The sequence below is a fragment of the Cynocephalus volans genome, chromosome 11, assembly GCF_027409185.1.
Source record: "Cynocephalus volans isolate mCynVol1 chromosome 11, mCynVol1.pri, whole genome shotgun sequence".
NCBI classification, from domain to species: Eukaryota; Metazoa; Chordata; class Mammalia; order Dermoptera; family Cynocephalidae; genus Cynocephalus; species Cynocephalus volans.
Window position 1 is genome coordinate 57,333,172 of NC_084470.1, and position 288,358 is coordinate 57,621,529.

The 288,358-nt window shown below is 45.1% G+C and overlaps 5 protein-coding genes, 1 long non-coding RNA gene and 1 pseudogene across 9 annotated transcripts; 5 read left to right on the forward strand and 2 right to left on the reverse strand.

The window, feature by feature from the left end:
• Positions 1–2,407: 2,407 nt before the first annotated feature.
• PTH1R (parathyroid hormone 1 receptor) lies at positions 2,408–22,070 on the forward strand. Its single transcript, XM_063114995.1, has 14 exons — positions 2,408–2,482; positions 12,310–12,412; positions 14,470–14,604; positions 16,243–16,353; positions 16,466–16,584; positions 16,763–16,857; positions 17,082–17,277; positions 17,674–17,827; positions 19,400–19,460; positions 19,808–19,874; positions 20,147–20,241; positions 20,953–21,094; positions 21,172–21,213; positions 21,684–22,070. The coding sequence occupies exons 1-14, from the start codon at positions 2,408–2,410 to the stop codon at positions 22,068–22,070; spliced, it is 1,782 nt and encodes a 593-aa protein (XP_062971065.1).
• A 15,694-nt stretch (positions 22,071–37,764) lies between these two features.
• Positions 37,765–96,150, reverse strand: CCDC12 (coiled-coil domain containing 12). Of its 2 annotated transcripts, none has more exons than XM_063114941.1 (10): positions 96,100–96,150; positions 95,537–95,600; positions 95,197–95,292; positions 93,996–94,201; positions 58,309–58,376; positions 40,755–40,834; positions 39,683–39,744; positions 39,412–39,446; positions 38,249–38,325; positions 37,765–38,152 (listed from the first exon to the last, which is right to left on the reverse strand). In XM_063114941.1, the coding sequence occupies exons 4-10, from the start codon at positions 94,089–94,091 to the stop codon at positions 38,070–38,072; spliced, it is 501 nt and encodes a 166-aa protein (XP_062971011.1). In that variant the 5' UTR covers positions 94,092–94,201; positions 95,197–95,292; positions 95,537–95,600; positions 96,100–96,150; the 3' UTR covers positions 37,765–38,069. The 2 variants fall into 2 exon arrangements, with proteins under 2 accessions (XP_062971011.1, XP_062971012.1); XM_063114942.1 differs by lacking the exon at positions 96,100–96,150 and adding an exon at positions 95,699–95,763.
• LOC134391324 (ATP synthase F(0) complex subunit C2, mitochondrial-like) lies at positions 67,671–68,133 on the forward strand. Its single transcript, XM_063115349.1, is given in 2 exon segments — positions 67,671–68,015; positions 68,018–68,133. Coding segments are annotated over 2 exon segments (405 nt in total). The 5' UTR covers positions 67,671–67,726.
• Positions 96,151–96,499: 349 nt separating the features above from the next.
• Positions 96,500–125,039, forward strand: NBEAL2 (neurobeachin like 2). Of its 2 annotated transcripts, XM_063113984.1 has the most exons (54): positions 96,500–96,553; positions 104,344–104,432; positions 104,519–104,647; positions 104,770–104,851; positions 104,949–105,073; positions 105,259–105,341; positions 106,923–107,008; positions 107,111–107,393; positions 107,545–107,651; positions 108,192–108,272; positions 109,653–109,736; positions 110,175–110,273; positions 110,749–111,350; positions 111,431–111,563; positions 111,646–111,765; positions 112,041–112,362; positions 112,577–112,659; positions 112,774–112,866; positions 113,082–113,256; positions 113,553–113,686; positions 114,030–114,189; positions 114,364–114,466; positions 114,614–114,776; positions 114,868–115,026; positions 115,162–115,309; positions 115,478–115,563; positions 115,758–116,255; positions 116,761–116,939; positions 117,035–117,194; positions 117,418–117,555; positions 117,650–118,009; positions 118,097–118,246; positions 118,388–118,545; positions 118,685–118,809; positions 118,895–119,030; positions 119,493–119,653; positions 119,752–120,068; positions 120,176–120,271; positions 120,629–120,753; positions 120,840–120,980; positions 121,123–121,253; positions 121,364–121,473; positions 121,572–121,689; positions 121,792–121,889; positions 121,960–122,076; positions 122,700–122,789; positions 122,872–122,981; positions 123,159–123,331; positions 123,450–123,544; positions 123,755–123,871; positions 123,970–124,128; positions 124,207–124,355; positions 124,700–124,835; positions 124,919–125,039. In XM_063113984.1, exons 1-54 carry the CDS (start codon positions 96,503–96,505, stop codon positions 125,018–125,020), a joined length of 8,229 nt encoding a protein of 2,742 aa, XP_062970054.1. In that variant the 5' UTR covers positions 96,500–96,502; the 3' UTR covers positions 125,021–125,039. The 2 variants fall into 2 exon arrangements, with proteins under 2 accessions (XP_062970054.1, XP_062970056.1); XM_063113986.1 differs by lacking the exons at positions 96,500–96,553; positions 108,192–108,272 and adding an exon at positions 103,693–103,722.
• A 2,162-nt stretch (positions 125,040–127,201) lies between these two features.
• Positions 127,202–128,775, forward strand: LOC134390327 (death domain-containing membrane protein NRADD-like; annotated as a pseudogene).
• Positions 128,776–131,800: 3,025 nt separating this feature from the next.
• On the reverse strand, positions 131,801–210,986 carry SETD2 (SET domain containing 2, histone lysine methyltransferase). Of its 2 annotated transcripts, XM_063113877.1 has the most exons (20): positions 210,969–210,986; positions 205,244–209,634; positions 202,548–202,679; positions 200,049–200,177; positions 197,904–198,027; positions 196,828–196,905; positions 195,280–195,377; positions 192,285–192,411; positions 187,866–188,000; positions 186,910–187,029; positions 184,659–185,321; positions 168,684–168,732; positions 165,916–166,099; positions 161,430–162,099; positions 155,484–155,618; positions 152,349–152,488; positions 148,549–148,660; positions 135,032–135,112; positions 132,948–133,049; positions 131,801–132,579 (listed from the first exon to the last, which is right to left on the reverse strand). In XM_063113877.1, exons 2-20 carry the CDS (start codon positions 209,587–209,589, stop codon positions 132,418–132,420), a joined length of 7,587 nt encoding a protein of 2,528 aa, XP_062969947.1. In that variant the 5' UTR covers positions 209,590–209,634; positions 210,969–210,986; the 3' UTR covers positions 131,801–132,417. The 2 variants fall into 2 exon arrangements, with proteins under 2 accessions (XP_062969947.1, XP_062969948.1); XM_063113878.1 differs by lacking the exons at positions 184,659–185,321; positions 186,910–187,029; positions 187,866–188,000; ... (6 more) ...; positions 205,244–209,634; positions 210,969–210,986 and adding exons at positions 180,481–180,580; positions 181,760–181,886.
• Positions 210,987–248,619: 37,633 nt separating this feature from the next.
• LOC134390002 (uncharacterized) lies at positions 248,620–253,402 on the forward strand. The gene is made up of 3 exons (XR_010024845.1): positions 248,620–248,698; positions 248,853–249,012; positions 253,104–253,402. It is a non-coding gene; the product is annotated as an uncharacterized LOC134390002 (long non-coding RNA).
• Positions 253,403–288,358: the final 34,956 nt, after the last annotated feature.

Here is a 288,358-nt window from a genome sequence, read left to right on the forward strand (position 1 = left end):
ACTCAGCTGGTCAACTCCTCCATTTTACAGATGAGGAAACTGAAGTCCAGACAGCGGGACCGTTGTAGTGCCCAGGACACAGAATTGGTAAGTGGGTAAGCAGAGGCTGCCACTTAGCCCGGATACTTTCCAGGGCCCCAACAGTTACAATGGTTTCCTACGACCATCCTTAAAGCCCTCCAGTCCAGGCATCCCCAGCTCCTTCCTCCGCCTCAGCTTCCCCACCTGGCACCGAGAGGTGGTAGGCTTGGGGCCTAAGACCCCCTCTTCTTAGAGCTCCGGCGTCCCCTCCTCCGCCTGGCACATAAGCTCCGCCCCCGTCTGGACCCAGCCCTTGAGGACTCCCCCCCCTACTCCCCCAAGTCGGGGGTCCCCAGCCCACCACAGCCGGCAGAGAGCGTTTGGGGTGGGGGGGAGGGGCGGTGAAGCCCGAGGGTGGGTGTCCGGGCTGAGCCCCAGATCTTGCGGCCTCGAGCTGGCAGGGTTGGGGCCAGGGACGGAGCTAGAGAGGCCTGGCCAACTGCTGAATGGGTCGAAACTCGGAGGGACCGGACCCGGGAGAGAGACAGGGCAGAGGGAGCGGGACGTGAGGCTGGAGACCCGGGCAGGGCAGGGGGTGGGTCTAGGACCTAGCAGACCGACCGACTCGGGATGGGACCTTGGATGGGGGGCGAGGGTGGGGCGGGACGCGAGGGCGGCGGCGGCCTGCAGGCTCCCCCGGGACCCCGTCCCAGCCGGAACGGGAGCCCAGCAGGCGGACAGACAGCGCCGCGGCCGGGGGCGCGCGGGGTACCGGGCAGCATCCCCCCGGGGACCCTCCCGTGAAGAGGGCCTGCCTCGCGGCCGAGGGTCCCTATTCACCAGCCCAGGCCTGACAATCAGAGAAAAGAAAAACGGTCTGTGCTTTCCCGAAGAAAAGAATGAAGCGGCGGCAGCGTCCCGGGACCCGATGCCAGAGCTTCCCGGGCGTCGACCCCCCAACACTCCTATCCGTCGCTGTATGACCCCGGGCCGCGGCCTCTAGAGGAACGTCCCGGGGCAGGGGACGGTGGGCTCGGCTCTGCACCTCCGCACACCCGCGTCGGAGGCGAAGGAGGGGGTGGGACGAGGGAGAGGCCCGGGGAGGGCGCGGGGGGGAGAGGCGTCCGGGTGCGGGGGAGGGGGAGCGGCAGACGCCGAGGCGAGGGACGCGCGCGGCGGGCGGCGGCTGCGAGCGGTGGCCGGGCGGGGGGCGCTGGAGGCCGGGCCGGCCAGGGGGGGATCCCGAGAGCTCCATGAAGTCCCCCCGGGGCCGCAGACCGGGCGCTGACTTGGGGAGGCTGTCGGGGGGGCCCCGACACCCATGGCAAGGCGGGGGCCGCGGCGGCGCGCTCGGAGTAAGTCGGGGCTGGATGCCGGCGCCGAGGGGAGGGGGCCGGAATCGGGTAGGGGTGGCTCCGGGCCTGGCCGGGGCGGCCGGGCTGCTCTTTCTCGGTGTCAGTCGGTGGCGCCTCCTCGGAGCCCGGTGGAGCCGCCAGCCCCGCGCCGCTCGGCTCGGTGGCTTTTTTGGAAACTTGCAAATGTTTTCGTAGAGAGAGAAGGGGGAGGGGAGGGAGGGAGCGAGGGAGTGACCGAAACGGAGCTCGGGGCCGCTGGGAGAACAGAGGCCAAGGCCGGGGGAGCTAGAGACGGACTGACAGACCTGCAGACAGACAGAGCGTCGGGGCCGCAGGCGCGCTCAAGCCGCGCGGGCGCTGACCCGGCTCCGGCCGAGGATGGGGAGGGGGTGCGGGAGGCCGCCGCCGAGGGGACGGGGTCTGGCGGCCAGAACGCCACAGGGCTCGGTGTCTCCGTGCCGCAGCAAAGTTGGGATCGCGTCCCCTAGGTGCACGCCCCCTGCCCCGCCCCGGCTCCCTACTGCCGAAAGCCGCCGAGCTAAAAATAACAGCCCTGTTAGCCCCCCGCAGACCGCGACCCCGACCCCTCCCCCACTGGGCGTGGGGCGAAGCCACAGCTCCCAGTTCCCCAAAAGAAAAAAAAAAAGAAAGAAAGAAAGAAAAGGCGGCGCGGGAGGGGGGCGGGGGGCGGGCCGGGGGCGGGGGGCCCGGCCATATGGATGTGATTTCTCCGCTCCGAGGCAGACGGGCCGCTCCGCCGCGCTCGGCGCCCGCCCGCCGCCAGCCCGGCCTCCGGCTGCCTCCCTCCCTCCCTCCGTCCCTCCGTCCCTCCCTCTCCTTTGCGCTCGCTCGTTCGCCCTCGGCGCATGGGCCCCGCGCCCGACCCCGGGGCCTCGGGCCGCCCGGACGCCGGGGTCCCCTAGGCCGGGGCGTGGGCGGGGCGGCCCGGCCTGACGCGGCTCTGCACCCCCTACCACCACCAGGGCCGGCGGCGGCGGCTGCCCCGAGGGACGCGGCCCTAGGCGATGGCGATGGGGGCCGCGCGGATCGCACCCGGCCTGGCGCTCTTGCTCTGCTGCCCGGTGCTCAGCTCCGCATACGCGCTGGTAAGTCCCCCGCAGCCGACAATCCAGGACAGGCTGCAGGCTTGCTCTTGGGTCCTTGGGATGGGTCTAGGGCGCGGAGTCTTGGATTCCCCCAGTTGTCTGAACTTTAGCTGGGGACCCCCCGTGACTCAAGATCCTCGGTGCCTGCTATCTCTGAGCTGTCTAGACCGAGGGTTCTAGATGCCTGGTCTCCCTATTTCTGAAGCCTGGGTTTGAGGTCCCAGGTTTGGAGATCTGTGTTTGGGCTTTTTCTATCCTCTGCTTCTGTGAGCACCACACCTCTGGTTGTGTCTCCCTAGAAGATGACAGTGTGATCTAGCAGAAGGCTGGGCTTTGACCCCAGGTGAGGAGCCCCACAGACTTTGCTTTGGGGCTGTTTTCTGCAAGTTTTGTGTGCAATCCCGGACACAGGGCTGTGGGTCTGGAGTCAGAAGCACCCAGGTGGGGGTAGAATTTAGGGGCCCCCTCCAGCTCTCACGATCACACACATACACATCCACACACGCATGTCCAGCTTTACACAGAGTAGAAGCTGTTGGCCTAGGGAGGTGGGTGTGTTGTGTGGCATGGAAGAGGGATAAAGGTCCCCTGAAGGAGACTGACCTCACAGCACACCCCTACAGGAGAAATATGCTTGAGGGGGACTGGTAAGTGAGGAAGACCCCTGGGAAGACTGCACACTCCCCTGAGGGTGGAGACCAAGAGACAGAATGGCAAAGAAAGCTAGAGAGGGAGACAAGAGAGACAGATACAAAGGAGGGAGGGGATGAGAGCTCCCCAAAACAGGAGGGGTGGACAGACCCCGAACAGCAAAGAGAAATAGGGACAGACAGGCGGAGACAGAGAGCTGGAGACACAAACGGGCAGCACCTCCTCATCCTGGGCCAGGGTCTGCAGACCATTTCCTGGGAAGGGGAGTGTCCCATCCCCTCAGTCAGATCCCAGGGCAGTCCTATCCCAGGGGACCAGCCCATTCCTGAGGAAGCTGTCTGCCTGTGTGCTGCCTTCAAGACCCCTGCTGCCCCTCACCCAGGTGGAGGCATCTGCCTTCTAGAGACTAGAAAGATGGGCAGGCAGACAGCCTCCTCCTCCTCAGCAGCAACAGCTCCCTGCATGGCGTAGAGCCCCATGTGGGGAGGCAGGAGCTCTGGGACTCCTCCAGCTCTGCTTAATGCCTGTGTAACCTGGGGCTGTCCTTCTGCATACCTCAATTGCCCCATCTGTGAAAAGAGGGCATGAAAGAAACACTTGCCCAAGAATCCCCTGATCTGAGGTGTTCCATTCCTCTGTGGTTGTCAGCACTCCCCATTTACCCGTGCCTGTGCCCTCATAATTCTGACCCAGCAAAGGCTCCTCAAAGCCAAACATATCATCCCATAAGAGGACTTGTAGATGGGGAAACTGAGATTCAGAGAGGCTCAGCACCCTATGCAGAGACGCTCCAAGCACTGGCAAATGCCAGGTGACAGTGCCATTTCCCCACCGTCCATCCCTCAGTGAACTCTGTGTGTGCCCACATATGCATGCATGTGACTGTCAAGGGATGGACAGTGATGGGTGTGAGTGTCCTGAGACTAGGTCTGTGTGTCAGAGCAGGGCTCTGTGGAACTCTGGGCATAGTGTTCATCCGGGCCTGTGTGATTGTGAGTTTCTGAGTCCATGTGTGAGTTCACATGTGTCTGAGGATGTGAGTCTGCATGGAACTGGCAGGAGTTCAGTTGTGCCTGTGTGTGTGTGCATATGCAAGTGCGTGTGCACCCAGGTCTATTGTTTTCTTGTTTGTATTTAGTAAATGCTTCTGTAGTGTGTTCTACTTGCCAGACATTGTTCTAAGCATTTTATGTATATTAGCTAGCTTAACCTTTCCAACAACCCTCGGAAAAAGGTTATTGTCCCCATTTTTTAACTGACCCAAATTATACAACCACTCTAACCATTATCTATCTCAGGCCAACCAAGTGCCAAGCCCTGTGCCATTATGTGTAGGGGTATGGGTCTCCAGGGCCCCACACTGCTCTCCAGGGAAGCTGAGGTATAGGCAGAGAATTTGCCTGGCTTAGCCCTGGCCCAAGGCTGAGGATAGGGTAGGAGGAGAGATGCTGGTGCTGGGTCCGCCCGGACCTTGTTGGGGCATGTGAGTGCATCAGACCCTCCCTGGCTTCAGGGCTAGAGGACGTGGCCCGAGGGACAGGGATGAACCCTACCCACCCACCCACCATTCTTTGGGCCCCCTGGGCCCAGCTGGAGCCAACAAGAGGCTGGCAGCCTGCCAGCTCCCTCTCCTGAGCCCAGGGCTGCCGCTTCCAGATCTGCACCTATGCCCACCAAGCCCATCAACCTCAGCTGATAGCCATTGGCACCAAACCTATATACTACCTGCCCAGCCAGCCCCAAGACCAGGCTCACATCTCCAGTGACCTCGCAGTCAGGGGGCCAAAGAGCATCCCACCAGGAGGACACTGGCCATGGCCAGACTCAGCTTATCCATCTTGTGCCTTACAGGGAAGAAGAGTACCCGGGAGGCTGGGGGTGGAGGAGTGGGGGGAGTGAAGTTTGGAGGAAGGGATGGGCCCATAGATTGTGAGTAGGAGGCAAAGGGGTGGTCGTGTACTTGTGGATACCTCATCCTAAGGACACCCTTGGCGTGCACACATGTGTATGTGTAGGAGAAACTGCAGCGGGAGAGGCCGAAGCTCAGTGTGGGGCAGGCCTTGAGTGTGGAGACCTCTGGGGAGGACTCAGAAGAGACTGTGATGTGGACTCACGGGCTGGAAGTGTATGGGACCCCTCCCAGCCTGCTCCAGGGGCAGCTTGGCCACGGTGCTCACTTTTAAAGACAGGAAGAAACCAACATGTATTAAACAGTGGCTGTCCCCAGATTATGAGCTAGAAACTTTTTTCAAATCCTACCTATTTGTGTACATATCAAGTAGATTTGTTTTGTTGTTTTCTGTTTGTTTGGTTGATTTTTTTAAATAAATGGCATCAGTTTTTATATAGGGCTCTGCCACATGCATTTTTCTACTTAAAGGTATGTCTTGAAGATCTTTGCATCGGTAAATATTAACTTATCTTTTTTTAATGCTCCATAGTACTCCAAAACCTGTGATTCATTAAGCAGTCCCTAGGGATATACATTTAGATTGTTTCTTCATAATTTTCATGTGTGTGTGTGTGTGTGTGTGTGATTTCAGACAGCAGCAGGGAAGCTCCTTGAAATGCCCTCTTGTGTCCCCACATGACTATTTCCCAGTACGATATTTCTAAATTTTCTCATTGCTGGGTCTGAGAACATGCACATTTTTAATTTTAATAGACATGGCCAAATTGCCCTTTAAAAATTTTGTGCCGGTTTACATTCACTACACCAAGACTGACCAGGAGGATCTCTCTCCCCACACCCTCTATCCCATAGAATATAATGAGGAGTCCTTCTGTTTCACCTCTGCCATTCTAATAAGTGAAAAATGGTATTTCTTGTAATTTTAATTTGCTGAGTACCAATGACTTTGGTCTTTACATTGTTTTATTGCCCATCTTCTGAGAGAGCTTGCTCAGAGCCATTACACATTTCCATGGGTTATTTTTTTTTTTCTTATTGATTTGTTGAAGCTTTTTATATCACCTGCCCTTAAACACATCCTCCCCCCACCCAAGCTCACTGAACTGCCTGTGGATAGAGCAGTAGGAGGGGGACCAAGCCCTCCTGGGAACTTGGGTTTTCTTCGGAATGTTTTAATGAGGCATCAAGCAGCCTCCCCCAGATTCCTGTTGTGGGCCTTTTGGGGACACTCTCTGGTTCGGCCACCACATCAGGAAGGCAGCTATTTCAGAGTGAGACTCTCCAGGAAAAAGAAAAGGTGGGGTGAGGGTTTTGCAGACCCCTGAAATTGTCTGCAAAATATGGTGTGATTGAGAGAGGATGCAAAGTTTTGCTCAGGTTCTCAAAGACATCGGAGACCTTCAAATGCTTAAGAACCCCGATTCTCAGGCCAGCCTTTTGTTCGCGCTAAGACCTGGTGGGATCCTATTCTGCTGACCAGGCTATGGTTAGGTTAGGCCATACCATCCTTCCCAGCCTTGGTCCCCCCACCCAGGTAGAGGCTGCTTGTGAAGATCCACGGGTCCTAGCAGCCAACTCCGCCATCCCAGGCTCCATCCCACTGCCTGCCCTGAAGGCGGCCACGCTGGCTGGCCAAGATGAGAGGCGTCATAGTGCCTCCCCCCAGCCCCTCCCAGCCCCAAACACAGGCAGCCTGTTCAGGAAGGCCTAGCAAGGGGGAGGAAAAGTCAGCACTTGTCAGCGGTGGCAGGGCAGGACGGGGAGCCCGTCCCAGCCTGCTCAGGCCAGCCTGACAGACAGAGGGCAGCAAGGGGTGGGGAGCAGTCCCCAGCCAGCTGGCATGGGAGACATCAAGGGGTGCCAGCATGGGTCCCAGTAGTGGAACCTGGAGGAGGGCTGCAGGAAGGCCAGGAGGTCACGAGGGGGTCTCCTGTTAACCAAGGTTTTCTCCTGGCTTTTCTGGAGGCAAAACCCTCCCTTCTCCTAACACCAGGGCCCAACCATTCTCTGCCCCATTGGAGCTGGGGACAAGCTGCCATCACCAACACTATTGCCACCATCACCTCCATGTCTCCCTCGACCCCTGAATTACCTTTGTGGAGGCTGCCTTAGGGGGTATGGAAAGAGTCGCTCGCTTGACGCAGCAAAGGATACCATCCAGAAGAACCCTGTGGAAAGATAGCATTGTGGCTAGTGCCAGGATATCTTTGTGGCTAGGTCCTTCCTCTTTTCTTTCCCTTCCTGCAGGATTGCTGCTTCAGTGTCAAGCAGACCTGAGCTCCATTCCTGGCCTTCCTCTTTCTAACTGTGACTCTTAGCCTCAATGTCCCCGTTTGTAAAATGGGGATGTAGTAGAGAGTGAAGGAAGCATGCATAAAGCTCCAGGGGCAGTGGTGGGTGTCAGCAGGCAGAGAAGTTCTCACGGGGTGGTTGAAACTGGCCGTGTCCAGGGATGAACACCAAGCAGATCTGCTTTCTCCAAAGGTGAGGAAGGAACTAACAGCACCCTCTCCCCTAGGGGACCAGGCTGAACCAGGCAAGGGGATGGATGAAATGACCCAAGAAGGCACCCTGAGGCTTTCCCAGAGGCGAAGGTGCTGAAGAAGAGCCCCTTTTATTTCCTCCATCTTTTTTGTCTAGAGGGGAGAATTCATCAAGTCTGGGATCACAGACAGCAAAGGTGTAGAATTTGGCAGTTAGGGGAAGAAGTGAAAGTAGTGGCCCTCATTTGGTTGATGGTGTGGACCTGGCTCTCTCCACCATCACCATCGCAGTCACCAGCCTTGACACTCCACCCCATCTGCCATCTTCACTGCCGTCCTCAGCTTGCCCACAGTGATGGGAGTACAGGGCAACGGGTGTTGGGAGAGGTGGGTAGTGAGCAGACAGCTTTTCTTCTCCTCTGGGCTTCCGAACTCAGGAAATGACAAACACATCTAGCCTCTTGACCACACACATACTCTTTCCCTAGGACAGCAGCTGCTGTGTTTGTAAATAACATACCAGCTTCCCTGCCCGAGCCCCACAAACACCAGTTCAATACCCCCAGGCCACCTCCCTCCCTATCCCCCCAGCTCAGGGCTTAGGTTAGGACACTTCACCCCCTGCATGTTCACACTCTGTGGACCATGCACTTGGGGGGTCGAACATGGGGAGGGCACACTGCAGCACGGGACATTAAAACAGAGCTCTGTGATGGTTGTGTGTGGGGGAGTCACATCAGCCCTAATCCAAGACCATAGGAGGTGTGTTGGGGAGATGCAGAAACCTGGTGTAGGGCTGGGTAGCCCCATCATTGGCAGGTATGGATTAAGTGACCCCTGGCCATGGCCCAGCCCCTAGTCCCTCAGTCCTCACCCCTGCGGCCCAAACCTGCAGACTCTCTGGATCTAAGGCCATGCAAGTCTGAGTCCTCTGCACCCTGGAGCTGGGCCAAGAAGACAGGAACTCTTTGAGGGGGAGGGAATTGGTCTGGTAGGGGGAAGGGAGCACCAGGCTGGGAAGTGAATCATAGCTGTCAGGATTTTCCCCCTCACCTCCAGGAGATAAGGCCTCTTCAGCCAGGGCAGAGGCAACAGAGGGGCCCTCTTGCTTCTAAGGCTCAAGCTTAGGGGGCCTGTCAGTGACCTGGAATCCTAATATGAGTCCAGGGTAGATCCCGAAATGCAAGGAGTCATTGAGATGTCCTTTCACCCCAAAGCCAGGCAAACCTACCCAGCAGGCCCTCCTGTACTCCCTGCCCCCAATCCTCCCTGGGATCCCTGTGGATCTGTGGCCCCCTGGACTTAGCCATCTACCCAGACAATCTCCCCCTGCCATGCTGGGTCCCTGGCCTGGGGGCACCTCTGTTGTCTGGCAGCAGGGGCCCATGCAGTGAGGGGAGCCATGACCTGCTGCTGCTAACAGTAGTAGCAATAATAGCAATAATAGCAATAATAGTAGCAATAATAGCAGCCAGCTTTTCTTGAGCCCCACCCCTCCCAGGCTTTTTCATGCTTTTCATTTAATCCTCACAACAGCCCTATCACTTCCCTGATTTTGCAGGAAAACTGAGGCACAGGGCTTAAGCAACTTTCCCAAAGACACAAAGCCAATCGGTAGTGGAGGTGAGATTCAAGCTCCATCACTGGTGGCAGAATCTCCTTGGATGAGGGAAAGGAGGAGCTGGAGAGAGGGGTGAATGGGGTGGGGAGCCTTCCACACAGGGGAGCTGTACTGTAGGGCTTGGAGGTGAGAATGCACTTGGTGTGAGGCTGTCCCCCTCTCCTTGGGAAAGTGCTTCCTTAACTCTGACCTGAAATCTTGTTACAATAGCAGCTCTGCTGTGATTGGGGTGACAGAGAAATAGGTCCTAAAGTTCAGGGAGGCCAGAGGTTGGGCCACCATCCCTGTGGATGCATGAAAGGGTTTGGGGGCCAGGGGTGCTGGAAGCATGTACCCTCCCCTCTCCTGGTCATTTCCAGACCCGCTATGGAAACAAGACTCTGGAAAAAGGGGCATGCCACCTTCTAGCCATGGAGAGGGTGAACCCAACAACAGTAGGTGGAGGCTCAGCAGACCCCTGGGTTTGTTGGTCAGTTTCAGGTTTGTTGGTCAGTTTCTGGTCATCGGTCTGCCAAATGGTCAGTTTTCAACCCATGACTGCCTGCTTCTAGTCTAGGCCATCAGCTATGACCCTCAGTCACATCAGTGGGCAAGTCTGTCTCTTGGGAGAGCTGGTGTGTCAGCAAGTCTTTGGGGACTGGTGGGTGCCTCAGCTGGTCACTTATGAGCTCTCTACCAGCTGGAGAAAATATGATCCATTATCTGTTTGTCTTGCTAGGGGTGGAGATGGGCAGAAGGAGAAAGTGTAGTGGGGAGGGGGTTGTGGGGAGGGAGTGAGAACGAGAAGATGGCAAAGGTAGTGAGGACAGTGGTTTGGGGCAGGCGGCAGTATTGGTAATGGTGCTAAGGCTGCCCTTGGTGCTGGGATGGTGATGGTGGTGGTGATGTTCGAGGCGTGACAGTGGTGCTGGTGGACATGCTGATGGTGGTGGTGATGGTGATGAGGATGTATCAGCTGGGATAGTGCTGATGGTGTGATGATGGTTATACTGATGGTAATAGGAGTGCTCATGGTGGTAACGGTGCTGTAGGTGGTAGTGGTGGTGGTCATATTGGGAGGGGGTGGTGATAGTTGTGTTGGTGTTAATGGTGGTAATGATGGTTGTTGGTGTTGATGAAGAGGATGGTTATTGACAGAGGTACTAGCTGCAAAGATGGGAATGGTAGGGAATGGGTGCTGGAACAAGGGGGAGGTGAGCAAGGATCAGACCCCTCAGTAACCTGGAGCCCCAATGTCCAAGGCACAAGGAGAGCTTCGGGTTAGTCTTGGAGGCCCCTGGACCTTGGCAGGCCGCAGTTGTCCTCCCTCAAGCCCCATCACCCTGCGGCTACTTCTGGGGCAGCCAGCTCAGCCACAGCTGCGGTGGGGAAGGTGGGTAGGATGGAAGAGCCCTGGGGCCGGCAGCCAGCACATGGGAATCTGCTCTGCCCTTCCTGGGGGCCCATGGACATTGGGTCCAGCCGAGATCTCAGAGTACACGTTAGTCCACAGGGACACGCAGACGCGCGGGCACCCACAGGCGTGAACACTAACGAACAGCTGCATCACACCCGGACCTTTGGCCAGAAACACAAGTGCACGTGCATGTTCACAAACATGCCAGGCTCACATCCTAAATCTACATGCTGAACAACCCCACGTGAGAACGCTCAGAGACGGGGCACACACAAGTGCACACACTGGCCTCACAGCCTGTGCGCGGCCACTCGGGGATGCACCGCCACTCACACGCGCACGCGCAAAGACGCGCACGCGCCTCCGCTAAGTGAAACCAGCAGAACCCAAGACCGGCGGAGCCAACTGGAGACTCCTTGGCCCTGGAAGCCCTCGCTGCTGCCGCCAAGAGACGCGGTCAATTAACTTCTCCCTGCAACCCGGCTCCCTGACCAGGCCTGCCCGCCCCCACCCGCTGTTGCCCGCCCCTTCCCCGACCCGCCTCCTTCGCCTCCTTCCTTCCCTGCCTCCTCCTGGTTCTCCCGCCCCACACAGCTCCACTCAGACTGAAGGCACCCGGCCCAGGGGAGGTAGCTCTGCCCGTCGAGGCTCTAAGAGGATGAGGCTCTGCCCTGTGGAGTCTGAAGGGACACAGCCCTGATCTGGGAAGGCGGGGAGAAAGGGTGTCTGAGGCATCACAGCCCCTCCCTGTGGGGTCTGGGGGAATAGGGACTGCATTAACCCCTTGTGAGTCACACTCTTGGGAGTGGCTGGGGGGAGGGCACACTGAGCTGTTCCCAGGGCAGGATGCTGCTTCACCCTCTGACTCCCTTCCTCCCAAGCCAGGGAAACAGAGGCTCAGACCCTCTCCAGCAGCCATCTGCTCAGGGTGAGACCCCAGCCCCATGACATTCTCATTTCCTTCCTTATGATGAATGATGCCAATGTGTCCCAGTGGGTGGCAGCCAATGCCCAGGATGTGCAGGTTGGAAGGAAGGGAAAGAAGAACATTCCAGGCAGAGAAGAGCAGGAGCAAAAGCCTATCCATGTCATCAGAACACAGGGTCTGCTTGGATGGGGGGCGCTTCCAGAAAGCAATGGAATAAGGGACATTCCCACCCACAGCCAGCACAGGAGCGCTCCGCCCAACCCAAGCCATTGCCAGCAATTCCTCTGTCCTCTCCCTCTTGGGACCATACAGGGGAGGGGCTAAGGCACTCACCATTCATTGGGGAAAGCATTGACTGGGGAGCTGGGTCAAGATGGAAAGTGGTGACTCTTGAGGCTCCCCAGGGCTCCAGGACTTGAAGGAATCCAGGCTGGGTTTGCCTCCCTCGAGTTCACCACTCCTCATTCACCCAATCCACTCCCCACCCAAGTCCCCAACAGGCAGCCAGGATCCTGTGAAGATCCATCCTGGGACATTCCATCCTGTTCCCATGTACCCCTTGGGAACGGACTGGACAGAGAATATCAGTGGCTGCAGCCTACAGGGTTACTGGCGGGCAGGCAGGGGACAAATACCCACTATTTTCCCTCTGATCGGGCCACAGTTTCCCATCTGTAAAATGGGGGCTACCACATAAGGCAGTTTTCCCGCATGTAGCAGGCATTCCACATTCCCGCTAGAGTCAGGACCTTTGGAAAGGGGGGAATTCCTCTGGAAGGTTAGGATGGCTCTGGGACCTGCTGCTGCGCTGGGAAGTCTGACCTTTGGCTTGGCAGGTGGACGCAGATGACGTCATGACCAAAGAGGAACAGATCTTCCTGCTGCACCGCGCCCAGGCCCAGTGCGAGAAGCGGCTCAAGGAAGTCCTGCAGAGGCCAGGTGTGGGTGGGACCAAATGAGGAGGGGCTGGGGGAGAGGTCAGGAGAGGGAGAGGCCAGACAAGGGTGGGAGCCCAAAATGCAGAGCCAGGTGAAGGTGCTAGGCAGGGGTGGGCCCAGCTAAAAGGGGGCAGGGCCAAAATGAGGACAAAAATGGGGCGGGCCAGGCAGGAATGGAGGCAGCTGGCTCAGGTGGTCCTTTGCTTGTATTCTGTCCTGAGCTCAGGTCCCTGTGCTGCCCGCCACAAGCCCTCAGACCGTCAGACACCCTAGCCCCCATGCACGTTCTTTGGAGGGAGGATGGATGCTCCTGGCCTCCCCTCCTGGGGTGGGGGTAAGGTGGTGTGAAGACAGCTGAAGTCCAAATTGCCCCCAATGGGCTTAGATCTGGTGAGGCAATCCAGGATCAGGAGCTCTGACTAGGGTGCCAGGCCCCAGCAGGGTGGGCTGGGACAGCTTTCTGAAGGAGGGAGTATCCAAGCCAAGTCCAGAAGGATGGGTAGGCCTTTGAAAGAGGCCACCTGGGCAGAGGACAAAGCAGAGGTTTCCAGGGTAGGGAGAACTGAGAGTCCATAGGGTTGGATGGGGAGTGGGGGAGGGTAGAGGTGTAGAGGGATAGGGATGAGTGTCTGTGACTCAGTCATTTATGGTCATCACTTAGGGGGAAGGGTGCTTGACCTGGGTAGGGGGGCTCCCTCATGCCAGCACAGCATTTCTGTGGGACTCCTGCCATGGGGAAGTAGGGCATCACCTGTTTTCACAAGCTGGGCTCTTCCCCAACCCCTTCCTTGAGTCCATTTCCTGGAAGCCTATATAGGGCCTCATTAGCACCCATCCAGGCCTTTGAGGTCTGCCTGGTTAATCTCATCAACCCAAAGAGGCCCAGACTCCAGCTGACTAACCTACTAGAGCAACATCCTCCCTTGAGTTGGCTCTTAGGCTGCTGGGGGAGATGGCTCTGATGTATACCAAGGACGCAAATACAGTGACACACACTCTGCAACACATGGACTTTGCTCACACTCACAGAGCCTCACACGGTCTCTTCAGTCACAGCCCTACCTGCCTACACTGGCCCCACCAATGGTTCCCAGTGACATCAAAGGCTGGTTGTCAAGTGGACCCCCCCACTCTGGGTCCTGAACCCAGCCCTCTTCCTAGTTGTGGAAGCCTCTCTCTGCCCCCTCTCATCCACCATGGAGCCCCTCTTTTCCCACTATACCCCATCCTGCTACCCAGCCCCACCAATGATGCTTGCAGGTGGAGGCAGGAAAATGAGCATGGCCTTTCTCATCCCAGTCCAAGATGCTTTGACTCAACTTCCCATTCTTGCCACAGATGTGAGAGGACCAGAGGGCCCTGGCTTGGGCTTTAGATGTAGGGATGCAAGTCAGATCATGAGGCCGACTTTGCAGCTAGAAAGAGGGACCACCAGCATCTTTCCAATGGAAAGGACAGGCCCCATCTCAGACAGAGTCTCCAGGGTCATTTGTGGAAGCTGAGAACCCCTTACTTGAGTATCCTAGGGCAGAGCATGGAGTAGTTGGATTTGTCTGTCCTCTCTTGACGAACTACACCACCTTGCTCTTGTCGTCCTCATCACCAGCTTCTTTGCCTGCACACACTCTGGCCAGACTTCATTTTCACTGTGTAACTCTCCATTGACATCTCCATCCTGTCTACTCTTACCGTGCGCCCCCTGGTGGGGCCTTCATTCCTGCGTGGCTCTGGCTCCCACTCCTGGCTCAAAGGATACCACCTCTGCTCTGTCTTGCCCATATTTACTGCTCAAACCACTTGATCCCACACTCACATGGTATTCACTCCTGTTTGAACCCTTGTAGACAGTCTCCATCTCCTCTGATTACTTCTCCTGGCAAGCACTTTACAGTTTGTGAAGCACTTCCTCACCCATCATCCCAGGTCTCCCAAGAGCCTAGGGCGTCAGCAGGACAGGGGTAACCCCCCACTGTACAAAGGGGAAATCTGAGACAGGAGGATACCCCAAGTCCCCTATTGCGGCACAGCTGACAGCCTGAACTATCCTGATTTCTCCAGCCAACATAATGGAATCAGACAAGGGATGGACGTCCGCATCCACATCAGGAAAGCCCAGGAAAGAGAAGCCATCTGGGAAGCTCTATCCTGAGTCAGAGGAGGACAAGGAGGCACCCACTGGCAACAGGCACCAAGGTACATCTGTACTTCCCTGCGTCCCTCTGACATGGGCCTCTGCCCGCCCCTGCTGCTCTGTCCCCATCATGCGAGCTCATGCTCCTTGGCTCTCGTGGAACATAAAAGGCTGCAGCCCCCTCCCTGGGAAAGCAGAGCAGTGTCTGGGAGGAGACAGAGCCCAGGGGCAGCACGTGGAGAAACCTCAGGGACAGACGGGCAGAGAACTCACCCAGTACCTTGGCAGGAGTGGACCTAAGTTTCTCCATGGAGAAACCCAGGAGAAAGAGAAGCAGGGAGAAATACACAGAGACAGAGAGAGAGAGATGGACATAGAGAAAGGCAGGGAGTGACAGAGAAACAGAGACAGAGGGGACCAGGAGGCACAAACTGAAGGTCTGGGACTTAGTGTGTCAGAGGAGGTGCACTGAGATGCTTAGTGGGGAGAGCCAGAGAAGCAGAGCAGAAGAGGAACACAGCTGCAGAGGGGTGGGGCCGGAGACAGTGGAACAGGAGGGGAGAAGAGAAGGAGGGAGGGAGACATAGGGCTGTGTCGTCCCTCTGGGAGGTGAAGAGACACAAACACAGAGCTCAGGCTTCGGCCACAGGGCCAGTTTGAACCGGCCGGGTGGGCAGCGAATTCCAGATGGGCCACATCTGGGAGGCTGTGGTCACCCTGTGGCTCCCCAGGGACCAGAGGGAATTGTGGGCCTGGCTAGGCGGGGCTAGGAATATGGCGCCCAGGACAGAGAGCCTTTCACCACGCTGGGGTGGGTCCAGCCATCAAGGCAGCCTTCCAGAGTGGCTGGAGAGTCCTGTGGTTGGAGCTCTAGAGGGGGAGAAAAGGGGACTGCAAGCTGAGGGTGGAATGTGGAAGATCCAGTGCCTGGACCCTCCAAAGTCACTTAGCATCTCTGCAGTGAGGCTAGGCTCCAGAGTGGGATGTGATCCCCTGCTTTGAATCCCACCATTAGCACTTAGATTTGAGAGATTGTATCTCCCCCACCAATGGTCTCAGGAACCTCATAGCAGGTACTCAGAGCAGGCTTTGGATGGTGATGGAAGTGCCAGCTGATAGGGTTAATCCCCATTCCAATGAGGAAACTGAAATGCAAAGACTGGGGCCACTTTTATGAGGTCAGCAGCTCTCTGAGAGTCCAGCTGGTACTAGAAACCAGACCTCCTGCCTCCTGTCCATAGTCCCTGGTGAACGGTAACATAGGGAGCCTCCCAGCTGAGGGACAGTTGGCCTGGAAACCCACCCTTCTTCAGGGACACCTGGAAGGTAGGACCAAGAGCAGAGAGAATGGAGAGATGCCTCGCCTGGGGCTGAGTGCACCTGAGGGCAGGGCCCTGGGTTGTATGACCTCAGAAGTCACTCACTTCTCTTGGCCTCTGCCAGCCCAAGAAATGTGGGAAATGGGGCCAGTGCCAGTACCTGCAATCACAGAGGCTGTAGTAATTCTGTGAGGCCAGGTGAGTGCAGGGCACAGCAGGGAGTAAGAGTGTTCTCTCCAAAACACTTCAAGCCTAAGTTTTCCAGTCCTGGGGTGCACCTGTCCTTGAGGGAACCAACAGGTACAGGGGTGTTCATCCTTCTAACCATGAATTTGACTCCCCCTTGGTGTCCCTACCCTGTCTGTCTGTCTCCGGGCACAGGGCGCCCCTGCCTGCCCGAGTGGGACCACATCCTGTGCTGGCCCCTGGGTGCACCAGGTGAGGTGGTGGCCATGCCCTGTCCTGACTACATTTACGACTTCAATCACAAAGGTAAGGCTGGCCAGAGTAGGGTGGGGACCACAGAAAATGCCGAGTTCTGGAGCTCAGGACTTCAGTGGCTCCCGACCTCTCTGCCTGTCCTGACCCTTCCATGGACCTGCAGGCCATGCCTACCGACGCTGTGACCGCAACGGCACCTGGGAGCTGGTGCCTGGGCACAACCGGACGTGGGCCAACTACAGCGAGTGCCTCAAGTTCCTGACCAATGAGACTCGTGAACGGGTGCGAGCCTTCCTCCTCTGCAACCTGACCCTGATGAGGCCACCCCCACTCCTTTGGTGCCCCATTACCTAGCCCTGACTCCTGACCTTGACTCCTCCAGCGACCTTAACCTGGCCTGATTCTTACCCTGATGCTCACCCTGAGTCCTAGGCTCTGACATGTCTTCCCACATGCACAGGAGGTGTTTGACCGCCTGGGCATGATCTACACCGTTGGCTACTCCGTGTCGCTGGCCTCCCTCACTGTGGCTGTGCTCATCCTGGCCTACTTTAGGTGGGCGGGGCGAGGGCCGGGGCAACGTCGGCGGGGGTGGGGGCGTGGTCGGGGGTGGAGCCGAGGTGTGGTGCCACCCTTCCCCCCGCCCCCCCCGCCCGTCAGTGCGCCCCTCATTCCCTCATTCCTGCGGGTGTCCTTACCTACCGCGCACAGCCCAGCTTTCTGCCCACCCACCGCGCGTCCCCGTGCCCCCATCCACGGTGATGTCGCGCGCCCCGCAGGCGACTGCACTGCACACGCAACTACATCCACATGCACCTGTTCCTGTCCTTCATGCTGCGCGCCGTGAGCATCTTCGTCAAGGACGCGGTGCTCTACTCTGGCGCCACCCTCGATGAGGCCGAGCGCCTCACCGAGGAAGAGCTGCGCGCCATCGCCCAGGCACCCCCGCCACCCGCCGCCGCCGCCGCCGGCTACGTGAGTGTCCCTCCGCCGGCCCAGCCCGGTGCCACCACTGGCAACGTGGGAGCGCTCGCCCTGCTGCGCCCCCGGCACCTCCAGCCCGGCCCTCGCCCCTGCCTGTCTCCAGCTACCACCACTAGCTTCAGGCCGCTCACACCCACCTCACAGTGCCCCTCGCACCCCTCAGCCCTGCGTCCAGCCCCTATGCGAAAGGCTTTGCGAGTGTCGCCCGCTCGCCGTGCTATCATCAATACTCCTGTCTCAGCCCAAGACCCCCCACCCACTCCACCTCCTGACCTTGCCCTCTGCCCCTGACCACACCACACACACCCCTCAGAGGGCCCCCAGCCCAGCCCCGACTTCCGCACATGCAGGCCCCGCCCTCTGGCTAACTCCAGCTGGTCCTCCTAGGCGGGCTGCCGGGTGGCTGTGACCTTCTTCCTTTACTTCCTGGCCACCAACTACTACTGGATTCTGGTGGAGGGGCTGTACCTGCACAGCCTCATCTTCATGGCCTTCTTCTCAGAGAAGAAGTACCTGTGGGGCTTCACGGTCTTCGGCTGGGGTACGCGGACGCAGCGGGAAGTGAGGCGCAGGCAAGGGTGGGACCGTGGGCGGCAGGGTGAGAGGGCACCACCCAGCATATCTTGTCCTGGACATGGACGAAGCAGGTGGGAGGCCTGCCCACCTTCTGTGACTCTGGCCGCACTGCAGGTTCAGGGATCAGGTCAGGGGACAAGGTTCCCCCAGTGTTGGCTCAGCATGGGGCTGTGGCTCATCTGGGGTCAGAGTCACCAGGGGGAGGGAGGGTGGACTATCAGACCAAGATCCAGCTTATAATCAGAGTGTGATCTTGGGTCAGAGGTCAGCCTGGGGATGGAGTTGAGGTCTGGGACCCTCCCTCTATCCTGAGCCCATGGGCTGGGCCAGCATCTGTTACCCTACCAATCCCCTCACCAGGAAGGGTGGGGTAGCTGTCCATACCACTGCCAGCACGGTCCACATCCCAGGGCTGTGGGCCCAGCAACTCAGCATCATCTGGGCTTCACAGCTCTTCTGCAGAATGGCTTACTGGGCCTCTGCGCTCCTCCCAGCCCCCCACGGGCTCTGGGATCCAATTACGGATAATTGTCCATTATTGTTGGCAGCTCCAGAGCTTGGCTGGGCTCCGGGGCATCCAGCCAGACTGCAGAGGGGTGGGCCAGGTGGCTGGAGCCCTCCCTGCACTCAGCACCCAGAGGCTCTTCAGTCAACAGCCACAGCCTCCCTGCCCCTTGGCACACACCCTGACCCTAACGTCACCATGGCAAGCCCCAGAGTTGGGGGAGAACTGGGCCTGGTTCTAGGAACTGACACAGGCTCTGGGGCTAGGAGGTGTCTGGGTGGGCTGGTAACATGAGGATTGGGGAGCACACAGAACTCTGTGGCACAGGAATGCCACAGTTCTTTTTCTTACCATACACCCAGGTCACATCCTGTCCCTCCAAGGGTGCACCAGGCCTAGAATCAAGTTTGGAGGGGGAGTAGGAGGGAACTTGGGCTCCCTTCCCAGAGGCAAAGCTCACTCAGAGGTACCATGAGCCTTCTGAGTGGGCTCAGGCCAGGATACATGGAGGCTCCCCTATGGCCCCTACCCAGCCTGGGATGGCAATCTTCACCCCATCCAGCCTCATCCATAAGGGCTAAGACCTTTCAAACCAGGTTGGGGGATGTACTGGGACAGAAAAATGCTGGTAATAGTCTCCCTCTCCTGGGAGCTTCAAGCCCAGAGCAGCACCCTTCAGGGGAGGGGACGGGGGAACGAACCGGGGCGTGGATAAGTTAGTGATACCATATTAGTTCACCATGTGCCCAACAGGTGTGCATGTGTGCATGCGCATGTGCGTGTGTGTGTGGGAGACACAGAACCAAGATGGGGGCAGAGGGCTGAGCTGGGTCCTGAAAACTGGAGGCCCAAGGGCAGGCTGTTGGGGCAGCACGTGCCAGAGTGTGGCTCTGTCACCAACCGGCCCATGTGCCCAGGGTGAAGGGGTTGGGGCAGTGATGAGGTAGGCTGGGGGTCATCAGGGATGAGCAGAGGGAGACATGTGGACAGCATCCTCAGCCCCTCACACAGTGTCCCCCTCTGTGCCCACAGGTCTGCCTGCCATCTTCGTGGCTGTGTGGGTCAGTGTCAGGGCTACCCTGGCCAACACTGGGTAGGTCCACGTGGAGAAGGGGACCTGGGGGCTCTGCACAGGCCAGAAACACCCCTGGTACTCTCTTCCTCCGTGAAGCATATGAGAAGGCCTCCTGTACCCTGTCCCTGAGTGGTCCCAGCCTCAGTTGTTCTCAGTCCAACCTTTAGCCAAGAACCCCCTCAGGACCACAGGAGGCTATTTCCAAAGAGGCCTGTGAGGGTGGCTTCAGGCCTGGCCACATCCAACATCCCCCATTCTGTGTCCCTGACAGCTAATGTGTCAACAGACGAACTCTGGGGCCTCTGTGGGCAGGCTCAGGAGTGGGAACAGGAGGGGGTGGGGGCTGATGCCTCAACCTTCCCCAGGTGCTGGGACTTGAGCTCTGGGAACAAGAAGTGGATCATCCAGGTGCCTATCCTGGCCTCCATTGTGGTGAGCAGGGATGGGTGGCTGGCCACAGGGGTGGGCGGGGATGTGGCCTGGAGCCCTAGTGACCAGCCCCTTACAGGGACCTATGGAGGCGTCACTGGACCCTGGGGTCAGAGCCACAAAGGCCTCAAGGCCAGCTGATCCCCAGCCTAGTGCAGATGGGAAATCCAAGGGCGCAAGGAGCCGCCTAGAGCCTGTGGTGGGCCATGGGTCCAAGTCCTCGCCCCACTGTGCTGGTGTGCGGCCTCGAGATGCAGCTTCCTTCACTCCCACAGCTCAACTTCATCCTCTTCATCAACATTGTCCGGGTGCTTGCCACCAAGCTGCGGGAGACCAACGCTGGCCGCTGTGACACTCGGCAGCAGTACCGGTGAGCCACGCCCGCCATAACCAGCTCCTCAGAGCTGGGGGCGGAGTTCAGGGCTCTTAGAATCCCAGCAGTGCATGCATGAGGAAAGCCAAAAGCCCCATGAATGAGTCTGTCACAGGGAAGGACCCAGCTCCTGACTCCCTGACTGTCTCCACCTCATTTGCCAGCCCCTCACCCTGGCCTGCCCAGCAGTGATGGGAGCTTGCCCTGCTTCTGGAGGCCCTGGGGGCACCCAACAGCCAGCCTGGCCCACTTGGTGCAAGGCACTGCACTAGAGCTGGGTCTGTGAGGGTGGGACAAACTCAGACCTCCCCTCAAAGAGCTGGCTGCAGGGCTGTGAGGGACAGGTGGGCAGTGTGTGGCCTCAGGGAGGCAGCTCAGCTGAAACTTGAGGAGTGGGCCATGGGATACTGCGATAAGGCCACGGGAGAGTGAGTGTGTGCCTGCTGAGGAATCAGCAGGTGCAAAGGGCCAAGGGACAGGGGGAATATCATTTGTGGTCCTCTCCAGGACACCTCTGAGAACGAAGGGGCCTTATTAACACTTTGACAAGACAACAGTCGTCCCAGGTGAACAAGGTTGTCCTGTGGTGCCCAGAGCCTTGGGCCCCTTTGTAGCTTCTGGAGCCTGAGGCTGGCAGGGTGGGGGGTGGCACAATGCTTGTTGAGGGGGAAGTGGCTTGGCCCTGACCTATTTGCCCCGCCGGCCCAGGAAGCTGCTCAAATCCACGCTGGTGCTCATGCCGCTCTTTGGCGTCCATTACATCGTCTTCATGGCCACGCCGTACACTGAGGTCTCAGGGACGCTCTGGCAAGTCCAGATGCACTACGAGATGCTCTTCAACTCCTTCCAGGTGCGCAGCCCTGGCCAAAGCCTGACAGGGTGGGGGCAGCAGGGGCACACCCTGATCCCTCCCACCTCTCCCCACAGGGATTTTTTGTCGCCATCATATACTGTTTCTGCAATGGTGAGGTAAGCAGGAGGCAGCACTGGGGCAGGGCGGGGAGGGGTTTCTGCCCCATTCTTTCTCTGTTCCCCCAAGAACATCCCTGAGGACATTCTGAAGGCAGAGAGAAGTCCTTCCAGATGATTCAAACCTAGGATGTTCTAGGATATGTGGGCTCTTCAGTCTCTGATATAGCCAAGTTTCTTCCCAACCCCACAGCTGAATCCTCTGTAGCCCAGATTGAAGGACTCAGCCACCTCTGGGGCCATTTGAGCCTTGTAGACCCTGGGTGTGTCAATTGCCTGCCATCAAGTACCATGTTCTGAGGATGGTGGGATTTTAACTTGGCCTTGGAATTTTCCAGTAGACTCCCATTCCTGTTTTCATTCAGTGCTGGGTGTTGCAGGGGCAGGGATGGGGCACTGCTGGGGCTGGGGGGACATATGACAGAGGGGTTAGGGTTACACCTGACTGCCCACCCTCCTACCGCACCAAGGTTCAGGCTGAGGTCAAGAAATCTTGGAGCCGCTGGACTCTGGCACTGGACTTCAAGCGCAAGGCACGCAGTGGGAGCAGCAGCTACAGCTACGGACCGATGGTGTCTCACACAAGTGTGACCAATGTAGGCTCCCGTGCAGGACTTGGCCTGCCCCTCAGTCCCCGCCTACTGCCTGCCACCACTACCAATGGTCACCCCCAGCTGCCCGGCCATGCCAAGCCAGGGGCCCCAGCCCTGGAGACCCTTGAGACCACACCACCTGCCATGGCTACTCCCAAGGATGGTGGATTCCTCAATGGCTCCTGCTCAGGCCTGGATGAGGAGGCCTCTGTGCCCGAGCGGCCACCCGCCCTGCTGCAGGAAGAGTGGGAGACAGTCATGTGACTGGACAGCTAGGCGTTGGACCTGCTGACATGGGTGGGTGGACAGTTGGACCAAAAGACAGGTCGTTGGATGCTTGCCCACTCAGGGCTGGGGCCAGGAGGAAAAACAGGAAAAAAAGGAAAAAAAAAAAAAAAAAAGAAAAGGGAAAAGGAAGCAGTGTGTGGCTTCCTGTGGCCTGAACAGGGGACCTCCTCCAAGAGAGAGGGGACTGGGAGCCATAGGGGAGCTTCTGGGGGCTTACCCCAGGAGTGGGGGAGGGCCCATGAGCCATGGAGGAGTCCTTGGGTCTCTTCACCTCAGGAGAGGGATGGGTCTAGGGGGACTCAGCACGGTCCAGCAGAAAGGGCCTGGGAGACGCTAATTGCAAGGCCCAGAAGGGCTTAAAGTTTGATCACACAGCCGCCAAGTGGGCTTGTATGGAAGTCTGTCCTCAGCCTTCCCCTATCAACGTTGCTACCTCAGCTGCTCCCCACTCTTGTACCCAGGCCCCATGGGGGACCCAGGCTCCTCTGGGCCAACTCCTCTGACTGCGAGCCTCTAATCGCTGCCCACCCAGGGTGGACAACAGATCCCTCAGGCCCCTGGCCACACCCCCAAGCCCAAGGCCCTGCACAGAGTGAACTTTTCCTGGTTGTCTGATGGCCCCAGCCCCTACCCTGGACCAGATACACCTTCAGCAACCAGATGGAGATTACCGGGTTAGTGCTAGGGCCAGCAAGTAAAATTCAGGCTGGGGTCTCTGCTCTGGCTCGGGAACTGTGAGGCGCCAGGAGTCTAAGCCTAGAGGGCTGGCTGGGTGGGGACCTGCAAGGCTAGACACATCCATCCACTCACTGACCACCCAGGACTGTCACTAACTATCCCACCTAACACCCACGGCCACCACCTTACTCATCGCCCTGGGTCCTACCCATCCCTGTATTGGGCCATTCATGGCCCCAGAATGGCACAGACCCTCCTCAGCCTGATGCCCTGAGGACTGACCCAACAGATCCCACCCCATGATCTGGCCTGACCAAGCTTCTTGCTCTTGCTCAAGCCCTGCTTTTGGGCCTGCACACAAGCTGGTGCCCCTGCCTCTCCCCTCCAATCTCCAGCTCATGGACTCAATCCATGGACCCAACATCCAGGAGGGCTCCTCCCTCCAACAGCCCCCACACCCACCCACTGGGGGCTAGGTGAGGGGTCATGAGCTCCAGGACAACAAATTTATTTAGGCAGTGGGTGGCATGGGCATATGCCGAGCAGCCTCAGGCACAGCCCTGCCTGCCCTTCCAGGTGGCAGACAGGCCAAGCCACCAAAGGCCTGGTACACCCATGGAGCTCTCTGTAATGTGACCTGCTTGGAATGGTAGGAGAGGCATAGGCCAGGTCCTGAAGGGCCACCGAGCCAGGCTGAGCATCAAGCATTCTCATGGATGCTGGGAGCTGTAGGAAGTTCTAGAGGGAGTGCGACAAGGTCTGAGCAACATTTAGAAGACTCCACACTACAATGTGGAGGCCAGAGGAGGCTGCACAGGGATTGGAGGAGAGGTAGCTTTTCGGGAGGCAGGTGGCCAGGCAGGAAGAGGATGCTACAGTTGGGAGGTGCTGTCATCAGGAAGGACCTTGGATGAGCTACTGGCTGGGGGAAGGGGCCCTCAGCAGAACAGACCCGCATCGTCCTCCCAAGGGATATCTGATGCTCCTCATCACCAGCTCAGCTCAGAGCTAAGGGACCTCCAGACCACTGGGCCCTCAGAGCAACTCATCCTGCCCACCAATAGGGAGGTCACTGATGCCCAGAGCTGGCTGGGCCCCAGCACCCATCTCCTGACCCAGAGTCCCCTGTCAGGAGGCTTCTGAAGTAATGAGCCCTTGAGGCGCACTCACCCTGAAACATTCAGACTAGCACCCCCCAGGGCAGGGCTGACTCCCCTCTCAGACTCATCACCACCTTCTCTTTAGATGCCCCCTTGCCCTGCCACTCCTGAGACAGGGCTGTTCATGTCCTTAGAATGAAATGCGCCCGGGAATGCTGAGTACCCCATCCCAGATTTGTTGTCCCCAGGCCAGGGCCAGCTGGGTACTTCCTAGATGAGGACTGGCTCTCTCTCCTCGGGATGTTTGGATCCAGGACAGGGCCACACCTCCCCCTTGACTGGGCACCATCTCTCCTCAGGCCAGACACCCAGGACAGGACTGGACCTCTCACAGCAGTACAGCCCCCGAGGCCAGGACCAGCCTCCACTCACAGAGGCCCCTGAGCTCTGCCTGGGCCATCCAGGTGTTGGCAGAGGAAGTGGAAGCCCTCAGCAGGCCTGGCAGGCGGTCAGGACCCTGTTTGCCTTGAGCAGGGGCTAGAGCCAGGTGGTCACTTCTCCCTTCAAGGCCCCACAGCCCAGCCAAGCCACAGGGAACACGTAAACACCAGCCAGGCCGGGTGGCGGGTAGACAGGGAGGCGGGCACTGAGAGACCCCAAATCCTCAGCCTCCTTGACTACTGGCTGCGCTGGACTCCCAGTCAGGCTGGTAAGGCATCAAGGTCCAGTTCCCACCTGTCTTGGGCATGTGGACAGGCCCTGCCTCTCTCTGGCCCATCTCCCCCAGCCCAGGCTGGGAGAAGGACCTCTGAAGACCCTTGGAAGGAACATACCCTCCTGGGGGCCCCTGTGCAGCCCTGGAACACAGGCCCAGTCTCAAGGGGAGGCTGAGTGAGTCCATAGCTTCCAGCTCAGAGTGGGGCCTAGGAGATCCAGGGCCATCAAGACATGGCTCTGCCCACTCTCATCCTGCAAGCCCCTGACAAGAACAAGGACTTAGCTGGGCCCACATGCGGGGAGAGGCAGTCCACAACAATGCACTCTTCAGCCCTCCCTCTGGGGAGGTGGTCAGAGGGAGAGCAGAGGGGAACGGGGGCTGAGGTCTCTGGAGGCTCAAGAGGGACATGACCCTGCCCCAGGAGTCTGAGAGGACACACAGCCCTGCTCTGAGAGTATATGAGGGGAACACAGCCCTGCTCTGTGGGTCTGAGGAAACATGAAACTGCCCTGGAGGATCTGAGAGGGTCCTGGCTCTGCTCTGGTTGTTAGACGAGAGGTCTGGTTGTGCTGAGCCCAGGTCGGGGGGCTGGGGATGTGGGGCACGTGCAGCTCTCTGTCCCAGATGCTGCCTCAGCCAACTTCAGGCCAGTGATCCCAGCTTGAGGCTACCATGGCCAACTGAAACAAGCTTTGGCTGGGGGACTGGTCCCACTGGCCAGGAGGGGCAGAGGAGGAAGGGACTCTAGAGCTGGACAGGGGCCTGAGCTCTGGTTGGCTCTGTGTGTGTGCTATGTGACCACAGGCAAGCCACCTTACCTCTTTGAGCCTCAGCTACTTCTCAGAGGTCAGGCACCTGCTCAGGTCTCCCGACCTGAGCAGGCACAGAAACCTACCTTGCTGCCCAGTAGGCCTCCAGGCTGGGTTTTTGCTGCCTGGACAAAGCCCCTATCACCCCCTTGGGCAGACTTGCGTCCCGGGGGACCCAAGGCCAAGACATCCCCAAGTGACAGGTTCTCTCCTTCAGCATCATGGTTATGCCAGCAGTGGAGGCCAAGGGTGGTGGGTGTGGATTCTGTACAGATCCTACCTGTCCAAGGGCTGGGGTCGGCTATCCCCAACATGACTCTGGGAGGGAAAGGGGCCAGGCCAGAGAGGCAGGAGTCCAGGAGTCCAGACCTCTGACAGTCCTTCTGGCCTTAGCCTTCCATCTGTGGATGAGGGGAGGGGAGGTGGGCCTCTTTGTGTTCTTGCATGTGTTATGCACCTTTTCAGGGCCCTCCACCACTCTCAGCCTTGGTATTTTGTGGGGAGGGGGTAAGGTACCTCCGTAAATTCTTCTTGATTGAAAGGTCCCGTGGTTTGGGGGCGGTTCTCCCATCATGGTGAGAGGAAGACAGAACCACCGGTGGAAACATCGCCAGCAGCTCTGGTGGGGAGCTCTGCAGAAAGGCGGCCTCCCGGAGCACCTGCTGGCTCTGCTTCCCAGTGGCAGGAAGGAGGGGGCAAGGCCAGGCTGGAGGATGGGGTTCTGGGCCATGGGAGGGTGGGTTCCTGGCCACCCCAAGCCTCCCTCCCAGCTCCTCAATACCTGTGGCTCCAGTCAATCCCATCAGGTCCTGGCACTTGAGGCTCCTCACCAGCTCCTCTCCACGGCCATGCTGTGCTCTCCAGTCAGCTGGAGACAACTTGTCCTAGCACCTTCTTCTTGCTCCAGCATTTGTAAGAGTCAGGGGACAGCCTTGGCCTGGACCACACCCTGGCCTCTGCCTGGAGGCCACACTGGCAGACTACCTGCCCCCAACAAGCTCACTTACATCATCAGCAAGACAGAAGGGGACATTGTGTGTCAGTTTCTATGTGTGTGTTTGTATGTATGTATGTCTATTTGTGTATTTATTTGTATTTGTGGATGTGTATGTGGATGTGTGGATGTGTTTGTGGTTCTATTTGTATGTTCTATTTGTGACTGTGCGTTTGTGTGCCCGTGTGTATTTATGTGTGTCCATTTGTATGTGTGTCTTTTGGTGTGTCTATTTGTCTGTATGACTGCATATGTGTGTATCAGTGTGTTTATTGTGTTTGTGTGTCTGTGTATACGTGTGTGTCTATTTGTGTGTATGTGTGTCTGTGTGGACCCGTGGTCTGAGAATGCTGCCTGTGGGTGGAATTTGGCTCACGGACATGTTTGGTTTGGCCCTCACAGTATTTTCAACATCTTGAGCCAACATTTAAAAATCAGGATATTTCACATAAAAATTCAGCTTTCCAGCTTCTCTTAAAAATTCAGAAGCCCTGGCAGCTCTGGGCCTGCATTCCCATGAGGCCATGCTCCTCGCGGGCTGCACAAGGCCTGCCCTCCCCCTCCACAGCCTTGTCCACTTGTGTCACCTGCCAGCACCTTGAGGATGGCTGGGCTTGTGACCCCAGGGTGTGTGGTCACAATGGGGTGTGAGCCTGGCTGCCAGGGAGAGTGTGCATGAGGGGGGCGTGTGTGAAGGCATGCGTGTGCATGTGTGAGGAGTATGGGGGGGGAGGTGTGTATAAAGGTACACATGTGCACGTGCGTGTGCATGGGGTGTGGCCATATTCGTGGCTGCGTGAAGTGTGTGGGCTGCTGTGGTCTGGCATGTTCTGCACAGGGGCCTCTTCCGGCCTTTGAGGGGGAATCAGATTCCCGGCTTCTGGCTGGGCTGCCTTGTGGGATTTATTTCTGTCCCAATGCCCACCGGTGGCCTGAGTAATGGGAACATTTAAAGAAAACCAGTAAATACATACAAAAGGGGCAGGCTGGCTGGGAAATGCGGCCAAGACACCCCTGCCCAGCCCATGGCCTCCAGAGCTTGAGGCCAGGCCTGAGCCCAGGAAAGAGTTCTAGGACCCACTCCTCCCATCCAGTACCATATGGTGGGTACCCCCACCCCACCTGGATGGTCCCTGGGTCAACAGTGGGCATCTTGAGAGCTTGGCTCCAAGCAGCAGATGTTCAGGACAGGTTCAGGAGATGACATTTTAGCCTGGCCCAGGGTCCAAAGAGACCTGACCCTCCAGGGGAGGCCTTTCTCAGCCAGGCTAAAGTGGGTCCACATCTCCAGGTAGCCTGTCCACACACACCTCCTGCACATCAGACCCTCCCACAGGCAAGGAGGGGTGACCAGGTGGTGCTGGGACTGTCCCCAGGGTTGATAGGACACTCAGGACACCTCACCCAAACCTCGCACACCCTGGAGTGCCTGGAACCTGCTCTCTGCAGGACAAGACCCCCGTTCTGGGTCTATGGATCATCTCTGATGATCAGCCCCTTAGCAAATGACGTAGGCCCCATGGGAGAGGACAGGAGTGCTTCCTCCAGTGGGTGATGTGCTTTACCGAAGACCCGCTGGCAGCAGCAGTTGGCAAAGCAGGCAGTACTGACCTATGCTCCCCTTCACAGGTCCCATCGGTGTCTCATGCTGCCCCCCAGTGGCCATGTGAGGACAGTGGGGACATAAAGGCTACGCTGCATAGAGATTCTCGTCCATGCAGTCTCTTTGCTGAGTGGACTCTTGGGAGCCCCTCATGATGCTCAGCCAGATGGGTCTTGGGGAAGCGAGGTCTTTGGGGCTGGTCTGAGGGAAGGGGCTTGGCTCCCAGCATAGATCCAGAGACCGAATGGAAGGTCAAGTTCTCCAAGGCAGAGCCGTCGTTAGATTCACAGCTGCATCATCAGCACCCGGAACAGTGCCCAGTACAGGTAGGTGGCTCAGGAAACATGCTGAGTTAGTGACTGACACCCTGGCTGCTGTGGGAGTGGGCAGCTACGGCAGGCCCTGGACACAGCTCAGAGCCCCATCAAGAGGCCGTCTGAAGGTGAGCAGGCATCTCGCGCACTGGAGACTTGAAGGTGGTGACAGCAACACAGCCCCCACGGGGGGATTGGGCTTGAGACTGGACAGTGGAGTCTTCCCTTGCGACTGCAGGGGCTATGGCCCTCTCTGATGTCAAGCCCACCATTCCTCACAAGGCCCTGCACTGGTAGATGTCGGCCTGGCCCCTGGGGGCCCATCCCTGCAATCCCAGGTGCGACTTCCACCCAGCCCTCTTGCTGCTCCCCTCTGAGCCTGCGTCTCTGGGCCAGCAGGTTCTGTTCACCTGTCCTCTGCTGCAGAAGGGGCATCCATGCTGTTGCAGAACATCCCAGGCCTGACATCTCTTCCAAGATGAAGAGGCCAGGTGTACTGGAGAGTCCCAAGCAGGAGGGACCTGGAACACTGGGAAGTTGGTCAGGGCTGTTCTCGAGAAGTGCCACAGAGCTGGGCTCTGCCCCTCGCTGGCCCATCTCCTAAGGCCCTACGACAAAGGGGCTGCTGGGGCAAAAGGCGCCCATCCCACCTTCTCCTCCAACCAAGGCCAGGACTCACTGCTACTAACTTTGAACTACTCCACCTGATCCTCCACAAGACTGTGGCCCAGACTCCAGAGTGCTTTTTCTCTTATTTTTAAACAAAGAAAGCACATTTTTATAAAATATACACTTTAATTTATAAACATGTTTTACCAGTTTCTTTGTTCACCACTTATATTTTTAAAACCTTTTTGAAATATAGGTTCATAGGAAGTTAAAAAGATAGTGCAGAGGTCCTGAGAAACATTCACCCAGTTTCCCCATGGTTACAGCTTCCATAATTATGGTACAATATCAAAAGCAGGACATTGGACACTGGTACAGTGTGTGTATAGTTTTATTCCATTTCATCACGTGTGAAGATTTGCTTAACCACCACAACAATCAAGATACACAACTATCCCATCACCACAACTATTCCAAAGGTCTCCTTCATAGTCACACCCGTCCCTACCATCCCTAACCTCTGGCAACTCTAATATGTTCTCCATCTCTGGAATTTTGACATTTCAAGAGTGTTATAAAAATGGAATCATACAGTATGTGACCCATTGGTATCTATTCTTTTTCACTTAGCATAGTGCCCTTGAGGTCCATCCAAGCTGTTGCATGTATCAATACTTTCTCTACTTCTAAGTAGCATTCCACAGTATGAATGTGCCACAGTTTAACCAGTCACCCTTTGAAGAACTTTTTTTTTATAGCCTTTGGCAACTAAAGCTGCTATGAACATTGGTGTCCAATTTTGGGGGAAGTGTGAGTTTTTATTTCTCGGAGATAAGTGCCCGGGAGTATGTGTATGTGGAGTTTTTAAAGAAATTCCCAAACTGTTTTCCAGAGTGGCTGTACCACTGTACATTCCCACCAACAATGTACAACAGATTCTGTTTCTCCACCTCCTTGCCTGCATTTCGTATCATTACTATTTTTTCTTTTAGTGGCTCAAATAGGCGTGTAATGATATTGCAATTTTAATTTGCATTTCCTTAAGGGCTAGTGATGTTGACCATCTTTCATGTATTTATTTGCCATCTGTATATCCTCTTTGGTGATGTATTTCTTCATGCCTTTTACCCATTTTCTAATTAGGTTTCTGTGGGGTTTTTTTTACTGTTGAGTTTTGAGAGTTCTTTATATATTGTACATAAAGGTCCTTTTACCAGATATGTGGTTTTCTCACTCTAGTTTTTCTTTTCATTCTCTTAACAGAGTCTTTGTTGGAGCAAAAGCTTTTAACTCAAATTTATCAATTTTTCCTTCATGAAATGTGATTTTGATCTCAGGTCTAAGAACTCTTCACTAAGCCTTAGGTCCTGAAGGTCTTCTCTTATGATTTTTTCTAACTAAAAGTTTTATAGTTTTATGTTTTACATTTAAATCTGATATACTTTGAATTAATTTTTGTATAAAATTTGAGGTTTTTTGTTTTTGCCTACGGATGCCCAATTGCCCCGGCACCATTTGTTGAAGACTGTCCTCCCTCGGTTGAACTTGTTTTGTACCTTTGTCAAAAAAGTTGGCTGTACTTGTATGTTCTGTCCCAATGATCTACCTGCCTACTTTTTCACCAATACCAGTCCTGATGACAGTAGCCGTATAGTGAGTCTTGAAATGGGTAGTGATTCCTCCTGCTATATTCTTCCAAAAACAGTTTAACTATTCTAGTTCCTTTGCTTTCCATACACACTTTAGAATAATCATGTCTACATCCAGAAAAAAAAATCATGGGATTTTCATAAGAATGACATTAAACCTGTCTATCAATTCTCCAATGAAACCACCTGGGCTTGACGATTTTTTTTTTCCCAGTGAAAATAATCTCACATCATTTACTGTCATCTGTTAATAACATAAAGGTAATCAAAACAATATAAGCAAATGTTTTAGAACCATACTCTCAATAAAGGACACCTAAAAGAAAACAGCATTGGCGATATTGTCTGATGCATGTGCAACGAAAACTGCCCAACTGGGGCATTAGAGGTCCCCTAAAGGCTCTAAAAGGAAGTGCCTTCCCACTCCCTTATTCTCCTAGTTTCCTTGTTGCCCACATCTTCCTCTGCCCTGATACCGCTAACTCCCGCTTTCACGCGGGACTACACAGAGCTTTCTTCCCTCCACTCACCCCTGCCATTCCTGTGTTCCCCACCACGGGGTTTTGCCAAGCCCACCTCCCACCCCCTGGGCTTGAAGATTTCTTTTTCAGGATTTTAAAATTATAAAGTCAATTTCCTTAATAGTTATAGAGACAGTCAAATTATCTATTCCATCCTGGGTGAGTTGTGGTAGTTTGTGCTTTTCAAGAAATCGGCCCATTTCATCAACTTGAATTTACACGAGCAATTTACAGTATCCTCTCACTGTCCTTTTGATGTCTGTGGAGTATGATACCCTTACTTCATGCATATTTATAACTTGTGTCTGCTCTGTCAGTCTTGCTAGAGGGTAGTCAATTTTGTTATCTTTCAATAAAACGTTCGAGTGTTTACCAGATTCTTTGCTCACCACTTTTCCCTGCATCCCGTAGCAGGCACTGCTGGCTGCCTTCTCGCTACTTCCTACCTTTCCTCCTTTCTCTTAGAATCTCAATTTCAACCACATGGTAACGTGCCAGCTTAAAACACCCTTACTCCCCAGGTCTTTGCAGCTGGGGGTGGCTCCTGACACAGTAATTACAATCAGAAGGCAAGGTGGACAGGCTTCTCCAGTTGGCCTGCCCTTTGCCCTTCTCCTCCTACCTGGAGCTCAAAACTGGGGTGGGGCAGAGGCTACCGTGGGGAGCTGAAGAGGGCAACTGGGGAGACAAAAGATGGCCTCAAGGAGCCACTGCACCACCTTGTGCTTAACACAAGAATGCCTCCTTATTTAAGATCTTGTTTGTGGGTATCTGCCAAATATAATCCTGGTTCCCTGCTCCCACTCCTTCTTCTTCTTGCTGCAGAGCATCCTTTAGTTCTTTCATCAAAGATCAGTGCGTGGTAAATGCTTAGTGTCATACACCCATAAATGTCTACCATGTCCTTATTTATGATCATTGAGCAGACTGACATTTATCTTCCTCAGCACTTAGGAAAACTGTCTTCTGGTATTTATTGCTCATGAAAAGTAAAACCCATTCCTTCATCGGTAATCTTTTTTTATTTTTTTGCAGCTGGCTGGTATGGGGATGTCTTTATTTTTTATACATAGCTTGTATGATTTTTCTCTTTACCCTCAATGTTCTAAACTAGACCATTGTAGTGAAACTGCCAGATGTAGTAAAACTGCTCTTAAAAAAGACAAAAATAAAAAACGTGTGCATGAAACATAGCATATATACTTAAGTGAATAAAAATGAGTATGTTTAGAGAACCCATCACTTAGGCCAAGAAAAAGAACATAATCAATACCTAAGAGCCCTTCTTCAGAGCTAACTACAAGCCAGAAGTTGATGGTCACCACCTTGCTTTTCTGCCCTGGCTCTGCCACCTCTTAGAGTATATTGTTTTACTCTGCCTGTTTTGGAATGCCACATAAATTGGCTCATACTCTACTTCCTCTGTGGCTTGCTTCTTTCGTGATCTCTCCGTGTTGTTGCATGCAGCTATACCTCATTTTGTGGCTATAGAGTATTCCACTGTAAGAAGTACAACTTATTACTGTGGTTTTGACTGTGTGTGTATGCACATGTGCTATTATAAACAATGCTTCTACAAGCATTCTTGTCCGTTTCCTAGTGTACACAGTTCTCTAGGGCACTAACAGTGGAATTGATGGGTCACGGGGTGTGCACCTGTTCAACTTTCCAAAGCAACCGCGGTATTTGATACTCCCATGCACAATGGGTGAGAGGCCCCGCCACTCGATGGCACACCAGTGTAACTAACAACACTCCGGTCTGAAAGTCTCCCTGCCTGACCTTACTCCTGCCACCTCCACTTTCTTTTGTTGATTCTGTGCTTGACAGAGCTTCCAGCTGCTTTACTTTCAATCTTTATGTTTGGGTTTAGGTTTCTCTTTTAAATGGCATTAAACTGAGTTAAAATTAAAAGAAAAAAAAGGACAATCTACTATATTAATTGTAATTTTTAATATATTTGGATTACTTACTCTCCCACCTTTTCTTTGTCTTCTTTTGGATAATTACTTTTCTCATTTTTTTTTTTTTTTTTTTAGCTAGTTTGAAAGTGGTACACATTGTTTTTATTATTTTAGGGTTACCCTAGAAATGTCAACCCGCCTGTGTACCAGCATCTTATCCCTCTCCCTGACTGACCTTCTTACACCCCACTCAGTAAACCCGATCACCTCCCACCTCTGACTTCCATACCATCGGTCATATATTCTAAATAGTCCCTACTTTACTCCACAATACATTTTTGTTTTATAAGGTCAACACTTTAAATTTAAACTTTCTTTTTCTTCATTTCTTCTTACATCTTAGACTTTCCATCTGGAATCGTACTCTTTCAGTCTAAAGACATTCTTTAGAATTTTTTTTAAGGAACACTTATTTCTTTCACTTAAAAAAAAAGCAGCTTTATACATATCATATAATCCACCCATTTAAAGTGTACAATTCAATGGCTTTTGGCATATACAGATTTGTGCAACCACCACCACTATCACTTTCAGAACATTTTCATTACCCCCAAACAGATTTTCTTTCCGTGAGTCTTCAGGTGACAAAATCCCTGGTTTTGTTTGTTCAAAAACATCTCGTAAGATATTTTCTCTCGGTATGGAATCCTAAGTTGACAATTTTCTTTCATTCCAGTTAACACTTATACCAGAGGGTGTCATTCCAGTTAACACTGGTTGTAGCTGAGACATCTGCTGCTGTGTTGCTCCTTGAAAGGTGATATGTCTTTTCTCTCTAATTTTAAGATCTTTTCTTGGTCTTTGAGTTCTACAATTTTATTACAATATGACTGGGTATGTGGTAGTTTAAAAATACATCCACAAATTCTTAGTCCTCCCCCTTCAAGAGGTGGGACCTAATTCTCCTTTTGAGTGTCGGCTGGACGTAGTGACTTGCAACAAATATAATGTGGCAGAATATCACTTCCAAGACCACGTCATGAAAAGGCCCTAAAGCTCCCTCCTGCTTTTCTCTTTTGGATGGCCACTATGGGAAAGCTGGAGGCCATGTCATGAGGACACTCAAGCAAGCCTTAGGGAGAGGTCCATGTTGTAACGAACGGAGCCCTCCAATCTGCAGCCGTGTGAGTGAGCTGTCTTGGAAGCAGATCCTCCAGCCCCAGCCAAGACTTGAGATGAGTGCAGCCTCAAAAGAAAACCCAAGCTAGAACTACTCAGATTCCTGACCCCTAGAAACTGTGGGATACTAAATACTTGTTTTTTAAGCCCCTGAATTTTGGAGTAATTTGTATGCAGCAATTGATAATACAAGATGTGAAAAAATTTTAAGGAAACTTGCTTATTGAGCTAGGAAACAAACATACAAAAAGTGCATAAAACATATGTATATAGTTCAGTGAACAGTCATAAAGTAAAAATACCTAATTAATCACCACCCAGAACGAGAAACAAAACATTCGGACACAGATTTATTTTTATTGCCCTGACTTGAGATTTTTGATTTTCTCAAATCTGTGGATTGGTGATTTTCAAAAGTTCTCAGCCATTGTTTTTTAAATATTTTCTCTGCCCCATGTTTGCCCTTTTTTTCCTGCTGGAACCACAGGTTATACTGGATCTTCTCCCTCTATCCTCCATGGTTCTCAGCCTATTTTTTTGTATTATCGATCTGTTTATCTCACTGGGCAACATCCTGGAAAACTTCTTCAGATCTTGCTTCCCATTCACGAATTGTCTCTTCAGATTTGTCTAATTCGCAGACACAGGTTTTTAATTGCTAGTATAATATTTTTATTTCCAGAGCATCGGTTTGGTTCTTTTGCAAATCTGCTCCTATTTTCATGGCTTTTTTATTTCTTAAATCATTTTTAAACATATTTAAATTCTATGACTGATAATTCTGGTGTCCGAAGTCTTTGCAAGTCTTATTCTACCATGTCATTTTTGATATCTTTTGCTCTTGGTGCTTTGTTGCCTTGTGTATTGGTGAACTTTTCTGTAAGCTTCTCATTTTTCTTGGAATTTTATCAGTGAGAATTCTTTGAGGACTGAGACAAATAAAGGTTCGTCCAGCAGGATCTGCACTTCCTTCTATCAAGTGTCTGAGACCACCACCATTCTGGGACCACTTTAAGTTCTTGCTTGAGGTTGCTCGTGCAAACCCACATGAGGGCCGGCTCAGTTTTCAAGAAAGACCTTTTTTCACTCCAATAAGTACCAAGGTTCAATTTTCTTCTGGGATTTATTATTATTAATTTATTATTTATTAATAGAGCAGATTTATTATTAGCTCACAGATGGTGCCACTCTTGGGGGTCTCAGCTTTATGGGGGGTCTCATATTAGGCCCTTCATTTTTCATAGGTCTTGGGCTGTCTTCACCACAGACATCAAAGACCCCAAAAACGAATGGTCAATTTCACCTGGTTTGTCAAATACCCTCAAGGGAAAGACCACGCTTTGGCATTCTGCTACCTCTCTTACATTTTTGTTCAAGTATTCCTTACTATCTTGATAGTTCATTGCTGGATTTATAAAGTATTTGTTGTCATTATTCATTTACCTCATATTTTGAGCTGTTTGCAAAGGGAGGATCAGTTCAAGCAACTACTCTTCCATGATGCCTGAAACAGAAGCAGTGCACCATTCCTTCTTCAAGTACCTTCTTTCTCCAGATATCTTTTCCTGGAACCCCTGTCAACTGTCAGGATGGCCCGGTTCTCAATCTAACCTCCATCTCACCCTCTTTCTCTCACTGTCAACGCCTCAGCTTTAACTTCCAACTTTTAATCCCTTCTTTGACTGTAAATTATTATTTTTTCCTCCAAATTTTATTTTGTCAATATACAATGTGGTTGATTATTGTGGCCCATTACCGAAACCTCCCTCCCTCCGCCCTCTCCCCACTTCCTCCCAACAATCTCCTTTCTGTTCGCTTGTCGTATCAACTTCAAGGAATTGCAATTGTTGTGTCTTCTTCCCTCTCCCCCCTGCCGACTGTAAATTATTACTTAGCTCTTCTAGTGGGTTTCTTATTTTAATAACCATATTCTTTATTTCCTAGATTTCTAATCAGTTCTTTATGTTTAATCCCTGTTCTTGAGTCATGGAGACCAGACCCTCTTTTATCTCTCTGATGATAAAACAAATGCTCGTTTTAAGCCTTTTAGTATGTTACTGTTTCAATTTCCTTGGGTATAAATTCTCCCACTTGTTGGGTTGTTGGCCATTTTTTAAGGCATAGAATTTTCCACATTTTGTAATTTTAGAGTGCCCATGACACATGGTAGTTTTTGTTTTTCTCTTATAGGGCAGTTTTTCTGTCAGGGAACCCTGGGTCATAAACTGAGAAGCACACTTTTCATTAGCTCTCTGGGCTCACGTGCTGTGGGATAACCCTACTCTCATCCCAGAGCTGGTGCCGAGTGGGAGCTTAGTTGCCAGTCACCAGGTATCCAAGTCCTCCCACTGCCACAGACAAGCATCCTGTTTCCAACTACAGTCCCAAGAGGTGCAGGGAGACTTTTCATCCTTCATCTTTAGAAAAGGAAGCCCAGCTCCAGTCCTGACAACTATGGGCAGGTTTGGTCCCCGTCCCTTGTGGGAATCAGAGTCCTGGACTTGTCTCACTGCTCAATGCAGCAGCTGGCCACCTACCACTTCAGCCCCCACTCACAGCTTCAAGTTTCTGCTCCTTTTCTACACAAGAATTACTTTCTGAGAGTAGTTTCATAATTTTAAGTTAAAAATTGGGTATGTGTGCTGGTCTCTGTGTGCACACTCTCACTCCACCTCTATGACCCGAGACCTCAGCACTGTGCACCAGAGCTGGGCCATTTTGTTTCTGGAACACAGTATGGAGGGAAGAACACACTGGATGACTCGGGGAAGGAGGCTCAAGAGGAAGGCCTGAAGGAAACTCAAGGGTGTAACCATCCTGGAGGAGATGAAATTCCAGTTGGCCACAGGTACCCAGAGTTAGAGATGATGTGGCTAGTCAGTCACCCTGGAGAACCGGCTCCACAAAGGCGGCTCATAGTCCTAAAGCCAGAACCCTGGGGGCCCAGAGTCCAAAACTATACCTGAAACCCAGCCTACAACATCCCAGTCTCTGGCAGAATGGATCATGCTTCCCCATGCAGGGGCCCCGTCCTATTTGAACCATACGAGGGGTCTTCAAAAAGTTCATGGAAAGATTTGTATTATCCTTTAATTCTATTTTTCCACAAACATTTTGAAGTACCCTCATGGTCTATCTCTGACTGGTGGAGCAGGAAGAGGGGGCTGCCTGGAGCTGGAAAAGGTGGGAAAGCAGTGCTGGGGACACAAATCAGGAGTGGCCCCGAGTGGAGACCTGCCAGGGCCCAGTCTCTCCCTTCTCACTCTCACATTGTGAGGGAGTCCACGGAGGACCAGAGAAGGAGCCTCTCCAGCTATCCCACTGACTCCTGCAAGGCCTAGGCCTGCGGGAGGTCTTGAGAACTCTCTCTGACCCTGTCTCTGTCACTCAAGGGTTTTCAAATGACTACCAGTGACTATGGACTGGGCCAGAACTTGGACCCAGAAGGTCAGCCCTGGTCTTCTCCACCCCTCCAGCCTCAACATGCCCAGACCAACACAAGGGTCATTCATATTAGGCACCACCCCTCCAGCCGACCTGTCTTACAGTCCAATCCCACAGCACCCCCAAGACCCAGGAAACATTTGACAAGTTTCTGCCACACGCAAGGGTTTACTTGCCTCTACTTCCAGAGATAAAAACAGTTCAAAATACATACATATGTACAGAACAGGTATGCCCACAGCTGTTGCTGGCTCCTCCCCCAATCAGGTAGGTAAGGGCTGCTCAGCAGACAAGGTGCTGACCTCACTCCATGTAGGATGCAGACTTGACAGGGCAGGGAGTCAGTGCTCTGATGCCAAACTGGAGGTGATGACAAGCCCAGCCTGCATCCCTACCAAAGACCATCTACCTCCAGGACAGGCCCGACAGGCAGATAATGGGACAGGGCACACCTCAGTCAGAGTCGCAGGCCTCTTGTTCCGTGGTGGCGTCCATTGCGGAGGCTAGGCTGTCCTCCTGGCCTTTCAGCCTCTCACCTGGAATGAATGGCAGACTGAAGGAATGGGGAGGGGCCCTGTGCTTGGGCCATCAACCAGAGGGCACAACCCCACCTTGCCAGGCCTTGCACTTACGGATCAGCTCAGCAATGGCCCGCTGGGTCCGCTTTTCTAGCTTCTCCAGCTTCTTAGCTACATCTCTCTTGAGGTCCCTGGAGCAGGGAGGTGTGGGGAGGTGGGAGGAAGAAGGTTGGCCTGATGTGGACTTGGGCCCCTCCTCCCCTGTAGTCCTCTGCTATTGGGAATCACACTTGGTTGCCTGAGGGAGCTGCCTTGGGAAGGAAGACAGGATGCTCCTCTCTCTCCCTTTCTGTGCCCTCCAAAACACAGCACTGGCCATCCTTCCTGGTCCCACTGAGGCAGGGGGACCAGCACCACAGACCCGACCAATGTGGGGGACTGAGCCAAAGGGTACAAGGCTTGATGGTTCCTCAGGGATCCCCTCCTGGTCTGGTCCCGTTGGTCACTGCTGGGATAATTTGCCCCAGCCACTGTGGGCCCTGCTCCTCCTCCAGCCACAGGCTCACCCCAGCCACCGTGTGCTTCCAGAAATGCAAATGCACTCAGCCTGTTCTCTCTGGCTCTGGGTTTCCTAGGACATATGCCCCATGCTTTTGTTTCATCAAATTACAATGCCCTCAGCTGGTGCTGCGCTAGACACTGGCTGCTCAGAATTGCAGGCGAGAGGGATATAGCCCCTCTCTGGCCAAAGTAAAGTGAGACACAAGCCTCTCAGCCCCAAGCATCCTCTCTCACCCTCTTTCTCAGCCCAGTAAGAGAAGGCCTTTGAGTTGGAAGTCTTGGAGAAGGATGAGCAGCCCCATTTCACAGATGAGGAAACTGGAGCCAGAGGGGAACAGGCTAGTTGGTGGCAGAATAGGGACAGAAACCTGTGTCTGCCATTCCCTCCATCCCATCTCCACCCTGTGGTCCCCCAAGGGCAAGGGTCAGCCTTGCTCAAATGGGACTCTCTGGAGCAGGGTGGCTTCTCACCCTTTCAGAAGGAGCGTCTTGAGGGGACTGCTGCCCGCCCTCTGCCTGAGCCCCTCCCTGTGCCTCCCCTCCCATCACTGCATTTACGTCCTTGTCAGCACTTATTTCCAACAGTAGTTATCCTGTGTGGCTGCCCATCTGTGCTGCCTATCTCCTCACTGTGAGGGTGTGAGGGACCCAGCCCAAGGCCCACCCCGGGCACCAAGAGCCCCCCAGTCAGTCTGTGCCCGTGCTGCAACACTCACCAATCAGGCTTCCGGGGTGCCAGGTTGGCCAGGTCCTGGGGGTGGGGACACACGTCAGGGTTAGAGGGGCCCAGCCCCAGGGCAGCAGGAAGGCAGAGCACAGAGACAGGAAAATGGGAGGGAGGGGGGACGAAGGCAAGTGGGAAGGTGGAAAGGGAATAAAGAAGAGGAGAGAGGGAAGGAGACAGAGGGACAGCAGTGGGGAAGGGGAAAGGGCCCGCAGGAGCAGGAGCAGCAGCCATGGGGAGAAGAGTGGGCCCCAGGCACACACCACTTCCTCAATGACGGGCTCTGGCTTGGCGGCCTCCAGCTGCTCCTTCACCTTCTCTTCCACTAGAGGGTGCAAGACAACAATGAGGCCCATCTCACAGGTGCTGCCCCTGCAGGGACACTGCAAACTGTGGCCCAGGAAAGCGGGGACCCCAAGCTTCCCTGCTCCCACTTCTCTCCTCGGCCCCCAGCCAGCCAGAGGCAAAGCCCTGCAAAGGCAGCAATGGAGGAGGGACCTGGGCTTCCCAGGGTGAAGGCAGTCCCCACGGGCCAAGAAAAGGACAGTGGGAAGCAGCCAGCCCCAGGACAGGGCCCAGACCTCCAGGCAGGAAGCACAGATGCTAATCTCAGCCTCAGTCTCCCCGACTATGAAACAAGAGGGTTGCCTAGATAGATACAAAGTGTGGTTTTGTGAAAGGCCCTGAGAGCTGGCTTTTCCCATGACTCCAGGGGCTCCTGGGCCCTGGCCTGGCTGGACCCACAGGTGGCTCTTCTTCCCACCCCACCTAAAACCTATGCTACCAAGACCAGGGGACATGCACCTCCCAGCTGTGCCAAGCCACTGCCAGCACAGCAGGACTCTGAGCAGGCTGACCAGGAGGGTTTTGCCCCTGTGGGGACAGATGCTGGAAGCACTAATAACCACCCTGGGCTCAGTGGGCTTCCTGTACAATTAGAAGTTGATAACAAAAATAAGAATGAAAACTGAGAACTGCCAAGGGCTGGGGTCTGGTGCTGCCCCACCCTCTGAATTCATGCTGCCCGCCCGCTGCTCTCAGGGCCTGAATGGTTGGCCTCTTGCCAGGCACCCTCACTCTGACCCACCCAGGGCCACTTCCACTTCTTAGCCCAGAGGAGTCCTCTGAAGGGAGGTGGCCTCAACCTCAGGGTGTGAGCAGAGCTGAGGAGGCACAGCAGGCCTCTTCAGTGCCCTGGTGGCCTCTCTGTTGTCACCAGTGAGGGTCCTGAGGCCTAGCTCTGCCATGGCACTGTTGGTTGTTCCCCAAAAGAGGGTGACACCAGCTGAGGTGGAGGGGACCGACAGTGCAGAGGTGCAGAGGTAACCCACCTACCTGCAACTGGTTTGGCCTGGGGCACCCTCCTCCTCTTCAGGTCCTCATCCTCCGGGACATAGTTCCGCAGCCTGAGTTCCCTATGAGAGCACAGAGAATGAGCAGAAGTAAAGCATATGACACAGTCTCAGGTACCTCCTACAACCTGCGAGTTGGGATGCAATGAATCTGCGCAGGGTTCTTACATCCCGACTTTGCTCTGCTCCCTGGGGATGGCCTGGGGAAGAGGGAAAGTACAGCACGGAAGCACCATCAGGACAAGCCCATCAGCTGCCCCTTCACAGCTGGCCTGGCTGCTCTCCAATGGCCTGGCCCACAATGTAGGATCATGGTTCTCCTCCAGAGCTGGGGCCTTGAATGCCTGGAGAGCATCCACCAGGTGTCCCTCCTAGACTGTCTCCATTTGACAGTTAAGGGAACTGAGAGTCAGAGAGACTGCTTCATTTTCATGAGGTCACACAGCAGTGGCTGCACATGTGAGACCAAGGCAAGGAGTGACTCCCAGCCACAGCCAGAGTTCCTGGACTGAGTTATTCCTAAAAGAGAAAGCCAGTGGTCACCCACTAGTTCCCCAAACCCTGCAGCCAATGCCAAGTAGTCCTTCAACTGCTAGTGGTCAAGGACATGTGTCAGTGAGCCAGGAGGAGTGATGGGGGACACATCCAGGGGGCATGACTGCCTACACCTGGTGGGGTGTGGAAGGGCTCCAGGAATGGCGGGTGTCCAGGCCAGGGCCAAGGCACAAAGCACATGAGAGGCTGACCCACCCAGAGATTACTGTGAGTGGCCCCTGGTCAGGCGTAGCCGAGCGCAAGGCTGGGAGAGCCGCAGTCCACCTGGACAGTGGTGAGAACTGCACAGCCCCTGCCCCTGCAAGAGGTCTTTAGAATGCTACCAGGGGAGACCCCAAGACCCCACGAAGAGGAGGAACTATGAGAGGCCAGAATCACACAGCGGGAGCGGCAGCAGTAACCATGTTTTATTTTCCTCCTACCTCCATCTCCTCAGGCAGAGCTGGCTGCAGCAAGAGCTCCCTGGGGTCCCCTGGCTTAGCGGTTCATCAAATCCCAACCCACACACTCTCAGGAGCTAGCTTGGGGAAGAGGGGGCCCAGCAAACTCCATGGGGCAGCAAGGTACAAGTTCCTAGTGCAAGACAGAGACGCTGGGACAGATATCTAGCCCTGGGCGGTGCAGAAGTAGCCCCTCGCATGCAGCCAGGTGAGACCGGGTGTGGGGCCTCCTCCTTCCCTACAACCTTTTTCAGATCCTTGAACACTGGGCCCTGGAAGTCCTGGATCTCCAGGGCAGGAAACAATTTCCCAACAGTCTGTCATCTACCAAAGCCCTCTGTCTGCCAGGCAAAGGTGTTGCTGACTTCCTCAGCCCCAGGAAAGCAAGCTTTTCCAGAGCTGAGGCAGCTGATGTCTGTGGCAGTGATCTGGCAGTGCATCTAACAGGTGCAGTGATCTGAACCTGGGGGCTTTCAGATGCCACAGTCATTCACCATTCAAGAGCTCCACATGCTCCCTCCCCCCAGCTCACACAACATCTCCTTCCCTCTTGCCAGGGCCCCTGGGTCTGGGCTGAGCCTGTGCCGGGGTGGGGGTGGGGTGCAGTATCAGCATCACCTGTGTGCAGAAAGCCCACCCCACACTCCCAGAGCCTGCCTCCTAAGGAGCAGGGGCACCCCACCCTCTCTCCCCATACCCCAATGCCTACCTCAGGCCTGGGGGTAAAAGTCAGGTCACTGAGGAACAAGGAGAGAATGTGGGGCAAGATTTGGTGCAATGTTTTGACTTTCGTTCACAACAGGGTGGGGAGAAAAGAGGAAGAGAAACTGGGTGTGGGAAGAAAACTGCAGGGATTAGTAAGAAAAAAATAAAAAGTCACTCTCAGAAACTGGCTCTATGAGAAACTGGTAGGAGAAAGTCCAGTGGCAGCCACAATACCTATGCCTTCAGCTACACCCTGCTGTCCACGGCTTCAGAAGGCCAGCCGGAATGAAGGAGGACACAGCAGGGAACAGGGAGAGGCCAGAAGCAAGAGCAGAGAGCAGCAGCCCTGCCACCCACTGTCCCTTGCTTCACCCCTAGAGGTGAGCACTGGTCAAGCAGTCAAGAACACCTGGGTCCCAATCATTTTGGGATGGTCCCGTTCTGGGCCTCAGTTTCCACATATGTAAACACAGAAGCTATGTTCAGTGTGTCCAGCTCTATCAAGCTAGGTTCCAGCCCTCCCTGACTCACTCTTTAAGAGCTAATGAAGATATTTCTTCTCCCTAATGCTCAATTAACCCCCCACCGCCCGCCTCCACCTCCACATCTGCCAAGGGGCAGGAGTCTCTGGGAGAGGACATGGAGCACTGGGTTCTGCTGGAGGCCCGGCTTTCCCAACACAGGCACAAGATTTAACCCCTCTCTACTAACAATCGGGCAACTGTCATATTTTTTAAAAATCTATTTACTGGCCTTGGAGAAGTACCAAGACAAAAAGAATTTCAGGGGCTGCAATCACAGAGATAAAGGAAGTACAACAAAGAGAGATGGGCATCGCACACCTCTTTCCTCTTAAATTTGTCTGTTTACAAACAGTGGCTGAAAAGCAGAGACTGAGCAGAGCTCTCTGCAATCTCACAGCACTAGAGAAAAGAAATTTGTGTTTAGGGCAGCTGAAGAGTAGGGCCCTGGCAAGCCCCACAGGTTTTTCACAGGTCTGTTGTGACCCCCCTCTTCACCCCCATCCTAAGAGCAAGGGTGAACCTGAAACAGACCACTCTTCCCAAGGACTGAAACATAGCTTTGTATCAGCACAGTCGCTGACTGGCCTGCCCTTTGGCAGAGGGGGCAATGTAACTGAGTACCGGTGAGAGGAAGCCATCAGTGCTGGAAGTGTGGTCAGGGTAGCCCTAGCTAACTGCCCACCATAAGGCAGAATAAATTCTGGAGGGAAATAAATTATCTAGAGCCTCAAATTATCTCTAAAATTTGTCATACACAATATCCAGGATTCAATCAAAACCATGAGTAAAAATAAACAGAAATACACTCACAGGAGATCCAGATATTGGAATTATCAGAAATGAAGTTTAAAATAATTGCAATTAATAAAATGTCAGGAAACTAGGCCACAAGATAGAGAATTTCAGTAGAGAACTGGAAACTGTAAAAACTTAAATAAATCAACTGAAAAACACAACACAATTAAAAACTCAGGGCTGACCAGTTAGCTCAGTTGGTTAGAGAGCAGTGTTGTAACAACAAGGTCAAGGGTTCAGATCCCCAAACCAGACAGCTGGAAAAAAAAAAAAAAACTCAATAAATGGGCTTAATAGCAGTTTAGATACAGCTAAAGAAAGGATTAGTGAAATATGAGATAAGACAGAAAATATCCAGACTAAGCTGCAGAGGAATAAAGTTGGAAAATACAGAAAAGATTTAAGAAACATATGGAATATGGTGAAAAGACTAACATACATGTGCAGTAATTGGAATGTCAGAAGCAATATTCAAACAAATAATGACTGAAAATTTTACAGAATTAAAGAATCATACAGAATTAATGAAAGAATTAATCATCAAAAGATTTAAAAAAACACTATGAACCCCAAAGAAAAGCATACCTGGCAAATCATTGTCAAACTACTAAAAAGCAAAGATAAAGAGAAATTCTTAAATTAAAAACACCCAACCTTCAAAGGAGAAACTAAAACTGACAGCTGACTTCTCAACTGAAACTATGGAAACCATGAGACAATGGAATGATATTGGAAGTACAGAAAGAAAACAAAATGCCACACCAGAATTCTAAACCTAATTTAAAAGCTTTCAAGAGAAAGAGATTTCCAGACAAAAAAAAGTTAGAAGAATTAGTCATCAGTGGATCTGATATTCAAAAAATACTAAAGGGCATAACCTTGTAACACAAAGGTCACAGGTTCAGATCCCCTTGCCAAAAAAAAAGGGGAGGGGGGTTGGGGGAGTAATTTAGGCTGAAGGAAAACGATCTCAGATGGAAGCATGAAACTGCAGGAAGGAATAATATGCACCAGAAAGGGTAAATATGTACATAAATATAAATGAATTTTGACTGTGTAAAATAGTAATAATGACTTGTAGGATTTAAAATATAGCAACAATAGTACAGAAGGCAGAAAGAGTGGCAAATGGAATTAAAGTGTCTGAGGTCCTAGCACTGTAAGGGAAATGGAAAAAGCACTACCACTTTTTATTAGATGTTAGTAAGTTTAGGATGCATGTTGCTATCCCTATGGAAACTACTAAAAGAAAGGGAAAAGAGTATATAATTAACAAGTTAACAGAGGAAAGAAACGGAATTAAAAACAAAAAAATCCAAAAAAGACTAGAACTGAGATAAAAAAGAAAATCCAAGAAACAAGCAACAGGCTTACACACAGAGTTGGCCCAGGTACTATCCTGGGTTCTCTCAATACAGCATCTAGAGCTGGCCACAACTCTTGGAGACTGGGCAGGATGTGACACATGATGCCAGCCAGACCTGCAGGACAGGCCAACACCCAACAAACTGGCCAGGAAACACTAAAGCTGCTGCACTCACTAGGCAGTCACTGGCATCTGGAAGCCACTCTTCTGGGGGCCAAGGAAGGCAAATGCTGGTTCTGCTATCCCCACTTTAGCATGAGACGGCTGTTGAGGGAAAGATGTGCTAGAGCCCTGGACTTCCAACAATGTGACCTGGGTCCAAATCCTATCTTTGATGTTTCTGAGACATAGAAAAGATCATGCCTTCATTGGCATCCATATGGAAATCTAGGACATCCATCTCTTATGAGTATGTATAGGGATGACACAGGTTGTCACACTAAATAGAGCTGTGCCCTACAGAACAGAGGTCTCACCTCACAGGGGTATGACCTTCCCACTCCACACTGTTGCCCCAGAAGCTCCTCCCCATACCCTGAGAGCTCTACCTACTAGGATGGGAATGTGGCAGACCTACAGACTAGGATGGCATAGCCCACAGAGAGTAACCTTGGTGTGCAAGTGGGAATGAGCAGCCCAGAAGACACATGCATGGCCTGCCAAGGCTCCTCAAAATACCCCCTGATGTAGCTGGAGTAACCGAGTGGCTAGAAAGTGGTCCAGTCCTATTATCTTTATAAATATTGCTTCTGTCATTCTAATTACTGCAAATGTATGTTAGATCTTTTCACCATATTCAATATGTTTCTTATATCTTTTCTGTATTTTCTAACTTTATTCCTCCATGGCTTAGTCTGGATATTTTTTCTCAAATCATATCTTGCAGTTCACTAATCCCTTCTTTAACTGTATCTAAACTGCTATTAAGCCCATTTACTGAGTTCTTAGTTTTGTTATATTTTTCAATTGCAGAATTTCCAATCAATGACTGTGCTGATACAAAGCTATATTGCAGTCCTTGGGAAGAGTGATGTTTCAGGTTCACCCCTGCTCTTAGGATGGGAGTAATGAAGGAGGGTCACAATGGAGAGCTTGGGGGAGTTGCCCTAAACACAAATTCAATCAAAACCATGAGAAAAAAAAAAAATAGAAAGCAGTCTTTGTGTGGCCTACAGGGTGAGAGGGATATGCCTATTTCTGGACACCACACACCAAGTGGCAGGGCTGCCCAGGACACACCACTAGCAGTTGAGGCCGGCCAAGGAATAGCCTCCTTCCTCCTCTCTCCCTGTCTGCCTTCCCAGTCTGTCTGGTCTCCACGTTGGTGTTGGTTACTAGTGAGCCTTGGAACCCAGGCCAGCCAGGAGCCAACCTCTCTTACTCATCTCATCCACCCTTTCTGCTCAGAACTGGGTGTGGACAGACCAGAACTAAAACCTGCTAGATAGGGGAAGGAGAAGACATAATCCAACGCTATGAACCCTGCCTATGCCCAAGGCAATGCCTGGGCAATGGCACAGGAAGTATGGGATGACCTCCAGCTCTCGAGGGAAGACAGCCAGGCCAGAGAGAACCCAAAGCTTCTCAGTCAACCCCACCCTGTTCTAAGGCTGCAAAACAAACATGAGTCCTGTGCTAGGTGCTGTGAAAGACACAGACACCAGAGCCCCTTCCTGAAGCTAACCTTCTCCTAGGGGAAAGAGCATATCACGCAAACCCAGGTTATGTGCCCCATGCCCCATACCAACAGTAGAAGGCTGTGTGGCTGGCTGAAGAGACAACAAAGGAAGACATTCTGTGAACTTCCATGTAATGAATGCCAAGATGTACTACTGGACTGAGAAGAGCAAGGTGAGGAACAGCAGTACAGTATGCTACAGTATGCTGGGGGAGGGGATATATGTCAGCATATCTGCATATCTGTGCACAACCCACCTCTGAAAGAACCCAGAAGCTGGCCACAAAGGTGGTCTCCCAACCAGGAAGGCAGGAGTGGAGGAAGATAATTTTCCCTGTGTACCTTTTAATACCTTTTGAAGCATGAACCACATGAATGCCTCACATACTCAAAAAATAAAATGTATAAAGACTCACCCAAATAGCTACAAGCCCTCGGATGAATCACTACATAACCAATGGAAATAATGTTTGCAAATGACTGTTCTGAACATGGAATAGAAAATTTACACAAAAAACAAAATTGTTGACAGAGATTATCCCTAAGAGTGATTTTTACTTGCTTTGATTTTCCATAGTTTCCAGAATTTCTAAAGTAATCGGCATTCTTTCTACATAGAACCAATGAACTAAGTGGACAAAAGGAAACGTAAAGAGGAAACGGGCAGAGGGGACATAAGTGAGGCCGACCTCAGGAGCAGAGGATTGTGGCAGGGCTATGCATCAGGCAGCCCCGGCACCCGAGCTATAGTGGCTCCCAGTCCCTGTGGCCTAGGGCCAGGCTGTCCTCCAACCAAAGGGAAGTAGAGACCAGGCCATGTTTTGGGTGCTTCTTGCCCTGGAGCCTATGGGAAGGAAGACAGCCCAGTGAGCCCAATGGCTTCTAGAACACTGCCCTTTGCACCAAATGCCCTGGGCTACCACATTCTTCTCCACCTTGGCAGCCTTTGTCTGAGTTGAGCCTTGCCATCTCTCTGCAGGAGGCAGACACAGCAGCCACCTCAGTGATTCCACCCTCACTTCCCGTGACCCAGCGCCCCCAGGGCCCCCCAAACAAGTGTAAACTTTCACATGGTCCTGGCCCCACAGCCTGTTTGCACAGTAAATGTCCCTGGACCACTGCAGGGCCCAGCCCTGTCTGCTATGCACTCCCCTGCCTATCAGGCTTCAAGAGCTAGCCCATGAGGGAGGACTCCTGGCAGTCCCTCGCCTCCCCTAACGCCCCCACCCACCCAAGGCACAGCCAGCCACTCTTCTCCTGTGGCCCTCTTGGCCCCACTTGCCTCTCCATCCTCCCGCCATCACACTTCATGCATGAGGTCCTTTGATGGCTAGATGTCTGTCCACACCTGGCCCTGCAAGCTCCTACAGACCTATCTCCAGCACTTAGCTAGGGCAGCTCAAGGAGGGGCTCAGGAGGTACTTGCCTCAGGCTGGATAAAGGAATTCAAGGGCATACAGGAAAGAGCTTTTGGGTAGCCTGGGGCTCTCTGAGCCTTTGATGACTAGGGAAGACAACAGGAAGCTAAGAAGCTGTGCCCAGCAGATGCAAAGAGGGCAGGAACGTGGCTGGGTCTGGGCAGCCAACTCCTACATGGCTTCTTTATGGCAAAGCAACAGGGTGATGACCAAGTTCACATTCTACTGAGTTTCCTTCTAAGATGAAAAAAGCCTCTTTTCCATTTCCCCTACTCTGCTTCCTCCCAGTGCTGGGGCAGGTATGGTGACCACTGTGAGGTCTTCCTGGGTTCTTCCTCAAGGCCAGTTGCAGGGGCCCCAAGCGTGGGCTGGCCAGGGAGATTCAGGGGAAATCACCCCTTGGGGTATTTTTTCAGACCTCCGATATGTGCCACTGAGGGGAAGGGAGTGGAGAAAGTTATGTTCTCTGTAAACTATGAAACCCAGGAGTAGAGTTCTAGAATATCACAGTGAAAGGAAGCTTCGAGATTATGTATCTGTTCCAACCCCATCACTGGCAAACAGTCCTCAGAGAAAGCCTACATTGTTCATGAAGGTCACACAGCTCTGGCCCCCTTCCCTCATTCATGCTACCAGTCTTACCCTTTGGGGCATTAACCTCTCCTCAGCCTACACATCTTCAGGCCACTCCACACTTACCCCCTGCCCTAGACCCCTGCAGAGAGGCAGAGAGAGGACAAGATGGGGCAGTCCCACATGGCCTGCTCCCCACCTGGCCACCTTGGTCCCTCCATACAAGTCCCCTGAGGGGCCAGAGAGAGAGTTGGCATCAGCACTCCCCATAGTAACAGGCCACAGGGAAGGTCAAACCCAGGATGAGCCAGCACTGTCCAGAGAGATCAACAACTTTGATCATAGAAGGCTTTAATTTTAATATTCAGAGTACAGAGACATGGGAGCCCTTCCAGAAAACCCCACCACCACCACCCAACAACCAATAAAAGCCTAATAGCTTTAGGCTCTGCCCGTGGAGACCCACCCCCACATCCCTAAGATAAATAACAAGGCCTCTAGAAAAACATAAAAATGAGGGGAGAGGCAACAATCCCAAATGGTTACACACTACGGCTCCAGAAGTGGATCTGGTCGTTTCTTTCAAGATCCATTAAAATGTTCAAATCCTTTGACCCAATAATCCTGCTCTGGGGAAATTATTCCATAGAAACGGTAACAAAACAGGAACAAGAAAGCAAACAAAACGTTCTACATGCAAATGTTTCTCCCAGTATAATTTGTAACAGCCGTGAGGCAGACCCCTCAGGCTCTCTTCTGGCGGAGTCCTCTAGAGCAGGCTACCAGCGCCCTTCCAGAAGGGGAACAGCTCAGGACAGTGCAACTACAACTGGCTGTGAGTTTTGTACACAAAACAAAATTCAGTGTAGGTAAAGTACAAGTTCAGGACAGAACTCGAGCACCAGAAATAGGCTATGCAGGGATGTTTTTGTGTGGCAGTTAACATTTTCATTTAGGACACTTGATGGTTAGCTTAACAGCAAATGAAACTTTTAAAGAGCCCAGTGGCAAACCCACTCATGGGCAGAGGAGACTGACCCCCAGCAAAGTGACTCTGGCCCTAGCCACTCTGGGGACAGGGGACAAGTATAGGGCAACAAAAGCTCCCTCTCCTTCTCCTATCCAGCCTACCACCCCAGGCCTCCTGTCCTTCTGACTGCACAGAGAGGACACAGACTGACTGGAGTACATGGTACAAGAACTGACCATGTGCGTGATGGCGTCACATCACAGCTCCAGGGATGGACAGTGCTCCTCAAGCAATCCCTGGCAAATGCCTCCTCAGAGGGTTTCAGGAAAAGGGGTGGGAGCTCCTGTGTCCTCTCCCACTCCAAATTGTAGGCCATATGAAAAGGATAATGCCTCCTTCTCAGCAGGAGCACCCTGTATATGCTGCCTCTCAGGACCACCCTTCAACATAGGTCAAGGATGTTATTGACATTTTCTACATGTGGAAGGGTCCAGAGAGGTTCGGGGATGTGCCTGAGTTGAGGGAATGGCCAGAGCCAGAATCCAAACCCGAGTCTCTGACCTTGAAGTGGACCCTCACCCTTGCTTCCTCTACTGGGCTCCTCAGGGACCAGCAATCACTGCAGAAGAGCAAAGCTGTTTGACAGAGTGACTGGGGGTCCTGCCCAAGGCTGCAGGTGGCTCAGCCAGGGCTCTGGGCACTCAGTGATCCTCACAGAAAAAAATCCTGTGACCTGGCCTGGCGTCCCCCACTCCTACCCCACGGTGGGAGTTCAGCCTCCAGCATCGTTCTGAAAACTCTTTCCTCCCTCCATGGAAGGCCCATCCTCTCAGCTCTCCCAGGTGCCAGGGGAACCCTTTCTCAGCCCCTAAAGTCATAGTGGATCACAGGTGTTAGAGGCAGAGGAACTTTAGAAATAATGCAGTCATGCCCTTGCCTTAAAAACAGGACGCCAGAAGAGCCAGAGCAGCTGGGTGAGACCCATGCAGGAGCGCCACCAAAACAGAAGGACAGCTATGGCCACCCAAGCTCACCAAGCCATGTCAGCCCCAAGGCCCACCAAAAGGCCTCTGAGGAATGCCAGCAGTTGTTCCAGGCAATAACCAGGGCCAAGCGTTGGTTAAATCAGGCCCCTGGCTAGCTGGAGCTGCCATCGATCACAGCTGGATCATGTGGTCTGCACCCACTCTCACCCAAGACTCTGCAGAACCCAATCCAGGCTCTTCTAAATTGACAGGTTCAACTTTGCATCTATCCTCCCTGAAAACCCACAGTTAAAGGGTAACTTAAAGAATTAGAGACAGCTGATGTGCCAAAAAACCTGGACTAAAAAATAATCATGGTACTCTCAAATATTAAGCAGCCATAGAGAATTTTATAGGAGTATATTTACCAAAAGATAGTCATGATATGGTATGTGAAGAAGGTTTACACAACAGCAGAATATGCACAGATACATGTTAATCTATATTTTATAAGTTTTCTACAATTTAAAAAATCTGTAACTTATGTACTTTAAAGATCAATTTAAATTTAAAAAGAGAAGAGGAATAAAGGTTTATGGCAGCTGAGTCTCAAAGGGCCCACAGGATGAGAACTGGATTGACCACACTGGCTATGAGTGGCCCAGATGGTGGGGACAGGGACCTGCACAGTCCACTGGCCCTCACTCTCCCAGGGCCCAATGTACCCCACAGACCCATTGGGAGGTGGACGGTGCTCAACCCCATCAGGCTACCCAGGGCTGCAAACTGCCAGCCCCTGCTGCAGCTGCCAGAGAGAAAGACACCTCTTTCCACCACTCAGCTGTCCGGCATCCGACGCACGCCCCTCTGGGCCTATCCAAGAGGGCACGAGGGACAGAGGCTACAGCACTTCCCCATGTCAGGCAGCACTAAGAATAAAAGTGGTGGAGTAGAACCATGCCTGGCCAGCCTCAAGGAGCTTGCAGGCAGAGGCCAGGAATGGCATCCTTTCCCCATCTGTGACGAGGAGGCTGGACTAGCTCAGTTGTTTCCACCCTGGCTGTATCAACTAGGAACCAGAGGGAGGAAGGGTCCCAGTGCCAGCTCCACTCCCTTTCACTTGGGAGATTTTAGCCAGGTCACTTCACCTGCCTGAACTGTGTGTGGTTTCCTCACTTATACATGGACCCAGAACAGGGGTGAAAATTTCATGACAAGAGCCTGGAAAGTACTGAAGATCACGACATACAAGCTATCATAACTTTTTTCCACGCAGAAAGAACACAGCTGAGCTCCCATCCCTCCCCCACACAGAAGGATGTGACAGGTACCTGTCACATCTTCCTTAAGCCAGTTCTCTCTTGATTCATTCTCCCACATTCCTGGGCCTATTCCTGGGAAACAGGGTCAGGGAAAACAGGGTGGCTATAGGTCTCTGTGCTGCTGCTTCAGCACAAGTCATGAAGCCACGGCCTATCCCCACTGCCGCAGGACTGAGTTAACTCAGGAGGCATGGGTGGGAGCCACCCTGGCTGTTACCACTAGAGTGGAGCAATATGTGCCAAATCATACTGACATCATGGATCTGTGACACACCCTGGTGTGCAGACACCATCTCTGGGACCCAAGCTGCACAGGAGAGAAGGCCTGGCATCTGCCAGACTAAAGGGTTTGGGAACTGGGCCAGGGCTGGGCTTCAGTTGGGGTGGGACTTCTCTCTACCCCAGCTGCACACATCAAGTGGGGGAACAGGTTTTCCATCCGTAAAGAAGGAGGCCAGTGGCCTAGATTCTTTTGTAATACATGACACCCACTCCAAGGCAAACCTCTGTCCCTGATGGCCACCTACTGCTCCAGCTGGGTACAGACCTCGATTCAAAGCCACAGGGAGGCGGTAGTTGTGGGAGTTGGTGGTTTGGGACTTGCTTGTTCAAGCACTTAACAAGACCCACTCCCCTTCTCCTATGCCTGATAGGGTGTGTTATACCTTCCCTCTTCTCCCACCTATCAGCCCTAACCCAACAGTCCATCCCACAAGGCAGGGTGCAATGACTGTCAGCCACAAATCCTACCCTAGACACACCTTTGCAACACAAATCAGCTGAACTGCCATCAGAAGAAGTGACTGATGGCTTAAAAAAACCAAAAGCACCTGACATGCATGCCCTTTCTGTGGCTCGACTCTCCAGGGCCCATCTCACCTAGGCAGTAAGCATGGGCTGGGGGAGGGGAGCTGCCTTAGAGATGAGTCATGGATGCCCCTGCAGAGTTAGCCACAAGAAGGTTTGCTGGGAGAGGGAAGGTTCAGCCCAGAGGATAAGCAGGGGGCCTTCTGGGAGTGGGCCTTCCTTCCCACAGAGCCGAGCCTGGGCTGGTCAACCTGATGGGGCTCACTCCCACCCAATGGAGTAAGGTTTATCCTAGGAGAGTGTTAAAAAAATTTTAAAGAAATTTTGATCTACAGATTTAATGCAATTCTAATTAAAATCCCAGCAAGCTTTTTTATTGATATTACCAAGCTAATTGAAAAATGTACACAGAAAGGCAAAGGAACTAGAACAGCCAAAATAATTCTGAAAAAGTTCTCCTCGGGCAGTGTGGTGGGAACCCAGGTGGGGAGGAAGGTAGGTGCCATTCAGGATGGCTAGTGAGGGGTGAGGTCTTGGGGTGCCAGCCTCCAGTCCTGCTGGAAATTCCCATTTCCTCAGCTACAAGCACTGGCCCCACAGTGTATCTGGTTAGATACATTGTGCATCTGCACAATGAGACCCTCAGCTCATTTCCGAAGACTATCTACTGTACCAAGTAAGTGAGGTTCTTGTCAAAGGACAAAATTACAACAAATTTAAGGATCTCACTTGGCTTTATTGTGATTCTAGAATAAAGTAGAATGTGTTCCAATGAGATGAGCAAAAGAGGTTGACTTCATAGACAGAAAAGGCTGAAGAAAGCAGAAACAAAGAACAAAACACAGACTGATCATTTCAAAGTTCCTGTCCTTGTAAGGTCAGGTGACCTGGAGACAGAACAATAGAAAAAAATATATATATATATTTTTTAAGTTGACAGGTAAGGGGATCTTAACCCTTGACTTGGTGTTGTCAGCAACATGCTCTCCCAGTGAGCTAACTGGCCATCTCTATATAAGGATCTGAACCCATGGCCTTGGTGTTATCAGCACCGCACTCTCCCAAGTGAGCCAAAGGCCGGCCCAGAAAAATAACTTTTAAAATAATTTTAAAATTTCTTTTTAAATTCTTAACTTTATGTAAGGATCAAAGCAGAGGGAACTTCATTTTCATGCCTATTAAAGATTTAAACTGGCCTGTTTGGGAAATTGGCTGTTATCTTTCTCTACTGATTTCTCAAATAATAACTTATTTAAACTTTAGCAGGGGTGACTCCATTTTTTATTTTCAGTCTGGTCTGTTGGGGCCTAGTGCAGGAACTTAGTCCAAAACAATGGCCTCCTACAACAATTGACTCTACAAAGTAGTTCCTAATCATTAACTTCTTGGTTCCTTATGCTTTTTCTACTCCCATCCATCCACTCTACTGTTTTCCCAACTATTGCCCTATTTGCAAAGTTAGCACATTCCTTACATAAAAGTTGATTCTGCCTTTTCAAGGTGTGTCCAGTCCTTTAACTCTCCAAGATAGGCCTCAAGCTCTTCGTCTGCCCCAAGGCCCAGCACTGGCTGGGAAAGCAGATTTAGCATTTGTTCCACTCACTGTGTGAAGCAAGTTTTATTTTTCTTCCCATCTTCCTGTTGAAGATACTGAGGCTCACGGTGGCAGTGTGACTTGCCCAGGGTGAGAGAGCTAACAATTGGCAGGGCCTGGCCTTAAACCTGGGAGTTACTGCCAAATCCTGAGCTCTCTCCATCTGCCTAGTTCCTATAATTTCAGTGCCTGCTGGGCTGAATCTAGAATTGCCTCAACATTTATTTCCCTAAGTCCGTGGGTAAAAAAAAAAAAGAAGTGCACAATGAACTAGCTACTCCAATCAATGGAAAAATGGCCAGCAGCCAAGTCAGCGCCTACAAAGCCACCAGAACTCTGCAAGGGCCACCAAGTGACCCAGAGAGTGACTGGGGCAGGTGAATCCTGCTGTCAGCTGATGGGGCACACCGGAAGTCCAGTTGCTCACAGGCAGCAGGTCCTTCTGTGGGGGTCTGGATCAGAGGAGCATCAGAGAAAACTCAGCCTCACCCACCCAGTCTGGGCCCAAGTCTCAGACTGAAAGGGACCCGCAGTGACAAAGCGTAAAGCCAGGGTTGGGGTTTATGAGTAGGGGGTCACAGGGATGGAGTGACACCTGTCCATGCCTCCCCAACAAGAGGTTACACCACCCACCCTTTGACACAACAGGTCCACACCTCTGGGTCTTCACTACCCAAATCCTCCTACCCTCTGGATCTAGACTGAACTCAAGAGACATGTCAAAATGAGGCCTTGTCCTGCTGCCCTCAGCTGAAGGCAGCCCAGAGTGAACATTGCATTCCTCTCATGACACTTCAGAAGGGTTGGTGCCCATAGGGCTTCCCAGCTGGCAGCTGGCTCAACCTGTGCTGACCTGGACTGGAGTGGGCTGTTTTCGCCTCCCAGGAGCTGAGGAAGCCAAGATGCTCACTGACAACTGGCCTCAAAGGTCATCCTCCAGTGGAGCTGGAAGGTCAACACTTTCTCCCCAGTGGCAAAGGAGGCTGTGGCAGAAGCTGTGGCCTAGGGGTCCCCTGGAGTCGGCTCCCAATCCATAAGGACCCTGCTGGGAGTCCCCTTCCAGACTTGGGGTACAGATAAGGAGAAAGATCCCCCATCCCGGGGTGGACACAAGCCTGGACCCTAAAAGTCCATATTACAGCGACCAAGGCTCTGACTTGCCTTCCTGAATAAGTCCAGCAAGCCCTTGGCACTCAATCTGTTCAAGTCAGAAAAGTCTGCTTTTCTTTGGGGGCTACAAATGCAGGCACATTCCCTACTAAGGCTGGGCTTTCTAGCAGCCAAATGAGTGACCAAGTAGCAGGTCCTGCCAGGTAAGGGATGTTTAGAGAAGTCTACCTGCCCAAAGTCTCTAGAGGGACAGCCCCAGAAGCCAAGCTCCAGATTACCAGGCCAGACCTGTTCCACCACTCCACTGCCTCCGAAGAGGCCAGATTAGAGAAAAGTGTAAGAACATAAGAGCTGAAGCAGAACCCAATCCAATGTGCAGCATGCCTGGTCCCTGGGCTGCTGTGAGAAAACGAACACTTCCCTGCCCTCACTTGGCTCGACGGCTCAGAGGAGGTCTCAGTCCACTACAGATGACCTGGTAAGACCCCACAGGTAAGCAGGGCTTTGGCATGAGGCCTCACACAACGGGGCCTCCCTCAACCAGAGCTCACTGACAGGAACCTGCAACTACACGTCCCTTTCGTTTTCTTTTTCACGCAGTTTTTTATTATGAAATAGTATCTCAGGCACAGAGAAAAGTTCAGAGAGTAACAAAACCAACCCATGTACTCACCTCCCCCAGAGTCAACAGAAGAGACATTTTGCCATATTTGAGACAGGGTTGTCCCTCTCCCTCTTTTTTCTTTTTTTAAAACAAAACCACACACCGTAGACAGTTAAAGCCTTTTCCTAATCCTGTTTCTGCCCTGCTTCCCAGGCCGCTAACCTGAGGCCATCACTCGCCACACACTGTATGCTGCCGCCTTCCTCCTCATTTGCTGTCCTCTCAGCACCTGACGTCTTACCACACACTCGCTTCGTTGTTCACATCTGTCCTCTCTGGAGAAAGTCTGCTCCCTGAAGGTAGAGGCTGTATTTTGTCCACTGTTGCCTCCCAGGGGACTAGAATGGTACCCAATACAAAGTAGACAACCAATGGTCAGTGCTTGTTGACTGAATAACATGCTTATAATATCATTGTTTTTCTAAAATTGCTATAAATGTTCTTGCCCTGTACGTCTCAATTCTGAAACCTAAACACCGTAGCTGAGATTCAATGACATGGTTCAACACTCAAGTCTCCTACTGTGTAACCCACCCACCTGCTAACCAATGACCCTTCTTTTTCATCAGGGAGAAGGAGGATCAAAGAAGAGACCACCCAGCAAATCAAAGACAGCGCAGAAAGTGGAACTCAAGATTCTAGCCAGAAACTGAGAACCCAAGAACAAACCAGAAGAAAATCAAAGGGCCTCTAAGTAGTTACCACAGAATGGGGGACACTGCGCAGGCACCCCCCCCCCCATCATACAAGTGTGGGGTCACTAGTCAAAGGAGCAATTACCTGGCCTTTGTCTTTCCATCACTAGCCAGGGACACTGAGGTGCAGGGAACCCACTCTATCATTCAGCATCACAAGCTTCTCAGCACAGAGCTATTCACATGTCTGAGCCCAACTGAGGTGGCAAGGACCCTGCGGTGTACTTTGTAAAGGCTTTATGAGATCTGCACTGATAGAAGGCAGAGGTAGGGCCTGCCCGAAGAGGGTTCCACTCATACTGGTGAAAGCAAAGAGAGGCCGCAGCATTAGGAGGGCCTGCTCAGGTGTGCCTGCCCAGCTTCCTGTAGGCAGCACTCCTTCGGTTCCTGCTGCCCCTCCCCAAAGCACAGCCCACCACATCAAGATCTCCTTCCCCAAGCAACGAGGCACCTGCACAGGCCCTGCGCCTGAAGGAAGCTGCTCAGGGCAGAGGAAATCGAGGCCACCTGTCCTTAAGGACACAGTTGCATCCCAGGCCGAGAGCCCCAGCTCAGGGTTGGGCATGGGAGGGAGAGCAGGAGAGCTCTGGAACTTCTGGCATGGCTCTTCCCCACCCCCCACGCTGGCTCCTGCAAAAGGCTCCCAGGCATGTCTGATGCAAAGCAGCACCTGCAGTTCTGTGGAGGTTGCAGCCTCCAAGACTCAGGGGGAAGACCTACAACCACCAGTGAAGAGTGCCCAGGCCCCTCACATGTGCTGTGTTTAGGTGACTCAACTCAACTAGATGACATTATTTGGCAAAATAAGATAAATACTCTAAATGAACTACTGAGCGGAGCACAGAAAGAGAGAAAGAGGAGGCCTGAAGACCGAGATGTCAAAGGTGGAGGAGAGACAAAAAGGAATGCCACTCCAAGAGGACAGAGGACAGATAAAGAGACAAACACTGCTCGGGAAATGCCGAGTAGCCAGGGGTGTTACAGGGAAACCAGAGGAGGCTGGACAAGGCGGGATGGCCCAGGCAGAGCTATACACACCAGGTAAAGAAGTAGGACCTTTTGCAGGTGATGTGGAACCATGCCATGAAAGGCGTGCAAGAGGAGTGAAAAGACATGACATGAGCATTAGAAAGAAAAGGCTGGTGGCTAAGGAAGAGCCAGATAGCAAATGGGGAAAGGATGCAGAGAGGCCCCCGCTAGTGGGAAGGTTGAGATTTTCAGGTCTGAACAAGGCAGCAATGCTGGGGAGAGGAAGGAAGGGTAGAGAGTCAGAACACAGAGCTGGGAGGACAAAGAGACCTGGAGAGCAATGGGTGTTGGGGGAGAGAGCAGGGCGAGAGCCGCCCACAGCATTACCTGTGCTTCTCGCCTTCTTCCTCTTCTTCTCTCAGCTGCTTGTTCTTTGGCTCCCCATCTTCCTTGTCCTGCAGAGAAAGGGAGAAAACCACCTGCTCAGATGAACACTCCTACTTCCAGCTCACCCCACCCAGGGAGGTGATGAAGAACAAGACATCTCAGGAGCCAGCCCCCCTGCCAAGGACCAGCCTGGGGTTCCAGCTTCCAAGCAGGACACGTGCCTGCTGCACCTGACGGGATGAACACCGGAGCCTCATCCCCACCCTTTACTGCCCAGGCAGAATTTAAACATCCATGGCCCCAGCCCAGTCCCAGGCACATGGTAGCCCTCATAGAACATGAATAGGAGGAGCTAGAAAGTTTTAGGTGGTGAGAAATGGAGCTGGTCAAGTGCCATGGAGGGCCCACGCTGGCAGGCCACCAGCCACATTCATGAATCTGGATGGAACCACTTGCTGAGCTGGGAGAGACTGGGGTTAAGAAGAGCCACCAGCAACCAGAGCCAGATGAGAGCTCAGGCCTGCTGACTCCCCTTCCAGGCCACAGGCCTCTCCAGAAATACCTATTTGGTTTGTTTTAGCAGTAACATAACTCAGACTAAGACCAGGCTTGTAACAGGACTCACTGCCTGTAGAGGATTCTTAAAGCAAATGTACTTCACAGGGCCTGGTTTTCCAAAGCCTTGCAGTTTCAAATACTGACCTTGCAGAGGACTGGAAATTTTCCTCAGGCTACAAAGTCTCTGGTGTAAGATAAAGATTTGTGGCACAGCAAGGCTGCTGGCTCAAAGACAGATTAGTTACTGATTGACACGTAAAGATACTGGAAAATTGCTGGAGGGAGAAGGAATGTTTGCAAGATCAAGCTTTTGTTGATAGGACCACTTAATTGTCTAATGGAATGTCATCTGACTTGTTTCACTGAAAGTTACCAGCCTATATTGTTAAACTATAACCCCGCCTATGTTCTCTTCCTGTAACTTCCTGGTCTGAAAAATAAATGCAGAAATAGAACCCTAATTCGGAATTAATTTCCCAAGGAAGGGATGCCTCTCACTTGAGGGTTCAGGGGGAGATTAACCACTTCGAGGTCTCTCACTGCTCAGAAGAGATGGGCTTTGAATAATCCTTTGCAGCTCCATCACCCAGGGGAAGTGGGGTGACAAATCCGTGGGGGGCAAAGCAACAACTGCCCAGGTCAGCAATGTATTTAGGGAGACAGAGGCAAGGGGAATTAGTTTGAAGTTTCTATGGGAAAATTTCTTCTAAATCTGGTTCTTTTGACTTCTCCCACCTGCCACCTTTTCTTCAAGTCTAGAAAAGTCATGCTCATCTCAAACTCGACATAGTACACTTGTTCTTCTGGTGCACTGAGGGCCACAACAGATGGAAACTGCCATGCTGTTCCCACCTGCAGCAGAAAAGGCCTTCTCCCTTACTAAGTTATTACCACTCAGCCTGCCCTGTGGACAAACTGACATGCAGGGCATGTGTGTGCATGTGCATACACCTCGGGCCCAGTGCAGGGACTGAGAGGCTCCAGGACAGGGCCCCTGTCGTGGGTCTCCCTGGAAGCTGGGGTTGGCCCTCCAGAAGGTGTCAATGCTCACTTCATTACCAACAGCAGCCTGCCTCTGACTCACTGGAGCAGAGTTCTGAGAGATACCGTAAGCTCGCTCCATAGGGAACCTGCTGTGATGGGCTTAAGAATGAGCTGGAGCTGACTTATAAATCATAAGTAAAATAGCTGCTTGGACTACCTCCCCTAGAAGTTTGTTTATGTCACTGATAACTGCCTCCCCAGGAGTGGCATGTGCTCTACAAGTCACTTCCTGCCAGTGTCCATCATGGAAACCCTGAAGGCAACAACCAGACTCTGCCATTCCTTGGCCACACAACCTATGGGGGAGGAGACCGCCAAAATCAGGCTGGAGGCCTGGCCCAGAGAAGGGCTCCTGTAACATGAACAGATCAAGATGCCCCCCTCCCACTCTCAACCCAGGGTGGCTCAGTCTCAAGGGGACGAGGCAGCAGGAACACAATAACTGACTAAGTGACAGCTGCTACATGAGAGAGGTCAACATGGTTCTCAGGGGATGGGTGAGGGATGAGCAGAATGTGGGTGTTACAGGAAGCAGAGACAGGAGTAGGAAGGGCATTTCCGGTGGGAGCAGAGCTTGAGCAAAGGCAGGGTGTGGTCTGAAGAACGTACAGGTGGCTGGAGCAGCAGCGGGGTGAAGGTGATGCCAGGTAAGGTTATCAAGGCAGGTGGGGGCTGATCACGGAAGGCTGGCCAGTGTTCTAAGGCAACAAGAGCCACAGGGGAGGCTGGGGAGAGCCTGCAGACCTCTGCCACGCAAGGCAGCCCTGGGGCAGAGAGGCAGACGCTTGGAGACGGCCAGAGGGAAGGAAGAGCAGAGTACAAACAAGTTGGGGTACTCCAAATGGCTCCTAGGGCTGCAGGACCTGGATGGGGTTTCCACAGATGCCCAGCTGACACATGCACCCCTCCCTGATTAAAGGTTAGCAGATGAAGCAAGCCAGAAGCCTGGACATTCAAACACAAAGTTCCTGAAGGCAAAAGGTGTCTGCTTCAGGGGAAGGGGATGGTGGACGCCTGCCCTTAGAGAGTAAGGACAGAGGCAGAAGAGGAGAAAGGGCTCAGCCTTCCCCAAAGTGGGCTGGTGGGGTAAGGCCCCCAACCCCAGGGGAAGACTTCTTTCCACAGGGACTCCATTTATCTGAACCACCTAGCAGAAGATGGCAGGAACTGCTGGGAAGGGATTACCCTTTGGAAGGAGTGCTTTGCAAATACCATGCCCTTTCCCAGCTCTCCAGCAATGACAAACTGCTGCCACCACCCTTCTGGAGTCCCAGAGACACTCAAGTGCTTTGACAAAGGCCAAGTTATTCATTAATAAGTGAGAAAACACCCAACTATCTAAATGACATTTTAAAAAAAAAAATACCCAGCAGTCTGGTGGGTGGGGTGCAGCACTAGCTTCGCAGACAGCTTGAAGTTAAGGATGCCCCCAGCCTGGGCTGCTGTGCACAAAGCAGGGGCTCAAAAACAGAAGCTATACAACTGTAGCTGGAGCAGGTGGACAAATGAACAGGACACACGAGTGGGGACAGAGTATACTCCAGTCTTCCTGTTAAACAGTGATTCACAGATAGGACAATGAGCATTCAGGAGAAGGAAACTCACTTTTGGGTGATCCTGGTCTAGGTCACAATGCATGACCCCCATTGCCTGGGATGGTGGAAGGAGCTGCAGACCAGCGTGGAAGCCTGCCTCTACAGCCTGAGACGCAAAGAGCCTCAGAACTGGAGGGCTCAGGCTCCCAGGATTGCCCATTCTCATCTTCTGGAGCACCTCAGGCCTAGCGCTGGGCTAGACAACCTTCATCAGTCCTTGCCAACTTATCTACTGCTCTCTCCACCAAACTCTCAGGAACGGACCACTGCCTGCTCCTGGCAGGACTCCCACATTCTGACCCAGCCCCAGTCTCCAGGCCTTGCACCCCTGCCCTCACTTCTTCCCAGAGTCTGCAGGAGGAAGGAGCCTCTAAGGCAGAACTTCAGGATGTCACAAAAACAACCTTGTCCAAAACAGGGCCTGACTGACCTGTTTCCTAATGTTTGAAATCCTTTTACTAGGGACGAAATTTTACTAATAAAAAGAGTTGTGCAGGATTAGTATTATTTCTACCTTAAATGTTTAATAAGACTTCAGTGAAGCAATCTTGGCCTTAAGATTTCTTTGTGAGAAGATTTTAGATATAAGACTACATAGATTTTCTATTTCTTCTTGAGTCGGTATTGTTAATTTGTGTCTTTCAAAGAATATTTACTGGCATAAAGTGGCTTATAATATTCCCTTTTATCTTTTTAATGTCTGTAAAATCTGTGGTGATATCCACTGATACTGATAATTTGTGTCTTTTCTCTTTATCGGACCACCTACAGGTTTGTCGATTTCAGGATGTACTTCCAACTCCCCTCCTCAGACTTGGTGTTTTTGTTTTGTTTTGTTTTGTTTTTAAAAGATGACCAGTAAGGGGATCTTAACCCTTGACTTGGTGCTGTCAGCACCACGCTCACCCAGTGAGCTAACCGGCCATACCTATATAGGGATTCGAACCCATGGCCTTGGTGTTATCAGCACCACACGCTCCCAAGTGAGCCACAGGCTAGTGTTTTAATGATGGGTTTTCTCCTCAGTCTCCTGTTTCTGGAAGGAGCCTTCACTGAGCGCACCTGCCTCTTGACAGCACATGAAGCATTGTGCAGCACCAATCCATACTGCTGCCTGAATGGAGGACCACTACTAGAAGTTCAGTCAATAACTAGAAGTTCAGTCAACAACCAGACATGCAGGAGAGGGAGGAAGAAGGGAGGTGGCTGTGTCCCTCCTGTTGTCCTCTCCCACCCAGATTAAGATTAGGGTCCCTCTTCCCTTGCACTGCCCCCCCCACCCCAGTCCCCTCTGTGTGCTGGGTCTGCCTTGGGCACAGAAATAAAGGAAACAAGAACGCTGCCCTTAAGAATCTCAAGTCTACTCAAAGGAGCAGACTTAGAGGATGTAACTCTGCACCATGAGTGGTGAGGAAAGCTCCGTTAGATGTTCTGTGCACTTAGGGGACTGACAAGGAATAGATGTTATCAGGGAAAGAGTTAACACTTAAACTCAATTCCAAAGGTCCTATGGGGTGTTATAAGGTGGCTGGAGAAGGCAGAACACTCCTGGGAGTTCTAACTGCTTGGCAAGGACATGAGAGCAGAGCGAGAGCACCATCCTCACCTGCAGAGCAGACCCACATGGCTGGCCCAGCCTCGACTGATGAGGTCAGAAGGGACCGACAGGGCCTTCCTCCTGTCCTGTGGTAGGGCTTAGCCCAGCATGAGGGCCGACACTGAGAGGGCACTCTGGCAGCCTACAAGATGAGTTGTGGGTAGGAGGGGAGAGACCAGAAGTCAGACATGATGCTCCACTCCCAGCCTGGACCTGCCCCAGCCTGCTGCTCTTTGCACGTATGTGTTTGGGAGGGTGGTTAAGGTTAAAATGAGGGCTGGAACTGTCATCAGCGGCAGGTGTGCTGAAGTTGGAGGGCTTGAGTTGAGGGGACAAGGAACAAGCCCCTCCCTCATCCTAAGATCTCCCAAGGACTCAAACTTTTAGGAGCAGCTCTCCCTCCCAGAAGGGAATAAGGGAGGCAGGAAAGGGTTGGGAGAGAGACAATCCAACTTCTGATCCAGGATCTTCCCACACTTAAGACCATTCCTAAAGCAGCTGGAGACCCAACAGGAACTCACAGGTGCAGATACACTTTCTAATGCCCAGGTGAAAATGCCTCATTAGCTCTGAATGTGTCTGCTATAATGTCCCTGGGAAACAATCCTCTGTTCAACAATCAAGAGAAAACAAGGCCTCAAAACCCTAGTCCCCAAAGAAGAGGTGAAACTGGCCCCAGTTTGAGCCATTCCTGTTCTCATTTGGGCCCTGGGATAGAAAAAAATCAAAAAGAGATGGGCGCACAGTACCTGAGAAGGGGGCCAAAAGAGATCAACAGTGCTGGAGGCAAACCTGCCAGATTCCACAATGTTACCTGCTGCCTGTCCTCAGAGCCAGGGCAGGCCTATGCTGGGTGGAGGGGCTTCCTGTCGGATGCGGGTATGGCTGTGGCAGGACCTGTGTTCCAGTGGCACTTGGGGGTAGGGCAGTCACTAGGGCCTGACTCACCCAGAGGATGAAGTGATAAGACCTGGGCTGAATGCCACCAGGCCTGGGATGAGAAACTGCACAACTCTCTACTGCCCAGAGACTGGGGGAGCATGGAGGGAGGTGACGTTGTGATTCTCCTAGGCAGGCTAAGATCACATCAGGCTGTAGGGCTCCTCACTCTGGGTCCCCCCTTCAATTTGCTGCTGGGATTACCTGGCCTGAGCATCCACCCAGTCTGCCCACCAAACCGAGTTCCTTGAAGGGAGATGCTTGTCTTACCCACCTGTACGCAGAGGCCTGACACTGATTACAATAGGCACAGCACAGTGGAAGAGCGCATGTGCACAGAGGTTCTAGGTCAGACCCCAACGGGGAATTCCCTACTCCATTTCGTCCTGGCTGTGTGACCTTATGCAACGGATATGACCTTTCTGGCCTTGGTTTCCTCATCTATGAAAACTAGGACAATCACACTGACATTGTAGCACTGTTACAAGAAGGAAATGATGAGGGAGGAAGGAAGGAGAAAAGCCTGCAGCTTGGGTGGACAAGGCAGCAGAGGCTTAAGGGCAGGGCGAACCAGGTCAGGGCAGGAAGGAAAGGGCTGCAGAAAGGCTAGCAGGGCCACAGGCCCAGACAGCTTGCACCTGCAGAGGTCACGATAAGCTTCCATCACTCTCATCTGACATTCTCTTCAATCCTGTGAGCACACAGGGCAGTATTAGAACACCTGCTCATCAAGATGGTAGAAGAAATGACAGGCGATATGTGCAGGGGACACAGACCTTCTGATTTCCCAGTGAGCGCTTCACCGAAAGTCAGGCTCATAGAGTAGGGCAGGGGAGGGTGGGGAGCACCATCAAGAGCTGGGGTTAGCTAAGGGCCACTGCTCTCCTGTGGATGCAGGCATTCCCTAAGGGCTTATGAACAGAGAAAGAACAAAATGTCCAGCTGGAGGCAAGGAAGCTGGAGATAAGGACTGGAGATAAGATAAGAGCTGGAACTAGGTAGAACTAGGTCGGTGGCAGTGGAATAGAACAAAGGGGTGCCTGAATGCTGTGGGGAGACAGAAAGGAATCAGATACCACTGAGATTCTGCCCGTGACTCACTGGGAGAATGAAGACACCTTTGATTAAAGAGGTGGTGGTGCTTAGGGGACAAAGAGAGGGTGCAGTGGCTTTCAATCAGACCAGGGTTGAGGCCTGATGCCTGGAGTTCGCCAAAGGCCAGTGCAGACACAGGCCAGGGGCCAGGGCCTGTCAAGGTGACCTCGGCAGTGGAAACGACAGGCGCACTTGTCGCAGGAGAGTGGCAAGGCAGGCCACACCAACCACACCCCATCTCAAAGCCCAGGCAATGGCACACAGAGCCAGTGAAGCTCCTCACCAGGCCATCCCATGGCCTTTCCCCAGATGACCATGACACATGCTGGATCCTGCATGTGTCAGAGCATGTGGGGAGCTGGCTCCAAGTCAAGTCTGGTCCTATTCTTGCCACAAGTGCAACTGGGAAACCAGCCACAAGTGCTCAAAGGAGGCAACAGATAAGTCCTCCAGCAGATTTTCTTTATCAGTCAACAAATATTGGCTGGCCCCTTTGTGCTAGATACTCCATGCTGGGTACTGAGGAGAAGAAAGAACAAGCAGGCACTAGAGTTCCCAGAACAAGATTCCAGACATCACAGGTTCCACAGGTCAATGACCAGACACACACAAGCCAAGTGCAAGAGTGCCTCTTTGTGGAGTAAGAATCCAGAGCCCTGCAGATTCTCAGGGGGTAGCAACCGGAGGGGCAAGGTATGGTGTCAGCAGCACGGCAGGAAGGGAGGTGGTTCTTGGGGTGGCACATGAGGTGTCTGAGTAGGCTCTCCAAAGAAAGTGTCACCTGTCCTGCATCTTACAGGCTGAGTGGGAGTGGAGGTAGGGGCGGTGGGGGAAGGGCACGGAGGGACAACTAGCACTGAAAGTGTGCACAGGCTTGAAAGGGCCCCTCCCTTTGCCCTGGGGCTCCACCCCCACCAGCCCAACAGAAATAATCCCTTAGAAGGTCATGAAGAAGGCAGGGCAAAGACCAGTGCTCCCCTTTCCTTCACATGCAGCCAGACTTGCCTAGTTCCTCTGGGAAGCCAGGCCAGGCTCCACACCCCTGCCCAGGCCCTCCCTGTAGGAGGCGCTGTGGTATGAAGCAAGCCCGGGATAGCAGGTCTGGACAGCAGGCAGTGGGTGAATCATGACGCCACTGCTTAACAGGTGGAGCCATCAGCAAACTGCAGGACCTCTCTGAGGCTCTGTCTCCTCCACTGTTAAAGTGGGGCTTGCGCTACTTCAGCACAGGTGTTTGTGGATTACAGAAGGTAACTTGGGTCCACTGTCTGGTGCTGGACCCCACATGACCCCACCGTGGGAAATGGCCTGTTGGCATCCTGGGGTATTCTGAGTCCTGCTGTCCATCAGTGATGGACCTGGCTCAAACCCTGGCTCTTGCTGCAACCAGACATTCCCTCTGTTTTCACCCTTCCCCTGTCCTGACTCAAGAAAACTCAAGAAAGCAGATAGCCAGTTGAGTTCCAGGAGCCTCAACATACTCAAGTACCCAGGACCCAGGGCCTAGATCCACACTGGGAAATGGAAGGCCCATTACTGTCAGACCAACCAGCAGAGAAACTGACCTACACCTGCCATTTTTCAATTGTAGTGACATTCACGTGAACGGAAAGCATTATCCCCCTTCCCTGATAGTGCTTCCTTTTTGGCCAAGATTCTGCAGATGACAAGCTTAATTTTTAAAAATGAGGCTCACATGGAAACAACCTAAGTGTACATAAACAGATGAATGGGTAAAGAAAATATGCCATATATATACACAATAGAATACTATTCAGCCTTGAATAAGAAGGAAGTCCTGTCATGGATGGATCTGGAAGACATCAGGCTAAGTGAAATAACCTAGACACTGAAAGACAAATACTGCATGCTCTCACTGATATGTGGAATCTAAAATAGTTGAACTCAGGCCAGCCCATGGCTCAGTCAGGAGAGTGTGGTGCTGATAACACCAAGGCCACGGGTTCAGATCCCATATAGGGATGGCAGGTTAGCTCACTGGGTGAACATGGTGCTGACAACACCAAGTCAAGGGTTAAGATCCCCCTACCGGTCATCTTTTAAAAAATAATAATAATAAAATAAAATAAAATAGTTGAATTCAAAGAAGCAGAGAGTAGAATGATGGTTATCAGACGCAGCGGGGGAGAAGCAGGTGGAAGGGAATGAGGAAATGGGAGACACATCAAATGGTACAGAGTTCCAGCTAGACAGAAGGAATAAGTTTTAGAAATCTACTGCCCAGCACTGTGACTACAGTTAATAATAATGTGTGTATATTTCAAAATGGCTAAAAGAGTAGATTTTAGAAGTTCTCATCACACACAAAAAAAATGATAAATAGGTGAGGTGATAGATGTGTTAATTAGCTTCATTTAATCCTTCTACAATGTACTGTGTGTATATATATATGCATATATATCAAAACATCACTTGTACACCATAAATATATATAATTATTATCAATTAACATTAAAAAATAAATTTTAAAAAAATGAGGCTCAAATTAAAAATGACCTGTCTCCCTCGCCCCTGTCTGTCTGCTCTGCACTGGAAGCAGCTCTCCTGCCACGGCCCCTCCCCCCTGAAAATGTACGCTTGTTCCAAGTTCACCTCCACCCCCTCCTTGGTCACAAGCACCTCTCAGCTACTAAGCCAACTGCTATCTGCAGTGGTACTGAAACGACCAGAGACACTGACAGATGAAAGCCTCAGCAGCTTGGCAGTCTTGTGTCCCCTAACCTTACCTGTGCCTAGCCACAACTTCCAAACCAGTGCCATTTCAAGGGACACTGACACAGCAGCCAAGTTCATTGGAGCTGGAGTGGCTAGGAGAGAGGCTGGGAGAGGGGCTGTGTTTGGAAGCCCCATCATTGGTTATAGAACCCTTCTGTGAAGCAATAGCTCTTCTCCTACACCATTCTGGGTTTTGCCCACTCGGAGGCCACAGGACTCTTTTGCCTGATGGTGGCCTTTCTCATCCTCTTTGCCATGTGAAGGAGCTGTCTCCACCTCCCATAGTTTTCTCCCGTGTCTCATCTGCCCTCTATGTTCCTTTTCCTACACCTCCCCAGGCAGCCTAGGGAAAGTGGTTGGTGCAGAGTTTTACATAGAGAAGACAAATAAATACTGTATTAATAAGAAAAAGAAAAAAAAGACCTCTCTGATTCCCTAGAATAGGCCCATTTGTGAGGGTTCCCACAGAATCCTTAACTGTACGCCCACCACACAACTCCATGTCAGCTGAAAGATGGTCGGTGGGTTTCAGCACTTTCCCCCAGCCATGTGGATTGAGGGTTATGCCCACTTTTAGCAGAAAGGTGATCTTCCCAGGTCCTCTAATGACAACCACCTGGATTTTAACTGGATTTGCTTACACGAGATTTTGTTGTCATCTGTCTTCCCTCCTTGATTGGAAGCTCTGAGAGGCCTGTCCATCACTGTTCCCCAGCACGTGGCACCTAAGGGCAGCTGAACTAATACTGAATAAAGGAACAACCTGGGGAGGCAGGAGACACGTGCTAGTTCCCTGTCTTACAGGATGGAGCTTCTCCTCCATAACGTCAGCGCACAGGCAGGAGCTATTGCTAGCCCAGCTGCACTGAGGCAAGATCTGGGGCTCAGAGATACTTAACTCAGGTCTGTGCATGGCAGACCCCATACTCTTTCCATTGGGCAGAGCTCAAGGCAATTTGGGGACACGGACACCAGAAGCCCAGTTCCCAGCTGCCACACACTCAGTGCTTTCTACCACACACACCTGCTTGTTTATCCCTCAGCTGTCTGCTCTATCCTCCCTTCTAACAATGACCTACGCCTCTGCTTCTCTCCTGTAAAATGAGGGCAAAAATCCCAACCCTGACCCTTCCTGGGAGTGTGATAAGAAAAAAATCTAACCAGGTCATAAAATTGGAAGACTTCCCATTAGAAGGTGAGCTCTGGGGAGGACTGGACCCAAATGTTATTCATCTCTGTTCTACTGTATTTCCTACAGTAACAGCTATCATTTTTACTGAGTGATAACCGTATATCAGCCAATGATTATTTAATTTATTGAATATAATCAATATTATTCAACCAATCACTATAAAAATCTAATAAGGGCAGCACTCCTTTCTTCTTTCACAGATGAGAAAAATGGAGGCCATGTACAATTAAGTAACTCATCCAGAGTCACATGGCTTGGGGTTGCTAGGACCCAAATGGTAGGGTGGGCTTCAAGCCTAGGCTGCTCCCCTCTAGAACCCCTGCCCTTTGCTCTGTCCTACTCCTGCCCCCACCTGGCAGTCACAGGGGGTCTCACTGGTGTCTAAAGCACCTCTGCATCACATTCCTGGTATCATCTCACAGAGATATGATCAAACCATCAGGAGCACCAAACAAGGCCATTTCTGGGTCAGGAACTCCAATCCTGAAAAGCATCACAAGGAAATAAAACAGTGATGCATGCAGAGGTGTTTAGAGCTGTGTTCCTCTTAATAGAGAGAATAGGCACTACAAGGTGAGTCCAACCAGCCAGGTGCTGTTACGCAGGCCAGGTACTCATGTGCCAGGCCAGAGGAGTCACTGAAATAGCAACATGACAGGCAGCACAGTGAACACACACAGGACTGTGCAGAGCAGAGTCCCACTCTACTAACCACGATCACGATCTTGGCTACACTCTGCGTACAAATGGACAAAGACTGCATGGGCTCACACAACACGACTGGGAGTAGCATTTTCTTCCACATTTTTAAATTCTTTTGTCAACATGATTTAATAATAAGTAAAAGTGACCAGAGGAACCCAGCTGCCCGTGGCTCACTGTCTTGACTATGTTCATACCCTCAACAGATTCTCCTGACCTTCACCTGGCTAAATGGGAAAACAGGAAACCAGGCCCGGCATGGCCCAGTCTAGTGACCTTTCTGAAGCTGAGAAAAACAAAAAAGACCAGCTTTGCTGCGCACAAAAGAGGGCAAACTGAGGCCTGAACACCCAGCATCCCTCTGCAACCTGGGACTCAGCATGTCAGCAAACCCAGCAGCCACACTGCAGGCCAAGTATCCTTAATCGGGACAAACATCTCCATTATTCAGGGCTAAAAACTTCAGTTAAGAAATTAACTAATGGTGAGCAACGAGGTCACCTCCCAACCCTCTCAGTGTTTCCCTTTTCCTGAAGGGGAAAAAAGCCTCCTTGCCACAAAGCAGAACTCACAACCATCAGGACTTCCTCACCATGCTGAGCTCACAAGCAGCAGGAAGAAGCGAATCACAAAAGCAAATGATAAGGTCCATGAAGCTCAGAAGACCTCTGACCTGGGGTGAGACAGCTTCATGAGGCACTGGGGGCCTGCCCAGAACCCCCTTCCCAAAGCCTCATAGTGGACAGCTAGAGTCATCAGGCACAGGTAACCCAGCTAGTCAGTTCTTGGGACTAGAACAGCCACCCAGAATCTCTGATCCTAAGGACATGCAACTGGTACCTGAGCCTCTCCAGATCTGCCAGGCCTGAAGAGCAGACAGGCTTCACCTTGCTCCAAGAGCTCCAGCTGGTGTGTGGGATTCTGAGGCTGGGCCCAGGAGGAAGGAGAAAGGAGGGAGCCCACCCACTGTGTTCACCATCTTTGCAACAGATGAAAATAACAAGGGCCTGCAAACCTCAGGGTGTAGCCCCGCAAATGACACCTTTCTGCCTCCCCCACACACCCTAGCCACATGTGCCTGTTTACACCAATTCTGGATCTCCCAAAACAGTTCCCTGAGAGCTGCCAACAGCCTTCACTCGTGCCTGGCAACAGAAGCACCAACCTCAACCCCATCTATGAAATTTATTCTTGAAATGAGGTGGGTCAAGGGATATAGTAAGAGCTACCTTTTATTAAAGGGTAGGAACTTTCCAGCCAACAGACAGCCAACACCACAGCTGGGACACATCAGGGCTCCTGGTATCCACAGCACACCACTGGCTTATTCAAGGCCTGTGACCAACTAAAACGCCCAGTTCTTTTCCATGTGGACAACTGTCAAAGGACTCCTAGTCCACACCTGAAGAATGGATTGGAGAAACCTAACTGTCTGGGCCGGCCCACGGGGTTCACTTGGGAGAGTGTGGTGCTGATAACACCAAGGTCACGGGTTCGGATCCTATATAGGGATGGCCGGCTCACTCACTTGGGAGAGCGTGCGTGATGCTGATAACACTAAGTCAAGGGTTAAGATCCCCTTACCGGTTATCTTTTTTTTTTTTTTAAAAAAAGGAAACCTAACTGTCTGACTTCACAATCACCCAGTGAAGTTCATCTTGCTGACACAGCCACAGCCTGCAAACTTTCATTAATTTTTTGTTTGTTTGTTTGTTTGGTGGCTGGCCAGTATGGGGATCTGAACCCCTGATCTTGGTGTTGTAATACCGTGCTCTAACCAACTGAGCTAACTGGCCAGCCCAGCCTGCAGACTTTTAAATAAGCCCCTTGACTTGTCCCAAAGGGGAAGTCTGCTTTTCCCTGTGAAAAATCTCAGCCCAGCAAACTCCCAAATCCATGTGCCTGTCTAGTTGCTTCATTTCTTCATTGGCATAGTTAAAGTGTCTCTGAGCCTGGCCATCTGGCAGACAAAATGGTTGCTGACCTCAGGGAGCTCAGGGGCAGGTGAGAGAGGAAGCAGATGGTGAATGGGATAATCACCACACAGCATGTCCAAAGCAAGTGCCTTGATGGGAGTGCCATCGCGGTGGGGATGCTGAGAAGATGGAACCTGGGCTCACCTGGAGGGCGGGCAAGCGGGCTGTCCAGGGAGGGAAGAGGGCAGGCAGGGAGTGCTGCAGTCACTGGAAAGAGCGGGTGTGATGAAGCTGAGCCCTGTGTCCAGGCAGAGAGAGTGGTGACATCCAAGGGAACTAGTATAGGAGGAAGGGCCTGCCCAACGTTCTACAGACTTTATTCCACAAGCACTGAAAAGCCAGCTTTGAAAAGCTGGATGCAGCTGCTGGATGCAGCAGAAGTTGGAGGACAGGTAGGGAGGTGACAACAATGTGATTAGAGTGTTTTCATAAAGAGCATTTAGCGAAGTCCAGAAAGGAAATGGCGACGGTCACTGAAAAAAACAAGCCGGATGTGGGTTAGGAGAGCCATCTTCTCACCCGAAGGACAGCAGAGGGCAGCTGCCTCTCAGCCTGGAGGGACAGCCCCTTCCAGCTGCACAGCACCAGATAGTGTTCACACATCTGCACACACTTCTCTGTTGTGCTCACCAGGGCTTCTGGCCCCCACATCTACTCTGGGATCAGGTATTATTACCCCATCCAGATGACCAAGTTCAGAACAAGTAAAGTAACTAATGGCTCACAACTAATAACAGATGGGTCAGCATTTAAACTGAGGTTTTCTGACTGCATCATGCTTTCAAAACTCTCAAATAAACAGCCCCAAGGCTTGGCTGTGTTTTCTTCACAACAGAGAAGTGTGACCATGTCCATTCTTAGACCAATTGAGAAAAATAAGAAAACCACAAACTGGTAGGGCTGCAAAGGCCTCAGATATCACCTGGACAAGATGAACTAGATCCAGTGGCCCAGAGAACATATTATAAATAGCACCTACCAAATCAGAATCTTCCAGGGTAAGACCTGGGAATCTGCATGTTCAGAGAACCCACTGCAGTGGATTGAACTCGTGTCCCTCAAAGACCATGTATTAGAAACTTAACCCCCACTGTGACAGTGTTAAGAGGGTGGGAAATCCTATTATGGTAATTGAAAGGTGAGGCCTTGAAGAGGTGATTAGATTGTGAGGACCACACCCTAGTAAATGGAATAATAAGTTCATGGTTTAATGGTGATCATGGGCGTGGTTCTGAGAGCTTTAAAAGAGCCATTTCTCTCTCTCTGCTCTGCCATTCTGCCATGTGAGACCCAGGCATCACTATCACCACCAAGGCCTTCACCAGATGTGTTCCCAGAACTTTTGGACTTCCCAGACTCTGAAAATATAAGCAATAAATTTCATTTTCTTATCTATTACCCAGTTCCAAATATTTTGTTAGAAGCAACAGAAACGGACTAATACACTACCTACTCCCAGCTCACAAATCTAACACATGGCCCAGCTGAGCAGCCTCTGAGTCAAACCAGATCCCTCCTCTTTAAGAGGCTGACCCAGAGGAACTGACCTTCATGAGGCCACACCCAGCTGCCTGACTGGGGTGGGCTCTGGATGAGTAGCAGACAAATCATTTATATAATTAGATGTCCTGAGAACCACAAGAGATCCAAGAAGAGTGTGCAGCAGACACGGGCAGAAGTGAGGGCTAGACTTCAGGTCTCCTGACCTCAAGTAGACTGTTCTGTGTTTTCCTGCAGCAATGGAGGAAAGTGACTGGAGCCTGAGTTCCCAAGTCATTCTATGGGCTCTCTGGTGCCTGAGCCCCTCCCTTCACTTGGGAAGGCTCCACCTTGAGCCTTGGGAGAGAAGAAGCCCACCACCCACTATAGGGGCCAAAAGTGCCCCCCACTCACTTCTTTAGCTGTCTTGCAGCAGGCAGGTGACCCTGCTGATCCGATACACCCACAAGAGACTCGGAACGGTGAGTGGTGATGAGGGGGCGGAAAGATTTTCTCCGGTGCCAGCTGCACCAAGACTGATTCAAGACTGACCACAGGGTGGCAAAGCAAGCTGCAGTGACTAGGACTTGAAGGCAGGAGTGGTTTCCTCATCAAGCCATTTTTCATTTTTCTTACGAAATGTTAGGCTTCTCTCTGGCTATGTACCTCCAAGGCTGGCTCTCTTTTTTTAAAAAAACAAACACTTTATTTTCTTCTAAAACCAACCAGAATGGATTTCTGTTGCTTGCAACTAAGTGCCTTGGCTACACATGCCATTTATAGCAATAACCTAATAGCGAAGTACATGTAACACTTTACAGGGTTCACAGTCATCTTACATTCCACAGGGAGACCCTGGGATGCAGGGAAGGCAAAGGTTCTGACGCCCACTTTGCAAATGGAAAAGCTAGGACTCAGGATGTTAGTTGTTCTGTGAGGTGGGTCCCAGCATCCTTCCCAAGTCTCCAGACCACGACAAAGGCCAGTTGCTGATGTAAGCAAGCCAAGGCCTTTATCTTTAGAAAAAGCAAAATTTTTTAGAAGTCAATTTCCAGGTAAGAGGTTTACAGAGCAACAAAATTTGCCGAAGCTTCTAGGAGACTAGAAGCTATTGTAACATCTGAACAGCTGCCTCTCAGAGTGTCACAATCTGAGAAGTAAAGGTAACACAGTTGTCTCCTCTCGGGTGTGATCTACAAGTGATAAAGTCCTAGTTAAAACCAAATTTAAACTGCAAGTCAGAACTGGCATGTTTATTTATGGGGGAAAAATTGCTTAAGCAAGCAGGGTCTTATAATCCTCACCTACACACACGTTTGGAGGCAAAGCATTTTTTTTTTTACCCACGTGCTCAGCTGAAAGGCTGAGAAAGCAGACCCCCGGCTCTGACAACTGTGTGCTGTGGGGCCCTGGGCAAGTTCTTTAGCTTCTCAGAGCTGCAGTTTCTTCAACTGCAGAGTGGCATTAAGTGAGGGAACGTGTGTGATGTGACAGCTCTGCACTGTGGCTGCCACAGAATAAGTCCTCCATCAGTAGGTGCCAACTCCAGTGAAGATGACAGTAGAGCCTGACACTCTTGCCTGTGTATTCAGAGTGAGGTCCTTGAAATTCTACTGCTCAAGTGATGGCCTCCCAACAGCCCAAAAAGGGTCACATAACAGATGTCCCCCGTACATGCCTCATTCCTTCCCTCAGTTCACCCAGAGTGACCACCAGAGGAAGAGACAGCCCTCACCCTCGAGCTGACTGCAGTTCAGCAGGGCAGACCCATATGCATGCAGAGAACATAAGTCCAAGTCAGAAAAGGCTAGGCACAGTGTGCGGGGGGACAGAGAGGTGGCGGAGGGGCCTTCCACAGATGGTCTTCCCAAAGTCAGACCACCTGCTCTCCTGCCTGTTCTATTCCTGCCCACTCCTCTGCCCAAAACCCCTCCTCCTCTTCCATGTCTCCAAACAGCTACCCTCCTCCGTGACCTCCACTTAATCCCTCCACAAGTGTTTTCCCAGTACCTCCAGCAGGTCAGCCCTGTCCTAACAGAGCCCAAATGGGGACATGACCCATAAGCTGGGGTACACATAACTACCCTGGGTCCAAGAGCTCCCTCCTCCCTGCAGCCCACTGCATGCAAGTGTCACCCCCACCCCTGCTGCAACCCTCCCTCCAGGATGCTGACAGCTCTTGCACACCCCTCCACCACATACAGCAGTGGACTATATTGTAACTGGTGGTACACAGGTCAGCCTCTCCACTGGACCCCAGCCTGACCCTGCTTTAGGCAAGGGCTGGCCTCACTGACCCCCTTCCCCACCTAGGCCCTGCACACTCAAAGGCACTCAACCATAACAGCAATGACAGCCAGCTGCAGAAACTGACAGAGCCTAGCACTCACTCTCTCCCTGCATGAACAGAACCTGCCTGAGTCATGTACTCCAGCACCCAGGGCAGGAAAGTCCTGCTTTCACCAGATAATGTCAAACACAGGTGTTTTTTCTTTAGGATCAAATTACCCTACAAAAAAATCTAGTGGAGCCTTGCCATGAAAACAATTGGGGGGAGGGTGGCTGTCCTTGAAAGGACAAATGTTTTCTTGTTTCAGCCACATAACATTTTCTCTAGACAGAGCAGCTCTTTAAAGCCCCAAATCAAAACAGCCCGGTGTGGATTTTACTCCCCACAGGATGCTGTTACCACAGCAACTGTTTTTACTTTTAGAATTCTTTCAAGAGTACAAGCTCTTGCTTCCATCCAAAACAAAACCAGGGAGAAGCCAGGGCACTGGGATTAAGGGAAAGGACCCGAAGGAAGGAGGAGGTCCGGATATGACTGAGCCACCTCACACTGTGCTGTGGGATCCCCCAGATCTCTGAACACCTGGCTTAGAAACAGGTGCTTAGGGTGTAGTGTGGGGGTGCGGGAGGAAGATAGAGGGATGGAGGTATTGCTTATGTGTTTGGGGGGGGGTGTGGGATGTGTGCCAGTGTGGAGAGGGTTGAAGTATGCGTAGGTGTGGGTTGAGGATATGGTGGGGGTGTTGTGAGGGTATAAATGGAGTGGGTGCTGTTTGGGATATGTGGGGAGGGAGCTGGGGGTCTGTAGTGGTAGTGTTGGGGTTGGGGAAGGTGAGGAGGTGTGGGATGCCCTGTAGGTAGGGGAGTGAGTGTAGGCTGGAGGGTGTGAGGAGTATCCTGTTTTATGTGCACATGCATAAGCGTTGGAGATGGGTTGCAGGTTTGTGGAGGTGTGTTGCTGGAGGTGTGTGGGGAGGTACATGGGTGTGGGTTAGGGAGAAGTATTCCTCAGTATCCCAAGATGAAACATGGGACACATCTTCTCCAGAAACAAGGACATAAATTGCATTTCAATTCTGTATTACAATTCTTAGTACTACAGATCAACAACGTCCTAGTCCAAATGTCTGTGGGGTAAGTGGAAAGCCAACAACCACTTAAAACACAGCCTGAGTCTGAAACACGGGACTAGAAGCAATTGTTTGAGGCAATGCAATCTCTGGTCAGAACCCCCTGGTCAGGTGATCTAGAGCACGGAAAGAGTCTGGATGGCAGGTCAGGAGGGCAGCACTGGGGGCCTGGCTCCCTGTCCTCCCTGTGAGTCTATAGTAAGCCCTTCTTCTAGTGCACAAAGCCTGAGGGGCTCAGGGTCACGGGACACAGCATACACAGTAGTGCCACTCCACAGGGAACCCTGAAAATATCTGAATATTTTGTTAAAACAAGTTTAAGTTGTCCCTGTCTGCAAGGAGCTGCCTGTCTAGTGTGGGGTTGGCATGAACTGGGACTTACTAGCATTAAAAAAAAAAAAAATTTAGCAGCTACTACTACTACAACTACAATATTATCAAGATGTTGTGGGAGGTCAGCAGCATTATCATGATCACTGCATGGCAACCACTCACAAGAGAATAGTCTTCTTTCTTAAAAACAAATGCCAAATGCTAAACAGGGCTGAATCACTATATCCATATGCGGGGGGGGGGGGGGGGGGGGGAGGATCTTGATCCCTACTTCACACCATGCAAAAGCAAACTCCAGAAGAAATGGATATCTTAAGGTGAAAAGTGGTCTAAAACTTAATAAAATCTAAAAAGAGAACTAATTCAGTCTAGAGGACTATAAAAGAAAAGTCCTCCAAAGAGAGGAGTAACTCAGGGCCCCAACCACCCAGCAGACAGCAACTTGAACACCAGGGGGAAAGAACGGTCCCTTCATGCCCTCCAGGCTCCAGGAGACTGCCAGAACAACTGAGGGATTCACCATGAAGGTCAAACAAACTCTTTTGTTGCAAAATCTAATAGAAAGTCTAGAAACCAGCTTGAATTTCAAGATACCTATACTTTCCAATTCCCTGTCCTCTATCAGTGAGGCCTTGGGAACACCCATTACATCTTGCAATACCACAAAAGTCACCCAAAGGGGAGACTGAGGCCAGCATAACTGTGTCAGTGGCAGAGCAAGAAAGAGGGATCACGTCTTGTGGCTGTCAAGAGTGTCTTCTGCTACGTGAAGGCTGCTTCAGTCACCCCTGAAGGTGAGCTAAACAGTACAGCCATGTGTCTGCCTCAATGGAAGTCCTGCCCTCTGAGGGAAACTCAGAAAGAGGCTCGCTCTCCACCTAGGCAAGTTGTTTCTTCCCAGCATGTCAGACCAAGCTGAGGAAGATCCCATTCTCTTCCCTGTAGCCCACTGCAGAGCCACTCCCTGCACAGGGGGCAGGGGGAACAATTTTATCCCACAGGAAGAACACCACTGAACTCAGCCAGGAGGCAGTAGGCTCCCTGGTGCCCATCTTAGGAGGGAGAGCAGGTTAGAGAACCAGGGTTATGCCCCGTGTGACTCTGTATGGTCCCTTCCCTCTCTGGGTCTCAGCTGTTCCATTTATAAATTAAAGGGGTCCTCACCAGGGGGTAAGGAGTAATCAGAGTACAGCAGAAAGAATAAATGTGCACATTGCATTTCCCATCTATCAGCTCCCTTCTGCCCAGACCATCTCAATCTTTGTCCTGGGAGGTGGAGGTTACTGTGGCCATCTTCCAGCTGAGGAAGGTAAGATCAGGGACATAAAGAGACTTACCTAACTACGGGTCCAAGAGTGAGCAGAGTGGCAGAGCAAGGTGGCAAAAGCAACCTGTCCAGGCAATCACTGGCACAGGGAACCGTGAGAGAACAGGCCAGCCTGACTCAGAGGCAGTGGTCAGCACACGCAGGGCAGCTGTGCAGCCCTCAGGGCTTGCCCACCTGCAGGGACAGAGCAGGGGCAGAAAGAGAAGGAGGCAGAGTAGCAATCTGAAGATCAGGGGTGAGCCACTCTTGGGCACAGCAGGAAGGCTGCCGGCACCACCACATTGGGCGAGCCCAGATGGCAAGGCCAAAAGGGCACTGCCTCAGCTTGGTGCTACCTCTCCCAAGAAGATCAGTGAGGCCTTAAAGCAGTGGAAATGAGGCTCAATTCACAGTGAGGCTGTGACCTCCACACTGCACCTAAATCCAGCTGGCCTGCCCCCCCACCAGCACCTTCCCTCCCACACACTTCCTTGAAACAGCTGGACCAACCTTGCCTACCACCTTATCTTGCCCAAACCCATTCCCAGTCCTCCCCTAGCTTTCTCAGCTGACTGCCCCCACCAAGTTTCCTCTGCCCGCTCTTCCAACTTCTCCTAAAGACCTGCAGGGTGAACCTCAGGGCATAGACTGATGGTCCAGGTCTCGTCTTTGCTATCTAAACTCTGTCCCCAGAGGGTCCCATCCAGCCCCAGGGCCTCAAATCCTATCTACGCAAGCATCTATCTCCAGTCCAGAGGCCTGGTTGACGTCTCTCTCCACTTAGACATCTAATAGTCATCTCTGGCTGAACATGGCCAAAACCAGACTCCTGGCCTCCCCTGCAAAGCCACCCTCTCCTGTGTGTCACCATCTCAGGAACGAGCGCCACCACCCAGCCAGCTTGCTCTCTCCCACAGCCCATCCATCAGGAAGTCCTGTAGCCCTGTCCATGTGCCACTGCCTTACACCTGGGCCACTGCAGCAACCTCCCACTTCCAACACAGTCAGCCAGTGTAGGGCTCTCCATCACCCTTAGAGTGAGCTCCAGCTTCAGTGGCCACCACAGCCCCCTCTAACTGGCCCTGGCCCCCCAGACCCTCTCCACCCTCACACCTCTCCCCATCTCCCACTGTTCAGTCTACTCTTGCCACTCAGGGATTCTTCTGCTCCTCAAACAAGCCAAGCTAGTTCTTGCTTAGCTTGGAATGCTCTGCCCTGGATCTTGGCATCTTACCCACCCCACTTCCCATCCCCCCATTCCCCTTCTCAAATATCCTACTCAGAGAGGTCTTCCCAGGCTAGGGCAGCTGCACAGCCCCTCCCCCCCCACCCCCCCCCCACACTCCCAAGTTCCTGATATTATCTTCCCTGTTTACCCACCCCTCCCATGGAAGCCCCTTGAGGCAGGGAGGCAGTCTTGTTCACGGCTGTATCCCCGGTATCTGTCACACAGCTGGTACTCAATAAATACTTGTTTGGTGGCTGGCTGCAGAGCTCCTGCAGAGAGGATAGGCAGCTAATGCTCCAGGGAAAGGACGTATCCTACTTCCAGTGAGAGAATCTCAGGGAGTGATCAGAGATTTCAAGAAAAATGCAGCATGAGAATCATCTGGGGGAACCTTAAAAATGCAGATTTCTAGGATATATACCAGAGCCATAACAGGAGATCCAGGGTAGGGCCAGAAAAGGGACTGCAAATTGTCTCACTAGACAATCTTGACACACAGGTAGGTCTGAGGATTTCTGATTCATCCAACACCTTCATTTCACACATGAACATGTCGAGGCCCTCAGAAGGAATGACTTCATCCAAAGTTACAACGCTGATTCACCAACAGGTGTCTGTGTGGGGAGTCCCAAACCTCCCACCCACAAGGTTGTCCCTCTCACTGTATCTAAGATGACAGGGTCGGGCCGGCCCGTGGCTCACTCGGTAGAGTGCGGTGCTGATAACACCAAGGCCCCGGGTTCGGTTCCCATATACGGATGGCCGGTTCGCTCACTGGCTGAGTGTGGTGCTGACAACACCAAGTCAAGGGTTAAGATCCCCTTACCGGTCATCTTTTAAAAAAAAAAAAAAAAAAAAAATAAGATGACAGGGTCTGAGAGCCCAGGAGAAAAGGTCAGTCCTTAGGAAGAACGAGGACTACCCAACCCACCTTGGCTGTGGTTCTGCAAATCCACTTTCTTCTTAATTTAACACTGCATTAAAAATGAACTCCACCTTCAAAGAATTAGGGCTAGAATGAGTAAAGCAAGGGTCCAGAAGAATGATTTCTTTGCTTCCATGGGAACCAGGCCAGTTCCATCCACTGTCACCCAGCGGGAGGGCTAGAGGACCACCCAGATGTCCCACTTCTGAGAGGGTGAGGAAGAAGGGACAGACATCCATGTTTATAAAAGGCCCGTGTGAAAGACTGCATGCTAGACACATCACAGACAGCATCTTTCTCTGTTCTCCCAGCTACTGATGAGGTCAGAAGCCATATCTTGACTTTACAGACAAGGAAAGGGAAGCTCAGGGTCTTAAAGTCTTGTTCTTGATCCCACAGATGTGATGAATGGTGCTGAGGTTTAAATCAGATCTGCCTGGCTCCAAAGCCCATGCTCTCTCCACTACACCACTTGGCTTCCGCCAGGCAGCCTGATGGCAATTTGTGTGTGTGATGGAAGGAGACCCCTTCTTGGGGGCTGCAACAACCCAAAGCATCCCTGCAGATTCTTTCAGCCCCAGGTTTCCTGGTCTATTACACAAGGATGAACCAACACCTACCTCAAAGGGCTGCTTTTGGAGATTGATCAAGTTGTAAGATCCTGCAACAAACTGCCGTAAAAATGTTATGACTGCCAACCTGGCAGTGACCTCCTCTGCTGACTTTGAGATCAGGCTGTTGGGCATGGGGATGTGACCACATGGGGTGGGGGCAGAGGCAACCTTCCGAGGCATGACTAGGATATGGACAATCGTGACTCCTCACCCAGAACACTGGGCTCTTCCCCAGTGCCTCTGTCCCTCCCTCGACACTTGCTTGCCCCAACCCCACACTGGCCAGGGACCCTCCCTGGCAGTCCCAAGTCAGAAACTTTTAGTGTGCTCCCTCTACCTTGTCACTGCTCCCACTCTCCACAGGGTGCATTTCCTGAGTGTGTAGATCACAACTACACCACTCCAAATCATCAGCATTTAACTCCACAGGGTGCACACACAGAAGGCCCTGAACAAGAAGCTAGAGTCACCAATCATGAAGATAGACAAGTTCAAAGCCCTCTGCCCAACCCTAGGCTCCCAAGGCTGATCTGAAGGTCACCTGGGCTTCTACCCACCATTTCCTTCTCAGCTCTTAATAAATGGGAGTTCAGGTAGAGATATGGTTTCTTATGAATCAGGCTAGCGGGAACAAGTACTCCAGAGATTCACAGTCCAATAAGGTAACCATGAGTCACATGTGGCTGTTTAAATGTAAATTAATTAAAATTAAATAAAATGTCACATTAGCCACATTTCAAGGGCCCTAAAGCCACATGTGGCTTATGGCCACAGTGCAAATTATAGAACACCATCACTGCACAGGTTCTACTGAACAGCTATGCTCTAGTGTCTTCCTGGTGAAAACCAGGAATTGCTGTTGAATCTTCAGGCTGACAGCCAGACCTTGGCCTGAAGTCATGTCCAACCCCTGGGGAGGCTGATCAGCCATACAGCCAGTCTCCCTCTGTTTCAGGGAGGCAAAAGACAGCCCAATCCAGGCCAAATGCTCAGGAAAGCCAGCAGCCAAGGGGGCAAGTGTTTGTGCCAAGTTAATCACCTTTAGAGAGCCTCTGTTTGGCTGCTGAGGAAGGAGGAGGCCAAAGTCTGGACAGCAGTATAGAGAGATGCCACAGGGTTTCACCTACACAAGCTTGAACTGTTCGCCTGCTCACCCAGCTTGGAATTTCCGGATAAAAGCCAAGAAAAGATATTCAAATACAATACAGAAAAGTGTGCCTGGGCTGGCAGCCCTCCCAGCTGGAAACCCTGGCTCCTGCAGAACTTGGCTACCAAAGCACCCAACCCAGCACTTGCAGACTGTGCCCCTGCCCCAGTTACTGCCAAGTGCTTGCTGTCAAACCCACTGGAGCATCTCCACTGTCACTTCTGTGCCTTGAATTTTCCCACCTTCAAACTGCTTCCTTGGAATGCTCTCCTTTCCAGCTACCCCAGTACTCTGCTCCCCCATCCTCCATGGCTCAGCCCAAGTTCCAAACTGCCTATCCATGAAGCTTCCCCAGACCCTCCCTGGCTTTCCCAGGAAATGAACCCCAGCAGTACAATCTGACATTTAATATTGTATATAGTCTTTCCACCTGCCAACGTGGGCTGGCTGACCTACAGGACACTGAGTCAGGCAGTGCTGTGTCCTGTTCAGAATCCTTCTCCCCTTGGGCTGACAAGGAAGTGCTTTGTAAAACTTCAGAGCCACACGACTACAACCTAGCTTTATGCTGAATAATATATGGAAACATTGCAATCCCTAATCCTGTCTCTCTTCATCTGCCACAATCTCAGAACTCTGATTCATCTATAATATCAATAAATTATGAGTTTATAGTCTGTTGGGGGTTGGGGAGGAAGATAAAACTATGAAGGAAACAAACCCCATGCCCGAAATCCTGAGGCCTCCAGCAAAACCATGCACACAGTAGGACCTCGATGAAGTGCCTACAACTTGAGTGCTATAGGACCAGCAAAGAGCCATCCTCACAGGGCAAATACGCACTCTCCCCTGGCAGATGCAATCTGAGAAAGTGCTCAACCCTATTAGAGTCTGTTGTTACATCAAGAAGACTGAAACAAAAATGTAGAGCCACTTTCCTCCCTGAGGGACGAAACTCCTGGGCTCTTATCTCCAGCTTACTTGCAGGTCCCGTAAAAAACAACTGTTGGCTGGAAAATTAACTCGAAATTTAGACCCTTGACTGTCTTTCCCCCAGGCATTTACTCTAACAAAAAGTCACTGAAGAACTGTGGAGATTAAACATGACACCACAATGCAGAAAATTTAAAAGTAAATTATTTAGAATATTTATATTTATTTAAAGAATAAATATGATACCAAATGCACAGGCAACAAAATCAAAAACAGCTAAATTGGATTTCATCAAAATTTAAACACTTTGTGCATCAAGCACACTACCAAGAGAGTGAAAAGACAACCCAGAGAATGAATAAAAATTACCAAATCCTGTATCTCATCCCATTTAATACCCAGAATATGTAAACAATTGAACTATAACTCAACAAAAAGATAAACAACATGATTAAAAATATGGGCAAAGGGCTGGCCAGTTATCTCAGTTGGTTAGTGTGGTGTTGGCACTGAGGTCAAGAGTTTGGATCCCCATACTGGCCAGCTGCCAAAAAATTAATTAATTAATTAATTAAAATTAAAATATGGGCAAAGGACCTGAATAGAAATTTCTTCAGGGCCGAGCCCGTGGCGCACTCGGGAGAGTGCGGCGCTAGGAGCCCATGGGTTCGGATCCTATATAGGAATGGCCAGTGCACTCACTGGCTGAGTACCGGTCACGTAAAAGACAAAAAAAAAAAAAAAAAAAGAAACTTCTTCAAAGAAGGTATACAAATGGCAAACAAGTACCTGAAAAGATGCTCGACACCACTAATTATCAGAGAAATGCAAATATAAACAACAATGAGACACCACTTCACACTAGGCTGGGTAGGATGGGTATAATAAAAAAAGGGAAGTGGATAACAAGTGTTGGCAAAGATGTGGAGAAATTGGAACCCTCATGCATCACTGATGGGAATGTAAAATGGTGGGGTAGCTGGGGCAAACAGTTTGGTGGTTCCTCAGAAAGTTAAAAGTATGGGGGAATCAAGATGGCAGAATGGACGGGCCGCAGCGTCATTCTCTCCCACAAATCAACCAATTTACAACTATAAAAATGTAACATCAGCCAAGCCAGGGCCGCTGGAGCTCAGGGGAAGGGGAGGAGAGACCTATGGAGTTCATGAAGACAGGAGAAACTACGATGAGAGAAAGAAAAAGCTGCTTTGAGCGTTTGGGTCGCAGCTGCTTTAAGGCTCGAACTGCTGAGTGCATGGAGCAGGAGCCAGCAGAAGCTGCAGCTGTGCCCTCCAGATGGAGTTGCTTGGAGGCTGCAGGAGAGAAGAGGGCCTTAGCAGCCCCCAAGACAGCAAGACCACTAATAGGGTTCCCATGGACCCACACAGGAGCGAGGAGCCAGAACAACTTAAAAAAGGGAGCCATTCAGAGGCTGGTGAGTCATCGCAAGGGACCTGCGCAGGGCCCGTCCCATGGGAAGTGTTTGGGGCACGGGCGATGGGGGAGACAGGCCCACCAGGGGATCACTGGGGCACGGTAAGGACAGCTGATCTGCCCCCAATCAGCACAGGACCACTCAGAGGAGACTGGTCGGGAATACAGAATTGCACAGGGTGCAGTTTGACAAAAAAACTCAGGCCCAGACCAGAGATTCTACAGAACACAGATCCACTGGGTCTCTGGAGAGCCAGAAGTACCTATATAAGGTCAATCATTAAACCCTGAGCTGCACAAAAAGCCTTCCCTAGGGAAACAGCAGCAAAGTAGCAATTTAAACAACCACACAGCTCAAGTACTGGTTCCCGTGTTAGAAGCAAAGGACAAAAAATTAGTTCCGGACCAGGCACACCACCAGCACCTTGGGGCCTGCCTGGGAACTGGAGACTTGGATCTGGGGACTGGACCCCAATCCCACTTCCAGGCAAACTGCACCAGTGCCTCGGGGCCAGCCTGGGGACCTGAAGCATGGAGAAGAGGACTGGACGCCCCTCCCACAACCAGGCACACCAAGCCAGCACCTCAGGTCCTGCCTGGGGACCTGAGGCAAGGAGAAGGGGAACAGTCCTCTCTCCCACAACCAGGCACACTGAGCCAGCACCTTGGGGCCCTCCCAGGGACCTGGGGTATGGAGTTGGGGACTAGACCTCTCTCCCACAATCAGGCACAACATGCCAGCTACTCGAAGCCCACCCAGGGAACCGGGGCAAGGAGAAGGGGAATGGTCCTCTCTCCCACAACCAGGCACAACGTGCCAGCATCTCGGGGCCCACCCAAGGTCCTGGGACATGCAGAAGGGGACCAGACCAGCCTCTCACAACCAGGCACACCATGCCAGCACCTTGGGCCCCCCCCAGGGACCCAGGGACTGGAGAAGGGGACTGGACCACCCTCCTACAACCAGGCACACTGAGCCTGTGCCTCAGGGCCCACCCAGGGACCCAGGGTATGGAGTCGAGGACCGGACCACCCCCCCACACCGAGGCACAACATGCCACCACCTCAGAGCCCACCCGGGGAACCAGAGCAAGGAGAAGGGGAATGGTCCTCTCTCCCACAACCAGGCACACTGTGGCAGTGCCTCAGGGCCTGCCCGGAGTCCTGAGGCATAGAGAAGGGGACTGGACCTCTCTCCCACAACCAGGCACACCAAGCCAGCGCCTTGGGGCCCACCCACTGTCCTGGGGCATAGAGAAGGGGACCAGACTACCCTCCCACAACCAGGCACACTGAGCCAGAGCTTCAGGACCCACCGGGGGTCCTGAGGCATGGAGAAGAGGACTGGACCTCTCTCCTACAACCAGGCACACCATGCCAGCACCTTGGGCCCCACCGAGGGACCCAGGGCATGGAGAAGGGGACTGGACCTCTCTCCCACAACCAGGCACACTGAGCCAGCACCTTGGGGCCCACCCAGGGACCCAGGGTATGGAGTTGGGGACTGGACCTCTCTCCCACAACCAGGCACACTGCACCAGTGCCTCAGGGCCTGCCCGGAGACCTGAGGCATGAAGAAGGGGACTGGACCTCTCTCCCACAACCAGGCACACCAAGCCAGCACCTTGGGCCCTGCCCAGGGACCCAGGGCATGGAGAAGGGGACCAGACCACCCTCCCACAGCTAGGCACAACATGCCAGCACCTCGGAGCCCACCCGGGGACCTGGGGCATGGATAAGGGGACTGGACCTCTCTCCCACAATCAGGCACAACATGCCAGCACCTTGGGGCCTGCCAGGGGACCCAAGGCAAGGAGAAGGGGACCAAACACACCCCACAACCAGGCATACCGCCAGTGCCATGGAGCATGCCTAAAACAGCACCTCCATGTGGGTGGCCCACCACAGTCACCACAATAACCATGGCTGCTGCAAAAGCGGCTAGATGCCACAACCACCACACCGAGATGGACCACGCAGATGGTCCGCCAACCACTGGAGTGCATTCACATAAGAAGAGTCACCAGCAGAGACAAAGAAAAGAAGAGGATGTCTCTTTCCACAAAACCTATTTCAGAGTGACAGAAGAAGCATCTGCTCTATGATAATATTGGGGGACCTGATCACATCTCTCAGCATTGGACAGATCATCTAGGTAACAAGTTAACAGAGTAACTATTATTCTTTCAGAAGGAGAGAAGAAATCTAGGCAATTAGAGGGTGGAGGGGGAGGGAATGGGGGAAGGGGAGAGGTTGGACAAGGGGCATAAAGAATAATTATGATTTGTAACAATATATATGCTAGTAATACTGATTTAATCAACATATCTCAATGTTCAACCCCCAAAATATGTATAATCGATTTTGATTCAATAATAAATTATTTAAAAAATTTTTTAAAAAGAAAAAGTTAAAAGTATAATTACCATATGACCCAGCAATTTCACTCCTAGGTATATACCCAAAATAACTGCAAATAGGGACTCAGATACTTGTACACCAATGTTCACAGCAGCATTAATCACAATAGCCAAAAGGTGTCCATCAATAGATGAATGGACAAACAAAATATGGTATATACACACAGCAGAACATTTTTCAGCCTTAAAAAGGAATGAAATTCTGATACATGCTTCAATATAAATGAACATGGAAAACTTAGGCTTATTAAGAGAAATAAGCCAAATACTAAAGGACGAATATTGCAAGATTCCACTAATATGAGATTCCTAGAACAGGCAAAGTCATAGAGACAGAAAGTAAATTAGAAGTTACAAGGAGGGACTGGCCAGTTAGCTCAGTTGGTTAAAGCACAGCCTTGTAACACGAAGGTCAAGGGTTTGGTTCCCTGTACCAGCCAGTCGCCAAAAAAAAGAACAAGAAAAAAGAAGTTACAAGGGGCTGGGGTGAGAGAGAAATGGGGAGTTATTGCTTAATGCATGCAGAGTTTCAGTCTGGGGTGATAATAGAGTCTGGAAATACATAGTAGTGGTGGTTGCACAACATTACGAGTATACTTAATACCACTGAAAAATGGTTAAAATGGCAAGTTTTATGTTCTATATATTTTACTGCAATAATAACAAATGCAAAAGAGGAAATAAAATTTAAAAAAAACAAAAACAAAAACCATGGCAAGGCTGCAGCCATCCTCGTCAGTAGGAAGGAAGGCCAGAATCAGGATCCAGAGGAAATTAAGACATAAACGCACAGACAGCTTACACTTGGAGCCTGTACTCTTTTCCCACTGTTGTTTTTCTGAGCAGGTGATTCACAAAACCCACAAGGTATCATCAGAAAGTATACAGTGAAGTTTCTCAACCCACCCCTACCCTGCATCTGGGCAACCACTTCAAGTCAGTACATGAAGAGAGTTACCACCTGTTCTCATGGTCTCCTTCCCCCCTAACACTCCCTGGTATACCACCTAGTCATGTGATCTTGGGCAAACCACCTAACATTGGCCTCAGTGCTTTCACCTATAAATTAACAGAATAATCCTTGACCTACGTTCTTCTCAGGGTTGCCATCATCAAGACCAGATAAGATAAACCAAGCAGGTGGTATCATTCATCATGTTAAATTTGAAAATACCATTGTCTTTAATAAAGAAAATTAAACCATTATAGCTACAGAGAAAAACAGGAAGCGCCATGTACTCACCATCTCCCTTCTTTCTTATTCTCCATAGTGCCATCTCCATCTAACACTATATATATGCTCATCTATCTGTCTCCCCAGCTAAATGGAAATTATTAGAGCAAAAGACTGTCTGTTTTGCTCACTGCTGAATCTACAGTACCTGAATGTGTGGGGCACAGTAGTCAGTACACGTGTTGAAGGAATGAATTACCATCTCCAAAAATCCATTTTAAACCAAGCCAAACATTTCATCACCTGCCACAGCCTGGAAACTCAAGAGTCAAGAAAAAATTCTAACTTCCCTTTTCTAAGCAGTAAAAAGACTAGAAAGAGTGGAAAAATCAGGAGCTCCTGGATAGGTGTATTGGATTGAATTGTGTCCCCCCCAAAACTCATTGAAGCTTGAATTGTGTCCCCCAAATAGTATATATTAGAAACTTAGCCCCCATTGTGACTGTTAAGAGGGTGGGAAATCCTATTATGGTAATTGGAAGGTGGAGCCTTGAAGAGGTGATTGCATTATAGAACCATGCAGTGGTGAATGGATTAAAAATCGTGGTCGGGGGCATGGTTCTGAGGGCTTTAAAAGAAGAAGAGAGTCTGTCTTTCTCTCCCTCTGTTCTCTCTGCTTCCACCATCTTGCAATGTGAGATCCCTGAATCACTGTCACCACCACCACATGGACTTTGGACTTCCCAGCATCAAAAACTGTAAGCAATAAATTTCATTTTCTTTATAAATTACCCAGTCTCAAATATTCTGTTACAGCAACACAAAACAGACTAATACAATAGGAAAGGCACACTAGGAAAAGGAAAAAGCTTCTAATGGAATCAGGAATGAGTATTCATAATAACTCCTGTTTCTTAAAAAGAACACAAGGAAATTCCAAAGGCCAGTGAGCTCCCAATTCCAAGGAAGAAGCCATGTAATTTCCAAATGCACATTTATCAAAAATGAGTTCACAGCCAAGAGTTTTCTGAAGCCAGAACTATGAAGATTTAATCCAATTAAACTAGCAATTGGTATGCCAACAAGTTGGACACCAAATGGAACAAATTCCTAAAAACACATAATGCACCTAAACTGATTCATGAAGAAATAAAAAAATTTAAATAGATTTGTAACTAGTAAGGAGATTGAATAAATAACCAAAAATCTCCCCACAAAGAAACAGGAGCAGATGGCCTCACTGGAGAATTCTAGCACAAATTTAAAGAATAATTAATACAAATATTTCTCAAACTCTTCCTTCCTAAGTCATTCTATGAGATCAACATTACCCTTATACCAAAGCCAGACAAAGACACTACAAGAAGAGAAAAGTGCAGACCAATATCCCTTATGAATACTAATGCAAAACTCACCAAGAAGGGCCGGCCCGTGGCTCACTCAGGAGTGTGGTGCTGATAACACCAAGGCCATGGGTTCGGATCCCGTATAGGGATGGCTGGTTAGCTCACTGGCTGAGCGTGGTGCTCACCAAGTCAAGGGTTAAGATCCCCTTACCGGTCATCTTTATACGGGATTTAAAAAAAAAACAGCTCCCCAAGAAAATATTAGAAAACTGAATTCAGCCATATATTAAAAGGATTATACATCATGACCAAGTGGGATTTATTCCTGGAATACAGGGATGGCCCAATATATAAAAATTGAGCTACGTAATATATTAACAGTACAAGGGGCCTTCAAAAAGTTATGGAAAGATTTATATTATCTGTTAATTCTATTTTTCCACAAAATTCTGAAGTACCCGCAATAAAGGAAAAAACCTCACAAGATTCTCAACTGATGCAGAAAAAGCATTTGACAAAATTTAACTCCCTTTCTGAGAAAAACACTCAAAAAACTAGAATTAGAAGAAAACTTCAACACGACAAAAACTACATTTGAAAAACCCACAGCTAACATCATACTCAGTGGTGAAATATTAAAAGCTTTTCCCAGGGCCAGCCCATGGCTCACTTGGGAGAGTGTGGTGCTGATAACACCAGGGCCATGAGTTCCCTATATAGGGATGGCCAGTTAGCTCACTTGGGAGAGCATGGTGCTGACAACACCAAGACAAGGGTTAAGATTCCCTTACCAGTCATATTTTTAAAGAAAATAAAAGCTTTTCCCCTAAGATCAAGAACAAGACAAAGATGCCTGCTTTCACCACTACTATTCAGCACAGTACTAAAAGCTCTAGTCAGAGCAATTAGGCAAGAAAAAGAAATAAAAGGCATCCAAATTGTAATGGAAGAAGTAAAATTATCTCTGTTCACCGATGATATGATCTCCCTAGAGTCCACAAAAAACTTACAGCTAATAAACAAATTCAGCAAAAGTTACAGGTTACAAAATTAAAAGGCAAAAATCAGTTGCATTTCTATATACTACCAATCAATAAACAATCTGAAGAAGAATCTAAGAAAGAATCTCATTTACAATAGCATCAGAAAGAACAAAATATCTAGGAATATGTTTAACCACGGAGGCAAAACACTTGTACAATGATAAAAAAAGAACATTGCTGAAAAAAATTAAAGACAACTTAAATAAGTGGAAAGGCATCCCATGTTCATGAACTGGAAGACTTATTTATTAACATGGTCATATTATCCCAAATGATCTATGGATTCAATGCAATTCCTACAAAATCTCAACAGTATCTTTTGCGGAAATAGAAAAACCTGTACTAAAATCCATATGGAACCTTATGGGACCTTGAATAGTCAAAACAATCTTGAAAAAGAAGTACTAAGTTAGATGACTCACAACTTTCAGACTTCAAAATTTACTACAAAGTACAAAGCTACAATAATAAAAACAGTGTGGTACTGGCATACAAACAGACAGACCAACAGAACAGAACAGAGAGCTTATAAATAAACCCTTGCATATATGGTCAAAGGATTTTTGACAAGGGTGCCAAGACCATTCAATGGGGAAAAGACAGTCTTTTCAACAAATAGTGCACATGCAAAAGAATACAAACGGACCCTTACCTAATACCATATACAAAAATTAACTCCAATTGGAACAAAAACCTAAAGATAAGAGCTCAAACTATAAAAACTCTTACAAGAAAACAGAGGATAAGCTTTGTGATCTCAGATTTGGCAATGGTTCCTTAGGTATGATACCTGAAACAGGATCAACGAAAGAATAAATAAATTAGGCTTCATTGAAATTAAAAACTTTGTGCAACAAGGGCATAATCAGAAAAGTGAAAAGACAATCCAGGGAATGGGAAAAATATTTGGAAATCATATATCAGATAAGGGATAAATATCCAGAATATAAAATGAACTCCTACAACCGAACAACAACAACAAAAAACCCCAAACAATTCAATTAGAAAATGAGCAAAGGACCTAAATAGACATTTCTCCAAAGAAGATATACAAATGGCCATAAACACATGAAAAGATACTCAACATCACTAACCATTAGGGAAATGAAAATCAAAACCAAATGAGCTATCACTTCACACCCATTAGGATGGCTATAATTAAAAACAAAAAATATTGGGGAGGATGTGGAGAAAATGAAACCCTTGTACACTGCTGGGCGAGGTGCAGCCACTATGGAAAATAATATGGTGGTTCTTCAAAGAGTTAAACATAGAACACCACTGCTGGGTATATATGCAAAAGAATTTAGAGCAGAGACTCAAGCAGATATTTATACTACCATGTTTATAGAAGCCTTATTCACAATAGCCAAAAAGTAGAAGCAACGTAAAAGTTCATCAACAGATGAATGGATAATCAAAATGTGGTATATACATACAATATTATTCACCCTTAAAAAGGAATGAAATTCTGACACATAGATTAATCCTGAAGAAATTACACTAAAAAGAAATAAGCAGTCACAGAAGGATAAGTACTATATGATTCAACTTATATAAGGTACCTAGAGTAGTCAAAATCAGAGAGACAGAAAGTAGAATGGTGGTTGCCAGAGGCCGGGGGAAAAGGGGAATGGGAATTATTGTTTAATGGGTAGAGTTTCTGTTTGGGATGATGAAAAAGTTCGGGAAATAGATTGCGATATGGTTAAAAAACAATGGGAACGTTCTTTTGTGTGTGTATGAATGTTCTTAATGCCACTGAATTGTACACTTAAAATGGTTAAAATGATAAATTTTACCGCAATTTTAAAAATACAGAAAAAAAAAAAACCCATCAGGCCACATTTCCAGACTATTGAGAGAATCCCTCTTTAAAGGCCAGTCCTCCTGGGCCGGCCCGTGGCTCACTCGGGAGAGTGCGGTGCTGATAACACCAAGGCCCCGGGTTCGGATCCCATATACGGATGGCCGGTTCGCTCACTGGCTGAGCGTGGTGCTGACAACACCAAGTCAAGGGTTAAGATCCCCTTACCGGTCATCTTAAAAAATAAAAATAAAAATAAAATAAAATAAAGGCCAGTCCTCCTGATGGCCTATGCACATCCTTCCCATGGCAGTCGGCTTGGAGGATGCTACTTTGTCCCCTGTTTTCTGACCTCAAACCCAGCCCCAATAATCCAGGCCCTAAATACAAACAAACAGCTCAGGTGGACTAGCCACTGTTTGAAAGGCTGAGGCTTGAGCTTCCCTGGGCCAGGCAGTTTCGGAGTTAACTGTCTAAGAGGTTCAACAGTCTGCCAACAAAAGCAAAAGCCAATCTGACCAGCTTTCACTCTCTATTACTTCCCCTTTGGCTTTCCCACAAGACACCTGACAGCCTTGAAGAAAGGAAAACGAGACAGACTGACCAGCCTGTTTTTTAAAGTTGAAAAGTGGAATCCCTGTCCTCCTGTTATGACCTTAACACTCCCAACCCCACCCCCCACCCCACCCCACCCCACCCCCACACACAGGTATAGATATTTAATATTCTTTGTACTTCCTAGAATGAAGGACACAGTTTTCACTCATCCAAAAGCAGAACCAATAACCTTCGTCCTCTCTGGTTTCTAGGGCCCTTTCACACAGATTATCCCATTAGATCTCAAAATAACTCGGGGAGAATGAACGTGTAGGGGTTGTTGTCCCCCACTGGAGACATGAAGAAACTCGGGCTCAACGAGATGACTTTGTCCCAAGTCCCACAGCCCCAAGTGACAGGTCTGGCTGAGGTTGGCACACAGGTAGTGAACTTCAGAATCCTCCTTCCTCTCCATTTCTTCGGAAAGATAAACAAAGTACAAATAGAACGAAAGCAAGAAAAAATACTCCCCAATTTGGCGACTGAATAGGACTAGTAGGCTCATCCCCAGAGAAGCAGCCTGGGAAAGAACTAAGCGCCCTTCTTCCTCCCTGACCTAAAAATGATTTTTTTCTTTTGGATTTTTGCACTCAAGACTCCTGCTGCATGCCCAGAGCACAGTCACTTGCTGCTCTGTCAGACAGCGGAGGGTCTGCCAGACTCAGGGAATCTAGCGTGGGGGCAAAAGGCCGGCCAGGCCACGGAGAAACGGAACACATGACGCCGAACGCAACAAGCATTCGCAAGCGGCCCGGGACACCCACACAAGTAACATCCAGCAGGCCAGCACCAAAGGGACTGCGGCTCACTGACCACGGCCCCCACCCACTCCCGCGCGTGCGCGACGACCACTCTAGCGGTAGAAGAGTCCCAGGCCCAGGAGCTGCAGACTTCGTGGGCGGGCGCAGTCTTCCCGCGCATGCTCCCGACGCCCGCGCATGCGCGCCCTCAGCAGCTGTGTCTCCCTAGTAGTCTCCTGTCCTTTCCCCACTGTTCCGGACCCGAACGCTGGCTGCCTCCGCTTCGGCCCTCACTCCGCATTTCTCACCTTGCGCCCAGTTTTCTCTCGTAGGGCCCTCAGTCGTTCCTTTCGCCGCAGCGCCTCTTCCTCTAGCCGGCCCACACCGGCCGCAGTCGCCGCCATCTTCCCCTCCGAACCCTTCCTTTTCCCTAGGCTTGCATTGCGCAGGCCCAAGGAGAGTAGATGACTGCCTCACGGCCAATCCAATGACGAGAATGGGAAAGCAGGAAGTCCTGAAAGCGAATCAATGCTGAGTTGCTATGGAAGGTCCCGCCCTTTTCCTCCGGGGCAACTGGCCTAGTGGGTGGGGAGCCGGCAAATAAAAAAAAGGTGCTACGTCTAGATTTATTCAACGCAATCTGAGAAAGCAGCAAATGGAGTAAGACCTGAGAGAAGAATAGACTGCATCGATCGCTCTGGTTTTTCCTAAACACCAGCTCACTTCATACCAGCCTCTTGGAATGCCCCTGACCCACTGACTCATTCTTGTCCACTTGTCCTGATTCTTCAAGGCTCAAATGCCCTCAGGAAGCCTTCCCTGAAACTCCACTCCTATCCCACCCTAACATGAGGTCTGCCTCTATCCTCTTCTACAGCTGTCAGTGGCTCCCCGGATTCATCTGACCAAGTGTTCCCAAGCTCCTCTGTGGCCACTCTGCTCAAGACAAATCCTGTGCAGTGAGGGACCTGGCTGGATGGCCCTCCCTCCAGGTTCACAGATGATGCCCTCTCACTTCCACCCCTTCCTGGAGTGGCAGAGTACCCAAGGTCAGGCTACCCTCCCTAAAGAAGAACAAGCCCCAACCTGGGCCCAAGGGGCCCCGAGAAATCCCCCTGAGCTTAGGAAGAATTGCTTTGGCCTAAACTGCAGCAAGTAGCCACAAGGTGCATGGCTCCACAGCAGAAACTGTGAGGGTTTTCTTTCCTGCATTAATCAGTGTGCCCTGGTAACAGAGAGACCACTTCGGCCGAAGTCAAGATCTTCTGTCATCCTGTGGGGTCCCCAAAGCCACTCACCCTCTCCTCTGGGAATAGGAGCCATCCCCCCTCTCCCTCACTCCCAGGGGATGACTAGCCTCTTATCGAGGCTGTTCCCTATCTATGGCCTCCCTTCCCAGACTGGCAATAAGTGGACGCCCACTCCTCCCCTCCCAACTCCCATCAGAGGTCCACATGCCACAGACCCCGGGTCCAGCACCCGCCTCCCAACACGCTTGACCTCACTAACCTGGGTCTGTCTAGGCCGTCTCCCCTGTAGTGGGTAGAGTGCCCTGCCAGGGCCTGGCATGCAGATTGTAGGTGCTCAGGAAATGTCAGCTCAGAGCTAGAAGGGATGGGGCAGGAGAAAAATTAAGACTGGAAGAGCCACCCAAGAAGCCAGGAAGACAGAACAGGGCAGGGATGGGGAAAGAATCTCTCTTCTCTTGGCCACCCAAAGTTTAGGGGCCTCCAGACTGGTCAATTGCTAGGACCAATGGCATTTCTCTAGGCCCGGAAAACTCCATCACCCCCACGCTCCCACCCCAAGAAAGGGCTTGAACCCTACACAACACCAGGGGGCCCCTTACCTCACAGGCAGGCTGGGTACAAGGGCGATGGTGGTGTTCATGGCTGCCAGAATGTTTTATCCATCTGTAAAACACAAGCATAAGGCACCCACTTCATGAGGTTAAAGGAACGAAAGTTGTGAAGCAAATGCTGGACCCTGGGGCGGGGGGGGGGGGGAGTACCTCCACTGGAACATCTGGGAAGGCTTCTTGGAAGAGAGAGAGAACCCGCGGGGATTGTGTAAATCTCCCTGAGTTCTGCCCGATGGACAGAGGGCACCGCTCCCTCGGAGGTATCCCAGGCTTGTCTGCTGCTCTCTGATCCTCCCATCCCGCTCCACAAACAGCAGAAGCTCAAAAGTGGCATTTCGGTCTTCCCGTTAAACACGACTGCACCTAGCACGTGGTAAGCGCTACAAGTGGTCGTGGTGATGGCAGTGGTGGTGGTGGTTATTATTGTTGAAGGACTCTGGCCATCCCCACGCGGCCCGCAGCCCCTTCCCCGAATTGCAGCAACTCCAGCCAGGCGGGCTGCGTGCGGGCGGATCCAGACCCAGACCCAGAGTAAGTTTGGGATTCCTGACCTCGACCCTAGTCCCGGGGTAGCAAACTAGCCCTTCCAGAGGCACCGGTGCGGGCGCGGCCTGCGGGGGGCGGAGCGGCAGCGCCCTCCCGGGCCGTCCTGACCTCAGGCTCCTCCTCCCGCGGGGCTCCCCGCCCTGTGCACGGTCCCGGGAGAGGCGGAGCGGCGGTGGCGACAGAGAAGTGCAGGAAGCCGGGCGGCGGCCGGCCGGGAGGAGGAGGAGCGTGCAATCTTGGGTGGCTCAGCGCGGCGGGGGCAGAGCCGCGGACTTCCCCCGGTAGTACCGCGCCGCTCCGCCCCGGAGTGACGCCCTCCGCCCATGGGCCTGGCCGGGGGCAACCGGCGGGCGGCGCGGAGGAGGCGGCGACAGGTGGCGCGCAGCAGGGCCAGAGCCGGGCCGGGCCATGGCCGCCTCGGAGCGGCTCTACGAGTTGTGGCTGCTCTACTACGCTCAGGTGAGCCCGCCCCGCCCCTCGCCCGCTGAGCCCCCAGCTCCGCGCGCTCCGCGCCTGCTGCACCTGCGCCCCGCGCCGCCCGGGCCGCGTATATGTGCGCTCGCGGCGGGCGTGCTTCGGCACACGTGTGTGCCGCTGGCACTTATACCTTGGGGACAGACAGCGGTCGTGGGCATGCACTTCACAGCATCCCCTCCAGCGGGACCACTCAGTTTGAGTCGTGCAGGAGGAGAGGGGAAATGGCCGAGGCAGCCGGACACTTCCCCCTTTTACAGATGGGAAAACTGAGGCCTGTAGAGAACAAGAGACTGGTCAGGTCGGAAGGGGAAGGGGGACTCAGTTTGCATATGGGCTGCCCCTCCTGTGGACGCAGCTTGGTTGGATGGTCGTGGCCAACGGGTCTGAGTGAGCTGGGGGTCCAGGCAGGCAGTGGGTCCAACTTAAGTCACTTCAGATCCTCCCAGGGAATGGGCAGTGATAAGCTCCTCCCGGACTTGAGGTGTCCCTACCCCACTCCCATTCTGGAGGGTGGACCCGGGACCCCTCTAAGAGCAGGAAGTTTTGCTTTAGATGCGAGAGTGGAGATGGGGGGATTGAGGCCAGGACGGATGTCTGAAAGAGATGAAGAGAGGCCCTTTCCTTCTGAGTTCCCTACTCCTGTCTCAGAGACAACGTCATGTGGCCTCAGGAGGTGAGAGAACTGACTCAGACCCTAGTGTCCCCCAAACTCTGTCTCACACACATAGGCACCCACTTTCCTTCTGCACAGTGGGGAGGGATCCAAGGGTAACACCTCCCTCCCCTTCACCCAGCACCTACCTCCCTGCACCTGCCTGGCATCATGCTCCTGCCTCAGGTGTGCCCTGGACACAATGGACCATTGTGTGCCCCTGAACAGCTTGTCACTGGGGAGAAGTTCATGCTCAAACCAGGTGGGCCTCTGTGAAGAGGTGTCCCTGGGACCTGGAGTCCAGGCCATAAGAGCCACAGCCTCTTTAGTCTGCTCAGGCTGAGAGAGGTCCAGGCCCCTGGCAGGAGAAAGTGCCCCAAGTAGAGTAACTCTTTGGGGTGACACAGACCAAGCTCTTTGCACTTCTGAACCTCTGCTTCCCTGTCTAAAAATTACATATCCCTGACCTCAGGAGTTGCCTGGACTTTGAAGAGGGGTCCAGGCCCGAGAAGGCTCTGGCCTACCTGCCTTCATTAGGTCTCCTCACCCCAGCTTCTCTGTCTCTATCTCCAAAGGACTGGCCCTCCTACCTTTGATTGCCCTGTGGCCATGGGCAGGTTTTTGGTTCTCAGTTTCTTCACCTGTGAGCAGGTGAAGGGGGCTTCAACCAGGTAATGAGTCTGAGAGATGTTAACAATGGGTCTTCAGGCTGGGTGGCAGGCTGCTAGGATTGTGTCTCCAGCTTGGTTGTCTCCCAATGTCCCTTCTGTCTGAGTTTTGCATATGGTCACCCCCCATCCCCTCAGGAGGTGTTTAGCACCCATATGTGTGCTGAGTCCTCCCTCCCCCCACCTCCTCACCTCAAAGGGAAGTATGGGGCACAGGCTGGCTGGTTGTAGCCTGGGAAACCTGGGTAGGCAGGGGGCAGCCTGGGGCCAGGCAAACAAATCCAGGATGTGAGAGCAAACCCAGAAACGGGAGGGGCCTGGCTGCCTGAGGAGAGGAAGCATTGGCCAGCCTCTCAGTACTGCCTTCCTGCTGCCTGCGCCTGCTCCTTGCTCACTGTCCCCACCCCTCTGTGCTGGGCTCCCAGACAGAGTTAGCAGTGCAACTTGAGCCCAGCTAGGGACCTATTGTATATGTGCTTGGGGGAGGGAGTGTGCAAGGTAAAGGGTGGAGCTGGTAGAGTTTGTTAAGAGACCCATGAGTTGGCCAGCCACCCAGCCAGCAACACCTGCACCCCTCTCCTCAGGAGTGACAGCTGACATCAGCTGGCAAAAACCTGTTTCCCCAGTTGTGGGTCTGGGGGGGGGGATTATCCCCCCTTCCTGTCCTTCCTCTCCTCTTAAAGACCCCAGGTTTAGACCCACCCACCCCTTGCAACCCTGTAGGCCCTGCTCAACTGGGAGCCACATGGCAAGGGAGGGGGCTGTGGGTGGCTACTAAGAGAGGGAGGAGAGAAGGGCTATATGCCCCTGGACATCTCTCATTTGGAGCTTGGCCCTAGTGGGGAAACCAAGGCAGGGTCCTACCAAGGTTACCAGATGAGTTCCTTCAGGTTAGTCCTGGGGGCAGGAAGCCTCAGGTGGGTTTTTGCCCTGGGACAGCACAGGCTGTTTTCTGTGCTTGGAGCCTGCTTCTTCCCGTTGGAGGAGACCTTCCCCTGCAACCCCAGACCAAGCTGGATCACAGCTCAGGCGTGTCCCTTTTTACCCCTCATTGTGCTAGCTCTGCTGCTTCCCATCACCTCACATTTAGTTGGTGATCCTTGGGTATGAGCTGAATGGATGGAGGAGATGGGCCCCAATCTAGTGACCTATCAAGGAAGTCATCCCAGAGAAGGCTGAGTTTTGGCTGAGGGGACAGGAAGAGCAGGAGCAAGCACATGACAAATACAAAAAGGGCAGAGTAGCTAAGAAGGCCTGGTGGATGGGTGAGGGCACACCCAGAGGAACTCTGAACCCACCAGAGCTTTCCCAGGGAGGGCCTAGGAAGAGCGTGAGAGGATAAGGCAACTGGGGACAGCACCTGACATACTGGCAGTTGGGCTGCATGTAACAGTTATTGCAAAATAGCATGCAAATGAGAAGCCTCTCTTCAGGCTGGAGTGGTGGTGGTGGTCAACAGCCCCCCAGCAAAAGGGAGCACTGGGAGGCACCAAGAGCAGAGGGGCACTCAGGGCCACAAAGGTCAGGGCAGGATGAACACTCAGGTTACAGGTGGGGAGCCCAAGCTAGACTCTCCAATTATGCCATTGAGGACTTAGAGGGCTCCAGGGAGATCAGGTCAGAGCTAAAGTTGACCCTGCTCTGCCCACTCCTTCCCCAGTCCCTTATCCCTGACTGATGAGCTCTACTGCCTCATGGAAACCTAGCCAGGCCCTCTGCTCCCTCTGGGACCTCAGCTGGGTTATACTCCTTCCTGGGCCTCAGTTCTTCTTGAAATGGGTAAAGGGAAGGTGGAATAGGCTTCTGGGTGCTTAGTCCCCCTCAGCACTTCAGAGGGACAACTGGGGTTTCTTCCTCCCTGCCTCCATTACCACAGCAACTTAAGGGGGAGGGGCTGAGGTGATGGGGAGATTAGCACAGAGCCCAGGGATGGGGAAGGAGTTGGGAATCCCTGGAGTTGTTATGGCAACTGGGGAGCTGATGAGAAAGTGTTGGGTTCCCATGGAAACGGGTTGTTACTATGGGGACCCTGGAAGGAAATTCCTTGTTTCCATAGTTATAGGACAGGGAGATGGTTACGCCCTGGAAGGTGTTATGGAGACCAGAAGGTCCACCCCTTTCAATACCCCCTCTCCAGGGAAGGGAGAGAGACTGGCCCAGCCACCCAGGCACTTGGACCACTATCTTCAGCTGCCCTTGTCCCTGGCAAAGCCCCCATCTTCCTGCTTCATCCCACAGCCTGAGGACCTCCAAGTCTGACCTCCAGTTCTCATGATATAGTCAGAAGCCACTTTTGCCTTAACATTGCCCTTCCCTCCTGATGCTGTGTGGGGAGACCCCCTAGTTCTGACAGAGGCCATCCTGAACAGACCCTACCCCACTCTGTCCCATTTCTGCTTGTCTGTCCCTGGAGATGGGGTGCTCACTACCACCCAGGCAACTGTGACTGAGAGGAGTCACCCACTATTATGCTGCAGTCTTCTCCCCCTACAAATGCCTAGCTCTTCCCTGGGTCCCACCAACATACTCCATGTCACTTGCCTGGGGCAGCTAGCTGGGGAGTAGCCCAGAAAACCTCAGCTCTTACAGTGAGTCAAGACCTGCCTCTTACCTGTCACTCACAGAGGGGGGTGGGGAGAATTGCCCTAGAACACTAAAAGCTTGGGCAGGCCACAGCCCCTGGATTTGGAGCTCCCACTCACTTTGTCCTTACTTCGTGCTGGGTAGGTATGGCTGGAGAGCTTCTACTCACTAAGCAAACAGATGGTTTTGAAGAGGCTCAAAGAGGTTAATGTTAAGTAACGAGCTACCAAACAGGGACAGGACTCTGGAACCCAGCTGGAGCCCTTGACCACAGACTCCACTGGTAACCCCAATCTCTGAGGCACCAGACAGGGTTGGGTCTTGGGACAGGTGCTGGCCCTGATGGGGGACATTTTAGCAGAGGAACCGTGGAGAGCAAAGCACATGAAGACCTGTGGGGATGAGGGCAGTGAGCAGTGCCCTTGGGCTGGGGCATCCAGCGGGTTTCGGGTGCTGGGGCTGGAGATCAGGTGGGCACCACCCATGCAGGACCTTGGATTTTATTTTGCAGACTTGCCCTAAAGGGCTTATGATAGGGCAGGTGATTGGCTGATTGGGCATTGATGGTGACTGCTGTCTACTGGAGACCCACTGTGTGCTGGGCTTGGGATAGGTCAAGCAGGGTCCAGGGCAGCATGGTGTCAGGAAGCTCAGGGATCCCTGGCCCCTGTCAGACAGCTCCCAACAACTCATGCCACAGCCACCTGCCCTCAGCCCTCACGGGTTACCTCAAAATTCCAGAGGAGTGGCACTTCCATGCCCACCCAGGGACTGTTTGAACCTAACCATCCCTTGGGGGTCCCTCACCCCCAACACTCTCTGAGTGTCCTCAGGACTGGTCAAGCATAGGTTTGGTTTCCTACAGGGGAGACCATGAGACCCCCTCCTCCCAGGGACACTGACCTCCCCCATACCCACAACCTTCTCCCCTGCTGCAGGGCCTGGGCACCACTTCCCAGGGACCTAAGGGCTCTGGGGAGGGTTTGGAGGTGTGGCTGCTCACGACCTGCCATGGGGAAGAAGCAGGGTTGGCGCAGGGGGCTGGGCTGGCTCAGAGATGGGAAGAGAGGGAAGAGCCAACAGGACAGAGGCTCTGAGAGGGGCATGGGGAGCCCAAGCACCACAGCCACCCCTCCAGGCTCTGGACTTCACATGCAGCCGTTCCAACATGCCCATGTCCCTCTGCCTTCTGGCCCTGGCTCCAGCAGGAACTCCCACACCCCAGAGAACTGCAGCCTAAAGCCGCCAGGCCCAGGGCAGAGCTGGCCTGAGGCTTCCCAAAGAGAAGAGGTGAGAGGCAGAAAGGTGGAATAGGCAGGTAACCCCACCCCTGCCTAATACTATGCTTCAGAGACCCCCTCATGCCCCCCCCAGAGCCAATGAAGGCTGCCTTGGTTGCCCTAGCCCTGAACCCAGCTCAGCCCAAACCTGCTAGAAGCTTGCAGGACTGGACAGGCTGAGGGTGTGGTTCTAGGGACAGAAAGCAGGAGTGTGGAAAGTTTGAGGGACCCACCCAGGTCTGGGAGGGCCGATCTAGGTGATGGCCAGGACAAGGGTGGGACTTTCCTGCTGAAGAACCAAAAGCCCAAGTCCCAGAAGGGGGCAGGGCATGGGGTGGGCAGAGACCTGGACAGGAGGATGTGAATCACAGATTGGAGGGGAGGAGAGGCTGGAGAAGAAGGCCCTAGTTGGATTAGGGGCATGGAATGCCAGGCTCAGCAGTTGAGCCTTTATCCTGAGGGGCAGGGAGAGGGGGGACATGGTCAAATTTAGACTTTCAGGTGCTTAGCAGAGCTGCAACTGGCAAAAAAGACCTACATTTTGGGTCAGAGATGACTGGCCTGACTGGGGGTGGTTTGGGGTAGAAGAGGGGAAGACAGCAGTGGGACATTTTTGAGGATGGACAGATCTGTGCGGCCACTGAAGCAGGGGTCAGAGGTGACATGGCCAGATTGAGCTGGCTGGCTAACAACCATAAGCAGTCCTGGCCTAGGACAAAGGTCTGGATTTCAGCTTCCTCAAAGGTACAGCTGAAGCCAAGGTATGGATGAGACATCCCCTCTGGAACCTCCCATTTCCCCATCTGTAATGGAAGGGATTCAGAAAATGGTCCAGGAGCCCTAGCCTCCTCTGGTATTTCAGGATCTAGGCATTTTGGTCTCCTTGCTGGTGTGTGGGGAGGGAGGCTGCCAGCAGCAGAGGGTGGTGGAAAGGTCAACAAAGGTAACTAACTGACAGATAAAAAGTCACCATGGTGTGGGCCTGCACCTTGGTGGCCCCAGCCCTCTCGGAGTTGCCTGGGTACCGAATTTGTGCCAAAATACACAAGGAAGGTGCCAGCCACAGGGTCAACAGCTGCTCTGCCTAGGTTTTTTGTGGCCCTGGCCCAAGTCTGCTGGGGTCAGGTCCCCTTCCCTGGGGCCCAAAGGCAGCAAAAATGAGCCATCCGTACAAGCGTAGTTCTGGAGGTCCTTGGTGTGAGGTCCATGCTCCTGGAGAGCAGCCTCAGGTGCTGACTGTGATGTGTGCCTTGCCCTTTTATCCTTCTCCAGTCCTACCTCTCTGACTCTGGAAAAAAATTTGCTTTCTGGGCTCAACTGGTTGGGAGCTCCAGATGGGGCCAGCATGGAAAGAGGGGAAGGAATGGAAGGAGGAGCCTCAGCCCACCCCCATGCCCTGGGAGGGGCTTAGAGGTTAGGGCAGCTGAGGGCTAGTCTGGGACTTACTCAGCTGTATCCCTGAGCAAAGAGACCTGCAGGGTTCAGGTGGAATGTACAAGACATGGAGGAGGCAAACGTATGGGTGAGTCTTCCGCATCATTTCCTGGGCCTGAGGCCTAGGACCCAGGGAGCTGTGAGTGTCTTGAATGAAGGGCACTGCAGCAGCAGGGATCAGAACGCGGTCCTGGATAGAGCTCCTCGGGCCTGTAAAACAAGTCTCTGGCCCTCAAGCCCCACCCAGGACAGGCTGGCCCCGCCCGTCTTTGCTCCAGGCCCCGCCCCCAACGCTGAGCCAGGTCCCAAGCAGCCTCTCTCTCTGGGCCCAGGGTGCCCCGGCCCCCCCACATCCCTGCGGTCTGCCGGGAGGAAGCGGCCCCCCTCCCCCACCGTGACTCTGCGCTTCCTGCCCCGGCTGGGGCGGGAGGAGACGTTTCCCGTTCACACCAAAGTTTCCCTGGCGGCACCCAGACGTGGGCTTAGCCGCTGTCCCTCTTGCCCATGGAACCGGCTGTGGGGCCCGGGATCCAGGTAACCAGCGAGGGTGGGTGGAGGCTCCCGGGGCAAGGCAGGGCGCTCTGCCGGGACGTCGGCCTGGACCTACGTGGACTTTGTGCATGTGCCTGGGTCTGCCTGTTTGATGGTGCACACGCATCCTAGTATCCGCAGTCAAGGAAGGTTTCCTGGAGGTGGTGGCTGCTGAGCTGGGAGAAGGTGGCAGACAAGGAACCAGCCCAAGGCGGGGGTGGGGTGGGGGGCGGCTGGTGGTGTGAGAGACCTTCAGCCCCAGCACCAGTGCAGACCACAGCCACACCCCACTTAAGCCCCTCCCCTGCCCAGCTCAGGCCTGCCTGGGTCTGCAAGGGTTAGGGATGTGGGAGCAGAGACTGGGAGGCTGAGAGAAGCACATAGGAGGCCTGGAAGGGTGGTCAAGATATACCACAGTTCTCTGATGCTGACCTTCCAATTTCCTGCCCTCCCTCCTCCCCTACCCATCCCTTACTCCCTTTCTCCACCTCTGCTGCCCTACTTGTAATCCCTGTCCATCACCTATGTCCACCTCATTCACTCTCCACCTCTGTCTACATCCCCTTGTCCTTCCCCTGCTCACTGCACCCCTTCTGCCCCCACCACCGGAACTCCTGCCTGCAGAAAGACCTGGGCTACCTGCAGCAGTGGCTGCAGGCCTTTGTAGGTGCCTTCGAGAAGACCGTCTCACTGTTGTCTCTGGAGCCACGAAGGTGAGGCTGGATCTGCACAGAAGGCAGGGCCAGGGCAAGGAGATTGAGGGGACCTTAACACCCCCATGACTCCCCCCTCTCTGCAGGCCGGAAGAGGCAGGTGCAGAGGTACCACTGCTACCACTGGATGCACTGCATGTGCTGGCCGAGCAGCTGGATGTGGGGGACCTGGAACAAGCACTGCTGCTGCTCAAGCTCTTCATCATTCTCTGCAGGTGGTCCCTGTTGTTCACTCCAAGCAGGCAGGGGCATAGAACTGTGGGCCAGAGCGGGGGGAAGGGGGAGTGCATGGTGCATTACTGTATTACTGTAACCTCTCCCTCATTCACTCTCCCAGGAACCTGGAGAATGTAGAGGCAGGCTGGGGCCAGGTACTAGTGCCCCGGGTGCTGGCACTGCTGACAGGGTTGGTGGCTGAGGTGAGATAGGCTCTACCGGGCAGGGGCAGTGCAGGGAGAGGTAGACAGTAGCCATGGCAGGGCTAACCTGCCCTCCACCCTCTCCCCACACCTACAGCTGAAAAGACATACACCACCACAGGAGGGCTATGGGACCCAACTGGAGAATGTGGCCCTACACGCCCTGCTCCTCTGTGAGGGCCTCTTTGACCCCTACCAGACCTGGCGGCGCCAGCACAGTGGGTGAGACCCAGCCCACAGGCAGGGACCCAGAGGAGGCTCGGGAGAGGCTGGGGGTGTTGGGCTGTCACAACGGTGTGGAGGTGAGGCTGGGCCTGTGTGCAGGCTGCTGGAGGATGACCGAGAAGGGGTGAGGCCAGGCTGATGGATGAAGTGCCTGGCCTCACCCCCACCCTTGCCACCCCCAGGGAAGTCATCAGCTCCAAGGAGAAGAGCAAATACAAGTTCCCTCCTGCCACTTTGCCCTGTAAATTCAGTGCCTTCTTCCAAGGTCAGGCCCGTCCCTGCCCCACTTAGCCCCACCTGGCCCCACCCCCAAACCTAGGCCCCTTCCTGCAGTTCCCTGATCCCAAACACAGGACAGAACCACATGGTGGTGGGAGAGACAGGTGTTTGAGGAGGCCTCCAAAGGCTGAGTAGGAGTGTAGGGATAGAGAGAAGAGAAGGAGCAAAATGAGTAATTTCTTTCCTGGGCTGGAGTGAGGGCCTCCTATCAGGTCATCAGGTTGAAGGGTGAGGTTGACCTGCCCACTTGACTTCCATTGTCCTTTCCTCCCATCTCCTGGATCCTCCCAGCCTGCACCACCTTAAAACTCCCTAGTCTAACCACTTTGTCCTTGAAGCCTCCACCCAGCCTCCACCCCTCCTCAGGACACTGGCCACCTAGCTGTCTCCTGCTCCTTCATTCCCAGAGGAGCTGATGCTCAGGACACCTCTGGTCACCTGTTCTCCCTGGTGACACTCCTCTCCTGTGTCCCCTCTCTCTCATTGAAGGGAGACTGGCCAGGACTTTAGATGGGATTAGGGCAGATGTGGCCCCAACAAGGCGAGGCAGGGCGGTGGAAGGCAGTGGCCTGTTGGGATATTAAGGGTCTCAGTTTTTCTGTGATGCCCTGTGGAGCTACGGGTAAGGGTCTGGAGTGGGGGCAGCAGTTCCAGGAGGAGAGGCACCCCTGGGAGCTCCCTGCCTCTGTTCTCTCACAGCCTGGGTACTCTTCTTAAAACAAACTGGCTTGTCCATCCCTTGATAAATCACTCCAAGCGACTTGATACCCTCAAGATCAAATCGTAGTCCTCCCCACTCGCTCTGTGCTCCTCAGACACCCTCCTGTCCTCTCATTCCCAGACTACTACTGGTTACCCCTTCTCAGGGTCTTTGCCCATACTGTGCCCTCTCCACAGGCTAGCTGCATTCTTAGGCCTCACTTCAAAAGCTCCTGCCCCAGGGAGCCCTCCCACCCCACCCACCTGAATCAAGCCAGCCCTACTCTTCTCCTCCCCAACCCATGTGACCCAGGGCTGGTCCTTTCCGCTCTCTGGGTTTCAGTCCATGGCCTGGCATCCTGTCCAGCTTTGCTGAAGCAGGGCCAGGTGGGCCTCCCACATGTGAGGCTCTGAAAGCCCCTAGAAGTCCACAGCAGGGGCATGGGCGGGGGTGGTGGTATTGGTATAGTTGATACCGCAGGGTCCCCAGAGCAAGGCTTGGGAAGCTCTAACGGTCACAGGGGCAGAGGAAGCAGGAGATTTGCATCTGAGAAACTAAACCCTGGGTCACCATGGGGAAGCAGAGAGGGGATGTGCTCACCCTGGGGTCCCAATTTGGGGCTTAAGGGTCGGGGAGCTGGCTAAGCTCTCCAGGCGGGGCAGTCCCTCTCAAGGCCCTCAAAGAAGGACTGTGTCCCTGTCAGTCCCCCTAGGATAGAGCCAGGTTTCCTCCCTCAGACTGGATCTCTTACTGGGCCTAGTTCCCCCTACCCCCTACCCAAGGGCAGCTACCACTTGTGCAGTCCCCTGGGTCCACAGCCCTGCAACCCTGGTGACATTGTCCTGCCCTGCCTACGCCCTCACCCAGAGACCCTGCAGGATGCAGATCACTTGCCTCCCATGCTGCTGTTGCGTCTCATCCACCTCTTTGGTGCTGTCCTCGCAGGTGGAAAGGTAGGCTGGGAGGTGAGCCTGTGGGCCGGAGAGCGGCTGTCTCAGAGTCTCTCCGCTGGGTGAGCCACCTTGCCTATTGCCCATCTCTGCCCACTCCTGCAGGAGAACGGGCAGATGGCTGTGAGTGCTGGCTCTGTGCAGGGCCTGCTGGGAGTGGTGCGGGGCTGGGGCCATGAGCCAGCCCAGGACCCCCGCCTGGTGCCGCTTGCATTGGAGGCACTGGTGGGCGCAGTACATGTCCTGCATGCCAGCCGCACACCTCCCCGTGGCCCAGAGCTCCGTGCCCTGCTCGAGGGCTACTTCCGTGTCCTTAATGCCGACTGGCCAGCTGGTCCTAGCTCAGGCTCTGAAGAGGCCCTTGTCACCCTGCGGGTCAGCATGCTCGGTGGGTACGGGCTCCCAGGCTCTTGGGGAGGGAGCGCCAAGAGGGGAAGGCCCAAATGCTGATGGAAAGGCTGGACTGGGCAGCATGAGGAAGAAGGGTTAAGACCTCCTGGAGGGGATTGGGCAGGGCCTAACCCTTGACCCTTCCCCAGACGCCATCCCCATGATGCTGGCCTGCGAGGACCGGCCAGTGCTACAAGCCACCTTCCTCAGCAACAACTGCTTTGAGCACCTCATCCGCCTCATCCAGAACAGCAAGGTGGGCAGAGCCCAGGCTGGGGGTGGAGGGACTGGAACCCAGAGGTGTGGGTGCCAGGTTGCTGCTGAGCAAACCTGGGCTGGGGGTTTGCAGCTGGTGGATGGCCTGTAGTTCAGTGGGAGGGCCAGGGGCATGGACAAGGGCCCTTCCGCCTGGGGCCTCTATGGGGCTAGGCCCAAGGCTTAGGATGACTCTGTACCCCATGGAGGGCGGGGAGTATGAAAGGAAGAAAGCTGCCCTGACCCCATGTTTCCCTTTCTCTGGCCCCAAGCACAGGGGCTGAGGCAGGCTCTGCTGCCTTTGGATGCAGTGCCTGCTCCTGCCCGCTCCTCCACCCCCTGACTCTGCCCGTCCGAGCAGGGCATGGGTGGCTCCGCTCCCTTACTGTTGCCTGGTGCCTGGTGGGGCACTCAGCCTGGGACTCAGGGTACATACTTCCCCTAGGGCAGCTGCCCAGGTCCTGCTCTAACCTCGCCCCCATCTTCCTCCTCTTCTCTCTCCTTTGCCTCCTCCACCCTGTGCCCTCACCCTTCCCCACAGCTGTACCTGCAGGCCCGGGCGCCCCCTGAGGGGGACAGTGACCTGGCTACCCGGTTACTGACTGAGCCCGATGTCCAGAAGGTACCATCCTGGGGCTGATCAGCTCAGGCACCTACCACCCCCTCTTTGAGCCTTTCCTGCACTGTAGCAGGGGGGATAAGCATATATATGCAAAGTCTGGTGTGGCCTAGCAATGTGGGTGGGTCCCTCATGCTGTCTCACCCACCTTCCAAGTCCCTGTTCTAGGGAACAGGGCAGGAGGTGGTCTATCCCCTGTCTGGTGTTAGTATTGGGAGCTGGGGTTTGACTGTGCCAAGCGGTAAGGAACCTTCGAAACTCTCAACCACCCACCCGCATTTCTCAGAAGGGGAAACAAAAGCCCAAATACTTGGGGATTTGGCTACAGTCATTCACAGAGGACGGAGGGTCCCCCGCATGGGACCACTTCTTTCTGTGGATTCTTGCACCCACCCTAAGCAGTTCACTAGAGTCCCTCAGCCCCCCATGATGTGCTCCCTAACTCACCTTGCATGAGGCTGTAGGAGGCTGCAGGGCATCAGCTGGGGGCTCCACCTGGGGTACCCTCTCTGGTGTCTCAAACCCTGGGCCCCAACCTCCGGGGCCCCTACCCTGGTTTTGTCTTCATGAGGCAGCTCCATGTGTCTATTGCACATGGCCTGCATGTCCATTCATCTACAGAGCAGGCAGGGCAAGGTGACTCCCCTCTGTTCTTACAGATGAGGAAACTGGCCTAGAGCGGGGAAGAAGTTGCCTCAGATCACTTGGGAAGTCAGGCAGAGCTTGGACCAAAGTCCCCATAGGGCCAAAATATGGCCTGGCAGCTGCTGACAAACTCTAAGCCCTCACCCTCTCAGAGTGGGGCGCAGGGAGTAAGCAGCATCCTCTGGCCGTCAGGTTCAGCCAGGCTGAGCCTCAGGGTCCCCACCTGGATCTAGGGGGCATGGGGCAGGGTAGGACTTAAAGGTCTCGAAGGTTCTTTGCTTCTAACACCCTATGATTGATTGTCCCTAAATTCCTTGACCCTTGTCAATCATGGTGATGGGGTACTTGCTGGCCTGCCTGCACTTGTGCATCTAGCTTGGGTGGGGATGGGTGGGGACTGGGGCCATAAGTCCACCAGAGAATGGGGATGGGGTGGGGGGTGCAGCGAGAGTGTCCACTGTTGATCTGTCCCAGTGATATCCTTACCAGCCTTGATTTTCTCCCAGGCCTCTTTGTCAGGGTGGGTCTTGCCAAGGTGCTCGGAGCAGGCCCTAGGTTCAGGATAGGGTCACAGCAGCTGGGACAAGCAGTAGGGGACCTGGTACCCAGACAGGGTTGCTGATCCAGCACATGCCACATGCCTTGGGGTGCCTGGCCCCACACTCCTTTTACTGCAGGGTGCTGCCAGCTGCCACACCCTGGCACATGCCTCTCCTGACTGCCTCTCCCCACCCCAAGGTATTGGACCAGGACACAGATGCCATTGCAGTCCACGTAGTCAGAGTGCTGACCTGCATCATGAGTGGCTCTCCCTCAGCCAAGGTGAGGATGCTGCAGTCTGGCTGCAGTAGGGGTATGGGGTAGAGTTAATCAATCACGTGACCCCAGAACTGGCCTGGTTGGTGGCTGGAAGAATCTTGCGTGGAGCAAAGCAAGTGAGTTGGATAGGGGACTGCCCTGCCGTCTGAGTGTAGCTTAACACACTGAGTGGGTATGGTCATCAGTCTGTCCTGAGAGCGGGATATCCTGGGTCGGGCTGGTGGTGGGGAGGATACTTGTGAGCTGATCACCGTCTGCAGCTTTCTGAGGTGGACCCACGCTCCCCCATCCCTCTGCAGCCCCTCACCCCCACCCCTGCCAGCACTGTGACCCGGGTGAGGGAGCCCCAAAAGATGATGCCCCTCAAGGGTTTCCAAGGGGTGTGAGTTTGCCCTGGGGCCCAATTCTATGCTCACTTCTTCCCCACACCGCACTACACAGGAGGTGTTTAAGGAACGCATTGGCTACCCTCACCTGCACGAGGTTCTGCAGAGCCACGGTCCCCCCACCCATCGGCTGTTACAAGAGCTGCTCAACATGGTGAGGGCAGGGGCTTGGGGCCAGGGTCCCCAAGGCAGCCAGGACTGAGCTAGGGTTACCACAGCTAGTGAGCTCTCCCTTCTGGGGGACTGTGGGTTGCAGCCTGTACATAGTGTGACTGGTGGCCCAGCCACACATGTCAGTGTCCTGCTGTGAGGATTCTAAACTGTATGGGGCCCTGGAAGCTTCTGCATGTCAGCAAGCCCTGGGGTCATCCAAGGAACATGCATTTGGGGGCTAGACCAACCCAGGCTGAAAACCAAGGCTTAGGGTTTAAGAGTGCTGAAGGACTGTTATTAATAGTGACGGTCACCATGCACCTCTGACTTTCCTGAGCCTCATAAACAACCTGTAAGCAGGATGAGGTAGTGCATGTTTCTTTCCATGCCATAGGCAAGTAAACTGAGACAGGAAGTCATACTGTAGGCAGGGTGCCACTTTTGACTGGCAGCTATCACGTTTTCTCCACCCACAGGCTGTGGAGGGTGACCACAGCATATGCCCACCTCCACCAATCCGCAATGAGCAGCCGGTGCTGGTGCTTATGCAGTGGCTGCCAGCATTGCCCACAGCCGAGCTGCGACTCTTCCTGGCACAACGCCTCTGGTGGCTCTGTGACAGCTGCCCTGCCAGCCGGGCCACCTGTGTGCAGGCAGGCCTGGTAGGCTACCTGTTGGAGACACTCAACTCGGGAGTAGCCCTGGGGGCCCGCTGCCAGGAGCAGCTGCTGGCACTGCTGCAAGCACTGGGCCATGTATCACTGAGGCCCTTGGAGCTGCGTCGCTTGCTGCATCCCCCGCCAGGGCTGAACTCGGGGCCAGGTGGAGCAGAGGCTGAGAAAGCCCGACACGCAGGCGCCATCATCCGCGTGTTATCAGGCATGGCCCGGCACCAGGGTCCTGCACGAGCACTGCGCTACTTTGATCTCACGCCCAGCATGGCGGGCATCATGGTGCCCCCCGTGCAGCGATGGCCAGGACCTGGCTTCACCTTCCATGCCTGGCTCTGTCTGCACCCCATGGGTGCAGCACCTGCCCCAGCCCCCACCCGGCCACTCCAGCGAAAGCAGCTGTACAGGTGGGTTACTGCCAGTGGCCAGGGACCTGCTGCCAGGGTGGGCAAGAACAAACAGGCATAACTGGCTTGCCTGCCCCCAGCTTCTTTAACAGCAGTGGCTCAGGGTTTGAGGCCTTCTTCACTGCGGCTGGGACCCTAGTGGTGGCTGTATGCACGCGGAAGGAGTACTTGACCATGAGCTTGCCCGAAGTGTCCTTCGCCGACTCTGCCTGGGTGAGCCTTCTTCCTTCTCTCATTGCCCAGTGGAAAGGGGGTGCCAAGTCCCAAGTATGGTCTGATGTGGCTTCTGTTCTAGCACTGCGTGGCCATTGTCCATGTGCCTGGGCGCCGGCCCTTCAGCCAGAACCTGGTCCATGTTTACAAGGACGGCCACCTGGTCAAGACAGCACCTCTTCGCTGCCCCTCCCTCAGTGAGGTGTGCCAGGCAGGGTTTGGGGATACCTTGGGTAGGTGGGGGTACTTGGAGCACAGTGGGCAGGGTGGGGCCTAGAGCCCCAGCGTTCCCCACCCCAGCACCACCCAGGCCTCAGACTGTAGCGTCTGGGGTCCGCGCAGCCATTGGTATCACTGTGAAGAACTGGATGTAGGTGGAGCCCAAAGCTTTGCTGTGACCTGTGTGGGGGGCATGGGTGCCCTACTGCCCCTACTGGAGTGAGTGACCTGACCACTCCCCCACCCCCGGTCCTGCAGCCTTTCTCCTCCTGCTGTATCGGCTCCGCTGGGCACCGCACAACCACCACCACCACAGGGCTGCCTCTGTCACCAGTCCCCGCTGCTCAGGCTTACATTCACCCCTCCCTTGCTCGCTCCCAGTCAGTCCCAGCCTCTGCAGGGCTTGGCTGGGGATCTGGGCTGGTGGCCCCCCTGCAGGAGGGCAGCATCAGCTCCACCCTTGCAGGCACCCAGGACACTCGCTGGGGCAGCCCCACATCCCTGGAGGGTGAGCTGGGGGCTGTGGCCATCTTCCATGAAGCCCTGCCAGCATCAGTCCTGAGGATCCTGTGCACTCTGGGTATGCAGCACAATCTACCCTGTCCGAGCCCCTGTCCCACTGTCCCAAGACTCAGGGGGCTGGGACTTATAAAACACCCAGGCCAGAAACTAGGGGTCCATGGAGAGAAGACATCCCTGGGGGTCTGTCCTCTGGTCAGGCAGTGAAGAAGCAAGCTCTGGATAGAGTCTGACCATAGGGCAGTGAGATCTGAAGTCCACTGCCTGCCCCCCAGGGCCCAATGACATGGCACCCTTCAAGCCGGAGGGTGAACTACACGAGCTCAGCACGAAGCTGCTCCTCCATTACTCACCTCAGGTACTTGGGACGGAGTGGTAGGCTCAACTGTGCCAGCTCCCCCTGGCTCCCACACTCTGTCTGCCACCCCTCCTCCATCTGACTTTTGCTGCCCGCTCATCCCCCTACCTCCAGGCCTGTAAAAACAACATCTGCCTGGACCTGTCCCCCAGCCACTGGCTGGACGGCCGCCTGACAGGCCACAGGGTGGAGACCTGGGACGTGAAGGTGTGTGTACGCGTGTGAGAAGTATGTGCAGTAAGCATAGGCATGGGACACTTGTGCACGGGGTGGGCTGGGGAGCAGCATATACCCTGAGGAGGGTTTGGGGAGCCCAGTTCAAGAGAGCAAAGCTTCCCTGGATCCAGGTTCCCAGGCTGGGGTGGAGTAGGGCAGGGAACTGGTTGGCAGCCGCCCCCTCACTTCCATCCCCCTACCCCCAGGATGTGGTGAACTGTGTGGGGGGCATGGGTGCCCTACTGCCCCTGCTGGAGCAAGTGGCTGCACAGCCCCAAGAGGCTGAGGCAGGTCCAGCTGAAACCCATGATCTTGTGGGTCCTGAACTGACCTCTGGCCACAACACCCAGGGCTTGCTTCTCCCATTGGGCAAGTCTTCAGGTAAGCATCCTTGGTACCTGGGTTGAGGTTGCGGGGAAGGAATCTTTTTTTTTTTTTTTTTTTTTTTTTTGTCTTTTTCGTGACCGGCACTCAGCCAGTGAGTGCACCGGCCATTCCTATATAGGATCCGAACCCGCGGCGGGAGCGTCGCCGAGCTCCCAGCACCGCACTCTCCCGAGTGCGCCACGGGCTCCGCCCGCGGGGAAGGAATCTTGATGGGGGGTTTGAGTGCTTGAGGTCTCGTGACCTCTGGCAGGCCCTTGACCCACATCTGTCCCCTTCCTGTTGGCTGGCAGAGGAGCGGATGGAGAGGAATGCAGTGGCTGCCTTTCTTCTGATGCTGCGTAACTTCCTGCAGGGCCACGCTGTGAACCAGGAGAGCCTGGTGCAATGCCAAGGGCCTGCCATCATTGGGGCCCTCCTGCGCAAGGTGGGGCCTAGTGGGGCAAGCAGGAGGTGGGGACCAAGAAAGGGGAACTTATTGCCTTGTCAACCAGGGAGAACCTCCTGGGAGAGGTGGCATTTGAGTGGGGCCTTCAAGGGCTAGGCAGGGTTTGGCTGAGAGGGTCTGGGGAAGAGGCCAGCATAGGCTGGGGCAGGGTATCTGCACAGCAGGCTGGGAAGCTTGCACTTCAGAGACAGCAGGGAGCCACCAAAGGGTTTTGAGCAGGCAGGATGGTCATGTTTGTATCCCTCATGCCTGTGCAGGGAAGGGTGGAAGCTGAGGGACTCAGACAGCAGGCATATCACCCCAGCTCCTGCTCCCACCACAGGTTCCCAGCTGGGCCATGGACATGAACGTGCTCATGTCTGCCCAGCTGCTGATGGAGCAGGTGGCAGCTGAGAACAGTGGGCCTCTCCTGTACCTGCTCTACCAGCATTTGCTCTTCAACTTTCACCTTTGGACCCTCAGTGACTTTGCTGTGCGCCTCGGTAGGTGTGAGGACCTGGGCAAGGGGCCGGCCACAGGGTAGGTGGGGGGTGAGAAGTTATACCCCTGCCTTGGGTGATTGAGGGACGTATCTGATAGGGATCCAGCTCTGTCCTGGGGATCTGAAGGGGTCCAGCTCAGCCTGGTGGCCTGAGCCCTCTCTGATGCCCACTCAGGCCACATCCAGTATATGTCCAGCATAGTCCGTGAGCACAGACTGAAGCTCCGGAAGAAGTACGGGGTCCAGTTCATCCTAGATGCTCTGCGTACCCACTACAGGTGAGGCTGGTGGGGCCAGATGAACGATGGTGGGCTGACACAGCGGCCTCTGGCCTTGGGGACAGGGCAGTGTGTTCCCCTGGCTCACCTGCCCACTTTCCCTGATCTCCCTCTTGAACTTGGCTGGGTGTGCCTGGGACTGGCCAGCACGCAGCGTGAGCGCCCCCTCGCGGCTGATGACCTGCGCACAGTACAGACGTCCCTCCTGGGCCTGGCACGGGAGTTCCTGGTGCGGAGCTTGTCTGCTGATGACGTGCAGGTCGTGCAGGTCGTGCTGAGTTTTTTGGCGGCCACGAGTGATGATGGCCAGGTAGGCTGGAGGTTGGCAAGGGTGAGGCTTGAGTGAGGAAGGTGTGGACCATATGGGGCTCCCAGCCCAGTGTGAGACTTTACATCCCCAGGTGCTTGGTGCGCTGGACCTGCTGCTGGCACTGCTGCAGGGCTCCCCAGCACAGGAGTCCTTGGCTGTCTTTCTGTTGGAGCCGGGGAACCTCGAGGTGCTGCTGGCACTGCTCGTGCGGCCAAGGTCACTGCCCCTGCTGCCTGAACGAGTCTGCAAGGTATACCCAGCCCACCCCCAGCCCTGGCATCCCATTCGCTGGGGCCACTGCCTGGAGTCCAGGGAGGCACAGTGATTTCCTCTCCTACAGTAGCTCCTTCCCCATGATGACAATCCCACAATGACCCCTACACAGATCCTGCGCAGACTGCAGCAGAACGAGAGATTACTCCAGCGCCTCTGGCTGCGGGAGTGTGGGCTCCAGGGTCTTGTTGCCTGCCTTCCTGAGGGGACTGTCTCCCCCCAGCTCTGCCAGGGCCTCTACAAGCTGTTCCTGGGGGCAGGTACAACCTGGTTGGGGCTGACAGGCAGGCCAGGTGAGGTGGAGGGGGTGACATGTCAGGGAAACAGGGCAGGTGGCAAGAGGAAAGGAGTTGGCATAGGGGCCAGGGCTGAGTGCAGCCCCTCCTGCTGGGCTCAGTCCCTCAGGTCCCCTCTGGCCATCCTCCTAGGTTGTCTAAACCTCTCAGATCTGTTGGCTGTGGTACAGTTGTCCCTCCAGGCTGACCTCAGTGTCCGCCTGGACATCTGTCGCCAGGTGAGTGTGAGAGAGGAGAGCATTGGAGGGTCGGGGGTGAGGGGTGGGGGAGGGAGGGGCTTCTGCCCTTGGGACTTCATGTGCCTGTCTATTGTGAGGGGTCTCTGAAAGCCTTCCCTGCAGAGGGCCCAGGATGAGAGTCTGGGGGCAGGAGATCAGATGAGCCCCTCACTTGCTGTGCCCTGGCCTGGCAGCTCTTCCACCTCATCTATGGACAGCCAGACGTAGTGCGGCTGCTGGCCCGACAGACCGGCTGGCAGGATGTGCTGACCCGACTGTATGTCCTGGAAGCTGCCACAGCCAGCAGTCCCCAGCCCTTTCCCCCAGAGCCAGCCCTGCCCAAGCCACCTGCTGAGTCACCTGCTGAGCCTTCAGATGTCTTCCTGCCCTCAGAGACCCCCTGCCCCGACCCTGCTGCCTTTTACCATGCTCTCTCCCCATTCTCCACGCCCTTTGACTTGGGTCTGGAACGGGCCAGCGTGGGCTCTGGCAGTGCTGCTGCTGGGGGCAGCAGTAGTGGGACTCTTACTCCGGCCAGCCAGCCTGGCACACCGTCTCCACTGGATGGGCCACGGCCCTTCCCTGCTGCCCATGGCCGCCACAGCTCCAGTCTCTCTAATGTGCTAGAGGATGGCAGCCTCCCAGAGCCCACCGTCAGTGGGGATGACACCTCTAACACCAGCAACCCTCAGGTGAGGCAAGCCTGCCCTCTGCCTCTGTATGGCACCCAGCAGAGGATGCCTCTGAGGCGCAGGGATGGCAGTATAGCCTCTCGAAAGCCGTGACCCTGTCTGACACCAGGCCATAGCTGCCAGTTGGGCCCAATACTTCCTCCCTGTAGCTCTCCCCCGCAGTCATGTTCCCAGGGGGTCCTGGAACAGGGAGAGTCATGCCCAGCCAGAGTGAAGGTGGGAGACACCAACAGGGCTTTGGAAGGGTCCTTGAGAGAGCCTAAGGGCAGAGATCTCAGAGGGCCTATGGGCAGCCTAGTTCTAACTTCCTTGAGTTTTTGGGTTTAGGGATGGGCCTCTGCTCATTTTATGGTGTTCTTCCAGAAAATTCCAAGGCAGTTTTTGAGGACTGTGGGGTAATTTTGTGAACTGTTTTGGGTGGACAAGGGGTGTTGAGCAGGGCTTGGTGGGGAACTGATTCCCTCTGTTCCCCGCCCACACCCACACCACCCACCTGTGCCCTCAGCAAACCTCTGAAGAGGAGTTGTGCAACCTGCTCACCAATGTGCTGTTCTCAGTGACATGGCGGGGTGTGGAAGGCAGTGACGAGGCTGCCTGGCGGGAGCGGGGCCAGGTGTTCTCCGTGCTTACCCAGCTGGGGGCCTCAGCCACACTCGTGCGCCCACCAGACTGCATCAAGCGTAGGTGAGCGGGCAGCACAGGAGAGTGAGGGGCCTCTGGGAGCCTGGGGGCAAGGTAAGCAGTCAAGTAGACACCTGAGTCCCTTCACCCACTCCCAGTCTCCTGGAGATGATGCTGGAGTCAGCCCTGACCGACATCAAAGAGGCCTCCCTCGGGGTTCTGCCCAGCCTCACCCAGCAAGCGCTTTGGCTGCTGCGCCTACTACAGGACTTCCTGTGTACCGAGGGCCATGGGAACCAGGAGCTGTGGAGTGAGAAGGTGCGACCACTCGTGTTCACGTGAGCCTGCAGGCATCTGGTCTGTGGGGTGGATGAGTAAGTGTGCGCAGTCATGGGTGCGTCAGCATGGGTGTCTGTGAGCATGGACTTATCTGTGTGCATAAAGCCTGCCTGGCCCTTAGCCCAAACTTTGCCTTGCTCCCTGTCTGTGGACCCCTAGCATTGTCTGGTGACATATCTCGGTAATGTGTTGTGTATGGTAGCTCTTTGAAGGTGTGTGCAGCCTGCTTGATTGCCTGGGAGCCTGGCCGCACCTGGCCAATGGCACAGCCGATCTCCGTGAGATGGCACAGATAGGCCTGCGTCTTGTGCTTGGCTACATCTTACTGGAGGACCCACAGGTGAGCACAGGGGTGGGCATGGTGGAGGGAGTGTGATAGGTGAAGGGAGCTCTGAGAGTGCCTGGGTGCCACCCACACCCCCTTGTGCCCACAGCTGCATGCCCAGGCCTATGTGAAGCTGCACACGCTGCTGCAGACCGCAGTGCCCACGCGCCGCGAGGAGGCCTGCTATGTGCTCTCTAAGCTGGAGGCTGCACTGGGGCGGGCGCTGAACACCTCTTCCTTCCAAATGGCCACAGAGAATGCAGAGCCCTCTCCTGCAGCCGCAGCAGCTGCAGAGCGCTTCTCCTGGCTGGTGCCTCTGGTGCGCACACTGCTGGACCATTCCTATGGGCCGCTGGGGCTGCAGTGGGGGCTGCCCTCCCTGCCGCCCACCAACGGCAGCCCCACATTCTTCGAGGACTTCCAGGCTTTTTGTGCTACACCCGAATGGCGCCACTTCATTGACAAGCAGGTGCCTGGATGTGGGGGCCCAGGAAGAGGAGTGGGGGCTAGGGGCCCACATCTAACACTGGTCTCCTGTCCCTGCCCAATCCTCCAGGTGCAACCCACCATGTCACAGTTTGAAATGGACACGTACGCTAAGAGCCATGACCTCATGTCAGGCTTCTGGAACGCCTGCTATGACATGCTCATGAGCAGTGGGCAGCGGCGCCAGCGGGAGTGTGCACATAGTCGTCGTGCCTTCCGGGTATGCAGCCTGGGGTAGGGGATGGGGAGCTACCCCACACATGCGCTCAGAGCATGGCTGGCAGGGCAGGGTGGAGAAACGGGGCAGGACAGGCAGCAACCAGAGGGACTGACCCTCACTTCTACCGCACCTCCCTCCCAGGAGCTGGTGCTGGAACCTGCACAGCGGCGGGCACGCCTAGAAGGGATGCGCTACGCGGCATCACAGAAGCAGCAGGCAGCGCAGCACTCGACGGCTCTGCTGCACTGGGAGGCGCTGTGGCGCCAGCTCTCCAGCCCCTGTGGGGCCTGGGCACTGAGGTGGGCCAGGCTAAGGGCAGGGCTGGGCAGGGAGGGAGCAACCTGGAGTGACAAACGGCGTTTGGGGTGGGGCCTGAGAGGGATGGGGGGTCTACAGCTTTCTACCCACACACGACCACCACGGGGCACAAATTGGCAGGAACCCCCCCACCCCCCATTGGAAGCTGTCCAGCGCTGAGACGTACTCGCGCATGCGTCTGAAGCTGGTGCCCAACCATCACTTCGACCCTCACCTGGAAGCCAGCGCCCTACGTGACAATCTGGGTAAGAGAGTGCACTGAGCTCGGTCCCCCCAACTTGTATGGCCCATCCTGCCTTGCTCTGCCTGAGTACCCTTGGCTCCTTGCAGGTGAGGCCCCCTTGACACCCACTGAGGAGGCCTCACTGCCTCTGGCGGTGACCAAAGAGGCCAAAGTTAGCACCCCACCGGAGGAGCTTCAGGAAGACCAGCTCGGCGAGGATGAGCTGGCTGCGCTGGAGACCCCGTGAGTGGGGCCCCTGGAGAGATCCAACTGGGGTGATGGGCAAGGGTCTGCCCCAGTGTGTGCATGCCGGCTATAGGAATGACGCCCTGAGTCTGTGTCCTCTTCTGCTGCCCAACTTTAGTTACCTGAAGGGACTGTCCAAAATCAGGCGGGAGAGTTTGGGAGAGTTGTCTAATAGGGTTAATTGTTGTTCTTTAATAGCTAGGCACCCCAGAGCAGGACTGAGAAACACAAACCAGAGCAGGACGGGGACCCCAGGAGTGGTCAGGGGCTAAGTGAGGGGGAGTAGGGGACAGAGGATAGTGTTCTGAAAAAATATCAGAAGCCCAGGATGGGGGTGGGACCCTGGGCAGCTCCTCTAGGAGGCAGTAGCATAGGTACCTCATGACTTGATGGGTTCAGTTGGGCTTGTCAGGAAGGGGGTCCCAGAGCCTAGAGCCTGATGTGGGTACTGGCCCCCAGGATGGAGGCAGTGGAACTGGATGAGCAGCGAGAGAAGCTGGTGCTATCAGCCGAGTGCCAGCTGGTCACAATAGTAGCTGTGGTCCCAGGGCTGCTGGAGATCACCACACAGAATGTGTACTTCTACGATGGCAGCTCGGAGCGTGTGGAAACTGAGGAGGGTGCGTCCTGGTGGAGCGGATTTGGGGGATGGCAGGGGATGGCTGAGGTTGGGGTGGGGCTGGGGAGAGTGACTCACATGCGCTGTTCGTCCCCACAGGCATTGGCCATGACTTCCGGCGCCCACTCGCCCAGCTGCGGGAGGTCCACCTGCGGCGTTTCAACCTGCGCCGCTCAGCACTTGAGCTCTTCTTCATCGATCAGGCCAACTACTTCCTCAATTTCCCGTGCAAGGTGGGCGGGACCCCAGCCTCATCTCCTTGCCAGGCCCCCAGGCCCCAACCCTGCCCCATCCCACGCCACACCCAGATACGGAACCAGGTGTACTCGTGGCTCCTGCGCCTGCGGCCCCCCACCCAGGGCTACCTAAGCAGCCGCTCCCCCCAGGAGATGCTGCGTGCCTCAGGCCTTACCCAGGTGAGAGCCCTGGAGTGTGGGGGTTGAGGTCAGGCCCCTGAGGGTAGGGGGAGTTCTGGACAGCCAGGCTGGCTCACCTCTTGCCCTCTTGCCGGCCCCTACCCCAGAAATGGGTACAGCGTGAGATATCCAACTTCGAGTACTTGATGCAGCTCAACACCATTGCAGGGCGCACCTACAATGACCTGTCTCAGTACCCTGTGGTGAGGCCCCCTCCACATACCACCACCCCTGCCCCTCTGCTCTGTCAGCCCTTGGTTCACCCAAGTGTAGGCACCTGCCAGTGAGCCAAGCCCTGAGTTCAGTCTGGGTAGGTGTACCTCTAAGACCTGGCCTCTGTTCCCTGCCACCCCCACACACCCCTGTCCCCACTCCCCCCACTCCTGGACTCTGTTCTCCCCAAAAGTAATCCTGTCGCAGGACAGTCTGGCCTCTCCAAATAGTGCTCCCCCGACCCATGGGCAGGCTCTGTGTCCATCTTCCTGAGGGTGAGGGGAGGGTAGCGTGGGCAGGTGGGCCATCAGGGCCCTCATGCAGCCCCTGCCCGGGTGGGCGGCCAGTTCCCCTGGGTCCTGCAGGACTATGTGTCCCCGACCCTGGACCTCAGCAATCCAGCCGTCTTCCGGGACCTGTCCAAGCCCATCGGTGTGGTGAACCCCAAGCATGCCCAGCTCGTGAAGGAGAAGTGAGCACGTGGGCAGGGCTGGGCCCAGCAGAGTAGGGATGGGCAAGAAGAGGGCTTCTGCTCACTGCCCCAAACTGCGGCCCCAGGTATGAGAGCTTCGAGGACCCAGCGGGCACCATTGACAAGTTCCACTATGGCACCCACTACTCCAACGCAGCGGGCGTGATGCACTACCTCATCCGCATGGAACCCTTCACCTCCCTGCACGTCCAGCTGCAGAGTGGCCGGTGCGGCCCAGGAGTGGAGACCGAGGGGGTGGCAGATGGGGGAGGCATCCTGGGCCCACCCCAACTCCCTTCCTTTTCCAGCCACACCTTGCCCCTGCCTGTCCCCATTCCCACCTCACCTTGGCCCATGCCCTTCCCCCAGCTTTGACTGCTCTGACCGGCAGTTCCACTCAGTGGCGGCAGCCTGGCAGGCACGCCTGGAGAGCCTTGCTGATGTGAAGGAGCTCATCCCAGAGTTCTTCTATTTCCCTGACTTCCTGGAGAACCAGAATGGTAGGCAGAGGGGGTAGGCACGGGGCATGACAGTGGGTGTGGGGGGCTAGGGATGGCCAGGGAGCGGTAAGAATGGTGCCGGGCCACAGCTGACCCATCCTCTGTGCCAGGCTTTGACCTGGGCTGCCTCCAGCTGACCAACGAGAATGTGGGTGACGTGGTGCTGCCCCCATGGGCCAGCTCTCCTGAGGACTTCATCCAGCAGCACCGCCGGGCTCTGGTGAGGAGGTGACCATGCAGACAGGCGGGCAACCAGGGTTGGGGGTCATGGTGGGGGGTCAGCTGTCCCTGGCCTGACTGCCCCGTCCCTACCCACAGGAGTCAGAGTATGTGTCTGGCCACCTGCATGAGTGGATTGACCTCATCTTTGGCTACAAGCAGCGGGGGCCAGCAGCCGAGGAGGCCCTCAACGTCTTCTATTACTGCACCTATGAGGGTGGGCAGTGTGCTGCACTCAAGTCAGGGCTGGGGCACAGATGAGGAGGGGTGAATGCAGGGGGTGCAGAGGGAGTCCTGACTGCTGTGCCTGCCTGCCCAGGGGCTGTAGACCTGGACCACGTGGCAGATGAGCGGGAACGGAAGGCTCTGGAGGGCATTATCAGCAACTTTGGGCAGACTCCCTGTCAGCTGCTGAAGGTAAAGCCACCTTGGCAGACAGTGGTCAGGGATGCCCTTGCCATGGTGCTGACCAGCCACCTGCCCACAGGAGCCGCATCCAACCCGGCTCTCAGCTGAGGAAGCAGCCCATCGCTTTGCACGTCTGGACACTAACTCACCTAGCATCTTCCAGCACCTGGACCAGCTTAAGGCCTTTTTTGCAGAGGTGAGAGGAGGGCAAGGCCTCAATTTCCCATTCTGTAAGTTGGGTTTAATCCAGCTGTCCTTACTACCCTCTTGGGGCAGATGGAAATCCTAAATCAAGATCACTGATTTAAAGACACCTTGGAAAATGAGCTAAACTTGGGAGGAGTATGGGGGATGGGAGGGGTGCCTTCTTCTTGAGGGCCAGGACAAGGCGTTGACTCACCTAACAATCTCCGAAAGCCTTAGGGAGATCAGGAGGGAGGGAATCTGGCCTTGGACACCTTTCCTCCTGCCTACTCAAATGTTGCCCTGGGCCTGAATTTTTTTTAGGCTGCCTCCTGCCATGGGGCTAGGGGGACATGGAATAGTGGGGTGGGAGGACCAAGGTTGAGACCAAGCTTGATACTCTGAAAGGATCTTCCATGTCCATCCTAGCTTCTCACTAACTTTCTGAAATGCCTTCCTGAAGGCCCACTGGTCTCTCACGCCTATTTCTTGGAGGAACCTCCCTGTTTATGATGCCTAGCCTATGACCCCTGGGCACTGAGGGCAAAGGAAGGGGTGGTGCCCCAGGAAGCAGATGGAGTAGTGGGGACCCCGGCTGGCACTCAGGCACTGCCAGCCCTGCACTTTACCCTGTAGGTTGTCAGTGATGGTGTACCCCTGGTGCTAGCTCTGGTCCCCCACCGGCAGTCCCACTCCTTCATCACCCAGGGCTCCCCAGACCTGTTGGTAAGTGCACTGAGCAGGGTCCCACCTCAGCTCCACCCCTTCTCTGACTTGTCCCAAACCCACCTCTGCCTCCTGCCCACAGGTGACCGTGAGTGCCAGTGGGCTGCTGGGCACCCACAGCTGGTTGCCCTATGACCGCAACATAAGCAACTACTTCAGCTTCAGCAAAGACCCCACCATGGGCAGCCCCAAGTAGGATAAAGGGCTGTGGGTGGGAGTGGGCTCTCAACGCCCTGCACGGAGTCCTTTCCCCACCCAATCAGAATGTAGGCCAGCTGCAGGGGAGAGATCCAGCTAAGGTCCCTGAGGGCCTGGGTCTCTTCTATGTGGCCTAGCCTCACCTGCCATCCTCCTTCCTCACTGGGTTAGGATGCAGCGACTGCTGAGTGGCCCGTGGGTGCCAGGCAGTGGTGTGAGTGGGCAAGCACTGGCAGTAGCCCCCGATGGAAAACTGCTGTTCAGTGGTGGCCACTGGGATGGCAGCCTGCGAGTGACTGCATTACCCCGTGGCAAGCTGTTGAACCAGCTCAGCCGCCACCTTGGTATGTGCAGCCTTGGGGCTGGGAAGAATAATGCATGCAGGTGCGGGATGGGATTCTGAGGCTGGCCAGGGAGGGTGTGACTACTCTGTTCTGCCTGCACCCTCCTCTCCCCATGCAGATGTAGTAACCTGCCTTGCACTGGACACCTGTGGCATCTACCTCATCTCAGGCTCCCGGGACACCACGTGCATGGTGTGGCGGCTTCTGCAGCAGGTGTGCCTAGTGGGGAGCCCCATAGGGTCTCCATAGCCTGGATCTGCAGCCCATCTGCCCCTGAGTGAGCCTCCACTCCTGTCCTGTCTACCTCTTCCTTCTGGTACCCACCACCCTCCAGCTCTCTGGCCTTGGACAAGGCCTTTACTTCCCTGAGCCTCAGCCTTCTCATCCAGTGGCCAGTACTAAGCTAGCAATGGCTACCCACAGGGTGGTCTGTCAGTGGGGCTGGCACCAAAGCCCGTGCAGGTCCTTTACGGGCACGAAGCTGCGGTGAGCTGTGTGGCCATCAGCACTGAACTTGACATGGCCGTGTCTGGATCCGAGGTGTGTGTATGCATGTGCCCTGGGGAGGGTGAGTTTGCTGGTCATTTTCCCTGGAGCCCAGAGGCCCCTGCCCAGCACCCTAAGCTGCCTTCCTATAGGATGGAACTGTGATCATACATACTGTACGCCGTGGCCAGTTTGTGGCAGCACTACGGCCTCCAGGTGCCACACTGCCCGGACCTGTGTCCCACCTGGCACTGGGGTCTGAAGGCCAGATTGTGGTACAGAGCTCAGCGTGGGAACGTCCTGGGGCCCAGGTATGAGGAAGGGGTGCCCAGCAAAGACAGAGGGGCTGTTGGAATCCTATCCTTGCTGATTCTTCCTGCTTCCTCCAGGTCACCTACTCTTTGCACCTGTACTCAGTGAATGGGAGGTTGCGGGCTTCACTGCCCCTGGCAGAGCAGCCTACAGCCATGGCAGTAGCAGAGGATTTTGTTTTGCTGGGCACAGCCCAGTGCGCCCTGCACATCCTGCACCTGAACAAGTGAGCCCCATTATTTATGGGATCGTGGCCCCTCAAGGTGGTCGTCATTGGCAGAGGATAAAAAGGGGTGCCCCCTGTCGACCCACACACTATACACGTCTGTCTGTGGGTACATTCTTCAAGGTCTGTTACCTGTCCCCTCTTCTCTCCATGGGGAGATCTTGCCCTGGGTCTCTTAGCCACAACGTTGAGGGAGATCCCTTTATCTATCAGGGGTTCAATTTTGCTACCCTTAAAACGAGGACAGAGAGGGTATGTGGTATAATGAAGAGACATCCATCCGCTCGATGCAAAGACCCTTGTAGTTCTGAGTTAGTTCCTGTGTGTTCCCTGCCCCGCTGCAGACTGCTCCCGGCCGCCCCTCCGCTGCACATGAAGGTGCCCATCCGCAGTGTGGCCGTGACCAAAGAGCGCAGCCACGTGCTGGTGGGCCTGGAGGACGGCAAGCTTATAGTGGTGGGCGCGGGGCAGCCCTCTGAGGTGAGGATGGGGAGAGGGGGGCCTCGAACGGGGCGGGGAGTGGCGGCCCCGGCCGACCCCAACCCCACGCCTACTCCTCCTAGGTGCGCAGCAGCCAGTTCGCGCGGAAGCTGTGGCGGTCCTCCCGGCGCATCTCCCAGGTGTCCTCAGGAGAGACAGAGTATAACGCAGGAGAGACGCGCTGAGGCCCCTCCCGACCCGCTACTCAGGCTCCGCCCCCGGAGGGCTGCGCCCGACAGGCCCCGCCCAGGAGCAGGACTTTCCCTGGGGTGGGCGGGGCCCCACCCCGCCCCGCTCAGGGATTGGCGGGCGGTGTCACTCTAGGAAGTCCTGCCCCTCGCCGGCTGAGGGGCCGCCCTGAGATCCGGCGCTGACACTCGGCCTCTAAGGCCGCAGCAGCATTTTTTGCAGTTTGGAGCGGGGATCCCCTGCTTCCAAGCCGCCGGTCCCGGCGGAGGCCTTCATCCCCAAAGTCCGCCCCCGTTTTCCCATTCTCACCAATAAACCTGGCCTAGTTTTGTAACTGTTCCGTCTCCGAGCATGTGCGTACGTGACTCGGCCTGCTGTGGTGGCCGTCCCGGGGTCACTGTCTCTGGGTCCTCCCAGGCTTGCGTTCCCCTGGTCCGAGACCCCTTCGGGGCCACTCGCCCCCTCCACCCGGTCTCCGCTGACCTGGGGCCTCAGTTTCCGCAGCCGGGCTGCTCCTCTCCCTTGGGTCCCGCCAGCCGCCTCTCCCCAGCTCTTGGTTCCTCAGCTCCCTGAGTTCTTGGTCCGATCACATTCGCGCGCTCCCGTCACCCCGCGTTCCTGCGCCGGATGGGGGGTGAAACCGCCGGGTGGCCGCCCCCCCCCCCAGCTAGTCCCCGCCCCCTCATTGTGCTGCCTCTCTTCTCGGTCCGACCCCTTGTCCGGCCCGGTGCAGCAGGTAGTGTCTGGGGACGACCCGAACCTAGCCTCCACCTAGCCTCCCGAGGGACTCCACGCCGTCTTCCAGGCGGGCCCAAGGGTAGTCCCGCGGCCTCAGAGGCTCCAGTCCCGCCTAACTGAGCGATCCTGGCACCCGAGGAGGGGCGGCCACGCAGCTCTGGAGGGGTTGGTGGGCGGAGGGAACCGAGGCTTGCCTCTCCGTCCCCATCTCGAGACCCGCGATCCTGCGGGTGTTGTGCGTCCTAGTGCCGGCCTCTGAGTTGGATGAATGTGAAGTCAGGGTAGTGTGGGTGTGCATTGTGAGTGCGTATTTTGTGGGCCTGGAGACGGGTGGGGAGGTGGGAGAGGTTCCAATCCCGCAGCTCAGAGTGGGTGAGGTGGACACCAGGCCTGTCTGCCGCTGCGTGCTGGTCACAGGCCCACTCACCAACCAGGATCCTGGAAGGGCCCCTCATGTGATAAGTGACACAAACGTACACACCCCACACGTGGCAAGGGCCACCGCGGCCCACTTCTCAAACTCACTTGGCCACAGCACTGGATTACTGATTTAGCCACAGGCATGGGTACATGGTGTGGCACAAGACGGGTCTGGATATGGAGTGGTGGATATTGGGGAGTTCCCCCAGGTCTCTTCTACATTTCTTCTCCAGGCAAGATCCCTCCTCAGCCTAGACCTGGGGCATCTCTTCCCCAGACCTCAGGAAATGGGTCCCATGAGACTCAGCCCTGTAGGATCCAGATGGCTCCTGAGACCTGAGTGGCCCCATCCTTAAGGTTTCAGGCCCTCTCTGAATTTACAGATGAGACAGGGCTAACTAGGGGGCTCTGAGCCCACATGCCCTATGCCCTTGCTGAACCCACCAAAGTACTCTCCACCCAGCCTCTGACCAAGAGAGAGCTGGACATTGACCCTGGAGGAAGGAGTGGGAACACAGTCACTGTAGGAAGTCCTCCTGCTTTGAGGCTTTAGGATGCCAGGTTCCTGGGCTCATGCTGAAAAGTCTGGGGGTGAGCCTCCCACTGGCCAGTAAGTCTCTCCAGGCTGGTTCTGGCTGAGTTGGGGCCAGAGGACATCTCTCCCATCCCTGGACTCAGACCAGGGGTTTGACAACGTCTTTGAGATAGGGTTGTTTCCACTCTAACCCCTCCACTTTGGCCAGCTGGGGCCAGCCTGTCACTTCCACCCCATCTGACACAGGAGGAAACTGGTCCAGCCCTGGAGTGAATCATGATGGAATGATCCTATAGAGGGGGACAGACTATCCCAAGGGACTCCCAACATCAGGCCTGACAAGTTTTCCCATATCCCTGCACACAGTCCATTCTGGACTCAGAGAAGCAGCCTCCTGGCTCTCTTGCCTGGGTGCTGCCCACAACACTCCAACCTCTTCTCTGAGAAACACAGCCCCAGGGAGCACTACCCACTGACAAGAGCCATGCTTTACAACTCCAGCCACAGCAAAGGCACAGTCTATGTGGGTAAGTACCCCTTACTCCAGATCTTGGGCAATGGGCAGGATGGGAGGTACCCCAGGTGGGTAAGTCACACACAAGTTCAGTCACAGGCTCTGGAATCTCTGTCCCTTGTGCCCTGTCTGCACTAGGTTGGGGGGACAGCGGGTCTCCAGGCAGAAGAGAATGGCAGCTTTTACTTCCATTCCAGTTCAGCTTTTGCAAAAATTTACAAGACCTTCTGTGCAGAGGCACCCCTATAGAGACCAACATGAATTGATGTGCTCTAACAGTCCAGACTTGGTGGGGCAGACAGGACATAATTTAGTGCCATGGTAGACAGAAGAGGCACAAATGGAGCCAGAAAAGGGAGAGATTGAGGAAGGCTTCCCAGAGTAGGAGGTTCCTGCCTGTTTGTAAGATGGAGAAGGTAGAAAAGCAACAGCAGAAGTCTGGAAGCTTGGGAGAGCAGGGTATATCTGGGAAGGGTTAGGTGTCCAGAGTGGCACCTAGCAAAGGGAAGGTTGTAGGAGATGAGGATAGAAAAATGGGCCAGTCAACTCTTGATGCCATGGTTATGTGCTTTCTGCTCTACAGTAGGGATGTTGTTTTCAAACCTTTTTTGCAACAAGGTCTAGGTGAGGCTGTCCAGGGACCCTAGCCTTGGTTCCTTGACCCTGACCCTATCCATATTTTTCTCCACAGATTAGACATTGAGGGGACAGGACAGGGGCAGGGAAGGAGTATGGGTAGGGTCAGGAGGAGCCCTGACCCTCAATACCTCTTCCCTTTCCCCCCGAGTCTCCAGGGGCCTCAGGCAGCATCATCCTGGTCTACTGTGCCCTTCTGTCCACCGTGGTCCTGGGTCTGCTCGTCTATGTGGCTTTAAAGTGGTAGGTGGTCTGGGGACTGTCTTGTGGCACCACCCCCTCCCTGTCTGAACTCCCAGTCGGCTGTCTTCATGAAGCTGGGAGTAGGTTGGCAGGTCCCCCTGCTCCCCACAGCTCGTGCTCACATAAAGACAGCAGCTGGCCAAAGCTTGGACCGCAGAGCTGGGGGGGGCCTCAACAAGGACCAGATACATGAGGACTGCAGTGTCTTCCTCAACACTCCTGGTGGTCTGGAGTCCTGTGCCCCCAGGCAGGCTGAGCCTCTTTCCCCAGTCTATAGTCCTTTGGGCCTACCTAGTGCTGTTCCGCCACCCAGGCCTTATGTGGCCCTCATGTTTCCCATCCCAGGGCTGCATCCTGAGCTTGGCTGCCAACTTTATGTTCATCTCCCCCGGGCAGCAGCAGGAAGAAGTGGAGCGGCTCCTGGAGGTGTCAGACAACCCTGGCAAGGGTTGGCAGGGCCTGGCAGGCTGTCTAGGCTACCAGATTGAGGCTGTAGAGACCATGGCCCAGGGCTAAGTGCCAGCCTATACCCTGCTGAGGGACTGGGCCATCCAACAAGGCAGTGGAGCCATCCTCTAGGTGCCTGAGGATCCCCTGGCTGCCATGGCCCTAAAGATGGGGTCTGGGCCCTAGGCCCCCCATCTGAGGGCTACTCTGTGGTGTGAATGATGCCCCTATAGCCTGGCCTCCCAGCCTTCTCTGGTGCTCCCCACCACCCTCATCTCCTCATTCACCTTCCCCTTCATGGGCTTCCTGATATTGCTGGCCTCAGCATGCTCTGTTCTGGGGGGGGGAACAGAAGATCCAGCCACCATTTACTTCCCCTTGCCCTCCCTCCCCTCTCCTCCAGGACAGGGAGCAGGTTACAGAGCGGAGTTGGCAGTGAGGAGTGGTCCTGCCCTCCTGATTCCCACTTCACCTCCCCTTGTTTAGCCTGAGCAGTTCTTTCTACTTTTATATCCCATATTAAAGGCGACTTTGGACTTTTGTGCTGGCTCTATCTGGCTTCTTGGGCCTGTGAGACAGTTGGGTGGTTATGAGGCAGAGGCCCAAAAAAGGGCTGGGGGGTCCCTAGGAGGTGGAAGGGCCCTTTCCAAGCAGCATCTGGGATGGCAGGTAGTGCGCTCCTGTAGAAGATACATGGGCTTTGGAGGCACAGATGAGTTCACTGCATCTGCCATTTACTGGTTGTATCTTGTTGGGAAGCTATTTTACCTTGCTGAACTTCAGCTTCCTCAGCTGGAGAATAAAAACAGCACGTTTAGTAGGTACCCCCCCGCCCCCAGACTCCCATGTTGACACTGAGGGACCCTCCCTCGGTTTGAGACCATTTTCCTGACTTTTTTTTTTTGGCAGCTGGCTGATGTGGGGATCTAAACCCTTGACCTTGGTATTTATTACAAGGCAGCATTCTAACCAACTGAGCTAACTGACCAACCCCATTTTCCTGACTTATGTTGTGACTAGCATCAAGGGTAGGCTGGAGGCTTGCCCCTCCGGACAGGAGGCAAGAGGCAGGCTGGTCCTAGGCAGTCATTTACCAAGGAAGAAAAGGCCCTCCTTACAAGATTTGAACTTAGGACAGGGAGTTCTGAAAGTGCTTCCACAGCTGCTCATGTGTTTTCTACACAAGCCAAGGGCAGGCAGGTCATCCTACCCACCTGAGGGGCAGTTCAAGACAGGGCAGCTGCAGCCAAACCACCTGCACCCATGCATATACCCACCCTAAAGGTAGGTTGGTGATTGTGCCTTTTGAGGGGGTGTGCTACAGCAGACAGGCACCTAGTAAGGGACAATGGCTACCATCCTGGCATCCACCAGGATCAGAGGGATTCAGAAGCACATCCATCCAAACTCACTCAGGAGACATGGTCTAGTTGTGGTTCAGTGGGGCCCAAGGTAGATCCCATTCCTTTGCTTCACTGAGATACAACTGGGATTGGCTGCTCTGTAAGTACAACTCATCACAGACTGCTGCTACTGCTATTTCTCAGAAACAGTTTACCAGGGCTGCTTTAACACCCTGTAAATCCCTCAAAATAAGGAAGGACAGGAAGTTTACAGCCACCTTCATCCTGAGATGACCTTGGAGCAATAACCATGAAGGATTCGAAGAAAAAACAGGGAAGGCTAAGAGTAGCTTGCTGGAGACACACACTCCACTTTAGCAGGGAGTTGGCCACAGGGCTATTGAGAATTGGGTCACCAATGAGTGTAAAATCCTGTGTGGAGTGCCATGAACAGGCTTTGGATTAACTGGCACCCATTATCACCACCTAGGGGACTTGAGCTTGAAGGGGTGTGGGGAAGAGGAAGAGATTTTTGAAAAAAAAATAAATGAGAATTCCTCTTCAAAGATGTCTTACCTGAAACTAGTCAGCACCCTTTAATGGAAGGCTGCCTAAATTTCTTTGGAAAATCTGAAACCTGGAGCCTTGGGTCAAAACTATGAGTTGACTTGGATTCAAGTAGTAGTACATCTGTCTGTGCCCCTCCACTGCAAACCCACCCAGGAGAAACACTCCCTTTTAATGTGCTCAAGCACATTAACTAAAACATTCTTTGTAACAAACACAACTCAAAAGTGTTAATAGTGTTGAGCAAATCACAGTCCATGCATTTGATATAACGTGCTTTAGTTAAAACAGTTTTTAAGGCTGCAGTATCATGGGAAAACACTTTGAATATATTGTTAAATAGCGTGTCTAATGATTATGACTGGATTTTTCTCTTTTAACAATACCTTTAATAGTAGGATATTAGAAGAGTTACTGAACCTCTCTGAGCCGTAGTTTCTTCACCAACAGTGACAATTCCTATACCTCAGAGTTGTGAAGATTAAATGAGCACAACCTTAGCTCTGAGTGCTCGGCACAGTGCTTAGCAGGCAGTGAGTGCACCAACTGCTGCCCACCCCACCCAAGATCTGGCAGGCCACAGCCTGGCCTCACCTCTTCCCCAAGGGCACTGCTGCAGTGAAGAAAAATCCCTGGTGAGGAACAGATAGGACCAGCCTCTTTGCCAAGATTGGCCCCAATACGGCCTGAAGCCCTTGGCCCTCCTCACTGCCCAAACAACAGATCCATCAAGGGTGGGGAGGAGCCCTCCACTGAGCCATGTATCCTCCAAGACATGTCTACTCATATCACAACATGTGCACTGTACCCCTTTATAGGGGTCCTCTTCTGTCCTCTCTCTAGTGTCCAAGCCCAGTGTGACGGGGCTGGGTGGGAGGTCAGTCAGGGAACCCAAACATCAAATGAGCATTTCCAGTGTGCTCAGAGAAATCAAGTCTCTAGAGGAAGGAGGTTCAATGCCTCTCTCCAGGCAGAAGGTATCAGGGGGAAGATACATTTGCCTTTCTCTTGACTGGCCTAGCAACCAAAGTGAAGAAGCCCAGCGCCAATGAGGGCTTAGGACACACGTCCTTTGCTTTGCAATGAATGTACAAATTGACCCAACCCCTGAGCACAGCCACAAGATCCCAAGCCCATGTCGAATGTCTGCCTCAATCACAGTGTGACCTGTGGGGAACAAGGCTTGGAATAAAATCCAATCACAGGGATTAATCCTGGACTTAACACACCTTTGGCCACTATCTCTCCTTTCTCTTTACTATACATGCTTAACTTTTAGTAAACACACGTGCCAAGTTCTTTAACTGATTTTATTTTTTACATAAAAAGTTCAGTAAAAATTGGATAAAGTAAAGTGATTTTAAGCAGTAAATCAATCTTATCAACATAGCACAAGGCTGGCCAAAACCACAAGGCAGCCTGCTCTGGAATATTTACATGATAACAGATTAAACCTTGCAGGGGAACTTAAACCATCCTTACAAAGTCTTCTTGTGATCCTAGCACATAGAGGCTAAAGGCAAAACAAAAACCAAACAAAAACCAAGAAAAACAAATTATTTTCAATATATTCACATATACATTAAAATATAATACAGATCGTCAGGGTAAGGGGTCATGGGTGGGGATGCGCATGGGTCTGTGCGCTGACAGCACCACCAAGGAGGAGACCCAGGTTTGAGATTAGGGTCAGGTTTGGCCAGGGTCTTCCCTAGGCCCTTGCCTCTGATGGCCTCAAACCACACCCCAACAGCTTTCAACTTGGGATCACTTGTAGATGAAGCTCATTTTTGTGACTTTCAGTTGACACCTGCAGGTTTGAATTCCCCAGGGTGATGTGTCATTAGTAGCACAGCCCTTACTGTGGGGTGGGGCAGAGAGGCCCACAGGTTTCTTCTCCCCAGAGTCTGTCCTACCTGATCACCTGTCCTCCCACCCTGGCCCAATAAGTCACTCTAATTCAGTGTCCTCTTTGGGTTTGTAAATAGCCCCAAACTTCTGCATGTACTTCTTAATGTACTCCTTGGTTTTGTGTTTCACATTCTCATTGCACTCCAGATCCTCAGGGTTCTTACAGTACTTCAGTTCCTTATTCATAACGCCATGAGTAAGCTGTCCAGGGCAAAGGAAGAGAGACCACAGCAACGAATCAGAGTGGAAATGATTTGAGAGGGAGAGTGAGGGTGGCAACCCAGCCTGCTGCTTCACGGACCTTCTCACCAAGACTGGGAGGTTAATAAGGGGATAGTTTGGGGCAAGTTGGTGATGAGATAACCTGAAAGGAGACACTCAGCTCTGAAAGTTTCTTAGAGAACTACTGCCCTCAAGTAAGGTGCACCCTCTCCCCTAAAACCTTCCCTCCCTGTTCCTGGGTCCCTAGACTGGGCATCTGGTGAGGAAAACTGCACTTTCTACAATGAAAGGAGCCTTCTTAGAAGGTAAACAGTTTGCCCAGAACATTGACAGACCAAAAGCAGTACCTTTCGAGCCAAGTGTTTGAAGTCTTCAGTTGTAGTAATTCTTCCCACTTTGCAGTCAGGTTTCCGATAAGGGTTCAGGCATTGGACAATGAACTGGGACATCTACAGGCAGAGGAAAGAGAACGTATGCTCAACAGAGCAGAGAGGGCAAGGTGTTGTACTGAGGAAATAATTAGAAAACATAGCAAGTAGAGTCAGTCCTTCTCATTTCCTCCCTTAGGTTGGCTGGTTTGAACAATGGAATTCTATTAAGCCAGTGAGAAAAGAAAAGGATCCTGGTTCAGTTCTGAGAGGGAAAGAGCTCCTTTGGATGGTCTGAGCAACCCTCACTTATAGCAATAGTTGGAGGGACCCAGCAGCAGGATTTCACTGCTGAGTCTCACAACAACCCCAGGTTTTACCCAACAAATTTTGTGTCCTCGGCATAAAGAGGCTGTAGCTAGGTTTTCTGGCCACTGGAAGCTGGGCAGATCAGGTATTCCAGAGCTACTGGGAGGCTTAGCAACCCCTGGAAGAGCAGGCATTTTGTGTTGAAGGTTACTTAGATTCTGTAAGTGTCATACATCTTTTGATTTTATACCACTGCCACTTGAAGCAGATGGAAGCATGGTATGACAGCGAGTGAAGGAAGATCAAGGACAGGGCCCTTTTCATTCCACCACTTCCAATGTCCTCCCTGGGCTATCTCTGTAGGATCTATCCTAGCCAGTGGCTCTCAAAAGAGACCCCAGGCACAGGGCCTCTGGAAGTACTTGCGGTGCTAAGATCACAGGAGAAAAAGGGAACAAAGAGGCCAATGATAGCCACTTTATCAGAAAGCACCATGAACAGGGTCTACCCATCCCTAAATCTCAGCAAGCCTTTGGGTGTTCAAAGAACAAGGCTAGATTACAAGGTAGGCACTAAATAAACAGCTGTTGGATGGCTGAGCTGAAACACCAATACTTTCACACAGGAATAGTGAGAAACTAAGTTGTATCCCTGGATAAGTCTTTCACTCAGTTTTTCTGTGGTCTCCTGGTTTCCATACTCTCCCTCTTCAATCCATCCCCCAAATATAGTAAGGGATTTCATTATGCTCTGCTTAAAATCTTGCAATGGTTCCCTGTAACCCACAGACACAGGCTCTATATGAAAAAGTACAGTACCATCCAGCCTAATTTCCAACACCCCTCACATACCCTGTGCTATAGCCACTGGGACTACTTACAACTCCCTGGAAGGGGCGATGCTCTCTCTTGCCTCTGTACAGTCTGCTGCCTGAAGTTACATCCCCTCCTGATCCATCTGGCCAATTCCTACCTCTGATTCAAGAGCCCTTCCTGACACCCTGAATAGTGGCCTCCAGCCCTAGCATGACATACTCCTCGCACAGCTGCCATTACTTACTTACAGGTCTGTTTCCTCCACTATGCTATGAGCCCCTCCCACGAATGAAGACTGGAGTTTAGAATCTAGATGTCATAAGGCAGCTGAGAAGTTTAGTGTCCTGATGGCTGGAAACACACACTTCCAGTAGCATAAAGAGGAGCTGCTGCTTCTAATCCCTTGAGGATCAGGCAGCACCCGAATGACATATTACAGAAAGAGAACTGGACTTTGAGCCAGAAGACCTGTGTTCAAGTCTGCGTACAGCTTGACTTCTCTGAACCTTAAGAGTTCCTTCACCTGTATAAATGACAATCCTACTGTGGGAATGAAATGAGATAATGGATAAGAAAGTTGTAAACGGTGATACCAATCATCATGTAACAATTACACAGTCAAATCACAGAAGCAAGGGAATACCCGAAGACAAGGCAGCCTAATACTACATATAGCTTTCCTTGGCCATAGATGCTACAGCAGGTCCACAGTGAAACAGGTAAATGTGGTCTGCAGAGGGGCTCCTGTCAAGCCAAGAAAAAATGGTTGAGGAGTTCTTGTTGGGAAAAGCAGCACTTCAGCAACACATACAAAGTAAACCTTATGTTCTTGCCTATCTTGGGGCAAGGGAGATGTTTGTTGTAGATACTAAGGACAAGAAAGGGAAGGGCTCAGGTTTAAGCCTGAAGAGCTTAGTGCCCACAGCTACCAAACCTTACCTCTTTTCTGAATACTTCTTTGCTTTTCTTAGCCAGCTCACTAGAGGTGTCTGCTTCTGCTGTCTTGGGCTTTTTGGAGGTCTAGAAATGGAAGAGAAAACACAACAGTGCTGGCATGAGAAGTCAGTTTAGTGATGACCTACTGTCCCAGAACCCTTTTTCTCTCCCTTAGTTGGTATACCTGACTCAAAATTAGGATCCATTTAGAAGCCTTGTCTCAGAGGCATGGCCTGGAGTCAACTTGGCTGTTGTGTTTCAAATCCTGTCATCCGGTTCTGGCCTCCTTCTTAAAAACGAAGTTCTAATCCTCTACCCTAAGTCAAAGCTGCATATCCTTGATGTAGCTATACATTTCCAGTTGTTTCAGAGTCATTCTGAGGAACATGCTGCATGACTTGGATCACTCATGTCCCTGTTCTGTTTTAGTTCCCCATACTCTCAAGCGAAGCCTAGGTTCAACAAGCTCAACCTCTCCCGGCTCTGACATTCTAAGATTCTAGGTCAATGACAAAATACTCTGTTCTGAAGACCCTTGGATACTTATCACCTTTCTTCCAAAGGTGGAGTTGGCAAGACTGCAGAAGACAGTCTCAGCATGTAGGAAAGGCTCCTTGAGAGGTTAGTACCTCCAGTTCAGGAATGGGAAGACTAAGGAGGTATCAAGGTATTAGTGGGGAGGAGGCGAGGGTCATCCAAGCCAGTGAACAGATGAGTGGATGCTAAGATGCAAAAGATACTCTGTCCCAAGCTGGCAAGATGATGACAAACCCAGGAACTCTTCCTTCCAGCACTGCTAGAGGGGAGGCTGCCAAGTTCCTGCTAACCAGGCACTGCCAAGAGGTGATGGGCTGACAGCCCTGGCATTCAGAGCACCTGCCATGCAGGCCATCTCCTCACACCTTTGCCCACCACTAGCCATCAGGCCTCTTTCCAGTAAATACTCTTCAATGGAAAATAATAATTATGACCATTCCCCTATGAATACAAGTTACTTCAGATGGATCTAGAAGATGCAGCTGGTGTTGGAAGTCCTTCATTCTTTTCCTAGGGGCTTACAGAAATTTTTCTACTCGCCTACCCATCCCCCAGTTCTATTTCCTCCATTTCCATAAACAGTATGAAAGCTCTGATGCTGAAGCAGCTGTTCAATTCCCTCTGTTCTGGACTGGCTCCAGAGAAAGGTGGCGCTACCAATCAGCTTTCTCTGATTTATTATAAAAGCTTTACATATTTTCCATTTTTCTTCTTCCTGTGGCTATGGGACTGCAGGGTGAGTGGGTGGAGAGCGTAGAAAGAACATACAGACCCAACTCTGTTTTCAGAACACAAAACAAAAAAACAAGTAATTCTATTTTCAAATGTTTTGCTTTGGGATTTTGTGATTATTTTTTTCCAGTTATAGAGCATAAGGGTGTGCTCCACAATAAGACCTCAGGTAGCAAGGGATCATGAATTATCTGAATAAGTAAAAAAAAAACTTGAACACATCTCCAGCATTTTTTGTTTTGTTTTGTTTTGTTTTTGGTGGCTGGTCCATACAAATCCAGCTGTTCTCTTATAGATCTCAGTAGTGAGTAGCAACAGCAATGAGTATAGAAAGCCCCTTCAGGTATGACAACCATTTCAAGGATCCTGGTCCAAGGAAAGAGGGCAGGCTCTCAGTGAAGGTACTGTATAAACATGAATGTCCTGCTTCCCTCTGAATAGGGTAAGTGTTCAGAAAGCTAAATAAACCCAATGCATATGTAATGTTTTTCTAATTTAACCTCCTATTCGGCAAGTTTGGGAGGGTTTTGAAAACACAGTTATAGAGCAATCCACTATACACAGTTATATATACAGTCCACTGAGCTCTATCTAGGAGCTCTCTAGGTCCTTTTGAGTGCTGTGCAATTGGGATTGAGAAAAAACATGTTCAAATGAAGGGTGCACAGAATTAATGCACAGAAATTATGAACCAAAATGAAGTACTCTTGGGAGTACTGAAATTTGTGTACCCATTTCTCTTGGTCTGTGGTCTACAAATGGCATGGGAAATAATTTCATAAACTAGCTAATGCTTACTCAAGCCCAATGCCAAGCAAAGGAGCCAGACTGAGAGCCCAAGATAGCACTTGTTACTGACATGAAAAACTCTGGGACCCTCCCCTCCCCTCAAAAAGTTCCATTTAAAAGCACAGCATTTCTAACAATACATAAACTTCTAAAAGCAAGTGTTATTAATCTCTTCAAATGCCCACTGCCAATTAAGAATCCTTTAGCACCAGAGAAGTCATCAGACTGGACCAAGGGTCTCCAAAATATAACAAGCTACTTCATGAGGTAGGGAACACCTACCTGTGCAATAAGTGGACTCACTGAGATTCGAGGAAACCACCAGAGAGTAGCGGGGAGGGCTCAGATACATAAAAAACAGTGTTCCCAGGTCCTCAGAAATAAAGTTTGCCTTTTCTCTATTTTGGCTTATATGAGGCATCAATCAATGGAAGATTTTGGTGGGAACCTTTGCAAGCAGTGGCCAGATGACAGCACACAATGATATGAGCAGGCAAAGGGCCTGGCACAAGACCATAGCTTACTACCTTTAGAAGTAAGGAAACCCAGTTGTCAGCCTTCATCTGTGGCACATTTGGATTTCCAGGAAATCTGATCTGAAAATGACAAGGGAGGCCTAAATACCTTCACATTACCCACGGTGAGGCGTGAGTCCTTCTGGATTATGTTGGCAACAGTCTGAAGTTTATTGGATGGCTCTGTATAACACAACAACTACAAACTCCAACCTTTATCATACATACAAACATGATCATGTCACACAGCCCATGTGCCTTGGAACCAAATGCTGTGGCCTGAGTTACAGAAATGGGTCTTGACTGAGGAAGACCAGCTAATGCTTCTCTCCCCCTGAATTTAATTAAATACTCTTTGGAACATGATAGGTAAAACATTATTCAATGAGGAACTATACCTTCGGGGGCAGCATAAATCCAGAAGCAAAAGGAGAAGCTGAGCCATCAAAACACTATACACATATACACGGCGCCCCCATATAAAACACAATACACACGATTCAATCTATACATCAATTGAAAGATTAAGAAAGAAGGATCCTTGAAAATAATAAAAACTCAGGGCTGGCCCATGGTTCACTTGGGATAGTGTGCTGCTGATAGCACCAAGGCCACGGGTTCAGATCCCTATATACGGATGGCCTGTTAGCTCACTTGGGAGAGCATGGTGCTGACAACACCAAGTCAAGGGTTAAGATCCCCTTACCAGTCATCTTTTTTTAAAAAAAGGAAAATAATAAAAACTCAGTATATTTTGTTTTGGAGCTGCTACCACCTTTGGTAGCAAAAATAGCAAAATTTGTTTCTTTGGTAATTCTAGACAAAGGTATTCAGCTGTACCTTAATTTTTCAAGAAAAAAAAAAGGGCAGGGAGTGGTGGACAGTGGAAGGACAGGAACAAAAAGATCTCTAAGGCACTTTCTAGCAAAAGTCTGACTGGATTAAACATAGGCTCCAGGTTCCCCACTCAGAGGGAAGCAGAGTTCAAAGAAGACCTGGAATTAAGATCCTTAGAACATCACTAGGAACAAGCAGGCCTCCTAATCTGTGCATGCGGCCTCAAGTACATAGTGCAGTCCTGGGGGTTTCTCTCTGACCCCTCTGCTAATGACCAGGCTGTGCTAATTGGGCAACTTAACTATCTGCTCTGCAGAGATCTGGGTTCTGGTTTTTGACAGTCCCCCTCTCAAATGTGATTTCCTAGTTTCTTCTCCATTACTGGTAAGTGATTTTATATGGAATCATTCTGCAAACTGCCCCAACTCTAAACATGGAATCATCAGTTAAAAAAACTCTTGGTCCCTGATCCCACTCTCTGCAACTACCTCAACCCAACAAATATTCTACAACTATTTTAACATAACATAGTTAGAGGACACCTATAACAATTTCTGACTGAATGTTAATTAAAAGCCAGGATGCAGCAGTCAGTAAATAAACTGCTGTGTCTCATTCAGGAATGCCTCAGGTCTGAGGTTCTCAAAGAGAAGATTGACTTTATCCTCACCACATAATGAATAATGGAAGAGAGTACAAGATGACCAAGAGGAGGAAACAACACTGGAGGAAAACAGAGAAGGAAAGCTCTCAAATCATCAAGTTGTGACTACCACCCAGCACCCTTCGAAGAACTCTTGCCCATTACATGCCTTTCCTATGTCATTCCATACACCTCTGTGTTTCCAACAAGCACCAATTTACTGATGACTCAAACCTAGATTTGAATGCCTATCAACCATTGCTATCCTGAATCCTGTAAAGAGCTCATATTCCACACTGAACTTATCTCCACATCTCTTCCTGCCCACAGGCATCGTTCTCCTGTCCACTGAGATGCTAGCTAGATAAATGCAACTGTAAAATGGTTAGGAAGGTTAGACGCAAATAAGTGCCTAGTCTTGAAAGAGATCCAAAGACTGACACCTTGAGTTCCGGTCAAGATGGCAGAATAGACGGTTCCCAGAGTCACTCTCTCCCACAAATCAACCAATTTACAACTATAAAAATAACATCAGCCAAGCTTGGGCTGCTGGAGCTCAAGGAAAGAGGAGGAAAGACCTACAGAGTTCATGAACATGGGAGAAACCACGATGAGATAAAGAAAAAACTGCTCTGAGTGTTTCAGGCCACAGCCGCTTAACACTTGAGCTGATGAGCGCGTGGAGCAGGACCCGGCAAAAGCCGCAGCTGTGCCCTCCAGATGGAGTTACTTGGATGCGGCAGGGGAGAAGAGGACCTTGGTGGCCCCCAGGACAGCAAGATCACTAATAGGGTTCCCGTGGACCCACGCAGGAGTGAGGAGCCAGAACAGCTGAAAAAGGGGAGCCATTCAGAGGCCAGTGAGTCAACACAAGGGACCAGCTCAGGGCCCATCCCATGGGAAGTGTTTGGAGCATGGGTGGTGGGGGAGACGGGCCCACCAGGAGAACACTGGGACACAGCACGGACAGCGGATCCACCCCCCCCAATCAGTGCAGGTCCACTCAGAGGAGACTGGTCGGGAATGCAGAATTGCATGGGGTGCAGTTTGGTGAAAAAACTGAGGCCCAGATCAGAGTTTCTACACAACCCAGGTGCACCCAGTCTCTGGAGAGCCGGAAGTACCTATAAGGTTAACCATTAAACCCTGAGCTGCACAAAAAGCCTTCCCTAGGGAAACAGCAGCAAAGCACCAATTTAGCTCAACCACACAGCTCAAGTACCGGTTCCCACAGGAAGTTCCCCCATGTTAGAAGTAAGCAAAGGACAAAAAATTAGTTCTGGCCCAGGCACACCATCAGTGCCTTGGGGCCCACCAGGGGACATGAGGTCTGCAGCTGAGGACAGGACCCCTGCCCACAACCACTCACACTGCCAGCACATCGGGGTCTGCCTGGGGGCCAGGGGCATGAATCAGGGGACCGGATACCCTCCCACAACCAGGCACCATGCCAGCACCTCGGGGCCCACCCAGGGACCTGAGGCATGGAGTCAAGGACCAGAACCCCCTCCCACATCCGGGCACCATGCCAGTACCTTGGGGCCTGCCCAGGTACCCGAGGCATGAGCTAGGGACTAGACCCCCCCGTCCCACAACCAGGCACACTGCACTAGCACCTCAGGGCCTGCCCAGGGACATAAAGCATGGAGAAGGGGAATGGACCCCCCTCCTACAATCAGGCATACTGCCCCAGTTCCTCGGGACCCACCTGGGGACCTGAGGCATGGATCTGGGGACCAGACACTCTCCACAACTAGGCACACTGCCAGCACCAAGGAGCATGCCAAAAACATCACCTCCATGTGGGTGGCCCATTACAGCCACCACAATATCCATGGCTGCCGCGAAAGTGCCTAGACGCTACAACCACCATGCAGATGGTCCACCAGCCACTGGAATGCACTGACACTAGGAGAGTCACAAACAGAGATAAAGAAAAGAAGAGGATGTCTCTCTCCACAAAGCCCATTTCAGAGTGACAGAAGAAGCATCTGCTTTATGATAATATTGGGGGATCTGATCACACCTCTCAGCATTGGACAGATCATCTACGCAACAAATCAACAAAGAAACTACTGTTCTTTCAGAAGGAGAGAAGAGAAGAAATGTAGGGTAAATAGAGGGGGGAGGAGGGAGTAAGAGATTGAGCAAGGGACATAAAGAATAATTACGATTTGTACCAATATATATGCTAGTAATATTGATTTGATCAACATATCTCAATGTTGAACCCCCAAAATATGTATAATCAATTTTGATTCAATAAAAAACAAATAAATAAATAATAAATTTTTTTCAAAAAAAACCAAAAAACAAAGACTGACACCTCAAACCTTTGACTTGTACTTCAGGGCAAGGTTGATTGGAAGATCAAAGCTCATTAGTTTTTTGATCTACTGTACCCAGACCAAAGGGTTAATAAAAGAGAACAGATGACTTTGGTTTGGATTTTTTCATTAGAAATACAAGAAAAGGTAAAGATAAAAAGACAAAGATGAAAACTTGAGAAGCTAAGATATAGGGTGAATGTCCAGGTAGTTTTTTTTGCAGAAAGCACATAGTTAAGGAGTTCTTCCCTTAGATACCTATCTCTAAAAAATGTCTCCACTTGGCTGGTTGTCTCAGTTGGTTAGAGCATGGTGCTTGATAACACCAAGGTCCAGGGTTCAATCCCTGTACCAGCCAGCTGCCAAAAACAAAACAAAAAAAAAAAACTTCTCCCACAGAATCTTCACACATCATTGGAAGAAATATACAATGGTGCAGCTACTTTGGAAAACAGTTCAACAGTTTCTTAAAAAGTTAAACGTAAATTTATCCTATGATTCAGCAACTCTACACCTAGGTTATTTATCCAAGAGAAATAAAAACATATGTCCAAACAAAGACTTGCACAGAAATGTTCATGTAGCATTATTCATAACAGCCACTGTGCAAACAACCCAAATGTCCATCAACTGGTGAATGGATAAACAAAATGTGATACAGTTACACAATGGGCTATATTCAGCCATAAAAAGGAATTAAATCCTGATACATGCTACAACAATGATGAACCTTGAATACATTATGCTAGATAAAAAAAGCCAGTCACTAAAAACCAAAGACCATGTATTGTACGATTTTCACTGATATAGAAAGGTCCACAAAAAGCAAATCTATCAAGAAAGGAGGTATCTTAGTGGTTGGGTTGGGGCTGGGGATTAACTGTAAATGGGTATGAGAGAACTTTACTGAGAGGATAAAAATGTTCTATAACCAGATTATGGTAATGGTTACATAATTAGGCAAATTTATTAGAAGTCATTGAATTGTAAACCTAAAACAGGGCTGGCTGGTTAGCTCAGTTGGTTAAACTGTGGTGTTATAAGACCAAGGTCAAGGGTTTGGATCCCTGTACCGGTTAGCTGCCAGAAACAAACAAATAAATAATAATAAAATAAAACTAAAACAATTAGATTTTATGGTAGATATATTATACCTCAATAAGGTTGCTGTTGCTGTCACTGTTTTTTTGTTATTGTTTTTTAAAGCCCTGACATAGACTTGTGCTTCTGGCCATGACAGATTGACTGTTAATGGACCGGCCTCAGTGTTAACAACTAGAAAACCAGAAAAAAATACATGAAACAACAGTTTTCTTACACTGGACATTAGGCAACACTGAATTATGATCCTGAGACAAGGGGGAAAACTGAGATTAGTCCTATGGTTACCTTGGCTTCCTCCTAGAAGCATTTACAGACTCTGTTACAGACAGAAAACCCAAGCATAGCATGGCAGTCTCAGTGAGCCAAGGAGACAGAGGGTGTCTGAGATGAGCTATAAGCTAACAAATCCCAGGACTTTATACAAGTCTGGGAGATGAGTGAGCTTTGATCAGCTAGAGTGAAGACACTTCCTTGTTAAACTGGGGCATTCAATGAAGATCCAAGAAAGGCCACACCTTAGGAGTTACCCTACAGGAAAAAACTACTGTGGACCCCCAACCTAATGAAGATAAAAAACAAGTCTCTAAAGAAAGCTACAAGTAATTTGACTGTCTCTCAGATCAAAGCCCAACACACTCTAAAAGGAAAACAACAAAACCCTGGACTGCAACAACATAACAGTCATAATGTCCAGTGTTGAAATGAAAATTACTGAACACATGAAGCAAGAAAATGTTAACTTGATAAATACAAGAAAAAACACTTAGTAGAAACAGGCCCAGAAATAAAATTGAGCCTGGCAAGGAAAAAAAAATTGAGGTTGGAAATAGCAGACAACTGTAAAACAGCTATTATAAATGTTCAAGGATATAAAGAAAAACATGAACACAGTGAAGAAATTAAAACTATCTTAAAATTTGAGAGCTGAAAACTATACTTGAAATAAAACAATAAATCACTGATGAGCTCAGTTGATTAGATACAGCAGAAGGTAAGTTTCAGTTGATTAGATACAGCAGAAGGTAAGATCAGCAAACTTTGAAGAGAGAACAGAAACTGTGTAAGCTGAAGCACAGAGAGAAAAGAGCTGGAAAAATTTTTGACACTTAGTGGCTTGTGAGACAATATCAAGTGATCTAACAATATGTATGTAATTGGAGTCCCAGAAAAAGGGACAATGACACAAAAAGATACATTTTTAAAAAAAATGGCTAAATTATTTCCAGATTTGATGAAAACTACCAATTCGTGCATCTAAAAAGTACAAAGAGCTACAAGCAGATTAAACACAAAGAAAATAAAACCAAGTTACAATCAAATTGCTAAAAAACCAATAAAAGACAAAATTAAGATATACAGGGGAACAAAGATAAGAATTATAATTTTATTAGAAACAATTATAAGAAAATAATGGAATAACATCTTTTAAGTGTCGAAAGAGAGGAAAAAGTATCAACTTAGAATTCTATATCCAGTGAAAATATCCTTCAAGATAAAAGTAAGAGTCTGGCAGTTTCTTACAAAAGTAAACCACATGATTTAGAAATCATACACCTCAGTATTTACGCAAATGAACTGAAAACTTATATCCACACAAAAACCAGCACATTAATGTTTTAATAGCTTTATTCATAATTGCCAAAACTTAGAAAACAAAAGAGATGTCCTTCAGCAGGTGAATGTATAAACTGTGGTACACTAAGACAACGGAATTATTTATTACTCAGCGCTAAAATGAAATGAACTATAACACCATGAGAAGATATATTGCTAAATGAATGAAGCCAATCCAAAAAAGCTACATACTGTATGATTCTAACTATGTGACACTGTGGAAAAGGTAAGAGGTGAAGAGGGAGGGCAGGGTGAACAGGGGGAGCAGAGAGGATATTTAGGGCAGTGAAACTGTTCAGTATGTTATTATAATGGTGGATATACGTCATTATGCATTTGTCAAAACCCATAGATGTATGGCACCAAGAGTGAATCCTAATGTAAATTACAGACTTTGGTTGATAATGATGTGTCAATGTAGGTTCATCCAATTGTAACAAACGTACCACCATGGTGCTGAAAGCTGACAGTGCAGGAGGCTGTGCATGCCCAGTGGCAGGGCGTATATGGGAACTCTGTACTCTCTGCTCAATTTTGCGCTGCCAAAATAGAACTAAAATTCCTCTAAACTTAAAATCTATTTTGAAAAAGGGATAAGATAAATATCTTTTTCAGACAAAAAACTGAGAGAATTCATAACCAAAAATCTGAAATACTTAGTATTTAATATTTGTAAATATTAAAGGAAATTCTTTAGGCTAAAGGAAAATGATTCTAGATGGAAACTGAAATCTACAGGAATGAATAAAGAGTGCTGGAAAAGGTAAATATGTGGATAAATATAAGACTTTGCTGCAAGTTTCAAAAATTTCTTTAACAATTAGCAGAATGTTTAATGCAAAAAATAGTAATATAGATATTCTGGGGTTCGTTACATATGAAAAAGTAAATAAAATGTATGGCAACAAAAGCACAATGGACAGGAGGGGACAAAATATAAAGTAGGTTCTGAGAATTATAGAAAAAGTAAATTATACTGTAAGTAATTACAGAAAAATGGTATATTATATAACGGCAGACTGTAATAAGTGTGCATACTGTAAACCTCAGAAAAGTAGTTCTCAAGGGCCGAGCCCGTGGCGCACTTGGTAGAGTGCTGCGCTGGGAGCGCGGCGACCCTCCTGCCGTGGGTTCGGATCCTATATAGGACTGACCGGTGCACTCACTGGCTGAGTGCCGGTCACGAAAAAACGACAAAAAAAAAAAAAGAAAGAAAAGTAGTTCTCAAATTTTTAGGTCTCAATATCCCTTTACACTTTTAAAATATTGAAGAATCCAAAGAGGATTCTCTCCACCCCTCCCACCCAGCTGGCCAGTACAGGGATCGAGCCCTGGACCTTGCTTGGTTTTATCAGTGCCACACTCTAAGCAACTGAGTTAACCAGCCAGCCCTTCCAAAGAGCTTTTATTTATATGGATTATATCTATCAAGATTTTTCATATTAGAAATTAAATTCAAACTGAGGAAAAAAATACTATTTATTTATTTTAAAATTACTTTAATATGTTAATATTGGTAATATAATTTTTTTGTATGAAAAGTAACTACTTTCCAAAACGAAAGAAATTTAGTAAGAATGGAACTGTTTTACATTTTGGAAATTTCTTTAATGTCATGTTAACAGAAGACAACTGGAGTCTCATTTCCTTCTGCATTTGATAATGTCATGTACCCTCTGGAAAATCCCAATATATACTTGTAAATGAATGAGAGTTGACAAAGGCATATAATATTTTAGTATTATTATGAAAACAGTTTTGACCTTATGGCTCCCTTGAAAGGGCCTTAGAACCCCTAGAGATCCCCACACCAAACTCTGAGAACCACTTACTTAAAAAGCAGCCACTAAAAAATAAGTAAAACAAAGAGTAAATAATATAAGCCAATAGAAAAGAAAAAAACAGAATACTTAAAAAAAGGGCTGGCCAGTTAGCTCAGTTGGTTAGAGCACAGCCTTATAACCCCAAGGTCACGGGTTCTCAGACCCCCATACCGGCCAGCCACCAAAACAAAACAAACAAAAAAAGAATACTTGAAAAAAAAAAAATCTAAATTAATCCAAAAGAAAGCAGGAAAAGAAAAAGAACAAAAAACAGATGGGGCCTGTAGATATAAACCTTGAGACATAAGGACTGGTAATCAATGGGCTGGTCACCTGCTTTCTTTCCTTATAGATTCATTCAACAAATATTTTATTAAGTACCTCGATGTCTCTGAATGACAGATAAGCTATATAGACTTCCCTCTTTTGCTCTTGGTAGGTACAGAACCTTCAGACAAAATCTATAAGCCTCCTTCAATATTTACTTGTGAAAAAGTTTCACATATCGTTTATTCTTCTATGAGATTTTGAAAAATCTCTGAAGAATGGCTCTTGTAAGAACCCAAATGCCCCAAGGGATCACACCAAGGAATGTAAGAACCCAAATGCCCCTAGGGATCACACCCTGATCCTTCTCGGCCACACCCACCCCAAGCCCCATGCGGTATGCTAAGTAGGGATTGTATTTTAAGCCAATCAGCCTTCCCTTAAAACCCTATATATATATATATGTGTGTGTGCTGCCTAATAAACGAGCTCTCTCCGGTGGATCATCAACTGGTGTCAACTCGTCCTTTCAGCTCTCAAACATGACCAAAAGTGCCCTTCAGTAACAGAAACATTCATAAAGTCAGGAGGTTCCCCTCATCACTGCCAAAAGAGTTCCCCACACAAAGGTGTAGTCTTCTGCTGCGGGTGCTCATGAGCTCTCTCCCAGCTCCCACGGGTCCAAAGCTCTTGAACGGATTTCACAAATACTCTCCTTCCACCTTCTATGATAACTGACCAAAACAATGCCCAAATCTTGCTCACCAGTCATACTCAACTCAAATATAATCAAAATCATACTAGTGTACTTCAAAAAGTTCATGGAAAGATTCATATTACCTTTTAATTCTATTTTACCATGAATTTTTTTTTTTTTTTTTTAAAGATGACCGGTAAGGGGATCTTAACCCTTGACTTTGGTGGTGTCAGCACCATGCTCTCCCGAGTGAGCCACAGGCCGGTCCCTACCATGAGCTTTTTGAAGTATCTTCATATTTTACAAACCATTACTATTCAACAGAAATATATGAGAAGGGCCAGCCCGTGGCTCACTTGGGAGATTGTGGTGCTGATAACACCAAGGCCACGGGTTCAGATCCCTATACAGGGATGGCCAGTTAGCTCACTTGAGAGAGCATGGTGCTGATAACACCAAGTCAAGGGTTAAGATCCCCTTACCGGTCATCTTTTTAGATTAGATAGATAGATTAGATTAGATAAGATAGATTAGATAGATATAGATTAGATAGATAGATAGATAAATAAATAGATAGATAAATAAATAGGTAGATAAAATAAAAAGAAAAAAGAAAATTTTAAAAAAGAAATGTATTAGGATACTTTAAAAACAAAACAGTAGGGCCGACCCCGTGGTGCACTTGGGAGAGTGCAGCACTGGGAGCACAGCAGTGCTCCCGCCACGGGTTCGGATCCTATATAAGGATAGCCGGTGCGCTCACTGGCTGAGCGCCGTATGGCCGGTCACAAAAAGACAAAAATAAATAAATAAATAAATAATAAAAAATAAAAAATAAAAACAAAACAGTAACTTGTTTTTTCCTTAGTGTGATGCTCTAGCAGAGGGTGGGTAGCTGGGGTTACCTCCTTTGGTGAGGTTTTAACATAACCAATTTAATTCCATTACAGACCTACTCTACCAATCCCAAAAGGCAGAACATCAAAAAACAAACAAACAAATAAAACTCACCATCCATCTAAGACAGACTTCGGTTTAAAAAGACAAAACATAGTAAAAAGAAACTATATGTAAGGGTACTTCAAAAAGTTCATGGAAAAATAGAATTAAAAGATAATACAAATCTTTCCATGAACTTTTTGAAGTATCCTTGTATATATAAATACATAACCATCAAGAAGAATGTAGCAGATCTACACGAACTAAGAGGGGAAGAGTTAAGATGTATTAAAAGAAGTTATAAAAGAATATAAATACTATGATCACCTTGGGAACTCTCTTGTTCTCTCTTTGCCTTTTGATGTTATTATTAGTGCCCCACAACATGTTTTCATGATTGGTGTGTTCAAAACCTTCTCACATATATATATATATATATATATATATATATATATATATATATATATATATATATATATATATCTCCCTCAAATGAGTAAGGAGGTAGTATGCATCTGAGTCACTGAAAGTCTAAAAAATGTTTTCTCCCTGACTTATCTCCACCTTGACATATGAATGATTATTCATATTCTTCAGAATAAGGAAAAAAGAATTCCAAGACCATGTGGCTACTGACCTTACACAACAGGACACAGACTCCCAAATGATCAGGAAACATGTGTAAACCACACTCACCTTCATGGGGTTTTCATCATATGTTGGGGTTCCCAGGTCCATCTCAGCTTCATGCTCAAGGCTGGCATCATCTCCTGGGCTTTCCCAAGTAGGAGGATCCCACTGAGTCTGCCTAGAAGGAGGTAAGAACAGCCATGCTGTCATGGCTAGAAAACACAGAACCCCAGCATAGCATCTCTGTTCAAACATACATAAAATACAGCGCTAGTTGGTTAGCTCAGTTGGTTAGTGTGGTCTTGTAACATCAAGGGCAAGGGTTCAGATCCCCCTACTGGCCACAATGGAAACAAACAAACCAACAAAAAAAAGAATTCTGGGCTGGCCAGTTAGCTCACTTGGTTAAAGCACAACCTTGTAACACCAAGGTTATAGGTCCAAATCCCCATACCAACCAGCCACCAATTAAATTTTTAAAAAGGGCAGGCCAGTTGGCTCAGTTGGTTAGAGCACAGAGTTTTACAAGGGCAAAGGATTCAGATTCCCATACTGGCCAGCGACAAAAAAAAAAAAAAAAAAAAAAAAATCAAACATACATAAAATACAACCTGCAATGAGGCACAGAACAAGTGGGTTCCATGAGATAGTGACATACTTTTGACATCTTCCCAGCAGCAATGATGCTAGCTCAGAGACTTATCCCTCCTCACTGTTTAGCCTACCATATTTCTGTGGGCAATGATGTGGCAACATTGGCTGGATGTCAAAGAGGGAACAAAATTAAACACCTTGTCTGCCTCTCACCTGACTCTTAATGTCCTGGAAATAGGATTCAGCAAAGCCTAAAAAGTACAAGGAGTAGGTGTCTGATTATGCCACCCCTCTGCAGGTGAAGAGATCAACAGTAATTGTACCTATCACGTACTTAGAGCAAAATAAAATAAATCACAACACACTGTTCCCAATCCTTAAACATGTGAGAAAATTGTCTCTCGCTTTAGGAGGCTTCTTGTTTGCACTTCTTCCCCTTTGGTCTAATGACTGACAGCATGGAAAAGATGTACAAGTTAAAAACCTGTGCCCTGGGCTGGCCGGTTAGCTCAGCTGGTTAGAGTGCACTGTTATAACACCAAGGCCAAGGGTTCAGATCACCATACCAGCCAGCTGCCAAAAAACAGAAAAAACAAACTTGTACCCTCTGCTAAACATATTACCAAGTGACTAAAAAAGAAGGGCTCAGCCATGTGAACTCACTGCGTGTCTAGAGTGGTTTTGAAAATAAGCAAAGACTTTTTTTTTTTAAAGCTAGATCTGTAGGATAAAAACTGAAAGTAAGGCTATTCATGTTCAGGAGTCTGAAAAGTTAGCAGTCACAGGGAACGCTAAGAGGGCAGTCACTTAAAATGTTAAAAGCTTCAAAGGAGTTAGCAACATACCTGGCAGGTCAATCCTGCCAACAGAGTCTTCTGCTTTTGTACCACATCAAATTTTAGTCAGTGACATTAAAAGCACTTGATATGAATCAGTTCTATAGATGATTGTGAATATAGCCTTTCCTCTGACCTATGGAACAAGTTAAAAAACAGGCTCAAGATTTCTACTGTAATAAAAGAGCCACAAGCAGCTGTGGATTTTATTATAGAAACTGAACACATACATATATGTATGTATGTATGTATGTCTGCTCTTAGGTGCTAGAAAGGGCAAACCTAGAAAAAAAGATGGAAAAGGTACACAAAGAAATAAGAAACACAGGGCCAGCCCGTGGCTCACTCAGGAGAGTGTGGTGCTAATAACACCAAGGCCACGGATTCGGATCTTATATAGTGATGGCAGGTTGGCTCAATGGCTGAGCATGGTGCCAACAACACCAAGCCAAGGGTTGAGATACCCTTACTGGTCATCTTTAAAAAAAAAAAAAGAAAGAAGAAATACATCTCATCTGTAAAACTTCCCCAAAAGGCTGGCCGGTTAGCTCAGTGGGTTATGGCACACCAAGGTCAAGGGTTCAGGTCCCCTTAATGGCCAGCCACCAAAAAATAAAATTTCCCCAACAACAAAAATGAGAAATACAATCTTTTTACTTTTATTTTTGCAAGTTTGACAGTATACTAAAAAGCTTGTTTTGATGTTGAAAAATAAAGTTTTGGTTAAATTTGCAGACAATGGTTTTTAAAATCACTACACATTCAGTTAAAAACATAATGAAGCTTCTTTTCATAAAGGTATTTTAATGGGAGTAAGAAAAGCCTTTCTAAGCATAAAGGAAAAATATTCAACTATATGACAATTTTAAACTTCTTTATGTCACAAGATATCACAAACAAAACATTTGCAATACACTTGAAAAAGAGATCTAACAGTGTGGATAGAAAATGGGTAGATAACCCAAACAAGCAACTCACAAAAAATACAAATGGCCAATAATCCAACAAAGATGTTCCATTTCGATAATAAAAGAATTGGAAATGAAAGTCTCACCTATTAGACTTACAAGATTAAGAGCTGACATGAGGAAAAAGTCATTTTATATACTTTTTGTGGGAGTCTAAATTTGTACAAACTTTCTTTTTAATGGTAAGCTGACAATACTTCTCACTTTTAAATGTGTATCTGTCTTGCCCAAAAATCCCACTTCTAAGAATCTACTAGAAGAGGTAGTAACATTAACATCCCTGAAGATGCCCAAACTATATACAAAATATTTAAGGACCCAACAATTAGAGTGGGTTAAATAAAATTTGGTATAACTATACAATAGAGCAGTAGTTGGCAAACATTTTCTGTAAAGGATGATAATAACTATCTTTGACCTTGTGGGCCATATGGTTTCTGTCACAACTACTCAACTCCACCACTACAGTGTGAAAGCAGCCAGACAATCTGTAACGAACAAGCGCAGTTGCATTCTAATAAAACTTTATTTATATGTAAAAACAAGTGGCCTGTGGACATAGTTTGCCACCTCTGTAATAAAGTACAAACAAGCACTAAAAATAACACAGTTCCATATTAACTGATAGTAAAAGTTGTAGAAAATAGATTAGTAAATAAAGCTGAGTACAAAACATGCATCCTAACAACTTACATAAGATTATATCCTGATAAGTGTACACACACACACACACACGCACACAGAAAGCACCTATACCCACATAAACCTATCTGTCTAAAAAGATATTTTTTTAAAAAGCTAAATGAGTTATCATTGAGTAGTGGTGTTTCCAGTACTTAAACTTCCTTATCAGTACTCTTCTACTGTGTATGTTTTCTACAATAAGCATAAATAGTTGTCAGAATAATCAATCTAGGTATTTTCAATTTGGGAAAAAAGTACTATCATTAAAAAAAATTCTAAGGAAAAGATAAATTAGGTTTTTTATATTATAGCAGCTGTGTCAAACTATGGCCCATGGACCAAAAGTAGCCCAATGCCTATTTCTGTAAATAAAGTTTAATTGTAACTCAGACATACCCATTCATTTATGTATCATCTATGGCTGCTTATACTAGGAAATGCTTAGCCAGCAAAGCCTAAAGTATTTATTTTCTGGTCTATTAAAGGAAAGATTTTCCCATGCCCCTAAAATCTACAGTGTTGAATAAAATCACTACCATTTTTGAAAACTCCTTAGTTTTCTCCAAAACAGTCTTGCATATTAAAAGTACTCCAGAAAATATATAAAAAGGACCTAAATCTAAGGCCTAACATACATTGACAATGTGATTCTGAAAATCCACCAGCCCACAAGCACAATGGACAGCTAATGACAAGAAGTCTACAACTATAAAATTCCCCTTATGGTAGAAGCTTCTTTGACTAAGTGAAAGGAGATTAGGGATGCTCACACAGCCCCTCTTACCTTGTGATAACATGGTAGTAATAAATTTTCCCTTCTGGATCTCGGGCTGTCTTCCAGTTGGGAGGTAAGACAATGGTTTTTGGTTTGGGAGGAGAGGGAGGTGGCAGATCCAGGAGATTATTTGTCACAACCATTTCAGGCTACAAAGAAAACATATACATTTTCGATCAGTGACATTTCTTTCAATCTGGTTGGACAGAACAAAATAACCCACTTAATAAGCAATTTGTAAAAATGTACCTCTACCTCCTCTCAAAAAAAAGTATAAAGAAAAGGTACAATCTGAGAAACGGTTAAAGAGACAGTATATATACAAAGAGCTTTAGGGATCTATCAGAAAATTGACAGCTGGCTCCAAGTTCACCATCCAAGATACCACATTAAAAAATATCCAGCAGCTCATCATCTAGAGCAATATTTTACAACTTTAAAAAATCAGTGATAAATACTCCCATTTGGAACAACATGGTTGAACCTGGAGAAACTTATGTTGAATGAAACAAGCAAAGCGCAGAGGGATAAATACCTTATGTGCTCACTCATGTGGGAGCTAAGAGAGAAAGGAAGGCAGGAAAAAAAGACCACAGTAGTGCCGTGATCCAACAGAGGGAGAGAACATTCCTAGGGCTACGAACTGAAGTGGAGGGGAGAGGGGGAAGGGGAGGGAGGTTGGGGAATAATTGGGAGGGACAAAGGGTACAAAAGTAATTTCTGGTAATGGGTATGCCCCCAGTATGAATCTGGCCCCCACATCGTGGGCAGGAGGGGGGACAATCAGCTTTGTATCTCATGAATATTTCAAATTAATTAATTAATTAATTATTTTTTAAAATCGGTGATAAACGGCATATACCAACTTCAGGATACCAATTAGCTTGAATGGGCTTTAGATATACATCTATCTTAAAAAAAGAAAAGAAAGACCTAAAAAGCAAAAACTATGACAGAATATTAACATTTATTCATTATATTTTTTTCTGTAGATTTGAAACCTTGTAACTATATTTTTAAAATTTTAGGGCCACATTTTGAAAAACATAAAAATCTCATAATCACTGTTATGAACTAAACTATATCTCCCCAAAATTCATATGTTAAAGCCCTAGCCCCACTGCGACTATTTGGAGATAGGATTGTTAAGGAGGTAATTAAGGTTAAATGAAGTCATAAGGGTGGGGACCTAAGCCAATAAGACTGGTAGCCTTATAAGAGGAAGTGACAACAGAGAATGCTCCCAGAAAAAAGGCCATGTTGAGGACAAAGCAAGAAGGCAGCTGTGTGCAAGCCAAGGAGAGAGGCCTCAAGAGAAACTAGCCCTGCTGGCCCATTGATCTTGGATTTCCAGCCTCCAGAACTGTGAGAAAATTTCTGTGTTTAAGCCACTCAGTCTATGGTATTTTGTTACAGTAGCCCTAGCATAATAGTATATACCCCGTATATTCATGCTATGTAAGCCAATTAATGAAAAATAATTTTTTTTGCTTTACTTTTGCTTGAGCAGTTAAAGAGGAATCCGAGACCCCAGGCTCAGATAAAATGTGCTCACTTTTAAGCAAACGTGGGTCTTTGAGCATCACTGATTTGTACATACCCCTCTTTATCTCTACTTCACCTAGCTGGGGTTTTTGGCCCAACTTAAGTTTTACTTCCTCCATTCCCCTGGTCCTCTATCTAGCCTGTAAAGCGATCTCTTTTTCCTAAGCTTCTGTATCACCTAAGCATATTCCAAATCAAGCTGGCTGGTTAGCTCAGTTGGTCAGAGTGTGATATAACACCAAGGTCAAGGGTTCGGATCCCCTTACCGGCCAGCTGCCAAAAAAAAAGAATATTCCAAATCATTCAGTACTTACTAAATTACTAATCCTTATCCTGCTTGGAAACAATTCTTTCCCCCTTGTCAAATCCTCAAACACTTTATCTACAACTGTCAACACTAAACTCTGACAATGTTTAGTATTATAGTAGTCCCCCCTTATCCGTGGGAGATATATTCCAAGACCCCCAAAGGGTGCCTAAAACTGAGGATAGTACCAAACCCTATATACTTTTTTTCCTATATATACATACCTATGATAAAGTTTAATTTATCAATTAGGCACAATAAGATTAACAATAATTAATAATAAAATAGGACAATTATGATAATATACTTTAATAAAAGTTACATGAATGTGGTTTCTCCCTCAAAATATAGTATTGTACTCACCTATTTTTAGACCTCAGCCGACTGCAGGTAACTGAAACCTCAGAGAGTGAAACTGTGGATAAGGGGGAACTACTGAATTCATTATGACCATCCTCTCTCTTATTTGGAAAGTCAATTTATAAGAACAGGAATGGAATCTTATTAATGTTCTTATTCAAAATGCCTAGAAGGGCCCAACTCACAGCGAGCACTCAAATATCTACTGTAAATACACAGTCTTATTCCCTAATTGTTTCACGTAAAGTATTTTTACTCCACCTCTAACTGTCCTATTTGTCTAAAGCCACCATCATTTGCCAGACTGCTGCAAGAGCCTTCTCCAGATTGTCAGTGTTCTAAATAGCTGACCTAATCATGTTACTCTCCTGTGCAGACCCTTTCAATTGCTTCCCATGCCATCCTCTTATTTCTCATTTAATACTAAAACAATAACAACATTTCACGTTTTCACCATATCCTTCTGCATGTGTTTGCAAAATACCAAAAGCTTCTCTCAATATTATACATATTGTACAACATGTATTATGAAGTATATCATGCACTCCTACATTCCTAGTCCACGGAGTTGAGTATCATATTCTAGTACTCAGTAAACACTAGTAGATAGCTAGTCTAGAAAATTATTACTTTAAAAATTTATAGTAAAGTATAAAAATACAAGGTCAGTCAGGATAAATAACAAACAGGAAGGATCCTAGAAGCAAAATATATATTAATAAGCATAGTTGTAAATTCCACAGAATTAAAATAATTTTTTGACAGAAAGGTTGAGTGCATGCCCTCAGTGTGCTCAGGTGAAATTAGAGACTGTCCAAATTAAAAAACAAAGAATAGAATAAAAAAACCAAAAACCAGAAACCATACCAAAACAAAAAGAAAATCTTAAAGACAAATAGCCAACGAGTTTTAGCAACTGCAATATTTCTTACTGGCTGTAAGGGCTGAGGCTGCCCTGGTGCAACTATTGTAGTCACGGCCGCTGTTGGTTGCACCACCACCCCTTGTGGGTGAGCTGTGAAAATCTGCTGTCCCTGGATGTACTGAAGACTTGGCTGGGCATAACTCTAAAAGATAAAATGAAAAAATTAACAACTTATACTTCTCTAGATCTAATAAAGTAGTAACTGACTTCCAAGTTGGCACAATCTTATTAGAAGATACACTCCTAAAAATTGTTTTTTACTTTTCATATGTATATTTGGATACAAATGTGTAACAATCTTATGTTTCAAACTGCTAAGAAGTTGAATCCTGTACTGAAGGAAAGATCTTGATCCTACGGACTAAGATTCTACCAGATAAAATCATTCAGATGCATTAATTAGTAAGCACTCAAAATACAAAATATAATAATTCCAAATGATATCAGTAAAAACTCAAGTAGTTTGATTAGGCAAATGTAGCTATCTAGCAGGCTTCAGGATGAGTAATTATTGAGGGGACACAAAAAAAAGGAAAAGAGGAAAAAAAGAATACTTGATTTAGTATTCTGGAACAGCTTAATCTACACCAGACTCAATGTTAATTTTAAAAGCAGAATTATCACCAGAATACTATCACAGAACCAGAAAGAAAAATGCATATATTAGAATCACTTTCATCTCTAGGTATTTAGATGCAAAATGGAAAATCTGTGCAACATCAAAGATTTTGCAGAAACAAATATTATCTCCCACCTAATTCCTGTCCTAAAGTCTGAGAACCGGTTAAATCCAAAACACTTTAGAACACTGATGTAAAGCCAGATAATAATCATTAGTCAGCAAAAAGGGGGATATTAGCAAAGATGGTCAAATAATGTTTTGAAAGTTTTAAAGTGTATTCTAAAAGTGAAATATAAACAATACTTAAGGCTGTACTTCAACCCGGATAAAATAACCCATAAAACAAAATGTAATCTACTGGATTCTATTCTGTGACCACCAATTTATCTGGAATATGAGTTTACAAGGGCCTTGATACCCATAAGGAAGCGGTCTGAAGAGCAGATACAAGAAGCAAGTTACTGTGCATGGATGTGTTAGTAATCCTGACTCTGAGTCGATAAAGTTTCTAGGAGACTGAAGAAGACAGTAAATTGATAAACTGGCACTTTCCTAACCCATACGGCTGAGCTCCAAATACTAAAATAAAACCCAAACTTAATTTTTTTCTGACCTGCCCTCCCAGTCTAATCTATCAGCAAATTCTGTTGGCTTTGCCTTTGAAATATATATGTATGTATTTTCTCATACCTCTAGTCATACCATGTGCAAGTAACCATATTCTCTTGCTTGGATTATTCAACAGTCTTTTAACTGGTCTCCCTATATTTGTCCTTGACTGTCACAATCTCTTTGTCCAGAGCAGAGTGACCCTCTTAAAATACATCAGATCATGCCATTCTGTTATAACTGCTCCAGCGGATTTCCACATTACTCAGTCTAACAGCCAACAAGCCTCATAAAGCCCTGGCCATCATCTTGTTCCTCCACAAGGCCCTACTATAACTTTTCTGACCTCTTTCCTACTACTGTCACTTTCACTCACTTTGAATAGGATGAATTTCATAATTATATTCACACATTTTGATTGATAAACATTTAATGTTGTGATTTTTACAAAACAATAAGAAAGCTAGATAGAAATACTAATTTTGAGAAAAACCATCACCAGAATGACTATTTCTAGAGTGACCAGGAGCATCCAAATCTGTAACATAAAAATGCTAATATTCTGGAGGCTAAAATTCCTTTGTCCCTCAGTGACAACGTTTTCATGAAGAATTTGTCTGACAAGATAGTTAAGTAAGGCTCATCATGCAGACACTTTAAAGTATTTGATTAATATCAAGAGTAAAGCTGTGATTTCTTTAGCATGAAGACTCTGGCTCCAAATGTTGGCTGTAGGACTGGCTGGTTGGCTCAGTTGGTTCCAGCACAGCCTGGTCATGGATCAAGGATCCCCGTCTGTACCACTAAGCCACCAAAAAAAAAAAAAAAAAAAAAAAGGTACATAGTCTTGGCCGAGTGGTTAAGGCAATGACTTGGGGGGAAAAAAACAAAAACAAATGTTGACTTTGAGTTAACTTCTGAACTGAAATGGCATTATCTACCATCCGGAAGGAATATAACATACGCTGGAAAATAAATCCCCCCCCCCCAAAAAAAGGGCAAAAAATGCTAAGCAACATCAACATTGCTGAACTAAATAACTACCCAAGACAGCAACATTCATTTAGAGATATATTGTTAAAATAAAGGGAGAATGAACATCTTTCAGAGCTCTGTAGTATCTTTCCTTATCCAACAATCAAATGCCAATGCCAAAACTAACAGCAATATCTACTTATTAAAAAAAAAGGTGGGGGGGCTAGCTGGTTAGCCTGGTTGGTTAGAGCATGGAGTTGTAACACCAATGCCAAGGATTCAGAACCCTGTACCTGCCAGCCACAAAAAAACAAAAATAATAATAAAAAAAGACTTCCAGGCTTTCTAACAGAAAGTACTAATTAGGTTTACATAAATGAAAAAGGAAAAACTAGTTTGCAGTTTGACTGAAATAATGCAGAAAACGTACAACTTGTGAGACAGAAACAAATATCATATGCCTATTAAATCTATTTGCTGGGTAAAAACCTGTAGGAGATTGGCTCATTCGTTCAGATGGCTTGAAATTACACAAAAGGTAATTTCTCGAATATAAATCCAGCTAAAATTATCTTAAAATGTGATTTTCAATGGGAATTACAAGTGAAAACTAAGAAGGTCCAATATGTTATAGAGGGAAAAACGTTATTGTTCTGCCCTCACTTATAGAAGAAAAAAAAATCACTATTCTTTCATATTTTTATATTACTTTATAAAGTGAAAAGTTGTGGTCTAAGCACTCAATTTCTTGAGATGTGAATTAGTATAACTTTGTAAGAATGGGTCACTTATTAATGTTACAAGACCATTATAAATCACATGACCATTAATATTGAGCCTTTATGTTTAATATGCAGTTGTGGAAAAACATGAAACAGCCTCCTTCTGACAACACATTTGCTCCAAAAGTTAAAGATACTGTACATGTATATACACATACACACATAATTTATATCGTGTTATCTACTACTTGATCATCAAGGTCACAATCGTTTAAGAACTTTGAGTTCATGTTAGTATGGTTGACACTGGGCTTGAACAACACAGACCTCAAGACCTCTTCCTGGAGGTCAGATCTTCGGGGCAGACACTAATCTCATAGACAGGTGAAAGGAAGGATAGTCTGAGTCACCTTAGTCCATTTATCTACAACTCAAGCACATGGAAAGTGGATTAAGGAATCAGTAAGGACTCCTTCATACGGACAGACTGAAAGTCTAGAAGCAAGTAAAATTGTGATGCCTCTTAGGGCTGATGAATAAACCCAAGAGAAATCTTTTGCTCATTGAGCTAGAAAAAATGAATTCTATTTTATAAGAACAACCATCTGACCAGTGAGCTCTCTACTGAGAAGTCTTTAATGGATATCTCCCATTGCTATTGCTTAGGCTCTAACACCGAGATTAAGGATGTATTTCAGAAATAGGAATGGGACAGAAGTAAACCATTTTTACTGTATCCCTGATATACATTCTCAGAGAAAAACTCAAAACTAATGGCTTAGTCCAAAAAAGAAGATGGCAGGACAAAGCAGGACAAGCTAAGATCTAAGTAATTTAAGATTCCTAAAACATTCTGTAGAAGGCAGAATTAAACATACCCAAAACAAAACAAAAAAATCTACACAACCATATACTAAGAATTCATACCTGATGACCAATAATGTCCACATCCTAAATCTGTGTTCAAGTCCCTTATATAAAATAGCATAGTATATGCATATAACCTATGCACATCCCCCTGTATAATCATCTCTACGTTACTTATAATACCTAATACAATGTAAATAGTTTATATTGTATTGTTTTTAATTTGCATTATTTTTAATTATTGTGTTATTTTTTGTTGTTTTATTTTCTCCCAAATATCTTTGATCTGAGGTTAGCTGAATTCGCTGATGTAGAACCTGCAGATACGAGGGCCAACTGTATAATTATGAAAAAGAACTTACCATTTAAATGACTACCCCAGGAAAACAAATAATGACCTTATAAGCAAATGGGATATTATATAGCCATAACACAGCCCTATGTATATGTATATACACAAACATGTGAAAATATACAGTAATGATAAAATGGTTAAGAATCATGTTAAGGAGCTGAGTCAAATCTCTCTCCCCTACTGCAAGACCCCCACTGCAGCAGTCCCTGTACTTATCACATGGTCCCCCTTAAATAAAATCTGCCTTATTATCTTCCAAATAAAAAATAATAATAAGTAGGAATATATGGGATAAAAAACTTTGTCTTCAAGATTACAAATACATAAAATACATAAGAATGTGGTTAAAGTAATCATAAAAAAAATTGAAGAAGTTAAAGTTAGGATTATAGGAATTAAAGCAGGACACTCTGTCAAAGCCATTTTAACAACATTTTGACATAGCTTCATCACAAAAATACTAACAGAAGTAAAAACTGCTATTTAATACTAAGTAATATGTGCAGGAAACATTGCTGGAAGTCTTGAACTTCCACAATAATCCACCTCTATGGGGTAATGAAGAGTGATGGGAGAGACACAAGAATGTGGTCAGGATGATGATTTGTACATTTTGTGTTTTTTTTTTTTTTTTTTTTTTAAGTTATTTTTTTATTTTTTGTTGTTGTTGTTGGTTTTTCGTGACTGGCACTCAGCCAGTGAGTGCACCGGTCATTCCTATATAGGATCCGAACCCGCGGCGGGAGCGTCACGGCGCTCCCAGCGCAGCACCCTACCGAGTGCGCCACGGGCTCGGCCCTGTACATTTTGTGTTTTAAACTTAAGATGTACTGCTTTGTTTTATTGAAAAAAGAAACTCAATTTAAGAAACACAAAAGTACACTTTGAAATATAAAATCAGCACCCTCTTAGCTTTTAAATTTAACATTACTATTTCCTACCGAAGTAATATCCTCAGTCTGAGTGTATCAAAGTCATTATGGTAAATTTCATGATGATAAATATGTAGGGTATAAAAAATAATATAGAAGCTAGTTCTACAGAAAGAAAAGGGCAAGCCATCTCCTAACTCAATTACCATGACAAAGCCTTCTCCCTTTGAAAGGAATACTGAAAAATAAACTATTTAATTCATTGCCTGTAAGCAAAAAGGAGAGGAATAACCCAAAAGACACTAAAGAGGAACAACCCAATTATTTTCACTGTATAATGTGGTAGCCAAGCCTTCATGATGGTTCCCCAATGATCATCATCTCTTGGTGTTCATACCCACTGGTAGTCTCTCTCCCCTCCCTGCATAATCAACAGAATATAGCAGAAGTGATGGTTAATCACTTCCAAGATTATATTATAAAAGACATTGAAGCTTCTGTTTTGGTATCTCTGTCATCTCTCCCCACCCTCTATCACTTGCTATGGAGAAAGCAGCTAGCATGTTGTAAGCACCCCTACTGAGAGGCCCACGTCACAAGAAACCGAGAACTACCAACACTCACATGAGTGAGCTGAACTGCAGCCCTGGCTAATAGGTTGACTGTAATTCCTTAGAGGACCCTGAGCCACAACCACCCAACTAACCTGCTTCTGAATTCCTGGCCCATGGAAACTGTGAGATAATAATCACTTATTGTCTTAAGCTGCTAAATTTCGGGGCAATATTTTATACTATAGATAACTAATACATATAAAATTGATCAATATATACAACTGATCAATGACAGGACATCCCCCCTGTACCAGATTTAATTAATATCCCATGAACAGACTGTAAGACAGAAAAAAAGAGGTTCCAGAATTAGTTACCTGCACAATTGGTGGAGCTGTCTGTGAATAAGGTGACGTCACACCATAGACAGTTGGACATGTCTGTCCTTGATAATATATGGTTGCTTGAGACTGTGCAGGAGAGTACTGCTGCTGTACACTGACAGATGGTTGGTTTGAATCCCAAACACTATAATTCTGTCCTTGGACTGGGCCTGGGGCTGGCACTGGCAAGACAGCAACATTAGAGTCTTGGTGTACCACACCATCACTCTGGGCCACATACTGTGAACTGGAAACTTCCACAGGGGCTGCCACATGTGGCACCACTGGCACTGGTGGAGGGGCAGCAAGGGGTTCTGTAGAATGTCCCACCAACGGCTGGGCATGATCGTAAGGAGCAGGAGAACACACAGGGTCCATGCTGGGTGTGGGTAGGAGCACCTTTCCAGCATTAGGGTTGCTGGGATCCACATAGGCCTGCATGGGATAACCTGGTGGGTAGCCAGCAAAGGGGTGATGAGGAGCATTATAGCCAAGAGAGTCATAGGGCAGCGGTGATGTCATTCCCAGGTTCTGCATCTGCTGCTGTTGTTTCTGAGCCTCCCGTTGAGCCACCTCTTGCTCAAATAACTTCCGGCGTTCCTCTGTAGTAAGTTTACTGCGGTCTTTAATTCGTACTTTCTTTTTAGAAGTTGGTGTATCATATCTAGAAAGAAAGACCACAAAAAGTTTCTCCCTAAATCAGACATAATCAAAGCACTAATAAATGTTATGTCATTCATTACTAAGCCACTAACCACACCAACTCCAATTTGGCATCGGTTATAAATCATAATCAAATTTACTTAAGGAATCTTGCATACAGAACAGAACCCCAAGGAAACTGACAGATGAAAATAACTTCATCTTTATTCTCAGATTTGAAAACTTCAAATTAGAGATACATATTCTTCATACTTGGACAGTTCTATAACCATAAATTCTGAAATAAAAACAAAGCAAAATAAGTATCATGAACCAATAAATAATCCAACACTCTATGCAATTCACCGCCCCATGGTATGGTCCATGGTACAGTTAAGCAGGAGAGTAGACCTGAAGAGAATTAGTAACTCGGAAGATAATCTTCAAATTTAGAAAGTTTAATGAATTCCTAACAGGTAAAAGAAAAAGAAATGCCCACATAAACATATAATAGAACACCAAATACAAAAAGAACATCTTAAAAGTAGACCAAGAGAAAAGCAAGATTTCTTAGAGAATAACAACAATCAGACCAACAAATTCCAGAAAAGCAGTAAGGGAAGCCAGATGACTGAAGAATAGTATCAAAGTGTTGAGAGAAACTATTAACTCAGCGAAACTTCCTTTCAAAAATGAGGGTGATCATTCACATAAGACTTGTACATAGCAGCAATATTTGTAATAGCCAAAATCTGAAACAATCCAAATGTCTACCAAATGATAAATTTATAAACTATGATAAATCAATACAATGTGGCTGTCAATTTCCTGGTGTCATTGCTCAAGAAGAATTGGCGGAATGTCCGGGCTTTATACTTCAAAAGCACCATGGAAAAGCCCTAGTGCCTGTATTAAGGCAATCCTCATGCTATTGGGGGGGGGAGGGGAGCAAAACAATGGAATACCACTCAGTAATAAAAAAGAACTACTGAGACAATAACATAGATGAATTTAAAATGCAATATAAGTGAAAGAAGGCAGATTCAAATGCTATACACATACATACCATATAAATGACATGCTGGAAAATAAGGACTTAGGGATGTGGGAGGAACTGATTACAAAAGGGCACAAGGGAATGTGATGAAACTGTTCTGTATCATGACTGTGATGGTAGTTATATAATTGTACACATTTGACAAAACTCATTGAATTATACATTTAAAACAATTAAGTAATTTATACCCACTGATTAAATAACTCATTTTTAAAAATGAGGGTAAGCAATTCAAACAAGAAAAACAAAAAAGACTTTTTAGATAAAAAATGAAATATTATAATCAGAAACTCACTAAAGAAAAACCTTTTGAAGGAAGCTCTGACATAAGAAGAAAAGAACAAAGAAACTGGTAAACTGGAGTAAATGTTTACTCCAAATGGTTTATTGAAGAACTCAATAAATCACTTTGTATATGCATAATAAAGCTAACAACTGGTGGGAAGTGGGGGTCAGGAAGGAATTATAATACTAGACAACAGCACACAAATTGGGAAGGCTGAATGATGAGAGTTAAAGTGTCCTAAAGCACTGCGTTGTTCTGAATGTTGATTAATTTTAGACTTTATTAAACCAATTGAAACAACCAGTTAAAGGACTGCCACAATATATCAAAAAAAAAAAAAAAATCAGCTAGAAACTATCAGACATAGAAAGGTTGAAATAAAAAGGAAGAAAAAAGATATAGCAGCTAAATCCTTACCAACAGGAAGACAGCATACTTCTATTCATATGAAACAAAAGAGAATTTAAGACAAACTATAAAGCAAGTCTCAATAAAATTCCAAGAACTGGTATCATACAGACCAATTAAGTTGGAAATTTAAAAATAAATTTAAGCACACACTGAAAATCATAGTGGAAATTAAAAAGTGTGTAGAACTGGATTATGATAAAACCGCATTATCATGGTGTAGTTCAAGTGGTACTTATGAAGAAATTATACACTTAAACACTTTTACTAGAAAACATGCTGAAAATTAATGAGCTAAGAATCCCAATTATTCAAATTTAAAAGTTAAAAAGACAATAAACATTAAAAAGTAGAAGGAAATAAAACATGAGTGGAAATCAATTATCAAGATAAGAAATACTATCATTCTGAGATATGTACTGGAGATCTTGCTAGCAAAATAAAACAAGAGCAAGGCATAAGAATTAAAAAAGCAAAAGATGATATGAACTGTTGACCAAAAAAAAAGTTAAAAAACCCCACCCAAATTGCTGAAATCAATAAGCTTTGTATGATTGCCAAACATGAGATCGATTTATTAAAGTCAACTGCCTATCTAAAACCAAGCAACAAACTAAAAACATAATAAAAAATGAAAGTTCCTAGAAGGAAAAACACCAAAGACGTGTAAGACTTTCCAGAGAAAACTGTAAACAAAGTGATGAAAGAAAACCTTTATCATTATTAAAAATATTAAAGAAGACCTAACTAGACAGACAGGAATACCCAAAATTGTAACAATGTCAAATCTCCACAGAACCTTATCTCTGTGGGGTGAGGTGGGGGATTAACCAACAAGCAGATTCTAAGGAAAAACAGAAGTCTAAGAAAAGACGAGAGATCCCAGAAGAAAATCAAGAAGGGGTAGAGATTTGCCCTCTACTTGCTATTAAGACTTAGTATAAGCTATAGTAGTCATTACAAACCCAGAAACAGATCCTCCCATATATGAAAACTTGCTGGAGACAGGCAGCACTGTAAATCAGTGGAGAAAGGACAGCCTTTCCAAGTAAATGATGCTGGGATAAGTGGGTATTCACTTAGGAAAAAAATGAAACCTCACAACATATACAAAAATTAATACCAAATGGATTAAGGACTAAATTCTCTTAAAAGAAAACACAGAAGAATATCATCACCTCAAGAGTAGGAAGGAATTCCTTACAACACAGTCACTAATCATAAAGGAAACATTCTCCCTCTCTCTCTCTCTATTATATATATATATATATATATGATACATTCAATTACACCATAATTAATAAACTCTATATATCAAAAGATACAAAAAGAATCAAAATACAAGTCACAAGTTGGAAGAAAATACTTGCAAAACTCATCACCAAAAAATTATATTTAGAACATATAAAAAGAACTTCTAAAACTCAAAAGGACAAATAATTCAATAAATGAGCAACACATAAATAGACTTCACAGAAGAGGAAACAGAAACAGCCAATAAATATGACAAGATGCTCAATCTATTTAGTAATTAGGGGAATGCAAATTAAAATCACAATGAGTGATTTTAATAATCAGAGGCAGTTTAAAAAAGCAAATTTAAAAAGAACTTCTCTGGAATAAATGCTTTCTAGTCCCCAGTAGATGATTATGTGGTTTGTTTTTCTAACAGCATGACAAAAGAGCCTCTGACCCAGGTTATTTTTAAAAATCAGCATTTTGACTGGTATGACACAAGATTCACTAGAAAACAAAATTCTGACTTTTGAAAAATTACCATTATCTTTGAAGAATTGTCCCCCGCCAACCCCCATTCCCTTTTAAAGAACAAATCTTTGGCTCCCCACAAGCATTTAAATGTTACCAAATAGAAACCATCCAAGTACCAAAAATCTATTAATTTTCATAGCTATTATTACTGTGAAAGGGAATCTCTCGTGATATTTATCAGTAAAGTTTTATACTCACTCATGGATAGAAGATACTAATTCCAACAGCCCTTGGTGTCCAAAATCTGAAGTACAGTATATGACTTGGGTACTTCTTGACTTGCTCAAAAAAGAGAATAACTCGCACAGGCCACTTACCTGTCATCTGGCCTTTTTGTTCCCCGCTCATAGGCAGAAGGGGGTGGTGAGAGGGAGCCCCTTCTCTTCCTTTTCTCTTTATTTTGAGTTTGCTTGTCTGGGTCTCTCTCTCTTGACCTGTTAGGAGTCTTTGGGGCAGCTATTTGATCTCTGAAGCCAGCAGCATCCCTTCCTCGTTCAGTTACTGAGGGAAAAGGATTTTTAGAAAGTTTACTTGGTAGACTTTTCTCTATCATGAGAGTGCTTTACCTGTACAATAAAACTTCTATCCAACAAATGGATCTATGGACTCTTCCTTCATCTACTCAGTCCTGAATCTGGATGAGACACAAGGTCTTGTGTGTGTGTTCACTCTACTTACCAAAAGTCTCTCCATGAATACCCCTTTTCTTCTTTTCCCCACCAAAGACTCAGTCAAAGCCTTCAACTTTTCTAAGAAGTTCTGTGAGCATGCAAGACGTTCCCATTACCTATAGCAAGGCAGTTTGCTTGTCAATTCAAAATGTAAAAGGCTTCAACTGCCCCTGTAACTCACCATGTTTATAATTTGTAGATAAGCAGCCTTATTTTTATGCTAAGCATAAAAATCTCAACTTTTTATGAACTACAACAAAAAAGGAAAATATTTCAAACAAAGGTGATAACTAAGGAAGTTATCAAAGCCAGAGAGCTACATCTTCAAAAGAGAATTCAAGCTGCTTATTCAAAGATGGTACTACTAATCTTCTTTATTCAGTGTGTCTCTCTACCTAGAATGATTCTTATTCTATCTTCACTTACCCAATTCCATTGCTATTGCTCCCAAAAGTTGTTACAAGTACTATTTTTCACTAATCATGCCTCCTTATTTTCTAATCTCCCTAAGAAGTCTAAATCTCACCACTGAACATTTTAATATAAACTGACTGGTATTATATGCTGTTGCTTTGTATATATATGTTAGTATTGCCACATGATTAATCAGACTGCTGTCTTCTTAAAGAGAGAATTTCTTATAAAATCTCTCTCATAAAACAAAGCAGATTCTCAATAAACATTTACTATTGTTGTTTTTTCCTCATCTCAGAAAAATGTGCTATCAGTTGTTCTTTCCCATCCCCACCCCCAGCAGTAGGGTTAGGTTTGCATAAGTCATTCTTGCGGGTCTTTCAGATGGCCAAAAACACCACGTATTTGAAAAACGGTTACTAATCTATAGCCACAAGCATTTGCCAGTGAGAAGCTAAGAGAACTTATTTGTACTGCATACTGGTAGAAAATGTTGTACAATTAAATGAACTGCTCCGGCTCACAAGGTATTAGCATTACATCCTTCCATGAGGTACCATTATCCAATTTCATCTGTCTGCCCATGACTACTCTGTTTCCTCCTGCAAACCCAGGTTTCTTGCCCTGGTGTAAACTTTCTTTAAATATGACTATTTCTCCACTATACCCTGGTAAAATAGAAAAAGAAATCACACCAACAGTTTGTATTCTGACTCTGCATTTTAGAATATGTGAGGCAGAGAACTCATTCCATTTATTTAGGCTGATTTCCTCATATTATAAAATGAGGGTGGAGCATACATATTTCCTGAAGTATTTCACAATTCTTCTAAATTTTAAAGTTTCTAAGCTTTAATTGTTTGACATTGAAGTGCAGAAACCAAGCTTGAATTATAAGCATTTCCTTATTCTAAAACCCTGAGACTGAGATGGAGGGTTCCTTACGTGAGGGAGAAACTCAAATTGAGACACAAACAGCTGCTCTCTGAAAAGATTATAGTCATCCATTATACACCATCCTCTGCACCTCCTAGAGGGTCACACCAGATTAGACATTTGCAAAATATTGAGGGAACCTTCATTAAGTATTTAAGCTTTGCCTATGTTGCTAACGGTATCAGCTCAGACAGCCTGGAGAGCTAGCCTCTGATATTTTAACTCTATAGTGGTGCCACTGGTTTTGCCAACTAATATTGCCTAGCCCTGCCTTTTTTCTTATGAGAAGCATTCTCTGCAGCCCTAAGTAGGAGGTCTGGCTATGAAGAGACTAAACCAGTAGAATTAAAAATATCTAGAAGATAGAACAATGATGCAAAGGATATCTCACCGGTTTTTTAGCAAATAGGACTACCTAAAAAGTTATGCATACTAAAAATAAAAAGATCAAAAAGGATCACACTGGCTTCTTTATTTATGCTGGATCAGTGCTAAAGGGGCTCAAAAAACCAATGACAGCCACCATAATTGATCCTGTTCCTTTAATCCCTAAAGAAGTTTGTTCGATACATAAGGTGGTAAAGCCCAGAAACCAGACTCCCATAGTCTCCCTGTTACCTGTTCTGTAACAATGATTCTCAACTTTTTCAGGATTACTGACTCTGAAAATCTGATGAAAATTTTGAATTTTCCCCAGAAAAGTGAATGTACACATAGAATTTTGCATATAAACATCTAGATGTAAAGACTCTTTCACAGGCTTCTAGGAGTGCAGTTTTAAGACTATCTGCTCTAGTAGAACAAACAAATGAAAGAAAAGCTACTAAAGACCACGACTTCAAGAAAAGCAACAACACAAGCAGTATAAGGGACATCTCCTTTGGCAAAAAGTCATTAAGAATATACGTATAAGTTTCCAAACTTTTACACCAAATATTTCATTTACTTAATTACATATTGTCTGGTTTCAAAAACAAAAATGCCAAAGTTTGTATCAGTTACCTCTGCATATACCAAAAGAATATTTGTAAAACTACCTACACACAGTATCTCAGAATACCTACTTGTGTTCTCCTTTTCAGTTTGACTTTTCTTGGGAATTCGATATACCTCCTGCAAAAAAATAAACCAGAAGAAGGGTTATTAGTGTGGAGTGGAAGTGATGATTGCTTTGAAGCTGACTGATTTCACATGGCAACAAAGAAATAGGAAAGAACAAGCTGGTATTTAATTATTCTCCAAAATCTGACTTATATTTGTCTTTAAATAAGAATAGATCCTGGCCCCTTAAAAACAAGTAATAACATATAGGACAAATATGTATATTTTTATATTTATCAGGCTTGCATGATCTCGCTAGCAAAGCAGCAGACTAAGTGTTTGGGACATTATATTTCTGGCAAGAATATACATTTCTTGAGAATCTTAATTTCCATATGCTTTCTGCATATGCATTCCTGCATATAAACTGAAGTCATCTATAGTTCCTTTACTGACAGTATTCATAAGAACAATTCTAACATCTCACCTGCCATCTCTACTTAAGGGAAAAAAAGATTAATAATAATGCAGTTGTATAAAAATACTTCAGAAAAACTATACGTGCAAAGACAATTTCTGCTATTCAGCATATTTTTCTATGAATGCAAAACCAACTTGGCTAATGGCCAAATGTAATATGCACTTTCATACTGTTATAAAAAAAAATAGAAAAGGTAAGTATTATTGTTGCTCTTGACATGGCACTAATATTATACCAAAAGTAAGCTATGTTTTTAAGCCTTGAGGTGAGGTATCTTTTCTTGCTATGTGAATGAATCTAAGGCCTAGAACATGTTCTATTCTCTGACAATTCCTCCCTATTCTAGTCCATCAAGAAGTAGCTCTTGGGGCACAATATTTTCTTATCCAGTCACCTTGTTAAGTAGGGCACTGACAAACCCACACACTCTCAATAGTACATAATAAAATGATGCCCTCTCTTTAGAGTAATCTTGTAATATTAATCACAATTGTGTAACCTGGTGATCCCATTTTGGGAATGTACTCCAAAAAAAAATCAAAGAATTCCTCTTTCCACATGATTGTTGGTTCTAGCAATATTTGTGGAAAATAAGAAATAACCCACATGTCACACAACTGAGGAAGGGTCAAGACATAATATTCAGTTGCCATTAAAAATGACAAATGTGGCATATATACACAATGGAATACTATCAACCATAAAAAAGAATGAAATTCTGCCATTTGCAGCAACATGGAAGAGCTTGGAGAAAATTATGTTAAGTGACATAAGCAGAGAGAGAAATGCCACATGTTCTCACTCATATGTGGAACCTAAAAAAGTTGATCTCACAGAAGTAGAGAGTAGAATAGTGGTTACTAGAGACTGGTGAGGAGAATAGGGAGGGAGGATAGGGAGAAGGTAATCAGTGGACACAAAATTGTAGAGATAGGAAGAATGGAATCTAGTGTTCTGTAGCAATATAGGAAGACTACAGTAAACAAGTACTGTATCTTTCAAGAGCTAGTTGAGATGATGTTGAAGATTCCCAGCAGAAAGAGCTGACAAATGTTTGAGGTGATGGATATACCAGACACGCTGATATGAACACTGCACACAGTATGAATGTACCCAAATATCATATTGTACTCCATAAATATATACAATTATCATGGGTCAGTTAAGAAAAATAAAAAGGGGGGGAGGAGAAAGAGAGAGTAGAATAGTGGTTTCCAGAGGCAGGGAAAGGAGGGGGACAGGGGAACAAGGGAAGGTTGGTAGACTGGTACAAAGTTATAGTTAGATAGGAAGAATAAGTTCTGGTGCTCTAGGGTGACAACAGCTAGTGATACTGTATTGTATATTTCAAGACAGGCAGAAAAGAGGATCTTGAATGTTATAACCACAAAGTAATGATAAACATTTAGGTGACGATATGCTAATTATTCTGATTAGACCACTGTACAATGCATATATTGAAACAACAAAGTGTACTCTACAAACATGTACAATGAAATAAAGAGAAATGTGGACTACACAGATACAGGGAAATCTATATTCACTCAGGAAAGGTACTCAGAACAGACATATCCAGGGTCCAACTAAGGGATGACACAATTTTAACCTACTTAGTTCCTTTTGTATAAAGTATTGGCATTATGAGCGTTCATTACAAATGTTTAAAGTAATTTATTACACAGACCTCAAGTTGGAGACCCATTCCGTGGTGGCAGTTAATGTACCACAGGAAATGCGTCTTAAAGAGAAACTCCTAGTTCCATTCAAAAGTTTAAATCAACGACCTAGTTGAAAACATATTCTAATGTTCACAAAATGGATGATTATTACTGACTAATGATCAAGAGTTACTCTTTACTGTGTGCCTAACAGTATGGGGAGCAAGTTCTATCAATACAAGTATGTACCCAAGCACTTGGAGTTGCTAACTTGATCCTCCTCCTCTTTATATATTCAAAGCTGCACACAAAATTTAAGCTGGAAACTCAAGATTATCTACTTCTTCCTCCTTATCTTCATTAGGAGAGTGGGGTCCTGAAAATGCAACTGGAGTTTTACCCAATACTGAAAGCTGAGATGAAAGCATCCATGTGAAGATTACTGTGACACTTAAGATCATTCTGTCTTGTGAAGAGAGAGTACTAGTGTTAGCCTGAGTTATATGGAAGTCTGTTTGGAATAATGTCATACCCACAGGCCACAGAGTCCACTGCAGAAAACGTTTATATGAGTTGGCTTCATTCACCTTAACCCTTGATGTAAAATGACTTTACTTTGTTAAAAAGTCTACCTAAGAGACTGGCATATTATGAGAGAACATTGAACTGAGTTAGGAGACCATGGCTCTGGGACTAATCCTGCCCTCAGAAGGGACTAAAAGAATCTGCGTCTCCACTCCATCCAATATTCTTCACATATCATCCTCTTTTATTTCTTTAGTGTCTAAAAACTAACATGCACACTCATACACATTCAAGCTATAATTGTTATAGGTCAAGACTGTCTTATTCTTTGCTGTATCTCTAGCACCAAGAACAGTGTCTAGCACACAACCAACAAGCGAAATTCTACTTCTAATTTGTAGAAATCACCCATACAGTGCTACATAAACTCAAAGTATTACATATATTCCATGCTTTTTAACACTATACCATCAATCTCTTCATCCTATACCATCAATCTCTTTCATCCCTGGAAAGAACGCTATTTAAAGGCTTCACCTATAAATCAAAACCATTCTGTATTTTCCAGGTCAGAGTAATAAATGTGCCTCTGCAACATTTTTCACTCTTTTCTTTTTTTTTTTTTAAAGATGACCAGTAAGGGGATCTTAACCCTTGACTTGGTGTTGGCAGCACCACGCTCAGCCAGTGAGCGAACCGGCCATCCGTATATGGGATCCGAACCCGGGGCCTTGGTGTTATCAGCACCGCACTCTCCCGAGTGAGCCACGGGCCGGCCCGATTTTTCACTCTTTTCAATGCTTAGAACAGCCTGAGCTTGGCTAATCAGCCCCCTTTAGTCAGAGGCTCAAAAATGAATCTTCAAATCTTCAGATTATTTGATAAACACTGAACCAATGATAAGCTCATATGACACCAATGTATCCAACATCTCTCTATTAAAGTATGTAAATGTGAATAGAGATGTTTTTAATATGTGTACACAAAAATAGCACGAGTTCTATGATGGCTATTTGTAGAAATCTGGTTCATACATCTACATAACAAGATTTGGGTATCAAATCTTTGGGAGAGCGATGGAAAAGCACATATCAAGGCTCTCCTGTATTTTGGATGGTTGAGATACACAATACCTTCCATAAAGGAGTTCACAGACTAACAGTAAAATAGCTTCAACTTCTTACTTGTGCTAGGTCTTTTAAGTACATTTTCATATACTCTTATATTGATAGATATTATTACTATATTTACAGTACATACAAAATAGCCTAAAAGAGGTTAAGTAACTATCCCAACACAATGAGTTCTATATTGGATATAGGATCCAAGCCTGGATTTGTGTCTGTACAAAACACACACTCTTAACCACTCCTATTATCTAATAAGAACTCAGGAAATGGAAAAAGTTAATACACATCCTATGATATGTATGTATAAACTGGTTAAGAGAAATATAATGGTGGGATACTAAAACTGGTTTGGGCCTTTGGAGAGAGAACTGGGAAATGCATCCTGAAGGAAGAGCAGGAGTCGGACAAAGAAAGAAAAAGGAAAAAATACAACATGGTAGACTGAACACACATATTTATCCCAATTCCATCCTGAAGTCCTATAAAATGGCAGTGAAAGAATAAGAAAAGGTATAAACCCACCTATAGTATCTTTTCTTTCTAAGACTATTAATTATATGTGGGTACTGAATGTATGTATGTATTTAAGACCTTTTTTTCTATTCCATGCATACACATCTGTTCATTTTTTTTGCCGATTCAGAAAGAAAAAATAATGCATACATGAAATAAGGTGTTATTAAAAAAGGAAGAGCAAATTCTGGTTTAATGGAAATATGGTAATTTTTTTAAAGGCGGGGGGGGCGGGCAGGGGGAGCAGTATAAGAGTCTCCCTGAAAGTAGAACAAAACGTCAAGATGGAAAACGGCAGATTACAAAATAAAATGAGAAGTACCAGAAGTTCTACACCTAATCACAGGAATTCCAGAAAGCAAGGAGAGAGAAAATTGAGGGTGGAAAGTATCAAAGAAATAATATAAGAAAATTGCTTACAACTAAGCAATAAGATGTAAGATATAAGAATAAGATATGTTACCAGATAGAGAGGACTTGGAGCACCTACTACAGCAAATGAGTTGAAATGGTATCAGATTTCGATAGTAGTAACACCATATACTAGAAAATAATTCAGTGATATCTTGAACTTTTAAAAGAAAATTTATTTCCAAATGATACTTATATGATCTTCTAAACAAAGGGGAACAGAATAAAGGCATCTTGCAGATCTACAAAGTCTCAAATTTTTATTTACCAGAAGAGAATGCTGAAGACAAAGACTGTGGAGGTTCTAAGATTCAAGATTCTAAATTCTGTGTACACAAATCTCATAATTGTCTACAGTGTGCACTGTACCATACTAGGTTCTTAAAAAACGAGAGTGGAAAAGCTTCAGAAAGTGAATGTAAATGGATTATCTAGCACATATTAATACATACATACAAATTCAACAACTGGGCATTCAATATAAAGCTCTGAAGCTTTACTTTTGTGCAAATATCTCAGAGATGGTGGTGATTTAAAAAACACCTACAAAAGATCTGAAGATGACACTCAAATCTGTCATATTTTGAAAAAAGTTGTTTCCCAACAAAACTGTCCCTAAAATAACAGCATTTTCAGAGAGACTGCTATAATTAGCAATAGCAATCTTTTAATTAAAAAGTGAGTGAACATTTTGAATGTAGGTTACTAGGAAAATGATGAAGCTGTTAATAGAAATGAACATAACACGAAGAACCAGTTTGTAAGAGAAGGTTGTAAGCTTAGTCTGAAGGGCAAGTGGAGGAGAATGCCAACAGAAAGCTGAAAATATACATCTGAAATTCAAGAAACAGGCTAAAGCAAGAAATCCACAATTTAGGGAAATCTTAAGAAACAAGAACATAATACTATAAGAAACTGCCAAGGGAGAAAGTGTATAAAGAAAAATAGGCTGATTTGAAAGAAAATAAAATTAAGGGTGCAGAGGAAATTTTTTATGCTTGATTTATATAGCATGTTTTCTATTTCTAAATAAATACTTGAACAAGACACCTATTTCTAGGTCTTTACACAGCCTAATCTGGAATTTTTTCTTCTAGTAGTCTCAAAAAGTACTCATTGGAAGCTTGTTGGTAATGCAGGACTTTACTAATACATCCCAAATGAACCACTAGAAATATATTGTAGAAACAGGATTTAAATGAAATTATGAAACAATAATTTACAAGAAATCTTTTTCTGGAAAGGAAAAAAATCAACACTGACTTAGACTGTTTCTGAGTTAAATAATACTTATGAGAACAAAATAACTTACAATGAGAGTAAAATAAGTTTTCTACCTTTTATTACATAGACATCAGATTATCTGTTCTATAACAACGGATTTATATCTTAAAACTAAGGAAGGCTACGTTTATTTCATTTTTCCTCGTTAGCAAGCACAGATCAAATTTTGTATGTACCAACCAAATCTTCTTTCCTAAATATTTTCCTAAATGACAGCAATACTAAGAGAGAGAGAGAAAGAGAAAAAGACTGTGAGGAAAGTTTTACTTTCATAGCTGGAAGAACAGACAAAAAGCAGCAGGAAAGGATAAAGAGAGAGAAAATATGAAAGCAAAGCTATGAGACATGGAGGCTAAAAGTTCGAGTACCAACCTAGGAGACAAGGAAATATTTTAAGAAATAATTAAGATAAGTTTTATCAAGAATTAAAAAAATATGAAATACTTCTGATTGATAAGGCTAAAGAGGGCCAAAGAGGAAACAAAAGGACCATGATCTAACAAATCTGCATTCTGGGTAGAGGGGACTCTACTCGGTCAGAGAGATTTGATTTGAAAAATTGAAAAGAAACCTTAAAAGATAATATGCACGTCTAGAGGTTTCATAAAATCACATACATGAGTAGAAGAGAAAAAGGGAGAGTGAGAGGGAGAAAGAAAGAGAAAAGGGAAGTGGAATAATTTTCTTTATTCTTTTAAACCCCTGAAGAGACACTCTTTATGTCTAACTCCAGACAGCTGGGCCTTCCGAGAAATGAAAGGTAGCAAGATCTCTTTTCAGTCTTCAGCCAATAAGAAAAAGGAGCAAAGAATATGAACATAGTTCTTAAAATAGGAAATACAAATGGAAAGACATTCAATACCTAATGCATAAGAGAAATGCAAATTAAAACCAATAATATACCATTTTTGCCTATCAGTCTCACTAAGATAGTTTGATAATACTTGTGTTGGCCAGGGTGTGGAGAAATGGGCCCTTTTATGCATATACATTGCCGATGAGAATTAAACTAGCACAACTATGAAAAGCAATTTGGCAATGCCTATCAAAATTACAAACAAGAGACCATGACTGAGCAATACTACTTTCAGTAACTTACCCAACTATGCATATTCCCACATGTATAAATATATGAAATAACTTAGGTAAAAATTACTTGCTGCTAAGCCAAAGAAAGGAATCAACTTAAATGGCTACAATAGAGGCTGATTTAAAAAATTATGGCCTACCTATACAATAAAATATTATGCAGGTATGAAAAAATAAAGAAATTCTTTATAAACTGGTATGAAACAATCTTCACAATATATTAAATAAAAAGTAAGGAACTGAAAAGTGCTGTCAGTTTTATAAAACAGACAAAATATATATGCATAATAAATTATCTCTGGAAGGCTACAGAAGAAACTGGTTGTACTGGCTGCCTCCATGGAACAGGATAGTGAGCAGGGGTTGGGGCGAAACACTTCACTGTACGCCTTTTGAATTTTGTATCGTGTGCAGGAATGGCCTATTTTTAAAACTCAAATAAAAAGAGGAAAAAATAATAACATGCTTCAGAAGAAGCCCTAGGCAGAGTACTAAAAGACTTGTGCATTATGACTATATTCCTGGTAAAGACCACAGCCTGTGGAAAGGTCTAAGTAACCTGGCTATTCACAAGGCAACGTCTAAATGCTGATCTTCATTAAGTGTCATACGAAAAAAAGCCCTCCTAGTTTATTGTCCTTCAGTTTAAACTTGTTCTCCAACCCCCAAGCCCCATTCTCTAGCCTTACTCACGTTGCCTACAATTCATAGACTCTCAATGCTGTTTTATTCAACACACATCCGCTGGGCTTAGTATTGAAGGATGAAAGTGAATAGCTGACACTGTCCATCCTTTCAAAGCTCTCTAGTCATGTAGCAAATATGTGTGCAAAAAATAAATAAAAGCACTTTCATGCAGATTAGTAATCGCTGATGAATAATCAAGGTCATGATTAATTCCAGAGCTAGGATTTTTTCTTAATGCTTTTCAAATTTCACTACCTCCACTACAATTTCTGTAATTAAACCTGAAGAATCACCACAGCCCTCTAAGTGAGTTCACTGAAGTTACATGTTACACTAGTCAACCCAACCCTGAAGTTAAGAGTAGGAACCCTCCTGATGTCCAAATCATCTGAAAAACACTTCCTGGGCCACAGTTCATTCCTCTACCAACTCACATATATACACATCCATGTTAGACATGCTGCTCACTCCCAGAAAAGCTCACAGTCTCACATGTGATTTCAGGGGTTCTGAAAAACCCCTGAAATTCAGTCACGGATTACAGGTTGAAAATATCTGCAACATTAAGGAAAAAAAGATACTTGAATATAACGCTAAAACGGTTCTTATGATTTTAGAATGAATTCAGACTTATTACAATTTCTAAATCAGAAAGAGATTAAGAGAAATCTGAAAAGCATTTGCCAAAGATACACAATTGCATGAACTACCAACTAAGGACATAGAAATCACTATTTTTTGGATCTGAAAAGGGAATGGAAGAATATAGGATTTAAATCAGAAGACCTGAGTCAATTTCCAGCTCTGTCACTTAAAAGCTAAGTCACAACCATATGGACCTGTTTGTTTTCATTTTACAGCTGATAAAAATACCGCCACTTACTTCACAGGTTTGAAAAGATTACATGACACTCACGTAAATATTTTCTGACCACCTATCAGATAAAAGATACACACTAGTGATTCAAGAAGCAGTGTGATATGGAAAAATGCAGACCTTCTTCACTTTTTCATTCAAATATTTATGAAGTGCCAAACTACATACCAGGCTCTCCACTGTACACTGGGAAGACTTGAGTGGCCCAGACAGAAGCTGTCTCTGCCTTCACTCAATGTACCATTATAAAATATTATCTGCTATGACTGCAAAGGATGTTATAAGAGCATGTACAAAGGGCAGAACAAACATTCTGAGTGAATGTGTATGTGTGTATGAACATTAGCAGCAGAGACCCACTACTGGACTAGAATGGCTTGAAGTGAGACTGTAAAAATAAATGGGGACCAGCCTATGCCATGACAAGCCATGTTCTGAAAAATGGATTTAATTTTAACAGTGTAATTGGGAACCACTTAAAAATTTTAAATAGGACACTGACGTGAACAGATTTGCATTTCCAAAAGAAAAAGATCAATCTGGCTACTGGATATAGCACAGACTGTAGGGGAAACAGTAGTCACTCACCATCAATAACAGGTATCTTATCATTATAACCATAACCGTTACTACAAATATACCGTAAGTAACTCTTACTACAAAGATTAAGAAACAGCCCCTGCCCTTGAAGATTTCATGATCTAGTGAGGGAGAAATAAGAATATAAGCAAGAAATTTTAGTAATATGTTAAAATTACTACCATTGTATAGAAATACAGAAAAGGACAAAGCATCACAAAGAATGAACTGAATGTCTAAGTAAAGGAAGCTTTTTTAAAAAGATATTCCAAGCAAGGAGAACAGCATTTCCAAGGACACAGAGAGGTGAATGAGCAGACTGACGTGACTCATGCACTAAGTATGTAAGAGAAACACAGAAGTACCTCCCATACTATACACTAAAGACTTTGTTGTTTGAGTAACAGGAGTCTCTGTGATGCCACCAGAGATTCCTGTTAATAATATCTATGTTCTTAAAAGGATGCAGAATAGAGGATAATAAGAAGCGGGGGGAGAGAGGGAATGGGAGCAAGGACAAATAGGAGGCTGTTGCAACAGTCTAAGCAAGTAATGACGTGAGAGGCCTGAATTAAAAGTGGCAAAAGGACAATGTGACCTTTTTAACATGCAGGACAAAAGAAATCTCAGGTGCCCCAAGAAATACAGCCTTTTACGAGATAGGCAAAAGAGGAACAGTCAGTGACAGTCAAAAAAGGAAGCTCAAAAGATTCAGAAGTGGATGTTGGTCTCATTAACAAAAGGAAAGAGAAATGATAGATTGGTTAAGTGTGTGTATACACACACATTCATTCATATAGATGTGGGTATTTCAAAAAATTCATGGAAAAATAGAATTAAAAGATAATACAAGTCCTTCCATGAACTTTTTGAAGATCGCTCGTACACACACACATATTTTATATACAGTTTGCTGACAGGTCCTAGAAGCAGTGTTCCCAGTAGCAATGACTTCATCTAGAACCTATATCTTGGTTTCAAAATATCATTTCCCACCACAAGGAACCAAGTTTCTTGGAGAAATGGCTAATTCCAGGATTGAGGAAGGGAAAGCACAAGATGTGCCTGAAATAGCATGTTGTCCCAGAAAGTTTAAAAAAAAAAAATAAAAGATGGAGACCTGTCAAAATGACACAGAAGTCAACTTGAAGACATTTTCACTGGCTAAATAAGAGATAATTTAAGCAATAAATAAACTAATGATCAAAATCCATTGAATAAAACAAGAATCCATGAGTCTAAAGTAATACAAATCAGTAAATAAAAAAATAAATGGTATAACAGGTAAAGCTCTTGCTTACAAAAGAACTGCAACCAATAAACAAAGAAGTAAATGGAATGACAGATTAGAAAATCACCTATTTGGCAACCACCATAGTAATAAGTGATTTTGGCAAATCATTGGATACTGAATGTGATGGTTAATTTGATGAACAAGAGAATATTTACATATTTCCAAATTTGCTCATATGTGATACTTTTTCATTATAAAGGGAAAACAGTAACTTTACTTTGGAGAAGGCTGGCAGAAAACACCTTAATCAAGTGATCGAAGTTGACAATGTCAGTAATGGGACAAATCAACATCATGTGAAGAACACTACTATAATATTCCTGACAAAAATGTATAACCTGAATCCAAACAAAAGAAAATTTCAGATAAACCCAAATTGAGGGCTATTCTGCAAAACTCAAATATTTTAAAATGTGAAGTTTATAATAGACAAAGGAAGACTGAAAAACTATTTCCAGATTAAAGGATACTAAAAAGACAAATTCAATGAAATGCTTGCTCCCACATTAGATTCTCAGTCAGAATAACAGTAACATCATCATCATCATCATCATCATCATCATTATTATTACTTTGCTATAAAGGACATTATGTGAACTGGCAAAATCTAAATGAAGCCTGTTGATTAGACCATAGTATTATATCACTGTAATTTGCTGATTTTGATAAGTGTACTAAAGTCATAAAAAAAGTCCTTGTCTTTAGGAAATAAACATAAAATATCTAGGGGCAATGCTGTATCATATCTATAAGTTATTCTTTAAAAGTTCAGAAAAAATAAGAAAAATGAGACGATCTGATAAAATGTTAACACTAGGGAATCTGAATGAAGAATTTAAAGGAATTTTTAGCCAAATTCTCTACATTTGTTACTAGAATGTATATTACATGCAGATTACATACAGAATATTATTCTTGTTATTTTGCTGTAAGACTAAAATTATATCATAATTAAAAGTTTAAAATATTAAGGAGGAAAATTGATACATTTTCATTATAATTACATATAAGACTAGATTCTACTACCTACATCTATACTGGAAAAGTCTCAAGTTTCCAACTGACTTGATCATGGTCCTAGGGGAAGAACATTCCTTAAAGGTCCCTTCTAGCCTAGAAATTCTGTAATGTATATACTCTTTCACTCCTCAGATAGTCTTACATACAAATCACTTAAAGTAACTTTTCCTAAACAGGGCCAAGACTTAAAAAAAAAAAAAAAAACTAATTAACTTCATGGGCAATAGAAACATGATCATTATGTGTTTAGGGAAACAGAATTAAGAGCTCACCCAAAAGAGTAAAGTGAAAATGACTTCATTCAAAATCAGAATGTTTAGAGCAGCCAGATTCTGTACTTTATCATTTAGAGCAGGTGTTGGCAAACTTCTTCTGTAAAGGACAAGATAGTAAATATTTTAGGCTTTGTGGTCTATCCGGCCTGTTGTCGCTACTACTCAACTCTACCACTATAGCCAACAGCAGCCATAGACAATATACAAATGAATGAGCATATCTCTGTTTCAAAAAACTTAATTTACAAAACAGGTAGTGGGGCAGATTTGGCTGACCCGTAATTTAGATTAAAGTATTTATGTGATAACAAAATGGATTCCTAATAAGTTTTATACCATTTTTGCCCTTTACTAAACGATACGCACAAAAAATTTCAACGTAGCAGTATCTAAAACAGCATTCTTTCGGGGCAATTCTGATTTTTTTTTTTTTAAAGGATAAGTAATATTGATCCTTATAGATACAGAATAATCTTTTATTCTACTAAAGATTTTTCAGTTCATCACAGAAATCCAGGACATTTTCAACTGTTGCATAGCAGATTTCATACACAATATTACTAATGGAGTGAAATTCCAGGTAATGCCTCAAAATTTCAGTTTGAGTAATTCTTGATGTTTTCTTTCAACTTTCTGCAGAGTTTAATGCTTAGCTTTCTAGACAAATACTATATTTGTTGAATTAAAGATAATGTCTTGAGATAAAGATGAAATAAGAGAAGAATAAGAGTAGTCATTAAGAAGACTTCAACTTATTAGACCTATGGAATGCTGTCCCTAAATCATCTAAATCCAAGTGCAAACAGAATTACCCAGACTCATTATAAGGAGAGATGCACAGCCTTTAATCTAAATGTTTATAAGAGAGGCTCTGGAATCACTAACCATTACAACTTCTTGTTGTTTAATGGCAATTAAAGCTGGCAAGTTCATAGGAACCTTACCTCCTCTTCTCATAATCCAAATGAATGAATATTTTCCAGTCAAGTTATAATTAGTCCACTTATAACTACCTGTTTTGCCCTGTAAAGTCTAGGGTACGTTTTCAGCATGAGGGATGATGTACAATTTTCCTTTGCAAACAGAAATAAATGCACATGTCCCTGCTGAAAATGTAGCCCAAAAAATTTGCACATGAAAATGAGTACATGTTCATAAGTGGCAACATGCTAAGTGATATTTTCTGGTTGAGGCCAACTTTAGGAGTCAAAACATGTAAGCCTTGTAGAGTCAAGGCAGTGGTCCTATGTATATAGGTATAGAAAAAGTAGCTCACTTAATCCTTTCTCGCCAGGAGTAGGGATTTTCCCGAACGACATCCATTGTCGGCAATGGACGCACCAAAATAATGCCGGCGCCAGTGAGTTAACCACCTCTGTCCTCTTTTCACCTATTATATTTTTCATGCATCATCCAACTTCCCAACCATCTTCCTGTTTCTTCACAGAATGCACGCTAGGTTCTCGTTTTTCTTCAGCACGAAGTTGGAAATGGAGTTGAGAAAAGGAGACACATGGTCAGCTGGTGATGTTAACAAGCTCCTTGCTGCCCTGAGAAGCTAGATGGAAATGGTTCAAGTTACAAGAGGGATCATCATCAGATGTGGGAGGACAAAGAGTAATTCATGAAGCTTCATTCCCTTCCCTCCCACCTTCTAATTTACTGATGATCCCGATAGTTTGCCTTCAAGCAAAACCAAGATTAAGGAAACTAAAGCAACCCATTTCAGTTCTTCACTTCATCCAGTGTGTAGAAAAGCCAAGTGGAACACATGTCCAGTAATGTTACGGTGGCCCCAGAAGGTTCAGGAGGCTTGGAGTGGCTAACATAACCACAATCTTAGATGAATGTTTTTTAGTATGACCTTAGAATTAAAGATCAGCAACTAATACAGTGATTGGCAACAGGTGCCTAATAAAGGTTGGCTGAAAAAGAGATTTTCTTTTCAGCCAATGTCTACTTGAACACATAGGTGGAAGTCAGACAGAAGTAGTTAACTCTTTCAATGCCGGGATAGTACGGTTATAGAGTAATTACATTAGGTCAATGCATTTCTCTAAAACATGTTCAAATTATGGGTTCCTGATTTCAGACTTCTGGTTAAACGTTATTTAAAGTATCTTTTCTTTTTTTAAAAAAAAGGATGACCATAATCAGAGTTTTAAAATCAGAGCCATAATAAATGTTAATTAGAATGATAGACGAATTAAGAACCCCAGCACCAACATGTAACAAAACATCACAGCTCACAGTCAAGTAAAGACTTTGCTCAGTAATACAATTCTAGATGGATAATGATTCCAGAGCAAGCTAGAATTTGAAGAAGAAAGGAGGAATTTATATAATGGCTCCCTTGATGCTAAGAATCAGGATAAATCCAACATATGAAGGATAAGAAGAATACATTTTAAGTACAAATAAAATTTTAAACCTCAAGTCAAGAGGATCATCAAGCTACATAGTACTGTGAAACTGCTTTGATATTTCAGATAGGAGTGGGGAAGATAAGAAAGAGAAGAAATAATTTTGAAGGACTCAAAAATGTATGTCCACAGTGTAAGTTTAAATACCACAGTTATATCTAATTGGATTAAGTATATCCTAGAGAGTAACTCATACCATTACAATTACAGAAGCAAACTGTCACATAGGGAAACAAAAATATTTATTTTTTTCCAAATTTTAAGACAAGTTTATGATGATTATATCTTAGCAATTTAAAAAAAATTATTGTCAAACAGAGACTTCTCAGACAAAATCGAACTACTGGGTCTATAGCCCCACTCACTCTCCTTCTGTAAAACTATGTATGTAAAGGCTTTTTGTTGTTGTTGTTCACTTGTGTACCTGTCTCCATCTCCACTTTCCTTACTGAGCTATGGTCACAGCACAGGCTCCACCAGTAGCCTTCAAACACAAAAGGGACTTCTTTTAGGGACTCCTTTTAGGGACTCCTGCGCTGTCACAAGGCAGGCCTTAAAGAAAGGTCCATCAAGTGATCATTGCAATGTCTCTTTCAATTACCCGCAAGTATGATTCCTATAGTTCAAACATTGTAACGTAAGTAAATGTGCTACGAACTCTTTTTATATTTATAAAAAGGTCAGATTTCATAAGGCTGAGTTTACCCTGAACTGGTAAGTGATGAAAAAGTAACATGAATAAGACCTCGAATGGGTAAATGAGAGCTGAAACCATACCATACTTAAGGTTCTCGACAAAGCAAATTAGGAAGCACAGTGCACAACCAACCAACTACTCATTTTGCTCAGTGTAAGGTCAGTTCCAATAGGTCAAATCACAGGATCTACTGGGGTGAGCTTTACAGTCATAGTTGGGGGCAAGGAGGATTCAGGTGTTCATCTTGCTGCAAATAAATCTGGATTGTTGGTTTATCTATTTGCTTCACCTCTTGCCAAAGAAAAGAGGAACAGAAAAATAGAAGCTAGGAAGTAACCTGTTCCCACAGGGTCCTCAAGACCTGGGTGACTTAAAAATGAAGCATACCATGCCTCTCCTAGGCTTACCCTGTCATTCACTCGTGTTTATCCAAGACCCAGACTGCATTTTCTGCAAAGCAAATCCTGCACATCTTGCTACATTCTTTAACAAGAGATTATGTATGTATTAGGCATATGATTTCCAGACCTTTATAGACAACATCTTTTGTCCAAGAAATAAGCATTTAAAAGCAGGCCTATTTCAGAAACAATAATGAAATTTAGTATCAACTGGCTTCATCAAGTTGTTTTTTTAGAATACAAATTTATGTTCAATCATGTTTGATGAGAAATTGCTAAATTACCTTGGTTTTCTAACTTCCCATTAATCCAATAAATTGATTTCTAATTAATTTAAACATTAATTTTTTTCTCATTACAGAGTTAAAAGTTTGTTACTCAAAGGATTTTTGGGTTTGCTTTTCATGTGTAGAGCATCTGAATGACTGAAGTCATTGTTGTGATATGCTTTTCGAAGTGGAGAGGGGGACATTATATTAGTTTGGATGCTGTGACTTTCGGCAAGGTTTAAGGGATATTTGAGATGCTGACAGTAAGAGATGGTATTCCACTTTTCAGAAATACACATGGCTAGAAAAGTAGTTCATTTGACTTAGGTTTGTGGAACTTTCTAAACCTCAATAATTCTGGTAAAAATAAAAAATGTTTTCTTACCTTTAGGTCTTTCCAACTGTCCAGGAGCTTGGTAGCCAAATCACTTATATCTACTGTTTTATCTGGCTGTTCTTGGCTCCTCTCACTCTCCACATCAGACACACCCTCCTCTTCATCTTGGGATGGTGTTTCCTCAGCAATAGGTTCTTCTAGTTTTGTGCCATTGCTCTCTTTGGGCTCTATTTCAGTGTCAGCCTCTGGTTCAGACATGGGAAGCTTAGTGGCCTCCATGGTGGTTTCAGCATCAACTTTGGATTCAGGCAGCTGTTGTGGGAGTAGCTGTTGTGACTGCAACTCTTCCTCTTCCTCTACAGGGATATTTTCTAACTGATCAAGGTCATCTTTGCCATCCTTGCCTTCTAGCTCACTGGTTGCATCAGAGATAGCACTGTCCATGCTATTTTCACTTATAATTTTAAGTCTGCGAAACATGAGTTTCTTGGGAGTGTCTGTATCAGCTTCTGTGCTCAGCTTGGTGGAAGGATCAGGTGTGTTGAGTGGTGTGTGAGCACGTGATGTATTCTCACTAGAATACCCATCTCCTTCACTCAACTGAGGGACAGCAGTCTTGGTCTGAGACCAACGTTGAATAATTGGAAGTACTTTGCTTTCCTCCAACATATTTTTAGTAGGAATGGGCAAGTGTTCCAAAGTCTTTATAATCTGATTAAACATAATAATAAAAAAAAAAAAAATCACATCACTTTGTACAGTTGACTTTTCAATCCTCTGGATGGGACTAAGATTATTTCTGCAGGAGTGGTATGTTTTGATACTATCTTATTAAATTAAGACCTAAGCCTCTGTAAACACATATGTATTTAAAGGTCATAATATTATTTTCATTTAGAAAGGAAGGAAAACTTTTAATAAGACTGATCAGCAAGAAAAATGTAGAGATGACTACTCAATCACAGCCTCAAATAGGACTGATTAATATTCTCTACCAGCAGTTCCTAAAGCTGGGTTGCTTTTTAAAAATATATATGATACTGAACCTCATCCTGGGTATCTTTTTCTGAAAAATTACCTAAGTGATTGTGATAGAGGCTTGGGAACTCTATGACAACATGTATTTAAATGATGTCTCATGTGTACACACAAAAAATGCAGACATTAAGTATTCAGCCTTTGATAAATAGCTATTTAGCAAAGAGTGACCCTCTCTCTTCATTCACAGACACCCCACACTCTGAAATCCAAGAATTTCTTCCAATGTACTCCCTATTGTAGTTCTACAGAAACACCAAGGCTTCCCCAACTTCTTATTGCCAAATCTCCTGGAGAAGGATGGAGGCAAGAACAATTATTTACTTGCCCATTCCCATATTTTTGTTTTTAAAAGTGTTTTACTAAATAAGTGGCTTTGGGATTATATTAGAAATAATGAGTTTTTACATTCTACATATCACATTAGAAAACATTGTTAATATCATGGAAAGGCATAAACATCACAACTCCACTAACAATGCTGCCAACGAACCTTTACTTAGATCTTTTTATTTTGGGGGGGTGGGTGTTTATTTTAAAAGAATTTATTTATATTTTAATTGAAATGTATTGATTTACATATTTATGGGATACAGAGTTATATTTCAAAGCATGTATACAATGTGTGATGGTCAAATCAGTGTAGTTAGTATATTCATCATCTCAAAAACTTATTTCTTTGTAATGAGAACTTTTGAGCTCCTCTCTTCTACCCACTTGAGAACACAATAAATTATTTATAGATGCCTAGCCCTACTGTACATTACTAGAACTTAGTTTTCCTATCTAGTTGTAATTCTGTGTCCATTAAACAACCTCACCCTATCCCTCCTCCTCCCACTTACATCTTTTAAAATACTTATTTGCTCCTCAAAATGTTCTTATTCTTGTCATCCAGATTTCAGCTCTTTACCAATTTTTTAGAATCCCAGAACTCAAGTTTTATATGGTTTCCCAAACTATGGTTTTAGAAACTAAATGGATCTTTCACTCAATTATGGTACTATTATCATATCTTGCTCTTGTAGTTCCCAGCTATGTAATATCAACCATAAAAAAGTACTATAGGGAAAAGCACAGGGCAAAATCACCATTAGCAAGGTGTATTTAAGGTTATATTTTCAGAAATATTGGGGTGATAAATTTTTTAATAAAAGTGGTAAATATAACATTAAATTCATAATCACTCATATTATCACACACTTTCAACCTAAGCAATCTATAGAGTAATTTTTTTTAAATGAGCTGAATGTGAACTGACCGCTTCCTGAAGCTTCTGGTTGCTTTCCCGGCCATCACCTAGCTCTGCCATCCAGATCCACAACAAAGACAACCCATGGCGTTCCAAAAAGGACTTCAGGCAGGATTGCGAGTGTGTGTTCTTCCATAGGAGAAGAGAGGCAGCATGAAGAGTAGTGAAAAGGCAATACCAGACAGAGCATTATAGAGGACCCATGGAGAGGACCAAAGAGTTTACTTATAATCACAAAAAAACCTAAAAACTCTATTTCCATTAATCCAACTAAAACTAGACAACTAACAAATGTTTTAAAGTAATAGATTATAATCTTTCCTGATACATAAAATGCACCCAGTCAACCTGGACTTTACTGAAGTAGAAAATTACATAAATATTAATAGGTCACTTACAATGAAATTCAATTCTGAAGAACTAAGAAAAAAATTGCACCTATCCTGTTTACTGAAAACGCTAAAACCATAAAAAGTAATCTTTAAATCACTTTTATTCTCTCCCTTTTAGATGCTTGTTCAGAGGCTTTTTCTTTCCTTTTTCTCTTCTCATAATCCACTTTTTTATTATCCAATATCTTGTGGCATAATAAATGAATAAATGAGATTACTGTTAAAATTCCTTGCACTGAGATCATGTAGTAAAAATGGCTTTGGCATGCTGATAATCAGGAAGGGGAAAAAACTATACCAAGTGCCATGAAATGATACACACAAAGAAATCTCACCATGTTCTTTAGAGAGAGAAAACAAGCCAGGTCTGCTAAAAGATTAAATAATACTAAACTCTTCAGCCATTTTTAAGAGTACTAGCTTTCAAAGTCATATAGGACTCACATATCCATTTTAAAAATAAGATTAACTCTTCCCATCAGAATTATTTCTTCTTCTTTCACCTGCACTGTAGTTTAAATGTCCCACCCCAAATTCATAAATAAAAAAATAAATTAATATTAAAATATTCACCTGTATGAGCTCAAGACAGGTAAGTTTCTGCTCCAAAGTTTCAATTCTAACCATTAGCCGGGATAAGCTGAGCACCTGGTTTTTATCAGAGAGACCCTTACCATTTTCCATCAGAGCTTCTAGCTCTCCATCCACCTACCACAGCAAACAAAAATATCTGGTTATAAAACAAAAACCCCAGTAATTTAAGAATCAAATAACCTAAAAATACACTCAACCTCATAAATAATCAGGAAAATACAAATAAAGAACACAGTGAGAAACCATGTGGCTAGACTAGGGAAAAAAATTAAGAAGCGTGATATCATCAAGTCTACTGTTGAAGAAAGCACAAGTTGGTATGATCAATTTGAAAAGCATTTCATTCATTCATCAAACACATACCAAGAACTTATTTATAAGTCAAGTATAATTCTAGGAGCTGGGGACATTGCAATGAACCAAAACAGAAAAATTTGCCCTTGTGAGAGATTAAGAACAAATTATATTAGATGAAAAGTACTTCTGAAAAAAATAAAGGTCTGACTGGTTAGCTCAGTTGGTTAGGGTGCAGTGCTGATAACACCAAGGTCCAGGGTTCAATCCCTACATCAGCCAGCTGCCAAAAAAGAAAAAAAGAAAGCATTAGCTTGAAAAATAAAATATTTGTATCCCCTATGAAACTTCCACACATGTGTACCTGGAGATTCATAAGAATACTCATTGAAACAACATTTGTAATAGCAAAAAACTGCCAAGAACCCAAATGTCTGTGGCAGGTTGGATAAACTGGCATGTTCACTCAATGGAATATAACACCACAGTGAAAGGAATAAAGTACAGCCGAGAGCAACAATATTCATCAATCTTAAGAACATGATGTTATATGAAGTTTCAGAAGATTACATCTGTATGAATCCATTTTTAGACACCTCAAATTTTTTAGAGATACGAACGTGAAAAATCAATTTTAAAAAGGCAAAGCAGTAAGACAAAATTTAGAACAGTAATCACCTCTAGTAGCTAGGAAGGGAGAAGGAAGTAGAGAAGCATTCACAAGGGTTTATTTTATAATTATGCTTTATAATTTACATATATCGTTTGGATGTTTTAAATATTACATTTAAATAATAGGAGGGAAAAATACCAACCTACCAAAAGTTGTTTCCAGCTCTGTGTTGTAGCAGTTATTCTAGGGAATTAGAATAGAGAAAACTAAGGGCTTTAAAATTCTACTTTCTCCAAGTGTAACAGCCTGTATCTTGCTGTTGACAGAGTTTTGAGGTGCAAATATTCACTGGGCTAAGAGATGAGGTATTTTCTTTTAATAAAATTAGGCACAGTATTTATCTATAACTCTAAAAACTCAAATAAAACTGAATTATGCTACTTTCATTCATTCGGTGACATTTATTGAATAAATATTGCATATAAGACACTACTGAGATATAAGGAAAATAGCATTCTAACTCAAGGAAAATAAAAAGTAAAAATTCAGAAACTGCTGTATAAATAAAATTTTGCAAACAAAATACAGAAGACAAATAACACTTCAACATTTCTAAATGGTTGTATTGTAAAATACACACACACACAAAAGTAAGCATGCCATGGATCCCCGTACTGGTACCAGGCAGCTGCCAAAAACAAACAAAAAAAACAAAACCAAAAGTATGCCAATCCCCGTAGTGATATACTACAGCCACCATAATTTTGGGTGCTCAAGTAGAGCAATCAATTGTGGAATTAATCACTTTCAGGATACCTAGGTGGAGGAGAAGAGAGGGACAGATACTGAGCTTAGTTCCATTCCTTTCATTTATTAAAAGTACTTATTTTTATTTATGGGTCACCACCTTCCAAAAAGGATTTGAGATAACTAAAAGTAAACATAAAAGTGTAAGAATGATTAGGATGTATTTTAATAAATTAAATAACCTAAAATTAGTAATTGAAAATTTGTACATATACATTTAATTCTATAGCACTTGAAAATTTATGCTGTTAAATATTTAATCAGTCCAAGATATTATTCTTTTTAAATACTTTCTGGGTCATTCCTCTATGGTCAAAGTTTTATCCAAAACATTCTTGTTCCAGAATAACTTCAAATTCACATCTGGAGCAACCACGATTTTGGCCCACTGAATGTTTGGGTAGAAGTTACATCTAATTCAGGCCATAAACACCAATGCCTACCCTGAAATGGACGGTCGGACACCATTACCAGAATATAAACAAACAAACGAACAAAACATAGGAATACCTAGACCATGGTAGCTTGGGACTGCACCTAAATCTTGTCAGGAAGGAAGGTAGAAAGCCATCTGACATTGGTGTGAAGTAGGTGTAACACTGCCCATGAATACGTAATATTACAAGGATACTTCTCACTAATAAAGGAGTTCTAAAACTGTGTTTATTCTGTAAATTTTGAAAATAGGAAATAGCCATTCGGAAGTTTTTATGGAGCTGCTAGCTTAGGTCAACATGTTTAATGACTATTTTGTAGCTGTTTTGGTAAACTACCAATTATATGAAACAAGAGTTAAGAACAAAAGCAATCTTAATAGTTTTTCTTCCCCCCTTGGCCACCACCATCTTCTTAATAGAGTTTAAAGAAAAATTTCCTTCAATACTCAAGTCAAGAAGGCTAACAGGCTATGACCCAGCAGCTCCATTTCCATGGATAGACCTTAAAGAAACATATGTAAGAGACGTGCAAAGATATTAACTGTGACATTAAAAGCAAAAAAAAACTGGAAATACAAGGGTCCATCAGTAGGAAAATACGTAAATAAATTGTTAAATGATGAAAAACTTTACAGCAGTTAAAAATAAATGTTTATCAATATACGGATTTAATTTAAAAATAAGAGTAAAAAAGAAAATGCAGACATATATATACAGAGGAATATTATACTATTTCTAAAAACTTATAAAAATCTACACAGAACTCAGTATATTTTAAAATGTAGAAACACTATTATAGCCTCAGCTGCCTCAGAGATGAGAAGAAAGGGGATTGCTTTCTAAATTTTACTGCAGCCAGCAGCATGATGGTTAAGAGCAGAGAGAGGAGCTAGACTACAACTCATTTCCATTGCCTCCTGGGTAAATCTGTAACTAAACTCTCTGTGTCTTAGTGTGTTCTCATCTGTAAGAGGGAAAATCACTGTACCTAGTTTAAGAGCTTATTTGTAAGAATGAAATGAGTTAATTTGTCATGTGCCTGCAAGAGTGCTTGGCACACAGTTACACTACATATATTCTCTAAAAAAAGAATTAAAGCAAACAAGACCGTCTAAAGAACATTTGTTGATCTTCAGTGGTACAAATAAGGGTATTTGTTATAAACTGTCCTTTTCTGCATTTTTAAATGGCCCTTTTCTGCATTTTTAAATGGCCCTTTCTAATGCTTTTTGCTATGTATACCTCCTTATGGAATTAGATTCTCTATAATTAATTCACTCAAATTAATTTGTACTTACTGACATAACGTTTTAAACCATTATACTTTTATCACCACCTCCCATTGTGTCTTCTGTCTCCCAACCTAAACAGTAAAATTGCTGTCACTTACAGTTCTTAAGAGTATTAGTTCCTACAAAGTACAGGAATAAGCTAACTGCAAAATAAATTACAGGGGGATTTGCTGACTAACATCCATAACCCTCTAGCCCCTCCACAGCCGTTGCACTAAGATTAACAAGTCTTGGGATAGGCCCAAAAATGTGCATTTTTACTACGGATCCAGCCAGGTGGTTCTGAGGCAAGTGATCCAAAGAGCACACTTTTGAGAAACAGTGCTCTAGTGAAGAGATCCTCAAAAAAATAAAAGGAAGGGAAATTTCTTTTTAAAAATAACACAAAGTTCTTGTCCCAGCTGAGAGTCCCTTTAGTAACAGAATCCCCCCACCCCCTGCACCCAGAGTAAATCAGGTGAGAAAGGTTTAAAAAAAAGGCTCTCAACTACAGTTTCATTAAATGAAAAGACCATCTGAGATCACTCCTTTCTCACTCTTGGGTTGCCTATTACCTTTCAAAACTCACCTTACACACCAAAGAGAGTTTTCAGAGATTTTAAGAGCACTTACAGAGTCTAGAGTTCCAAACAAAACACAAACCAATGATGAAAGATTAAAAATGTATATCAAACTTAAGTGACTAACAGAAAAGAAATATTTATTTGTACTTAGGAGTTTTACAGTCTGAAAAACTATTAGTCCAGGTGTTTTCAAGAATACCTCAATAGTTCTCAGCACCAATTCTAATCTCTATGAATCTGAAACAAAAATAGCAACCACACTTCTTTTCCAGTAATATCTTATCTGATCCTGGATTTCTCTGGTAGTATAACTTTTTAAACCTCACTCAGAAAAGCTACCTCCTTTATTAAAATTTTCATTGTTAATGCTGAAAGAAGAATAGAACACTTACTGAATCCTTCTTACGAGACCGTTCCTTCTTCATTTTCCCTCCCGCTGCTCTGATGCTCACTCTGTTTTCTCCTCCCAGGTAACCCCGGCAATTGGCTGACCCACAGAAACATTTCTGGGCTTCTTTTCTGTTCAAGGAGCAAAGGAAAGAAGTCAGTTACATGGAAGTAAACCATACAAAAATGTCAACAATATAACAATTACATACAAGAGAGAAGTCATACCAACTTAAAGAAAATTTAAAAAACAGCAACATTAAATAATAACCTTAAGAGACTCCAATAAATCTGCTACTATCTAACAGAAATGCCTGAAAATTGCTCTTAAAAAATACTCATTCTTCTTCTACTCGTTAGACAAACCTAGCCTAGTAATTTCTCCATTTTAAGAGAATATAATATATGAGAACAAGAGATCATACACATATTTGCACTAAGAACAGAATTGCTTAAATAGTTCAGACAACTATTACTTATATGTAAATGTTTAATTTGCACATTGAACAAACAAAATGCATTATTATAAGTATATGTAAAATGCTTTATTAGTACAGGATACTTAAAGGGAAACATTTGATTATTAAAAGTTATCATCACATAAGGATGAGACACTATAACAACAAATAAAGTAATAAATAAATGTAACCAGAGAGGCAAAGGAGAGTGGTGGAAAAGAACACAGGCCTTAAGTCTATATACCTGAATAGAAAGCACCTCTGCCATTTATCAGTGACCAGAGCTACCTGAAGAAAACATGAAAGAGTATTCTAAAAATAAACTAAGATTTAGTATATGACAGTAGCAACTGGGGCAGAAAAATAAATTATTCAATAATTAGAGCAGAGATTCACAAAGAGCAGTTGATATCCGGTTTCTTTTCCCTCAAAGAGGGAAAAAAGCACAGAGAAAAAATGAAGCCCTATACCAGGCTGCACGCATCCCTTGAATACGTGACAAGAGAAGCAGATAATCAGAACAGAAAAAAAAACCATCTGGCATTTGTCTTGAATTATAACTAGATAATCAGTTTCAGAACTGAAAGAATCTCAGAGTTCACCAAGTTCTAAGAGATGAAGCATGAAACATGAAGGAGTATTCTGAAACAGCTTTACTGCCTGAGTATCAGTGACCAACACCAGACTAGGAAAGTAAAGGAATTAAATCCCTGTCACATGGTAGCATTAAAAGAATTAAAATACCCAGAAAAATCTGCATCTGTGTGTGCTTTTTAGTGTAAACACCAGAAGGTATTAATTCATACAGGTATAAGCTGGGAGGGAAAACTTTGAGTTTTGTACTTAACTTGAAATTTCTATCCTTTTAACTATATTGTTTTTTGTTTTTGTTTTATAAAAAGATGACCGGTAAGGGGATCTTAACCCTTGACTTGTTGTTGTCAGCACCATGTTCTCCAAAGTGAGCTAACCAGCCATCCCTATATAGGGATCCAAACCTGTGGCCTTGGTGTTATCAGCACCACACTCTTCCAAGTGAGCCACGGGCCGGCCCCTATTATTGGTTTCTTAATTATTAGAAATCATCTTGTGCAAGGCACTGGCCCTGGGGACCCACAGAAAATTTATAAAACTAACTGAAGAAAAAAGGAAACTATATAAAGCACCACTTTATTACTAATATTTTAGGAAGCATCTCTAGAAGTTAAGGACTTATTCTTAACAGCAAAATCACAAAACCATTATCATGTTAAGAAGTTAACTCCTTAACAATTTATATCAAACTAAATATCCAAATTTCTTCTATTATCTCAAATACTTTTTAACCAATTAATTTTACTCCAAATAATGCCCAAACACCACAATTATGTCTCTTAATCTGAAGGTTCACCCTCCATCTTTGTTTTTCTGCCAAATTATTTAAATAGCCAAGTCATTTGTCCTACACAGTTTCCCCAAGTCTGTATTTTGTTGACTGCATCCCTGTAGTGTCATTTATTTGTTCCTGTTTCCTATATTTCCTATAAATTAGTAGTTAGATCTGATCTAATTCAGATTCAAAATTTCTTTCAGCAAAACTGTTTCACAAGTAGTATTGTGTTCTTTCATCAGGAGACAGACATTAGCTGTCTTTTTGTGATACTGGCAGCTGCCATAACCACTGTTTAGATCCATTACTTCACTAGGTGTGGCAAAATAGTGATACTGTTACTACTTCATTTATTAACTAGAATACCTCTACAAAGAACTTCCTCTCAGCAACTATCTGGTTTAACCTGAAGCAGAATGCACTTGCAAAAAGTAAGAAAAATTCTTCATTTTTTCCTTTTTAAACTAGTTTTCAAAATCATGAATTAGTTCTTCAATTATGACTAATGTAGTTTTATTTTTAAAACATCATAAAAACTCATGAATTTTACGTTTTTCAAATCACCTCAGTTGTTATACTTATTAACGCTTAAGTGTTAATAAGAACTCCTTCACCTTTTGTTTTAGGAGTGTTCTTTGCTATTGCATCAGTTACTGTTCCTGGTGGACAGAACTAGGCAACAAATTATTTTTAAGGGTACAAAATAGATAAAGATTAGTCATAAGTTGATAGCTGTTAAAGTTGAATGATGAATACACAGGAATTTATTATACTATTCTCTTTACACATTCACACACAGTTGGCATTTTTATTATAAAGTTTTTAAAAATTACATAAAAAGCATAGTTACACAGATAAGACAGCATAAAGCTGGGAGGAAAATTACGTAGTTCCTGTACAATACCTCTTAATGGCCAGAAGGGTCATATGGTAGGAAAAATAAACAAATCCAAAATAGTACGCTACAGACAAGAGTTGACAGTAAATATGAGGGTACTTCAAAAAGTTCATGGAAAGATTCATATTATCTTTCAATTCTATTTTTCCACAAACTTTCTGAAGTACCCTCATATAACTAAGTAATTCACATCAAAGTTTTATACCCATACCTCTAAATCTGAACAGCTTATTTCCCCATCAGAAGCAGCAATATAAAGTAGAAATAACACTTACCCATATCTTTGGAATTGATAGTCAAATGTTAACTCTGAGCCTGATGGAACCAGTTTGGTGGTAAAAAACCCAACCCTCAGTTGTCCATTCACAGTCCACTGAGATGTTGTTTTTAAAAGAAAAGAAATGAAATTAGTAACAGATTAATTATGTGTGTGTATGTGTAAAGATCATCATCATCTGCTTTAATTACACATGTGGCTCTTTAGGCAATAAAGGTTTTTCCAGAAAACAAATGAGAAATTTCTTTCTTCAAATAAACTAACATATTTGTGCTACTCTTATTTAATGGACTAAAAGATTTTACATATATATAATTTGCCTCTCCTACAAGTATCCACTACTTTAACTTATCTTAACACTCATTTCCATACAGTAAAGATCACCTGTACTAAAAACAGGCAAACAGCAGATGCTTGGTGTCAGTGAGTATCACAGGCAACTCTATATTATATTAAAAGTAACCACATTCTAAGATAAGATGGGACCTAGAACCTGGCAAACACTGATGCCAAAAGCTTAACTTTCTGAACTGGTGGTCATATGGCTGAGTGTAATAAAAGGGAAGGGAAGCATCAGAACAGGTGCATAAAACTCAAGAATTAAAATAGTGACAGTTACACAGGAGGTAGACGGTGTAGTTCCAGAACATGTAAGCAAGTCAAGGACTGCAGAGCTCCAGTCCAGACCATTTGCACGTTACTGATGAAAAACCCAGACTTAAAGATTAAGAGACAGTACAGTGGGAGTATCACAGCTAGACATGTGGTTACCAGCTGCGACAGAAACCAGAACTTAGGTCGAATTATTCCAGACTGGATTCTCCTCTGTTATACAGCTTGGCTCTTAAAAGAGCCATACATAATATCTATTAGTGCACAGATCAAAAGGGCAAAAGATATCTGGGAGTTAAAAGCACTACTTCAATGTGAAAGATAATCAATGATATAAATTTATCTGGGAAGAGCAACCATAGCTTTCTTAACTTAAAAAAGTTACAATCCCTCTCTAGCCATTCAGTCCCTTATGAGGGTTATTAAAACAGTCAAATGTGGCACCTGGATAGGATCTGATAAAGAAACTGAATATGACAGTACATATTGAACTTAATCAAAATTAAAATTTAGTTTTGTATTTTGGCACCTTTGAAATAATATCTAAAATAATTACGAGCAGGGAGAGGTGACAACTAAATGCAATGTGAGTTCCTGTATTGGATCTTGGACCAGAAAAATGACAACAGATGTCAAAATTTAAATAAAATCGTTAGATTAGTTAATAATATTTTCTGGATCTGACAGTTGTATTATGGTCATGCACAACATTAATATTTGGGGAAGCTAGGCGAAGGGTGGTATACAGATGCATACTCTATTTTTGCAATGTTTCTATAAATCTAAACTTTTTCAAAATAAAATTTTTATAATAAAGTAGAATAGAAAAAGTAATTTAAAAAATTTATGAGTACATTTGATATAGGATCTAAAATTAAAGGACAGACAGCAACCTTTAACAAATATCTCAAACTCTAAATCCACCTCCACTTACCTTTTGGGTTTCACAGTTTGGTTCACAGCTATGATTCATGAAACGAGAACAATTTCCTTTTTGAGTAGCATCTATTATCTACGGAAGGAGAATAATTTAAAAGTTAAAAAATGAGACCTTAAAATTATTTGTGCATTTTGCAAAAGAAAAGCATTAAGGCAAATTTAAAATACACACACACACACACACACACACACACACACACGCGCGCGCACACCCCTGCGCCCCACCTTGCTTTAGGAGAACTCTCTCATACTACTTTACACGTCAAAGTGACAAGTATCTAACTGGTTCTTCTATAAAATCTGCTAACTAAACACATTTTACCTACAGGCAAAATTATCTCCATATCTATCAATGTCTCTTCCACTTACTTTTAGCAGTTTCTTATGTCCTATTACATTCCAATCTCATTTCGTGTGTGTAAAACTTCATTTTAAATGCCCTAGTGCCATAGATCTCAAAACTGAGTGTGTATCCAAATCCCCTGAACAGTGTGTTAACACTTGCTGGGCCCACCCCCCCACAGCTAGATAAAGCAGGACTGGGGATAGGTCCCTAGAAATTTCCACACTGAATGTAGAAGCAAATAAGAGAATCTAGCTGAATTCTATTAAATTAAAGAGATTTATAAAAGTGTAAAACAATGCCACTCTAAAAATATTTTTTTGAAAATAGCTATTTTTCATAACACCATGTTACTTGTATCAACAAGTAATGGGCTTATTATTGCTACTTTTAAATGGATTAATAAATATTTTTAAATTTCTCAGTTTTAATTTTTAATATGATAAATATTGATAATTATAACCCATACAAACTATATAAACCAAAGCACTTTTGGGATCATCAATTTTTAAGAGTTGTAATTTGAAGCATGTATGTTTATATTTACATATTTATGTGAGTATTTCCCTCCCTCTTCCATCCCTCTTTGTAAATAAATAGAAACTATTTATACTGTTCTGCCCCTCATTTTTGTTGCTTTATATATTTGAGATCAGTCAGTATCAAGGACTCTTTCAAACCCAACTTTTTCCAAATCTGTTTCAAGGCAAAACATCCATGCTGCTCACCTCATCGTTCTTCAGGGCCATGAAATAGTAGTGGATGTTTTTGTTTCGTGCATACTCCTTCACCCGAGCTTTAAACTCTTTATGATCAAGTACCTCTCCACAATATTCCAGGACAAAGGTGTTCCTGCAAAACAAAAAGAAGAAAATAATAGCACTCCCTGCTTAGGAGCTATATGGAAAATATATACATCCAGGCAAAAATAACAAATCTAAAGAAATACTGCAAAGTTAACACGGTTAATTGTCTCCTTCCTAACACTTTTCAAAGAATGTTGATTCTAAGAAGCTTTTATAATTTATAAATACTACCAAAATGCATATCCTTTCTCTGACTAGATATTAAAACAAATGTCCAAGTCTGTTGTATATCATGAAAAGAGTGATTCACAGCTGGGAAACAGCTCTGAAGAAGTCAGGAGGCACTGAAAAATTAGAGGCTTTTTATTCTAGAAAAAAAGAAGGCAACTTAAATATAGCAGCCCTTCTGCTGCCTTTACTATCAAAGGCCTGTAATGATGTTAAAGGTCAAACCCAATACCCTTTCTCCAACCACATTGTGAGTTCTCTCTAGCATTTGTCAGTTATTATGAATTAATCTGTCTTTGGCTTCTTTTAGTTCTGCACCCTTGATTGTTCTTTCCTTGGTTATTTATGTATTTCTTCTGTATTCAAGATGCTAAAATCTCAGTCTCTTCCTCCCTTTATTCTCTAAAAGTTCATTCTCACCAATGACTTCAACTACTACCTTTATGTAGACAAATGCTTCACTATGCTTTGCTCCCAAGTTCTGACCTGAAATGGCCTGCCTGGAAGTCATGCCCTGACACTAACCAAAGAGATTTTAAAAATGTAAATCGTGTGTATTTGTTTATAACATGCTGACATAATCAATGTACTTATTAAAAGAGGAGTTAACTCTGGCCAACTAAAAAAAAAATTAAATCCTCTTAATTTAGAAAATAAAGTAGTTAAAAATGAATGAGAAAAGAAGTTATAGTAAATATATGTGTATTTTTGCAGGAGTCCATCACAAACACATTTAGATCTCAATAATAAAAATCTGATTGCTCATGAATAAACCTAAAAAGTCAAACTCCTATCTTTATAACCAATACTTAAATTTTTCCTTTCAAAACCAACAAACATCATCTTGTAAGTAATACAGAATGAAGACAAAATTTGAGGTCCTACAATGTTGAACTTCCCACTTTCAGTCCCCTCCCTTGAGAAAAAGAAAAATGACACATCAAGCTGCCTTGTGAATTAAATGTGATAATGACTACAAGACACACATTATGCAGGATCCGGAACTTCACAGGAAAAAAAAAAATTTTCTATTCTCTCCCCTACCAAAATCCAAATTCTCAACCCTGAACTTGCTCATTTAAACCTGACTGATGCCATCTGACACAGGTATTGTGGTCCACTTTCCCAAATGTCCATCAACTGATGAATGGATAAACAAAATGTGGTATATCCATACAATGGAATATTATTCAGCCATAAAAAGAACTAAGTGCTGATACATACAACACAGATGAAACCTCAAAAACATGATGCTAGTGGAAAGAAGCCAGACACAAAAAGCCACATATTGTATAATTTCATTTATATGAAATCTCCAGAATAGGTAAATCCATAGAAACAAAAGGCAGTTTAGCAGTTGCCAGGCCAGGGAGGCAGGAAGAATGAGAAGATTCTGCTTAATGGGTACAAGGTTTCCTTTTTAGATGAATATGTTTTGGAAGCAGACAAAGGTGATGGTTACACAATATTGTGAATGGCAATGTATTAAATGGCACTGAATGGCACTAAATGGCACTGAATTGCGAACTTTAAAATGGTTAATATTATATTATGTGAAATTTATTTCAATTAAATGCCCCATTTAGTATCCAATAAACATTAAGCAAACCTGAGCAGCACTATCTTCCATTCCTACAACTGGTAGATTTCCTAACACTAAAGGGTTCCTGTAGGGATTTGCTTGTGTTTGTGGTGGGGTATGCCATAGTACTTTATCACTAACTAGAAGAATAACCATTAATAAACTTCCGTGTAACAGACAAATTACTTTCCTACAAAACATCTAACCAAGTTCAATGACACAAAGATGAAGAGAAGGGTGATAAAAACAGAACTTACGAAGGAAGATCTTTGGCAGCTCTCAAGCCCCAGCCTTTCTTTTCTGTGAGTATGACTTCCACATCCGCATGCTGTTTTCTCTGAAATCGTCTATTAGAACAATAATCCCCATTTGGACACCGAGAAGAACTGAAATGAAAAATGAGTGAAAATTAATTCTTTAAAGCAGCAAAAGTACCAAACCATCTTCACTAGGATGCATTAGGTAACTACACATATCCATATCTTTATTGCATAATCCGCATAAATGTGGTTAACCCCCAAGGGAGCCTACCTCAATAATTCTTTCCATCACAAAGGAGTTCCTTAGAATTGAGTATCTACATTGTTACTTAAACAGATCAGACCCACAATTCAACCCTGGCATCTGGTCACTATGAGAAAGGTTTGTGTACCACTCGCTGGGTGTTTAGAATACATTTCCAGGCTGCATGTAAGCTTGCAGTAATTGACAACTCTGCAGAGCTAACTTATTTTCTATCAGTGCACCTTCCCTTACATTCCACTCCAATCACCATTAATTTGGTATTTTGAATGCAGCTAACTACTCGATCTACATTTAAGAGAAAGCAAAGTCATTACTAAACATATACTTGTTCAAAGTAAATGAATTAACATGGCAAGGCTCCTTCTGTGGATCCTAAGGTAAAAATAATAAAATCAAACATCCACTGAATTCTTAATATTCCAAAGGTGGCAGATATAAAGGCTTTTAATGCCAATTAAGACTACAATAGAAATTATCAATCATTTTTAATACATTATTATTTATTGCCAAACCAGCAATAAACAACATTTTTATCTTTGCTCAAAGGAAGAAGAATTCACTTTAGAGTAAGGTATGAAGGAAAATTTTCAGGAGGGAGCAGGATTAAAGCAGAATCTCTAATGATACATAGGATATGGGCAGACAAGGAGAGCTAGAGATATAACTGTCCCTGCCTGTGTGCAGAAATAGGAACAAGGCCTATTTGGGGAAAGGGGAATAAATCATATGGATAACTTGATAAGGTGTGTTACTGAAGGATGGAAAGGCAGGCTGATGACATGCTATGAAGAACTCTGAATACAAAGCTAAGTTTAAACATAACCCTGAGGATAAAAACTATTAAAAGCTTGAGTGTGAGAATAACATGAAGAAAGAAATTCTGTACTTTATAGCTGTTTAGCAAGGTTAGCAGGAAAACCCAGAAGAATGCAGAGACTAAGGTAACATTATCAAATCAGAATAGTGCTAATCCTGTCTCCCCTTCTTACATCTGTACTGTTATCTCTATTTTTAGTTTGGATAAAGTGATTCCAAAAATGCCTCTCTTTTCTATTCTTTTGAGGTATACAAATTTTATTTTTGCAATACTATAACATGAACAAAAACAAATACTGAGTTTTGGGGAAAAACTTCATTAACATTAAAAAATAAGGTACCTACACTAAAAACTCCTTAACATTCTTGCCATGTTAAAAACAAGGATATGGGCTGGCCGGTTAGCTCAGTTGGTAAGAGCACAGCCTCATAACCCCAAGGTAACAGGTTCAGATCCTTGTACCGGCCAGCCACAAGAAAAAAAAACAAGGATACAATTTTTCAATCAGATTGGTAAAAAAAATTTATCAAGCATTTTTTAACACAAAGATGTTTACTCTTTATAAGAAAAATATGGAAGCAAACGTCTATCAACAAGATTAATAATTATGGATTAACTATGAGTAGAATACATAATGCAGCCAAGGGAAAGATTTAGGTAGGTCTATATGTGTAGCTCTGATTAAGTCTGATAACAAATCCAAGAATGTATATATAATAAGATTTTATATCTATGCATAAAAAGAGGAAAACATCTAACTATGTTGGCATAGACATTAAAAGTTTTCTGAAAAGACTACAAAGGGATTGGGGTTTGAGAGAGGAAGACATTTCACTTTATCCATTTTTAAAATGTTAGGGTTTTATCTCATTTTATAGTGAAAGCTAAAAAAAACACCAACATTTACATCCCAGGATACAAACATTACAAAAGGTAAAAGGGGACTGAATAAAAATTAATTTACAATGTTAGTATTAGAAATAAAACTACCAGGGCCGGCCCGTGGCTCACTTGGGAGAGTGTGGTGCTGATAACACCAAGGCCATGGGTTCGGATCCCTATATAGGGATGGCCGGCTAGCTCACATGGGAGAGCGTGGTGCTGACAACACCAAGTTAAGGGTTAAGATCCCCTTACCGGTCATCTTTAAAAAAAAAAAAAAAAAAGAAAGAAATAAAACTACCTTATTGAGCAATTAAAATGTGCCAGGTACTATAATCCAATGCACAATGCAAAGGAAATTTGTCTTATTAATATCTGTTTTCTATTATACATTGGGGATTTTATTGCTTATATATACTCATCCATAAGTAGGAGAAAGGTTAAATTTTACTCTTCATTAATAATTCTTTTTAATATTTAGAGATATTTAATAGGAACGTTGAGCAAATGCAGAGCATTCTAATTTACTTACCATTCAATCATGAGGAGACGATTAAGACAATCTTCCCCACATGCTATTTCACCTTGAGCTCTTTCATCTTTGGAAAGGGGTGTACACTCACATTGCATTCGCTTAATATCCCGATGGGATTTATTCTTCTTTCTATTGGGTAAAATTTCATAAAAACTGGTTAAATAAATCTCTTGGTAATATTATACATTTATATATATAATCAAATATCTGCTAAATCTCATTAGTTTCTCATTTAATGATTCCTGTAAGTCAACCATTCAAATGAAGAAAACATCTAATCCCTATCTTATGAGACTGAAAACCCTAAGAACGATATTGCAAAAAAGATGAGAGCAGCAACCTTAACCTTACCTTGGCAGATGGGAGGACAGGATGACTTCAAGTCTATCATTTTGGAACTCAGCTCTTATTTCCTAGTTCAGGTCAACTAAGCCTCAGATTCTGAGCAAAGTTCAAGTATTAAAGTCATATTGGCTCAGGAGAAAATAGGAAAGAAAATTCATAGGTTTCAAGTAGGGACACAGCTAGTTAATTAAAGTTAAGTTTAAGAATCAAATCTCATGGATGAACAAATAATAGTTATGATACAAGGCTGAGGAAGAAAAAGACTTGCTAAAAAAGTTTTTAATTAGTTTTAACTCAATCAAAATTTTTAGAAAATCCTTCAGTAACATCATGCTTGTATAAATCTTGCTTTAAAAGAAACTGAATTAACTTTTTAAAAATTGAAGTGTAATTACAGATAATCAGGCAAAGGTTTCAGAGAGCTAAACTTTCTCAATGTAGACAAACTTATTTTGGGGGAGAAAGGAAACTGTTCAAATCTAATTAGGTTCACTAAAAACCCATACCATTATTTTATTTCCCCCTCCTCTTTTTGGTGGCTGGCTGGTACGGATGCCAAGGTTTTCAAAGCAAAAACAAAAATGTGGTTATTTATTGGCCTTTCTGTTGAACTCTATTTTTGACCCTAGTCAAAATAAAATAAAATAAAATAATCAAGGATGGTCAAAAAAGATCTGCTTAAGATTTAGAGACTATAACTCTTCAATGACCAGACAGGGAAGAGAGTAGCTGCTCTAAGTGGCTATCTTAATCTCCTAACTCTAATCTACTTTAGTCTTCAACATACGTTCTATTCTAGTCCTAGTTTTATCAAGTACCTAAAGAGTACTGTGAGAGTTTCAACTAAGTTTATGTAAAAAGCATGATTCCTCTGGATCAACTCATGATACAATTCATTAATGAGTGTTATGAGTATACTTAGCCTAAAGATGACTAAAAATAAAATATGTATTTATAAGTACCTACCTATAATTTTGAAGAATAAACAGGCTTTATTTTGTATTGCTCTAGAAGGCCAAATTAGGACATTAGGGCACAGATTTTTGCAGGTCAGCCTATTATCATCAGATGTTAAAAAAATTTTTTTCATTATACTCATACTATTTTACAATAATTTGTCTTTTTGGTGGCTCCTAAATGCTTAGCATATAACAAGCACTGCAAAATGCTAATGTTTTGTGATGCTTCCCACTCCAAACAGTGGAAGCTCTCCTATGCCTCCACCAACCAAATCTATGTGCATACAGTCTTGTATGTACCTGACTCTCACTGCTAAAGAAAAGCCAGAGGATTGTTCTGATTAGTTTTATTTATATATTTTTAAAAAGACTCTGTAAGTTCAATCAGTCTACTCAAACAATTCCTACAGGGCCCTACTTAAAATACCAATATTTTATATTTAAATCTACCTTACAACTAGATGTAAACAGATTTAGCTGTAAGAGGCTTTCTATAACATAAAAAATAAAGGTTATTTCTTAATAGAAAAAACTCCTGGTGAGAAAATTTTAAAATAAAGGCTTTTACCTTATCCACAGTAGAAAATTCCTTCAATCTAACAAATTTTTGAATGCTCAAAAAAATGATGGCTAAGTTGATTCTTTGGAGGAAAATTTCTAAAAGGAGGGAGAGGGTAGTAGGAAAGTATAGTTTGGGTTTTTTTTTTTCTTCTTTAAAAGCATGTTCAACCTAAGTTTATATTTAGAAAATGAGAAGATTATTGAGGAGGGGTAAAAGTTAAAAACAGATTGAGAAGCTCTGCTCTAGATAATTATATTTTCATTACTCCTACTCTCATTATACTTTGTTTCTTGTTAGGGATTTTTGATAAACCATTTTAAAATGTTACTCTATTGCCAAATTTAATCTACTAGCAAAAGGCTAAACAAAAACTGACAAAAGAAAACTGTTCAAGTCTTGTTCAAGCTTTATAAAGTACCTAACGATATTTCATTCCACACATTTTTCAAAAAGTAAGGGAAAAAATCCAACAAAACCACTTTTTTCTTCTCTAAGAGCAGACTATTTTGCTGAGGTTTTATTTCCTGTCACACTTTCACATGTAAAATGAATCAGAGAAAAATTGGGCTATCCTAAAGTATAACTTTAGAACCAAAGAAGTAACAGAGAGAAAAGTTAGGCATCTGCTTTTCAAAAAATTTTTTTAAAAATTGGGGGAGGGAATCTGTACTATCAAATATAAATAGGTAAAAACACTTTCTAGATTATATTTTATTTCACAATTACACTTCATACGGTTAAGCTCATACAGTCTGAATTGTTTAAAAGCTAACTTTTTTTTTAAACAAAGAGTTTAAATTTGTCAAACAAGTATTAATCAGGCTTACCTTTCTGTTAAATAAACATTTTCTTCAATAAGATCAAAGTAACAAGGCATCTTCCCCTGCCTGGCACATTCCTTCCATCGCTGTGGGTCCCTGAAATCATCCATGATACAGGAAGGACCAACCAGCACTGAGCCTGGGGTCACTGATGTCTCTCCCTGCTCTACTTCCATTCTAACTTTTTTTCTGTCCTGAAGCTCACCATCGCTTTCAGAATCACTCTCCAATTCCGGCCTCCTTTTTTTAGGAGGCCCTCTATCTTTGATATCATTTTTTTCCAAGTTTTTTGAAAAATCTTTCTTTTCATTCACAGCTAAAGAGTCCTTATTGGAATTGCTGCTTATTTCAGGTGCTTGCACTGACCCCTTGTCCTTCTGAAGAGATAGAAGGAATTTACTGGACTGGCTGGAAAAGTGGGATACACTCCGTTGATCCCAGTTCTCCTCCTCTTCACGATCATCTGTTAGAGAATCCGGTACCTGTCCTTGAATTCGATCATACATAACCTCAGTTCCAGGAGGTCTACCTGCTGATCTTGGATCCCAGTAGCCATTGCCTTGCCAGTAATTACGTGTCCCACCATACTGTTCAGCATTTTGCTGATACTTGTGTCCACCACAGGCTCCATAGCTGCTGTCAGGTTGCTGATATGTGGTAGTAGGCTTTTCTTGTTGAGAGAAGTCCCACACTAAGTTTCTGAACTCTTCGGATGAGTGTAAGGCATCCACACGGGAGATCTCACAAGAAGAAAAACTCAACTCTGTTTTTCCCAGTCTACTATCTGGCCTGTTAGAGAAAGTGGTCTGCTGCCGAGACTTATTTGGGACATCTTCAAAATCAGAAGAATAAACTGGCAGCTCTTCTTGCTGCCTAGAAGATATTTTGGCTTTTACTATTTCCTCTGAATTCGGGTGACCTAAAAGGTCAGATTTCACATCTGTATGACTTGTACTATCAACCCCATCACTCTGAGGATGAGCAGTTTCAGGCAAGTGGTTATCTACGTGTTTTCTACTGGACTGTGTAAAGGAAATTTCTGGATTTTTCTCTGTTCCTTTATGAAGGAAGAACTTCTCTTGAGGACAGCCTTTACCTGCTATACTCTCAAATTTTTCCTCATATGAATGTCTCCTTGACTCCAATCTCTCATCTTCCCAGTGGTCAGAATAGTGTCTGTAACTCTGACTGCTCCGAGAAGAACAAGGACTTGTTTCTTCCATAGACAAGGTAGAATTCTTTGGCACAACCACAACAGACTGGAGACGGTTTCTTGGAATACTGCTATCATCAGAATCTGTATCTTCTGAGTCACTTTCATCACTTGAACTTTCAGAAGAACCAGAATAATCTTCATGGACAGTAGACACAATTTCTGGGGCATGACCACTGCTGTCACATTTTAAGGTATAAGTTACACCATCACTGTCTTCCATGGTTAAATTCAAGTCACAAGAAGAAAATACAACTTCTGAATCATCAGAAGCATGCACACGTCCTCTTCTTCCTTCTTCATCTAAAGAGATTTCTGGTCTCCCTCTTCTATCAGGCAATACGGAATTCCCTCCTTCTTGGGCCTCTTGCAAACATTTCCCAGGTAACCCATTATTATGCCTGTTTTCCCAGGAAGCAAATCCCTTTCCTGAATCAGGAAGGCCACTACCTACTTCTACTATTGCTTCTTTCCCTGAATGCTTTAAAAACTCTGTGTTTTTCTTATTCTTTAGCACTGCATCCAGAATTGGAGATGTGTTCTCTCCACACTGCAAGAGGGTTAAACCATCCACTTTTATTCCTGGAAGACTCTGAAGAGATGAAGCAATACCTGAACTCCCTATAGGATGATACAAGTCATCAAAATGATTAACAGAAGCTGAAGTACTGCTACCAACGCCCTGCTTATATTCTTCACATGCTAATTTTGAGTACTGATCTGTCATATTTCTATTATCACATATGACTGTTTTTGATTCCAAGTGCACATTCATAAAGCTATTTGAAGAAGTCTTAGTAACTGAAGGCTCAATATTTTCATCTTCAGAATAACACAAAGAAGTGTTGCTGTCATTTGAAGTACAATATATATCTGAATCTTTGGTTTTGCAGCAAGAAACTCTCATATCAACTGGTTCTGTAACTACTGTTTTGGAATAATCTACAGTCATAACTGGCAAAGACATGAGCTTATCTTGGTGTGTTGACACCAAAAGTCCTATTTCTCTAAACGGGCTTTCTGACTTACTATGCTGCATGCAAGTATCATCCAAGTCTTTTTCTTTGCATCTACTAATATTCTGAAATCCATTTGATGAAAGCATACATTCTTTGATCAAAGGGGACACCTCCGATCCAGTCACACTATCATCAGAAGTTATCAAAACAGCATCGGTTTTAGAAGTGCAAAATGTTGCCAAATCAGATTCTGCCCCAGGAGATCCGTTTACATTTAATTCTATGGGACAAAAATTTCTTAACTGATCTTTCTTCACTTTAGATAGAGAGTTTAATTCCTTAATACTATCACGGCTATCATGTCCTATAAATTCAGACTTAAAAATAGTTGATTCATCTAGCTTTTTAAAAGTAGGTGAATCATTTAATCGATTTGATGGAGAGGGAGACCCAGTCTTTTCTCTTTCAGGAATATTACTAATCATTCTTAATTCACTACCTTTTGAACAAGGAGTCTGTAAACTACAAGAATAAGACTGTTTGACTTCCTCATTTAATTCTGTACAACAGAAAGAATTTTTAAATTTATCAGACTTCGGTATAGATTTTGAAGGGGCAGATTTATAACGGGAAGCACTATTATCGTGCTTGGAATATGATGACCCCCGTCGGAATCCCAGTTCATTGGGGGGAGAACAACATCTTTTCATTGTTTCACTTTCTGAAGTCCTTTTGGATTCTCTTTCTAGTTTTGAAGAATACTTTCCTCTTCTCTCCACCTCTAAGTAAGAGGTCTCAGTTTTACAGTCCCGATCAGATTTAGAATAGGATGATGAAGTCCTTAGGTCTCTGTAAGAGGAGGAATGAGATGAGGTGCGCCTTGAATATGTCTTCTTATACTCATCTTCTGAGTCGGAACTCTCTCGTGCCCTGTTATCTGTATATGGCCGAGAATAGCGTATCCTCTCTCGATAAGGGGAACTCCTATGGTAGCGACGATCAGAGTCATAATAATAAGACCGTTCTGACCGGGAATAGGATAAACTAGTTCTACAGCCTCTGTCAGATCTCGAACGAGATCTGCTCCGCCTTCGCTCTCTTTCTGATCTACATCGGGAAGATACATACCGAGTATCTCTTTCAAGTTTTGAGTAGCAAAAAAATTTATCATCTCTCTCTGTTTTAGATCGTGAAGATTTCCCTAAATCCTCACTTTTTAAAGGTGCTGAGCACTTTTTTAAATCTCTTTCCTTTTCAATGCTTGCCGAAAATTTTAAATCATGTGATCTTTGACTTGAGGAAGTCCGTACAGAATCTTCATCAGATTCTGAACCAAGGAAGGTACCTTCAGACTGTGAGGATTTCTTTTTAGAAACTGTTTTTTTAGAGCTCAGACTGATCTTAGAACTATCTGGAATTTCTTCTTCTTTCCCAATATGGGAATCTTCTTTTTGTGAGGCAACAGCTGCTTGCTCATTCAAAGTTTGAGTTATGTGTTCTTCTGAACTATTAGATACAGTGTCCTGCTTAGTATCCACTTCTAGAGATTCTGGTACAATTATAACTGGTGGTTCTTTCAGAGCTCTAACTGTTACATCTACTGGTAAGGGTACTGGTGCTGTCATTAGAACTGTTGTTTGCATGTGTGGCAAAGCCACTGGCTCTGTTATTGGTGCTGGTGGTGATGATGTTGTAGCTTGGGGAGGGGGAGGGGGAGGAGGTGGTGGGGGAGGTGGTGGAGGTGGAGATGAGGGTGGTGAGTCTACAGTTGTTGATTCTGCTATGACTGCTGGTAACTGTACAGTGGGAGGAGGTGGAGATGCTATTGTTGCGGTAGTAGCCAGCAGTGGCCTGGACGTTACATGAAGCAGATGTTTCTTGAAATGAATTTTGCCCAATTCTACTCTTGATTTTGGTGGGGAAGACTCTTCTGTAGTAGATAAAGTATCTCCAATGTCTATTTTAATTTTAGGAGTCGAGTCTACTTGAAGAGGTACAGCCAGAGAATTTGGAGTATCATTTTGCTTTTCATTGCCAAGTGCGGTGAGAAACCTATTCTGCAAAGTTTTCTTTGTAAGGCTGAAGCTGAATGACACCTTCTGTCGTCCCTGTTCCTCCAAATTAACTTTTGTCTTGGTGCCTTTGGGCAAAAAGCGACTAGAAGCAACACCTTTGAACATTGGTCCTTTGATGAAACCTGTTTTCTGCACATTTTCAATCTTTGCCTATAAATGAATGAAGCAAGCAATTATTACCACAATAAATAGCTACTTTCAAGTGGCTAGCATCACACTTAAAATGTTTATCGGTCAGCAAAAGGAAAAGCCCTTTTTAATAATAGTATGAATTTCACTAAGCTACATAAGGATTTTTAAAATTCTTTATTATGCAAATTTTCAAACATACTCAAAAGTATAGAGAGTAGTATAATAAACCCCTAGGCATCCACTCCCAGCCTCAACAATTACCCACACGTTTTCATTCTTGTTTTCTGTTACATAAAAAATTTCACCCAGTTTTATAACTATTTTCCAGGTAGCATTTTTTTAAACAAGATTTTTTTTTAAAAAAACCTGATATGTATTTAAAGGATGTGTATAAACGGCAATAGCTAACATCTCAGTACTCAAAATAATTTGTTGTTCTGTTCTGAGAAGAAACATCACAGGTCATCAAAACCAGTAGCCTTCTGGCATCATACAGAATCAGTTGGGTGTGTGATAAAAATACAGATCTGTGATCCACACTCTAGAGAATATCAATTCAATAGCTCTAAGGTAAAGCAAGGTTTGTTTTGGTTTGGTTTTGGAAACAAGCACCACAGGCAATTCTGATAAAATTCCTAGGTTTAGAAAACCACTGGTATAGAGCAGCTTCTCACCTCACTCATTTTACAGGTGAGGTAACCAAATAAGGACCAGGCCTTCCACTTTTCTGGAAATTATTTTGCCCTGGCATATCACCACTGATTCTGCCTGGGCTGAAGAAAGAACATAAGAAAAAATCTATAGTAACAAACACAAGCCTAAATTAAAGATGGTATACTTGCCATCTGGAAATTTTTCTAATTGATGTTCTTTAATCAACTTTGGCTATTTAAAAGAATAATTTTCTCCTTTCAATATAGCAAAACCTGAAATCAGTTTTCAAAATTATATAGTAACCACTGAAGTGGGTAAGTGTTTTAACATGCATTATCATAAAGCAGTGGTTTTCAAATATTTTAGGAAACAGAATCCACTTTTTAAATTAAACTTTACATGGAAGCTCAATACATAAAAACAGGTAAAATCTGTCTCCAGAACTGCCAGCTTTCTCTACCTTTCCTAAAGCTCCTAGAGCTCTGAAGTTTAAAAACCATTTTCTTGAGATACTGTAATGAGTTATTCACTGGAGTGAGTTACTATAGATCCAAAAACAAAATTAAGGAAAACAATCACTTCGTTTGACATTCAAAATGACACCTAAGTTTTGAATGTTTTCAGCTTTAATCCAATCTCCAAAATATATTTAGAGGTCAATCCCATAATGACTGAATGACTAGTTAAATTATACTTACTTCATTTTCTTCCTCTCTATTTCCATTCAGCCAAGAAAACATGCAAAAGAATAAAAAAGAAATCATAAGTACTTAAAACTGATTGAAATCAACATTGTTTTTATTAAAATTTGGTATACTTACTACCTACAGGTATATTCTACATGGACTATCCATTCCTTCATAGCCTCAGTTACATTTAGTAACAAGTATTTACTGAAGATAGTGCCAGGCACTCTGCTAAGTGCTGGAGATCAAAGGTAAATAAAGCAGAATCACTGCCCTTATGAAGCTTAAGGTTTCCTATAAGTTACAAGACATAATTTTGTTACAAAAGTAATTCCAACATTATGGAGTAAATACAAGGCTAGAAATACATACAGTGTAGCAGGTAAAGAAGATGATTAGCAATTTAGCAGAAGGATACTAATACAAGGACTCTTTCCTAAAGAGAGGATTTGTTTTTGAGGAATATATTTGTGGGGACATCCCAAGCAGAAGGAGATCCCAGGGAACAGCACAGAGATTAAAACAAAGAACAATATGTAAAAGGAAACCATAAACAGTTCGATATTACCTGAGAGTAAGGTGTAAGGCAGAGAGAAGCCAATAATTAGATGGAGTAGGGGACAGTAGCCAGGCCCAACAGCCAGGTTTCTCATGAACAGAATCATAGTTTATCTTATGCAACAGTGGTTCTCAACCTTTTTTGGTATCCATTCAACAGTCCCTTTGCTGAACGCAAGATATATACTTTTCTCCACATCACAGTGCATCTGCTCCATATCATAGTTGGTGGCTCTCTGAACTCAGTTATGTTCTAACAAAGGTAACCACACAGTATCCTGACTATGAGGAATCAAAAGCCAAAAGTCTGGTGTACACTAGTGTACCAAAGCATACCAGTGGACTATCTACCTGGGGAAAGGGAAGTTACAAAAGGGAATGACAACCAGATTTGAATTTTAAGAAGGTTACTCTGTGGCAAGACTCCAATACAACAATCTGTTTTAAATGCCCCTTAAAAGAAATATACAAAAACCCTTTCCCCAAATGTAGACTTGACTCCATCACAATTTAATCCATTCCCCAGTGTCTGTGGTAGCCATACAACCAACTAATGAAGGGGGGAGGGGAGGGAAAAACAGCCAGCAATAAATGGATGAGCTCTAAAGCAGTGCCAAGATTAAAAAAAATTTTTCCACTCCCGAACCACTGAAAAACTCATAAATACATAATACTGCCAAAGGATTCATCATACTATCAATGGCATCGTAGTTTGACAGAATTTTTTCCTTTCTTCATGATTCATATGACCTATGGCATATTAGATTTGATTTAAATAAGAACCATGCGAAATTTTTTCAAGAACATAAAAGGTGCTAGAAGATGTCCAAGTACATGCTTATATGCATGGTACCTGTACACATAAAGTGCTGAAAACACCAAGGCTACCAGAACCCTTTCCTAAATCTCAGCAGTTTTATTTTAGACAGGCAGATGAAAAGGATAATCCTGACAAACTATGATGAAAATCATTGCAAGGTTAAAGGGCTAAAGAAACAAATTTGTGGGACTGGGGGTGGAGGAAAATGATAAAGGTCCAGTTCAGAAATCAGAAAATTGTTTGAACAAAAATAGCAAGACATTTCTCAGAACTTGATAATATAATATAGATTAGGCATCCCTAATCCAAAAATCTAAAATCTAAAAAATTCTGAAATCCCAAATACTTCTGGTCATTTAGGATAAATCTGTAAAATGTTTACAATAAAAAGAATGTTGCACAATCAGAAATTTGGGAAGGAAATATCAAATTTCTCACACCATGAAAAGCATTTAATGTTAATAGAAAAAAAACAAATTAAAAACAAGCACAAGGAAAAGTTCACAATCTAACCCATCCAGAGAAAACTGCTATTACCTTACTGCTGTTACCTAGTCCAATAGAGCCTTCTAACATTCGTGTGTGTGTGTTATTTAAACAGCTCTTCATTCTTTTTTTTTTAAGTAATCATACCAGACAAGCCATTCTGTATCTTGCTTCCCTCCCTCATCATAAATACAGCAGGTGAGCAAACAAGGTGTTTAGATTAGCGAAAAAGTATGCAATCACTAAAACAGATTGAGGTAGGAGTGATCTAGAGAGAAGGTGATAAAAAAAGGTGAAGATATAGTTAAGTTTCTAAATAAAGCAAGAATATCCCTTTTGGCCACTCTTTCCACTGGGTAAAAGACTTGAAAAATAATTCAAGTGTAGGGAACAGAAATGGAAGTGGACTATAGTCCTCATGTTGCCAGCAAAAGATGGACATTACCAATTTATAATAGAGTTCATCAGCAAACTTATTCTATTTCTGCTGATGGCATTAAGCTATCAGAGGAAACAACTGGTGAACTAGTGAGTTAATCCAGCAAGATCAGTAGAAGGCATGGGGTTGAGAGAATTAAAGGCATTCCCAAGAATGATGAAGTGACTCATCTAGAGACTGTAGATAATAGAGAAGGGAATGAAATCTGAGAAAAGCTGATAAAGTGAAGGAAAAGGGTAGGTGCAAGATATAACAGGTTTCAAAGAGTGGATTTGGTGGAAATCGGAAAGAAGAGAGACATGAGTTAATAAAATGGAAGAATTTGAAATTATGTTCAGAGTAATAGGAGAGTACTCCAAAAAGTTCATAGAATGATTCATATTCTATTTTTCCATGAACTTCTCAAAGTAACCTTGTATTTAAGAATTTGGGTACACTTCAAGGAGATGACAATACCTAGGTGTGGCCATGAGAGTTGACTGCTGCAGCACTTAGGGGGCAAGATCTTTTTGAAGAAATTAATGAAATTGTGAGATCACAAATAATAGCAAGAATCAGCCATAAATGTTTTTAACAAAAGAGCACTTGCTCTGGTAAATAATATGAAATAATATCAAGAGCAAAGAACAGGGTTTTGAAGGAAGGTTGATTAAACAGGAATATAGAAACCAGAAGCTAAGAGTATTAAACTTCCTATACCCATTGCCATGAAAAATAAGGAGGCACGCAAAAACAAGCATTTAACTCTGTAGCATAACATCATGCTATAACAGCCTTACTTCTTTTAAAAACTACTATGGAGGGCTGGCCCCGTGGCTCACTCAAGAGAGTGCAGCGCTAGGAGCGCCGAGGCCATGAGTTCGGATCCTATATAGGGATGGCCGGTGTGCTCACCGGCTGAGCATGGTGCAGACTACACCATGCGGAGGGTTGAGATCCCCTTACCAGTCAATAAAAAACAAAAACAAAAAAAACTACTATGGAAGAAAAAACAAAGGAATACTGCGCCAGTTGTCAATCAAAAAAAGCAAACTAGACAAATCTGCAGCTTGCTGAAGAATTACATTTAAAGAATGTTGACTGAACAGACTTCCAGGCAAGATGGCGAACCAGAGGTCCCAGAGCATGCTCCTCCCACAGAAAAAGACGAGAACAAGGAATGGACAGCTAAGTACTGAAGACAGAATTGGTGGGAGAGCATGGGAGGGCAACAGGAGTGTGGTGACGACCCTGTGAAGTGCAAAAACCCAGGAGTGTGGCACAGAGAGGAGGAGGAGGCACAAAACTGTAGCTGCCACATTTCCATCACCAGGAGATGCACGGGAGGAATGTTCCCTTGTGGTGAAGAGAATCTGCTTGGCAGTGAGCACTTCCCAGTGGTAATCCTCCTCTTGCTCGTGCCCCAGCCCAATGCCACCAGCACCACCACTGTCCTATCCCAGAGCTGTTGCCTATCTCCCCACACAAGAGATTGTCCCCCTCCCAGCCACAGGCACCCAGCTGTCACCCTTGCTGCGCAATTCCCACCACTAGCTGTAACCAGCACCATCCAGCCCCAGAGCACTGCAGCCACAATCTTCTGTCTCCCTACTCAGCAGTTTGTTCCGCTCCTGGCCGCAGCTGCTGCTGTTACCAACACTGAGTCCAGGTGCCACCAGCTCCACCTCTCCCAGATTCAGGTGTCCCTGTGTTTTGCCAGACAAGAGAAAAGAGGAAAGAGGTGAGCAAGTGTTGCCCCACACATCAGGTGGTGGGAAGTACTCACAGAGATCACATGGCTGCCTTGACACAGGGAGGGTCACATGTGGAAGCACAGGAAAGAGATGAGCAAGGATAGCCCCTCCACCCAGTGGCTCAACCCACAGAGGAAATTATGCTGCTCCTGAGGCTGCACATCCAGGGGTGGCAACTACTTCCACAGCCCACACAACTGCCTCAATCCAGGGAGGGACATGCAGAGTGGCTGGTTAGTGCAGAAAACTGAGGATATCTAAGTAGAGTAACAGAAAAAAATACTGAGCTAACCACCAACCCATCCCCCAACAGGAAGAAGTAAGGACCTGCCTGAATGAAAGAGAAACCCTGCCCAGACCCACCCATTCAAGCTTAGGAGCCTCAGTATACCCCAGTGCACTTATCAGGGTTTAGGGACAACAAGACTGCCCATGGTCATCCACCTCAGCCAAGGAACTGGGGCACCCAGGCACTTCTCCTAAGAACCCAAGAGCTCTCCCACACCCTCGACAACCTAACACAGTGTCACTCACTTCAGCAAGGAATCACTAAGTGCCCCAGTGCCTAGGCCACAGACACACTCACAGATAACTCCAACATTGAATATTGCCAAAGTAACCACATAGAGACTACACTACTGAGTCTACTCAGAACCAAAACTAAAACACCACACCCAATGGTTAATATAAAACACATTTACAGGAGGGAGTCTCTCCTCAAAAGCCACTCCGGAGTTATAGAAGAAACACCTGTTCCATCAGATGACCAGACATAAATGTAGGGATACTAGAAATACAAAAAAAATAAGAAATTATAACACCACAAAAGGAATACAATAACTTTCAAGTACCAGACCACAAATAGCAGGAAACCTTTGAAATGTGTGAAAAGGAACTCTGAGCAACAATATTAAGGAAACTCAATGAGATACAAGAAAACTGACAACAAAATGAGAAAAACAATCCAGGATACAAAGAAGGAAATTTACAAATAGAATAGATACCTTAAAAGAGAATGTAGCAGAACTTCTGGGACTAAAAATCTCATTCAAGGACATAAAAACTTCAACTGAAAGCTTAAGCAGCAGGCTAGAGCAAGCAGAAGAAAGAATTTCTGATCTCAAAGACAGTCTCTTTGAAATAACCCAAGCAGACAAAAAAAAAAAAAAAAAATTAAAATGAAAAAAGTGAAAAAAAAAAAAAAAAAAAAACCTGAAGAAAAATCTACAAGATCTACCAAACAACCTTAAGCACCCAAACATCTGAATCATGGGTGTCCCAGAAGGGGAGGAGAAAGGAAAAGACACTGAAAACCTCTTCAACAAAAATAATAATGGAAAATTTCCCAGGTATTGGAAGATATAGACCTCCAGATCCAAGAAGCTCTAAGATCCCCAAAGAGATTCAATCTAAAAAGGTCCTCCTGAAAACACACTGTAGTTAAATTGTCAAAAGTCAAAGACAACAAAAGAATCCTAAAAACAGCAAGAGAAAAGCATCAAGTTGCCTATAAAGGAATCCCCATCAGACTAACAACAGACTTCTCAGCAGAACCCCTACAGGAGAAGAGAATGGAATGATATATTCAAAGTGCTAAAAGAAAAAAAATATGTCAGCCAAGAACAGTATACCTAGCAAGGCTATCCTTCAGAAATGAAAGAGAAATAGTGTATTTCCCAGCTAAACAAAAGCTGCAGGAGGAGTTCACCACCACAAGACCAGCCCCATAAGAAATCCTCAAGGGACTCTTACATCTGGAATCCAAAAAAATGATAACTGCCACCACAAATACACAAGAAAGAACAAAACCCACTGGTAGAACAGATACACAAATGAGAAAGAAAGAAACTACCTTAGCATCTCAAAAAAAAAAAAAAAAAAAAAAAAGCACCAAAGATAATAAAGAGAAAGGACAAAAAGATATTTAAAACAACCATATGAAAATCAATAAAATGCCAAGAGTAACACAATACCTGCCAATAATAACCCTAAATGTAAATGGATTGAATTCCCCACTCAAAAACAGACTGGCTGAATAAGTTAAAAAAAAAACCTAGACCCAACTATAGGCTGCCTACAAGAAACTCACCCCACCTTTAAAGACTCACACAGACTAAAGGTGAAGGGATGGAAAAAGATATACCACACAAATGGAAACCAAAAAGGAGCAGGGGTAGCTATTCTTATATCAGACAAGACAGACTTTAAGCCAAAAACCATGAAAAGATATAAATAAGGTCATTATATAATGATAAAGGGATCTATCCAGCAAGAGGACATAACATACACACCCAATATTGAAGCACCCAGATACATAAAGCAAACACTATTAGACCTAGTAAGAGACCCCAATACTATAATAGTTGGGGATCTCAACACCCCTCTCTCAACACTGGACAGATCACTAGGGAAGAAATCAGCAGAGAAACACAGGATTTAAAGACCAACTGGATTTGGCAGACATCGACAGACCATTTTCATCCAACAACTACAGAATATACACTCTTCTCATCAACACGTGGAACATTCTCCAAGATAGAACACATGTTAGTTCACAAAGTAAGCCTCAAATAAAATTCAAATCATTTTAATTTTAAGTATCTTTTTAGACCACAGTGGATTAAAACTAGAAATGAATAACAAGCAAAATGTTGGAAAATACACAAATACATGAAAATAAACATGTTCCTGAACAACCCAGGGGTCAAAGAAGAAATTAAACAGAAAGTCAAAATTCTTGAAATTTACAAAAATAAAGATATGGAATACCAAAACCTGTGGGATACTGCAAAAGAAAAAACTTGGGCCAGCCCAGGGCTCACTTGGGAGGGTGTGGTGCTGATAACACCAAAGCCACGGGTTTGGATCCCTATATAGAGACAGCTGGTTAGGTCACTTGGGAGAGTGTGGTGCTGACAACACCAGGTCAAGGGGTAAGATCCCCTTATTGGTCACCTTTTAAAAATAAAAATATAAAAATATAAAAATATAAAAAGCAGTATAAGAGGAAAGTTTATTGCAACAAATGCTTACATCAAGAAAAATTGAAAGATTTCAAATAAACAACCTAATGTTACACCTCAAAGAACTAGAAAACCAAGAACAATCCAATCCCCAAATTAGCAGACAGGAAAAAATAAGACCAGAGGAGAACTAAATGAAATAGAGACCCCAAAACATGACACAAATGATCAATAAAATGAAAAGCTGTTTTCTTGTGAAGATAAACAAAATAGAAAAACCATTAGCCAAACTAACTTAAAAAAAGAACAGAGAAGACCCAAATAACAAATATCAGAAATGAAAAAGGACACATTACAACCAATACCACACAAATAGAAAGAACCATTAGAGACTATTATGAACAATTATACACCAAGAAATTTGAAAACCTGGAGGAAATGGATAAATTTCTGGACACACACAAACTACCAAGACTGAACCAAGAAGAATCAGAAAACCTGAACAGACCAATCATGAGCAATGAGATTGAAGCAGTAATCAGCAGTCTTCCAACAAAGAAAAGCTCAGGACTAGATGGCTTCCCTACTAAACTCTACCGAACCTTTAAAGAGGAAGTAATACCAATTCTTTTCAAACTATTCCAAAAAACTGAAAGAGGCCATTCTCCCTAACTCATTCTATGATGCCAGCATCACCCTGATACCAAAATCAGACAAAGATACAATAAAAAGAGAAAACTACATGCCGGTATCTTTGATGAACATAGACACAAAAATCCTCAACAAAATATTAGCAAACAATACAGAAACACATCAAAAAGATTATACATCATGATTATGTGGGATTCATCCCAGGAATGCAATGTTTCAGCACACGCAAGTCAATAAATGTAATACACAACATCAATAAAATCAAGGACAAAAATCATATGATTATCTCAATAGATGCACAAAAAGCATTTGACAAAATTCAACATCCCTTCATAATAAAGACTTTCAACAGATTAGGTATAGAAAGTATCTCAACATAATAAAAGCCATGACAAACCTACCACCAACATCATCTTGAATGGGAAAAAGCTGAAAACATTTCTTTTAAAAACAAGAACAAGACAAGGATGCCCATTCACACCATTCCTATTTAACAAAGTATTTGAAGTACTAGCCAGAGCAATCAGGCAAGAGAAAGAAATAAAGGGCAACCAATTCAGAAAAGATAAAAGTCAAATTGTCCCCATTTGCATATGACATGATCCTATACACAGACAAACCTAAAAACTCTACCAAAAAACTATTAGAGCTGATAAACAAACACAGTAAAGTTGCAGGATACCAAAATCAACATACAAAAATCAGTGGCATTTTTATACACCAACAATGAACTAGCAGAAAAAGAAAATAAGAAAGCAAGCCCATCTACAGTAGCTACCAAAAAAAAAAAAAAAGAAAGAAACCTAGGAGTAAATTTAACCAAAGAGGCAAAACATCTCTACAATGAAAACTACAAATCACTGCTTAAAGAAATTAAAGAGGACACAAAAAGATGGAAAAACATTTCATGCTCATGGATTGGAAGTATTAATGTTGTGGAAATGTCCATACTATCCCAACTGATCTACAGATTCAATGCAATCCCCATCAAAAAACCAATGGTATTCTTTACAGAAATAGTAAAAACAATCCTAACATTCATTTGGAACAAAAAAAGACCCCAAATAGCCAAAGTAATCCTGAGAAAAAGAAAAAAAAAAAGTGGAGACATTAGACTACTTTACTTTAAATTATACTGCAAAGCTATAGTAACCAAAACAGCATGGTACTGGCATAAAAACAGACACTCAGACCAATGGAACAGAATAGTGAACCCAGAAATTCAATCCACATAATTACAGCCAACTGATCTTCAACAAAGGCACCAAGAACATACATTAGGGAAAAGACAGCCTCTTCAATAAATGGTGCTGGGAAAACTGGATATCCACATGTAGACGAATAAAACTTGACCTGCACATCTCACCATACACCAAAATCAACTCAAAATGAATTAAAGACTTAAATATAATACCTGAAACTCCTAGAAGAAAACATAGGGGAAACACTTCAGGATATAGGACTGGGCAAAGACTTTATGAATAAGACCTCGAAGGCACAGGCAACAAAAACAAAAATAGACAAATGGGATTATATAAAACTAAAAAGCTTCTGCACAGCAAAGGAAACAATCAGAGGGAAAAGGCTCTTTTCCCTTCCGTTTAGGAGAAGCCTTCTGACTTCTGCAAAACAGAAACCCTTTTGCTGCTGCAAGGGTGCAATTCTCCACCCTGGTCGCATAGCTTCCACATTAGCATAATGCCCCTCCTTTGAATGTATCAGCCAGCCCTTGGCACCCTATATAAGCTCTCTCACCCCCACATCTAGTGCTGTCTTCCATCTTGAGAGCAGGCTGGCAGATTCTTTTCCTTTAATAAAGCTTGATCAGTACCCAGTCTCTCGGCTCACTTTCTTTCACTTTTCAAATACTTAGAGCCAGTATTTCTCATACTTGAGTGATATATGGGCCTCATTTAAAGAGGAAAAAAGGCTGACCAGTTAGCTCAGTTGTTTAGAGCACAGCCTAGGTCACAGGTTCAGATCCCCATTCTGGCTAGCTACCCCCCCACCCAAAAAAAGGGAAGGCGGGAAAGACTGTCAGACATCAAAGAATAGATCCCAATTTAAGAAGGCTGACTTAAAAAACTAAAATTAGTATATTAAAATTTATTTCACTTGAAAACTGCTGATGCAAGGAATTAACTTAAAACTGGTCAAAATACTTTTTTAACATCTGTGGGTTGGAAAATAGTATGGCACCAACATTAATTTCCTGAATTTGATAAGTGTACAATCAATGCAAAGAGAATATCCTTATAGGGAGGATAAAGGGGTAAAGAGGCATCACATCTGCAACTTTCAAACATTTCAGAGAAAGGGTAATAATGTATGTGTGTGTATAAAGAGAAAATGATAAAACAAATGTGAAATTTCACATTTGAGGAATGTGGATGAAGGGTATATAAGAAATCTCTGTAATAATTTTGAAAACATTCTGTAAGTAATTATTTTGTAAATTTAAGGATAATCAGATGTGAAAAACTTTTTAAAATGATGACAGAATCCCCAGCCCTTAAGAATATTGGACCCTTGGAGATTCTAGAGCCTCAGTTAAAGAAACATTACCTTAAATCTATCTAAATTCATATTCTGTTAGGCACTGACAAGAATATGCTACATAAAAACAAAACCCTATAATAGAGTATGAGATTGCAGGCACAGGGATATTCTGAAGAGGAGAAATTCAGAGATAAGACAAGATAATTGGTTGATAACAGAAGAAAAGAAACCATCAATGACAAATTGAAGATTATTTCATAACACTGTTTATGATATAACCTAGCCCAGAGGTACACTAAAGCAGAACTCTGAGCTCCTTAGAAGAAAGGTGATTGCTGCACTATGCCCCAAGTAAGATAGAGTCATAGAGAAATACTGGTAGAGAAACCTTCTCAATTACTAAGTGATTATCTTCACCATTAGGAAAGAAATTTTCACAGCTTCTATGGCCCCACCCCTACCTCAATGTCTTGTTGACATTTTAGGCTTCTAAATTCTTGATCTGCTTCCCGGAAAGTATACAAGGAAATATCTGTTATGGGAAAGAATCTGGAATGAATGAGCTAAAGTCATGCACATTTTGACAGTTACACATTTAAGCACCTGTAGTGTTATACATTCAAGAGTCTGCTTCAGATCTTCAGTGATCTTCAAAATTAAATCTTGTCTTCAAAATTAAAACTTTTATCAGAAAAGGTCACACCTACCTAGCTCTCTGCTTTGTCTATGGTCAGCGATAACACATTTGCAAACTTCTAAACAAGCTGAGTTGATCCTTCCGTGGGCGCCAGAGTTCTAGTAGGGAATGGGTGTCCTAACTAACTGCCATGAGTAAGCCAGGCTTAAGGCAAATGTGAAACTATGTCAGAACATATCTTTCAGGGGCAAACAACCACACTGATGAATTAATGCTCAATGACATATTTTAGAGAGGCAACACAACTATAAGTATCAGTTCTCATATCAATCACAAGGCTATCTGTTCAGTAATTATTTAAGGATCCACCCCTCTGAAAGCAGCACTTGGTCTGTAAAGATGTCAGTTCACAGGCTCTACCCCACCAGGAGTTTTACTTTAAGTAACATGGCACAGAAGTTCATCAAATAACAAAGTAACAAATAATAATTGCCACAAATGAAAAAGCTAATAAGAGATTTCAAAATTTTCTCTTTTTGAATCAAGCTAGTTAGTCTCAACTTTTCTGATTCTCCTTCTGGAAAGCGCACTTTCTTTAGTATTTATTACTATGCTTATTAAGGTGGCAATGTAATACAGCAAGAAGATCAAACTTTGACGATATCTAGGTTGGAATCCTGTCCCTGCCATTTTCTAATTCTATCTGTGACTTCTGCCACTCAATTCCTTTCTCCCATATGTTTATTTTACATTCCTCTACCCCAAATTTCCATCACCACAATCTCTATGACCACTCTCAATTGATGATCCCACCACTTTGCTCAGTGACCTATTTTCTTGCCTTCTCAGGGACTTCCATTTCCTATTTATTCCCTCTCCTCTCTCATCAGTCTCCCTCTGCTGATTCATTCTCATTAGTCCATTTTTGATAGACCTTACCTTAAAAGGGGGGGAGAGGGGTGGCACAGAGTAGAGGATTACTAGTGACCAACATCTTAAGGCCAGTGATCAATTTATTTTCTAAGCTTTCAAAGACCACATTCTTTTTTGCCCTTACCAATACTCCTCAATCTTATCTGTTGGCTCTTCCTACTCTACCAAATGTCTACATGTTGGAGTGCCCAAAAACTTGGTCTCTGCTTAACCTTCTCTCCTCTGTCTACCCGATTTCCCTCCAACCTCATCTCATCCAGATTCATGGCTTTAAGTACATTAAGACTCATGACTCCCACATCTCCAAACTCAACCTCTCTCTGGGCTTATTTATCCAACTGCTCAATGGACAGCTGTACTTGGATATCTCATATTTATCTCAAATATAACATGGTCAAAATTGAACTAATGATAACTACCCTATACACCTAATTCAGTCCTCCCAAGTCTTTTCCATGACAGTAAATAATACATCTACCCAATTGCTCAAATCAAAGCCTCACTTATTCTCAATTTTTCTCTCTCCATTCACAGCCCATGTCCAATCCATCAAAGCTATATTTTTAAACACATCCAAAATCTGATCACTTCCCACCTTCTCATCTGCTACAAACACTAGTCCAAGCTACCAATCTTTCTTGGCTTCTAACATGTCTCACTACTTCTACTCTTGTTCCCTAGATTCCATCTTTTTTTTTTTTTTTTTTTTTTTTTTTTTACATAACAGGCAGGTGATCTTTCTAACACATCAGACCACAGTACATACCTGCTTATTCTCTTTATGACCTTATCTTTTTCCATAGTCCCTCCCCCTCATTCCCAAGTTCCTAGCCACATCAGCCTTCATTCTGTCCATCAAACGTTAAAAACTAATTTCTGCCCTTTTCACATGCTGTCTCTTCTTCTTAGAATACTATTACTAACTAGATCTTCACTAGACTGCTCCTTCTCAATGACACCTCAAATGTTATATTATCTGAAATTCCCCCATCATTCTATCTCATCGTACCTTATTTTACTCCTAGCACTGTATGAGTTGTTTGCTTATTCTATTTTAATGTAGTGAAACTCCTCTCAGGCAGGGATTTGGTTTCATCTTGTTCACAGCTGCATTTAAGAGGCAAAAACAGTACTTACGAGGTGCTTAATAAGTATTTGACTTCATTACCACTTCCCAACCTAATTAAGCTTGCTTTACACTATTCCCCAGAAGGAATCTCAATAGTTAAGGTGGTCCCCTCTAAGTTGAAACCTAGATCAATCTCTACTTCAGGTTATTTTTCATACTACTCTTCATTCCACCACCTTCCTTCCTTTCAGCCTCCACACGCATCACTCCCACACCCATCATCTGCTCAGGAACCATTTAGGTCTCACCTTCATTCACCTGAGGATGCCTACTATGTACTCAGCACTCTACTAATGCCTTTTCCTATCCCTTTCTTTACCATTCCAGATACGACTATTAAACTCCTTAACACCAACAACATAGTCTACAGTCTGAAAATTAATCACATACAGCCTTGACTTGCATTTATGATCCTGCCTTCCCAACTAGAGTTTAATTTACAAAGAAACAAAGGCAACATCCTGTCCTTATTGTATAATCTCCCCTGGGCTTAACATTGTCATTCCTGTCATAAATTCTCATTACTTTTTGAATCAAAGAAATTCCTTAACAACAGTACGAGGTTTTACCTTTCTCACTTCAAGTAATTCTCAAAGGAAAGGAGAAAAATACCTCAAAAAACTGATCTGTAAAAAATCAAGCCATATAAGCCATAAATTAATTAATAAATAACATTTGCCATGTTCTCATCCAAGAAATAGGACACATGAGGACAAGCGAAATATAATATTGATGAGAAATATATATGACTTATACGTACAATAAAGCCATGAATACTACACAGCTCTTTATCAGAGGCCTTGAGACTTTGGGTGAAGCACTTTGGGATAAATATGCTAACCTGAATTAGTGTCAATGAACCTGATAAACACAAGCACTATTTCTCACTTGCTTTAAGTCCACATCTTCAACTAGCACAGTATCTCAAACATACAGAGAACTCCTACTGATGGATTCATGGATATTGATTAAATCTAGAAAAAGATGATAATTAAAAACAGATATTAAAATTACAACTTTTCGCCTGTACTAGCCAGCTGCCAAAAAAAAGAAAAAAGAAAAAAAAATTACAGCTTTTACAAGGTAAGTATCATTTCACAAGAAGCATTGTCTCAGATATGTAAGTATAGGTCAAAATAGCACCTGTCTCCTCCAATGTCATACCTATCAACTATTCTTGAAAAGTTGAAGCTTTACTACAATGTGGAATTTCTACACACAAATGAGTAAAGCTAACATATGTTCTTTAAATAAGAAATCACTTTGTTAACAAATACAATTGATCTCAAATGTATCACTACAGAATTCCAAAGTCAGTAAGGAAAAATGTAAGAATATCATCACAAATGTTAACAATTGTACATACCTAAAATGTTTCCAAATTTATCTTCCAAATTAACTTGCAAGAACACTTGCATAAAGCAAATTATGTTCTCCTGTTAATCTGCTTTTTCCAAAACCCATAAATTGAGATGTAGGATGACCTATCTGCACATTTTAGGGCCTAGTTAAAAAGACTATTGTATGCAACTGAATTCCACTACTTTAATTCATTATTTTGAGTTTATCCCTTAAATTATCTACTTTGCTTTCCTCAGTAGCAAAATGTGGGAGAGGGGAACCCCATTTATCACATAACCTTCAAAGGATAGATATGCATAAATGCTGAAGTTCATCTTTAGTACCAGTTAATCACAACAGAAAGAGTTGAGGGTAAGTTCTTAGTGACCTGATCACGTTATGCTATTGTCCTCTAGCCCCAATTACTAAACCACCATCACCATTATAGCAAGTAACACACAATATTCTCTATTTTTCAGATACTGGGTTAAAGGATCTACATACGTTTAGCTAATTTGATCCTCAAACCTATGAAGGGTGTACTATTTTCATTACCATTTTATAAATGAAAAAGCCTAAGGTCATGGCTAGTAAAGCAGCAGAGCCAAGTATCCAGGTTGGTTAACTGCAGAGCCCTTGCTCTTTAATCACTTATGTATTAGCTGAAAGAAAGTGAGCCAAGATGCCAGGTACTGTTCAAGCTTTATTAAAGAAAGAAACCTGCAGGGCTGTACTCAAAATGGAGGACAGCACCAGGTGTGGGGGTGGTAGAGCTTATATTGGTATGTTGGCACCAAGAGCTGGGTGATGTAATTCCGGGGTGGGGATTGCGTTAGGTCACGGGGATGGAGAGTACTGCTCGTGTGGAAACCCAAAAGTTTCACTTGCTCCAAAACCATGAGTCTTCTTGTAAGAGAGAAGAGGGGGGAGGAAGTGGACAGCGCCATCTTGTACTTGGGCTTGTCTAAGATGGCGCTGGTTATGTTGCAGATCTATTATTAGCTATTACACAGAATTGGGACCAAATGGTAAAAAGTTTCAGAGAAACAGATTTTAATTCAATGTACTAGTAAATGTATCTGCCTAGCAACAGAAGGGGCTGTATCATGGAGGGGGGAAAAAGAAGAGTAACCTAGGTATTCAAAACAGAGTTCTGATGATCATGTTCAGTATTATAGAAGAAATTCTTAAACTGGATACAAGAAATCACTGGTTTACTGGAGTTTTGTTTTTTTCAATTTAGGACTAGATTCTTTTGGAGGAAGATATTCATAAATGTATCCTGAAAACAGTGTGGAATACAAATATATGTGAGATAAATCCTTGACCTGAAATACTTAAAATCTATTTCAGGCAATAAGATACTCATACCAAAACAAAAAGAGATATACACATACAAGGGTACTTCAAAAGGGCTGGCCAGTTAGCTCAGTTGGTTAGAGCGTTGTGCTGATAACACTATGGTCCAGAGTTCGATCTTGTACCAGCCAGCGACATGCACAAAAAAAAGTTTATGGAAGGATCCATATTATCTTTTAATTCTATTTCTCCACAAACTTTTTAAAGTACTTTGTATATGGTATCATTACAGTTGCCAAGTGATCAATGCAACAAATGTAACTATCACCAAGACTCTGAGGGAAATGGCTTATTATAAACAGACTGTAGGATATAAGCTCACCTAGTTACTGTTTAAGCTGTATCTATCCTGTATTTTACCAGACTGAGAACTTACACCAGAATTCCAGTCCTAATCTTGCTTAAACACATTAAAGAGAAATACAAAAATAGATGGTAGTTAGCTCTTTCACCTTGTTATAGACTTTCTTGCAAACTACCTCTTAAAAACCCACCTTCAAAACAAAAAACAACAAAAGTAAAATCTATCATGTAATTAAACCTAAACACATGAGAAAGGCAGCGTTTCTCTTTTTATATACAAAGATAGTAATTCCAGATCTCTTTCCTGCTTGCTTTGGTGTTAATATTAAAAATGCTCCTGAAAATAATTTCATCCTTTCCTGTTTCACAACCAAGATTTTTTTTTTCCTGTTACAAAGAAAAAATGAAAAAATATATATGGTCTGCTTTCTATTTTAGTAACATAGCAAATCAGAAAGTTCCTAGCATAAATTACCACCAAACCAAAATCAAAACACACTGAAAAGCAATGAAATTCAATTCTTTTGAGAAGCAAAAGCTTAAATGCAATAAAAATAGCCATCATTTATTTTCTGGTTTTTGTGGAGAGCTTAAGCTTTTTTTAAAAAATTACAATTAATGTTTGGGGTATAGAAATCTTTCAAGTCCACTAACAAGTACATAGGGGCAAAGCTAGCCATGCCTTTAGTAAAGAGGGTAAAAAAAAAAAAAAAAAACCCGAAACACATAGTTTTAAAAGGCAAAGCCAATAATAATGTAGAATCATTGTGAATTACAATGCACTGAATACACCACCATTCACCATCTCATACAGGGAAAATAAGGTTAAAATAAAATGCAAAAGGCTATCCATGTGCTAGCAAAAGACTGGAAATAGCCTGAATGTTCATCAATAGAGTGGCTGAATAACTCTGATTCACCCATTCAATGAAGTAGTATGCAGCTTCGAAAAGTAATGATGAAGATTTTTGTATAGTATACTACTCTGGAATGATCTCTAGGATGAACCAAAAAGTGAAAAAAGCAAGACACAGAAACAATATATTAGTATCCTACTCTTAGTGTAAAGATGGAGGCAGATATCACATATATATTTGCTTATACTTTCAAAATGGAAAAAAGGAAGACTAAACCAAAATGAAACATATTTTCATATTAAAGTAAATGGGGAGGGGAGGAAAGGGATGAAAACCATACCTCTTTGAACATTCTTTTATTGCACTGACTTTGGAATCGTGTGAAATGTATTTTTTTGAGGAAGAAAAATACAACTTGTAAAAATTGAAATCAAACTATTAAAACTGTGTATCAATAACCACATACAAGGGCTGGCCTGTTAGCTTAGGTGGTTAGACAGTGTTATAACACCAAGGTCAAGGGTTCAAATACCTGTACCAGTCAGTCACCCCAAAAATAAACAAATAACCACATACATAAAAAGAAAAGTTTAAAACAAAACTACTTTGACTATATATCCCTTATTGGAATATTCCCTGGGGGAGGATCTTAAGCTGCATTTAATAGTCTTAATCGTTTTAACAACACTGATATTATTAATAAAACTATCTCATATAAATAAAGCAATAAGCTACTCATTAGGAACCAAGATTTTTTTTAAAAGATACAAATATTTTAAAAATCAGAAAAATAAAAAACTGTACACTTAAATATAAATTGGAAAAAAATCAATATGAACTCAAGAGCTTTCTTTTTCTAAAATATATATATATATATCCTTGATCCAGTGAAATCGCCGAGAAGCACTGAAAACCCAGTAGTAACAAGTAACATTAACTAACACCTACACTGTGGTCTCCAAATACCATTTTCATCAAAAGGATACAAGATTCACAGGAGAAATGGTTGATTCCAGAACTGAAGTAGGATGTATATAAATGAGCCAGGGCCAAAAAAGTTATCAAAGATTACCAGGATCATGCACAAGGACACAGAAGCCAATTTGAAAGGATTTCACTAGCCAAAAATGAGGCATCTGAGCAATGATAAGAACTAAAATGAGTGCAATGTATTGAAACACAGAAATATAGAAAAATGAACTCATTTTTTAAAAAGTTCACATTGGTCACCTTTGCAGGTTAGATTTCCATTAGGTCACCACCTCATTATTTGAAAATTGACAAAAGGAAAGAATCCAGTATGTTTCCTATCTTTCCTGTATTTCAGGGCAACCAAACAGTTGGAAATAGTTCTTCCTTATAGAAGAATGCCAGCTAATAAATGTAGAAGGAATAATGAAATTAGGAAAAAAAAAAAAAAAAACACTACTTTATGATCCCTATGGAATAATGGATCTAGGCAACAATTATCAATAGCAGTTAAAACCAGTAGGTGAAAGGTTGATAGGGAACTTTGCAATGAATGGATCAGGCTAACTGTACCAGAAAGCACTGATCAATTTAGGCATCATTAAATAAGACAACCCGATATGCGTCCCTAATATGATGAAAAACCAAGAAACTGCTTTTAGAGGGTGGGAGGAAGATATAATGTAATTACCACTTTCCAAAAAATATGGGGAACAGAAAAACACGTCAAAGAACACCATAAGCATGCATACAGCTGGTAGATAAGTATAGTCCTTGGTATAAAGGGACTACTATAGATTAAGAGAGTAATCACATGACCATTTGGATACTGATTTTTTTTTTTTTTTTTAGTAAAATCGAAAAGGGACTGGGTATTAAATAATATTAATGAATTACCACCAATTGCCCAATTGCACCAGGTATGATAATGGTACTGTGGTTACCTTTTTTTTTTTTTAAAGCCTTTATCTCTTAGAGATACATATTATTTAAACATGAAATGACAGAATATCTGGGGTGCTTTAAAATATTCTAGTAACAACAACAAAAAGTGAGGGATAGATGAATTAGATGAAACCAGAATGTCCAAATGTTAATAATTATTGAAGCTGGATAAGTACATTCAGGGGGAGGAGGGGGAGGATGTTCATTATACTATTGTTCTGTGAATGTTTGAAAATTTCCATAATAAAAAAAAGTTAATGTTTATTTATAGCATGAAAGAATAATAAATCCCCTAACAAATAAACAGGATGAGGACAGACCATGTGTACACATGCAACAAGCAAGGAGGGTACTCAGAAGTATGCTGGCAAAATATATGTATCTCTGTTCCCATACAATTACCCACCCCTTCATTCCCCCAAATCAGGGCCCATTCACCTGGTTGTGACTGAGCATTAATACCTTGACCCAAGCAGAAGTAATCACCAGGATTCACCCATCTGATTGAGACTTTATTTCTATGGTTACAAGAATTTCATTCAGCAATAATAAAATAAACAATAGCCAAAACCAAAAGAACAAAAAAAATAAACAATAGCCAAAAAATCATAAATATATAAACACAAGTGAACATTACACTATGATGGAAAGATTAACTTTTGCCAAATAACATCAAATATAGTTCTAATTTAGGGTCACTTAATTTGAAAAGACTGAAGGTGAAAAACTTAGTTGTGAAAAACAAAAACTTAAGAGTATGAGGATATTTCAAAAAGTTCATAGAGGCAGGACCGTTAGCTCAGTTGGTTAGAGCACAACCTTGTAACATCGAAATCAAGGGTTCAGATCCCCACAGTCTAGCCCCCCCCACCTGAAAACAGTTCACGGAAAAATAAAATTAAAAGATAATACAAATCTTCCCATGAACTTTTTGAAGTACTGTCATAGATATAAAACTATTTCCTGTTCAGGAAGGAGAGAAATATTAATATTCTGAATATTTAAATCTATTTTCCGCCCATATGCCAATTTTTTTAGGATACAGCACCAGAGTGCCAAATTTTCATTTCCTGTGACAATTATCTTTTAAATTCTTAAGGTTAAACAGAAAAATAGAAGAGTATTTTGTACATCATTTTGCAGATTAGAGACCTGGTTCCAATTTCCACTTCCAGATACCAAACTCCAAGTATCAAATTTCACCTAAAAAGAACCAAAACCTACACATACTGACATTTGGCCTACTTTTACTTTCTATAAGTTCCTCATCATTAAATACTAATGATATATAATTGTATATTCATATAATAATAAAGTTAGTTGATCTATAAAACAAAATTTTATCAGAACTTCTATCCCATTTTTGTTAGTTTTATATCTCAAATGTCAAATTACATCATACCAGAATTTAAGAAAATACAGTCAGTCCACAGCCCTAGCCATCAAGTTCATAGCCACTTAGAAATTAAGTACCATCAACAGTTCAATTGCTGGGGTGGGGGGGAGTGTAGGCCAAATCTTATACCTATGACAAAGAACTATGTAAGCTGACAAGGCAGATGTACCTTTCACAGAAACAACAAAGGGTAAAATAACAGACTATGACTTGGAATTAACAATAGCTAATATATCCAAAAGTCAAACTGGGCAGCGGGTTTTCATGCCAACATCTACACCAGTGAGAGCACTGAAAATGAAAGCTGACAATGCGTAAACATCATAACCTGTAGGATGAAAAAGAACTTATACAGTTTAAGAATTATTCAGCGTAAAAACAATTATACAGCCAACATTTTCTGTCCTAGGGTCTTTCTAGTGCCTTTGTCCAGAAGGTATGCCCCAAGTGCTCTACCCAAGCCATTATGTGCTCTCAAAACACCAGATGGGGAGGCACCACGGTACAACATACAGGTTAAGAGCAAAAGTAGGCAAGTCAGTCAATCCAAATTTGAATACTAAATCCAACATTTTTTAACCTGTTACTAAGAGAAATGAAAGCCAAAGAGGTTATCTATAAGACTGAAATAGTAGTACTATATTTACTTCAAAGAGAGTATGAGTGTCTATCTGAAATCCTCCATATATAGTGCCTGGCACATAGTTAATGCTCAATAAATGGGAGCTGTTAGCAATTTGAATTTCATATTTGTAAGATTTTTTTTTTTATTAACGATAGTCTCTATGATTAGAAAATAAGCGTCACACACAGGATTTTTAGGGCAGCAAAACTATTCTTTATAGGGCCGACCCCGTGGCGCACTCGGGAGAGTGCGGCGCTGGGAGCGCAGCAGTGCTCCCACCACGGGTTCGGATCCTATATAAGGATGGCCAGTGCGGTGACGTGTGGCCGGTCACAAAAAAAAACAAAAAAAAAAACTATTCTTTATGATACTGTAATGGCTAATACATGACATTATGCATTAGGCAAAACTCACAGAACTGTACAAGAGGGAACCCTAATATAAAATTAATATATCAATATTAATAATTGCAACAAATGTACCACTAATGTAACATGTCAATAATAGGAGAAACTGTACATGAGGATGGGAGGAGAGTATGGGAATTACCTGTAATTTTTTTTTTTTTTTTTTTTTTTTTTTGTCGTTTTTTTTCGTGACCGGCACTCAGCCAGTGAGTGCACCGGACGCTCTCCCAGCGCAGCACTCTACCAAGTGCGCCACGGGCTCGGCCCAATTACCTGTAATTTCTGCTCAATTTCTCTGTATAACTAAAACTGTTGCAGGTTTTTTTTTTTTTTTTTTTTTTAAGATGACCGGTAAGGGGATCTTAACCCTTGACTTGGTGTTGTAAGCACCACGCTCTCCCAAGTGAGCCATGGGCCGGCCCAAAAAATTTTTTTTTAAAAAAAAAAAAGAAAAGAAGCTCCATAATAGCCAGGGCCTTGCTCATTTATATTGCCAAAGTCTTGGCGCTAATTAGGAACACAGGAAATAGTTTTGAACAAATGTGGAAAACAGAAGTGGAGTAGGAGATGAGAGGCTGCGAGAGATTGAGGAGTGTGGCAAAAATATGGAGTAGACACAAACAGAAAAGGAAAAATGAGTTAACACTTAATTGTCGTCTTCAGGCCAGTGCCAGTTAACTAACAGTTTGTTACTTATCCACAAGTACAGAAATTGAGATTAAGAGTTTAGAAATTTTTATAGCACTTTGACCTTGATCGGTGATCAGGAGTAGGCTTGTACTTGTAAGTTTCTTATTCGGAAATAACTATAGACTCACGTAAAGTTACAAAAACTGTACAAAGAACCCCTCTACCCAAGCTTCAATGGTGACATCTTATATAGATGTAGTACAATATCAAAACCAGGAAATTGACTTTGATACATTACGGCTAACTAGACTAGATCTTATTCCATTTTCACCATTCTTTTTATTCATTTGTGTGTGTGCATGTGTGTATAATTCTAAGCAATTTTATTCCATGTATAGGTATGTGTAATCACCACCACAATCGACACATAACTGTTCTATCATTGGCCTTGTATTTTCAACATCTGAATTTTTCACTTCATTTTTCTAGTAATTCGTTTTTATTGTTTTAAAGGTATCAGACTATGATAGAGTAAAATTAGGAAAAAAATTCAAAGACAATACAGCATAACTATTTACATTAACATTTATATTGTATTAGGTTTTATAAGTAACCTAGAGATGATTTAAAGTATATGGGAGGACGTACATAGGTTATATGCAAATACTATGCCATTTTACACAAGGGATATTAGCATCCCTGGATTTTGGTATCCAGAGGGGTCCTGGAACCAATCCCCTGCTGCTACTGAGGGATGAATGTACTTTAATAAACCTAGGCATAAACTATAATATAACATAACTAATTTGAAATGTCACTGAAGCAGAACAATGTTATCCTCCTCGAACTTTCTTTTAATGAAGACAAAAGATAAGAAAATTAGCTAACAGAAAAATTTCAAAGTAAAATCTGGATTTGAGTCAAGTGTTTTCCAACTTTTTACATTTTCTTTCTACCTCTACACTACCATAAAATGAGCACTGGTTTTAAAATTAACTTTAAATCAATGTAAACTTCTGAGTCAGAAAATCATTAATTAGGGTCTTAATGATGTTTGACTTAGAACTGAGGTTAGAGTAATAATGGCCCCATTTCCCAAACAATTTTTCAAGAATAAAAAAACTACAGACATCCAATCAAGTTACATCCAAGTTTCTTATTTCAAAGTGACCACAACTGTTTGGCCTTTCCTCTTAATCCACAACTACTCTGATTTCCCTAGTATCAGCTATATCTCTGCTGCAGCTTATGCTCCCCCAAATATTCTATTGCTACTTGCGAATTCTGTTCGTCTGTCCAAAAACCATGAGTCAAAAACCCTAGGAAGGCCCTTGAACTTGGACTACCCCCAGACACACAGCCTGCAGTGATAAGAAAATAAAAGTAGAAATGCTCTCTCGTGTATACATGACATTAAAAAGACATTAAAAAAAAAAGTACCCCTCCCAACAAAAGGCAAGTTACCTACTTCTATATGAGTACTTCTCCTGGTCTCCCTTAATATACAGTCCCTGACTTACAATGGTTCAACTTACAATTTTTTTTTTTTGACCAGTAAGGGGATCACAACCCTCGGCACGGTGTGGTCTGCAGCACACTCAGCCAGTGAGCACACTGGCCATCCCCATACAGGATCCTAACCTGTGGCCTCAGGGCTACCAGCGCCACACTCTCCCAAGTGAGCCATGGGGCCGGCCCTCAACTTACAAATTTTGACTTTACTATGGTGTCAAAACAATACACACTGAGTCAAAACCATGCTTTGAATTTTGAATTTTGGTCTTTTCCCAAGCTAGTGATACGTGGTATGATACTCTCTTGTGATGCTGGGCAGCGGCAGCAAGCCTCATGATCAGCAGGGTAAACAACTCTACAGTGTACGATGTACTCTATACTGTATTGTATTGTCAGGTGATTCTGCCCAGCTACAGGCTAATGAAAGTGTTATAAGCACGTTTAAAATAGGCTAAGCTAAGCTATGATGTTCAGTAGGTTAGGTGTATTAAATGCATTTTCAGTTTATGATGGGTTTATAGCTACGTAACCCATCGCAAGTCACAGAGCATCTATATATATGGAATGACGATGAGTAAAAGCTTGAGTTTCATTTGAGATCAAAAATTACTGGAAGCTCATTTCCAATAAAGATTTCAGACTATTTAAGGCACCTGACCAAAGGGGCAGATCTGGACAGTCCACACATTCAGCATACCTTTTGCTGAGATGACATTCGGGCCTCTAATCCTCTAGCATACACATCTGCAAGCTCAGAGGAAAGAACCAACTCAACTAGGGAATCTCCTGCATCTTCCAAGTTGAATTACTATAAGCATGTCAATATTAATTCTGAAGACCCCTAGGAAAACAAGTAACTCAGAATAAGAAATCCAGTTGTTTATAAATGGCAGCTATTCTAAATGTTACTCCTTAACATCATTAAAAAGTTAATCCTTGGGGGCCGGCCCGTGGCTCACTCGGGAGAGTGCGGTGCTGAGAACACCAAGGCCCCGGGTTCGGATCCCATATACGGATGGCCGGTTCGCTCACTGGCTGAGCGTGGTGCTGACAACACCAAGTCAAGGGTTAAGATCCCCTTACCAGTCATCTTTAAAAAAAAAAAAAAAAAAGTTAATCCCTGACAAAGTGGTAAATAAAGAGACCTTCGCTCAGGTTCTGGTACTACCACTAAACTAGCTAGTGAGCACAGCCTGAACTTCTTTGGGCCTCCTTTTTCCCCTGCTATATGTAAAATGAGAGGCACTAGCTCCCTTGCCCTTTAAAATCACAGCCACAGTAAGTTGCAAGGAGTTAAGGGGAAAAAAATTTGAGAGCTGCAGGAATGAGAAGTCATTAGTACAATAATAAGAACCCCCTACACTAGACACTGTTCATGCTACTTAGCAATTTACACTGGGCAGCAATTACAGAAGAGTCCAGTTGGAAATGGGCATAGGAATAATTCTCTCTCTGTAACCTCCCCCATAATGTGGCCCTAGAGAGTCTTCTACCATCTGCCTACCCGTTTTTTGCTTGACTAACTCCTATTCTTCCAGACTAAGTTCAAGTATACCTATTCTGGGCGGCCCTCCCTGATTGCCCACCTCTACTCCCACAGTCTGTGTTAGATGTCCCTGCCATTGTACTTACTTCCACATCCTTATCACAAGATAGGCACTAAACGAATGTCAGCTGGATAAATTAATAGTCAAGAGTTCAACCTCAGCTAGTTTTTCTACACATTAGGTTTAAAAAAGCTCAATCATAATGAAAAGAGGTGTTTTGTTTGTTTTCTGGGTTTTGGGGTTTTTTGGTGCATGGCCTGTATGGGGAAAAAGAGTTTAAATGTAACTTTATAATTGCCTCATACAGTTTAAGACTTAGAAAACCAAATTTTTTGTAGGCTATGTATAAAAATCATCAGTTCTCCTAAGGAATAAAAGTCTCAATTTTTAGAGTACCAAAGTTTCTACCATTTTTCAGTGTCATGGCCTTTTGGTATATCCAAAAACACCACGATTCATCACTGTATCTGAGGTTCCTCACTTCCTTTCGGCCACTACTATTCATAGAGATACATGAGACTGCTGATCTGAAGGATTTAGATATAAAGTCAACAGAACAAGGGTAAAGTACAGTTTACCCTTAGTTTAAGGGTTATCCATCCTGGAAAATACACAAGTACAAAACAACTAAAAAGGCTGGGGGGAAAACTGGTCTAGCACAATACACAAAAGGCTATCCTACCTAAGGCAGCACTCATGTTCTCTCTCAGACCACCATCATGAAATACCTGATTTTCATCAATTTGTCTCCACCATGACCAACAGAAGAAGCATAGAAATGCTCTGATCATCAAGTCACTGCCATCAGCCCAACAGATACCACTCAATTCCCTGATCTCCTCTGTCCTAATCTATTGGTTATTCAAGACTGTTATAATAGACATCAGCAATTACTGACACTGCTACTGGTAAGAGAATGTTCACTCTATCAGGAAATTAGAATAATGATAATTACAAAGTATCAGGTCAATTCAAACATTTATTAAGCACGTACTACCATGTACCCAGCTGCTAGTTACCAGGATTCCTCCATTTAAAAGAATAACATATTCTACAACATATTCATCATGGTCCTTGAATTTTCTAGTATATTGATCTGCAAAATCCCTTAGATCCTGACAATAAAACCAAACAAGTCTAACTCATGCGAGAGAATAGATGAATGCTAAGACAGCCAGGTTCCAATGAAATGTTAGCCTTTCCTGATGCTTTGTACTAGTAAACACCCAAAGCATCTTAAAAATATTGTAACATTATAAATGTATACAAACATATCTTTTAAAATACTTATATGGAGAAATAGTAATGATGAAAATAATGCTTAAGCAATCAGTACATTTCACAAAAGCACACAGCTAACAAACAATTTTGCAGCAAGCACATGCACAGCTGAAAAAATTTATCAGTCAGCTTCTAACTCCTGCCCCCAAGAATCCTCTGACACCATCATTATCTTCTCTAATATGAAAGAAAAGTAGACAAAGAAAGGAGAGCCCAAGGTATTTCTTGGTAGTTTCATTGTCTCCCTAACTCACATGAGCAACACTATAATTGGGGAAACCCTCTTTTTATCTTCAGCCACCACTGGCTCAATGTGTTCACACAAACTGCTATTAATCTCCCAAAGAGACTATACTATACTTTTCATAACTGCTGACAACTGGTTTTCTGAATAACTGTACAACAATAAAAGTTTTTTTGTTTTTTAATGGACATGGTAAACTTAAGCTTAAAGAATAAACATACTGTGGTTACCCTGAAGAAAACTTCAGGAGTACAGTTTCACCTATTTCTAACGAAAGTTATATTGTACCTCAACAAAATTCACCTCTTTACTACAGATAATCCTTAACTACGTTTTTAGCAAAGAAGCAGTACCATAAAATGTGTAACTTATGTTTTAGAGTTGAAATAGATACTCCAATAAAGAATTGGTAAATGGGGACTGGCAAATTAGCTCACTTGGTTAGAGCGCAGTGTTATAATACCAAGGTCAAGGATTAGGATCCCCATACTGGCCAGCTGCCACCCCACCTTACCCCTCTCCCCCCAAAAGCATTGATAAATTAATGGAAGAGTTATATTTTTACCCAGGTAATTTTTAAAAGTCCTTGTGTGTACTCAAGAGCAGAATAAATGGATTTCCATAGAAAGGGTTTTTGCAGCTAACTATATAATTAATGAAAAATAATATTTACTCTACTTTACATTCACACAAACTCATAAAAATTTTAAATCTGGCATCATTTGCCTACTCAAATAGAGTCTGTAATTAATAACTATTCACCAAGAGGCTGAACATCAGACAAAAGACTCAAAATACAAGTCAGACCACGGGTTCACAAAGAGCTAATCATCAAGCAAATATTAGTGATTACTATACAGCCCTGACCAAAGAGAGGGTTCTGCACTTGGCAGGGATGTGGGCAGTAGGAAGAGCTACAGTCAAAAACCATTACTTGCTCCAGGTTCTTGCAAGCCCACAGCAGTGCTCTCAGTAAGTAGACCTCCCAGGACAATTTGAATATTTTTGAATATATTTGAATAGCACAATCATGGTCTTGTCAACACCCACACCATCCCAAGGATATTTCACTTAAAAGATGTTAGCATTCTAAAATTAAAAGCACCTATAAGAATTCAGAAAAATCGTAAACCTCCATTTAAATGACCTGATGTTGGGGCCCGCCTGAGGCTCACTTGGGAGAGTGTGGTGCTGATAACACCAAGGCCACAGTTCAGATCCCTATACAGGGATGGCTGGTTAGCTCACTTGGGAGAGCGTGGTGCTGACAACATCAAGTCAAGGGTTACGATCTCCTTACTGGTCATCTTTTTTAAAAAATTAATTAATTAATAATAAATAAATAAATAAATGACCTGATGTATTTGCTCAGTTGGAAAAGACACTAAAGTAGGGCCGAGCCCGTGGCGCACTCGGGAGAGTGCGGCGCTGGGAGCGCCGCGACACTCCCACCACAGGTTCAGATCCCGTATGGGAATGGCCGGTGCACTCACTGGCTGAGTGCCGGTCACAAAAAAGACAAAAAAAAAAAGAAAAAAGAAAAGAAAAGACACTAAAGTAACCATTAAAAAAGAAAAAGAAAAAAAAAAAGGACTACCAAACTAAACATAAAGTACATTATACATGAATTTGAACACTAAGGGACTCAAAGACAACATTTTATTAACATACAACAACTAAAAATTACACAAGCTAATTGCCTCTCATTTGAATCCATGAGAGTAGACTTCCAAATATAAGTCCCATCATGAAAATACAAGCTTACTGATTTTGTCTTGGCTTTGTTGTCCAGCTTCCAACCAACCATTTTTGAGAGATCACAACTTAAAGGCTTTCAGTTTTCTCTTTAAAATAAACAGGTAACTAATTAAAGTAGGGCAGGAAGAAAAGTTATCCATTTAATCCATCAGCACCACACAGGACAAATAGAAGTAAGTATGGGATTCAAAAAAAAAAAAGAAAACACTAAACAAAATCCCCAAAACACCCCCATGAATAACCAGATATACTCGCCCTGTGGAGAAACAAATTTGGAAGGAAACACCTTCCACAGAGCACAGTATGTCCTAAGACCCTTTTAAACTGCTTAACATGATCATCAGATACCTTAATAAACTTAATATGGTAAGCCATACCATAGAATATTGTTCAACTGTTAAAAAAGATGAGTACATCTTACATGTAAATGGAAACATGCAGATGACACAGTATGTAACCATAAGGTAGAAAGATATATGTAGTAGTATGACTCCACATTTGTAAATAAAAACAAAAACCAAACAAAAAGGACCGGCCCCGTGGCTCACTCGGGAGAGTGCGGTGCTGATAACACCAAGGCCCCGGGTTCGGATCCCATATAGGGATGGCCGGTTTGCTCACTGGCTGAGCGTGGTGCTGACAACACCAAATCAAGGGTTAAGATACCCTTACCGGTCATCTTTAAAAAAAAAAAAAAAAAAAAACCAAACAAAAAGAAAAGGTCTGGAAAAGTATATACTAAATTATGAGTAGTGGAGACTTCCTGGATGTGGAATTTGGTAAGGTGGAACAGGGAAGAGGTGTTCAAGGAGGATTTTTACTTTTTCCTTTATAAACATCTGACCCTTTTGCAATAAGCATTTATTGCTGTGATAATTTTATAAAGAAACCATTTTAAACGTACTACCATACCTTGTTATTATTTTTAAAATATCACAGTCATGGTTAGTACATAGAAATAATGGTAAAGTACCTCCAAAGCTTGAATTAAAGTTATCCAGAGATTTTTTAAAAAGTCTAAACATAAATTTAAAAATTAAAAAAGAAAGAAAAAGAAGTCTAAGAGACATGACAATTAAATTCAATGTGAAATCTTAGGTTGAAGAAAGAGAACATTTTGGGGACAACTGGCACGATTTAAATATGCACTGTGTATCAGGTAATTGTATGGTTATAAAAACATTAAATTGCCTGAATTTGATTACTGTGCATTGCTTATCTAAGAGAATGCCTGTTCTTAAGCATACTATGAAATATTTAGGGAAGAAAGGTCATGATGTCTGCAACTTACTCTCAAAAGGTTCAGCCAAAAATACATAAAAACATACTTTTTTTAATATAGAAAACTAATGCAAATGTAGCAAAATTTCAGTTACTAGTTAATCTAGGTTAAAAGTACATGGGAATTCATCATACTATTCCTGCAACTTCCTGCACGTTTTGAAATTTTTTCAAAATAAAATTTTTTTAAAGAGTGGATCTCTCTCAGAAAGAAAAAGGAAGGATTCTAAATCTGAACTTCAATGACTTTAGGTACAAAAGACTTGGTTTCTAATATGAATTGTTTCTCAGGGTCTTACAATAATAGTTCAGTGCATTACAAAATAAGGTACTCTACAGTACTCTTGAAAGAATTAACAGAAATGACAAAGCTGGTCAACTTCTGATTCTCTAGCACAAGCTGGCTGTTTTTTGCCATCCAGCATATGACTATTCCAGCTTCTCTGCAAAAATTGCCAATGCTCATGGAACAATACTGAATATTAGGGTCAAGAAAAACTACTACAAATATCTGTTGAAGAATAAGCCATAATGCATTTAAATTTTTTAAAAAGGGAATAGATGAAACAATGAGTCACTACAGTGAAAAGTGGTAGAGAAAATCTGGGAACAACAAAGTCCCTCTAAGGGAAATAGGAAAGTATAATTTTTAGATAGATAGGTGCTTTAAAAAGTTCTTGGAAAAATAGAACTAAAAGATAATAAGAATCCATAAACTTTTTAAAATACTCTCATATGTATAAAATATGGCTTGGCAGTTTCCTATTTCTTAGGAAAACACAACTGTATCAACAGTCGCTTGATATCTGTCTAAAGAAATAACATGACAATAAAAAGAAAATGATATGCCTGAAATTTAGAAAAGGCAAGAGCAAAAAAGAGGGACATGAACTGAAGAGGTATGCCCTATCCAAAGCACTAGGATAGTTCATCGGCCTTTCCATACTTACCAGGAAACCCTCCAAGTACTATTTTGGCCTCCCATATAACCCAGTAGCCTGGGTTATGGCCTATGGAACCATACCTCAATCAATACAAAGACACCTAGGGCCGAGCCCGTGGCGCACTCGGGAGAGTGCGGTGCTGGGAGTGTGGCGACACTCCCGCCGCGGGTTCGGATCCTATATAGGAATGGCCGGTGCACTCACTGGCTGAGTGCAGGTCACGAAAAAAAGACAAAAAAAAAAAAAAAAAAACAAAGACACCTATCTCTCCCTCATAAAATAACAAAAATTATGATTCACGTACTAACTGCAAAGCTACTACTCCAAAGGTCCAGGTCATATGCGAAATCTGATGACCACATTAAGATACTTTGTCTAGGTTGGCTTCCTATGGCATCTCTAACCCCACTCTAAATAAGGTGAATTATGAGAATTTGACTATCTTCACTGCTTTATGTTTCATTTGAACATTCTGAAATATTTTCCCCAAGTAACAAACTTTCTTTTTGCCAAATTCAGCATGGCTTCACATCATGTTGCCTTGTAATTACTGTACTTTCTAGCTGAATCCTTCCATCCGATACTAACAATAAAAGAGCTAACCCTGTCCAAATGCTTAAATCCTCATAAAAACCCTTTGCAGAAGATACAATCATGACCCCCTCTTTATAGATAAGGACACCAAGGAACAGAGTAATTAAGAAACTTGACCAGATTCACAAAGCTATTAATTAAAAGAGGTGAGATTACAGAAAGAGAAATACCACATGTTCTCACTTATTGGTGGGAGCTAAAAATTAATATATAAATTCACACACACACACACACACACACACACACACACACACACACACACAAAGCCGTGGGGGGGGGAGAAGATATAACAACCACAATTACTTGAAGTTGATACGACAAGCAAACAGAAAGGACATTGTTGGGGGGGGGAGGAGAGAGAGGAGGGAGGGAGGTTTTGGTAAGGGGCAACAATAATCAACCACACAATGTATATCGACAAAATAAAAGTTAAAAAAAATTTTTTTAAATAAAAATAATAAATAAATAAATAAATAATTATTTTTAGTGAACCTAAAAAAAAAAGAGGTGAGATTCTAACTGGGAGTTCTGGCTCCAGAGAGCTCCACGCCCCCCCCCCCCTTTTTTTTTGGTAGTCTCATGAAGTTTGTGGATTCCTTCTCAGTCTAATATCTTCAGCCTAATGCATAAGACAAAACACGTATTATTGCAAAGAACACCAATTATATTAGGGGAGAAAAAACCCAATGTGTGATATAGTAATATACGTAAGTATGCTTCTTAACAATCTAGTGGTGGATCTCATATTCACTATAATTTCAATGTAATTATGAATAAATATTGAGATATCTATAATAACCATAATATATTATTAAAAAATCTGTGATTTGTACTGGTAGGAAAATCACAGGTACTGTTACTATTATTGTAGTTTGTTTGCATTAGTAATTAAGAAATGCTAACTTCTAATGAGAGGTACTGAAGAGGTAATTTTCCCAAGTTCATGAATGCCATCCATGTTAAGACCTCTACACTGCACACTAAAACAATCCTCTTAACCATGGAGTTTAAGAAGACCAATCCTTGGTCCTTCTCTCTCTTTCTACACTGGACCCCTTTGTAATGTCATCCAGTCTCATGGATTTGAATACTACTTAAGTTGATGACTACAAAATTTATCTCCAGTCCAGATCTTTCCCCTGAACTCCAGACTTGAATATCAGTTCCACCCAAATGTTTATTTAACAGGTATGTCAAACTTACCATGTCTAAAACTGAACTCCTAATCTAGTCCCCAAACTTGCTCTTTCCAGTCATCTCTATTTTAGTTGATGACAACTTTCTAACTGCTCAGACCCAAAAACTTGGAATCATCCTCGGCTCCTCTCACACCCACACCACATCTGATCAACAAATCATATTAGTTTGATCTCCAAAATATATCCAGAATCCATCCATTTCTCATCACTCTTCTGTTACCACCTTGGTACAAGTCACGGGCACCTCTCTTCTGCATCACTAGCTTCCTTACAAGTCTCCAGGCTTCCACTGTTATTCCTGTTTGCAATATGAGTGATCCTTCTGAACATGAAAAGCAGACCACATCACTCCTCTGTTCAAAACTCTTAGCAAAGTCCTTAGAATGGCTCTATAAGGCCCTACGAAATCAAAGCCCACCTCATTCTGACCCAATTTACTATTACTCTTCCTTGCTCATTCCATTCTAGCCATACTGGACAGAATTCACAGGTCTGCCTTAGCACCTTGGAATTAACTATCCCTCTGCTTGAAATGCTTTCCCCCCAGATATTAACATGTCTACCTTCCCTTTAGTCTTTGCCTAAATATCACTTCCTCGAGGAGGTTCACCCAGTCCACTCTACTCTCAATTGCAAATACTTCCTCAGCAATTTGAATCCCCCTTACAGTGTTCCATTTTCCAAAGCACTTACCTTTGAACATTCTATATAATTTATTGTTTATCACCCCTCATTAGGGTGATACGAGGCATATGCATATATAATGACATGTAAATGGCATATATAATGACATAAATTCCACAAGGGCAAAATTTTGTTTTGTACAATCACCCCTAGTATCTCTACATTTGGCCAACAACAGACACGCATATGATTCAAAGAACAGCATCTCTATCACTGCAAGGTACTTGCCTGTCTCCCTCATTAGAGTTTCTTGAAGACTGTGGATCTAATTTGCAGTGTCCTTGACACCTGTCCCTGGGCCTGCCCCATACCAGACACCTAATGCACAGATACTCAAGTGATTACAGCCATTTTCACCTGATACACAATATCCTATACTGCAAGAAAAACTGGGTCTTAACAGCTGTGCCTGATTAAAAGAGTGAGTACATGACAAATATAGAGAACATCAGACCCCAACTCTTTTTTTTTTTTTTTTTTTGTCTTTTTTTGTGACCGGCCCTTGGCTTGGTGTCGTTCGCACCGCGCTCAGCCAGTGAGCGCACCGGCCATTCCTATATAGGATCTGAACCCATGGCAGGAGCGCCGCTGCGCTCCCAAGCGCTGCACTCTCCCGAGTGCGCCACGGGGCCGGCCCCAGACCCCAACTCTTACTTGAATCAAAGTTGAGTTTACATTTTTGCCTCAATTTCTTCCTATATCTAAGAACCATGTCAAACTATTCAAAGTCTAAAAGGAGCACTTGGTTATTCCCTCCCAGAGACATGCTGCCCTCCCCCAAGCCCACCTAATCTTTTCATGCTTAACTTAAATAACCTCTTAAATTTTTCCTGATGACCACAGCTAGAAGTACTTACACGTGCCACATTCTGTGCCAAGTGCTTTTCATGCATTATCTCATTCAACCCTCCCAAAAGGCCTAGTAAGTTGCTACCATTATACCTATTTAAAAGATGAGAAAACCCAAGCTCAGAGAGATGAAGTCACTTGTCCAAGGTTAAACCGCTATTCAAACCCAGATCTGTCTGACTCTGAAGTCCAAGTTCTTTAACTCTAAACTGCCTTTCTTCAGTGTTATAAACACTACTTCATACATGTTACCCCACAGAATTTGCAGTCACATCACTTGTCTAGGCTTCATTTTCTTCATCTATAAAATAGATATTGCCTTGGGGCCCACCCAGTCCAGAGGCATGCAGAAGGGGACTGGATCTCTCTCCCACAACCAGGCACACCAAGCCAGTGCCTCAGGTCCTGCCCAGTGACCTGAGATACAGAGCCGGGGACCGGACCCTCCTGCCACACCAGGCACAAAAAGCCAGCACCTCGGGGCCCACCTGGGTACCCGAGGCATGGAGAAGGAGACCGGACCCTCCTCCCACAACCAGGCACATGGCGCCAGCACCTTGGGGTCCGCCCAGAGACCCAAGGCATGGAGAAGCAGACCAGACTGCCCTCCCTCAACCAGGCACACCACGCCAGCTCCTTGGGTCTCCTCCAGTGACCCGAGGCATGGAGAAGGGGACGGGCCACCCCTCCCACAACCAGGCACATGGCACTAGTGCCTTGGGGCCTGCCCAGGGACCAGAGGCATGGAGAAGGGGACCAAACACATCACACAACCAGACATACCGCCAGTGCCAAGGAGCATACCAAAAACAGCACCTCCACGTGGGTGGCCCACCACAGCCACCACAATAACCATGGCTGCCACAAAAGTGGCTAGACGCCACAACCACCACACAGATGGTCCACCAACCACTGGAGTGCATTCACACAAGAGTCACTAGCAGAGACAAAGAAGACAATGTTTCTTTCCACAAAACCCATTTCAGAGCGACAGAAGAAGCATCTACTCTATGATAATGTTGGGGGACCTGATCACATCTCTCAGCATTGGACAGATCATCCAGGCAACAAATTAGCAGAGTAACCATTATTCTTTCAGAAGGAGAGAAGAAATCTAAGGCAATTAGAGAGAGGAGGGAGAGGGAATGGGGAAAGGGGAGAGATTGGACAAGGGGTATAAAGAATAATTACAATTTGTAACAATATATATGCTAGTAATATTGATTATTAGTATCATAGTAATCAATACTATAATCATCATAGTAATATTGCAACATATCTCAATGTTCAACCCCCAAAATATGTATAATCGATTTTGATTCAATAAATAAATTTTAACTAATTAATTAATTAATTAGGTGATATTGTTCAGGATACTACCAAGATCCCCTTCGATCTTTATACTATTATGAAAGAAACTGTTGCATAATTCTTTATAAACTCCATACAGGTTAATACACAGGAAAAAGAAAAATATATATATCAGAACTTACATAGTCATTGTTCGAAACCCAAAGCAGTGGAGAAAGAAAATCAGTAAAAACAATAACTTCAAGAACTTGTGTAAAACAAACATTCTTGATTCCCTCCCCACTCATGTCCACCACAGATGCACTTCTGAGTCCGTTTCCCCACATATTATCTAAAATTGTTTTCCCTCAAGAAGGGTAAGGATGTGACCCTTAAAGCTCTGGACTTCACCAAACAACCTGGTAAAAGGAACTGAAAGCAGGCACTTGGCCCATTCAGGAGTTATTACGTTACTTTGTACAAGACAAGTATTCAATAAGCGTTTATTGAATCAGGACACAGAATTTGAGGTTTTTTTTAAGTCTCAAACCAAAAACCTATAACATGGGCTTTGTAATTGGACCAACTAATTAAGGTAATACTAACCCATGGTCAAGAACCCATGAAAAGATAAAGCCATGCTGAGCTTTAACGTACTATTCCAACGGTTGGGTTTTGTTTTTGAAAGATAAAATAATGATTTCGCTTTTTGTGCAGAGATGACCATCAACACCCCAACAAAATCCTTTTGTGTTGCAATAAAAACTAATAACTACCAAGTAAGATCCAGACATTCTGGACCAAGGTGAAAAGATTTGGCAAGTGGTTCAAAAAAAAAAAAAGCCACAGCAAACCTAAGGTAAAATGTGCCAAAATCAAAGTTGAGTTTACGTTTTTGCCTCAATTTCTTCATATATATATCTAAGAACCACTTCAAACTATCCGAAGTCTAAAAGGAGTACTTGGTTATTCCCTTGGAATCATTCTGGTCATAAAAGTTTGACAGTTTCATTTGAAACCCCTATCGATCAATAAGTCTGAAATGAAACGAACTGTATATTCCTAGGTCTAGACTTCAACACCAACAAATGGAGTTTAAGAACGGCTGTTCAAAACAATGGTCTTGTGAAGGTGTAAGGAAAGAAGTGACTCCAAGCTCCGGAGTGGAGGCTTTCTGAGGTATCAGATACACAACAGATACTGCCCACAACAGAAATATAAAAATGTCATAGTCTGAAAAAGTACTGTTGGACAAAACTGTATTTCGGTTTTCTAGAACACTGTCTTTAGAGAATCCTCGAATGATTCTTGGTTTTTAAGTAAATCTTCATAAGGAGTAGAAAGTCATCCATTCAGGGTAAGAGGTTCCTGTTACGAAGGAAATTGTGTCCGAAAGTGTGCAAATCTCATCACCTGGAAGAAAATGTACGCCCCTCAGAAGGCTTTCATTTTCAGGCGGAAAAACAAACCCGGTGTCACCTCAACAACGGGGTCACACAAACCTCGCCACCATTACAAAACCCAAGTGCCAAAGGTGCAAAATGAAAAACTGGAAGCACTACAAGGCCAGGATTGAGTTCGAGGAGGAAAAATCAAACCTGAGAAAGCAGCACGGGCCCACTGGCGGCCCCAGTCCGGGCGACGCGCGCTAGGCCCTTCCGGTCAGAGCCGCCGTCGCGGGGAGGCCGGGCGACGGGCCAGGCTTTCACCCGAGCCCGGGGATTCGCGGCCTACCCTCGCCTTCGCCCTCTTGCCGGGCCCGTCATCTGCAGCACCTCCGACTTGGCTTCTTCGCTTGCAGCGGGGACTGGGTGGGCTGCTGGGAGTCCGCGGGAACTGCCGAGTCCCGGGCTGGCCGGGTCGGTGCGGACGCGGCGGCCGTGGCCGCCCCTCCCCCACCGGCCCGGCCCAACCGCCGCTGCGACTCCAGCAGCGGCGCCAACGCCGGGCCCAACCGCCGCCCCGCGTCGGCTCAGGCTAGGCGGCCCGCGGTGGCGGCGCGGGCCTGCTCTCCACAACGAACTCGCGAGGCCGCCGCGGGCCCGTTACTCCTCGAGCCAGCCCGTGCCGCCACCCGTCAGGACGCGCCGCCCTCGACACGGGCTGAAGCGGCCCACGGCAGCAGGAGGCCTCGGAGCAGATACTTACTCAGGGGTCGGGTGCTCGGGGTCGTAGAAATCCCCCATCTTCGGAGACGGCTGCGGCTGCAGCTGCTTCATCGGTAGCGGCTGGAGGCGGCGACGCGAACCCCCTCCCCGCGGCAGGGCGACACGGGGGAGGGGAGGGGAGGAGGCCGCTGGTCCGACCGCGGCGGCGGCGGCGGAGGCGGCAGGGGCGGCCCGCGTCGCCTAGCTAGCTCGCCCGCTCCCTCCCTCCCTCCGGCGCCCGCCCGCCGCTCTCTCCCTCACACACTCGCACCGGGAGCGACGCGCACCCCTCCCGCCCCTTAGCCGCGCAGGCCCGGCCCCTTAAAGAGACACACACGGGCCGCCCATCCGCCGCCAGTTGGCGAGCCTGCCGCAGCTGGCAGAACCCAGGGCAGGGGCGAACGAGACGTAGCGCAGCCCGGCTGGCCGAGCCCGGCCGGACCCTGCCTGCGGCTTCCGGGAACAATAAGTCCCCAGCCCGAGTGATGTTGGCGGGCCCAGGACCTGGAGGGGGAGGCACCACGATCCCTCCCTCTGCCCGCCGGGCGGCCGCGGGTGGAGACGAGGACTGGCCCGCTGCGAGGCTGTTTGCAGGCGACATCGGGGGAACGTCTGAAGCCCGCCAAGACACTAGCCTTCCTGCCCCAAGGCCCTCCAGAAGTTGCCCGCCGGGAGCCCCGGAGTCCGCGGCGGGTTGAGGGCTCCTCCTCCAGGCCTCCGGGCCTTGAGGTAACGCGGCCGCCGCTCCTCCCGGGCCTCTCGACCCACTCGCCCCTCTCTTATTTTTCCTTCTCTCTCGCGCTCTCCCCCTTGCCTCTTCATCTCGCCTCTTCAGCGAGTACGTAAGCGGATCTCCCCGGACGCCCTCTCCCACCTCCCCCAGGTCTGTCCCCAACGCCCCCTACTCTCCGCCTCCGCGCACTATTCCGCCTCCACCCCCAAATCTGGAAGCTACTGCCCGCGTCTTCTACGTGGTTCTTGAGACCTTGGAGGCAGTGTCCTGAAAAAAAGGTTATTAATTACTTTCCTGCAAAAATGACAAGGTGAGATTAAGTAGGATAACTTTTAAGGACCATGTATTATTTTTGGAAGGAGAAACAGGAATGCATAAGTGCTTTAGCTAAACTCTCAGGACATTGAAGAGTTTATGTCAATTGATCATTTCGAAACTGGGGGTTCATATGGTCAGCTTTTTTGTGGGCTTTTTTTCCTCTATAATTTTGAATTGGATTTTGCCAGCAAACAGTTGGATGGAAGTGTGTCATAATTACTGAAATGTGATCTAAGACAATGGACCTCCTTCACTAGCTAACTTTTTAAAAATATCCTTTACATATATTTAGGCTAGCAGTGTCAGTGTTTTATCATTGTTTCTCACTTAGGAATTACACTGGCATTTTTTTCTGGTACCTTTAGGAACGGGATGGAGGGCCAGAGTCCATCTGACTTCCCATAGGCTCTTCTTATGGCCACTTCTTTACAGACCATAAATGTTACTAATTTCCTTGTGGTTTTAATCGTTTTACGAAGTTGATGTGGATAGGTCCTTTACAAATGGGATATTTGTAATGCCTTAAACCTTCCATAAACGTCAGCACCTATTCAGGCATTATAGTGCAATAGTTAAGAGCTACGTGTACCTGGCATTGTGTATACCAGCCACTTTCTAGCCATGTGACACTGGGCATGGTTGCTTCTCATGCTTCCAGCGCTTCACCTGGAAAATGAGGGTATCATCCACTGCACAAAGAATGTTGTGAACATGCTTACACAATGCCCATCATTGAGTAAGTGCCCAGTTTAAGTGCTATATTAAAGGTTTTGAAAGAATAGGTTGAGGTCCTGTGCCTTAGATGTCACATAGGCCATTGAGAGCCACTTGACATTGGACAGGAAGGACAGTACTATTTTAGGTGAAGGCGGCTGAAACAATGTAAGCTTGAGGTGATAAGAAGCAAAGCTGAAGTAAATGAGGAAAAAAGCAGTCAGGTGCAGGTTTCCTATTTCCTTAACAACAAAGTAAGCAGTTCTCTTGCAAGAGCTACAGCTGGCCTCTGTAGTCTAGTCAGAACCTAGTGCAGTAAGCATGTGGAACCATGGGGGTCAGTGGGAAATTCTAAGCCCCAAACTTAAATAAATGAACCAAGTTTTCACAGGTAGTGCCTTTGTCTATGATTGTACTAGGGGTTCTTTGGAATCTTTTTTTTTTTTTTAAAGATGACCGGTAAGGGGATCTTAACCCTTGACTTGGTGTTGTCAGCACCACGCTCACCCAATGAGCTAACTGGCCATCCCTATATGGGATCTGAACCCATGGCCTTGGTGTTATCAGCACCACACACTCCCGAGTGAGCCACAGGCCAGCCCTGAAATCATATTTTTAAATCAAAGAGAATGCATCCTCGGAACACATACGTGGGCCTGTCCTCCTATCAAAGCTGTGGGAGAAAAATTGTTTTTTAGCATTGTTAGATACTGACTATCCCTATTTTTTACATAAAGCCTTCTGCTTTGTGTGTTTTAAAGAAAAATGTCTAAAAGTCCTAACATGAAACAGAGGCATTCCATTCCCAGAGTGCTAAACACCATAAAAACCCTTATAAATTGTTCCTACTGTTACTGTCTCCTGTGGGCCCAGACCACCCTTATCCCAGGGAACCCCAGAGTGGCCAGTAGTGACCCTGAAACAAAGTCGACTTGGGCATCTGTTGGAGACAGAAAGCAAAAGATCAGTCATTCCCCACGGGTAGGCGCCAGGTATCTAATAAAAGGGTGGGAGAAAGAAGAAATGTAGTTGGGGAAAGGGAGCATCAGTTGATCCCCTGAGCATATCCTCCAGAACCACTACAGATGCTCCTCAACTTATGATGGGGGTTAGGTCCTGATAAGCCCATCATAAGTTGAAAATATCGTTAAGTAGAAAATGCATTTAATACGCCTAACCTATCGAACATCATAGCTTAGCCTAGCTTCCCTTAAAAATGCTCAGAACACATACATTAGCCTACAGTTGGGCAAAATCATCTAACACAAAGCCTATTTTATAATAAAGGGTTGAATATCTCATGTAATTTATTGAATACTGTACAGAAAGTGAAGAACAATGGCTATATGGGTATGGTTTCTACTGAATGAGTATGGCTTTCACACCATCATAAAATCAAACCTGTAAACAAATTTTTGAGGTAATATATTGATCAGACAGTTCTTAGGACTGACACACAGAAGAAACAACTAAATCAAGATAATGAGGTACTCTGAGGTGTCACTGGGTGATGTTTTTTTTCCAAGTTCCCAGGCCAAAGTTCTGCTGCCTCAATGCAAACCTGGCTAAGGCTCTGAGAGAGAAGGAAAAAGTCATTCCTCCTTGAATCCTGAGTGGGGAAGCTACTCTTGACTCTTCCCACCCACTCTTCCTTAACCAAGTCCTTCCTCCAAAAGAGGGTTGTCAGAGGACTAATTGTGCCCCTCAGGAGATGCCAGCTTTGGAGGGACAGGCAAGCCCCAGGGACTCCTTGCAGTTTCTTTCCTTGCCAGGAGGAAGGCAGGAATGGCAATGACAACAAGGCCCTATGCTGGGCAAGGCACCGTGGGAAACCATATCTCTGCGCTTCTCTCACAAACACCCTCACCTGGAAGAGCCGGGTCTTTTTCCAGTGGTCATAGCTTGTAGTTAATAGTAGCCTGCTGATGTATGAAAAGTTGAATTTAGTATCAGAGAGGCAGTTTGGGAGTATACATGAATAGTATACACAAGAATATCAAGGTCAAATGTTTTAAAGTTGAGGGCTGCCAGTACATGGTTTTATAAAGATCACAATAGTTTGTGAGACACTTGCTCAATCTCCTTGATTATTTAAACACTATCTTGAATCTATTCCCTGCTGTTAATGATCCCAGTTTGTTCCTTGTTCCACACCCCTAATATTCTTTGGCATAGAAGAGTAGTCTGCATTACATATTCCAAAAATGTATTTTTCTTTATTTGGTCTGTAGGAGACCAAAACTGGCTGTTGCTCTAGTTGTATATTAACCATAAAATTAAAATTATGAATACAAGTAGGTCCATCCTACTTGTACCGGACAGCCACTATAAAAAAAAAAAAGAAAGAAAAATTTGGAGCAAGTGATGTATACATATGTTTTATTCTCCATAGCATAGAAATATTTACTACCAACATCTTAGCATTTGCGGAGCATAAAATGAGATAATGTCTGAGAAAGTACCTAGTACATGTAACCTAATAGCCATGCAATAACAAATTAGCTACCTTGCAAATTTACAGAGATACATGAGAGTCAGTACAATTGAAAGTTATTTTAGATTTAATCAGTATACAGAATAAAGGCAGCATAATTTAAAATAGCGGTTATTTTAACTTTCGCACAAATATATTCTTTGGCCCTGGAATTCCTTAGGGGGGAAAAGCATAATTACAATTCATTTTTATTCATGTTCATTCTGTACATCCCAACACAAGGTAAGAGCAATAGAAAACAATACACAACCTATATTGAGCTCCACCTCCTATAACTCCTATTATATATATTATTTGTATCAAGTCAACACCTTCCCATATATTATTATTATACTCTGTAGTTGTTCTTATTGTACAAACTTTCTGTTCCATATCACTTTGTTAACTGATTTTAATTACATAATTTGTGTATCTTTCCAACTTTATGTTTGTTGTAGGCAGAAGCAGTCTTTCGTATATTATAGTGTATGACCCTGTATGCACCAGGTGTTTAATGAATAATTACTTTGCTACTTTTTTTTTTAAACCAACTCTTTCTTTTAAAAACACTTGAAGTGTTTGTTCACATTGGATTTTTCTGTTGAGACTAGATTGTTGGAGTTGCCTAACAAGCTGCTTGCATGCAGGCAAGCATTCTCTTCTGTAAAGTCTCGTTCATCAGCTCCTACAAGCCAGCCATTTCACTGAGCTTGTAAGTGCTGATTAAAAAGAACTATAGAATTTAACCCTCAAGTTTACAGGAATGTTGTTATTTAAGCAATTTTTTTCTGTATGTGTTAACCTTGTCTTCCCTACAATTATCAAGCATTCAGGGAAGTGATTGGAGTGTATGTTTATTTTATTCTCTTTTGTTTTGGGTTTTGGCATCCTTCCAGAGAACTCATCTCCTAAGGAGCATCTCATTGAATCTTCCCTCCCAGACTTGTCTCTCCCAGCAGAGGATGAAAGTTCTCAAGATTATACCGGTATTACAGATAAACCAGTGATTATAGAGGTTAAGGTATATATCTAGGGCCACATGATTAAAGGATGCTGAAGCCAGAATTTGAACCAGGTTATCTGATTCAAGATATTTGCAGAGAAAAAATTAGAGTTTACCAGCAGCAAAAAATAATCCCTGATGTAAGAAGGAATGATGAGCAAAGAAATTGGTAAATAAGTGGTTAAAACTATTTAATATATAAACTAATGATTATAGTACATAATTTGTATAGCTAATAAAGTAAAGCAAGATAGAATTAGTATCCTTGACAACAAAGCATATAATTTGGAAGCAGGACGGAAGGCGTAATGGTTGCTATTGAAGTTTTCCAAGTTCTCCTTGGAAAAGTTCTCCTTGTTGAAGTTCTCCTTTGTATTGTTTGGGAACGGAGTAAAAATACTGATCGACTTTAACCTTTATTCTTTTAAGTATACAAATTAAAATATGTAGGGTAACTACTAAAAGAATGTATAACTTCTAAGTTAATAGAGGAACAAAGTCGAATGGAAAGATAAAAAAAATTTCAGGATAGTTTTTGTTTTTTTTTTTCGAAAAGGGGTCATATAGGGGTCCTCAAGAGGCTTCAAAGAAAAGATAAAGCTCCATTTCTTAAACTAGGTAATAAGTAAATAGGAATTGTTTTACTGTTATTTTGCCTATATTGTGTGATAAATATCATTTTTTATATTTACTATTTAATAAAAACTGTGTCCTTTGACCCAGCAAATTCTATTACTGAACTTCTAGATCATAGATGTAAAAACGCTTGTACATAGATTAAATGCACAAAGATACTGAATTATTATTCATGGTGGGAGAGATAAAGTAAATGCTTATAACTAAGTGAATGGGTGAATATATTTGGGTACCTCCATAGGAAGGGATATTATGCTGCCATCAAAAGGAATGTTGAATTTTTACTATACTGGGTGTTCTGGAGGAGTTTCTGTGAGGTTTTCGGTTTGGTTGAATGGGAAAAGCAAGATGCTTGGATTATATATAAATGTGCATATATACATATGCACACATACATGCATATCTTTATGTGATTTTATGAGTTTGGAGAAAGATAAGAGCAGCTATATTCCATTTAGTTAACTTGAGTTACCTTGATTTGGGAGTCAGAAGAAATGAAGAGAAAAAAGAAAGGAAAAAAAAGGAAAAATTACTATCACCACATCTCAGTAAGTGTATTGTGATCCATATCATAAACAGATGTTTATCTACATTTAGATATCTGTTAAGAAATTAGGGGGAAAGATAGAGTTGAATCTGTATCTCCTGATAAAGATTAATTATAACTAATCTTTGATTATAGGGAAGTCAATTGAAAAAAGTTCCAGGGTAATGTATATTTGGTTTCTGTATAAGTTAGACCAAAAACCATGTATATGCATATTAATGTAAGCATTTGTATAAGTGTATCTTAACAATGAGAAAGGTGCCAAAAGATACATACTAATCTGTTAATATTCCTGATGATCTAGATGTGGCAGTGAGAGAAGGAAAGGAATTAAGGATGAATCCTAAGTTTTTGGCCTTAGGAACTGGGTAATTGGTTGAGACTTATGGAGACTGAAGGAGAAATGGGTTAGGGGATGTGGGATTAATATTTCTTCTTTGAACATATTAAGTTAGAGAATGCTGCTAAACATTCAGATGGAAAGCAGTTCGTTTGTACCAGTCAAGTGAGCAGTTCAAAGTACCAGTCAGGATTTAGAGGAATACTCATAACGAGATACAAATTTTGGAGTCTTCAGTATACAGGTTATATTTAAAGGTATAGGACTGCATGAGAGCTCGTAGGGAGAAAGCATAATTAGAGAAGAGAAGAGGGCAGATAAAATGACAGGGCCCAGGTTTGAGCATGGGGGAACACCAGTATTTACAAGTAATAAAGAATGATAAGGCAGCAAAGAGGCAAAAGTGAAGTTAAAAACAAACAGGTGTTGGTAGCGATAAGAAAGCTGTTAAATGAAGGAACAAAGAAATTCAGAAGCAATATGCTTCCCATTGTCAGCTACTTTTCAGATTTATCCTTGTATTAGTTGTCTGTTGCTGCCTGATAGAACAGTGGCTTAAAACAAAAACAATCATAATTATGCTTCCAAAATTTCAATCTGGGCAGGAACTCCAGCAGGGAAGGCTTGTCTGTGTTCCACATGACATCCTCTGGGGCTGGGAGAAGGGTTAGGGGATTCGTTTCCAAGGTGGATCATTTATGTTGCTGGCAAGTTGGTGCAGGCTGTTGCCCGGCAGCTCATCCAGGGCTGAGGACCAAGGTCCTTGGTTCCTCTTATTTGGCCTCTTCTTGTGGCCTGGGCTTCCTCATAGCATGATGGCTGTTTCTATGAGTGAGCCTCCTAGAAAAGAACCAAGTGGAATTTGTGTCACCTTTTATGACCTAGCCTTGGAAGTCACATAGCATTGCTTCTACTGTGCTCTATTAGTTGAAGCAATTTCAGGGCCCACCCAAGTTCAAAGGTAGGGAACATAAACTCCACCTCCTAATGGGGTAGTTGCAAGGTTCTAGAAAAGCATTCGAGATGGGAACTGTTGGTATTTGGGGTAAATATCTACACAATCCTGGTCAGAGATAATAACTAAAAGGAGAAGCCTAGAGATATCTGCACAGAAATTTATTGACAATATATTAGAAAGGAATGTTGCAAATAAGTGTGGAAGCATTATATTTAATACAGTACCTTAAAGTGTTTTACACAATATATATTTCATAAGTGAGGGGGAAAAGCTGTGACCTAAAGTCCAGGGTCTCCTAAACACCCAGTTGCTCCCCACAGCTAAAAGTCCAAAATAGGAAGTGAACTCGTCATAACCCTTTGTTCTGAGTTTCTGTTGCAGGAGGAGGCAGGAAGTCATGAGCCATGAAATACTAGACTGCCCTCAAAATATATCAACTGAAACTGAAATACAGGCCACAGAGATGAACTTTGGTGAACTTGCCTCATTTTAATGCTAAAATCTCCACCCAGAGAGGAGCCAGGATTTCCGCACTTGCCTGTCCCAGTTTTATGTTATGGGCCAACCACCATGGGGAAGTCTCAATTCATCACCTATGGACTTTAATCTATACTAGGTGAGGGCTCAACGTTTAGCCAGTGTGACAACTCCTGAAGTTTTGCTGTTGCCCAAAGGTCACATTCCTTACTAGGTCCAAATACAAATTTGTCTTCAGAACTGACCGATGAACTATGTCCCATAGTCAACCAATCCAAACTGAACAAGCTTGTATCCTTCATTACATAAGAGAACTCAGTGAGAACTTGGGAGGAAGTTAAGTGGAAACTTTGGCTATATAAGACAACCCCTTTATTTTGTTCACAGAGACACTGCTTTGGGAGTGATTGCCAGTGTTCTCCTTACTTGCAAAGAATAAAGCCTTTTCCTCCTACCCTGGTCTTGATGGTTTTGCATGCTCTTTGAGGGATGGACCCCTGTAGTATGGTAACAAAGCATGTGTACAAGATGAGGCATGGATTAAGCAGACCATTGTTTAATGTTAAATGACAGAGATCACTTAACATTATTTTTAATTTTTTTATTTAATTTTATTTTTTGGTGGCTGGCTGGTATGGGGATCTGAATCCATGACCTTAGTGATATAAGGCTGCACTCTAACCAACTGAGCTAACCGGCCAGCCCCAACATTATTATTAATATTAAAAATATTATTTAAATATTTATTTTAGGGAGCTGGCCGGTTAGCTCAGTTGGTTAGAGCACAGTGTTATGACACCACCAAGGCTGAGGGTTTGGATCCCCATACTGACCAGTGCCTAAGTAAATGAATAAATATAATAATAATATTTATTTTTGTATGTCCACACATAGGATCTTTCTTGAAAAATTTTATTAGAACCACTCATTCTTGGCTGTTTCATTTAAAGCTACAATTATTCTAAATGAAATAAATTCTGAACCTTTGACCTAGATGGAAAATGAAAATTTTCAAACTTGGATTTAGAAGAATCAGAAAGTTTGAATAACCACAGAGGAAATTAAAGGTAGTCAAAGATCAATGCCTAAAAAGAGATGCCAAGTTCAGACTACTTTATTAGAAAAGAAAAACATGATTATCTCAATAAATGTAAGAAAAAAAAATATGAACTTTAACACTCATTGCTATAAGTACTCAGTCAACTAGGAATAGGAAGAAATTTCTTTAATATTAAAATGTTTATCAGAAAATTACAGTAAACATCACAGTTAGTGATAAGATATTGAGAAGTTTTTCATTAAAACTAGAAACAAGATAGGACTGGCTGGTTAACTCACTCGGTTAGAGTATGGTGATGATAACAAGGCACCAAGGTCAAGAGTTCATTCAGCTGCAAAAAAAACTAGAAACAAGATAAGTACACTGCTAGACAGCATTGTAGTAGAGGGCCTAGCAGATTAATTAACTAGTTAAAACCAATAAATAGTAACAAAGGAGTAAAGCAATACACATTTTCTGAAGACAATATGATCCTCTACCTAGAAAATTAACTAGCAAACTATTAGCTCTGATAAAAGTTTAACATCAGTTTGCTTGGATATAAGATTGGCTTATTTAAAAAATTGTTTCAGGGCTGGCTGGTTGGCTCAGTTGGTTAGAGCACAGTGTTATAACATCAAGGTCAAGTGTTCAGATTCCCATACCAGCCAGCCACCAAAAAAAATTGTTTCAGGAGTCCCATGATCACCCTCAAGTTAAGTGGTTCACTAGAATGATTCACCAGATTCAATTGGTTATACTCACAGCTAAGACTTATTACTGCAAAACATGGAGTAAGAACAACAGGACAAAGATATGCATTGGGTTAAGTTCAGAGAAGTCAAACATAGTCTTCCAAGTCTTTCCACTCCTGGGGCTGCACAGAACACACTCTTTCTAGCAGCAAACTACAGGGAACACATGTGAAATGTCTCTGTCCATGAGAGCCCACTTTTGTCCAAGGGTATGAAGCTTTCATCAGAAGTTGGTCAGGTAGGGCCGGCCCGTGGCTCACTCGGTAGAGTGCGGTGCTGATAACACCAAGGCCCCGGGTTCGGATCCTAAAATTTAAAAAAAAAAAAAAAAAAAAAAAAAAGAAGTTGGTCAGGTAGACAACTGTTCTGGCTTCATGACCATCCATTGTAGCTGAATCCAGGACCACAACAGTGAAATGAGGCAATCTTCATGTTTTTGCAAAACAATCCCCATAAGCTAGTCCAGCATCATCCATTGTTCTGAGCACAGAAAACAACATTATTAGGAATATAAAAAACATTCTAGGAGGAATAAGAAGATTTTGGTCAACGAGTACAAATTTTCAGTTATAAGATGAATAAGTTCTGGATACATAATGTACAGCACGGTGACTATAGTTAATAATACTGTGTTCTATACTTGATTTTGTTTTCTTTTTGGTGGCTGGCTGGTACAGGGATCCAAACCCTTAACCTTGGTGTTACAAGGTGGCATTCTAACCTGTTGAACCAGCTAGCCCTATGTTCTATACTTGAAATTTACTAAGAAAGTAAATCTTAAGTGTTCTCACCACCAAGAAAAAAAAAAGATAACTGTGAGGTGATGGATGTGCTAATTACCATGACCATGGTAATCATTTCACAATATATATATATATATCAAGTCATCATGTTGTACACCTTATGCATATGTATACAATTTTTATTTATCAATTATCCTTCAATAAATCTGGAAAAAAATTAAAAATAAAAAGAATAAAAATGAAAAGGACTTTTTCCACCAGATACTAAAATATAGTATAAATCTATAGTAATTAAAATATCATGGCAGAGGTATAGAGAATGATCATTAGTTCAGTGGAACAGACAGGTTCTGTCAGAGGTCAGTAGACTATAGCATGTTTGATAGTTACCTATTTTTATTTTTATTTTTTTTTAAGTTTTCTTAGGGCTGGCCTTTTAGCTCAGTTGGTTAGAGCATGGTGCTAATTATACCAAAGTCCAGGATTTGATCCCTGTACCGGCCAGCTGCCAAAAAAATAAGTAAAGTTTTATTAGGACACAACCACAACCATTCATTTACCTACTGCTTAGGGCTGCTTTCACAGTACAAGAGCCAAGTTTAATAGTTTCACCAGAAAACATATGGCCCTCAAGCCTAAAGTGTTTACTATCTGGCTCATTTTAAGAAAAGACTGCTAAGCCCTCGACTAGAGAGCACAAAAATTAATTATATATATGAATATTTTAATGAACTAATTAGTCCATGTGCATTTTATACATTTATATTAAATAAAACTATATTTGGGTTATATGATTACATAGACAATTCCAAAGAATTTACAGAAGAGCTACTAGAATAAGTGAGTTAAGCAACGTCACAGGATAAGACCTATATAGAAAAATCAATTGTATTTCTATCTAGTAGCAATAAACAATTAGAAAAGTTAATTAAAGCAACAATACCTTTTACAATTGCACTAAAAAAATCCCATGAAATATTTACATATGTCTAGAAAAATATGTGCTAGATCTGTATGCTGAGTATTATAAAACTAATGAAAGAAATCAAAGAGGATAGGAGTGAATGGAAAGATATACCATTCTTACTTCCATGTATACTTGCATAAATCGGAAGATTCAATATCGTTAAGATGTCAATTCTGGGCCGAGCCCATGCACTCACTGGCTGAGTGCCGGTCACGAAAAAGACAAAAAAAAAAAAAAAAAAAAAAAGATGTCAATTCTTCCCAAATTGATCTGCAAATTCAACATACTCATATTCCCAATCGAAACCTCAGCAGTTCTTCTTGTAGAGATCAACAAGCTGATTCTAAAATTTATAGGAAAAGGCAAAGGAACTAGAATAATTTCTAAATGTTCCATGAGGAGGCTTCTGGTCAAGATGGCAGAGTAGACAGTTGCCATCATCACTCTCTCCCACAAATCAACCAATTTACAGCTATTAAAAAGCAATGACAGCCAAGCTGGGGCCGCTAGAGCTCAGGGGAAGAGGAGGAGAGGCCTACGGAGTGCGTGAAGGCAGGAGAAGCCACGATGAGAGAAAGAACAACTCTGACCATTTCGAATCCCGGCTGCTTCAAGGCTGGAGCTGGTGAGTGCATGGAGCAGGAACTGGCAAAAGCCACAGCTGTGCCCTTCAGATGAAGTTGCTTGGAGGCGGCAGGGAAGAAGAGGACCTTGGTGGCCCCAGGCCAGCAAGACCACTAACAGTGTTCTGGTGGACCCACATAGGAGCGAGGAGCCACAAGACTGAAAAAAAAGGAGCCACTCAGAGGCCAGTGAGTCATTGCAAGGGACCAGCATGTGGCCATCCCATGGGAAGTATTTGGAGCATGGGTGGTAGGGGAGATGGGCCCACCAGGGGAACACTGGGGCACAGCAAGGTCAGCTGATCTGCCCTCCAGTCAGCACAGGACCACTCAGTGGAGACTGGTCAGTAATAAAGATCTGCAGGGGTTGCAGTTTGCTGAAAAAATTCAGGCCCAGACTAGAGTTTCTACACAACCCAGATGCACTGGATCTCACGAGACCAGAAGTACCTACAAAATCAACCATTAAAGCCTGGGCTGCACCAAAAGCCTTTCCTGGGAAATCAGCAGCAAAGCAACAATTTAGTTAAACCACAGAGCTCAAGTACTGGTACCCACAGGAAGTTCCCCCATTTTAGAAGTAAGCAAAGGACGGGCCAGCCTGTGGCTCACTCGGGAGAGTGTGGTGCTGACAACACCAAGTCAAGGGTTAAGATCCCCTCACCGGTCATCTTTAAAAAAAGAAGAAGAAGAAGAAGTAAGCAAAGGACAACTAATTAGTTCCAGTGCAGAGTTTAAGTGGTGGGAACAGCAAATAATCCAACACAGAACTGAAAGAAAAAACAAAATACCCACAAACCAGAGACAAAGTTTGATATTAACTAGTAAAGGTCTCACTTCACCAAAGAATACCTATAAAACCTAGAAGGGCCAGAAGTCCCCTGGACTACCAAGCCAGGGTGGGGGGAGGACTGGGGGCCTCAGCCATGCCCCCTGACACCTGCAACCAGCCCAGGAACAACCACTGAGTTGCTGCAGGAAGTGCCTCAGGCTCCTGAGCTGGGGCAGCGGGGGACCGGCGAGGGCTTCAGCCACACACCCCTGACATTTGCACCCAGCCCAGCAATGACCAAGCCACCGCTGGAAGCCCCCTGGTCTCCCCTGCAGGAATGAGGGGGGTGCCACAGGCCTCAACCCCGTTCCTCCTCCTTCATCCTTCTCCCACCCTATTTCCTTCCCCTTTCTCCTCTCCCCCTCCTCCCCAACTGCTCCACAATAACATCATAGAATGTAAATAATATTAATTAAGAAAAAAAGTTCCATGAAAGATATTGTTAATAAAATGGGAAAAAACAAGCCTTGGGGAAAGTGTTCGCAAAAATGTAATCTGATAAAAGATCCATATTCAGAATATATAAACAACTCTTAAACACATCAATAAGAAAACAACTAAACTTTTAAAAAATGGGCAAAAGATTTGAACATATACTCTACCAAAGAAGATATATAGATGGGAAATAAGGACATGAAAACATGTTCAACAACATAATTCATTAGGGAAATGCAAATTAAAACCACAATGAGATTAACAGTACATACCTATTACAAACGCTAAAATTTTAAAAATAAAAAACTGGCAAAACCAAGTATTGACAAGGACGTGGAGCAAGTAGAACTCTCATACATTGCTGATGGAAATACAAAATGGTACAGTAATTTGGGAAACAGTTTAGGAGATTCTTATAAACATTCACTTGCTGTAGAACTCAATACTCCAACTTCGTCCAGGTATTTTACCAAAGTTAAATGAAACTCATGTTCACACAAAAATCTGTACATGAATGTTTTATAGAAGCTTTGTTATAATCACCAAAATGGAAACAATCTAAATGTCCTTCAACTGATGAATGGAGAGCTGGCTGGATAACTCAGTTGGTTAGAATGCATTGTTATAACACCAAAGTCAAGGGTTCAGATCCCCACACTGGCCAGCAGCTAAAAAAAGAAAACTGATGAATGGATGAACAAGTGGGAATACATACATACCTGTACAGTGGAATGCTACTCAGTAGTAAAAATAAACTACTCATACACGAAACAACACGTTAGTGAATTTCCAGTGCATTATGCTAACTGAATAAAAGCTTGTCAGAATACATGCTGTATAATTCCATTTATATGACAGTTTGGAAAAAGGCAAAACTATAGGGAAAGAAAACAGATGAGTGGTGGGATAAGAGGTTGACTAAAAAGAGATAAAATGTAATTTTTTGCAGTGACAGAACTATGTGATTTTGGTGGTGGTGGTTACACAATTGTGGGTTTTCAGTGAATTTGACTGAATGTAATTATGCTTCAATAAACCTGATTTTAAAAAATAAGCATAGCAGAGGTGCAGCAAGAGATAAATAAACCACCAAGGTTGAGGGTTCAGATTCCCATACCAGCCAGCCACCAAAAAAAGGGGGAGATGGCTGGTAGCTCACTTCAGAGAGCATGGTTCTGATAACACCAAGTTCAAGAGTTCAGATCCCCATACTGGCCAACCACAAAAAAATAAATAAATAAAACAGTGGAATAGAAAAGAAAACCCAGAAATATATAAATAAATGTGTATGTGTGTGCAGACAAAGATAAATGTACACACATATACCCACACACATATATATGCATATTGTATTAATAAGGGTTCTCCAGACATACAAAATCAATAGGATAGATATATTGATAGATAGATGAGAGGGGATTTCTTTGGGGAATTGGCTTACACAATTATGGAGGCTAAGAAATCCCACAATAGGCTTTCTGCAAGCTGGAGAACTAGGGATGCCAGTAGCATGGCTCAGTCCAAGTCAGAAAGCCTCAGAACCAAGGAAGCCCATGGTGTAATTCTCAGTCAAGCCAAAGGCTTGAGAACCAGTGGCGTGCTGGTGCAAGTCCCAGAGTCCAAAGATCAGTGAGCCTGGAGTTCTGATGTCCAAAGGCAGGAAAAGAAGGGTGTCCCAGCTCCAGAAGAGAGAACAAATTTGCCTTTCCTTTGCCTTTTTGTTCTATATGGGCCCCCAGCCAACTGGATGATCTCCATCCACACTGAGGATGAAACTTTTCTACTTAGTCCATCAACTCACACACCAGTCTTCTCCAGAAACATCCTCACAGATAAACCCAGAAATAATGCTTTTCCAGTTATGTAGGTACCCTTTAATTCAGTCAAGTTGACACCTGAATGAACCATCACACATATACATTTGTATTTACACACATATGTAAGCATATGGTAGTTTTTGTTAGCTCAGACAAGCCTCAAAGAGGCTGAGCATCTACTGGCAGCCATCCCAGCAGCTGGGGAATAAATCCTTTATTCTGAAGAGGAATCTAGGTGGCATCTTACAATATCTACCACAGTCCCCCTGATGCATCACTTGAATATACTTCTATACATAGGTTCTGGGAGCAGCTTCCACAGGATTCTAGTGGGCCTTTCTCTTCCCGGGGGAAACATTGGAGAGCAAAATTAGCATAATGAACTACAGCCTTTGGAGCTGCAGCTGGTCTTGGTGCCACAAAGAACTTTTTAAGTCTCATTTCTGTACTATGCATTCTAGATTCTCCTCATTCAGAAAATGTCTCTGCTATTCTTGGTGGCTTACCTGGTGGAATGATCACACTCACTCCTGAGTAATCATCATACTCAGGATCATACGCTGGGTAATCGTGTGCTTATCAGACTGAGGTTGCTATAGTCATCTAGTTAACAAGTGCAAGGTATAAATTCACCAATTTAGGTGAAATGGACAAATTCCTTGAAAGACACAAATTACTAAAGCATACTCAAGAAGTAGATAACATAAATAGCCAAATACCAGTTAAAGAAATTGAAATTGTAATTAAAAACCTTCCCATAAAGAAAATTCCAAGTCCAGAAAGCTTCACTCATTAATTCTATCAAAATTCAAAAAAAGTGTTTTTAATATAACAGATTTTAATTGAGCAAAGAATGATTCAAAAATCAGGCAGGCCTCAGAACCACAATAGGTTCAGAGTGACTCCAGGATTGCTACCTGGTCAGACAAAATTTATGGACAGAAAAAGGAAAAGTGATGCATAGAAAACAGAAGTGAAATACAGAAATAACTGCATTGGTTACAGCTGGGCGTTTGCCTGGTTTGAACACTAGGCTGCCTGTGGTTGACTGAAGTTCAGCTGCTGTAATTATAAGAGTAGGTTAAAGTTCACTTGGAGAAACCTCTAGGCCAAAATCAATTTAATGATGCCCCTCTTTTGGCTGACTCGATTTTGAGAGGTTGACCAAAACTTTAGGCATTGACATCACTCTCTGTCACCATTATAAATGGACTTATTTGGTCTCAAATCCCACTAGGAAACAGCAGAACAGCATCCTTTGTAAGGCAGAAACAAGGAAACAATAGAAAAAAAGACTGATTGGTTAACATCAGATTACTTTAGGTTACTTTTTTTGCAAGGGTTAGAGCAGAGGGGACTTCCTTATTATGCTGCAATGTCCTGTTTTCAGGAGAAAAAAAAATCTGAGATCTGTTTGATTACGTGGCATTTACCACGAGGGACTCCATTTTGTTTTGTTTTGTTTTGTTTTTAAGATGACCGGTAAGGGAATCTTAACCCTTGACTTGGTGCCAGCACCAGGCTCTCCAAGTGAGCTAACTGGCCATCCCTATATAGGGATCTGAACCCGTGGCCTTGGTGTTATCAGCACCACACTCTCCCGAGTGGGCCACGGGCTGGCCCAGGGACTCCATTTTGGATGGCACTTATGCTCACCACTACACCACCAATGCACTCAAGTGACTCCATTTTGGTTTGGTCTGATCTGTTGGAGCCTGGTGCAGGAGCTCAGTACAAATTGGTGGCCTCCCATAATTTTGTTTAACAATCCCCATCTTTTTGATCTGGTTCTCATCTACAGAGAGTGTGACCAAAACTTACGGCATTAGTGCTACTCTAGGTTACCATTATTTTGGGTTCCACTCTCAACACATTATTCATAGGTTACATATCCTCATGATCATGCATTTTTTTGAGTTTTTGTAATTTCAGTTGAAGAGAGACTATTTGATGTTCTACAGATGGTTGCATACAAACGTTTAAAATTTGGGGGAGAATACATCACATCAGGGAGACTACTATTATGACTATTAGGAGGATAATATGAAGAGTTTGGAGTATGTTCCTTAGCCAGGGTCCCCATTAACCAAACCAATTAGAACCAAATAGATCCGAGGTTTCAGTCAAGATGGCAGAATAGACGGTCCCCGCTATCACTCTCTCCTACAAATCAACCAATTTACAACTATAAAAATATTACATCAGCCAAGCTGGGGCCGCTGGAGCTCAGAGGAAGAGGAGGAGAGACCTACAGAGTTCATGAAGGGGGAGAGGCCATGATGAGAGAAAGAAAAAACTGCTCTGAGCATTTCAGGCTGCAGCCACTTTAAGGCTGAACTGCTGAGCCCATGGAGCAGGAGCTGGCAGAAGACACAGCCGTGCCCTTCAGATGGAGTTGTTTGGAAGCAGCAGTGGAGAAGAGGTCCTTGGCAGCCCCCAGGACAGCAAGACCAATAATACGGTTCCTGTGGACCCATGCAGGAGCAAGGAGCTAGAACTGCTGAAAAGGGGGAGCCATTCAGAGGCCAGTGAGTCATTGCAAGGGACCAGCTCAGGGCCCATCCCATGGGAAGTGTTTGGAGCACGGGCAGTGGGGGAGAAGGGACCACAAGGAGAACACTGGGACACAGCAAAGACAGCCAATCTGCCCCCCAGTCAGCACAAAGCCACTCAGAGGAGACTGGTTGTGAATGCAGAATTGCACAGGGTGTAGTTTGATGAAAAGATTTAGGCCCAGATCAGAGTTTCTACACAACCAGAAGGAAGTACCTATATGCTCAACCATTAAACCCTGAGCTGCACAAAAAGTCTTCCCTAGGGAAACAGCAGCAAAGCAGAAATTTAGCTCAACAACACAGCTCAAGTACTGGTTCCCACAGGAAGTTCCCCCGTTTTAGAAGTAAGCAAAGGACAAAAAATTAGTTCTGGCCCAGGCACACCACCAGTGCCTCAGGGCCCACCTGGACACCTAAGGCTTGGAGCCAGGGACCAGACCCCCACTCCCACTTCCAGGCACATTGCCAGTGCCTCAGGGCCCACCTGGACACCTAAGGCTTGAAGCCAGGGACCAGACCCCACTCCCACATCCAAGCACATTGCCAGTGCCTCAGGGCCCCACCCGGGGACCCGGGGCATCAAGTCAGGGACCGGACCCCCCGCCCACAACCAGGCACACCTCCAGCACCAAGGAGCATGCCAAAAACATCACCTCCATGTGGGTGGCCCATCACAGCCACCACAATAACCACGGCTGCCACAAAAGTGGATAGACGTTACAACCACCACGCAGATGGTCTGCCAGCCACTGGAGTGCATTGACACAAGGAGAGTCACTAGCAGAAACCAAAGAATAGAAGAGGATGTCTCTCTCGACAAAGCCCATTTCAGAGTGACAGAAGAAGCATCTGCTCTATGATAATTTGAGGGGAACTGAACACAGCTTTCAGCATTGGACAGATCATCTAGGCAACAAATCAACAGAGTAGCCATTACTCTTTCAGAGGGAGAGTGAAATCTAGGGTTATCAGTGGTGGGAGGGGTGAGGAAGAGGGGAATAGGGAGAGATTGGACAAGGGGCATAAAGAATAAGTATAATTTGTAACGATATACATACTAGTAATATTGATTTGATCAACATATGTCAACATTGAATCCCAAAAATATGTAAATCAATTATGATTCAATAAAAATATTTTTTTTTAAATAGATCAAAAAACAAGAAGATGAAGAGTCTATGCATTTGAACTGGCCTGTTAATCCCCTGCAACTGAACCTCTATAATACCCGATATATTCTTGTATATGCAACAGGAACTGTCAGCAACTGCACAGATTCTTCCCCATTTAGCCAGAAGGTAATCTAGAGCAATTTTATTATGTAGTACAATTTCAGCAAGAGAATTTAAAGAAGTCTGTGATGCAACCATAGCCTTTGCAGTAGAATCTGCTATACAGCCTATTGTGAGGGATAATTTTCTAATCAGTACCTCATTTATATTTACTCCAAGCCATGAGGGAAAAAAAACCTAACAAGTGATGCCCATCCAGAAGGATTAATGCCTTCTGGCGATGTTCTCTTTAACCTATAATGTAGGTTAAAAGGAATGAACCAATGTTCTGTTTCTAACTGATTATGGTGCAACAAAGGTCCTATTAAAATTTCTACCCAACATTGGTCCTTTATCTTCCATCCATCAAGATATAAGTTTTCCCATGTATAAAGTTGGCTGCAAAATCATCCACAAATAAAAGTGTACCATGTACACCGTGTATGCACACAAGGCCCATTTCCTAGTTCCATTGTTCATGGATACATTACACGGAATGGTGAAATTAGCATTTTCTAGCTGGTTTCAGGCAAAGTTATTACAGGCTTAAAAAGCACTACCACACCCTGGCACATAAGTCAATTTGCAGGAACTCCATTTGGGTTTTTGGTGTAAATCTGTCTTGTGATATACTTGTTGGTCCTGGTTCTTGTATCCCATTACTCGGTTAAATTAAAATGGTCCAAATATCTTACCACTAGCACAATTCAAACAACAGTTAGGTTAGGGATGTTGCCAAAGTTACCCACTGGGTAAACCAAAGGATCCCCAAGATCATGCAAAGATCCAGGTTTGCCATGACAAATCCAACATTTATCAAGTTACCCACAGAAGCTACTGACTGTAGGTTTGGCTGGTTAGCTCACTTGGTTAGAACATGGTGCTGATAGAGCCAGCCCATGGCTCACTTGGGAGAGTGCGTTGCTGATAACACCAAGGCTATGGGTTCGGATCCTATATAGGGATGGCCGGTTCACTCACTGGCTGAGCTGGTGCTGACAACACCAAGCCAATGGTTAAGATCCCCTTACCGGTCATCTTTAAAAAAAAAAAAAAAAAAAAAAAACATGGTGCTGATAACACCAAGGTCAAGAGTTTGGATCTCCTTACTGGTCAGCTGCCAAAATAAAAATTTAAAAATCTAATTATATCATTATCCTGCCAAGCAAAAGAGGTAGGCATAAATAAGGAAAAATTAAGAGAAGTAAGAATTTTGTGATGGCAGAGAAGTCTTGATCTGTGATCTTGGGAAAGCTGCCTACATCTAGGATGTCGTCTGCCTCTGGGAAGAAAATTCCTTAGTTAGCTTTACCTTAAGATCTCCAATGGATAGAGAGAGGGGGAGAGAGAGAGAAATCAAAAACAAACAAACAAAAACTCCAATGGGTGTATAGTTCCAAGTGTCTGGAGGGGCCCTTATGAGTTGTGAGATATGAACCCAAAGTTTTGCTGCAGTGTGTGTGGCGAGGGCAGCCTTTTTCAGATGTCATTTCCAGAAGACCCAATCTCCAGGTTCTAGATCATGAAGGATTTGATTGTATTCTGTTGGTGGGTCATGAAAAGCTTCTTCTACCTGATTAGAAATGTGCTTTGGCATATCACATTAAAGCCTTTTAACATTTAGTTATATCAAGAGTTTAGGAGAGCAGGAGATACATGAAGTTCTATTTTTAAGGGTTTAGGCTTTCCAGTCACTATTTTATAAGGGGCCAATTCACGTTTTCTACTGGAAGTGGATCAGATCTTCGTCAATCCACAATACCTTTGAGCAAGGAAATCAAGTCGATTCAGTGAGCTTTGCCTAGTGCCATTTTATCTGTAATACTTCATTTAACTCTTTTATAACTTGTTCAGTGAAGCAAATACCTCTATCACTGGAGATTTCTCCAGGAATATCCCATAAGGAAAACACATTTTTTAAATAACCTTTTATCTACTGTTATTATTCTACCAAACATTTAGGGAAGAAATAATGCCATTCTACACAAACTCTTGAAAAAGTCAGAGGGAATATTTTCTTTTCATGTAAACAAGTATTATGATCAACACGTTATTTGAGATCAGTATTACCCTATTACCAAAAACAAAGACGTTATAAGAAAAATAAAAACTATATACCAATATCCCTGATGAACATAGATGCAAAAACTTTTAGACAAAATGTTAGCAAATAGAATTCAACAATATATTAAAAGTATATTATATCATAACCAAGTTGGATTTATCCCAGGAATGCAGTTTTGGTTTAACATTCAAAAAACCTATCATTATACATACACAAAAATTAACTCAAAATGTATATATGACCTAAATGTAAGACACAAACTATAAAACTCTCAGAAGAAAACATAGAAAAATCCTCACAACATTGGATTTGGCAATGATTTCTTGGATATGACACCAAAGGCAAAGGCAGTAACAGAAAAAAATAGAAAAATTGGACTTCATGAAAATTTAAAAATTTTGTACATCAAAAGACACTATCAAAAGAGTACAAAGGCAACCTGCAGAATGGAAGAAAATATTTGTAAATCATAAATCTGATAAGGGATTAATATCCAGAGTATACAGAGAACTCCTAAAACTCAACAACAACAACAACAAAACCCAATTCAAAAATGGGCAAAAGACTTGAATGGACTTTTCTCCAAAGAAGATATACAAATGACCAATAAGCACAATAAAAAATGTTCAATGTTACTAATCACTGGGGAAATGCAAATCAAAGCATTAATGAGATAACAACCTTATGTAGTTTGGATATGTTTGTCCTCCCAAAGCTCATGTTGGAAACTTAATCCCCACTGTGACAGTGTTTAGAGGGTGGGAAACCCTATTGTGGTAATTGAAAGGTGGAGACTTTAAAAAGTGATTAGATTGTGAGGACCATGCCCTAGTGAATGGATTAATCCATTGGTGGTTTAATGGTGGTCATGGGCATGGTTCTGATGGCTTTAAAAGGAAAGGACATGAAAAGCTTTCTCTTTTTTTTTTAATTGAAACATAATTGATGGTACATATCTGTGAAGTACAGTGTTGAATATCAATACCTGTGTGCAATATGTGATGCTCAAATCAGGATAATTAGTATATTCAGCATTTTGTGGCCCTTTCTTAATTTCTTACTAGCCTCTACCCCCTCCCCCTTTCCCACCTCTAGTGGCCTCAATTCTGTTCTGTGCTTTTGAAAGTTCAACAGCTTACTGTGATTGTTGTACATTTCTTTCTTATTTATTTATTTGTTTTTGTTGTTGTTTTTTTAGCTCCCACTAATGAGTGAAGACATGCAGTATTTCTCTTTAAGTGTCTGGCTTATTTAACCTAACATAATTTTCTCTAAGTTCATCCATGTTGCTGCAAATGGCAGAATTTCATTATTTTTTATGGCAGAGTACTATTTCATTGTACATACATACCACATTTTCCTTATCCAGTTGTCCATCAATGGACATTTAGGCTGGTTCTAACTCTTGGCTATTGTGAAAAGAGCTAGAATAAACATGGGAGTGCAAATATCCCTTCAACATGATGATTTCCATTTCTTTGGTATATTCCCACCAGTAGGATTGCTGGATAATATGGCTGCTCTATCTTTAGTTGTCTGAGGAAGTTCCATACTGTCTTCCATAATGGCTATACTGATTTACAGTCCCACCAACAGTGTAGGAGATTTCCCCTTTCTCTGCATCCTCACCAGCACTTGTTATTCTGTCTTTTTGATAATAGCCAGTCTAACTGGGGTGAGATGATATCTCAATGTGGTTTTGACTTGAATTTCCCTGATATTTAACGATACTGAGCAGTTTTCTTGTGTCCACCGTCTTCCTTTGAGAAATGTCTATTCCACTCCTTTGCCCATTTTTTAATTGGGTTACTTGTTTTTTTACTGTTGAGTTCCTTGTATATTCTGGACATTAATCCCTTGTTGGATGCATAGTTTGCAAATATTTTCTCCCATTCTGTAGGTTGTCTTTTTGCTCTATTAATTATCTCTTTTGCTGTGCAGAAAGCTTTCTCTCTTGCTTCTGCCATGTGATACCCTGCATCACTGGAGTTACCAACAAAACAGTGCCCTCACCAGATGTGTTCCCTGGACTGTGGACTTCCCAGCCTCCAAAAGTGTAAGCAATAAATATTGTTTCTCTATGAATTACCCAGTTTCGGCTATTTCTATTACAAGCAATAGAAACAGACTAAGTACAACCTCACATTCATTAGGAAAGTGTTAAGGTCTGAATATTGGTGTCCCCCCAAAATTCATATGTTGAAACCTAATATCCAATGTGATAGTATTAAGAGGTGAAATCTTTGGGGAAGTAATTAAGTTGTGAGGGCTCTACCCTCATGAATGGGATTAGTGTTCTTATAAAAGAGGTTAAAGAGAGCTAGTGTGCCATGAGAGGATGCAGCAAGAAGGCACCATCTTTGAAGCAGAGAGCAAGCCCTCACCAGACACCTAATCTGCAGGCATTTTGGACTTGCCAGTCTCCAGAACTGTGAGTGATAAATTTTTGATGTTTACCAATTACCTAGTCTAAAGTATTTTGTTATAGCAGCCAAAATGTACTAAGACAAATGGTTGCTACCGAAAACAGAAAACAAGTGTTAGGAAAGATATGAAGAAACTGGAACCCTTGTGCACCTTGTTCGTGGGACTGTAAAATGGTATAGCCACTATGGAAAACAGTATGGCACTTCCTAAAAAAATTAGTAAGAAAATTACCTTATGATCCAGCAATTCCACTTCTGGGTATATACCCAAAAGAATTAAAAGCAAATTCTCATAGACATATTTGTATATCCATGCTCCTAGCACCGTTATTTCCAATAGCTAAAACATGAAGCAACCCATGTCTATTGATGGATGAAAGAATAAGCAAAATGTGGTATATTCATTCAATGAAATATTATTGAGCCTTGTAAAGGAAAGAAATTTTGACACATGCTACAACATGGATGAACCTATGCTAAATGAAATAAGCTAGTCACAGGAAAACAAATATCACATGATGCCACTTATATGAGGTACTTATAAAAGTCAAAATCCTAGAGACAGAAAGTAGAATGATGATTTCCAGGGGTTGGGGGGCAGGGGAATGGGACTTATTGTTTAATGGGTATAAAGTGCCAGTTTTGAAAGATGAAACTAATTCTTGTGATGAATCATGGTGATGGTTGCACAACAATATGAAAGTATTCAATACCACTAAACTATAACTTAAAAATGGTTAAAGAGGTAAATTTTACGTTATGTGTATTTTACCACAATTAAAAAATTGAAAAAAAAATCAATTGGTATAATTATCTCAGAAATTAAAATTGAAAAATCATATGATCATATCAATAGGTACAAAAAAATTCAACATTCATTCCTAGTTAAAACAAAAACTATTAAACTAGGAATAGAAGAGAATTTCCTAAACATGGCCATTTATGAAAACCTACTGCTAATATCATACTTAATGGTAAGAGACTAAAAGCTTTCCCCAAGAAAGATCACTAATAGGACAGGATGTCCACTCTCACCACTTGTATTCAACATTTTACTGGAGGTTTTAGCCAGGACATTCGGACAAGGAAAAGAAATAAAAGGCATCCAGATTGGAAAAGGAGAAGTAAAACTTTATTTGTGAACAACCTGATCGTCTCTGCAAAAAATTCCAATGAAATCTATAAGAAAGGTACTAGACCTAATAAGGTTTCAGGATAAAAGGTTAGTATACAAAAATAAATGTAGGCAGAGGTGGTATTCCCAGAATGACAGTGTGGGAAGCTTGGCAGACCCTCTCCCTGGCAAAAATAAGCATTTAAGTGGTAAAAAATATTATAAAAAGCCAGACATTTAAAGCCTCTGAAAATTGTCCTAAGAGCATACATTAAATAGAAACATTTAGAGTTCCAGTCAAGATGGCAGAATAGATGGTTTCCAGCGTCACTCTCTCCCACAAATCAACCAATTTACAACTATAAAAATGTAACATCAGCCAAGCTGGGGCCGCTGGAGCTCAGGGGAAGAGGAGGAGAAACCTACCGAGTTCATGAAGGGGGAGAGGCCAGGATGAGAGAAAGAAAAGACCGCTCTGAGCGTTTCAGGCCACAGCCACTTTAAGGCTGGAGCTGATGAGCACATGGAGCAGGAGCTGGCAGAAAATGCAGCTGTGCCCTTGGGGTGGAGTTACTTGGAGGTGGCAGGGGAGAAGAGGGCCTTGGCGGCCCCCAGGACAGCAATACCACTAATAGGGTTCCCGTGGACCCACGCAGGAGAGAGGAGCCAGAACAGCAGAAAAAGGGGAGCCATTCAGAGACTGGTGAGTCATTGCAAGGGACTGGCGCAGGGCCTGTCCCATGGGAAGTGTTTGGGGCACAGGTGTGGGGGAGACAGGCCCACCAGAAGAACACTGGGACACAGCGAGGACAGCCAATCTGCCCCAAAATCAGCACAGGACCACTCAGAGGAGACTGGTCGGGAATGCAGAATTGCATGGGGTGCAGTTTGATGAAAAAACTCATGCCCAGATCAGAGTTTTTACACAACACAGATCCACCAGGTCTCTGGAGAGCTGGAAGTACCTATAAAGTCAACCATTAAACCCTGAGCTGCACAGAAAGCCTTCCCTAGGGAAACAGCAGTAAAGAAGCAATTTAGCTCAACCACACAGCTCAAGTACTAGTTCCCACAGGAAGTTCCCCCATTTTAGAAGTAAGCAAAGGACAAAAAATTAGTTCTGGCCCAGGCACACCACCAGCACTTTGGGGCCTGCCTGGGACTGATGCATAGAGAAGGGGACCGGACCTCCTTCCCATAACCTGGCATGCTGCACCAGTGCTTCGGGACCTGTCCACTGACCCGAGGCATGGAGCCAGGGACCAGACCCCCATCCCTCAACCAGCCACACCACACCAGCGCCTCAGGGCCCGAATGGAGACCTGAGGCATTGAGAAGGTGACCGGACCCCACTCCCACATCCAGACACATTGCCAGCACCTTGGCCCCACCCGGGGGCCCAGGGCTTGGAGTCAGGGACCAGACCCCCCTCCCACAACAAGTCACACTGCGCCAGTGCCTCAGGGCCCCCCAAGGGACCCAAGGCATGGAGTAGGGGACCAGACACACCCCACAACCAGACACACCGCCAGCACCAAGGAGTATACCAAAAAAATCACCTCCAAGTGGGTGGCCCACCACAGCCACCACAATAACCACAGCTGCTGCGAAAGTGGATAGACACCACAACTACCACACAAATGGTCTGCCAACTACCGGAGTGCATTGACACAAGGAGAGTCAGCAGCAGAGATAAAAAAAAGAAGAGGATGTCGCTCTCCACAAAGCCCGTTTCAGAGCGACAGAAGAAGCATCTGCTCTATGATAATATTGGGGGACCTGATCACACCTCTCAGCATTGGCTAGATCATCTAGGGAACAAATCAACACAGTAACCATTAGTCTTTCAGAAGGAGAGAAGAAATGTAGGGTAGAGGGAGGAGGGGGGAGGAAGAGGGAGATGGGGAGAAATTGGACAAGGGGCATAAAGAATAATTATGGTTTGTAACAATATATATGCTAGTAATATCGATTTGATCAACATATCTCAATGTTGAACCTCAAAAATATGTATAATCAATTTTGATTCAATAAATAAAATAAATTTTAAAATAATAATAAAATAAATAAATAGAAACGTTTATTCAAGAGAATTTACTCATCTCTGTAAAAATAGAGTCTATAGCATTTGAGCCATAACACACCACCTGTTGCCCCAGCTCAGTGTGATTGAAGCTCTACTCAGGCAGGTGAGGCCAAAAAGGCTCCCTCACTACCCTCCCCTGCTGCGAGTCTATGGCTACAGTTTTATCCTGGGAAAGGCAAGATGCTGGTGTTTCTCATCCCCCACCTCCTTATTGAAGAAGCATTCCAGACAGGCAGAGCTAAGAGGCTTGCTCTAACCCAGGAACACAGGCCAAGAACACTGGAGCCCCTATTATCCCTATTGCAGTTTGCTCATAGAACAGAAGCTCCACATCAGGAGGGGCAAGCCAAGAAGATCAGGGGCTACCAGCCCCACCAGGCACACTACTTATAAAAGAAGTTTCTCCAAGAAGAGAAGCACTGTCCTGCCCCCAGCTCTAGTGCAGAGGCTCAGAGGTGCTGTCTAGGGAAAAAGACCATAAGAACACAGACTTCTGCACCTCTCTCTAAGGGAACTGACTTTATTTGGTACAATGTGTAGGGAAATTTACACCCAGGGGTATTGTCAAAAACCCTTGGTGTGTTTGACACACCAAGAGATCTTGGTGGTGAGGTTGGAGCTGGTAGCTCCACGATACTGGTAGCAAAAAGCAAAATGGTGTATCAGCTAAATGTTTTACAGACAGAACCAGGGAAAAGGTTAAAAAGAGCTTTCCTTGGGTTGGAGCAAGCCTCAAGACTGGAAAACCTGCTCCTAAAAAGGGGACCAATTTTCATTGATGAAGTAACTATGCCCCAGCAAGTTGTGAAAAGCACTAATCAGCTCACAATTAGGGGAGGTTAATATACAGTTGACTCTTGAATAACCCCAGGTTCAAGGGCATCTGCCATTCCCACAGTGGAAAATCCATGTATAACAGTCGACCCTGCAGAATCTGCATGTGTGAAAAATTGGCGCTCCTTATAGGTGGGTCCCGTATCCAGCGAATACTGTATTTTCCATCTTCCATTGGTTGAGAATTTCCATCTCTGTTTCTAGGTGGGAAAAGGAGTGGGGGTTGGGAGAGACAGAAAGATCTTTTGTCTTGGAGAATAGCTATCTTGCCGTCAGACAGCATGAGGAGAGACAGAGGAAAGGACAGAGAGGCCCCCTTGCATTCTAAACTTTTTTAGCCCAACAATCCTCAGTATTTCAGAGAGGAATATTTTGGTTTTCTTCAGGGTGCCAGCATGGTCAGGTGTAGTCTACAGTCTTCTCATAGTATCCTCACATGGCAGAAAGAGAGTGAGAGAGCTCTCTGGGATCCCTTTTTTAAGGAAGGGCACTAATCTCATTCATGAGGGCTCCACCCTCATGACCCAATTATTTCCCAAAGGCGCCACCTAATACCATCAAATTGTAAGTTGTGAGGAGCTGCCCGAAATCGCCATTACAAGATGGCGCTGATTTCCGGTGGAGGGCAGGGCTGCTCGGTAACACGCCTGGGCCGATTAGGCAGCCACCAATAAGGTAGGAGCACGTCCTAGGCGAGGAGCAGTCTCTATATAAAGGGCGCGGGTTCCCTCGCTCGGGGTCTCCATTTTTGGCAAGCTTATGCTCTCCCTCTCAAGATGCATTAAAGCTGATCTGCAGAAGGATCCTTTGTGTGCCGCGTCGTTCTTGCTGGCGAGACGGTAGCGCGGGACATTTGGTGCCGAAACCCGGGAACTTGTGTCATCGTCAGCACCTTCGGAGACCCCCTGGAGACAGGGAGGATTCAGAACTGCAGGAGGGTAAGTTCGGAGAGGTATGCCTGTTCTTGGTCTGGGGTTAATCCGGTTGGTTTAAAAGGTTTTGAAATCGCCCGTTGGTGTGGTCAGACTGACGTAGATAAGCAGCTGCACCAGAGACCTGTGTGAGCCTCTAGTACATAAGGGAACGACGCGTCTCACAGCGCCTCCCACGGAGTGGGGCGCGTTATGGGTTCCACTCAGTCCATGGTTACCGCGTTAGAGGCCGTGCTGAGACAACGTGATATAAAGGTAGGGGGCCGTGTGCTCAAAAATTTTGTAAAAGAGGTAGATCGTGTAGCGCCGTGGTTTGCTTGTTCCGGCTCCTTGACTTTGAGCTCTTGGAACAAACTAGGCAGAGACCTTGACCGCAAGTACGCGGAGGGAGACCTCCGTCAGGGCACCAAGACCATTTGGAAGTTTATTAAAAATTGCTTAGAAGATGAGGGCTGTAAACCGGTAGTGATAGTAGGGCAAAATACATTAGAGGAGGTCCAAGACAGCATGTCAGAAACTGAACGGAGTGAGAGGATGGGTACCCGCAGGAGGAGAGACGTCTCCCATAAGAAAAAGGGCCCTCCCGGTAAGTCTACGGACGAGGGAGAGATTCTAAAACAACAAAGTGACACTCCCGGCACATCTGCCGGTAAAGGAGGGATTTCAAAACCCAGACAAAAGTTGGAAGGGAAAGAAGGAGGCCTCTACCCTATGCAAGAGCTGGGGGCCTTAAAACAAGAATTAGAAGATTTAAATCTGGATGAGTCCGACTCCGATCCCCTCAGCCCTAGTGAGGAATCCGATTTGGAGGAGGAAGCTGCCAGGTACGAGGAGGAGAGATATCATCCCGACAGGCGGCGGAGACCACTCGGGGAGTGGAAATGCCGGCCGCCCCCAGTGGCCCCCGCACGGCCTGCGCCTTCGGCGCCTCCTCCTTACGTGCAGTCTTCTAATCCCTTCTCATTCCTCTCTGATAAAGTGAGGAAAAAGGTTCAAGCTGCCTTCCCAGTTTTTGAGGTTGAGGGCGGAGGGAGAGTTCATGCCCCCGTCGAGTACACCCAAATTAAGGATCTAGCAGAGGCGGTTAGAAAATATGGTGTAAATGCCAATTTTACTCTAGTAATGCTAGAAAGGTTTGCTGGTGTGGCTATGACACCCGCTGACTGGCAAATGTTGGCTAAGGCAGCGCTCCCTACCATGGGTCAATACATGGAATGGAAGGCGCTATGGCATGAGGCTGCACAAGCTCAAGCCAGGGCAAACGCTGCTGCACTGACCCCCGAGCAGCGAGATTGGACCTTTGATATGTTAACAGGCCAGGGCCCATTTGCCGCTGATCAGACGGCTTTCCCATGGGGTGCTTATGTTCAAGTTTCTAGCACTGCCATTAAGGCTTGGAAGGCACTCCCCAAAAAAGGGGAAGCTTCTGGGCAACTTACTAAGATCATTCAGGGACCTCAGGAACCATTCTCAGATTTTGTGGCTCGAATGACAGAAGCAGCGGGGCGCATCTTTGGGGACCCTGATCAGACTGCGCTAAACGCTCAGCTGAAGGGAGGATTAATGGTGGTTAACCAGCGGGTGGATCTTGTGCAGGAACAAATAGACGTTTTATGGCAAATTGCTCAATTGGGGTGTCAATGGAAATATTCAGGGTTATGTGTCACCAGTATCCAATATAAAAAGTATACCAAAGCTGCAAATTTGTCTAAACAATTATCTCAGCATCTTTCAACAGGTTGGACGAGAGAATTTGACAACCTGATAAACCAGCTGCACATGGCCATTGTGTCCGTGAATTCAACAAGAGTGGATGTCTCCTTCGCAGCCGGACTGTCCTCATGGATTAAAACGGCCGTGTCCCACTTCAAGGAGTGGGCAGGAGTGATTGGGGTTGGCATGTTCTTATGTGGGGGAACTGTGCTCCTACTATGGTTGGTCTGCAGATTAAAAGCCCAGACCCAGAGAGACAGGGTAGTCATCGCCCAGGCATTTCTAGCCCTGGAACAGGGGGCCAACCCTGACGTTTGGCTGTCCATGCTTAAGGATTAGCCTGCTCTGACTCCCCTTCCCCCTTCCTGTTGGCTGGCCTCCCTGAAGCTTGTTCAGAGGAGTTCGCCCTTGCTCAAACAGGTCTATGTGTAACAACAGGCTCCAGTGTGTCCAGAGACGGGCAACTTCCCCCAGACTTGAACCAACCTAAGACATGGTGCCTGGTGGCGATAGGGTCAACCTATGACGGGTAAGGTCAAAGTCTGTGGAGGGACGACCTAGGACAGGAACGCTGGCTAATTTGTCCGCGACCGCCGAGCTTGTACCAGCCGCTTTAAATGATAAAAAAGGGGGAGATGTGAGGAGCTGCCCGAAATCGCCATTACAAGATGGCGCTGATTTCCGGTGGAGGGCAGGGCTGCTCGGTAACACGCCTGGGCCGATTAGGCAGCCACCAATAAGGTAGGAGCACGTCCTAGGCGAGGAGCAGTCTCTATATAAAGGGCGCGGGTTCCCTCGCTCGGGGTCTCCATTTTTGGCAAGCTTATGCTCTCCCTCTCAAGATGCATTAAAGCTGATCTGCAGAAGGATCCTTTGTGTGCCGCGTCGTTCTTGCTGGCGAGACGGTAGCGCGGGACAGTAAGTTAGGATTTCAACATATGAATTTTGTGGGGACACATTCAGTCCATTACAATTGGTAAAAGATTTTGTTGGAGTGAGCAGTACTGAAGCCATATTGGGACCTAAAACCGCATGGGCTGCCGGCAAATTTTAAAAAGACAGTTTTTTTCTTGGTGTGCATTTCTCTGTGTTCCTTCTTTTCCCATGGTTACTTGATATTTTGAACCTTGGTTATAGGGTGAGATGACATTATTTACATGAATGTAAAGTTGTTTTCCAGCCAGCCTGAAGCTGCAGATTTGCACGTACTATCCACATACTGGGAAACCAAGGAAGACATCAATAAAGCTCTATTGATTCCACCCTTCCTGAGGGAACCTGAGATAACATAGAGAACCAAAGCAGAAACCAGACACAGTCTTGGCGATACCTTGCACCTGAGACCTTGCATGAAGCCCTTGCTGCTCATGTGCCCCTCCCTCCTTCTTTCATTTTCCCATGTTCCATTCCCTCAACCTCCTCTTTAAAAATCCCTCAGTAAACTTGAGTCTTTGAGATGACTTTAGCCTGGCCATTATCCTTCAGGTTTACTGGAGAGATGGTTTAGCCTAACATCTCTTGTTAGGTTACCAGTATTCCTGAATAAAAGCTAATTTCCATTTTCACCAACATTTGACTTTTGAGTGGTTTGCTTTTGTCTGAGGGTAGGCAGCCAGACCTGTGAGTTTGGTATCAATTTTGGGCATCCTCAGTGAGGAGCTGAGTAGCCTCTGTAACAATTTGAACAGCCACTTCACCAAAAAAGATACCCTGATGGCAAATAAGCACATGAACAGATGTTCAACATTATTAGCCATTGAGGAAATGCAAATTAAAGCCAGAACAAGATACAACACACCTATTAGAATAGCTAAAGTTAAAAAGACTGACCATATCAAGTGTTAGTGATGATGTATTGTGCTTTCTTCTTGGTGGTGGGAGGTGCAAGATGCAATAACTTGACTTTTATTTTGGAGGGGATGTCCCAGACTACTGGACCCCTAAAAATTTTACTGTGGTGGGCCTCTGAAACTCCATAGAGTTTATGTCCCACCCATTGTAGCACATGAGTCTTACCAAGGACTCCACCATGCTAGCCACTTATTGTTTATTTGGTCCAATTAGCATAATATCATCAATATAGTAGACCAGTGTGATATTCTGACGGATGTCCTGATTGTTTTGATCTCTTCAGTTTATTTATTTATTTATTTATTATTTTTATTAGCATATTCATTGTTACAAATCATACTTATTCTTTATGCCCCTTATCTTGCCCCTTCCCCCTCCCTTCTTTTCTCTTTCCTCTCCCGGCTCCCCCTTGTAATAACCATAGATTTGTCTTCTCCATCTGATAGATTAACTGTTGCTCTGTTGGTTTGCTGCCTAGATGATCTGTCCAGTCTGAGACAGGTGTGATCGAATCCTCCTCTATTATTGTAAATCAATGCTTCTTCTATTACTCTGGAGTGTGCTTTGTGGAGAGAGAGGACTTCTTTATTTTATTTATTTATTTATTTATTTATCTATCTATCTATCTATCTATCTATCTATCTCTGCTGGTGCCTCTCCTTGTGCCAATGTAGTTGAGAGTTTGGCATGCCATCTGCACAGTGGCTGTGACTGCTGCTATAGAGACTAGCCACTTTTGTGGCAGCAATGACAATTGCAGTGGCTATGGTGGGCTACCCGCATGGAAATGTTGTTTTTGGTGAGCACTTTACCTGGTTGTGGCTGGGTTCGGCTTCCCCCAGGTCCATACCTCAGGACCCCAGCGCAGCACCGGGGCATCTCTTCAGTTTATAATTTGACAGAGGCAGGAGAGTTAAGATAACTTTGGGCAAAACTGTAAATGTATACATTCCAAGTGAATGTAAACTGTTTCTGATCCTCATATCTGGTAGGAATGGAAACTAACACATTCAACAGAATAAGGGTTACCTGCCATGTTCCTGGAGCTGTGATAATCTGCCCTAGCCAAAATACCACATCTGGAGTAGCAACTGCAGTTGTGGTACTATTTGATGGAGTTTTCAGTAATCTAGTTGTCATTCTCCAGGATCCATCTGATTTTTGCAGGGGTCAGACTGGTAAATTAGATGGAGATATGACCATAAGGGGCCCACTACCCCTGCTGTCTTAAGGTCTTTAAGGTGATTTTCTTTTTAACCGTCTATGTCAAGTTCCCTTGGCTACTACTCTGACCTTGCCAGTCATTACGATAGTTATACCCACCTGGCTTCTAATGGTTGATGCTATCACCTGTTATCTACTGGGAAGGTGTGTGCACCAATTCCATCATTCCCATTGCTGTTAGAGAGCCCAGATTAATGGCATTTTCTACCTTCAACTCTGTCCTACAGAGGGAAGCTATCACTGACTTAGTGATGCTGGTGCCCCTTCCACTAATTCATTCCTTAGAGTTTTAGTAAATGGTGTATCCTCAAGCCCTCCCATACTGTTAGGCTATGGATTTCTCTTAGGAAAGTAGCTTTTCCTGAATTCATAGATAATATAGCCCTGTTTGGAATGTAGAATTTTCAGGCTGGCAGTTTGCTCAGTTGATTAGAGCATGGTGAAGATAGTACCAAGGCCCAGGTTTCAATTCCTGTACCAGCCAGCTGCTCCCCCGACCACCTCAAAATGTGGAATTTTCTAGTTACAGCTTCTGAAGTCAAACCCATTAAAGTAGAGAATATATATTGGTAATATTTTTTATATTACCTGCACTGTAAAATACCCTAGATCTAATGTGCTAGTTTTTAGCTAATGATTTAGGCTTTTTTTTTTTTTTTTTTTTTTTTTTTTTTAATAAAGATGACCAGTAAGGGGATCTTAACCCTTGACTTGGTGTTGTCAGCACCACGCTCTCCCAAGTGAGCTAACTGGCCATCCCTATATAGGGATCTGAACCCATGGCCTTGGTGTTATCAGCACCACATTCTCCCAAGTAAGCCACAGCCTGGCCCATAATTTAGATTATTAATGTCAAATAGCAAATATAAAATTATTAACATTTGGGGTAAAAAAAAAATGGTGTATTATTTTAACTGGAGATTGTCTAATATTTACAAACCCCATCTTTTTTTCTTTTCTTTTTTTTTTTTTTTTGGTGGCTGGCTTGTAGGGGGATCCAAACACTTGATCTTGGCATTTTAACACCTTGCTCTAATCAACGGAGATAACACGCCAGTCGGCATCCCCCCTTACCCCCGACAGTATGACATTAAAGTAAATGCCACCTACCTTTTTGCCTTGTTCCCAAGTTTGAAATAGTTTTTCTTAACAACACCCTCATATTTCTTCAGCCAGGAATTTGTGCCCCCATCCCACCATCTGTCCCAGCATGCCTTTGTAAGTCCAATCACCTTCTATACCATTCCTTCTGTGCATTCCATACTCTTCCACCTCAGAACCATCGCCCACCCTCTCCCCTCAACCAAGATCCCTGTGGCTCTTTGCTGAGGTCGAAGTATCAATTATCCTCTAGGGCAAATGCAGTTGGCACCTTCCCCTTGGAATCAATGCTGTAATGAATTGAGTCACCCTTGATCATTCTTCCAAATTACTTAGTACCAATCCTTCTTGGCCTTTGCAAAAAAATAGGTTTCTAGGGATTTCACTATTTTATTTACTTGGAACTTTTCTAGAGACAGCCTGATGAAAAAGTAAGGCTTCAACTATTAAGGCATTTGGCCCTGTTTAATTGGATTTGACTGCTTGGGCTCACCTGCACAAAAGATTTTCAGTGAAGGGCCGGCCCGTGGCTCACTTGGGAGAGCGTGGTGCTGACAACACCAAGTCAAGGGTTAAGATCCCCTTACTGGTCATCTTTTTAAAAAAATAAAATAATAAAATAAAATAAAAATTTTAAAGTTTTTAAATGAAAAGTGCATTTTTGTTGCATAAGCCTAATTTTAAACTGGCCCAAGGGGACATTTTGTACTATTGCTGGGAAATTTGCAATCACAGGTAGAGACTTAAAATGACTAAATTCATTCACCTTTGGCTGGACTTTTGATGCAAAAAAAACCACAAAACCTTGAAAATTGGATCACAAAAAGAAAGGATGATAGACTATTAACTCCGATTGTTAGCCTGTGTTAACTGCCATTATGACACCTAAAAATTGTGCTAGGGTAAATTAAACCTGTTGGCTTTCAGTAATTAAGATACCCTGAGAGGAACACAACGTCATAAATCTTGGCTTCTTGTGTTATATAATTAAGTAGACTCACAGACTAGTTTTCTGATGATGTCAAAGAATGGGATGTGGAGTATAACTGTTCTTGGCACTTTGCTAGACCCTAAGAGCTAGAAGTGGCATTTTCCACAATGTATAGAGTCATATTTTTGGAGTGAACAGGACTGGAGCCATGTTGGGACCTAAAACTGCATGAGTTGTAGGCAAATTTTTAAAAGACAGTTTTTTTCTTGGCATGCATGTCTCTGAGTTCCTCCTTTCTCATGGTTGGCTGATATTTTGAACCTTGGTTATGGGGCACATTTCATTTGAAAGCTTTTGTGCCACTCCATTTTATGTATATACCAAATTTTGTTTATCCATTCATCTGTTGCTGGACATTTGGGTTGTTTCCACATTTTGGCTGTTATGAGCAATGCTGCTGTGAACATGGGTGTACAAATATCTGTTTGAATCCCTGCTTTCAATGCTTTGGATATATACCCAGGAGAGGAACTGATGGATCATATGGTAACTTTGTCTTTAACTTTTTAAGAAAGTGCCAAACTGTTTTCCAAAGTGGCTCTACCATTTTTCATACACTAGCAAAGTATGAGAATTTTATTTTCTCCACATCCTTGACAACACTTGCTATTCTCAGTATTTTTTATTACAGCCATCTTAGTAAGTGTGAAGTGGTATGTCATTGTGGTTTTAATTTGCATTTCCCTATATTTGGTGAAATGTCTATTCAGATATCTTTTACCCATTTTAAAATTGATTTCTCTTTTTATTAGGCTATAAGGGTTCTCATTGAGAGAGTATTGAGAGTTCTTTATATATTCTGGATAAAAGTTCTTTATCAGATACTTGATTTGCAAATATTTTCTACCATCTGTGGTTTATCTTTTCACTTTCTTAATAGTGTCTTTTGAACAACAAATTCTAAAAATTTTGATGAAGTCCAATTTATAATTTTTAATGAATGCTGTTTTTGTTGTATCTAAGAACTCTTTGCCCAACTCAAGGTCACTCAAGGTCAAGAAAGTGTATTACTGGAGTAAGGATAGACATACAGATCAATTGAATAGAATTAATAATCCAGAAATAAACCATTATACTTATGGCCAATTAATTTTTGGCAAGTGTGATGAAAGAATTCAATGGGAAATAGAAGGTCTTATAAGAAATGGTATTGGGCTGGCCAGTTAGCTCACCTCATTAGAGCTTGTGCTGATAACACCAAGATCAAGGGTTCAAATCTCCATATCTTTTAGCCACCAAACCCAAAACAAAACAAATCAAGAAATGGTATTGGGACAATTGCATATCCACATTTCAAAAGAATAGAGTTGGGCCACTACCTCACCCCGTATGCAGAGAAGAGATTAACTCAAAATGGACTAAATACTCTAAATGTAAGAGCTAAAATAATAAAACTCTTGAGAGAAAACATAGGGGTAAATCTTCATGACCATAGATTTGGCAATGGTTTCTTAAATATGACACCAAAAGCACAAGCAACTGTTAAATAAAAATTTTAGGAGGCCATTGTTTTGTACTAGGTTCCTGCACTAAGTCCCAAAAGGTCAGACTAAAAATCAAGATGAGGGCCGGCCTGTGGCTCACTTGGGAGAGTGTGGTGCTGACAACACCAAGTCAAGGGTTTAGATCCCCTTACCGGTCATCTTTTAAAAATAAATGAATAAATAAATAAAAATAAAAATCAAGATGGAGTCAACTTTGCTAAGTTCCATGTGATTTAGGATGTGGTCTGATCTTCTGGGAAGTCAGAAGAACTACAATAGTCAATTTCTCTGAACAGGCCACTTTAAATCATCAATAGGTGTGATAATGCAGTCCCCACTGCTTTAATCCTTACACAAAAGTGAGAGCCTGAAGTAACCTGATGTTATTTTTCTATTGTTCTGTCTTCTTGTCCCCACCTTACAAGGAAAGTAACTTTGGAATGAACAATCTGCTTTTCATTCTTTGTTTCTACTTTCTTTAGCCTTTTCTGTCTATGAAACCAACCTCCTCTACTTGGCTCATTGGAACACATGTTCTATTTTATGGAATAATGTGTTACCCAATTCTAGAATCACAATAAAGCCAATTGAGATCTTCAACTAAATTTGTTTTAATTCTGTTCTTTGACACAACAAAAGAAAAAGTAAATAAATTGGATTTCATCAAAATTAAAAACTTCTGTGCTTTAAAGGATACCATGAAGAAAGTGAAAAGACATCCCATGGAAGAAAATATTTGCAAATCATTTACCTGATAAGGGACTTGTATCTAGAATATATAAAGAACACTTACAACACAATAATAAAAAGATAAAGGTTATTTAACCCATTAAAAATTGGTAAAGGTTAAACCCGGGGGAGGGGGAAGAAGACAGAACAACTACAATTCCTTGAAGTTGATATGACAAGCAAACAGAAAGGACATTGTTGGGGGGAGGGGGGGAGGGAGAAGGGAGGGAGGTTTTGGTGATGGGGAGCAATAATCAGCCACAATGTATATCGACAAAATAAAATTTAAAAAATAAAAAAATAAAAAAATAAAGAGCAGGAGGTAGGAAAAAAAAAAAAAAAAAAATTGGTAAAGGTTGATCCCCATACTGGCCAGGCACCAAAAAAAAAAGGGGTTAAGGATCTGAATAGACATGTCTTCATAGACTTTTTATTTATTTATTTATTTATTTGTTTGTTTTATTAAAAAGATGACCCGTAAGGGGATCTTAACACTTGACTTGGTGTTGTCAGCACCACGCTCTCCCAAGTGAGCTAACCGGCCATCCCTATATAGAGATCCGAACCCATGGCTAAAATATTTATTATCTAGATCTTTATGGAAAAGTTTGCCAAGCTCTCACTTACAGTAAATTTCTTAATTGGGTAGTATAAATCCTCAAATTTTGTTCTTCTTTTTAAAAACTGTTTTAGCTATTCTGGGGTTTTTGCATTTATATGTGTTTTAGGATTAGCTTGTCAATTTCTGCAAAAAGAAAAAAAAAGCCTGCTGGGTTTTAACAGTGATTATTTTGAATTTACAAATCAAATTGAGGAAATCCTTTTTAAAAAAATTCTCAAATTGTCTCTGATTTGACTAGTGAAAACCTCTTCAGCTGGCTTTTTTGTCCTTTTGATAAGAACTGTATCATTCCTTGAGCACTTCCTTGCTTTCTGGTATAAGCTATTAAAAGCTTATCTCAATTTTTTTTCTTGTCACAGCCAAGGAGTCCTGGTATTTTTGTGGAGAATGGTATTTAGAACCCAAGATCTTGGTACTGGATATACTCATTGCTATTGGGGGTGTCACTGCTCCAAGGCCCTCTCAGTGCACTGTGCTAAGGGAGAGCCTATAGTATTGCATGTCTACAATATATTAGCTATATGTTATATATGAGAGGTCTTCAAAAAGTTCATAGAAAGATTCATATTATCTTTTTTGTTCATTTTCTTTTTTGTGACCGGTAAGGGGATCGCAACCCTTGGCTTGGTGTCGCCCGCACCGCGCTCAGCCAGTGAGCGCACCGGCCATCCGTATATAGGATCCGAACCCACGGCCTCGGCACTCCCAGCTCCACTGCTCTCCCAGCACCGCACTCTCCCGAGTGAGCCATGGGGCCAGCCCAAAAGATTCATATTATCTTTTAATTCTGTTTTTCCACTAACATTTTGAAGTACCCTTATATATTTGTGTATGGTAGGATTGGGCTTTCCACCACTACTGTGACTATCAGAGGCAGCCTGTCTTGCCTCATGTTCTAACTGGGAACTCAAGATGTCGAGGAACATTCCCAAGATCACCGCATTAGTGATGGACACAGGCCTGGCTGAAAACAGGCCTCCCCACCCTCTGATGGGTTTGGTTGTTTCCTGTGATTCCATAGCAAGTACAGGCCTGACTCTTAGTTGGAGGATGTCTTACAGTGGCTTGCCTTGAAACAGACTCTGCACTGCAGAGTCTATGTGCAGCAAGTTTGTTAGAGAGCACAGTTAGTAGACACAACCATAAAGGGGTAAGGGAGGCGGAACTCGGCAAAGGGAGAAGCTGATAGGTACAAATGAGGCCTTACCCAACCCAACAAGCAGATTTGGAGCTGGGGTAGCACCTCAGAGTTGACCCAAATTGAGACATGAGGGGCAGGCCTTTATATCCCCACTTCTGGCAGCCACTGACTATGGGCTAGCCTCTATAAGGGGGCATAGTCTGCATAGGCAGGTCCCTGTGGCTGAGGGCACTTTCTAGTGAGGAGTGCAGCTATGAAATATCGGCAACTAATTTTTCTAGCAGCTGCAGGGGTGGATTCATTCATTCTGAAGAGGGGAGGATTGGAGCTCAAAGAATCCAGTAGAGAGAAAGAGGTCTAGCCTGCAGGCAGTGGTGTCAGACAAGTATCCAGTATTGCACAGGAGGTGCAGCTCAAAGAGCAGAATTGGAACAGGCAAGGGCAGCTGGTGTCTGGCTCTGGAGACAGGTTCTGGGAGCAGCTGGCTGGGCATGAGGTGACGCTCTGAGCTAGGCCTTCTGCCCCTGGTTCAAGAGCCGGATGGTTCCAGTAAAGAAATCACAGGGTCTCTCTGACTTGCTTCCTTTCAGTTCATCAACTTCATGTAGCAATTATGATTTATTTTTCAGTGTTGCCTTCCTCCTTGTCTAAGTGAAACTAAGATAATTGATATATTGACTTCCTAAAAAAATATAAGCATAAGTACCATTAGAGAAGCCCTGAGTCTCATAGTGGAGTTTTAATCTGAGACTGGCTATGATTCTTGGATACTCCTACCAGCCACTTAACAACAGCCTAAAACTATCATGATGCTGCCCCGTGGTCAGCTCAGTCCACAAG

Coding starts and splice junctions, on each gene's coding strand:
- PTH1R (XM_063114995.1), top strand. CDS start 2,408: ATGGGGGCCGCGCGGATCGCACCCGGCCTGGCGCTCTTGCTCTGCTGC. Junction 16,354..16,465: donor TTACGACTTCAATCACAAAG/GTAAGGCTGGCC, acceptor ATGGACCTGCAG/GCCATGCCTACCGACGCTGT. Junction 19,875..20,146: donor CTATCCTGGCCTCCATTGTG/GTGAGCAGGGAT, acceptor TCACTCCCACAG/CTCAACTTCATCCTCTTCAT.
- NBEAL2 (XM_063113984.1), top strand. CDS start 96,503: ATGGCCGCCTCGGAGCGGCTCTACGAGTTGTGGCTGCTCTACTACGCT. Junction 111,766..112,040: donor GCTGCCCCTCCCTCAGTGAG/GTGTGCCAGGCA, acceptor CCGGTCCTGCAG/CCTTTCTCCTCCTGCTGTAT. Junction 123,872..123,969: donor TGGCCGTGTCTGGATCCGAG/GTGTGTGTATGC, acceptor GCCTTCCTATAG/GATGGAACTGTGATCATACA.
- CCDC12 (XM_063114941.1), bottom strand. CDS start 94,091: ATGGCGGCGACTGCGGCCGGTGTGGGCCGGCTAGAGGAAGAGGCGCTG. Junction 39,447..39,682: donor AGCCCGTCATTGAGGAAGTG/GTGTGTGCCTGG, acceptor CCCCACCCCCAG/GACCTGGCCAACCTGGCACC. Junction 38,153..38,248: donor GGCCATTGCTGAGCTGATCC/GTAAGTGCAAGG, acceptor CATTCATTCCAG/GTGAGAGGCTGAAAGGCCAG.
- SETD2 (XM_063113877.1), bottom strand. CDS start 209,589: ATGTTCAAAGGTGTTGCTTCTAGTCGCTTTTTGCCCAAAGGCACCAAG. Junction 196,906..197,903: donor TGGCCCTGAAGAACGATGAG/GTGAGCAGCATG, acceptor CTCCTTCCGTAG/ATAATAGATGCTACTCAAAA. Junction 135,113..148,548: donor ATGATGAAAACCCCATGAAG/GTGAGTGTGGTT, acceptor TTCCATTTCTAG/ACCTCCAAAAAGCCCAAGAC.